The 278,631-nt window shown below is 35.0% G+C and overlaps 41 protein-coding genes, 2 long non-coding RNA genes and 1 pseudogene across 58 annotated transcripts in view; 19 read left to right on the forward strand and 25 right to left on the reverse strand.

Moving 5' to 3' along the window:
* Positions 14,063-22,933, forward strand: LOC18613547 (ABC transporter C family member 4). Of its 3 annotated transcripts, none has more exons than XM_007050835.2 (12): positions 14,063-14,163; positions 15,076-17,261; positions 17,637-17,957; positions 18,537-18,623; positions 18,730-19,359; positions 19,558-19,722; positions 20,185-20,479; positions 20,992-21,206; positions 21,371-21,676; positions 21,862-21,925; positions 22,010-22,249; positions 22,446-22,903. In XM_007050835.2, exons 2-12 carry the CDS (start codon positions 15,156-15,158, stop codon positions 22,544-22,546), a joined length of 4,530 nt encoding a protein of 1,509 aa, XP_007050897.2. In that variant the 5' UTR covers positions 14,063-14,163; positions 15,076-15,155; the 3' UTR covers positions 22,547-22,903. The 3 variants fall into 3 exon arrangements, with proteins under 3 accessions (XP_007050897.2, XP_007050899.2, XP_017981678.1); XM_007050837.2 differs by having other exon boundaries at positions 14,076-14,302; positions 22,446-22,933; XM_018126189.1 differs by lacking the exon at positions 14,063-14,163 and adding an exon at positions 14,668-14,818.
* On the forward strand, positions 23,558-24,812 carry LOC18613548. Its single transcript, XM_007050839.2, has 3 exons — positions 23,558-23,985; positions 24,260-24,381; positions 24,470-24,812. The coding sequence occupies exons 1-3, from the start codon at positions 23,643-23,645 to the stop codon at positions 24,584-24,586; spliced, it is 582 nt and encodes a 193-aa protein (XP_007050901.1). The 5' UTR covers positions 23,558-23,642; the 3' UTR covers positions 24,587-24,812.
* On the reverse strand, positions 25,047-28,455 carry LOC18613549 (probable E3 ubiquitin-protein ligase BAH1-like 1). 2 transcript variants are annotated; one of them, XM_018114019.1, is made up of 7 exons: positions 28,284-28,375; positions 27,956-28,069; positions 27,300-27,544; positions 26,936-27,190; positions 26,242-26,379; positions 25,531-25,589; positions 25,062-25,315 (listed from the first exon to the last, which is right to left on the reverse strand). In XM_018114019.1, the coding sequence occupies exons 2-7, from the start codon at positions 27,972-27,974 to the stop codon at positions 25,210-25,212; spliced, it is 822 nt and encodes a 273-aa protein (XP_017969508.1). In that variant the 5' UTR covers positions 27,975-28,069; positions 28,284-28,375; the 3' UTR covers positions 25,062-25,209. The 2 variants fall into 2 exon arrangements, with proteins under 2 accessions (XP_007050902.1, XP_017969508.1); XM_007050840.2 differs by lacking the exon at positions 27,956-28,069 and having other exon boundaries at positions 25,047-25,315; positions 28,284-28,455.
* LOC18613550 (universal stress protein PHOS34) lies at positions 37,146-39,214 on the forward strand. The gene is made up of 4 exons (XM_018114003.1): positions 37,146-37,468; positions 37,552-37,646; positions 38,093-38,214; positions 38,879-39,214. The coding sequence occupies exons 1-4, from the start codon at positions 37,288-37,290 to the stop codon at positions 38,964-38,966; spliced, it is 486 nt and encodes a 161-aa protein (XP_017969492.1). The 5' UTR covers positions 37,146-37,287; the 3' UTR covers positions 38,967-39,214.
* On the forward strand, positions 41,180-42,593 carry LOC108661818. Its single transcript, XR_001927720.1, has 2 exons — positions 41,180-41,972; positions 42,049-42,593. It is a non-coding gene; the product is annotated as an uncharacterized LOC108661818 (long non-coding RNA).
* LOC18613551 lies at positions 43,421-47,540 on the forward strand. Its single transcript, XM_018122797.1, has 6 exons — positions 43,421-43,795; positions 44,236-44,408; positions 45,087-45,145; positions 45,992-46,017; positions 46,122-46,503; positions 46,903-47,540. Exons 1-6 carry the CDS (start codon positions 43,591-43,593, stop codon positions 47,345-47,347), a joined length of 1,290 nt encoding a protein of 429 aa, XP_017978286.1. The 5' UTR covers positions 43,421-43,590; the 3' UTR covers positions 47,348-47,540.
* Positions 47,940-64,406, reverse strand: LOC18613553 (beta-glucosidase 11). 5 transcript variants are annotated; one of them, XM_018122786.1, is made up of 13 exons: positions 60,434-60,646; positions 60,227-60,290; positions 58,401-58,456; positions 58,084-58,159; positions 57,936-58,007; positions 57,717-57,804; positions 57,355-57,610; positions 56,927-57,042; positions 56,512-56,732; positions 56,337-56,365; positions 56,158-56,245; positions 48,541-48,631; positions 47,940-48,304 (listed from the first exon to the last, which is right to left on the reverse strand). In XM_018122786.1, the coding sequence occupies exons 1-13, from the start codon at positions 60,563-60,565 to the stop codon at positions 48,058-48,060; spliced, it is 1,536 nt and encodes a 511-aa protein (XP_017978275.1). In that variant the 5' UTR covers positions 60,566-60,646; the 3' UTR covers positions 47,940-48,057. The 5 variants fall into 5 exon arrangements, with proteins under 5 accessions (XP_017978275.1, XP_007050908.2, XP_017978277.1 ...); XM_007050846.2 differs by lacking the exons at positions 47,940-48,304; positions 48,541-48,631; positions 60,227-60,290; positions 60,434-60,646 and adding exons at positions 54,534-55,018; positions 55,155-55,245; positions 63,992-64,055; positions 64,199-64,406; XM_018122788.1 differs by lacking the exons at positions 47,940-48,304; positions 48,541-48,631; positions 60,227-60,290; positions 60,434-60,646 and adding exons at positions 54,534-55,018; positions 55,155-55,245; positions 63,992-64,068; positions 64,199-64,406.
* On the reverse strand, positions 48,740-52,299 carry LOC18613552 (beta-glucosidase 11). Of its 2 annotated transcripts, XM_018122803.1 has the most exons (11): positions 51,901-52,294; positions 51,348-51,411; positions 51,128-51,183; positions 50,660-50,735; positions 50,486-50,557; positions 50,263-50,350; positions 49,901-50,156; positions 49,491-49,606; positions 49,068-49,287; positions 48,894-48,922; positions 48,740-48,807 (listed from the first exon to the last, which is right to left on the reverse strand). In XM_018122803.1, the coding sequence occupies exons 1-9, from the start codon at positions 52,036-52,038 to the stop codon at positions 49,083-49,085; spliced, it is 1,071 nt and encodes a 356-aa protein (XP_017978292.1). In that variant the 5' UTR covers positions 52,039-52,294; the 3' UTR covers positions 48,740-48,807; positions 48,894-48,922; positions 49,068-49,082. The 2 variants fall into 2 exon arrangements, with proteins under 2 accessions (XP_017978292.1, XP_017978296.1); XM_018122807.1 differs by lacking the exons at positions 48,740-48,807; positions 48,894-48,922 and having other exon boundaries at positions 49,148-49,287; positions 49,495-49,606; positions 51,901-52,299.
* Positions 64,797-69,038, reverse strand: LOC18613554 (beta-glucosidase 11). Its single transcript, XM_018122794.1, has 13 exons — positions 68,694-69,038; positions 68,452-68,515; positions 68,312-68,367; positions 68,047-68,122; positions 67,875-67,946; positions 67,647-67,734; positions 67,290-67,545; positions 66,812-66,927; positions 66,409-66,629; positions 66,162-66,190; positions 65,995-66,082; positions 65,297-65,387; positions 64,797-65,134 (listed from the first exon to the last, which is right to left on the reverse strand). The coding sequence occupies exons 1-13, from the start codon at positions 68,823-68,825 to the stop codon at positions 64,888-64,890; spliced, it is 1,536 nt and encodes a 511-aa protein (XP_017978283.1). The 5' UTR covers positions 68,826-69,038; the 3' UTR covers positions 64,797-64,887.
* LOC18613556 (phytochrome A-associated F-box protein) lies at positions 74,116-75,739 on the reverse strand. Its single transcript, XM_007050851.2, has one exon. It carries the CDS (start codon positions 75,432-75,434, stop codon positions 74,451-74,453), a length of 984 nt encoding a protein of 327 aa, XP_007050913.2. The 5' UTR covers positions 75,435-75,739; the 3' UTR covers positions 74,116-74,450.
* LOC18613557 (serine/arginine-rich-splicing factor SR34) lies at positions 76,386-81,377 on the reverse strand. Of its 3 annotated transcripts, XR_001929025.1 has the most exons (15): positions 81,269-81,377; positions 81,057-81,152; positions 80,176-80,241; positions 79,989-80,063; positions 79,782-79,884; positions 79,644-79,690; positions 79,466-79,523; positions 79,211-79,260; positions 79,040-79,096; positions 78,741-78,892; positions 78,562-78,663; positions 77,652-77,739; positions 77,023-77,564; positions 76,747-76,841; positions 76,386-76,604 (listed from the first exon to the last, which is right to left on the reverse strand). XR_001929025.1 is itself a non-coding variant. In XM_007050853.2 (14 exons), the coding sequence occupies exons 2-14, from the start codon at positions 81,141-81,143 to the stop codon at positions 76,601-76,603; spliced, it is 930 nt and encodes a 309-aa protein (XP_007050915.2). In that variant the 5' UTR covers positions 81,144-81,152; positions 81,269-81,377; the 3' UTR covers positions 76,386-76,600. The 3 variants fall into 3 exon arrangements, 2 of the variants coding, with proteins under 2 accessions (XP_007050915.2, XP_017981159.1); XM_007050853.2 differs by lacking the exon at positions 77,652-77,739 and having other exon boundaries at positions 77,023-77,056; XM_018125670.1 differs by lacking the exons at positions 76,386-76,604; positions 77,652-77,739 and having other exon boundaries at positions 76,740-76,841; positions 77,023-77,056.
* LOC18613558 (NADH dehydrogenase [ubiquinone] iron-sulfur protein 5-B) lies at positions 85,620-88,099 on the reverse strand. The gene is made up of 2 exons (XM_007050855.2): positions 87,773-88,099; positions 85,620-85,996 (listed from the first exon to the last, which is right to left on the reverse strand). The coding sequence occupies exons 1-2, from the start codon at positions 87,920-87,922 to the stop codon at positions 85,895-85,897; spliced, it is 252 nt and encodes an 83-aa protein (XP_007050917.1). The 5' UTR covers positions 87,923-88,099; the 3' UTR covers positions 85,620-85,894.
* Positions 92,060-100,350, forward strand: LOC18613559 (DExH-box ATP-dependent RNA helicase DExH8). Its single transcript, XM_007050856.2, has 14 exons — positions 92,060-92,530; positions 93,459-93,636; positions 94,238-94,411; positions 94,563-94,710; positions 95,107-95,421; positions 95,749-95,895; positions 95,968-96,148; positions 96,465-96,745; positions 96,834-96,956; positions 97,037-97,181; positions 97,422-97,690; positions 97,765-97,959; positions 99,150-99,677; positions 99,897-100,350. The coding sequence occupies exons 1-14, from the start codon at positions 92,368-92,370 to the stop codon at positions 100,116-100,118; spliced, it is 3,069 nt and encodes a 1,022-aa protein (XP_007050918.2). The 5' UTR covers positions 92,060-92,367; the 3' UTR covers positions 100,119-100,350.
* Positions 102,749-105,032, forward strand: LOC18613560. Of its 2 annotated transcripts, none has more exons than XM_007050857.2 (2): positions 102,749-103,785; positions 104,616-105,032. In XM_007050857.2, the coding sequence occupies exons 1-2, from the start codon at positions 103,086-103,088 to the stop codon at positions 104,729-104,731; spliced, it is 816 nt and encodes a 271-aa protein (XP_007050919.1). In that variant the 5' UTR covers positions 102,749-103,085; the 3' UTR covers positions 104,732-105,032. The 2 variants fall into 2 exon arrangements, with proteins under 2 accessions (XP_007050919.1, XP_007050920.1); XM_007050858.2 differs by having other exon boundaries at positions 102,750-103,785; positions 104,619-105,032.
* LOC18613561 (mitochondrial zinc maintenance protein 1, mitochondrial) lies at positions 105,639-106,753 on the forward strand. The gene is made up of 2 exons (XM_007050859.2): positions 105,639-106,099; positions 106,352-106,753. The coding sequence occupies exons 1-2, from the start codon at positions 105,859-105,861 to the stop codon at positions 106,426-106,428; spliced, it is 318 nt and encodes a 105-aa protein (XP_007050921.2). The 5' UTR covers positions 105,639-105,858; the 3' UTR covers positions 106,429-106,753.
* On the reverse strand, positions 106,883-109,388 carry LOC18613562 (peter Pan-like protein). The gene is made up of 7 exons (XM_007050860.2): positions 109,258-109,388; positions 108,881-109,078; positions 108,542-108,772; positions 108,189-108,281; positions 107,910-108,097; positions 107,606-107,799; positions 106,883-107,383 (listed from the first exon to the last, which is right to left on the reverse strand). The coding sequence occupies exons 1-7, from the start codon at positions 109,273-109,275 to the stop codon at positions 107,241-107,243; spliced, it is 1,065 nt and encodes a 354-aa protein (XP_007050922.2). The 5' UTR covers positions 109,276-109,388; the 3' UTR covers positions 106,883-107,240.
* On the forward strand, positions 110,453-111,620 carry LOC18613563 (21 kDa protein). Its single transcript, XM_007050864.2, has one exon. The coding sequence runs from the start codon at positions 110,801-110,803 to the stop codon at positions 111,386-111,388; it is 588 nt and encodes a 195-aa protein (XP_007050926.2). The 5' UTR covers positions 110,453-110,800; the 3' UTR covers positions 111,389-111,620.
* On the forward strand, positions 119,455-123,611 carry LOC18613565 (UDP-glucuronic acid decarboxylase 2). The gene is made up of 7 exons (XM_007050866.2): positions 119,455-120,257; positions 120,378-120,525; positions 121,158-121,237; positions 121,399-121,482; positions 121,569-121,643; positions 122,576-122,668; positions 123,059-123,611. Exons 1-7 carry the CDS (start codon positions 119,643-119,645, stop codon positions 123,284-123,286), a joined length of 1,323 nt encoding a protein of 440 aa, XP_007050928.1. The 5' UTR covers positions 119,455-119,642; the 3' UTR covers positions 123,287-123,611.
* Positions 125,643-129,871, reverse strand: LOC18613566 (caffeoylshikimate esterase). The gene is made up of 8 exons (XM_018116883.1): positions 129,559-129,871; positions 129,340-129,430; positions 129,185-129,217; positions 127,282-127,428; positions 127,064-127,194; positions 126,845-126,982; positions 126,617-126,715; positions 125,643-126,212 (listed from the first exon to the last, which is right to left on the reverse strand). The coding sequence occupies exons 1-8, from the start codon at positions 129,577-129,579 to the stop codon at positions 125,841-125,843; spliced, it is 1,032 nt and encodes a 343-aa protein (XP_017972372.1). The 5' UTR covers positions 129,580-129,871; the 3' UTR covers positions 125,643-125,840.
* On the reverse strand, positions 133,041-135,177 carry LOC18613568 (outer envelope pore protein 16-4, chloroplastic). Its single transcript, XM_018113938.1, has 6 exons — positions 135,015-135,177; positions 134,872-134,923; positions 134,674-134,705; positions 134,515-134,548; positions 134,204-134,271; positions 133,041-133,591 (listed from the first exon to the last, which is right to left on the reverse strand). Exons 1-6 carry the CDS (start codon positions 135,084-135,086, stop codon positions 133,457-133,459), a joined length of 393 nt encoding a protein of 130 aa, XP_017969427.1. The 5' UTR covers positions 135,087-135,177; the 3' UTR covers positions 133,041-133,456.
* On the forward strand, positions 135,329-136,820 carry LOC18613569 (60S ribosomal protein L22-2). 2 transcript variants are annotated; one of them, XM_007050873.2, is made up of 3 exons: positions 135,351-135,714; positions 135,922-135,951; positions 136,431-136,820. In XM_007050873.2, the coding sequence occupies exons 1-3, from the start codon at positions 135,485-135,487 to the stop codon at positions 136,573-136,575; spliced, it is 405 nt and encodes a 134-aa protein (XP_007050935.2). In that variant the 5' UTR covers positions 135,351-135,484; the 3' UTR covers positions 136,576-136,820. The 2 variants fall into 2 exon arrangements, with proteins under 2 accessions (XP_007050938.2, XP_007050935.2); XM_007050876.2 differs by lacking the exon at positions 135,922-135,951 and having other exon boundaries at positions 135,329-135,714.
* On the forward strand, positions 137,517-147,585 carry LOC18613571. Its single transcript, XM_018118140.1, is given in 10 exon segments — positions 137,517-139,315; positions 143,378-143,454; positions 143,877-144,305; positions 144,462-144,637; positions 144,949-145,067; positions 145,149-145,309; positions 145,783-145,916; positions 146,201-146,417; positions 146,507-146,636; positions 147,084-147,585. Coding segments are annotated over 10 exon segments (3,525 nt in total). The 5' UTR covers positions 137,517-137,531; the 3' UTR covers positions 147,382-147,585.
* Positions 149,178-152,671, reverse strand: LOC18613573 (blue-light photoreceptor PHR2). Its single transcript, XM_018113968.1, has 4 exons — positions 151,533-152,671; positions 150,639-150,868; positions 149,586-149,687; positions 149,178-149,498 (listed from the first exon to the last, which is right to left on the reverse strand). Exons 1-4 carry the CDS (start codon positions 152,523-152,525, stop codon positions 149,423-149,425), a joined length of 1,401 nt encoding a protein of 466 aa, XP_017969457.1. The 5' UTR covers positions 152,526-152,671; the 3' UTR covers positions 149,178-149,422.
* LOC18613574 (putative S-adenosyl-L-methionine-dependent methyltransferase MAV_4873) lies at positions 153,522-156,021 on the forward strand. The gene is made up of 7 exons (XM_007050884.2): positions 153,522-153,880; positions 153,988-154,145; positions 154,230-154,350; positions 154,547-154,671; positions 154,771-154,899; positions 154,996-155,160; positions 155,811-156,021. The coding sequence occupies exons 1-7, from the start codon at positions 153,682-153,684 to the stop codon at positions 155,880-155,882; spliced, it is 969 nt and encodes a 322-aa protein (XP_007050946.2). The 5' UTR covers positions 153,522-153,681; the 3' UTR covers positions 155,883-156,021.
* Positions 156,388-163,718, reverse strand: LOC18613575 (gamma-tubulin complex component 4). 2 transcript variants are annotated; one of them, XM_018114272.1, is made up of 17 exons: positions 163,648-163,718; positions 163,331-163,561; positions 162,912-163,203; positions 162,693-162,829; positions 162,181-162,279; positions 161,865-161,985; positions 160,958-161,230; positions 160,787-160,867; positions 160,633-160,716; positions 160,253-160,339; positions 159,955-160,010; positions 159,687-159,884; positions 159,289-159,514; positions 158,372-158,460; positions 157,812-157,965; positions 157,249-157,371; positions 156,388-157,157 (listed from the first exon to the last, which is right to left on the reverse strand). In XM_018114272.1, the coding sequence occupies exons 2-17, from the start codon at positions 163,498-163,500 to the stop codon at positions 157,089-157,091; spliced, it is 2,259 nt and encodes a 752-aa protein (XP_017969761.1). In that variant the 5' UTR covers positions 163,501-163,561; positions 163,648-163,718; the 3' UTR covers positions 156,388-157,088. The 2 variants fall into 2 exon arrangements, with proteins under 2 accessions (XP_017969761.1, XP_017969760.1); XM_018114271.1 differs by lacking the exon at positions 163,648-163,718 and having other exon boundaries at positions 163,331-163,608.
* LOC18613576 (U3 small nucleolar RNA-associated protein 14) lies at positions 163,893-170,184 on the reverse strand. Its single transcript, XM_018114249.1, has 11 exons — positions 169,718-170,184; positions 169,031-169,211; positions 168,065-168,543; positions 167,021-167,242; positions 166,572-166,889; positions 166,107-166,466; positions 165,936-166,016; positions 165,766-165,849; positions 165,301-165,672; positions 164,766-164,897; positions 163,893-164,490 (listed from the first exon to the last, which is right to left on the reverse strand). The coding sequence occupies exons 1-11, from the start codon at positions 170,054-170,056 to the stop codon at positions 164,344-164,346; spliced, it is 2,715 nt and encodes a 904-aa protein (XP_017969738.1). The 5' UTR covers positions 170,057-170,184; the 3' UTR covers positions 163,893-164,343.
* Positions 173,497-179,607, reverse strand: LOC18613577 (poly [ADP-ribose] polymerase 2). Its single transcript, XM_018114179.1, has 18 exons — positions 179,457-179,607; positions 179,066-179,357; positions 178,842-178,981; positions 178,641-178,722; positions 178,125-178,360; positions 177,768-177,894; positions 177,540-177,595; positions 176,956-177,029; positions 176,755-176,801; positions 176,629-176,678; positions 176,316-176,378; positions 175,599-175,679; positions 175,269-175,379; positions 175,037-175,112; positions 174,665-174,807; positions 174,213-174,286; positions 173,889-173,991; positions 173,497-173,791 (listed from the first exon to the last, which is right to left on the reverse strand). Exons 1-18 carry the CDS (start codon positions 179,538-179,540, stop codon positions 173,699-173,701), a joined length of 1,932 nt encoding a protein of 643 aa, XP_017969668.1. The 5' UTR covers positions 179,541-179,607; the 3' UTR covers positions 173,497-173,698.
* On the forward strand, positions 179,822-181,265 carry LOC18613578 (mediator of RNA polymerase II transcription subunit 28). Its single transcript, XM_007050893.2, has 3 exons — positions 179,822-180,159; positions 180,676-180,788; positions 180,884-181,265. Exons 1-3 carry the CDS (start codon positions 179,991-179,993, stop codon positions 181,016-181,018), a joined length of 417 nt encoding a protein of 138 aa, XP_007050955.2. The 5' UTR covers positions 179,822-179,990; the 3' UTR covers positions 181,019-181,265.
* LOC18613579 (U1 small nuclear ribonucleoprotein A) lies at positions 182,288-185,163 on the reverse strand. The gene is made up of 5 exons (XM_018115706.1): positions 184,954-185,163; positions 184,688-184,860; positions 184,212-184,305; positions 183,482-183,573; positions 182,288-182,927 (listed from the first exon to the last, which is right to left on the reverse strand). Exons 1-5 carry the CDS (start codon positions 185,036-185,038, stop codon positions 182,640-182,642), a joined length of 732 nt encoding a protein of 243 aa, XP_017971195.1. The 5' UTR covers positions 185,039-185,163; the 3' UTR covers positions 182,288-182,639.
* Positions 190,772-191,662, forward strand: LOC18613581 (indole-3-acetic acid-induced protein ARG2). The gene is made up of 2 exons (XM_007050896.2): positions 190,772-191,039; positions 191,161-191,662. The coding sequence occupies exons 1-2, from the start codon at positions 190,966-190,968 to the stop codon at positions 191,369-191,371; spliced, it is 285 nt and encodes a 94-aa protein (XP_007050958.2). The 5' UTR covers positions 190,772-190,965; the 3' UTR covers positions 191,372-191,662.
* Positions 194,023-204,257, reverse strand: LOC18613582 (eukaryotic translation initiation factor 2A). The gene is made up of 14 exons (XM_007050898.2): positions 204,110-204,257; positions 203,585-203,648; positions 203,131-203,488; positions 202,686-202,872; positions 199,014-199,248; positions 198,830-198,898; positions 198,103-198,204; positions 197,946-197,986; positions 196,148-196,281; positions 195,304-195,367; positions 195,119-195,215; positions 194,919-195,025; positions 194,459-194,481; positions 194,023-194,361 (listed from the first exon to the last, which is right to left on the reverse strand). Exons 2-14 carry the CDS (start codon positions 203,625-203,627, stop codon positions 194,265-194,267), a joined length of 1,557 nt encoding a protein of 518 aa, XP_007050960.2. The 5' UTR covers positions 203,628-203,648; positions 204,110-204,257; the 3' UTR covers positions 194,023-194,264.
* On the forward strand, positions 199,929-202,412 carry LOC108662671. Its single transcript, XR_001928616.1, has 3 exons — positions 199,929-200,057; positions 200,365-200,467; positions 201,822-202,412. It is a non-coding gene; the product is annotated as an uncharacterized LOC108662671 (long non-coding RNA).
* LOC18613583 (40S ribosomal protein S4) lies at positions 204,959-207,282 on the reverse strand. Its single transcript, XM_007050900.2, has 5 exons — positions 207,211-207,282; positions 206,548-206,625; positions 206,283-206,463; positions 205,742-205,839; positions 204,959-205,622 (listed from the first exon to the last, which is right to left on the reverse strand). The coding sequence occupies exons 1-5, from the start codon at positions 207,211-207,213 to the stop codon at positions 205,194-205,196; spliced, it is 789 nt and encodes a 262-aa protein (XP_007050962.1). The 5' UTR covers positions 207,214-207,282; the 3' UTR covers positions 204,959-205,193.
* On the reverse strand, positions 210,328-211,356 carry LOC18613586. The gene has a single exon (XM_018114265.1). The coding sequence runs from the start codon at positions 211,028-211,030 to the stop codon at positions 210,518-210,520; it is 513 nt and encodes a 170-aa protein (XP_017969754.1). The 5' UTR covers positions 211,031-211,356; the 3' UTR covers positions 210,328-210,517.
* Positions 211,720-212,547, reverse strand: LOC18613587 (uncharacterized protein At5g01610). The gene has a single exon (XM_018115330.1). The coding sequence runs from the start codon at positions 212,468-212,470 to the stop codon at positions 211,949-211,951; it is 522 nt and encodes a 173-aa protein (XP_017970819.1). The 5' UTR covers positions 212,471-212,547; the 3' UTR covers positions 211,720-211,948.
* LOC18613588 (uncharacterized protein At5g01610) lies at positions 213,027-213,858 on the reverse strand. Its single transcript, XM_007050905.2, has one exon. The coding sequence runs from the start codon at positions 213,718-213,720 to the stop codon at positions 213,256-213,258; it is 465 nt and encodes a 154-aa protein (XP_007050967.2). The 5' UTR covers positions 213,721-213,858; the 3' UTR covers positions 213,027-213,255.
* On the reverse strand, positions 214,306-218,458 carry LOC18613589 (exocyst complex component SEC15B). 2 transcript variants are annotated; one of them, XM_007050906.2, is made up of 2 exons: positions 215,965-218,458; positions 214,306-214,951 (listed from the first exon to the last, which is right to left on the reverse strand). In XM_007050906.2, the coding sequence occupies exon 1, from the start codon at positions 218,422-218,424 to the stop codon at positions 215,983-215,985; it is 2,442 nt and encodes an 813-aa protein (XP_007050968.2). In that variant the 5' UTR covers positions 218,425-218,458; the 3' UTR covers positions 214,306-214,951; positions 215,965-215,982. The 2 variants fall into 2 exon arrangements, with proteins under 2 accessions (XP_007050968.2, XP_017985408.1); XM_018129919.1 differs by lacking the exon at positions 214,306-214,951 and adding an exon at positions 214,977-215,480.
* Positions 218,982-225,760, reverse strand: LOC18613590 (glyoxysomal fatty acid beta-oxidation multifunctional protein MFP-a). Of its 2 annotated transcripts, XM_018114192.1 has the most exons (18): positions 225,440-225,760; positions 225,174-225,245; positions 225,033-225,086; positions 224,844-224,900; positions 224,692-224,759; positions 224,529-224,610; positions 224,311-224,366; positions 223,830-224,132; positions 223,666-223,752; positions 222,978-223,152; positions 222,705-222,826; positions 221,975-222,138; positions 221,652-221,906; positions 221,324-221,445; positions 221,034-221,155; positions 220,605-220,753; positions 220,384-220,522; positions 218,982-219,797 (listed from the first exon to the last, which is right to left on the reverse strand). In XM_018114192.1, the coding sequence occupies exons 1-18, from the start codon at positions 225,594-225,596 to the stop codon at positions 219,765-219,767; spliced, it is 2,217 nt and encodes a 738-aa protein (XP_017969681.1). In that variant the 5' UTR covers positions 225,597-225,760; the 3' UTR covers positions 218,982-219,764. The 2 variants fall into 2 exon arrangements, with proteins under 2 accessions (XP_017969681.1, XP_017969680.1); XM_018114191.1 differs by having other exon boundaries at positions 224,844-225,086.
* On the forward strand, positions 228,108-230,705 carry LOC18613591 (60S ribosomal protein L18-2). Its single transcript, XM_007050912.2, has 5 exons — positions 228,108-228,168; positions 228,256-228,345; positions 228,455-228,583; positions 228,726-228,908; positions 230,224-230,705. Exons 1-5 carry the CDS (start codon positions 228,166-228,168, stop codon positions 230,380-230,382), a joined length of 564 nt encoding a protein of 187 aa, XP_007050974.1. The 5' UTR covers positions 228,108-228,165; the 3' UTR covers positions 230,383-230,705.
* LOC18613592 (bifunctional epoxide hydrolase 2) lies at positions 231,624-234,514 on the reverse strand. Its single transcript, XM_007050915.2, has 3 exons — positions 233,881-234,514; positions 232,616-232,854; positions 231,624-232,140 (listed from the first exon to the last, which is right to left on the reverse strand). The coding sequence occupies exons 1-3, from the start codon at positions 234,343-234,345 to the stop codon at positions 231,894-231,896; spliced, it is 951 nt and encodes a 316-aa protein (XP_007050977.1). The 5' UTR covers positions 234,346-234,514; the 3' UTR covers positions 231,624-231,893.
* LOC18613594 (RING-H2 finger protein ATL5) lies at positions 267,996-269,016 on the forward strand. Its single transcript, XM_007050917.2, has one exon. The coding sequence runs from the start codon at positions 268,155-268,157 to the stop codon at positions 268,908-268,910; it is 756 nt and encodes a 251-aa protein (XP_007050979.2). The 5' UTR covers positions 267,996-268,154; the 3' UTR covers positions 268,911-269,016.
* LOC18613595 lies at positions 272,433-273,419 on the reverse strand (annotated as a pseudogene).
* LOC18613596 lies at positions 274,056-275,037 on the forward strand. The gene has a single exon (XM_007050919.2). It carries the CDS (start codon positions 274,175-274,177, stop codon positions 274,718-274,720), a length of 546 nt encoding a protein of 181 aa, XP_007050981.2. The 5' UTR covers positions 274,056-274,174; the 3' UTR covers positions 274,721-275,037.
* Positions 276,725-278,631, reverse strand: part of LOC18613597 (probable pectinesterase/pectinesterase inhibitor 7) — a 2,017-nt gene continuing 110 nt past the window's right edge. Inside the window, exons 1-2 of the mRNA XM_007050920.2 lie at positions 277,722-278,631; positions 276,725-277,603 (exon numbers count right to left, since the gene is read on the reverse strand). The exon at positions 277,722-278,631 is cut by the window's right edge and continues 110 nt beyond it. Coding sequence (XP_007050982.2) covers positions 276,912-277,603; positions 277,722-278,631 — 1,602 coding nt within the window. The 3' untranslated portion in view covers positions 276,725-276,911. The remainder of the gene's footprint in view (positions 277,604-277,721) is intronic.

The following is a 278,631-nucleotide window of genomic DNA, read 5'->3' on the forward strand; positions in this document are numbered from 1 at the left end:
GTGAAAACTAAAATAATATTAAATAAAGTTGAAAATGCATTACACAGAGGGAAATCCGTTCACATGAAGTAAAGTATACAAAAGGAGTATGCCAAAAAGTAAGAAAAAAAATTGAAATGGAATGTTAGCTTAAGGGCAATTTGCCCATTTGCAACACCAAGAGGGCTATCATATTTTCTTCTAAACCCGAGCATTCCTAGTCTTTCATGAGCATTAGACTTTCAAATTTTCATAATTGAAGCTGGAGACTTGAAGGAAGAAGAAAAAGGAATCAGGTGAAGGAGTTGGAAGCTTAGCTCTTGGCTAAGAGAAGAAAAGCTTTGCATGGTTAATTTGTGCACCAACCTGAGCCTATAAACAGTTTTCTTTTGAGAATTTAAGGCTTTCCAAACCAAAACCTTAAGGCTGAAAATTTCGTGTTGGGTAAGGAATTCTTCATTTGAGCCTCAAAGAATTTAAGTTCAAGAGAATTAATAGTGCTTAAACTTATTGTGACAGATTTGATGCCTTGGGCTAATGAAGTGTTAGAACTATGCCTTGGATGAATTAAGCTGCCCACGAGGTAAGTTGAAGAGGATTTTTTGCTTGGCTATGTATCATCATTAGTTATGGGTTGAAAAGGACTGCTGAGCTTGTGTAATTAATTCAATGTGCTTTATTGCAAGGGGTTAAAGGAAAAGAGATTGCTGAAAATCTACCCAACCCGAGGCATAAAAAGAATTGAGTGTTGATTGAGCTGAATAACAAAAGATTAAAGAGCTAAGAATGTGGATGAAGTTGAGGTCTGTTTGATAGATTTCTGGTTGACCAAATGTACCTAGCTAGTGACTTTGAAATTGTGTTATATAATTGAGCTAGATGGACCTCTAGGAGGCTGCAACGGAGACTTGAGTCAAACAACAACTAAGTTGGCAAATGAGCCCTTATCAAAGTGAGAGAAATTAATTTAAATTGAGTATTGAATATAAATACTCTGCTGCTGTATATACTTGATACTTAGTTTTGAGTTTGTACTAAGTGAATGCATGATGGGAGTTGTTAGGGGTTATTGAAATGATAAATTGATTGCTAGGAAAGAATTGGTCCCAGCCCAGGCCTTGCTTAGCATTACTCAAGTTGGCAATTGATTTAACAAGGTGAGTACGGTCAGTTCTAAATGAATTTTTAAGTATTAATATTCTGTTAACCGAATGTACGTGAATTATGGTGGTGGAGATGTAATTAAGAAATGGTACAATGTGAATTGTTAGGAGTTGCCTAAATTAATGCATTCAAGGCTAGAACTGAGACACACACCAGCTCTTGAATGCTTGGGTGATGTTTATTGGGTTGTTGAAAATCATTTGGTGGAACTAAATAAAATTACAAAGGGATGACCAGTAATATTGGTGAGAAATTTTACTAATTGAGGTGAGTGAGCACTAAATTTTAAAACTATATTTCGAGGGATATATTATGCATATATGTTATATTCTATGGTTGAATGAAATTGTGGAAAGCATGAGTTGGTAGAAAGCCTAAAGTTGTGTATGATAGGGATAAGGATTTTAAATCTGTTTTCTCTATATTATATATATGTATATAATTACATGTTTTAAAGATAGGGAAACAAACCTTTGATAAGCTTTTTCACTTCAAAACTTGCCTTGCAAGCTTTGTGTGATGCTTTGGCCAATAGTCAATATTTGACTCATTGAAAGTGACGATTTTACTTGCTATTTTCATCAATGCATGTTGCTTGGTTAATATGCCATGTCTCAAAATAAATTTGTGCATAAACATTTGGTTTATGATTATACTACATACTGCTTTATCACATTTCGTGAATGTATTGAAATTATATTGATTTTTCTTTTAAAAAAATAGAGACATTCAGGGGTAAGACCTATTACCACACCAGATTAGTGTAGTTTTTATGCACAAAATAATGATTATTGATGATAAAGGGAGACTTGAAGCTCCAACTTATATTTGGTGGTGTGGAGAGTTTCCAGAAATAAGTAAAAGGGGATTTGAAGCTTTGACTTATATTTGGTTAGACTTGTCAAAATGGGTCTGGCCCATTGGGTCAGCCCATTTTTTATTAAATATGGGATGGGTTGGGTTGGTAAAATTTTGGCCTATATTAAACCCAAGCCTATATGGGCTAGCCCGGTTGCTTAGGGGCTGACCCGGGTTGGGGCGGGCCAACCAGCCGGGCTAAAAAAAAAACCTTTTTCCTAAGTGATCCACTGATCCTTCTAGGTTCTTCTTCTAAGTTTCTAACTGCCTCCGCCAGTCCGCCTACTTAAGCCCCTAACACCCGACTACCCGAATCTCGCCTCTCTGCATTCGGCTTCCGGCACCCAACCGACCATCCAGCATCTTGCAAGTTCTAAGTTTCTAATCGCCTGTCCGCCTTAGCCTGCGGCCTGCCTAAGCCTAAGCCTAACACCGAACCACCCGAGTCTCGACTCTCTGCATCTCTGCATCCGGCTTCTAGCACTCTACCGACCATCATCCCACTCCCATCCGACCATTCGGCATTTTTCTTCCCATCCAGCATCCGGCATCCGCGATCTGCCATCTCGCCTTCTTGCTTGTCGGCTTCATTTCTCCCATCCAGCATTTGACCTCCAACATCCGACGTCCAGCATCCGGCCATCAGAATCGACGGCATTTATTTTCCAAAAAAATTGAAAAATATGGGCAGGCACAACCCGGCCCATGGGCTAGCAAAGGCTGGGCTAGAGATTTAATAGCCCATATAAAATACGGGCTGGCCCGACCCAGCCCATATTTTTTCATCCCACAAGGATTGAGCCGACCCATATTGACAGGTCTATATTTGGTGGCATAAGGAGTTTCTATGAGTAGGTAAAGGGGAACCTAAAGCCTCGGTTTATATTTGGTGGCATGGGGAGTTTCCATGAGTCGGCAAAGAGATACTTAAAGCCTCAATTTATATTTGGTGGCATAGGGAGTTCCCACGAGTAGGTGATAATTTTATTGAATTAAGAGAGTAAGCTTAAAGGCAATACTAGACTTACTCAAGGTTTGTGCTTACTTCTTGACTTTTATTAAACATGACATGGCATTAATACTTGAAATCTGTTTTCACATGACAAGTGAGATTTACATATTCATTGGTGATTGATTATTCTGCATTTTTATGTTTGAGATTACTTATTTTACACTTGCGATTGGATTTACTGTTGAAAATATATTGAAGTTGAAAGACTTTCCAACACGCTATTATAACCATTACCATATGTGTTTACTTAGAATTATTATTTTCTAAGACTCACAACGCATAAAAATCTCTCAATTTAATTGATTATATTTTCATCGCTTATTCTTGGATTTATAAATATTCCATATTTATGCTTGTTTCCCTTCTTGCAAAGAAAGTCTGAGTAGGATTTCTTGACCTGAGCTTGCTTATTGAGTCGATGATCATTAAGTTTGTGAGACTCACCAACGTATATTATTGTGCAGACAAATAAACAGTTGGAGACATCATTGACGAGGATACTTTCTACAGTTGTGTAAGTAAATGGCATCTCTTATATTTCTTTTGTATCACTCCGTTGTTCAATCGTCGAGTCATTTTTACATTTATTTGAAGTGATGAATTTAAACTATTTTGGGCCGAGGTTATGATACTAACTTGGAGTTATATTATTTAAATAAGATGTATAAGCACTTAGTAAATTTTATTATGAAATTTTATGTGTGGTGAGAATTTAGCTATCATTATTTTGTTGTGTAATACTGATGACAAAAATATGTTGAAGTTTGATGAAATCAATTTGGATAGTAAGGAGGACATAACGAAAAGAATATATTGATAAAATGAAAATGCTTGGAAGGCTAACCGGGTTGTGTAGACATGCCTATATAACTTGTGTGCGTTGATAACGGTTGAAGGAGTAGGTTGTTACCCAATTGATATCACATTATCCCTCTTGTTTTAATGCTTTGGTGCATCATGTGCATCCTTAGCCACATAGATTAAGAGTATGATAATGACATGTGCACCATACACAAAAGAATGCGGTAGTTAGTATTGGACAAACTAGTTCTGTCAAGACTATCTAACTTCATCATTCAACATGTCACCACATGGATTCTTAGACTTGTGGAACAATAATTCTTGCTTGACAAACAACCAGTTAGTGTGATCTCGGGTTACTTAATGCGAGAGGTAGCTTTCTTCGTGTTTTGATACGTAAAATACACGAAAAGTTAAGCATTTAAAGATCACATTTGAAAGTATTTACTTCAATGATTAAGGCATGATCATGTATTTAAAAGATAATGTTTAAATCTGTCATTCTTTTTGTTTTAAAGTCACATTTAAATTAATGATGATATATAAAATTGTTATAAGACTTTGACTCTTTTATAACAAATTTTCTTTGTTATTGCCAAAGAATTAACTCTAAAAGAAATTGTCAAGAAATAATACTTCAATCCATTATTCAAATAAGCATTGCGTTTAGTGGTAAGGATTTAACGAAGATTGAAAAGGGTAAAGACAAACAATGTAACCATCTACGTCCATCTGTAGATTCCATCAATATCGGGTACGTGGTAAGAGTGGTATAGATTAATACGTACCGTTTGATGTTAGAAATGTTAACAAAGTCTCACTTTGGTCAGTAGTATTCTTCACAAGATGCATGTCGTATTTCACAGCAGGTCTGAAATATCCACTTCATCCAGTGTGACAAATTCTGATACCCATTCTCGAAGATGGTGACTATTTGTTTCTGCATGTAAATGCTTTTTCTTTTGTTTTTATTGTTTGGCTCATTGAGTAGAACCGTAGCAGCTGAATTCAAACGGTAGATTGTCACGTCACATGGTAAACCTACTTGACAAGTATAGTAGTTTGATTCTCTTTGTCTTTCTCATTTTCGAGGTAGTTGTTAAACGTTTGTGTTTTCCTGTGATTGAATAATAATTTATTATTAAATCAAATATTTAAATATAATAATACTTTGAACATCAACGTTCTTAATTTCATAAAATTTCATAATATACAAGGGGTGAGATGGCGTGGTCGCCCTCTCCCCCAATTTCTTAAAATTTTTTTGATACTTATATTGTGATTTAATTTTACCAATCAAAAAGTATAATCTTCCTCTCTAAGTTAAATATAATTTTTTATATTGATATTATATATATAATTAGCTTAAAAAAGTTAAAGTTGCATAATTCTCATTCATTCATTAATAGGTAAATGATCAATAAAATTTTTTAATTATATTAAATATTATTTTTTTAGTTTTGAATCAACTGCATGTATAATTAATTTGTCCTATTAAATAATTTAAGTTAACCCATTTTAATAATAATATTTTTTTAATCGAGAGAAGAGAAATTTGAATTTTATTATTGGGTAAGGGTTATGTAATAATGAATGAACCAAATACTTAGATACTCATTTTAATAATAATATGAAAAAGAATTACTTACTTTTTCAATTGTTGAGCTAAAATTTTTTTAAAAATATATTTAATTAAGTAATCTTTAATCTTATTTCAAAATTTCATTAGAGTTTATTTTAGTTTATTTTTTACAGGTAATTTTCTTATATTTAAATTATTTGAAATTTCATGATTTAGTGTATCAATTTTGTATATTTCTAATTTAAACTTGTGCAAAAAATGAACATATGTTACAACATCACAAATATGACATCTTTGTATTCAACTTAAACTTGTGTAAAAATTTTCATTATTCTATTAAATTATTTAATATTTTACTTATGGATTAAATATTTAACATAAGAAAAGTTAACCCTTAATATTATATAAGCCTTTTGTTAATTTTCGTCCTAAACTATAATAAAATAATTATAGAAAGGACGCGGAAGCTTTGAAATCTGATATCAATACAATCAATCATTCCACCATCTGCAAAGGATCCTTCATACTATTTACGGTGTCTGTCAAATCATTTCACTCGACAAATATCGAACTGGAACGCTACATTCACGTATGCAAGGATGGCTTTTATTTTTTCCAAATAAATAAAATCATATTTAAGGATCCAAAATTTATTAAAATAATATTTTTTTAAAGAAAAGCACATGCATGTATGTACATACAAGTCGACTTATTGTCCTCGTGATGAAAAACATGGGTGGGGGCTGATGGATGAGTATGTGACTCCCAGGAAATGGCCATTGGTGGGGACATCTTCTGGGAAGTTTGTTTTTCCAACTTGGCCTCCAAGTCTAGAATAGTAAAAGCCAAGATAATCTTCAAGGAGCTTTCTTTTGTCAAATTCCAATCCTTTGGTCTCAAACTGAGGTCATGTGTGACGTATTCTTTCATGTATTGTTGATTAGAATTGTCATCCTGAATTCTGGCATGCCGATTTCTCCTCAGATGGACTTGTTTTACATTTTCTTGGAACTTGTTAAAATTGGAGGCAACAATAAATGTCAATGATACATGACGTCTCAGAATGCTCGTAATCATGGGCCCGCTGGATCGATCCCTCACAACAAATTTGTTGGTTCTCTCATTACTTTGGTATACATTAGATAGCAGAATTTAGTCTCCATTTATCAGTTTGCAACGCCTATAAATATTAAGTATGATTAAAGGCGTTCGATACTGGGTTGCAGACAAGTATGTAGTAGTATTGCTTACATATACTATGGGCATAACTACATAATCCAAATAATATAATGGTACATTTCAAAAAGTAGAAAACACTTTTTTTTTTGGGTACATGTAGAAAACAATGTGAAAATTTAAGGTAAAAAAAGTTCTCGTTGGACTGAGACCCTTTATGTCATGAACCACGCTCCTTCACTTAAATATACGATAATTCAAGTGGCACTTGAGTGAACGTTTTCACGCAAGTTAGCTAATATTCGGTTATATCTTATTACATCAATAATAGCAATAAATCAAACTAAGGGAACCCGCATCAAAATCAGAGAGCATACCGAATGCAATATATACAATCACTGAGTCATAAAAGAGAAAAATATTTTATTAATATGAAATTAATTATAAATAGACCAAAACACGCCATCATCTGGCCATAGGAGCAGTCCTAGATGATTTGTTACGAACATAGCTTTACCAGTGAGGCAGCCCAACAATCCGCGACTGCTCATCCCTTATAAAGAGTTTACGAGATTTTATACGTATATACTAATAACCATTACAACGCTTGAAATGAAGACATTTATTTTCTAAAGGGTCTTTCCCTTTAAAGACTTAACAAGTATTTTTAGAGGTGTCACCACGAGTCATTACAATATTTGAAAGAGGGACATTTTTCTTACAAGTACAAAAGACTCAATCTTATAAACAACTCTACCCTATCATAGTCCGATACAAGGTTGGCTCATGACAACCTCCCCCACTCAATCTGTCGACGTCCTCATTGACTGGTTGGCTTTGAATTCTTCAATCTTCTGTTGGAAGGTACGAAAGTCGACTTCCTTTTCCCATGTGATCTCATATGGCCCTAAACCTTCCCATTTCACCAGGTACTCATGTGTTGGTTATCAGTTGATTGTTGTCATCCTCCTTACCAAAATCTTCTCCACTCGGCGCTATGATGGTGGCTTGGTGCTGATGGTAGCTCTTATGGCTCAACTCTTGCTTGCATCTGTTGGGTCTGCATGGAACGGTTTCAAATTGCTTACGTGAAACACAAGGCGTACTTTCATCCACTTTGGTGAATCAATCTTGTAGGAAGTCCTCCAGTCCTCCCCACATTAGCTACCATCGATACTGGATCTTTATACTTTTGTACTAGTCTTAAATCTCTCTTCTTTAGGAATCAAAGTTGTTCGAGTACCAACTTCACTAGCACTAGGTCTTTTGCCTTAAAATGTTGCTTCTTGCGATCCTCTATCTACCCACTCCTTCATCTGGTTGGAGGCTTTCTCTAAATAAGCTCTGGCAATTTCAGTGTTTTACTTCCACTCTTTAACAAAGTTGAATGCCCATGGACTCTTCTCGATATACGATTCTATTGAGGTATGAGGAAATCTAGGTTGTTGTTTAGTGATGACCTCGAAAAGGGTTTTATTGGTGGTTGAGCTCTTTTGTGAGTTGAAACATAGTTGAGCCACATTTAGTAGGCTGGGCCAATTCTTCTAGTTCACATGTACAAAGTGTCACAAGTATTCTTCCAAAAACCCATTAAAGCGTTCTATTTGACCATCTGTTTGTGGGTGATAATTGGAAGATATGTTGAGTTTTGACCCCAATAGTTTGAATAGCTCTTTCTAGAAAAAGCTGGTAAACCTTGGATCTCTGTCGTTGATAATGCTTTTCAAAACACCCTAATATTTCACCACATGTTTAAAAATTATGCAAGCCGATTATTCTACAGAGCCAAACTTCTGTACTGGAATGAACATCGCATATTTGGAAAATCGGTCCACCACTACCAAGATTGCTATCATATCCCCCAATTTAAGAAGTCTTACAATAAAGTCTAAAGAAATACTTTTCTAAGGTTTGGTAGGCACTAGTCTACTTCGTCTTCACGTCTTTGTGTAATTTATCACATATTGTCTCATATGACATCAATAATAACCTTGTCTCAATAATGCAACAATCTACTGCCAACCTGGATGTCCTGTCCAAGGAGTGTCGTGACATTCTCGCATTAATTTTTACCTAAGCCCTCCCACTCTAGGAACAAATATGCGTGGTCCCTTCATTAATAGGAGTCCATTTTTCACCTAACAGTATTTTGACTTTCTTTTCTCCATTAACTTCCTAATGGCCATTGCTTGGGGGTCTTGATGTAAATTTTTCTCAATCAGATTACATATATTTGTGGTTATTCTGCTGGCTATCATTAGCGTGATCACCTTTAAAGCTGCAAATTCAGCCTTTCTACTGAGGGGGTCTGCCACACGGTTCACTTTTCCAGCTTTATGCTTGAAGGAAAAATCAAACTCGGCTAGGAACTCTTGTTATCTTGCCTAATTAGCTATAAGTTTTGACTATGTGTAGAAGTGACTTACGACTGTATTATCGATCTTAACCACGAATTGTGATCCTAGCAAGTAATGTAGCCAGGCCTGTAAATAATGAATCACTACAAGTAGTTCTTTCTCTTATGTCGTGTATTTCCTCTCAGCTTCATTCGACTTTCGACTTTCAAATGAAACCAAGTGTCCTTCGTGTAGCAACACTCCTCCAAGAGTAAAGTTTGATGCATCCGTCTATACCTCGTAGGGCTTTGCAATATCAGGGAGTGATAACACAAGATCCGTTATCATTGTGTCCTTAAAACCTTCGAAAGCTTCTTGACATTGGGACATCCAGCTCCACTTCTGTTCTTTTTTCAGCAATTCTATCTATACTATTGTCCTTCTTGAATATTCTTTCACAAACCTCCGATAATAATTAGCCTATTCTTTGATAGCCTTTACCTTCTACATGTCCATTCGGATGTACTCTTATTCAATTATGTGGCCAAGAAACTAGACTTGGGTTTAAGTGAATGCACATTTATCCCTTTTTACATATAACTAGTTATCGCGTAACCTTTGGAAGACTTACCACAAGTGCCATTGATGCTCCTCTAAAGTTGAACTATACACGACAATATCGTCTAAATAAATCACCACGAACTTGTCCGGATAATCATGAAACACTTGGTTTATAAGTATGCAAAAGATAGCAAGAGCATTGGTTATTCCAAAAGGCATAACGAGAAATTCAAATGCCCCATACCGCTTTATACAGGTGGTTTTCAACTCATCTCTCTCAACTACTCTTACTTGATGGTAACCTGAACTCAAATATAGTTTGGAGAAGTACTTTGCACCACTTAGCTGGTCAAAAGAGATTTGCTATAAGAAAGATAGGATATTTATTTTTAACTGGACTTTATTCAAAACCTAGTAATCTATTCATAATCGTAAACTCCCATCTTGCTTTTTCAAAAAAAGTATTAGGGCTCCAAAATGTGCTTTTGATGGTTGGATGAATCCGACTTGAATCAACTAATCTAATTATTTTCTTAGTTTCGCTAACTCTAGGGGAGCCATATTGTATGGCCCTTTTATAGGCTGCTTAACTCTTGGAAGTAATTCTAGCTCGTGATCGACAACTCGTCGAGGTGATAGGACCCTTAGTAGTTATCCTAGCATCATATCGTAAAAATTCTTCATAAATCAGTTTCACTTCTTCGGGTATTAGATTTCTGTTATCTTCGCCTTTGTAAATGGGCATGGCCATTTAAGAGGGCTCACCTTTCTTGATCCCTTTCTTAAACTATATACCTGATATCATTTTTTTTTCACTCTTAGGTAGGATTGTAATTGGTACCACACATGGTCGTTCTTCAAAAAATATTAAACAACTTGCAGTAAGGAAAGGGATGGCTTGTGCTTTCATCATAAAATCCAAGCCTAAGACAAAATCAAAGTCATTTATAGTTGCTACAGTCAAGTTTACCTTCCCTTCCCAAGAGCCAATCTTAATCTTTACGTCTTTAACATTTCCCATAATAGCTGAAGCTAGCGAGTTAACTACTTTCATCTGTCCAAAGTTCTTTTTAACTTTAAGACCGCACCTCGTTACCTCTCTTGGAGTGATGAAAGTGTTTGAGGCCCTCGTGTCGAGCATTGTGAATGGTTTTGGTACTTTTCTCATTCAACAACACTTTTACATACATTAAACCTCGTTGGGGCTCCTTCTCCATCTTTTCTAGTTGTGCTTGTAAGGCGCTGAGGAAACAAATAAAACCCATTCATGTTGTCTCTTCCTCGACTTCTTCGACTGTGGTGTGGGGTGAAAGTGTCTCAACATGGGTAGTGCATATCGCATTGAGAGTTGCTTGGTAAAGACAGTCAACTACTCGATAAGGTTCCTTACGTAGAAAATAAGATATTGGTAGTCGTGGCTTGAAGTTTCATGGCTTATTTATTCTCGGTTGGGGTGAGTCTCTAGTAGGTGGTCTCTTATCGCTTCCCCCACTTGAGGGTCTATTTACTCTAAAAACTTTTACCTAATTGTTTGAGCTAGAGCTACCAGTCCTAGATTGAGGGTCTTTCCTTTTGTTGGAGTTATCACTATAATCAGTAAGGCGCTCAGCAGCCGCCATTGCCAAAATCACATCTTGTACCCTTTGTCGTTGTAACTCTATTCTCACCCATGGTTTCAGACCCTTGAGAAAATAGAACAGTCTATCTTTTTCAATCATATCCCTGATATCTAGCATTAAAGTAGATAAGTTTCTCACGAAACTCTTGCATTGATCCCCGTTTGTGACAACTTTGACAACTTCTGTCATGCCATATACTCAACATTCTTAAGGAAAAACTGGTTATTCAATTCTTGCTATAGGTTCACCCAAATGTTGATATGACACTCACCATCGATGAATTTGGAACGCCCCCACAACTTCGCATCCCTTGCAAGATACGTTGAAACCATCGCCACTTTGCCTTCCTCCGACTCCGTGTGCACAGTTCGAAAATATTGTGTCATATTAAAAAAAAAGTTCTCCAACTTCTTAACATCTCTAACCCTTTCGTATCGCTTGGGTTCTAGCACTTTGGCCCTTTTCCCTTGATCTCTTGAACTTCCATTGGCATTATTTGCAGCAATAACCAAAAGATTTACCTAAGCTTTCAATTCTCCAATCTCGTCGTCGAGAGTGCTCAATGTATCCATGGTCTCATCACTCAGGGTATTAATCATCTTGGATAGTTCCCGTTAGATTGTCTCAATTTCATCTATTTGTTTGCAAGGAACCATATGAGGTTTTACTGCAGCCACCGTGGCCTCTAGCTCATCAATTCTCTTATGGTCCTCTGGTGCACTCCGCGTGGTCACTATTTTTTTTTACACTTTAGATCAACACATGTCGTCGGTGCTCTGATACTAACTGTCAAAAACTACTCTCCTTCGCCTAAGTATGCGATAGTCCATATGACACTTGAATGGACGTTTCCACGTAAGTCAGCCAATACTCGGTTATATTTGATCAAACATTAATAATAGTAACAAAATTCAACTAAGAGAACCCGTATCAAAATCAAGAGACATACTAAATGCCATACATGCAACCATTGAGCCATAAAAGGAAAAAATATTTTATTAATATAAAATTATTTACAAATGGACCAAGACACGTCATCGTCAGGCCATGGAGGCAATCTTATATGATTTGCTATGAACATATCTTTACTAGTAAGATAGCTTAACAATCCGTTGACTACTCACTCTCTATAAAGAGTTTACGAGATTTTATACGTATTCTACTAATAGCCATTACAACGCTTGAAACATTTATATTCTTTTTCTAAAAGATCTTTCCTTTTAAATACTTAACAAGTATTTTTAAAAGTGTTACCATGAGTTATTATAATATTTAAAAGAAAAACATTTCTCTTATAAATATAAAAGATTCAATTTATCTTATTATAATTCGGTACAAGATTAGCTCATGGTACTTTACATAGAATGTAGAGCAAAAGACAAACGTTAGACTTGGTCAATAGACAATAATTGTTAATATAGTATAATGAAAGACATAAAGTTAAACAGTTAACAACTCCAAAAAAATCCACTCGTAAAATCTCTTTTCTTCACGTTTCTTCCTTCTATGATGTATTGTATTGGGAAGTGGTAAACAAGAGAAAGTAGTGCAGGGTGCTTTCTCAGTCTATTTTGGAAATCAGTGACCATTTGCTTGCCTTTTCAGTAGTTTCACATTCAGATGTCTTCACAAGTATAATTTACTAGTATGATTATTATTTTTGTTTGGTTTAATTTCTAATATTTCAAACCCACGTGCCAGAAATAAAGCATTTTAAATCAAATACTGTTGAGAGTCAATGGGTGGATTATTCATCCCTGATTGATGGGGAATGGGGTATTTGGTAAGTAAATAATAGGGATGGGTAGGCAACAAAATTTACGACCCAAAGATTTCAGGCTGAGCTGTGTCTCCATGAATTTCTCACCATATGAGGAAATTTCCTTTAATTGCTTCTTGACTTTGACGGCCCAAATAAAACATGTTTAACCTTTAAAATTACTAGTGATTTTTTATTTTAAGAGACGTTATGCTTTTGATTAGTTGTTTTGTTTGTCTTTAATGGATAGAATTAATGATTAGTAATTAATGGAAAGAATTAATGCAGTTGTTTTATTTACCTATTTAGCCGCATGCTCTCGGCCCGTTCGAAAGATGAAGGGGGATAATCATTTGCATTTTGTTTTTTAATTTTGTACATTCTTTACTACATGAGCTGATAGTTTAGCAATCCTACAGAAAAGTACTCTTGACAAAGATAGATGGCGGTGAGCAATAAATGAATTGGGGTCACTCTCCCCGGCTATCATTCAAAGACACCGTGGCAATTCAAATTGTTTTCTTCTACTTTTGTTTTTGAAATATTGTTTTCTTCTACTTCAATTGCGCAAAGTAAATCTTCTATCGATACGCGCTCAGACTTGACAATCCAAAAATCAAGTCAGTCAACTTAAGTTTCGGCTGTGCGCGGGAGCAGTGGACAGGGTGTGAACCGAATTTCTGATCATCTTGTGATTTGACAGGTGATTGATTAATGATGGACCAGTCCCGAACAAAACCCGCTCGATAGGGTGGGGGTGGGCAACGGTTCTGATCGCCGAACCGAATTTATGATCACCGAACCGAATTTATGATCACCGTGGGATTTAATGCTTAACATGGACCAATCCCCAATAAAACCCGCTCACTAAGACCATCGTCACTCCTCCCTGGCTACCTCCGTCCAACTCAGGCAAATTCCATCTGGGAAGTGACGCCACGCGCTTGGCGACGCACGTGGGGCTAGAAAACCGAAATACCAGTCTAATAAATAATATGCAGCCAAAAGGCTGAACACAGTAAAAATAAAAATAATTAAAAGTCAGGACCAAAGGTCAGCATCTGTCAGCACTGAATAGCGATTAGCCTATATGTCGACGACTTATATGGGAGGCCAACGTTGATTTTTGTCCAGTGAAATAAAAACTTTAATTCGGGTAGTAATGCCAAATTGTCAACAAAAGGCCAGCGAATAAAACAGCTAAATCTCTGCTCTTTTCTCGTTTTATAGACATTCGGTTTTCTTATGTGCAAACGTGCTTTGGTTTCTGTGAAAGAATCTTTGTGCGCCTTTGAAACCTGTGGAACGGATGTCAAGTAAGTACTTGGCCAGGTTGGATGTCTTTTTGTAGTTTCACGGTGCAAATTCTCCGAACTCTCTTCTGAAGCTCGCAGCAACGTTCAGTTTGGCTTTTCTTTTTTATTCTTTGTTTCTTTTGGTGAAACTGTGTTCCAGGTTTGGTTCTATGGTTCTTCTTTGTTTTGCATGCTACTGTTTTGTGATCATTTTGGTCCGATTTGGATTGGTTTCTTCCTTTTCCATAAAAGTTTTATCGCTTTTCATTGCTTTTAATGGGATTTATTACTTACTTTTATTTCACTGGTTTTCATTGATTTCTTTTTAAAGAAAACCCTTTTTTTTAACCTTTCTTCATTTTTTTTTATTGACATGACTCTTTATCAAATTACTCTCTTAGTTGTATTTTTCCTTTAATTCATCTCAACAGTGTGTTCCGTATTTATTATTATTTTTTTCAGAGCAAGGAATCTGTCTTCGTAGTCGATATATTTATTTTTCTGTTGACTATAGCCGCTTCAAAGTTTTTAGACTTCGTGGGCCTTAGAGCTCCGGTCACTCGTTCATCGTAGAGACCAGGCTACTGCTGTGTCCCTCTCGTTCCTACCTTTCCCTTCTGCCTTTTTCTTTCTAGCCTCACGTTAAAGTTCATTGTGAATGCTTAAAAGCTTGAAGGTACTTCTCCAGACTCTCGTTTTCCATCCAGTGAAGCAAAAAATTGGAGTTGATTTGATGTTTTGCTTCCATTTTCCCTGTCAAGCTCTTTTTGGCAAATATTGTAGGATTTAGCCTTTTTAGGACTTAACTTGATCACCATCACCTTTTCCTTCTTGAACCTTTTCACTGCCTTCTTCTTGTCTTATCTTTTTGGATCATATTCCTTTATTACGGTATTACATGTTACATAGTAATATGTTGGTGTATTTGTACAGGGAATGGAAGGAAATATATTGATTGGAATCGAGTTCTAGAAGGGTGATTTTTGTCGACTTTCACGTCAAATTGAGTGAGCATGTCTTCCGCTACTTGGATTACTTCGCTTTCCTGTTCAACCTCTGTGATTCAATCCTCCAGGGAGACATCCATTCCTGTTGTATTCCAATGGCTGAGATTCATCTTCCTCTCTCCATGTCCTCAGAGAGCTCTTTTCTCTGCTGTGGATCTCTTGTTCTTGCTCACTCTACTTTGCTTTGCGGTTCACAAGCTCTATTCTAGATTCGCAGGCAACAGCCATGGCAGCTCTGACATCGACAAGCCTCTGATAAGAACCAACAGGGCCCTTCCCAGAACTACCATGTGGTTCAAACTATCTTGGATTGTAACGGTTGTCCTGGCGCTTTGTTATACTATAATCTGCATCCTTACATTTCGTAGAAGTAGCCAGAACCCATTGAAACAATTTGATGGAATATTTTGGCTGGTTCAAGCCATAACTCATGCGGTTATTGCAATCTTAATCATTCATGAGAAGAGATTTGAGGCTGTTAACCACCCTCTCTCTCTCCGAATTTATTGGATTGCGAATTTTATCATCATTTCATTGTTTACAGCTTCTGGGATCATTCGTATGGTGTCTGTTGAAACAAATCAGGATCAGAATTTGAGGTTGGATGATATAGTTTCGCTGATTTCTTTTCCATTATCAGTTCTTCTTCTTGTTGTTGCTATTAGAGGGTCAACTGGTATAACAGTGACCAGGGAACCCGAAGCAGCAATGGATGAAGAAGAAACCAAGTCGTATGAACCGCTTTTGAGCAAATCCAAAGTGAGTGGCTTTGCTTCAGCTTCTGTAATATCAAAGGCCTTTTGGCTCTGGATGAATCCTTTGTTAAGAAAAGGGTATAAATCCCCTCTCAAGATAGATGAAGTTCCAAGTCTTTCACCAGAACATAGGGCCGAGAAGATGTCAAAGCTGTTTGAAGTGAATTGGCCTAAACCTCACGAAAAATCCGAGCACCCTGTTCGAACTACATTGCTACGGTGCTTTTGGAAGGAAATTGCCTTCACTGCATTCCTTGCAATCGTGCGGCTCTGCGTTATGTATGTTGGTCCTGTTCTAATCCAAAGTTTTGTCGATTACACTGCAGGGAAAAGAAGCTCTGCTTATGAAGGATATTACCTTATATTGATTCTCCTTGCTGCTAAGTTTGTCGAAGTGTTGAGCACTCACCAATTTAACTTCAACTCTCAAAAACTTGGAATGCTCATTCGCTGCACTCTTATTACTTCTTTATACAAGAAAGGATTGAAATTAACCTGCTCTGCTCGTCAGGCTCATGGGGTTGGACAGATTGTGAATTACATGGCTGTTGATGCTCAACAGCTCTCTGATATGATGTTACAGCTCCATTCTATTTGGTTGACTCCTTTGCAAGTTGCTGTTGCCTTGGTGCTTTTGTTCAGGTACCTTGGTGCTTCAGTGGTCACAGCTGTGCTTGGACTTCTAGGTGTTCTTGTCTTTGTAATAATGGGAACCAGAAGGAACAACCGTTTTCAATTCAACGTGATGAAGAATCGTGACTTGAGAATGAAGGCAACAAATGAAATGCTTAATTACATGCGGGTTATCAAGTTCCAGGCGTGGGAAGAACACTTTAATAAAAGAATCCAATCTTTCCGTGAAACAGAGTTTGGATGGCTAAGCAAATTCTTGTATTCAATCTCTGGGAATGTCATAGTAATGTGGTCAACACCATTACTGATATCAACCCTCACATTTGGGACCGCACTTTTATTAGGAGTGAGACTTGATGCAGGGGTAGTGTTCACAACAACAACTATCTTTAAGATCTTGCAGGAGCCCATAAGGGCCTTCCCACAGTCCATGATCTCACTTTCACAAGCAATGATATCATTGGGGAGATTAGATACTTTCATGATGAGCAAGGAATTGGTAGATTCATCAGTGGAGAGACAGGAGGGCTGTGATGATGGAATTGCTGTAGAAGTTAAGAATGGAGCATTTAGCTGGGATGATGAAAATGGAGAGGAGGTTCTGAAAAAGATTAATTTAGAGGTCAAGAAAGGGGAGCTTACCGCTATAGTTGGGACTGTGGGATCTGGAAAGTCTTCTCTTCTGGCTTCAATTCTTGGTGAGATGCACAAAATAACAGGAAAGGTATGAAGTCTGAGAAGGAATCTGTGTCTTTGCTTTCTTCATTTATCTATGCATTGTGCTTAGATTTTGTTGATCAAAATGTTTGCATTTCATGATAGTTGGTTGTACATGCATTTTTTTTTTCCTAATACCAAGGTTAGTTCTTAATGGGATTTGGTTAATTTATGTATTTTTGTCATTTTGCCCTAAAATAGCTTCTAGTATTCATATTGGAATATTAAGGGGACCAATTCATTTATTTTTGTGGTCTTCTGATAGTTAGACATCTTAAATTTCACTCAGTTCTTGATTGTTTAAGATGCAATAACACCGCAAAAACAATGCAATAGACTGATGAATGATTGTTAAATAAAATTCTTGCTGTTTCCACAACAGGTTAAGCTTTGTGGGACAACTGCATATGTAGCTCAAACATCTTGGATTCAGAATGGGACAATTCAAGAGAACATCCTATTTGGTTTGCCAATGAACAGGGAGAAATACAGGGAAGTTATAAGGGTTTGTTGTTTGGAGAAAGACTTGGAAATGATGGAGTTTGGTGATCAGACTGAAATTGGAGAACGTGGAATTAACCTCAGTGGTGGCCAGAAGCAAAGAGTACAACTTGCCAGAGCTGTTTACCAGGATTGTGACATCTACCTTCTTGATGATGTCTTTAGTGCTGTCGATGCTCATACAGGGACAGACATATTTAAGGTGACATTATTATCTGGTCCTTTACAAGCTTTGCAATTCTTGAAAAGAAATGATGCATCCTTTGATTATATAAGTTCTCAGAAATGTACTAGCTAGCTTGTTATATAAAAGCATAATCTGCATATTATTAACAGATAATGAGTGGAAATGATATATCAATATGCTAAATCTCAATTCTTAATATCTTGAGAACAATGGTAAATCATGTGAAATTCAATTAAAGGCAATATACCTATTCCAAATAGATGAGAAAGTCTTTTTTTTTTTGGAAAAAAAAGCAGTCTTTCTTGGTTCCAAGTGTTACTGCCAATAAACATTTCTTGTTCTTCTTTGAGTGATGTTTAGGAATGCTTAAATTTGTTGCCATATTACCCATATGCCTGAAGCTGCTAATATGATTTCCATAGATAAGTCCCATATCTGCTTCAGATTAGCTTATCAGAAAGTTATATTTGATAATAAAATAGGAAGTCAAGTTATTTAGTACTTCAATATAATGCATATATGAGAAAATTACAAGAATAGGAAGTAGTTGCTTATGAAATCTTGCTATATTTATTTTATCTGCTTTATCTGCAGGAATGTGTGAGAGGAGCTCTCAAAGATAAGACTATTTTGCTTGTAACCCATCAAGTAGACTTCTTGCATAATGTTGATCTGATCTTGGTAAGTGGACATGTATCAATCTGTTTTCTGGAAAAGTCACAAGCACGCATGTGTATTCATGTACAAGAATATCTATGTTTCTAAAAAATTCATGTGTAAATTCCAGGTGATGCGAGATGGGATGATAGTACAATCCGGAAAGTATAATAGTTTACTAGACTCTGGCATGGATTTTGGAGCTCTAGTAGCTGCACATGAAACAGCCATGGAACTTGTAGAACCAGGCAGCACCATGACTGGTGAAAATTCCCCCAAAACATCAAAATCTGCTCTGGGTGATTTCAACCTTGGGGGTGCAAATGGTCAAAATAGGTCTCAAGACCACCCAAAAACTGACAATGGGGATTCTAGGCTAATCAAAGATGAAGAGAGGGAAACTGGTAAAGTCAGCTTGCATGTGTATAAAATGTACTGCACTGAGGCTTTTGGCTGGTGGGGAGTAGCAGCAGCATTGTTATTTTCTCTGTCATGGCAAGGTTCTCTAATGGCTGGTGATTATTGGCTGTCATATGAAACATCAGCTGAACGTGCAATTTTGTTCAACCCTTCACGATTCATTTCTGTTTATGCCATCATAGCAGCTGTGTCAGTTGTGCTGATTGTGTTCAGAGCCTTTTTTGTTACACTTATGGGGCTCAAGACAGCCCAAATCTTTTTCAGGCATATTCTCCAAAGCATCTTGCACGCCCCTATGTCCTTTTTTGATACCACACCTTCAGGAAGAATTTTAAGTCGGGTAGGGTTTCAAAGGGTGAACTGTGGTACTTTCTCATCACAGCATACCTGTATATGCATATTCTTACTATCTTTTCTATTTTATTGCCCAAAAAATGAAAGTGAAAGGAAATGAGTGGAGTCATATTTCCAAGAAACAAGTGATTAGAATGGTATGGTATCTTAGGACTGACAGATTCCTTCTTTCTTTAATCCACAGGCATCAACTGATCAGACCAATGTTGATATCTTCATCCCATTCATTATGGGGATTACTATTGCTATGTACATTACGCTTCTCAGTATCTTCATTATCACATGTCAATATGCTTGGCCCACAATATTCTTGATAATTCCACTTGCTTGGCTGAATTACTGGTATCGGGTACGGCTCTTACATTTCACATACTTTTCAGCATTTGTCACTTTGTTTATTACAATCTAACATCTTATAGGACAAAGATCATGAAATAAGCAATTATGACTGCACCAATTGCAGATTTAAAGAATTCTTTGTCCTATCCTAAGTGGATGTGTCTAGCCAGGCATGTTATTAGTCGTTCTAAATGGTCTCTACTGCAAATGTCAACCATCTATTCTCTTCAAGTGTTGACCAAATGTTATCCGACCATGTTCTCATTCACCAAAATAGGTTAAATGTTCCATAAAAAAAAGGGTTAAATGTTGACCTCTTGCTTGCAGATTTTCGTGCTTTATATTTGGAACAGCAGTTAGTTTATCCACTTATGTCGTAGTTGACCTATTAATGGGTGTCAAAACCTGATTTCTGCATCACGAGAGATTATAGAAGGTCCATTTGATGATATTTATTTCTCTTGAATTGCAGGGATACTACCTTGCGTCATCTCGTGAATTAACTCGCCTTGACTCAATCACTAAAGCTCCTGTCATTCATCACTTCTCTGAAAGCATCTCTGGAGTTATGACAATTCGTGCATTTAGAAAGGAGGATGAGTTTTGTCAGGAAAATGTCAACAGAGTTAATTCCAATTTACGCCTGGATTTCCACAATAATGGATCCAATGAGTGGTTGGGCTTCCGTTTGGAACTTATTGGGAGTGTAGTCCTCTGCCTTTCTACCATGTTTATGATCTTGTTACCTAGCAGCATCGTAAAGCCAGGTAATTGTATGCTGCAATCATAGTTCCACAGAGCAGATCTCTTAATGATTTCCATGTGAAACCACAAAGCATTTGATCACTTGAATATATGTCATTTTTCCTGATACTAAGCTGTACAGTGAAGCAGCTGAATGCACACTACTTTGTAACATTTATGCAACAAAGCTTTTTGAATTTTACTATCTGAAGCACTTGGTTTGTGATCATTTGTTGATATTGTATGCCTTACTCAGTCAAAGGCCATCAAAAGATCATCAATTTGATACTCATTATTAGGGTATGGTTTAAATTCTTTATCGTATGATATTTTCTGGTTAAATTACGTTTCTACAATCAATATTGTCATGTCTAACAGATGGTCCATTAGCCTAGTGAAATCAAGAATAAAAGTTTCTAGTTAGGTCAGACCTCATCTTAAAAGGAGGCTTACATGTAAAATAATGTCAACTAGTGCCATCAAAGATCTTTTATAATATTTCTGGTAGAAACTTGACTTATTTTGCACATTGCAGAAAACGTTGGGTTATCTCTCTCATATGGGTTGTCTCTCAATAGTGTGTTGTTCTGGGCCATATATCTGAGCTGCTTTGTGGAAAATAGGATGGTTTCCGTTGAAAGAATAAAGCAGTTTTCAAATATTCAGCCAGAAGCAGCATGGCATATTGAAGACCGTCTTCCCCCTCCAAATTGGCCTGCCCATGGCAATGTTGAGCTCAAAGACGTGCAGGTAACTGGCTTTTAGACCATCCTGGCTATAACTTCTTACAGACTTTCTGCTAAAATGGAATAAAAGAATATACTACAATACCCTTAAGCATATTGCTGAAGACCTGCATATCCAGTGATTTTATAGGACTGAAGTAATGCTGATATTTTGATTTTGGCAAACAGGTTAGATACCGTCCAAGCACTCCTCTTGTGCTTAAGGGCATTACTCTGAGCATTAAAGGGGGTGAGAAGATTGGCATTGTTGGTCGGACAGGGAGTGGGAAGTCAACTTTAATCCAAGTTTTCTTTAGATTGGTTGAACCAACAGGAGGGAGAATAATAATTGATGGTATAGATATCTGCATGCTAGGACTGCATGATCTTAGGTCACGCTTTGGGATCATTCCTCAAGAACCTGTCCTTTTTGAAGGAACTGTGAGAAGCAACATTGATCCGGTAGGACAGTTTTCAGATGAAGAGATATGGAAGGTAAACTTTGTTATCTCAACAGCAACAATACCATTTGGGGTCAGATATATGGATGCCAAAAATCAAACATTCTTTCTATCTTTTTGATAGTTGTTGTTCCAATTTGTCTTTCCTGTTTCCCCTCACCCAGATGCATATTAGTAGAAGTTGTTTCCACTCAATGGAAGTTTTAATTATTTTTGCAGAGCCTTGAGCGCTGCCAACTTAAAGAAGTGGTGGCTTCAAAACCTGATAAACTCGATTCTTTAGGTAAGTTATTCTCAATTTTTGCCAAGTGCATTCAGTGGAATAGTGCCTGAGAATTACCAAAATCCTTTCCTTTTGATTTTTCAGTGGTTGATAATGGCGACAATTGGAGTGTGGGGCAGAGGCAGCTTCTGTGCTTGGGGAGGGTTATGCTAAAGCACAGCAGGCTTTTGTTCATGGACGAGGCAACCGCATCGGTTGATTCACAAACTGATGCCGTAATCCAAAGGATCATCAGAGAGGACTTTGCAGCCTGCACAATTATCAGTATTGCTCACAGAATACCCACAGTCATGGACTGTGATCGGGTTTTAGTTGTAGATGCAGGTTTGCGCTTCTTTCTGTTACTTTTTCACCCCGCGGGTCATTGGCATAAGCATGACAAGCTTCATTTGGCTCTAATTTGTTCTGAAAGGGAAATTCTCCTCGGAATGAATTAGACTTCAACCCAAGCATTTATTGGTACAACTTGTGTCACGAATTTTATAGCTAATGCTACTGTTTTTGTCCTTTAACAACACAGGAAGGGCAAAAGAATTTGACAAACCGTCACGCTTGCTGGAGAGGCCAACACTGTTTGCAGCACTGGTTCAGGAATATGCCAACCGCTCAGCTGGACTATAAGCCAAGAATCTGCTCTCTTGCATCTCTTGCTGCTAACGTCAATAAATCTTCTGGAGGACCTGTACTCAAAGATTTTGCTGCTGGCTGATTGGATTGGTGACAAATTAGTGTGATGTACCAAAAGTAAAAGAACCTAGCGTACCTTGATATAGTAGGATTATGTTTCTGAAACTCGAAGAATTTGCTATTTACAATCAAAATGTAACAAGATGTAACTTTATATCTTAGGCAATACGATCATGTAGTTCTTTAGTATGCTACTTTTTCTTACTCCTTTTTTATAGGTTTCTTCTCTATATTAGATTATTGATCTTTTGTCAGTGAATGAAACTATTGCTAAACAAAAACTTCTAGCGATTGCGTCTCAAGGGTTATGCTTTCCCTGTTTCATTTAGAAATGAACTTTATAGTTTTTTACAAATGAATAATAGTATATTTAGAGTTAGTGATTTATTAAATTCCGTACAGCTCATAATCATAAGATTTTAATTAATTCTGTAAATTTTTTATTTGATACATGGAATTCCCAAATGCTAGTGAGTAGTGGTATTATTTTCTTGATTCATGATGATGAAAAAAAAAGAAAAGCAGAATTTTATAATTGCGGATAACAACCGAAATTCAGGTAGAGTGTTTTAAATTTTTTTTTAATTATTTAAAAAATTAAAAATAAATTTTTATTTTTTTATTACTTATAATCAATTTTTTTTATTTTTATTTGAGTTAAATAAACTATTATTACTAACTGTCATTAGTCAAAATGAGTGATGTATTATTTGATTGAAAAAAAAATTTTGATTGAATTAAGTAAAAAACATTAAAATTTCTTTAATTTTTTTTAACAGTTGAAGAATTATTTTAAATATTAGACGTGAAATAAATATAAGATTATTTTACTAATTAGAGGCCTCTGTCTTTCTTCCATTCTTAAGAAGCCCAACTTCCTCTTTTAAGGTACGCGTGAGCCCAAACCAAGAACCCCACCATTTCCCTTCCCGCCATGAAACGACATCGTTAAGAGTGAAACACTGATGTCAAAACCCAAGCCAAAACCCTAGCCAACGATTCGCAGAGAGAGAGAAGCAAGGGCGATCCAATGGGGAGGTCGAGAAGGAAATACAAGCAATCTCGTGCGAAGGTGCAAGTGGGTCTCCCGAGAAAAAACCCTCACGTCTTCAAACCATCCTTCACTCTCCCTCCAAAGCTCCGCTCCCTCGTCGAGGTCGAGGATGCCCGCTCCAAGTGGGACGACAAAGCCAGCGTCATCCAGAACTACAAGTCCTTCGGCGTCGTTTCTAACCCCAATTTCCTCGGCGTCCGTTCTCGTACTTCTCATATCGTCGAGAGCGATTCCCTTCAAGTCCCTCATCCTCCGCCTTATGATAAATCCGCCGATGAGGTCGAACCAATTGACTCCGGCAGCGATCTCGAAGAAGATGGTCAGTTTTGCCCCCTCACTTGTCTACTGTTTTTGCCTTTCAATTTTGAGGCCTATTTAGGTTTGAGTATTTGGGTAAAAAAAAAAAAAACCCATGAATTCAGTACTATTATGAAACCATAAGTTTTTGGCAATTGCTTGTAGAAATTTCGCTTTATAAAACTTCATTGTCCTTTTAGGACAATAATGTAAAAAAACTAGAAGGTTGCATTACCTTTTTGCTTGTTTCTCTCTCGGACTGTTTTATTGACATGCTGTATCTTTTGCCTTCATAGACTTAAAAACAGCACTAGGGAAGAAGCGAAGAGATGGAAAAAGCACACATTTACAGCCCTTGACCACTATGCAACGTCTTCATATTGGCTTGCTGATTGAGAAATATGGCGATGACTACCAGGTTGGATGGTGTTTCTTTCCTATATTTGAAGTCGTAATAGTAATTTTTATGATGGTAGTCTTCCTAATCGACGCTTTTATTTTTACAGGCAATGTTCATGGATACAAAATTAAACAAGATGCAGCATTCGGTCGCGACTCTGGAGAAATTATGCAAGAGATATCATATGTTTGGACATAAAAATCCTTTGATATTACCTAACTGAGAATGTCTCGTTTTGCATCATGCCAATCTCTCAGGACACCGAGATTGCAAAAGTAAAAAAAAAAAAGAAAGAAAGAGAAGAGAGGATAGTTTTGCCCTTTTTTTCATTTCTAGTTCGAAGTTGTATGGATCGGCAGTGATCCTTGTAGCCTCCCTCAACTTTCAATTTGGATTATTGTATTCTCATCTTGGCAAGGAAGTAAAGTTACTGATTATTTATTTGAAGAGTTCGTTGGTAAGGTGCCCTGCTTTGACTTCTTAAGTGCATATCTATCGAGTTGTTAGTTGAGATGAAATTGGTGAACCGCCAAATTCAATTGGAAAGGAATGTGAAAACGATCCAAATGACATCCATTGAACTCCCTAGTTTTCACTTAATTCATTTCCACATTCCACTTGTGAGGTAATCCTCAGATTCATGCATATCATAGAGAATAGTCTCATGTCGACGAACATTCAGAGACTGCAAGCAGAAATACGTCATGTCAATAGCTTAGACACCTGGTATTAAATGTTCATTCGAAGAATATGTAGATTTACAATAGGAAATAGAACACTTGGAATACATACGAGTAAAAATAAAAACATATACAGATTTACACCCGGAAAGAAACAGCTGCCTAATCAGGCGCCAATGAATGCCCGACACTGGGATTCCCAGTGTTCCTTTGCCTGCCGAACTCTCTCCACTCTTTCTGTCTTAAGTCGCTGCTCCCAGTATTCATGACAGCTGCTCAAAAAATGCAAGATCCGAGTAAGAACCTGGAAATGGGTTCAAAAGCACTAGTAGAGGGGCAACACATAATGATACATATTCATTTGTCACTCTTCCCACACGCAACTTCCCCCTTCCACAGATAAATATTTTGTGAAAAAATGAAACAAGGAACCTAGTTAAGAAACCATTGTTCCGATTAAAGAAAGAAGGAAGCTAGAGGAACATACCTTCTCCTTAATAATATACTAAGCTCATCCAAATGCACAGCACCTTCATAAACTCCTGCCTGAAGTCAGAACAAAGATAAATTACAAAAATGAAGAATAATTACTTCTGATGGTAATAATGTTGAACATGCTTCTCAAGGTTCAGGGTGCTAATTGCTGCTCAGTGCGTTATCAATACAAAGAGATGATATACTCGTCAGTTGTCACTCAAGAAACTTGGGAATAGGGATGACAACAGAGAGGAGATTTTTGATCCTAGTCATTTCCTATACCTGTGAATGGCATATGAGTAAATAAGCAGAAGTATGACACGGCCTCGCACGCAAGTGCTTTCTAAACATACTCACAAGAATCTCTTTTCATCTCAAATGACAAGAAAGAGGTAGAGGGGCTATGGAAACCTCATTATTAGTTCATTTATTATAGATTGTACAATCACATACAGAAACTTTGGCTTGGTAGTGTTAAAATCAGCTTCAGAAACTGCAATAAATTCTTGATGGACAGTAGTTGTTCTAGCATCATATGTGATTACAGAATAAATATAGCTTTTAGTCTACACAAAAACGTTCACTTTATGAGATTGGAATGCATCCATGCATTAGACTACATGCTTCTCTGTTATGTAAAGAAAGGCCCTTTATCCAAAGAATGAACGAAGACAGAAAGGCAAGTTAGCGCAGAAACTAATTATGGAACGTAGACACTCACCTCTCGACATAGAGGACATTTTTCTTTTGGCTCCGCTGCTTTTAGTCCATCAACAATAGTCACGGAAGCAGCTGAACAAGCACACATGTAGCAGAATATATGCCCACAAGTGAGGGATACTGGATCAAATACTGTATCCTGTTACATTGACGAAGAAAAAGAAATGCCTTGAATCAGTGAAGAGAGCTATGAAGCATCCAAATAAGATAATTTCTTCTATTAAACTCTCCTTTAACTTTTATGGATGCTGTTGAAATGCCAAGAAAATGCTTTCCATATGTTCCTAGATAGCATTCCATTATGATTTAATGATTTTGATGTCGAAGGGTTTTTACTATTTCAAAGTCCAACTAAAATCCAGAATCCTATATCATGGAGTGAAAACATCAGATCTCTTTTCTAAAACCAAAGCTCTACCTCAGCCTGAATGTGTGTAAAAACTCCAATTAGCGACTACTAAGTTTAGCAAGTTTTATAATGTAAAATATTTCTATACCGTTTATTTTCTTCTAGTAATACATTTTTTGACAAATCTTTCAGTTAGAAAACTGTAAAATCATATTCTAAAACTCACTTTTGTAATTCCCGGTGATGTGCTTTTCTAAACTTTGTTTGGGAGCAAATTATTTTGGTGATTAATAGAGAGATGGTACACAAAGTGTCCCTCTATAAGAGCTGAAATCTTGCTACTTACCAAACATATAGAGCAAGTCAAGTCAATGTCAAGCTTGACAGAATCAAAAAGTTCACAAGACAGGGATGGTTTGCCATCATTAAATGTGAGGTAGCAGCCCTCAAACAATGCAGGGGTCTTCCTTGATTTGACCTTGGTTTCCCTCAAATTGATATGGAAAGCCATAAGCTCACATAGCCATGGTGATTGAAGGATTTCCATGTGCATACTTTGTGCTTGTGACCTGAAGGCTTGCCCTTGTTTGGAGTAATGAACCTGCATTCCATTTGAAAGCACATAAACTTAAGCAGAACTAGAATAGAATCTTTTCCACCACACCGGATTACCATAAAAGTGCACATTCTCCACAGTAAAATAAACATACCTTATCATATTTCTTCAGTATTTTTCGAATTGCAATAGCATTAATCAATGCATAGGTTACCAGGTCCTTCCCTTCTTCAATCAAGGCAACATGGCTTCCTTGCAGCTTGCCTTTGAACCAAATGAAGTACTTCCTGAAGCCAGAAGCCAGATGTAGCTCAAGCAATTTCTGTGCGCGCTCATTGAAGCAGCCTACTACATCAGACATTTCCTTGAGAAGGGAAGGGAAGAAGGTCCCGTCGCACACTGGCAAATTAATTTCCATTAGGAAGGGAGTAGGTCATAAGTGTATACAGATGAGAACAAAAGGTTTAAAGAACAGTACGAAACAGTCTCACAGACATACATGCGTAAGGTTCAAGTAACAACTTATTTTTTGTTCAATATCACTATATCAGATTATAGACAAAGCAGATAAATCAGAAATGAATAGCTTCCGCAGGCCTAAGAACCTTTCTTCTTTGCATTTTTCTTTACCCTAAGGACTCCACTTTCAAATCACCAAATTTAAAGCGCAAAGAAAGATCCAGATCAAAAAAAGAAGGAAAAATCTAGAAGGGAATAACAAAAGATAAAAAGTATCAAACTGTAAAAGATAAAGATGACAGTACTATCATGAACCTGTTTACTTCGTCTAATAAATCAATTACTACTTACCACCATTAACTCCAACCATGGTATAACTGCTAATAACATAGCGTTGCCAAGGACTCAAGGCTGCATCTTCTCCATAGAATCAATTTATATTGCTTAAATCATGGGTAGCTGTCACTATTACCCACAAGAAAACATGCAAATATATTAAAGATGCACATAAATATAACTAAGGCCGGCCAGCATTATCACCTTCTGGATTGAAGAACGGCAAAAGAAGACAAGAACGAAAAGAACCCAGAAAACAAAAAGGAATATTTAACCAGAAAAATCATCCAAAAAAGGAAAGGAAAAAAAAAAAGGTGTTCCATAAACACTTTTGTCTCAATACCTGGGCAATGCTGGGGACAAGTTTGGATGGCAAGAACCCCATTAACGTCATTCTTGGATTGAAAATCCCTCCTACACTTCTTCAAAATCTTCTTAAGCTTCTTGAAACCAACCCCAGGTAGTTTCTTCTCTTGTCCTTGCACGTACTCCTGATATTTCTTGCAGAACTTCATCGGTTAATTATAATTATCCTTAAAATACCAAACCAGTACAAATTTTTGCCGCTGGTTATTTCAATCGACTAACGTAGATAGAAAAGAAAAAGACTGCAACGCCAATCTAAGAAGACATGAAACTGATGATTGAGTAGTTCTAGTTTTTATCTCATCTTTTAGCAGCTTCTTCTGTCTCTGTTTTCTTTAAAATGCAAAGGCAAACGTATTTAATGGGCAGCAGGGGATGGTGACACAGTGTGAATATGACGGGGGAAACAGTCAACTTTCTCGGAAATCTCTCGATTACTTCATGCGAAAGTTTCGTTTCGTACCGCGTAGATAATCAAGTGCTATGCTACTTCGTTTTTACCAATTTCGCTAATACGATATAAATCCTTACGCCCTTTCTCCTGACAGAGCTGATAAAATTAACTCAAATTAAATAATTCTTTTTAAAACTTTGAGCTTGAACTCAATCATATTTAATTTAATTAAAAAAGTTAAAAATTTAAATCCATAAAGATCTTGATTCAAAACAATCTCAATTTAAAATTAATTAAAGGGCTCGTTTATCATTTCATTTAATTATACTTCCAATTAATTCATATATATTTTTGGAAACCTTTATTCCCCTTATCATAATCATTGTCCCTTATTCTAAAATCATCTTTCCTTTCAATCTGTCATGCTCTGCAAGTAGTCACATGGTTCATGCTTAAAAGTACTTTATCAATCATCAATGGTGTAATTTTGACATCGTATTTCTCAGCAAAAAAAATTAATTAAAATTATTATCTTCTTTAATTATTTCACCTCTACAATTGAATAATCAATTTTTTAACTTCGTTTAAGTACGCCCTCAAGCATGTTCCTCCCTTCATTTTCAACATATATAATTTTTTTTATCAAACATTATTTATTTGTGATGAATTTTAACATATAAATTTATTTTAATTTATCATAAACTCTTTGCCAAGATTTTTTATTCAATACATCATATTTAATATTAGGAGTAAGAGATAAAACAACTGGTACTTACCTCTTTTGTCTAGTACTTCAATGATAGTACTTTGTCACCTATTTGTTATGAAAAATTCCAATCAAGCAAATAGATGAAAATATCCAAATATTAAAAACACACAGATTTTCCTTATGAAAAGATTTCACAATTTCACTAGCCAACTTTCAATATTACAATTATCAATATTTCTCAACCTCGTACCCAAAATTCATTACCCGAGAGTTCTCTCTCACTCAAGATGTCTTTTAACTCTCAAACAATACACATAATCAAAACGTAAACATACATTTCTGAGTAATCAAAGCCCCCCCTAAATTAATTAATTTGCAAAAACAAATTTACTGAAGTAAATTAGAGTAAGAAAAGCCCAACATGACATAGCCAATAATTTTAAAGAAAGAAACCAACTATAAATAACTCGGTTAGTGTAATTAGTTAAAAATCTAAAATATTCTTTAAAAAAAAGAACTACATGAAAATTTGAAAACTTTAGGTACATATATTACTCAGTGGTTAGATCTTTTATTAATATACTTTTGAAGCAATTGCTCTCTTATTTCGAAATTAAATTGCTTTCATTTATGCTAACGATAAGGAAAACTAACTTATATATACAAATATATCAATAGCATTATTATTATTTTTGTATAATAAGAAGTTGTTAATTAATGAATGAGAATAGTAACAAGTAAAATGTACTACTAACAATTAGGTGGCGTTTGATACTTTACAATGCAATGTGATTACAGGTAATGTGATTGCAAGTAAAGTGATTGTAGAGAAAATAATATTATTGTATTTGATATATAAACAAAATAATGATTAAAATGCAGAGAATATAACATTGCAGCATTTGATTTACAAGTACTTTTATAAAAATGTAATGTTAATTTTTAAAATTACCCCTATTTATTAAAACACAAGTTTAATATACTTGTATTTTTTATTTTTTATTTTTATATATTATCATCTCTTAAATATATTTTTAATGTCATATATTTTATTTTTATTTTTATTATAATATTATATATTTTATTTTCATTTCTTTTACCTATATTATATAAATTTTAATTTCTTATATTTTATTTTATTTTAATTTCTAATTCTTATATTATATATTTTATTTTAATATTTTTATTTTAATTATAACATTACAAAATGTTTTAAATAAAGTAATAAAGTTGAAGGGTAAAAATATTTTTAATAACATTGCAAGGTGCAATGTAATGTGATTGCAATCATATTACATCCCTTGACTCTAATGTGATTGTATTCAAGGACGAAGCTAACCAAATTTTATTGGAGGGGCTCAACACGGTTGAATAAGAGTTAAAAATTTTAAAAAACTAATATGTTAAATTCAATCAACAATAAAAATATTGATAATAGAAATATGAAACTAAATATAAAATTATAATTTGTAAAATATAAATAGTTAAAAATGATATATAAGATTAATAGTTTCTTCCTATGTAATCAGAATTATTTAAATACTATAGATTCAAGATAATTTCATTTCAATTAAATATAAAACGTAAAGCATATAAAAAAATATATTCAAGTTAATTTTCTCTTATATAATCAAGATTAATAAAAAAATGATACATTGATGAAATTTTAAGTAACAATATAACACTATAACTTATATTTGAGAATTATATAATAATTTATTAAATTTTAAAAAATAAAATCATATAAAATAAAATTTACGTAACATAAAAAAAAAGAATATGACAAGTAGAAGGTAAGTACCACATATTATATAACAAAAAGAAAAAAAAATATGATTAATGGTTTGTAAAAATTTAAAAAAATTATAAAAACTTATAATATATGAACAAATAGAATAAAAATGTTTAAAAAATAAATAATAATATAAATTGAAAAAAAAATTAAAGTTGGGTGAGATATGTGAAATCATTTTATTATTTTTTATTTATATTAATTATTAAATAAAAAAATATTTTGAAAAGATCATTAATAGAATATATAAAAAAAATTTAAAATTTTTATATGTTATGAAAATATTTTTAAAAGTTTTTTGGGGGGGCATGGCCCCTATCACATAAGGAGGCTCCGTTCCTGATTGCATTGTAACCTTACATTACAATGATTTATTACAAAATAAATATTATAATATAATTTAATTAGGCACGTTACAGAGAATATGCTATAACTTTTTTCATAACAAATGCTACCTTAGAATTAGACAATCATGTTATCTATTTTAAGTCACGTGACTTGGCAACTGAGCGGGTGGTCATAAAGCTAACTTTACCTGATAAGAATTTGTTTGGTCTGGCTTTTTTTTAATTTAAAAGCTATTATGAAGTTCTTATGAAAAATAATAGCTTTTAAAATTAAGTTAAAATTATTTAGTAAAAAATTTTTTATAATTTTTTTTATAAGTTATAATTTTAGTTAAAATTATCATAAAGGGGTATTTTTTTAGAGGGTAATATTGTAATTATATTTAACAAATGAGGATATTTTTGAAACAAAAATAAAAATTCTCTTATATTTTTAAAAGAAGAGAAGAAAAAACTCCCCACAAGAGCTTTTTCAAAAGCTCGTTTTTTCAAAATTTTATTTTTTTAAAAAAAGTTACTTTTTTTAAGAGCTTTTTAAAATTTATGTTTGACCTAACTTTTACTTTTAAGAGGTAGATAAACTGAAAAAAAAAACTATGCCAAATAAGAGCTTATTTATATCTTAAAAGCAAAAGCTAGGCCAAATATGATTTTTTGAGAAACTTTTAAAAAAAAGTAATTTTTTTTAAAACAAAATTAAAAAAAAAACTTAAAAAAAAGTTTCAAGAAAGAGCTTTTTCTTTTATTCTTTTAAAAATATATAAGAGAATTTTTATTTTTATTCCAAAAATATATTCATTTATTAAAAATAATTATAATATTATCTTTTTTAAAAAATACTTTTTATAATAATTTTAATAAAAAATATAATTTATAAAAAAAACTTACAAAAAAAATTTATCAAACAATTTTAACTTAATTTTAAAAGTTATTATTTTTTATAATAATTTTTAAATTAAAAAAATCAAACTAAATAAGTTCTAAATCAATAAAGTGATTGAATTATTTACGGAAGCTTAGCTGTCTTTAACTTTGGGTTAGGAGTTGAGCAGAAACGTGCACAAGTTCGTTCCTTGGCATTGCTGGCAAACTTCGTTAATTAGTAATTACTGAGCGCTTTCATGCTTCAGTGAGTATTGGCCGGCTATGCTTGTACTGTTCGGGCAACCTTTTTCTTTTATTTAAAAAAAAAAGAAAAGGAAAAGAGGAAAAAAGCGAGTTTGTTGTCCAAATAACAACGAATTGTCAACTTGAAAATGCAATCACAATTGATTGTAAAAGTATTTTTTCATTTTTAAAATTATTATTTAAAATAAAAAAATTATGATATTTATATATATATATATATATGCGCGTTATTTACCTAATATTATATTGCTGAATTGATAATAGATTCACAGATAGAAGACATTGATTGGTATTGATAAGAAAGGCAGATTCTGAGTAAAGTTGATCTGGAAACAAAAATCATGTGAAATGCTGCGTCAGTTTTGATTAGCAATCCAATCAAGGCCACCGCCGAGATGTGGACTACTCAGCCACCTCAATTAATAATATTACTATCCCATTTTTCCTTTAGAGGGCGGGACCAAACCATAGACTCACAATCGTCTTAGGCCATTTCCTTTTTCCTCCATAAAATATGAAAATATCACATAACGAAAATTGGCAAGACTGAAATTAGAAAATGCTCCCCAAAAACTTGCAGCAGAGAGTCACCAAATCTTTCTTTTCCTCCGTGCATTTTGGTTGAGGAAATTGCGGGGTCCAGTCCAGCCCCTTTGAAATCTTGTCTTCGTGTAAAGTCCCCAAGCGCTAAGGGCAAGTGTCCAGTGCTTATCCACCTGGAAAGATTGGGAGAAAGTTTCTTTCTCGTGGGGCACACACCCCCAAAGCCACAGAAACAGAAGTAGCCGACAATACCCCTTGGTTATTCTCAAAATTGCTTAGGAGCCATCGGCCAAAACAAAAGCAACGCCGCAGACAGAAAGGGACGTGAAAATAATCTCAAGAAGGATGGCCTGTCGTTTACAAAAACAATGGTAACGCCCATGGAATTCTCGGCTGCCTTTCAGCCTTTGAGCGATTAAGATTTGCTTGAAAACTTGACGTATTGAAAATAGTCATGAACTCCTGATCCTAACTTTTCTTGTCATGTTTATCCTTAGTTACAGATAAGCAGCTCTTGGTAGTTCAATTTCCTTCACTTCTCTCACCTGAATAATTTGACTTTGTAATCTCTTTTCATATATTTTCGTTAAAAAAAATAATCAATCGTGTTAATTAACTGAATTTGAGTTTTCCAATAATGCTTAAAACTTTTGATTTCCCAAATTAGTTAGTACTAAGCTTTATCCAAAGAAACCACCCAAATTTCGTGCTATAATTATTCCAATAATCTTGAAAATTCACATCCTTAATTTTATCATTTTTTTTCTTAAAAAAAAAGGGAGAATTCACTTTATCTTTAACTCTTTCATATGCTCTTATTTAATTATTGGTGGTTCATTGTTGGGTGTATTGAGTTTCCCTCCGGATATGGCTCACGCAGTTGTAACAACCAACCATGAAGCATATGATTACTAACTCAAAGCCTTTTAAAAGACGGATGAATGCTTGAGCTTAACTTATTAAAGTGTAGATGACGGAATAGGCAATATTATAAATTGGTTGACTTAATACCCTTAATAATTAATTATTCACATTAATAAAAATTAATTAAAAATTATAATTCAACTTATTAATGTAATTTTTTTCTCTCAACGAAAAAAAAAAAAAAAGGCACAACTGTATAAGTATTACGTAACCAGATAAAAAAAAAATTCATGAAGAGACTGATATTCGTTGTCAACTCCAAATTCCAAAGTAAAGAAGTTAATAAAACCCCAATTTAATCGTGTTTTTATCCAATCATGTCTGAGGAGCATTGTGTGGACTTTTGGCTTTGTATTTTGCTTGACGTATCGGCTAATTAAGAGTTAAGTGGCTGGCCAATCAAGTGTACAGTTTTTGCCAAAACTTCAAATCAAACAGACTGGGTCTGACAGTGGTCATGATGAATCATGATGTTCCTACAATTCCATACGCTCTTTTTCCCCATTTGTTTACTGAGTATTCCTGTTTGGAGACTGATCTAGGTATGGAATCAAAATGTCCGAATTTTTAGCACAAACTGGTGCGGTGCATATACAAAGTTTGACTCTAGGATCTAGGTATATGGACGGTTGTGAATCCATTCCAAGTCTATTCTGAGCAATTTCTCATCATTATGACTTAAAAAATTTTCAGTGGTAGTAACAGCTTTTTTTATTTTATGAAGTGGTCCGAAAGGACGCATAATTTGAGTGGAAGAGCCACTAGGTGTTGTCGACTACTTAATTGCCTTGTTCAATTTTCAAAGTGGGAATAGCAACATATTTTATTTCAAGACTAATCTTGTAGTTGTAGCACCTAATACTACAAATGTTTCAGTCCCACAGTTACAGTGATAGTGTCAAGATTTCGTGTTTGAAAAATAATAAAAAATGAATTGGTCATGAAACAATGGGATTTAAGAAATAATTTTATGACAATAAATTTTATTTAATTTCTAACTTTATTAAAATTAATTATTAACTAATTGCTGTTAAACATCTCATCAAACCAAAAGATTATTATAAAATCAAACTTCTAAAATTCTAAAAAATATAAAACTATATTGTAAAATTTTAAAATTTTATTGAAACGGGGCACGGACCCCTGCTAGTCTCCCACTCTCTCTGTTAGTACAGGGCCAGATTCCTAATCTACCACACTTGATTTAAAAGTGTTATTTTAGATAGTAATGCAATTCTTCATTTGTTTGCTTGTAATCCTTTACAAATTATGTAGTGGTAATGAGAAACAATGATCTAAGTCAGTTCAATTCAACTCCAAATCTTCAAAAAGTCTTGATGTCCTTACCAACAAAATTTCCCTCCATGAATAAAAAGGATTTGATTTTTATATATTTTTTTATTTTTTAATAGATTATTTATTTTGTCATAGAGTGTAACATCATTTATTGGGTACCACTAACTCAAATGTGGAATTCATTACTAAGAAGTTCAAGTATATGTAATTCTTGTTGTCAAAGAAATTTAAAGTCTATTTCAATTTTTTTGTAGTGCATCTTATTGTTATACCTAAAAGAAAAAAATCTTTAAAATTGAATTACCACAAACGAGTATAAATATTAATTTTTTAATTTTTATCTAATTTATCTCAACAACCATGACATATCTGACTAATTATTTCAATCATAATTAACAAATATTATATACATAAAAAATAAGTTAAAAATAAATAAGAATCACATAATTATCATATCAAATAATAAATTGAGAAATATCAAATAATAAAGAGCGTTTTTAAAACAAAAAAATATAAAAAAAAAATACTTGAATACAGTTTTAAATTTTTTATTTTTTTTCCCTTTATTTTAGTTAGAACAAAAAAAACCCTACAAGGATGATTTCTAGAAAGAGGCAGAGAAGAGGGAGATGGAGAGAGGAAGGAGTTTTTTTTGAAAAAAAAATAGCTTTGTTTTTTTTTTTTAAAAAAAAGAAAAAGTTCCTGTTAGGAGTTTTTTTAAAAATTTTATTTTTTTAAGAGTTTCTCATAAAATACTGTTTGATCTAATTTTTGGCAAGTGTTAAGCCAAACAGATATTATACATATATAAATATATATATTATAGATATGGGGAGGTAGATTTGAGCTTAAAGGTTTCTTTCCACCAGTAGGATCAACCTTTATGCTGTTATCTGGTGATATCTTTGCTTGATTAAGGCTTTTCCCCAAGAAGGAATCCATCACCTCTTTTTGCTGGGAAGCCCATTAATTTCGGCTGGTTTTCCTATCGAATAGGCTAAAAGAGGGCCCATAATTTTGAGCTGGAAGAAGACCAAACATACGCCGTTCTCATACTCGCTCCAACGTAAGAACACGTGACGCATCCCAGGTGGCCAAATTGGTATTCCCAGACAAAACATCACATGAAACCCAAAATCTAAAATTATAAATTGAGTGGAAATTTGAACGCCAATTAATGGAATAAAAAAACATCACTTCTCTGATTTTTAATTTTTAAAATAAATAATTCATTTTAAAAGAATATTATACATAAGTCAAACTTTAGCTCATAACTAATATTTCAATTAGTTTGATGATTTGATAATATTAAAAAATAATTTTATTTTTTATTAATTTTAAAAATTATTATATTATATAAATTTTTATTTTTTATTTTTTATTAAAAAACCCAAATTTGGGGTTCCTTGAGAAATTCGATCAAATTTGAGCCAATTTTGGTCATGGGTAAAAAATAATATTTTAAACATTTTAATTTAAAATTAATATCGCTTGTTTAATTGTTTGAGGTTAAATATTTATTTTATAAATTAAGGAATTTATATGTAGTTATGATTAGGAGTAACGAGAATAGAGTATTTTAAAACAAATGCCCAATGATTTGTCATTCATTGCCTCTACACGTAGGGATAGGCACCAAATCCTACTCGGTGTATCGTGTCTTCTAGCTATATCTTCTACGCTATTTTAACACGCTTAAGCTTGACGCGACTGTTTTTCTTTCTTCTCCCCTATAAATACCGCTTCTCGTCCCTCTTCCTCGTTCATTCAAGACTAAGTCAAAACTCAAACCCAAAAGGGAACAGAAAGGAAAACCCTGTAATTTCGAGAAAGAACTAGAGAGCTGCAATGGCGACGTCGGAGAAGCAAGCCATGGTGGTTGGGATCGACGATAGCGAGCATAGCAAGTACGCGCTGGAATGGACGCTCGATCACTTCTTTGCTCCTTTCGCTTCCAATCCTCCTTTCAAGCTCTTCGTCGTTCACGCGAAGCCTACTGCTTCTTCTGCTGTTGGTCTAGCTGGACCTGGTATGTGAGCGTGCTCTGATTTTTTTGGAGTGTTTTCCTTAATGTGCAGTAGTTGTAATTTTGTTATCGACTTATTATTTAAGGAGCTGCTGACGTACTGCCGTATGTGGATGCGGATTTGAGGAAGATAGCTGCCAGGGTTGTAGAGAAAGCTAAGGAACTCTGCCTTGGTAAATCGGTATATAATCGATTATCATTTTTGCTAATTGTTAGTTTTCTGATATAGGAACTACGGAACAGAACAATAGCAGTTGGTAGATGATTGTAGATGTTTTGAGGTTAGACCTATAAATTGAAGGTCAACAAAGTTTATTTTGGACAATGATAGTATTTGATATTAACCTGAGTTGGTTGAAAATTTTATGATATTAGTCAATTCATTGATATAACTCTATGACTCCTATATCAAGTCAATGAGAAACTTTGCAATTTCTCTCAGTAATTTATTGGATGGTCAAGGTCCAGATTTCAAACCACCTTTTTAGCCTAATCGAAATGAAACCCCACCAAAAAAAAGTATCAGCTCTACTACACACTTCTTCACCACCTAGAATGTGAAGTATAGTCACTGTGGTAGATATGCCTCTCCTAGCAGCCTCTCTAATTGTATCAGGTTTTATGCAGGTGAATGATGCTGTAGTTGAAGTGGTAGAAGGTGATGCTAGGAATGTTCTTTGCGAGGCTGTAGAAAAACACCATGCCTCAATGCTTGTTGTTGGCAGCCATGGTTATGGAGCTATAAAGAGGTAAAAATGTAGTTTTGGAACTTCATGATGAGCCATTTAATCTTTGCTTTCTCTTTAAGAAAACATTATAGTCTATCAAGTTTCAAAATGACTAAATGAATCATTACTTCCAGAAAATTGATATTTAGCTTGGTTTGTTGGGAGAAACTTTCAAGTATGCTAATATTACTACATATGAGATTTTTTTTATTTTTGTTAATTTTTGGTTTAAAGGGTGGGCTAGGCGATAGGAGGTTGTCGTGTTACCCCTTTTCCCTCTTCCATTTACACGAGTTTGAAACTAAGACTTCTTCCACACTTTGCATCCTGCAAGGGGCATGTGCCCTTGCTCAACAAGCCCAGCGGCAAACTTGAGCATCTTGTTTAGTGTTAGCCCTAGCCCGTTGACCTTGTTTACAATCATGATATATCAGTGTTTGCAGAGAAGCCCTGCTATATGATCTTGCAGATTATAAATTGGCTTTATATTCTCGCTATTGCAGTTCCTCTCATTGAATCTTCTCATACACTATGAAGACTTCTTCCCAAAAATTTAATTTCGTTTTCTTGGCCACATGCATGAATAAACATTCTAAGACAAACAGACATCTCTAATTTTTCACCTTTGGCAATTTAAATTTATTTCACTACAGCTTTTAACAAAATACTACATATTCTCTTTCAGGGCTGTTCTTGGCAGTGTGAGTGATTATTGTGCTCATCATGCTCACTGCTCTGTGATGATTGTGAAGAGGCCTAAGATCAAACATTAATCCATGTATGAGCCTCTAAAGAAAGTATCGAACAGCAGTGGTTACAGCTTTTTATTAGTTACCTAATAAGTATGACGGTGCACACTGTACCGCCAATTATGCTAAACATCTTGTATTGGTATAAATAAGCACATTTTTTATATTGGTATGCATCTGATGTCTTCTTTTTACCATATTTTAATTGTGCCTGTGCAAGTGTAACTCTAAATATTTTCTGCGTAATCTGTCATGGTGATGCAAGTGCTCAAATAATTTTTTATCAGTGGTTTATCCTGCTCCATGATAAGCCAGCTTGAAGTAAAATAAAGGACTAAACTTGTGAAAGGTTCATTTTCGTTGTTCCTTTTTCTCTTCATAGTATTGCAGGTACTCTTATGCAGAGAACTCTGGACCGCTATTGCTGGATTTAAGCTTGGGTTTGTCATGGATATTTGAGTATTTTAAACTACCTTGTTTGAGTTCTATTGGTACCGTCATTTACAATTACTTTTGGTGGTATTTAGTTCTATAAAATTGGAAAGGGCTATTCATCATCTCCGGTTGGACATCATTGCAATAGTTATTTTGACTTTGAGGTTGTTTGGTACATGCATCCAATACAATAGATATGTGCAGGTATAAAAGACCAAGTCATTCAAATAGATTCAGTCAGGGACAGTGATTGTTAAGCAAACGTTATAACAAAGCCTAGGGGTCAAAGGATATGGAATAGACAAGTTGAGGGAGCCAAATGAGGAATTGATTGCATTCAAAACAGAATAGAGGTTGCAAGTTGTGATATATTGTTCCTCCAGTGCATCCGTAGCATGTTGGAGAGAGCCCCTAAGGAGTGGTGAGCCAATGGTTAATGATCTGGGGAAGTAGAATGGGGTGTTGCCTGTACTGGCGAGCATTTCCCTAGGCTCTGATAGGCATGTGAGAACTATATGAGTACAGAAGAAGTTCATTTATTACCTGGATCAGAACGGAACAGAAATCAGAGGGTTTAAAAGCATTTGGTCGATTTTACTGGTACGCTGAGTTTTATGAAGCGATATGTAGCAGATAAGGACTATGGATTTGGCAACCAATAGGAATTTGTCGTGATTAGTAGAAACTGACTTACAGCTATCCACAAATGACAGGTTACACAGCTCTTTTGAGTTGATAGCCTGGCATGGGACTAACTGTTACGAGGGCAGAGTTAGTCCATTTTTATTAGAGGATATGAGACAGATAAATAAAAAAAAATAAAGGTTAAAATTTTTAAAATTAATATATTGAATTTAATCAATAATTAAAAAATTATTAATAAGAAAAATTTATATAACGTATAAATCAAGAAAAAAAGATTTATAATAATTTTTTTAAAAAATTATGTTCGATTATATTTTTTGAATTTAAATTTATCAATTAAAAATTATATATTGAAAAAAATTTATTTCTTTAAGATTGAGTGTTAGACTTTTTAATTCATATTATTTTTATTCATGAGTTGAAGTATTGAGACTTAACGGCTCAAATGTAAGAGAATCATTTGGACAATTTGTATATATTTTTTAAAAAAATTTGTTAAATGTTTTCAACTTATTCATACCTTAATCAAACTTGAAAAAAAAATTAATACATTCAACATCTAATATTCTTATTTTATTTCTATCTAAACTTATAATACTAAATATAAAATTATAATACATAAAATATAAATAGTTAAATACGATATATAAGATTACTAATTTTTTCTTACATAATTAAGATTATTTAAAAACTATATATTCAAGATAATTTCCGTTCAATTAAACATAAAACGTAAAATATATAAAAAAGATATACTCAAAATAATTTTCTCTTACATAATCAAGATTAATTAAAAAATGATATATTGATAAAATTTTAAACAACAATACAACATTATAACTTATATTTAAAAATTATATAATAATTTATTAATTTTTAAAAATTAAAATTATGAAAAAAAAATTAAATAACAGAAAAATGACGAACATGAAAAGTAGAAGATGAAACTCACATATAATATAAAAAAAAAATATAGGTGATGGTTCGTAGAAATTTGAAAAAACAAATCTATAGAAACTTATAATATATGAGTAAATAGTATAAAAAAATATAAAAAAATAATAATATAAATTTTAAAAAATTAAAATTGAATGAAGCATGTGAGATTTTTTTTATTTTTTATTTTTATTAATTATCAAATAAAAAATTATCGAAGGGGCTATTAAGAGAATATTTTAAAAGTTTTATATACTATAAAAGAAATTTTAAAAATTTTAGAGGGTCAAAACTATATAAGGCTCCGCTCCTGTCTTCTATGTAGCGAAATTGGTGTTAAGTTGACGCTAAAAATAAAAAACAACCAAGTCTGTGGGAGCAGTTTGATCCTTTTTCATTGAGTTTAGTTTATCTTTATCTCTTAAGTTTTAATCGAAATTACACGAAAGTTTATTAATTATCTAAATGGACACTCCGCTTCAAAAACTTATTTTTCGTTATATGCATAAGTCTAGTCGATAATTAATCGTTAATATTTCTGTCAACTTACTGACATAATAAGAGTAAAAAGATAATTTTATTTTTATTAATTTTTAAAATTATAATTATATAATTTTTTATTTTTTTATTAATTAAAAAAAAAAAACTTCCCATTGGAGAGCACCAGGTGCTTTCCTGCTCCCTTAGAGAGAGAGAGCCCTGATCGGGCTCTCCAAACTCTTTTGGGGGAGCAACAATGGATGCTTCCTATTTTTTTTTAAATATAATAATAATTTTTAAATTAATAAAAAAAGAAAAGATATTTAATTTTTTCATTATTTTTGTTAACTATGTTTGTAGTTTTGGGATAAAGTATCTATTTTAAAAATTAATAAATTTTTATATAATTTTGATTAAAATTTAAAAAATAAAGATATTTTACTCTAATCTTTTCAATTTTTTTTTGGCTCAACAGTCTCAGGCTTTTAACATCTCAAACATATGAAGATAAAGCAGATAGTTTTTGCATTAAAGGTGTGTGAATCTCTTTAAGCATCCTGCTAATGTTCCAACAATACATAGACAAGCTTTTTCTTTCTTCCTTGTGGAGGAATACATGAATGAGACTCTTTTCGTGACATACGCAATCCACCAATACGACCACACGATCTAGCTAATTAAGGGTGATCACAAATCTCCATCAAGGTAAATTCTCAAGGATGATTCCCAGCAAGGACTGCTTTGGCCTTTGAGCATGACATCTTCTTTACTTTTTAGAAAACACGGAATGAGCTGTTATCTGTTCAAATGACTCGTAACTACGTTGTCGCAAAACAGCTTAATTCTTAAACAAATCGGCCGACAACAATACCAGGGAAGCAACTGGAATTGCCCCCAACTGAACTGTCAAGCTACTTGCCTTATGTTCTACATTGACTGAATTCCTATCCTCAAAAGTCAATTACTTTACTAATTCAATATACAATGTTTATAGCAGCAACATTGTCGTATTTTGTCCACCATTTTCTGAATGATGTTTGATGTTGTAAGCCAGCAGCCCTTAACTTTTTTTTTATTATTGTTTTCTTTAATAAACCCTATACTTAATTATTTCTTCTTCCATTATTAAAGACTAAGTGGTTGTATTTGGGTTAACATTCTTCTTCATCTAGATCTAGATAAAAATAATGCTAAATGATTTTCATATTTTTATTGGCAAGTGCAAGTCACTTGTCTGTTTGGTTCGGCTTTTTTTATTATTATGAAGTTTTTATGAAAAATAATAACTTTTAAAATTAAGTTAAAATTATTTGATAAATTTTTTTTTAAGTTTTTTTTTTTAAGTTATAATTTTTGTTAAAATTATCATAGAAGATATTTTTTTGAAAGATTAATATTGTAATTATTTTTAACAGATGAAGATATTTTTTAAATAAAAAAAAATTCTCTTGTATTTTTAAAAAAAGAAAAGAAAAAGCTCCTTATAAACGCTTTTTCAAAAAAAAAAATTAAAAACTTTTCAAAATTTATATTTGACTTAACTTTTACTTTTAAAAAATAAATAAATTGAAAAAAGATCAAGTCAAACAAGCACTGAAGAAATTATTATGCAAAAACAATTACGATCATATTAACCTAATTATTATATGAAAATGTGTTAATATTCTTCTTCATTTGTAACGCTACAAACTATATATACTATATATAACATACTTCACCCTTTTACTATTTTTTTTCAAAATCTTCATTAATTTTCATGGTATGTAGCTATTTTTCCTAAAAAATATAAATTATTTTATGAGAATAAATCAATAAATAATTAATGAGTCATTATTTAGCTGAAAAGTGGCCACATCAGAATAAAAAAATTTATATGAATAATAATAAAAGGACACTATTTGTTTTCGGTGAAGTAAAAAAATAGTGTTTTAATACACCTCAATTTTAAGACAAGATTCCGTATAAAATTGATAAGTTCCGACCACGTAATCTGACAGGTAGGACTCAGAAACATCAGATAGATTTCCCCACATCCAAACCAAACACTCACCAGATAGACAACCGAAAAAGAAAAAAAAAATTTCTTTGCTTTGGGAGTTCTTGCAATTTATGCCTTTTTTCCTTATGCGATTTTTATTGGTGGAAGAAGGATATGGTGGGTTCGAAAGCCTCTCAACTTGGTGGTGATCTTGATCATGATCACGATGATCATCATCATCAATTGATCGACGGTCATGCTGGGGATGCTGCAGTACCTCCATCTTCTGAGGTCTCGTGCTCGATTTGTCTTGATTTGGTTTCCGATTCTAGCGGCAGATCAAGGGCTAAGCTCCAATGTGGTCATGAATTCCATCTGGGTATTTTTCATCCTTCTTAATTATGCCGTTTTTAAATTTTTTTTTTCTGGTAAAAGATTAAATTTTAAGTTGGATTACTGGTTGGTAACATTTCATATGTTTTGATTTCGTTGTAAAGCAAAATAAAATAAACTACTGATGATTTTTGGGAGTTTTGGGTTATTATCGATGAGATTATGATGATAGAAGTATAGGGAGATAATCTTAGTCAATTTGATGTAGGAAATTAAGGATCAATTGGTTGCCATTCAATAGGAATAATAACTTTTAGGCAGGAGTAGGAAGGTTGTCAGATAAGCTAAGGATGAAGGCCAAAGAGATTTTTAGATGAAGCAAACTTCAGGCATTTACGGTTTCTCCTTGCTTCTTGTCGTCTTTTAGTTGGTTTATTCCGTCGTTATTGGTTTTGATATTTGCTGCCTATGACCCATACTCTTCAGATTGCATTGGTTCGGCATTTAACGTGAAAGGGGCTATGCAATGTCCAAATTGCCGGAAGGTTGAAAAAGGTCAATGGTTGTATGCAAGTGGCTCTAGCCGATCACTTCCTGAGCTAAGCACCGAGGACTGGAATCTTGATGATGATTATTATGATCCAGGTTATTCTGAAATGGTATAACAAAACTTACTATGCTTTCTGTTAGTCTCTATTGTTTTTTGTTATCTTAAAACACGCATCTTTCAACTTTTGCAATTACTATAGGTGCATTTTGAACTTGGAAGTGATATAATCTTTTCAAAATACTGTCCTGAGTCTAAGGGCATGCCTAAAACTATAATGTCTTCTAGGTTGATGCAGATTATGCTTGTAATATAATCTATGTTTTTTCCATCTTTATGCTGCTTTGATGTCCTAGTAAAATAATAATAATAATAATAATAAAAAGGCTTCAGTTTGCTGAAGGAAAAGTTAAAAAATAAATAAATATCTTGTTTATACCCTGTCCTTTTCATCATAGTAATTGTGAAACTTATCTCTTTTGAAAGAGATTTTTAAAGAGTCTTAATAAGAATCCTTTCTTTGTTAAAAAAGTAAATATAAAAAAATAAAATAAGAATAATAGTAAGACTATTAAGATCCTTCAACACTAAAATAGTATGACGAATGTGGACTCTCATTTCTTTTCCATTACAAAAGTTGTTATATACGTGCCACATATTTTTTTCATTTTTAAATCCACATTTTGTTTGCTACTACAAAATGTTGGTTAAAATCTTCCTAATAATGTTGTTCATGATGTGATGTTTGTGATCTCACTGCCCTAGCTCCTTTATTATTTTGTCTTTGCAGCCATTTAGAGTTCAATGGTGTCCATTTGGTGAATTTTCAAGAATTGGTTCATCATCTGAGTAAGCAAGATCTCTCTTTTTGTGGCGTTGATTTCATTTTGACCTATTTTGTACTATGTTTTCACAACTGTAAGGTTATATTCTCTTGAATTTATAGTTGTTAGTTCTGAAAGAAAATAACATTATTGCTTGCAAGAATTTGAGCTGTATATCTGGACTTGTTGGAATTTTTTTCTCTGATGTTCACATCTCTTCACCTGCTTACTCCTCTCCTTAGGCATTGATTTCTTTAGCATTTTAGCTTTTTTACCCAAAAGATAATTACGACCTCCTAAATCTGAGAGCTAGTTTCTTACTGAAGTTTTTGTTTCTAAGAAGTTTGAGGAACTAGACTAATGAGGTTGAAGTGGTCATCTTCCCTTGAACTGGTTAAATTGCAGACAATAGTTATTGCTTTATTGCCATCCATCTTTTGGAACTCATTACATTTTGCAAATTCTGGGCTCTTATAATCGAGGGATTTGCATCTACTTTTCTTTCTGAGTCCTATGTACAGACATTTTCCTTTGACAGACAAAGTCATTTAAAGTAATAGTAAGGTTAAAAGATTGTTGGATGCTGAGTACAAGGTTTTAAACTTATAATGGAAGGATTATAAGTAGTGATGAATGCTGTGCACATTCTATCTTGAGAGGAAATATTCCATTTTGGTTCAGCTACTGCAGTTGTTTTTTTATGGTGTCAGATCTCTCATTTCTCCTGTTCTAATTGTTGGAACTGTAAAAAAAGATGGAAAAGCACTTACATAAGAATCTTGTTGTCTGTTTACTAAAAATGTTTGGCAGTTCCTTTGACAAAAACATTGCTGCTGTCTCTGACATGTTGATGCTTTATTACATCTTTCAGGGAAGTGGAATCTCCATCAACTACATGTAAGATTTTTTATGATTAAAGTTACTTTCTTCATCCCATTTACCTGGTGACTCAATGAGGCAACAACTATGTGACACAAAAATGAAATTTCTTCTCCATGTAGATCATGAAATACATGGACACCATGCCATATTTGCTGAACACGCTGCTGCTTCATCTGTGGCTCATTCATATGTTGCATATGTTGGACCACTTCCACCCACAACTCTAAGATCTAGTGATAGTGTTGATGATCCCAACTTTAATCGCCATTGGAACAGCCTCTCTGGACACAATGAGATTTTTATCCCCCATGCTTTGCCTACCATTAGTATCCAATATCATAGTTGGGGCCAGCATCCTCCAAATTTCTCTGTATCTGATAGCCATATCAGCCATACTGATCCAGCTTCTGTTCCAGCTGCAGCTCTGAGATCTTCTAATGGTGAACTTGATGCTTTAAGTAGACCCAGATCTTTTCCACATCATTTTCCCTTTGAGCATGGGTAAGACGTCGGCTAAGATGGTTTGAATCTACCTGATGTTATGGGCAGTGACTATGTGAACGTGACAGTCATGTGGTCAATTAGTTCTGTTCCATGTTCAAATAGTCATAATAATTTTTTTTGTCGGGTGGGTGGGTGTGAGGTGAATGTCATGGTAATGCTCTCCAATTCTAGGTATGACAGCACATGGTCTGTGATGTAATCATGTTATATGTGTTCATAAAAGCCAAGTTGTTGTGTTAAAAATCAAAGGTGACTAATTTAGTCCTTTAATTTAAGAATGCAATACTCTTTTATTCAAAATACCTAACATGATTGGAAAAAGAGATGCTTGTCTTTTCTTTTTAACATGAATGCTGTTGACTGTTAGAAAACTAAATTGTTGTTTACTCTTCATAGGTCCAGTTCTAGAGCTGGGAGTTCATTTGTCTCTTCAGTTTTTCCTCGTCATCCTGGCAGCAGTGCTCATACCCATGATAGGATCCAGGCATCTCTCGCCTTTTATCGTCAGCAACATCGTTTCAATCATCCGCGTTTCAATCGACCTGGTGTGCCTACTCCTGTAGTACCTGGTATGACAAGAGGTTTAACCCCAGTAGCCCCAGCAGTCCCACAACCTGATCAAGGTGGTAGCTTCTATATCTATCCTCCATCAAGTTCATCAGGCCAAAACCTACATGAAGCAGAAAGTTTTTTTCCAAGTAATTATAATGCTCTGGAAAGAGAGCGATTATCTCATTTCCCAACTGTATCAAGAGACTCAGGTTGGGGGTCATATCATCCTACATCCAGCGCTGATTCTGGCAACAGGTCTAGGAGCTTCCTGCATGGGCATTTTGCTTAGATGATCCGGCCAAAGCTTGGTTGCAAATGCTTATCAATTGGTTTGTGCATGTTTGTTTCAAATGATTGTATCCGAATTTATGACTGGCATGAAAGCAAACTATAAGAATTGATAAACTTTGCCCATTTTTGTAAATTATGGCAAATTTGTCTGTCAGGCAGACCTTGAAATTGGTAAGTGCCCTTTCTCATCACGCTCTATGCTGTGATCTTTCTCTTATCTATGTCCTTTAAATTTCTCAAGTAGATAGAAGGAATTTATAGTGCACATAGGATTTTCAAAACAAAAGATAATGGTTGGGGTGCTTTTAAGGATTTCCTGCACGTAAGAAGGGTAAACTTGATGCAAGGGAGGGCGGTATCTTATGTTAGTCTGCTTTTCTGGTAGCTTGCTAAATTATGGTTCCAGTCTTTTACTGCTGTATAAATAAGAGAAATGAAGAACTGATCCTCGAAAACTAAGTGGTAAGCTTCGCCCGGTTTGAGGTTTGCAGATACAGTCATGGACCTGCAACTAGCATCTTAACTGATATGCAGGCATTTGTACATTGGTATTGAATTTTGGGGAAATCAGCAAGTAATAACCTCGTGGATTAAGGATAACTTGTTGAATGATATATCTATTTTCAGGAAGTCTGTCCCTTTGTTTGGCCAAAAGGGAAAAGTACATCTTAAAAACAAGGCCTTTATTTTTTTCCGTTTGAAATCAGCCTACTGGAAGAAATGGCCTTGGGAAAGAGCAGAGAAATTCTTCTGGAGCTCGATCACTCCATCTGGGCTGACACTTCCTCCCTTGAGAAAATGGGAATACCAATCCCTAGAAAGTTTGGGGTATCTCTTCAAATCAGGATCATCCAGGTCTATATAGTATAGCCCGTACCCTGATTCATAACCATCCAACAGCTCGAATACATCTAAAAAGGACCACACAAAGTACCCTCTTGTATCTGATCCATTCCTTCATAAATTTTAAGAATGAGAAGAAAAGAAAAGCATTAAACACATTTAGACCATTTACACAAAATGCTGAAATCTAATGCTTACTCAGGAAAAATAAAAAAAAGCTTAGACGATTTCCATGTTAAAGGCTTATGACCTATAACCAATAGAATCACAGTCCAAAAATCAAATTCAAACGATGATGAAAAGATCTCATTAGTCTTAGGGGTTGGTTTAAATTTCATATGTATATACCTTATAGCATCGAGTACACTTCCAATAGATGCCTGCAGATACTTCATTCTGGATGTGTCTTCCAAGGTTGAATTGCGTGGAGTTCTCTGACCTGCCCAGACACCATACCATCAAAAGCTACTTTTTTAAAGAAGGTTTTCACTTCAACAATTAGCAGTTGTGGAGAGAGAGAGAGAGACCGTTTTCAAGAATGTAAATAGGGGGATTGCCATAAGCTTGCTTAAGATACTCCAGCACTCCTTGCAGACCCCAAGGAAGAATAGGCCACTGAGTAACATAGCTGATTAGTAATCCAGTGAATTAAGACAAGGAAAAGCAAAACTACTTGTAACAATATCAATCTTTCAACTCACCTCTGAAGCCGTGAAAAAATCGTCATAATCTGCCACAAACAGAATCAATTAGCTTTTTGGGCTAGTGGATACATTAACATCGCCTTGATACATCAGCATGCTTGAATTATTTAAGTTCAATGAGTCAAGGCACCAAGTAAATTCAATTTAGGCAAGGATACGTGAAGAACATACTGCTTATGCTGGCAGCTATATAATGTCAAAGTCTCTTTGTTTCAAGTCCAAACTGCCAGGGCTGTCTTGGACATTAAATGTTGAGTAATGTATTACCCCTAGGAAGTCAAATGAACCCCTAACCAGTTCAGATTCATGATTGGTAAAGCTAGGCATTCGAGAGCCTACAAATTTCTTCATTGCGTCGGGATAATCTCCAAACACCAAGGGGTTTGCAATCCTGCAGAACATTGCAGACACTGGTAAGTGAAGGCTAGGATCAATTCTCAACCCTAATAGCAAACCTACAGGGTGAAAATAGTTTTGAAGGCCATCTCGATGAGAGAAACACCTATATCCACACAGAAATGACCATTATCAAAAATTTGTCTCCCTCAGACGCGCATGAATAATAGTACTTCACGTGTAGGATTCTTAGCTTACCAACCAATATAGAAGTCCACCATTCTTTGAGTTGCCATTACATCTTCCGTTGAGTTTGTAGAAGGAACAGCCCCAAAAGCAAAGATGCTAAGACCTATGAATCCCTGCTGCTTTCCCTGCATTAAGTATCATGTATTGCTCTTATAGTGGATACTTTCCTTAGCTATTTTTTGACACAACGTTCTTTAAATGCCCAAGCAAGACAGCTTAAAGACAAATTTTTGTGCAGGAAGCCAGGAACCAATTCCAAATTTCCAAGTTTATCAAAAGAAAATGCAGGAACCTGGAGCAGGTTTCTTGTTGCTAGAGTACTCCCAAAGAGAGCAAAATAAATGCATTTGGTTTTGACTGACGGATAAAATGGGGAAAATAGAAAAAAGAAGCTTGGTGTTAGAAGTTTCGGAAATTACTTGATACTTTATCCGGTACAATCTTGCGGCTGACGCGTGCGCCAACAAGATGTTATGGACGGCTATGTATGGCTCCGAGCAGGAGTTGCCTCTTGTACAGTTTGTTCCAAATGGAGGAGAACAATGCTTAGGAGGAGAAATTCCCTGATCAGAACCTCCAATGGCAAACACATTGGGCTCATTCACAGTAGTCCAATATGAAACTCTGTCCCCAAATTCTCGGAAGCATACATCTGCATAAGCTGTGAAGTCTTTCCTGCATTGAAATGCGACGACCGATCACATGCATTGACCTACTTTTATTCTTTTGTGCCCCAAGCACAAAAAGGAAAAACAATGATGAGTAGATTAAAGAACAGTACACAATCCTTCGGTCAATCCATCCTCCATGCTCATCTTCAAGTGCCTGTGGAAGATCATAATTGTTCAAAGTAACATGAGGTAGTGTTCCTGCAGGGTCAAGTAATAGAGATATCAGTAGACGAAAAGACGAATCTAATATATTAGTGTCTGGCTAGCATTTTTAAACGTTGGAAATGAAGTCATATTCTAACTGCTAAAGAAAATGTAAAGTTGGTTGCCGACCATGGCTGATTAGTTCATCGATGAGATTGTTGTAAAACTCTAAACCCTTTGGATTGACAGGTCCTCTTCCATCTGAAAGGAAACAAGAAGACAAAATGTAAGCAAAAGACATCAAGTCTTGCTCCATAATTCTTTGGCTGCAACTGCAAGTGAAGAAAAATTTCGAAATCGTACTTGGGATAAGTCTTGACCAGGAGATGGAAAACCTGTAGGCATCCAAGCCCATTTCTGCCATGAGTTTCACATCTTCCTGTAAAAAGCACGTTAGCCACAATGACATAGAGACTGTCCTAGAGTGGAATCTGATGTAGTGCTTTTAAAGTTAAGCTAGCCAATAAGTAGTGGCAAGGTAATACCTATATAATCGCTGTGATAAATTTCATTGGAGAAAACAGTATTGTCATACAGCCATTAGGAAAAATTAAATACCAGAAAACTTTGTATTTCATTATTTACGTTAACAAAAAAAGACATGTGAAATTGTCACTTGAATCTAACTCCAACGGTCTAAGCTAAGATAAAGTTTGGATAGAGAATAATTTAAATTTAAATTATTTATTTATTTATTTTTGTATGAAAGAAAAGAGGAAAATGGAAGGAAAGAGTCATAAATCACGCTAGAGGCAAGCTCATTTGATGCACCTTGTCTTTGTGGTAATGATCAGCAGCTATGTCTCCAGTGGCTCCATTTGCATACCCTGAAAATATTGTTTTTATTTATATATCGATGAATTTTATTTTTCTTGAAATAGTATCATAAGTTTTAACCAATATTTCCACACAATGAAAAGAAAAAACGACTAAAGGAAACGAGTATGGTTAATTAGTTGTAAAGATCGATTTGTAGGAGAAGAAAGCTGACCAGCATGCGTAAAGGTATCCCAAATGCTAGGAGTCCTCCCATCTTCACTTGCTGCTCCCTCCACCTAGTCCATATACTAATAATTAATCAGAAGCTCTTAGCTCTCGTCATTCTTTTTGTCTTAAAAATGAAAAAACAGTTAAAGTGACTTCAGTTATTGGACATGTATTCAGATTTTCCAGCATCTAATCCTCTAGATCTATATCAAGCATCAGTTATCAAGACAGAATCAAACCCACAGGCCCATATTTCTAGACATTTAAGTCAAGAAAGCACGTGGTTGTGGTTATTTGGTACTGTGGTTGGATTGTGATCGTGAAGGAGAGAACATTTGTTTTGAAGGTACTTTTCTCCCTTATTGTACTTCTATGTACCTCACTGTGAAGCAATACCTGTTGCTGCATGACTTATCACATGGTTAAGCAAATTTGTGACAGGATGTCATGTTTTATTCATGTAAAATCAATCTGCATTACTATTCTGAAATCACTTTGATTTTTTGCTGAGCAAAATTCAAAGTGATTAAAGTTGGAACAGCCAAAATTAAACTGACCTGATAAGCAGAGGTGGCAGAACCAAAGATAAAGCCAGGTGGGAAGTCATATCTGCTATACGTATCAGCGCTAAGCACTGCTACAGTCAAGTTTAGCAGAACTGGTATTAGCACCAACAAGGAGAGACTCCTCTTCATTTCTCTTTATCCCGAGAGTTCACCGCTTTACAACTGTACAGCACTCCTTTTTTCCTTTTGTTGTGGATAAAAATCGACAGAGAGGGTACTTTGTCGTCAGCTCTCAGTCTGGAAGAATCAAAGAGCAGAACGCAAGGAGATAAATAGGTGTGAATGTTGCTGTATATTGCTGTAACTTGGATACTGTAGTCATTTTATATAAGGAGATGTGCCACCAGAATCAAGCTAAGCTAATTGGTTGCTTATTACATAACACTTTTCTAAAGGCGACTTTTCAGAACTTAAAAAGAGTGTCTAGCGATCTCTCAAAATATTCTACTTTTCTAGATTTCAATGAGGTGACCTGTCCAAATGGTTCTGAAGAGTTCTACTCTGCACTTCCTTCCTTGAGAGTCACGTACTGTGTCAAAGGGTATCTCTGACAAACAGGAAAAATTTTTGTATTTTGTCTTAATAATGAGAAGAAGACATCTCTATCCCGATGTATCACATTCACACATTACGTACAAAGCCAAAACGTTGTGGCACTGAGGAAGCCAAAGCCCGAAGGACTAGAATTAATGCCTTGTTTGTCATGGATGATCCAAGTCAAAGTTTGGTTTGCAAAGGCGTATCAACCTGGTTTTCCTTGCCAAGATCTTTGTTACTGACATGAAGACGAAAGTATGACGAGAGCATTGATAAACTTTGTCCTTGAATCTTTTAAAAGTTGCCTATGTGTTAGATTTGGAGGGACACAATCATCCTGTCGGCATTTCCCTTCTGTTCCACTTTGCTAATCATGCGAGGCTCAATAATTTGTAGTAACAAACTCTCGAATAAAGCTTGTAGGATTATTAGTTTATTATTGAATGTCATGCATGCACTTTTCACTATTAAGAGAAGTTGCCTTTGGCCCGACTGTCATTTATTAATGTTAACTGTCCATTTTATGAAAAAATAAAAGGTAAATTTTAGATAGATTTGTTGTGGTATGATATAGCACCTTGAGGATTTTTTTATATAAAATTTTATTTTCAAAGGAGTAAAATTATTAAATTTTTATATAACTTTTTATAAAAGGATAATAAAAACTTTTTTATAATTTATTTATTTATTTATTTATTTTAAAAAATTGAACGTTTCTTTGAGTTTGTTTTATGAATTTTCTCTCACTTTCATTATTTTTTATTTAAATTGAAATGATTTTTTTGAGATAAAAAAATATTTTAATGTCCAAACACTTTAGACGACCATGATGGTTCTCTTAACATTTTTTTCTAATATTAAAATATTATATATATATATATATAAATAATATATACCTTTTTATATATTTATTTCTCATCATATTATTATATTGGTTAGTTTATTAAGTCAATAAATCATAAATAAGAAATTAAAAAAAATCACATGTGAAAAACTTTAGTCCTTAAGGAACAAGGGAGCGACTCAGACCAACCCAGTGACAGTGATGAAAATTGCAACCATTTGCGGAGCTTTCATGTGCTTATATATTTCATTGTGAATATTTCATATTTAGGGATGAAAAATCTTAATAGTTATAAAATGTTAAGACGACGTGTGCTTTTTCGTGAATAATTTATATCCATACCTGGTTGAAGCATTGAAATTTTGAAACCCTTACTGTAGAGTTTGTGCTAAATGAAAAACCATAGTTAGATCATTGTTGCAGATATATATATATATATATATATTTTTTTTCATTCTTGGCTAAAATTTTAGGTTTCAAGAAGAGCTTCATCAATGTGGAAATCTACCCACGGATTCAAAAAAAAAATTGTGAAAAACTTACTCTTTATTTTATATAATTTTTTTAGTTGACCTTAATTATTTTGTATTATTATATATTCAAGATTTTTATGAATAACAAATTATTTTTTATTTTCTATATTTTTAGTCGAGGATTTCTGGAGGTGAAAAACATCGAATAGAACCAAAGAATGGTAACTGATAAACAAGCGTGAGCAAGTGAGAGAGTGAAAGAAAAGTCATAAAGGAAACTCAAAAAACCGCTCAAATCTTTTTTTTTTTTTAATTAGACAAATAAAAAACAAAAGAATTGTAAAAGAAAGATTCTTATTATCTTTTTATAAAAAAACTAATTGAAAATTTAACGTTGTTACTCTCCTTGAGAAGAGAAGTAAAACATAAGATTTTACATGGAAAAAAAAAATAACTTCAAAGTTTTCTATGAGAAAATATCATGCCACAAAGAGTGTATTTAAAGGTTACCTAAAAAGTAATTATGTTTGGTAATTGAGACTAATATAATAGCAATACTCAATTTTCTTTAATATTTTTCTTATACCATTCAACCAGATGAATCATGAACCAAGCATAACCTAAAGAAGGCTTATATGAACATCTGATTCCTGAACAGAAGATAAAGGATATCACATGGTACTTAAGAATTTCCATGGGTTCAAATGTTCAGCCCAGTTGAGACCAGGAAAACTCGATACAGGGTAGTTCTCCTGTGTTAGTCTATAAGATTAGAGAAGTAGGAAATGTAAAATGGTAAGCAAAAATATCTGAGGACTGGTTTCTAGATACATATATAAACCTGTTTATGCATGTAGATTGGTACATTTGGTGTTCAGGAGCATTAAGAGATATAAATACTACTAATAAATATGGATATCGATTTTAACAAATTTCTACGGACTGCAGTAAGTTCTTGTTTTTTTGGCCAGAGGGCCAAAGGACAGCTAGGGAAATCGAGAGAGCAGCCTACTGGCGGAAATGGCCGGGGGAAAGAGCAGAGAAATTATTCTTGAGATCGATCACTTTGTCCGAACTGACGCTTCCTCCCTTGAGAAAATGGGAATACCAATATGCAGAAAGCTTAGGTTGTCTCTTTAAATCCGGATCATCCAAATCTACATAATAAAAGCCAAAACCTGATCGATAGCCATCCAGTATCTCCAGCACATCTAGGAAGGACCATGAGAAGTACCCTCTTGTATCCGATCCATTCCTTTGAAATTTTTTATAAGAAGAAGAAGGAAAGATACGTTAAAGCGTTGATCACATTCCAAAATCTGCAAAGAATGATTCAAACACATATCTCATTCAAATGGCTGTTGGCTAGAGGTTGGTCAAAACAAGTGTACCTTACTGCATCCAGCACACTCCCAATATATGCTTGCAGATATTCCACTCCCGATGTGTCTTCCAAGGTTGAATTGCGCTGGGTTCTCTGACCTGCCAAACACCATGCCATGTTCACCAATTAGACGAAAAGACAGGATCAATGAGATATATATCGTTTGAATATTGCCATCCCAACTCTTTGGATTCTAATACATATATAACCCTTGAGGCCTACTAGTTTTGGAGTTAAGTAGCATCTGCTTTGAATAGCTACTAAACAGTGGATATATACAACTGGATACAATCTGCATGCCTTAATTGCTTCAGCTATTGTCTGCTCAATGCCCATTTACCATCTTCTGGAGAATGTTTATTCAGTCATTTCAGAAGGTTAAGCAGTTAAATTTAGTTTCTTAATTTATTACTTTCCCTTAACAATGTCAAAGTACTTATTTCAACATACTGTAATTTTTGTAGTCTTTCAAATTGAGAGTTACTTACTATATAGGAGCCCTTTTGTTTCATTGAAAACTCAACAAGCATCTGCATTACAGCATTAGTACAACAATAAAGAACACCACTCCTTAGCTCAGATGTGACGGATGTAATTCCCAGGAAATGCAGCTTTTAATTGCTGCAAGCTGCAGCTTAATCTACTATATCTTCATTGTCCTTTTTTCACATGAAATGGCTAGATGATTTGCATGTTTTTCTTGCTTGCTTAATAGATATGTGGCAATTGCTTTGTTTCTAGTTTTTCCTGTTTTTCCGGAAATGATTTTATGACATCAAGTTTTCAATCAAGAAACCTTGGCCAGAAACACTATCATCATAAAACAAATAATTCATGAGTTTTTGAAGTTATGTTTCCTAAACATAATGCAGCAAACATGATGATCGTAATATGATTTTCACTTCAAGAAAGGGAAAGGATTAATATCCAATTCAACAAAGAGCAACTACGCAGAATGAATGCGTGTTTGTGTGTGTGTGTGTGTGTGTGTATGAGAGAGAGAGAAATACCATTTTCAAGAATGTAAAGAGGAGGATTGCCGTAAACTTGCTTAATATACTCCAGCACTACTTGCAGGCCCCAAGGTAATATGGGATACTGAGCAACAAATTAACTGATTATTAATTCAAAGCCCCAAGTGAAACCAAAAAAAAAAAAAAACAACTTGCAACAATATGTTGCAACTCACCTCAGAATCCAAGAAAATATCTTCCATGTCTGCCATAAAGAGAATAAATTAGCTTTTCTCTCATGAATATTCTCTTTACTCATTGAATCTCGGACTATATATTTAAGCAATTAATCTCAGATGAGTCAATGCACCAAGTGAATCCAATTTAGCAAGGAATATGTAGATAACATACTCTTTATCTTTGCAGCTACATCTATGTTAAAGTCTCTTTGTTTCAGTACCAGACTACCAGGGTCATCTTCGACATAGCATGTTGTGTAATGTATTACCCCCAAAAAGTCAAACGAACCCCTAACAAGTTCAGATTCATGATTGGTGAAGGTAGGAATTCTGGAGCCAACGATTTCTTTCATTGTGTCAGGATAATCTCCAAACACCAAGGGATTTGCAATCCTGAAGTACAACATAGGCACAAGTAACTAAAGCTGGAATAAATTTCTCAAACCCAATAAAAATCGAAATTAAGAGTATTGAAGGTCATTTAGATATGGTACAAAAACCAATATAACAAACAGAAATGACAATTTTCAAAATTTGTCCCTCAGACATGCCTGCTTTCATAATAACACTTTATATATAGGACTTACCAACCAATGTAGAAGTCATTTATTCTTTGAGCTGCCATTGCATCCTCTGTTGAGTTTGTATTAGGAATAGCACCAAGTGTGTAGATGCTAATACCTATGAATCCATTCTGCTTTTCCTGCATATCATATATTGCTCTTATAAGAGGCATTATCTCATCTATTTCTCCTTATAAGGTTCTTTACTTGTTCGAGCATTGAAACAGCATTGGATGAAATTTAAAATTTTTTGAGAATTTGTGCACAGCAAATCGGCATTCAGAGAGAATTAGTTTGCAGGAACAAATTCCAAGTTCCATATTGATGAAATAAAAATGTGATGCTAGAGCCTCAGGCAGAATTCTTGTTGCTAGAATCAATGTAAGTAGAGTAAATGCAAAAGATTGGAAAGTTAAAAGGATGATTGATATGAAACGTTTCGATATTAATACTTGATACTTTCTCTTGTACAATCTTGCAGCTGATGCATGTGCCAACAATATATTATGAACAACTGTGTATGGCTCAGTTGAGGAGTCGCCTCTAGTACAGTTTATTCCAAAAGGTGAAGAGCAATGCCTAGGAGGAATAACTCCCTGATCATAACCTCCAATGGCAAACACGTTGGGCTCATTCACAGTAGTCCAATATGAAACCCTGTCCCCAAATTCTCTAAAGCACACATTTGCATAAGCTGTGAAGTCTTTCCTGCATTGACATTCAGATGATTCAATCATATTCATTGACCTTATTAAGCCTTATATACAGCAAATGTAGAATGCAAATTAAAAAAGATAGGATTAAAGAACAATACACAATTTTTCGGTTAATCCATCCTCCATACTCATCTTCAAGTGCCTGTGGGAGATCAGCATTGTTTAAAGTAACATGAGGCTGTATTCCTGTATAGTCAGGTGATATGGGTTTGATTAGAGTAAAAGAATACTCCAATATTGTCTGGCAAGCATTGTTCAACGTCTAAAATGAAAAAATTTCCTAACTACTGAAGATATTTCGGAAATTTTGCGCCAACCATGGCTGATTAGTTCACTGATGAGGTTGTTATAATACTGTACACCCTTTGGATTGAGAGGTCCTCTTCCATCTGAAATGTGAAAAAGAACTAGGAATTGATATCCTTCTTTAATTAATATAAATAAACCAAAATTTGAAAACCGTACTTGGGATAAGCCTTGACCAGGAGATAGAAAACCTGTAGGCATCTAAGCCCATTTCTGCCATAAGTTTCACATCTTCCTGTAAAAAGGGAATATTAGCATTATTAGTTAATTACACTGAGACCATCCTAAAACAGAACCCAATTAGTGTAGTTGTTAGTTAGGCAACCAGCAATTGGTTTCATATAACAATTCTGACATAGCCATTACGGAAAAATGCAATATATATGAGAAGACAATTGATTTCTTCAGTCACAGGCATGTATGGAATCAAAGCTATGTAGGTAAGAGTCATGAATTAAAAAGCTTATTTTATGCACCTTGTATTTGTGGTATTGATCAACAGCTACATCTCCGGTGGCTCCATTAGCATACCCTGAAATGTTTTTAATGAGAGATGAAATTTACTAGTTAAATCATTCATTGGATCATTATATATACATTCCAGACAACTCTTTAGACTCAGATATAGAAACTATTGGACCTGGGCACCCTCCATGATACGAGGACAAGAGTTAAAGCAGAATCAAAGTTTTGTGATCGATTACAGATAATTTGTTTCGTCGACAACGATTCAAGGACTTGGAGGTGGGGGAAACGAGATTGAGCTTGTTCGGTTTCTTTCTCCATTTCATTTTGCGTACAGCACAAGGCCCAGTTTGTTATATATCTCTTTCACGATTTAGGCCCAATTGTGTTGCCATTAGTCTATTTTAAGTCTATAAAGAATCAACAAAAATTTCCAGTAAGACCCAAAGAAGAATGGAAACAACGAACAGGTTGAAGCTCAAATCAATGAGAAAACAAATGATACGAGGACAAGAGTTAAAGCAGAATCAAAGTTTTGTGATCGATTACAGATAATTTGTTTCGTCGACAAGGATTCAAGGACTTGGAGGTGGGGGAAACGAGATTGAGCCTGTTCGGTTTCTTTCTCCCTTTCATTTTGCGTACAGCACAAGGCCCAATTTGTTATATATCTCTTTCACGATTTAGACCCAATTGTGTAGCCATTAGTCTATTTTAAGTCTATAAAAAATCAACAAAAATTTCCAGTAAGACCCAAAGAAGAATGGAAACAACGAACAGGTTGAAGCTCAAATCAATGAGAAAACAAATGATACGAGGACAAGAGTTAAAGCAGAATCAAAGTTTTGTGATCGATTACAGATAATTTGTTTCGTCGACAAGGATTCAAGGACTTGGAAGTGGGGGAAACGAGATTGAGCCTGTTCGGTTTCTTTCTCCATTTCATTTTGCGTACAGCACAATGCCCAATTTGTTATATATCTCTTTCACGATTTAGGCCAAATTGTGTAGCCATTAGTCTATTTTAAGTCTATAAAGAATCAACAAAAATTTTCAGTAAGACCCAAAGAAGAATGGAAACAACGAACAGGTTGAAGCTCAAATCAATGAGAAAACAAATGATACGAGGACAAGAGTTAAAGCAGAATCAAAGTTTTGTGATCGATTACAGATAATTTGTTTCGTCGACAAGGATTCAAGGACTTGGAGGTGGGGGAAACGAGATTGAGCCTGTTCGGTTTCTTTCTCCATTTCATTTTGCGTACAGCACAAGGCCCAATTTGTTATATATCTCTTTCACGATTTAGGCCCAATTGTGTAGCCATTAGTCTATTTTAAGTCTATAAAGAATCAACAAAAATTTCCAGTAAGACCCAAAGAAGAATGGAAACAACGAACAGGTTGAAGCTCAAATCAATGAGAAAACAAATGATACGAGGACAAGAGTTAAAGCAGAATCAAAGTTTTGTGATCGATTACAGATAATTTGTTTCGTCGACAAGGATTCAAGGACTTGGAGGTGGGGGAAACGAGATTGAGCCTGTTCGATTTCTTTCTCCATTTCATTTTGCGTACAGCACAAGGCCCAATTTGTTATATATCTCTTTCACGATTTAGGCCCAATTGTGTAGCCATTAATCTATTTTAAGTTTATAAAGAATCAACAAAAATTTCCAGTAAGACCCAAAGAAGAATGGAAACAACGAACAAGTTGAAGCTCAAATAAATGAGAAAACAAAAGAGGTCCGAATTTTCCAAAACCCAACACCATTGACAGAAGTCAGGGTGCTCAATTAATCAACACAAGTACTGCTACTGACTAAGAGAAGCAGCTAACCAGCGTGGGCAAAAGTATCCCAAATGCTAGGAGTCCTCCCATCTTCGCTTGCTGCTCCCTCCACCTTCCATGTGTTACTAGAAGCTCGTCAGTCTTCATCAATTTGTCTTTTGTGTTCAAGTATAGTATTTGTTTTGGAAAATGGTTTTTGCTCAATGAGCGGCTAGCATGTGTAAAGCGTAAACATAGACCAACAACCAAACTGACCTGATAAGCGGCGGTGGCAGAACCAAAGACAAAGCCAGGTGGAAAGTCATATCTGCTATACTTATCAGCGCAGAGCACTGCTATTCGCATATGCAGCAGAATTCTAATTAGCAAGAAAATCAGACTCCTCATTTCTGTTTACCTGAGAGTTCACTGCGACGTCCCAGCTCTTCTTCCTTTCGAGTGAATCGATGTGTTGTCACAACCAGAAGAAATGAGGATAATAAATGATATGAAGACAAAATGCAATGGTCTGCCGATCTGCATGGGTGGCCATGAGTATTCCATTGAGTCTTGACGGTGACAGAACGCAAATTGACAAGAATTAACGGAACTTAGTGGAAGACAAGGACATGTTCGTGTTATAGGTAGTTTAGAAGCTTAATGAAGAGCCCTTTTTCTTAGATAATCGGAGTCAAAGATGCTTATCAACCGGTTTAATTTCCATGATTGTCTGCATTTATCACTAATATGAAAGCAAGATGTGACGATCAATTAACTTTATCCATTTAAATTAAATGTGATATATTTCTTATTTACTTTGTTTGACATTTTCAAGAGACTAAAGGAGGGTTATGTTGGACAGGATTCCAGAACAGAAGACAAAGGCTGGCGCAAATATAAGACTTAAGCGAGTCTCTCGTCTGCAAACAAATTTGCTAGATTACAACAATTATACAGAGATGAGCCTACTGGGAGAAATGGCCCTGCGAAAGAGCAAAGAAGTTTTGCTTGAGCTTGATTAGTACATCTGAACTGATGCTTCCTCCCTTGAGAAAATGGGAATACCAATGCGCAGAAAGCTTAGGGTATCTTTTCAAATCGGGGTCGTCCAAATCTACGTAGTAGAAGCCGTAGCCTGATTCATAGCCATCCAGCAACTCAAATACATCCAGGAAGGACCATGCAAAGTACCCTCTTGTATTTGATCCATTCCTTTGAAAATTTAAGAGCGAGAAGAAGGAAAGGAAAGCGTTAGACGGTATACATGATATGGATAAGCTGAAAGAAATCTATGCAAAAGGATCAATTGCAATCTACAAACACTCAAAAGGTCGATGGCTCTTAGGCCATTCCTTAAAGTTCGAATTGGCATACCTCACAGCATCAAGTACACTTCCAATGTAGGCATGCAAATAGTTTACCCTCGAGGTGTCTTCCATTGTTGAATTGCGCCTGTTTCTCTGACCTGCCAAAGACACCAGACCAACTTCACCAATGAGATGAAAAGCAAGACCACAAGCATAAACAAATATGAGATATTGCCAACCAAAATCTTTTTTAAATTTCCAAATTACATTCTTTGAGGCCTAACGGTGTTGGTATTGGAGTTAAGAAGCATATATTTTCATACAGTTTGCTATCAAATATGGTGGAATGAAAGAGGGATATAATCTGCATGACTAAATTGTATCAGCAATTGTCTGTTTTTCTTATAGGTGTTTAGCCGTTATGTTTTTTCAGCTTATTCCTTTTCGCCAGCAGACTTGGCAATTGTTCTACATAATATGTTTTATAATAGTCTATTGAATTGAGAGCCATGATATTTTATTCAAAAAAAGTATTCACAGCTCAGATATCACTGATGTAAATTTCTGGGAATGACTCTGTTTTAATTGCTGCACATCATTCTTCTCATGTCCTCATTTTACTTTTCCCACATGAAGCAGCTAAATTATTTCATTTCATAATTTCTTGGATTCTTGACTTGGAAAAAGGCATGAATCCATGTAGGTTGCCCTCTGTTCTATAATTATTTAATCTACTTGCTGTTGGAGAGAGGTAAAGAGAGATACCATTTTCAAGAATGTAAATAGGGGGATTTTCATAAACTTGCTTGAAATACTCCAGCACTGCTTGCAAGCCCCAAGGCAGTATGGGCAACTGAGTGGCAAAGCTGGTCAGTGAACCATTGAGCAAGCATGAAATAAACAAAGACTGGGGGGGGGGGGGGGGGGGGGGGGATAAAACAGTANACAAGGATTCAAGGACTTGGAGGTGGGGGAAACGAGATTGAGCCTGTTCGGTTTCTTTCTCCATTTCATTTTGCGTACAGCACAAGGCCCAGTTTGTTATATATCTCTTTCACGATTTAGGCCCAATTGTGTAGCCATTAATCTATTTTAAGTTTATAAAGAATCAACAAAAATTTCTAGTAAGACCCAAAGAAGAATGGAAACAACGAACAGGTTGAAGCTCAAATCAATGAGAAAACAAATTATACGAGGACAAGAGTTAAAGCAGAATCAAAGTTTTGTGATCGATTACAGATAATTTGTTTCGTCGACAAGGATTCAAGGGCTTGGAGGTGGGGGAAACGAGATTGAGCTTGTTCGGTTTCTTTCTCCATTTCATTTTGCGTACAGCACAAGGCCCAGTTTGTTATATATCTCTTTCACGATTTAGGCCCAATTGTGTAGCCATTAATCTATTTTAAGTTTATAAAGAATCAACAAAAATTTCTAGTAAGACCCAAAGAAGAATGGAAACAACGAACAGGTTGAAGCTCAAATCAATGAGAAAACAAATTATACGAGGACAAGAGTTAAAGCAGAATCAAAGTTTTGTGATCGATTACAGATAATTTGTTTCGTCGACAAGGATTCAAGGACTTGGAAGTGGGGGAAACGAGATTGAGCCTGTTCGATTTCTTTCTCCATTTCATTTTGCGTACAGCACAATGCCCAATTTGTTATATATCTCTTTCACGATTTAGACCCAATTGTGTAGCCATTAGTCTATTTTAAGTCTATAAAAAATCAACAAAAATTTCCAGTAAGACCCAAAGAAGAATGGAAACAACGAACAGGTTGAAGCTCAAATCAATGAGAAAACAAATGATACGAGGACAAGAGTTAAAGCAGAATCAAAGTTTTGTGATCGATTACAGATAATTTGTTTCGTCGACAAGGATTCAAGGGCTTGGAGGTGGGGGAAACGAGATTGAGCTTGTTCGGTTTCTTTCTCCATTTCATTTTGCGTACAGCACAATGCCCAATTTGTTATATATCTCTTTCACGATTTAGACCCAATTGTGTAGCCATTAGTCTATTTTAAGTCTATAAAGAATCAACAAAAATTTTCAGTAAGACCCAAAGAAGAATGGAAACAACGAACAGGTTGAAGCTCAAATCAATGAGAAAACAAATTATACGAGGACAAGAGTTAAAGCAGAATCAAAGTTTTGTGATCGATTACAGATAATTTGTTTCGTCGACAAGGATTCAAGGACTTGGAAGTGGGGGAAACGAGATTGAGCCTGTTCGATTTCTTTCTCCATTTCATTTTGCGTACAGCACAATGCCCAATTTGTTATATATCTCTTTCACGATTTAGACCCAATTGTGTAGCCATTAGAATCTATTTTAAGTCTATAAAGAATCAACAAAAATTTCCAGTAAGACCCAAAGAAGAATGGAAACAACGAACAGGTTGAAGCTCAAATCAATGAGAAAACAAAAGAGGTCCGAATTTTCCAAAACCCAACACCATTGACAGAAGTCAGGGTGCTCAATTAATCAACACAAGTACTGCTACTGACTAAGAGAAGCAGCTAACCAGCGTGGGCAAAAGTATCCCAAATGCTAGGAGTCCTCCCATCTTCGCTTGCTGCTCCCTCCACCTTCCATGTGTTACTAGAAGCTCGTCAGTCTTCATCAATTTGTCTTTTGTGTTCAAGTATAGTATTTGTTTTGGAAAATGGTTTTTGCTCAATGAGCGGCTAGCATGTGTAAAGCGTAAACATAGACCAACAACCAAACTGACCTGATAAGCGGCGGTGGCAGAACCAAAGACAAAGCCAGGTGGAAAGTCATATCTGCTATACTTATCAGCGCAGAGCACTGCTATTCGCATATGCAGCAGAATTCTAATTAGCAAGAAAATCAGACTCCTCATTTCTGTTTACCTGAGAGTTCACTGCGACGTCCCAGCTCTTCTTCCTTTCGAGTGAATCGATGTGTTGTCACAACCAGAAGAAATGAGGATAATAAATGATATGAAGACAAAATGCAATGGTCTGCCGATCTGCATGGGTGGCCATGAGTATTCCATTGAGTCTTGACGGTGACAGAACGCAAATTGACAAGAATTAACGGAACTTAGTGGAAGACAAGGACATGTTCGTGTTATAGGTAGTTTAGAAGCTTAATGAAGAGCCCTTTTTCTTAGATAATCGGAGTCAAAGATGCTTATCAACCGGTTTAATTTCCATGATTGTCTGCATTTATCACTAATATGAAAGCAAGATGTGACGATCAATTAACTTTATCCATTTAAATTAAATGTGATATATTTCTTATTTACTTTGTTTGACATTTTCAAGAGACTAAAGGAGGGTTATGTTGGACAGGATTCCAGAACAGAAGACAAAGGCTGGCGCAAATATAAGACTTAAGCGAGTCTCTCGTCTGCAAACAAATTTGCTAGATTACAACAATTATACAGAGATGAGCCTACTGGGAGAAATGGCCCTGCGAAAGAGCAAAGAAGTTTTGCTTGAGCTTGATTAGTACATCTGAACTGATGCTTCCTCCCTTGAGAAAATGGGAATACCAATGCGCAGAAAGCTTAGGGTATCTTTTCAAATCGGGGTCGTCCAAATCTACGTAGTAGAAGCCGTAGCCTGATTCATAGCCATCCAGCAACTCAAATACATCCAGGAAGGACCATGCAAAGTACCCTCTTGTATTTGATCCATTCCTTTGAAAATTTAAGAGCGAGAAGAAGGAAAGGAAAGCGTTAGACGGTATACATGATATGGATAAGCTGAAAGAAATCTATGCAAAAGGATCAATTGCAATCTACAAACACTCAAAAGGTCGATGGCTCTTAGGCCATTCCTTAAAGTTCGAATTGGCATACCTCACAGCATCAAGTACACTTCCAATGTAGGCATGCAAATAGTTTACCCTCGAGGTGTCTTCCATTGTTGAATTGCGCCTGTTTCTCTGACCTGCCAAAGACACCAGACCAACTTCACCAATGAGATGAAAAGCAAGACCACAAGCATAAACAAATATGAGATATTGCCAACCAAAATCTTTTTTAAATTTCCAAATTACATTCTTTGAGGCCTAACGGTGTTGGTATTGGAGTTAAGAAGCATATATTTTCATACAGTTTGCTATCAAATATGGTGGAATGAAAGAGGGATATAATCTGCATGACTAAATTGTATCAGCAATTGTCTGTTTTTCTTATAGGTGTTTAGCCGTTATGTTTTTTCAGCTTATTCCTTTTCGCCAGCAGACTTGGCAATTGTTCTACATAATATGTTTTATAATAGTCTATTGAATTGAGAGCCATGATATTTTATTCAAAAAAAGTATTCACAGCTCAGATATCACTGATGTAAATTTCTGGGAATGACTCTGTTTTAATTGCTGCACATCATTCTTCTCATGTCCTCATTTTACTTTTCCCACATGAAGCAGCTAAATTATTTCATTTCATAATTTCTTGGATTCTTGACTTGGAAAAAGGCATGAATCCATGTAGGTTGCCCTCTGTTCTATAATTATTTAATCTACTTGCTGTTGGAGAGAGGTAAAGAGAGATACCATTTTCAAGAATGTAAATAGGGGGATTTTCATAAACTTGCTTGAAATACTCCAGCACTGCTTGCAAGCCCCAAGGCAGTATGGGCAACTGAGTGGCAAAGCTGGTCAGTGAACCATTGAGCAAGCATGAAATAAACAAAGACTGGCGATAAAACCTCTCAACTCACCTCGTAAGTCAATGAAGCATTCCCTACATCTGCCACAAAGAGAATCCATTTAGTTGTTTTCCTCCAGCATTGCTAAATTATTTTGATAAAGGTCTAGAATGGCTGTTTTAGTTAAGTATGTTAGCATTGCCTTGAATCACTGAATTGAAAGGTACATCGTTTGACTAGATAACCTCAGTTAGTTCAGTCAAAGCAGCAATTGAATTTAACATTTATTAAGTTTGGCAAGAATATGTAAAGAACATACTGGATATCTTTACAGCTAAATCTGTGTTATAGTCTCTTTGCTTCAATTCCCAACTTCCAGGGTCATCTTCCACATAATATGAGCTGTAATGAATCACCCCTAAGAAATCAAAAGAACCCCTAACCAGTTCAGATTCATGATTGGTAAATGTAGGAATTCTGGAGCCTGCAATTTTCTTCATCGTGTGAGGATAATCTCCAAACACCAAGGGGTTTACAATCCTGAAGTACAATGCAGACAAAGATGTAACTGAACGGTGGAATAAAATTTCTGGTAAAGTCAGTAGTTCCAAAGGCATGTAGTTGACAAAACAATCAACAACAATGCAGAAATGACAGAATTTTCAAGAAGTCGAGCCATGCATTGATATATAATCACACTTGATGCCGGAGTCTGAACTTACCAACCAACAAAGAAGTCATTGGCTCTTTGAGTTGCAATGGCATCCTCTACTGAATTTGTTAGAGGAAAATTGCCAGTTGTATAGATGCTAATACCTATGAACCCATGCTGCTTTCCCTGCATCATCATGATTCATGTGTATTAATCTTAATGGACATCTCCTTTGCTATTTCTCAGTGATTAATAAGTTCTTTACATTCTTTGACATTGAAACAGCATGGAGAAAATTGGCAGTTAGAGAACTTAATTATGTGCAGTAAAATTAAGGGAACTTGTTCTAGGAACAAACTTTAAGTTTAATAACAAGGACGTTTATCGAAATGAAATGTTGGAGCAGAATTCAATGTGGCTAGTTTCCATGTAATTTAATCAAAATGAATTGCATAATTGGCAGATAAAAAAGAAAAAAAATAGAAAAGGAATTAGAAAAGAAATAGAGTTGAACTGCTCAACGACTTTGAAAGTTTGGATATTATTACTTGATACTTTTTCTTGTACAATCTTGCAGCTGATGCATGAGCCAACAAGATATTATGAACGGCTATGTAGGGCTCGGATGAGGAGTTTCCTCTTGTGCAGTTTACTCCAAATGGAGGAGAGCAGTGCCTAGGAGGAGTAATCCCTCCATCATAACCTCCAACTGCAAATACATCGGGCTCATTCACAGTAGTCCAATATGGAACCCTGTCTCCAAATTCTTGGAAGCATACTTCAGCATAAGTGGTGAAATCATTCCTGCATTCACATATTGATGATTCGTATTGACCTATTTGAAGCCTAATGTACCCCATGCATAGAAAGACAAATTAAGAATTGAAAAAACTAAAGAGCATTACACAATCCTTCGGTTAATCCATCCTCCATATTCATCTTCAAGTGCCTGTGGAAGATCAAAATTGTGTAAAGTAACATGAGGTTGTATTCCTGCATGGTCAAACCGGCAGATATATCAGTGAAGTAAAAGAAAAACCAATATAGTTTCTGGCTAGCATTTTTCTCTTCTACTTTCATAGTGAAACCATATTTAGGCACAGCTGAAGAAATGGTAGAAAGTTTGCCCCAACCATGGCTGATTAATTCGTTAATGAGATTGTTGTAATAGTTTAGGCCCTTTGGATTGACAGGCCCCCTTCCATCTGAAAGGGAACATGAAGATAGAAAAAAATGTGAGCACAAGACCAGGGAGCTGCTTAATTCTTCAGTCGATATGACTAAGCAAAAATCTAAAAATCATACTTGGGATTAGTCTTGACCATGAGATGGAAAATCTGTAGGCATCTAAGCCCATTGCTGCCATAAGGTGCACATCCTCCTGAAAAACCATATTGTCTTATTACATGGAGACCATCCTCCAATAAAATTTGATGGGGTGTCAAAACAAGGGCATATAATAACTATGAATACAACATTGACAAGTTTATGGTCATATATTCATTATGAATACGAGACAAAACACTTCTTTTCTTCATCCACGACTGGGATCAAAGCTTATTTTATGCACCTGGTATTTATGGTATTGATCAACCGTTATGTCTCCAGTGGCTCCATTTGCATACCCTGAAATGGTCAAACGTTTGGTGATTGGTGCAAATATTTGCTTAAACGTACTGTTAGTCAAGATATGTAGGGGAAGAATCAGACCAGCGTGAGCAAAAGTATCCCAAATGCTAGGAGCCCTCCCATCTTCACTTGCTGCTCCCTCCACCTATTTCATATATTTTAATGAGCTTGTTTTTCTTCGGATTCCCACATTTTGTCTCAAAACATTTATGTATAATTATAGTTTTCCTTTTACAATAACTTTCCCTCAGCCAGCTACCGTGTGCAAGCAACAAAAGGTCAAAAACTGAGAAGATAAAAAAATCTTGAAGAGCCGAACTGACCTGATAAGCAGAGGTAGCAGAACCAAAGACAAATCCAGGCGGAAAGTCGGATCTGCTATATTTATCAGCGCAAAGCACTGCCACTGCCAAATTTATCATAACTATCATTTGCAAGGAATACAGACTCCTCATTTCTTTTTACCCTACAGAGAGAGTTCAGTTCACTTCAGTATCGAACTTGTTTCTGCTCTCTCACTTGCTAATACTTGACTATTTGTTCTGACTTGCAATTAATAAATGCTAAGAAGATGCTTTTCAAAAAAATAAATAAATGCTAAGAAGACAACTCTAGTACATAACTAATGTTGACAAAATAGAAGCCCATGAGTATCGTTTTTTCCTTTTTTATTTTTTGGGGTGACGGAAATCCAATCGAAGTCAAGAAAAAGAAAAAGGCCAAATTTACAATTCGTAATATGAGGTTCCTTATTATCTCGAGCACTGAAAATGACAAAGCAGTGTATTCTAACTGAAGTCATTAATGACGCTGTAATTTAACTGTCCTTGTTGTCTGTTTGACTTGATTAGGTTTTGTAAAGAAATCCAAGATCATAACGCAAACGAAAAAAAAAAACAAGGGGAGGCAATGGGTCTTTGGATGAGTGAGGCGAGGGCCTAGAGCCACACATGTACTTGTCGTATCTAAAGCACGTTGGATTGGGATAAAACAAAGCTGAATAAACTAACAACTCTTTGTTTTCCATGGAAAACCAACAAAATTCAGTAACTGGGCACCTGCGTTCTCACCCAAATAAAATGCATTTATTTAAGAGAAAATATGAGGGGCGAGCATTATTTTGCAGTGACTCTTTTTTTAATAATCGTTATATATAATTGGAACTTGGAAGGCGCAGTTATAGTTAAATTACTTATATATAACTTGGGATATGAAATTGCCAATAGAAGAAACATAAGCAGAAAACAAATGGATAATAACAAGACAAGACAGAAGGAGAGAAGAAAAGTCATAGTTTCCGATTTACTACGATAAATAAAGGTTCAATGATATTTGCCCCACACAGTTTATCTTTGGCATGAGAAATAATTGGGAAAGGGGCAGAAGAGGATTAGTGAGGGAAGCCAAGGACGGACGATGGTGGGACAGAACAGATGAGAGTAATTAAGACCCAGTGCTGGCAGTTCCTGCTCAATGGAATAGCTAATGTGTTGCCCTAACTTGCAGCAGTTGTGATTTTGGAGAAAGTTGGTGTATGACTGCTATAATGCAGTATCTTTAAAACACATCATCAACAGATGTATCACTTGTTAATACATGAGAAATATGGGTAAAATATGATTATCATAGTAACATGTATAGCTCCACATAGTGGTCTTCAACATTGAGTAAAACACATACAAACATGCATGATATCTAGGTGAATTGTTTAACTTCAATGTTCTCCCTTAATGCTTGCATTGAGAACTTTCCGTTTATCTCTATGATAGTTAAATTTTAACTTGCTCAGTGATTTGGTTATTATGTCAATGAACTGTTCTTTAGAATTGATGCCTAAGAGGATTCGAATTTCAACCGTGCCTTTGCTTATTGCTTGTAAGAAGTCCCCATTGCTAGTCTCAACATTCGACCGATGTTGTGTATCAAGTTCAACAAACATCTCAACCTTTGGAGTCATATAGTTGGAGTAGTCATTATTTAATATCCACTGTCTAGCATCTGCTATCTTTGGTTTGGTATGTGTCATGAAGAAATGCTCATCTGCTACCTTAGCTTTCTCTACAGATTGAATGATCTTTTCGACATGACTAAATTCAATAGTCAACTTGATATAATTGTCTTTCACAATTTCTTTGGTAGAGTGTATCACCAAGAATTGCACTGGAAGTTTGGCTTGTTATGTGTGTCCACTAATGAAGCTGACTATTAACACAATTATATCAAGCTAACTATTAAATTTTTCTTTAGCAAATGAAACTTCGTTTTAAGTGCTTCTAATACTCTTGAATGCCTAAAATTATAGCAAAGGAAAGAATTAAGAAACTGAGTAATGTAGAACGCCTAGTAGATAATTTTTAGAATAAACCGAGCGTCAGAAGTCAAAAAAAAAACCCAAAAGTCATAAATGGGCATTTTCATAATTTTATAATTTTTCTTGTTTAGTTAGGAGTTTTACATAGGAATTTTAAGTATAATAGAATTTTTTTATTTAATTTACTTATATTAGGATTTTAGGATAGTCATATTCTAATTAGGAAGATAATATTTATTTTATTTAAATCTATTGTTAACTACTTTAATTGTACTAGACAACTACTTTAATTGTACTAGATAACCAGAAGTAGAATTTTATTAGGATCAGGGCCTATAACACCAGGACTCTTAAGCTTAGTTTTTTTTAATTATGAAATAATATTACAAATTTCTATTCTCAACTTGAGTTTTAAGTTTCAATATTTGAAACTTGGTTATTAACTTTAAAAGCTTAATCAAGTGCTAGTCTTTGTTTCCATGTTAACTCGCTATGTCAATTGGTATCAAAGCGGGAAAAACTTGTCCAATCTAATGGCAAGTGACCTAGTTATGGTAGGCAATAGTTCTCATGGTGAAGATAATGGAACTGAGACCTCACGATTTGCCTTGTTAGATCAAGGGAATATTGAAGATTTTTAGGATTGGATTGCAGAAATAGACAGATTTTTCGAATATATAGAGATTCCAAAAGGAAAAAGAGTAGGACTTGTTGCTTGCAAATTGAAAAGTGGAGCTTCTGCATGGTGGGAAAGGTTGCAGTACAAAAGGAATCGTGAGAGGAAAGCACCAATTAGAACTTAGTATAGGATGAAGCAGTTGTTACAGAAAGATTTTCTTTTCCTTAAATTTGAGCAGATTTTATTTCAATAGCACCAGAGGTGCCATCAAGGTCAAAAAACTATACATGAGTATGCTACAGAATTTATAAGACTAGTAAAGAGGAATGACCTAAAAGAAACCGAAGGGCAACAGGTTGCTAGTTATCAGAGACAAGATAGAGGTACAAGGGTTGCGAAATTTATCTGAAGCACGAAATATTGCTTTAAAGGCTGAATTGATGTTGCGAGAAAAGAACAGACTTGATTATTCTCGCAAGAGTTATAACGTAGATAATAATAGAGCATTCAACGATAAGAATAAATCAGTATAGAATAATTTTGCACGTAATGATCGATATAAGGAAGAGAAGGCAATTGGAAAGTAGAAAGTGACAAATGCAAAGGAAGGGCAGAAAACTGCAGATCCCTATGCTAAACCAATCCGGGGAAAATGTTTCAACTGCAATCAACCTGGTCACAAATCCATCAATTTTCTTCTAAAAAAATTAGTCCATGTGGTGGAGCGAAAAGAAGAGGATGATGAGATTTATTATGGTCCAAATGGAGATAATGACGAGTATGCGGATGCTAACGATGATGTATGTGATGAGAAAAATGATGTTGTCTCCAAAACAGGAGGATAATACTCAACAACATCAATTATTTCGAACCAAGTGCGCTATTACTAATCATTTATTTGATGTGATTATTGATAATGATAGTTGTGAGAATATTTGGTAAGGATGCTATGGAAAGTTTGGATTTTAAAGCTAAAAAACACCCCCAATCCATATACTATTGGCTAGATTAAGGCAGCAAAGAAGATTTATATAACAAAACGGTGTAAGGTACCTTTTTTTATTAGTAAATATAGAGATGAGATATATTTTGATATCGTGAATATGGATGCTTGTCATTTATTATTTGGTAGATCTTGACAATTTGATGTTGCAACGCAGCATGATAGAAGAAAAAAACACCTACATATTGGAGAAAGATGATATACAATTTACTTTTGTGCCAATGACGAGGAAATGCCAAAATCGAAACTTTTAAAGCGAAAGGGAGGACTTTCTTTATCCTTATTCATTCAGGAAATGAGATAAAAGTTGCTTTCAATGAGTCAAAGGAGGTGCATACTCTAATTGTAAAACAAGTGTTGTCAATTGAAAAGAGTCAGAAAATAATAAAGCATTCAAAAGCAATCAAACTGTTATTAGAATAATTCAATGAAGTGATGCCAAAAAATTTACTTAACGAATTACCACCCATGAGAGATAATCAACACCATATTGATCTGATTCCTAATGTTAGACACAATGGCAATGCATATGTTGTGGATTTGCCATATAAAATGAAAATTTTCAAAATATTTAATGTGGCGGATATTTACCTATATCATTCATGAGATTAACCCTTATATCCAGATATATAAGTTAACTAAAGGTCCAATTTTTCTCAAATGGAAGGGACTTACGTAAAACGTCTAACAGATAATTTCTTAAAGCAAGTTGAACGTCAAAAGCAAAAAAAAAACCCAAAAGTCATAAATGGATATATTCATAATTTTAATATTTTCTTTATTTAGTTATGAGTTCTATATAAAAATTATAGGAATAGAATATTTATTTTATTTAAATCTTTTGTTAACTACTCCAATTGTACTAGACAATCAAAAGCAAAGTTTTATTAAGACTTGGATGTATAACACTGACCTTAAGCTTAAGTTTTTTGAATCATGCAATAATATTACAGATTTCTTTTCTCAACTTAAGTTTAAGTTTCAATATTTGAAACTTGGTTCTTAATCTTAAAGGCTTAGTCAGACGCTAACCTTTATTTTTATGCTAACTCGCTGCATCACTGAGCCAATACCTCCGAAGAACAAAATCTTTCATGTTAAAACAGAAAGTCTACCACACCTCCATTAAGGCTCAGGAGAACTACTCTCTCCCCAAATCTAGTTCCAGTAATAAGATATTTTCAAAGAATCCTTCAGAGAAATTAATCATAATTGCAAAAGATTTTGTGCATGCACAAATGTGAAAACAAAATTTACGAGCCAAGGCCAAAGGCGGAGAGACACTCGGTTGAGGTGATATGAAAGTCTCCAAAAAATGCATCATAAACTGTTGGACAACTGATTGCACTAAACAGAGGTGTGCTCCAAATGAAAAGCTGTATTTTCAGGATTTTGTATTAGCAGTACAATGCCCAAGTAGATTTTCCCTTTAATTTCCTCAACTACTAGTTAGTAAGGGGTTAGATGTACAAAGGCCTAACATCAATTCCGGCACATGATATAAATCATTGCTTTGTATTGACCGAACAATCAATATCACAAAATTCACTACATAAAAAATCCTATCTTGAACAGAAACACAAGTTCAAATAATGGTTTTGAAGTTTATTTTAGAACCACCATTTGCACAGTGAAGGAAAGAATGTGATAACCTATAGTCGCATTTTACTTTACAAAGTGTATCTAATCATGAAATTAGTAGCAGAATAAATAATTATTAAAATCTAAACAATTAGTAGTTCTGAGAGTGCAATTCAACCTCCGATCGTTTGTATAAGCAGTCGTAAATGGAGACAAGAATAATTCCCCGTCTCATCATAAACTGTGAAAATTTATTTTCCAAAATTCCATCACAGAAAGTTGAGCTCATTGAACAATTGCTGCGCACACAATCTCACTTGATAATCTAATGATACAACGCCAATATAACAAAAACAAACTTATTCAAGAAATTAGACATAACCATATCTCAAACACCTCAGTCTCATCCTCTAAGAAAACCAAATTCAAAAGAACATCGTTCTTTAATGGAAAAGCTCAAACCCAAATAAAACAAACACACTAATACTACTAACAATTATCACATTGTAAATTTCTCTTATTTCAATAAGACTACTTACTAGTAATTTTGATGTGATACACTCCCTCTAAGTGTACAAAGGCAAATCAGTCCAAGCACCAGAAACATGTCCATTCTCACAGACAAAAGCTCGTACAACAGGCTCTCCATCGTCATGGTACCCGAACACACGCCTCAAACAGAAAGCAGAATGCAAATCCCAAGTCTCTTTGCAAGAGCAAAACGCGCAATTCAGATTGATCTTGCCCCTGTTCCCATCATTTATCGTCCTCCACACCCGAGATTTCTTAAAATTCTTGAAAATGCCTCTGAAAAGCATGTAATTTCGCTTCTCCTCAGCGTGAACGCATCCAGGCCAATCGCAAATGTATAAGCAATCGCCTCGAAAACGGCTCGCTAATAATTTGTTTCCTTGTTCTCGGCTTAAATTCCAAACACCGGATGCTAAATGCGACCTCAGCGATCTAGAAAATTTCCTTCTTTTACAAGAGGAAAATTCACGCCCAATTTTAATTGCTCCATTATCTATTGTTTCTTCAGGGTAACCGTCGGTCGAATCGGACGCGTTATAAACGGTGTCGTAATATAGATCATCAAAAAGTGACCAGGGACAATCGGACTCCGGAACGTCTACTTCCGGGTTTGGATTCGGATTCCCTTCCGTTCTGCTGGAACAGGGGTCGGTGGACGGCGTTAAGGCTTGGGAATTTGCTGGCTTGTCATAATTCTCATCCGGGCCAAGCTCGCGTTCGAGGCCGAAATCGGAGTTCTCTAGAAGGACGCCGGCGTGGGTGAGGCCTGGGCAGCAGACTGACAGCTTGTGGAGGGAGGCCCAGCCGCCGGCTGGAGCGGACGATGAGGCGAGGAGATCGGCGCAAACGGCGGGGATGGTCTTGGAGCATTTTTGTTTCCAGCAGGTGTTGCGAATTAGAGAGGAGAACTTGGCGCAGACCGAAGCAAGACAAGCCCAGCTTCTGGGGTCGTCTTCGAGCTTCGAGAAGATGTTTAGAACGACGTCGTCGGGGAGTTTCGAGAACGGCGTCTCTGTCATTTTTGTGTGGGGGAAATGAACAGGCGAAATTCGGTATCGCCGGTTTGCTCTTGTATATTTTCTTTCGAGTTATAAATGGCCCGAATGGGTAACCTTTCGTCTGGGAGGTTATCAGGTGGGTGGATTTCCTATTTTCTGTTTCTTTTTCTTCGATGAACTTTCCGTGACAGCTGAGGGAGGTCAGCAGAGTCCGTGTAAGCCAGAGAATCTGGTGGCGGTGAAAGACCGTGGGCCACTTTGTATGGACAGTTACGGCAACTAACAGTAGTATTAATCAATTTTTGGTACACTACTATTAGTGGTATTAATCAATAATTAGAGTCCTCATTTAGTGGTAACTGACTGTAGTGATGGCAGCTGCCAGGTCCAAGTGTCAGAGAACGCCGAGAACAAACTCAAAACAAAAACATCGTAAGAGCCAAATAACTTACGTAAAAGTATTATTAGGAATATGTTTTCGTTCATTACTAAAAGGATCGATTGCCAAACAAATTTATTGTTTATCTTTTCCTATTGTTCTACTATTCAGGATTTTCCCCCACACGTTAAAGCTTAAACGTTAAGAATCCCATTACCACAAAAAGAAAAAAGCATACAACTTCATTATCCTTATCGTTGAACCCTGACCACACAAATCATCATCACCCAGGGACGGAGAGATGGAGAATTTCGTTCCTCATCGAATCCCTCGACATATCACTGTTTGGTGTTGAAATTTCACGTGCCCACTTATCAACTTGCCCCAATGTCACTTACCAATTTGTCCACAGAATACGACATTATACCTGCATCTCCTTATTTATTCATTAGTTCCCCATCTCATCCTATCTCAAAAATGTTTTTGCACACAATTTTTAAACCGGCAGTGCCACCTTCCACTAATATGGTTCATACAGTGAGTTAAATGCTAAGGCAGTGCTCCATTACCTCTCTGCACCCCAACAAAATTCATTAAACCAACAATCAATCATAATATTAAATGCTAAAAACAGGTATATAAAATGTTTTCAATAACAGCACAAACATAAAATGTTTTAATGAAATCCAACATGATTGCTAAACTTTTTTGACAAGTTTTCCAGTGCTCAAGGTAATTTTTTAATAAAAAACTTAAATTAATAAGAGTCTTCAGCTTCTGGGTCGCAAATCAACTCAGCAATTGTGCCTTACCTGTCAAATGAAATTTGCTGTCAGGCTGCAGTGAAAATTTGTATACGAGAATTGGATATAAATGGAATGAAATCAACATCTTCTTAACTAAGAAAGTATATCGACAAAAGACACTTAAAAGAAAGGAGCTTGAGCTCAAGACCTGGATAAACTCTTGCTCCTACTCCTGCTTCTGCTCCCACTTGGACTCCTGCTAACAGTGCGTCTTTTTGGACTCTTACTCCTTCCTTTTTGACGCTGCGAACAATCCATTAAATGATATTAACAAATAATGATCACTAAAAGGAGGGAATGGTCAACCACAGAAGGCAAATTTCGCACGAAACTGCTCAAAGGTACAGAAACCAATTTCTCCACGAAAAAAAAAGCACCTTGACTTTTGAAAAGTTGACAACATATATACAAAAAAATTACTTACAGAAGGCAAAGGAGATCTGGATCTTGATCGAGATCTGCAAAAGTTCCAGAAAGAACCCAAGTTTAAAATCAACACCTTCCTTTTAACAACTTTCATCCAAGAGCCTTGATGCCCCTTCCACGTCAGAATCACCATATTCAAAAGGAATAAAGAAGAAAGCATAAATCTTTAGCAGTTAAATAAGGAAATAAAGAATAGGACCAGCTCACAAACCTGCCTACGTAAGGAAAAAAAAAAAAAACCTAATCTAACAAAATGAAATTCCTTAAAAGAATTATTTTTCATATTCCGACACCAGTGGATAGAGAATGAGCATGCTTCGCTATGTGCCACCAAAATCCACAGGTTAATCCACATAGCATGTCCTATTAGCTTGGCAATATCTGGAGCTGAAATTGACAGTGAAATGTTTCTACCGCTCAATGATGGTGACTTGCAAATCCCAATGCATTTACTTCACTGAAATCCAGCTCTACTATTGCAATTCCTTGTAAAGAAATCCAGCTCTATTATCGCAGTCCATTGTCTCCTTTGTTCCAAATCTAGCACCCATGGACATTTATGATGCTATGTACATTAGAGAAGGGACACTGAAGGTTTTAAAGTTGCCCATCTAAAAAACAGCATACCTCTGCAACCAAACGAGTTGCATGCAATTGAACCATATTCCCACAAGATCCTAATATCCAATTCCCAGTTTGCTGCATTTATCCATATCTAAAAAAACAAACAAGGCAATTTTCATATGACAAAAGAAAAAAGGTGGATGTAGTTCAAAAACTGGGTTTAGTCTGGACCCAGTTTCTCAGATAATCCATCTTCTGGATGAGGAAAGCATGCAAGTTAAAAGCAAAATTTCATGTTGACAACCACAAGAAAAACATTGAGTCCAAAAAAAGTATTTGCAAATATCTAATCATTTATACCCCAATTAGATCCCATGAATGAAGAAGCACACAAACATGTCTCCACCACATTCCTTTACCTTACACAATAAACTAAGTGTAAAAGAAATAAAAAAATAATTACTGTTATTGAAGGTGTAACATAAGGTCTGCCAATTTTCACTTTGTATTACACTACGATTAGATGCATATGTTTTTTTGTGTGTTAAAGGGGCAGGTGAATAATAACATTTTATCGCCAGTAAACAAATACAGAAGTAAGAAATGGGGACGATAGAATGTAATGAGTGGCCAAATCATTCCATCAAGTTAGCAAACTAAATATTCATTCTTCAAAATGAGTTAGTTCACTTTCTCAAAAAAGTGCACTTATTTCATTCCAATTCTTTTTCATTTTGAGAAACCAAAATGATTGTAACCTCTAAGTCACACACCCTACACTTATCTAATTTAGAGGATTCATTCTAAACAAGGAATCTTCAAATACAGCCAAAAATCAACTGCAAGGTCAACGAACCTGATGCATTTACATGTGACCACAAGCAGATAATAGTGGAAGGATTATCTGTAAAACCAACCACCAGTAACTAACAACACTGAATAGCATATTATGGTAAGGGGAAAGAAAGTGTACCTTGACAAAGAGCGAGTCCTTGATGCAGAGCGGGAACGAGAAGCAGACCTAGATCTTGACTTTGCTGGTGACTTTCGCGAAGGTTTTGCTCTTGGAGACTTGCTGCATCACAGTTGCAAGTTTAACATGCAACTTTAAGCCGTAAATAAAATTTCATATCCTAAAATAATAAGAAAAACCTGTGGCTCTTGCTCCGACTATAGCTCCGTCCACGACTGCGGCTGCGGCTACGGCTGCGACTACGGCTTCGGCTCCGGCTACGGCTTCTTGAGAGTGATCGACCACGACTAGGGCTTCTAGAGGAGTCCCGCTTAGAATCATATTCCCTAACCTATTGGCAAAAAGTATAGTAAGTATAATGGAATGTAATAATAGCAACTAAAGAGAAATAGCATTAAAAAAAGCAAGCAAGCTAAGCTTTAATCTTCACTGAATCATTTTCCTTCAGTTTCTAGAAGATTAGGTGGAGATCATATACCCGAACATAAGCCCGAGAAAATGCATTCCGAAACTCAGAGTCATCAAGTTTCTTAATCTGCAAAAAAGACCAGGAATTTTCGTACATAATCAAAATTACTCAATGGCATTAACTAAGTTAAGGCAGTCTTCCACGCTGTCAATAGTGTAAAAAGTAAGAAAGGCAACTTACAGCATATTTCATATCATCATAGTTGGTGTAGTCCACAATCCCTGTTGTTCCTGCAAAACCAAAACACAACTTATATCAGTAAAACCATAGTAATAAAGTGATTTAACTTTCATTCCCATACTCTAGACCAGATTGTTATGGTTTTGATCAATTCAAATATGGAAACAGAATGACTAATTTTTCAAACAAACTACAATTGTACATAAAAGCTAAAGGATCAGCCAACAATTGTGAGGATCCAACATAGTGTCTTACCACTACCATCACGGAAAACTTGAGAAAAACAAACATCCCCAGCTCGACGCATGTGATCCTGAGGAAAAATACATCATGCAACAAAGTTTAAACTTCCTTCACCTCTAACATTACAGGTTTCTTTATTTAATTTTTCAATTGGGGTTGGGGGCACAAAATTACTGAAATCAACTTTTACCTTAAGGTCCTGCCATGAAGCAGAAGATGGCAATCCAGTGACTAACACTGCACACGATAGAAATCCATTAAAGACAAATCATATGCAGCCAAATTTACCTAGCAAATGGATATGAAGGGAATCAGATAGATATGCAACCACGATATTCAGAACGTCTGGATGGCCCACGCCCACGCCCACCACTAAAACTGCTATGACGATCTACTGATGAACGCCCACGCCCACCATGTGCAAGTTCAACCTGTAATTAATTATAAGCATGAGAACATAGCCTAAAGAGCCCAATCCTTGACACAATGGATAGATACCAAATAAACCCTAAACATGCAAGAAAGAATAACTAACCCGCAAACGATGTCCTCCAAAATCATAGCCATCACGACCACGAATAGCATCTTCAGCATCTCGAGCCTCTTCAAACTAAGAAAAATATATAATCAACACAAGAAACAAAAGCCCAAAAACAATAGTATCCACCACCCCCAAAATAAAAAAAAATAAACAAAAAAAGAGTCAGCATCTTTAAACTCACCTCAACAAATGCATAACCTGGAGGCCTCGGTGGAATTTTCAGGTCAATATGGGCTATAGGACCATACTGAAACAAAACAAAAAAGAAGATATGTAAGCTTTAATAAAACCTATTGATCTAAGAAAAGCATATTAAGATTCATTCAAACCCATATCAAACAAGATAACTCACCAAAGTCAACAGTAAAAACTGTGGTTTCACTCCATATAAATCAAAGAGGCTAACTTTGTTTCATAGGAATAGTAGAAGAAGAATTGATGTGCACCAAACCATGTATAGAACAGAAGCACAGTACAACTACATATGTGTTTTCCTTTGATTTTGGTAACCAGGATTAAAGATGAAATTTGCAGATTAACTAGAATTTATGCATCCCAACTAGAACAGGCTTCGGTAGCAAATTCTCTGGTTTTAATTAGCTTCTAGCTGCTTTTTTTTTAATGGAGAACTAACTCTTATCCAATTTGAAGTCCTAGCCCTTAATTTCAATGTATAATAGAACAGAAAGTAGTAAGAATCTCTCAACATCTTTGCTAATGAATAAGGTGGGAAAACCATACAATTAATCATCTAGATTTCTCTCATCGACTTTCTTTATCTCTAGACCAGATTTGGCAATCTTTACACCATAATTTCATTTCCTAGCATCTAAAACGCCCTAAAGATCAAATCATAAGCACGGAAATCAAACCATAAATTTGAAATATATATTTTTAAGTTCAAAGTTCCACCTAAGCAGTGCAATCTACTCTTAATCCAGCATTTTACAAATAAACAGAAAAACGACTCGTTTACTCATAAACAACTTCCATTTAACCAAAGATAATGGAGAGTTAACGGTGACATTGAAAATAACCAAAGAGAAAGGAAAGGTTATTTACCTTGTAAAACAAATCTTCCACTTCCCTCTCGCGTACATCGCCAGGAAGATTCCCAACATACAGAGTTCGACTCGAACGGCTACTCATTTCTTTTTCCTGAGAAATACAAAACACAAACAAAAGCAAGTCTCAGGAGAGCTCCGTTAGGTTTTAAAGAAAAAAGGGGAAAATGAACCGATTTAGGGTTTGAATTCAGGAATTAGGGTTTTTACCTGCGAGAAGGGAGGTTGTTCTGAGACGACGAGACGGAGATCTTCGGAAAGAGATTTATTTAGGGTTTTGAAAATTGAGAGAGACAAAGGGGGACGGTAGGGTATGATTAGGCGAGAAAACAATGTTAGAAAAGCTTATGGTGTGGACGAGTGGATAGAAACCTACTTGCAACGCTTTCGATATTATTTCAATCAAGCGGCGTCAGATCTACGAGTATATCTTCTGGCTTGACCCGTCCAGCTACACACCTCGTTGCAACCGCTGAGCCCTCTTTATTTCGTGCTGGGAAATGCTGACGTACACTCAAACGTTTGCCGAATTGATTTTGTCCACTTAAATGTTGCCACGTAAGGGGAGCGTTAAATAAAGAATCATTTTCTTTGCTTTGTTTTGGTAACAATCTAGGATGTTTCGCTTCGTTTCATTATTTGAGTTTATAAGTACAATTTTTTTCTACCTCTTTTGCTTTTTCATTTTTCTCTTTAAACTCAAATAATGGTATAATAAGATATTCATTTTTAATAGGGTAAATTAAGAAAAACACTTTATAATTTGACATTTATCTATCTTGTGCTTTTGTTTGTTAGCATTAATTAACATGGTTAGTAAATTATTAATAATAAAATAATTGTATTTACATCACTAAATATTAATTAATAATAAATATAAATAAAAAAGGAAAACTAAATTTTTAGACCTATTTTTCCTTCAAGAAAAAACTGATAAATTGAAAATATTTAACACTAAAATTAAGTGCTAAATTTTTAGTTTTGAAAAATTAAGTATACTGTAAAATTTGTTTAGTATTCTATTGAAAATAAAATATTAAATAGATGTTTTGTTGATATTTATAAGTACTTGATATTAATAAAAGTTAAAATAGAAAAATAAATAATTAGAAAAGAAAAAACTATAAGATTAGTGTAATTAAATGAAAATTTGTTCCTTAAATAGAACCTATTGGGCATGGCTAGAGAATGTATAAGAAATGTTATTCAAGTAGAGTTGTTTTAAAAGTACTATCACGATAAACTAATGTAGTATTTGACAAACTTGGTACCAAAGTGCTGTAATATGTGAAAAAATACTTGACAATATTTTAATTCAAATTTAATAAATAAATAAATAAATAACTCAACTTAATTTAACAAAATCATAAATTTTAAATTAGAACAATTTTATATCATTGAAAATAAATTAAATTATTATATGAATGTGAACAAATATTTTTTCTATAATTTATGAATTATTAAAAGATAAAAGTGAGAATATAAAAAAATCTCATTAGGTATTTATTATTACACATTAACACTTTTTTAATAAGTTTTGATATGTAAATTTGTCTAAAAGTTTAAATGAGTTAAAATTTTTAAAATTTTGAGAGCCTAGCATAATGCTTATGCTTTTGTAATAAAAAGATTCTTCCATAAACTAGACCAAACACCTATTAAAAATGATTGAATACATTAAGTAGCTTTTTATCAGATTTCATTAAAATCTTTCTATTGAAGTGGTTTTTAAAATGAATTATCACATACATAAAAATTTTCATTTTCAATGGTTTATCAAACGTACTGTCACATTAAAATATCTTTTTCTTTCGAAAGACACGATGTGTTTAATAAATTATTAAAATTTTTCAATGATTTAATTTTTTCAATTTATTTAGTAATTCATTTTCTAAAACTACTTAAATTAGAAAAGTTTAATATGTTGATAATCTATTCAGTCAATCTTATTTAAAAAAAATATGTGGTATTTAATTATATATTTTTTTTAATTTTTACCAATACAAAAATACTTATAGAATCATATCTCTTTGTTTACAAAATATTCAATAAAAAATATATTCAATATTTAATTTTTAGTAGCATTTCAAATAATCTTTATATCATAAGTTCGGTGCTTAAAATTTTTAAAATAAAAAATTAGTACTTAAATTTTTAATATTGAATTTTTTCAATTTATGAAATAACACCATAAATTTTAAAAGTAAAAGTAATTGAAAATAGACAGACAAATCATCAAAGCAAGCCAACTCCTCAAAAGGGCCTTCCGCAACAACCATCAAAGCATACATTTTTTCTCTTTTAACTTAATCTCATTTTGAAAAAAACAAAATCACGCTCAAGTAAAATTAATAATTTTTTCCCTTTCAATGATCATTTAATAATAATAATAAAAAAACAGTTACATATTAAAATTTATAATAGTGTTAAATCGGGGAAATTGAAAAAAAAAAGAAGGAATTTTGACATTTTAAAATAATAAAAATGGGTCTGAAAAAGTGAGATAATATGAATAAGAAAAGAAAGTACGAAAAATATTCTAGAGATGAAATTATCACCATTGTCAGAACCGTGTTAGAACATGGCCAATAACTAAGCATTAGTACACGAAGAAGATGAGAGAAATATAAGCTAGCCAATAAAATTGCTCTGCTGAATTATAAACATGTATAGTTTGTTTATTTTTGATTGCTGTCCTGGCTTTTCTATTAGCCATTGGTATAAGTCAATCACTAGTTATCACGTAAAAATGAAATCTTAGATGCTACTGGAAAGGAAGACATCTAAGACTTAATTTGTACATACTAAATGGTGATTGCCCGATTGTTATGGCTGAAAGAAAAGCGAGGACGACAACAAAAAATAAGCAAACTATACATGTTTATAAATGAAGCAAAATTACATTCATTATAATTCTTTATGATGATTTTGTACATTGGAGGGATTTTATAGGCAAAATTTACCTATGCTAGCTCTTTCATTTAAACAAAATAAAAAACAAATTTTTAATAAACTAACATACACACAATATGTATGTCTGATAAGAACATGATATGAATGAATGCACTAAAACAAAAAATACAATATGAATGTCAAATATGAACATAATATAATGAATAAACTAAAACAAAAATGAAGAGAAATTTATTTTTTGAAATAGAAACACATATATAGGTTGTTTCATAAACTTGTTTCACGTAAAAGAATAAATATTTTTAAATATTTAATAATGTTGAAGATGTAATTAAGATCATAATTAAGTTGAGAGGAAACTCTTTAAAATTATTTATAGCCAATTTATGAGAATGGTATCGAAATTAAAGCTTACGAACTACTTGGTATAATTTCTATTAATGTGACTTGCAAAGTTAGTAGTATTTCCTTTGAATAAACATTTTCTTCATAATTCCTTTTCAATGTGACTTTTGTAGTTTTTTTTTTTTTTTCTTTTCAAGCATATGCTTATTCCTTGGTGAAGCTCCAATATTGCTCTCAAGAAAGTTGGAAGATTACACACATTTCGTAGTTTGAGATGCAAGAGAGTGGAAGAAAATTGTATCTGTTCTTTTATTGACACAAAACTCAAGAGCAGCTAACTTTGCGTATATCTACTAATAAAAAAGTCAGTAATACTAAATAACAAAAAGGATAAATTACCCATATTTTAAGATTTTACTATATGAATTAATTTATATAAAATCCGTTAGTATCCACAATAAACATTTCTAACCAAAATAATATATTTTGCATGATTATGACACATTTTGAGTTTTTGTAAGTTTAATGACATGACATGGTTTAATACCCATTTTACTTTTCCTACATTAGAGAAATAACAAAGTAAAACTTAACACTTCTTAGACAGAATCTAAATATGCTAAATAGAGATGGATTACTTGCTTTCTTGCTTGTTTCGAGTTTTTGCTCGTCACTCTAAGTTTTTGGGTATTGTCGAAAAGTATGTGATTTTGAAACTTGATTGTTTTTGGGTAAATTTTACTTATTCTTTATTTACATTTTAGATGTTATGTAACCAAGTATTTGATAAAATTCTCAGAGAAAACAGTCATATCTTCTTCAAACAATAATGCACCAAAATATGAATTTCAATTTTCAAAAGAAATATTGTTGAGCTGATCGAAGAGCTGCTTTTTGAATATCCAAATCTGAAAATAATTATGTAAAATTCTATTTTATTTATCAAGAAAAAAATGTAAAATTTTTCAGTTTTATTTCACCTCAAATCACATACAATTTTTGTTTTTATAATTTACCCCCTTTTAATGGCATGTCAAAATTAAAATTTACTCCACTAAATAACAATCAATATTATACTTAAGATGAAGTAACATGTTATATAATATAGTTTTAAAAGTAACTTAGTTTAGCAAAAGTGCCTATAATGCTCGTGGCGAACAAGATGTTAGATTTAAGGTTTTGTTGCCACTTACCTTCGTGCAAATTGTTTTGAATGTATGATATTCAAGTTCACTTGAATATTCACTTGATTATTATGATTAAAAAATTATTCAAAGATTCATAATCCAAGGAGACTATATGGTTCTCAGAATTTGAACTATAACTGCAATATTATGAGAGTTCAATGGACACATCAGATTCTCAAATAATGTTGCTCCACACCCAGGAATGTGACCAAAGACTAATCATTGCCTCTTTGCACAGGCTCAAAACAACAATACCCGTTCAACAATATCCATTCCAAAGAAAAGGAAACCAAGGTAATTTCAAAAAGAGTTAAAATACCAATCCGAACAAAAAATACAACAATCTCCATGCATTATTATTCTTGGAAATTCAAAGGATCATGAATTATTACTATGCATGATGGCCAACACCATCTTCGCCTTCCTTGCCTTTCCGTGTAGCAGCTCTTAATTTACGTTGCTCCTCCTTATAAATTCGATTTCTTCGTTGAAACTGCAATAGTTATCAAGATGGACCATAATGAATATCGGTATATGATAAGGATCCTAACACCATTTTATCAAATTGACATGCACATCATCACCAAAGATTATGGGATAAACCAAAAAGCTCTAAATTCAATCTACAATGCCATGTCCCAAAAAGTAATGTGTGATTATCTTTACCATTGACCTAGGCTCACATCTAGAAGTGAATGATAAAGCCACAATGAACAAAATATACACAAGCTCATTTATCCTTCATGATTATGCATTCAGACTAGCTGACTCTGCAAACCATTAAAACACAACATCACAGAGAATATATAGGGCTCTTCAACAATAAACCACTCCTGTCGTCACTTGACCATTTTCATCTCATCACACAGTTTCATAGGTTACAGAAAATTGATGTCCTTTAAGCAATATCACAGGGTAGATGCTACAGTTACAACATACTCATAAATCTGTATAAACAAAAATTTTAACAAATTCCCTAAAACTACTACAAAAAGTCGCAGCCATATTGATCCAGATATCAGGGGTTGAAGCTCTAATACCTTTTAAACTATCTTGTACATTTGATGTTTGCAGGAAACTAGTAGCAAATACGGGTGGAAAAGCATATAGTTATCAATTTGCAACATATATATAGTAGCCATTCAAGATACCTTCTTGAAGACCCCTTATGATATTGATGCCTACACATGCTTAATCTATTACTCTACCATGTGCCACATCTTTGAATTCATTATATACCTAAAGAAGTTGAATTTGAACTTTCTATGCTGCTGGACTTATATGAGTTAAATTACAAGTAAAGCATATCCCAGATACAACTCAAGATCAAACATATTACATCATATCTCCTTTTCTTTTCCCTGCTTTTAAGTTGCTATAACACTTCATCTTCTTGAAAACTAATGTGCACGGAAGCAAATTTGGAGATTGCCCTTCTTTAACAAATAAGGTAAAAAATGAAATAGAAGTGATAAAAACAGAATAGTATTGTGCAATTCTGGTTCCAGAAAGTAATTAATGAATATGAGGAATGCAATTAGAAATTAAAAAGAAATAATAATAGTCTTGTAGAGAAGCATTGGCACAGGCTCCATGTATCCACAGTCCACGGTGAGTGGAATCTCAGCCAGTATTAAGATTTAGATTACCCATTACCATGAAAAGTTCAAAATAACCTGAAGGTAAAGGAATTTTCAAACTAATGAAGCTATATCTCACTGGATTATAATTCACACCCAGATGCAGCACTGTGACGCAAATAAGGCACCTACTAACAATAAGTCATAAGCAGCGCTTGGCTCATCAAATCAGGGTAAGCTAGAACTACACATGCTACAGACACCAGTGACTTGGATTTAGAACTACAATTGAAACAAAACGATGCAAACACTACTTATTTACAAATGATCTTCAAAAGAACTAATTGAGCCGATTCCAGCCCAATTTGGGGTTATGCGAACACGCAAGGCGTGAAATTTAGCTAGCTCAATATCAATATCTAACAAGCATGAAATTCAATAAGCAATAAAGAATTAATTATCTAATTTAATATGCATATCTCCAGTGTAATTAATGGCTAAGATTATAATGTGATGAATCGAAAAAATTATCTAAGAGAACAAATTGGACACTCCATTGGCAAGAATAGAAAAGAGTTAGGGTTTTAGGAACATCTCAACAGCAAAAAAAAAAATGCAGAAATCCTGGAATCGAAGCGAGAATAAGTTAATTAAAAATTAAAAAGTGAACGAAGAGGGCGAGAGATTACCTCTTTGGAATGGTGGAGGCACTCGAGATAGTCTTCGCGGAGTAGAGCGCAGTCCTTGGGCTCTCTGCAACGGGACATACACTCGCTGAAATCGACCCAGAAATCGTAGCACCTACCTTTGTTCCCATTGATTCCCCAACCTGACGCCATGTCTGTCGTTCTCCGCCCGATCAGATGGATTGTAGTCGAGTAAAAATGTTCAATCTGATTGTGCGGAGAAGTGTGTATTTACGCACGGGTTTGCGGGCTACCCATGGACCACGGGTCGTCATCCGTTTTTCGGACTAATCAACCCATTGCAACATTGGAAAATAACAAAATGTATTAGTAAAACATTTGTTCTTTTGTTATATATACTCTACCACTCGAACTAGTAACAAATTAAATAGATGCTAAGTAGATATTAGGGTAATACAAAGCATTTTATTTCTCAGCATTCTATTTCCCAAAAGCTCTACCTTCTTCTTTTCTTTTATGTCTATTATTTTATGAGTTTTAAGGTTTACTTAAGCTCTATTTTTGTATAAGGTTAGGCTTAAGTTCCGACACGTGACAGTTGATGTTAGAATCAATGTTCAAGGAAGAGAGATGGCATTGACGGGGGATCAGTTTGCACCATCTTAAGAAGTTAGGGAGACTAGAGGTGCTGCCTAGCAAGATAAGTCAAGGGACATTATGTCGTTTTTCAAAAGTTGAGTAACCAAAATGGAGGTGGTCGTGGGAGAGACTAGGGACAAACTCAAGGAGTTTAAGGCCAACGTGGAGGAGTTGAGGTTTAAAGATGACAAGCTTTGCGGAGAGTTGCAATCAACCTTCAATGAATTAGTAGAGATTTTGAACCATCAAGATGCGGTTTTTAAGGAGTTAGTCGAGTTGTTACAGCAATAGGTGGGGTGCAAACTGCTTAATGTAGGACTCGTTTAAAGGTGCCAAAATCCAAGGAATTTCAAGGTAAGAGAGAAGCCAAAGAGGTGGAAAATTTCCTTTGAAGCTTGGAGCAACACTTCAAGGCCATGGGCATCACGAAAGATGCTTTACATATTAATTTCGTAGCAATGTATTTTGTAGACATTGGATTGTTATGGTGGAGATGTAGGTGCGATACGAAGCTTGGGAGAGTAACCATTAACAGTTGGACGAAGTTCCAAAGGGGAGTTCCAGAAGCAATTTTACCTTGAGTACGCAAATGATGAGGCACATGGCAAACTTAAAAGGTTTACCCAACCAGGTGAGGTAAGAGAATATGTTAAGCAATTTTCTGAATTATTATTACAAATTAACGATCTTGGTAAAAGGGAGGCATTCTTTTCTTTTATAGATGGTCTCAAACTGTGGGCCAAATTGAAACTCCAAAATAGAAGTGTGCAGAATGTCACCGAGGCTATGATCGTGGTGGAATCATTGGTGGATTTGTATAAGTTTGACAGTAAACCTTTCTTCTCTAAACCCAAAGGAAAAGGTAATAGTGGGGAAGAGAAAGATAGTGGGTCCAAAGAAGAGGCTGATAAAAAGTCTCCACGCCATTGGACCAAGGTAATCACCAAGTGGAAGGGTAAAAAAAGGAAACCCCTCAAATGTTTATTGTGCAAGGAACAACATTTGACGAGGGACTGCCCTATATGTAAAAAGCTTGTAACCATCATGACAAACAATGAAGATTTAAGTGGCAACCAACATGTAGAGAAACCCGATAAACAATCACATCTAAAGAGCCTAGTGTTGCACAAGGAAAAAGAGAAAAACTAGTGCAGTGGCAAAAAGTGCTATCATCCACGATCAAAAAAGCCTAGAAGCGCATTGAGATTGAGTAACGACGTGTTGTGCTTACGGAAGTAACAAATGACAGTGGCATGTTGTATGGTTCGAGACAGATCAAGATCAGCGATGACGGGATTGTCATAAATAAGGATAAAAAAGCCTAAGGCATGGGCACAGAATCATCGAGACCAACCAATTACTTGTGAAACTAAAGGATTGAGGAAAAAAGGGATTTGTCTACAACAAGTGCCTAAGGAAACAATACATTCCAAAGAAATGCGTAGGAGCCAAAAGTGCACAAAATGATGTCGTTTAAGGCGTGAGAGGACAATTGTAATGTAATAATGCCTCTCTTAGCAATGAGGGCATTGTTGGATTGAGTGAGAGAGGATGTCATGGTCTAAAAGTTCAGACTAATCCAAGTAAGCTACACAGCCAAGCAAACAACAGCACAAGCAGGCTAGGCAACCTAGACAAACAAAACAATAAGTATAACTTAAATAGTGTAATTTGATTTGAACTTTTGAATTTGATTATGTATGTCTAGATTTAGATTATATTAGATTAAGATTAAGATTTGGATTTAATTTGAATAATCTATTCAAATTAAATCTCTTATCATTATCCCTCATCTTATAACATAATCTTATATTGTAACAACCCTTTGAAGAAACACAAAGCATTCTATTTCTCAAAAGCTCTCTCTCTTATTCTTTTCTTTTGCTTCCGTTATTTTGTGGATTTTAAGATTTACTTAAGCTCTATTTTCATAGTTTAAGGTTGTATGAAATTATACTTGAGTTCCAGCACATGACAAATACACCATCCTAAGTCCCAAATCAAATCTAAAGGTGAGTATTGGTTGATTTCGATTATGGAGGAAGCCAAAACTAACCAAATCAAATGGGCTACATAATCAATTGAAATTGACTAGACCAATGAAAAAATTGAGCAAATTGAAGCCAACCATGATTTGGTCAAATTTCTTGATTGGTTAGAATTTTATTAAGCTTGGACTTAAATGGGCCAAGCCAAAAAATAATCCATTAATAATATATATAATAACTAGTTAGCAACCCATCAATGAAAGATAAAAAGAGCAAGTAGAAGGCATTTAATGTCCTTATTCATTCTCCTACATGAAGGATGAAAGCATTTAATACCCACATACCATGTATTAATGCAACAATAAGAGCTTATTCAAGACAACCATATGTCATCACTAATAAGTCTTCAGCTTAGCTTTGGGAGTTGGGATTGGCCACGATCGGTGAAAAAGGCTTAAGCAGTTGCTAACAAGGAGGTGAGGTCGAAGATGATGCTTTAATCTTTAGATACGGTATGATGACTTCATTAAGATTGAGGGAGGGCTTTTTTTAATTTTAAGATTTTTGGAATTGAGGGAATGTTGATCAAAGGATGGATGGTTAGATGGAAGAAAAATTAATGAGGATTACAAACGTAATTCCCTTTATATTAAAAATAAAAAAATATTTTCTTAATTTTTCTATCTATGTTGAGGGAGATCTTCCCTAACGACCGAATCAATCAATCATTAAAAACAATTAAAGTAACCAATAACTTAATCAAAACTAAATAACCAACTCGTTTGGGGTCAAAACTGACAAATACAGTCAATTGTGTAGTCACAATCAATCATTTACTTAATCTTAATCATATGGTTAAAGTCATCACGCTTAGGTAACATTTAATACTTTACAATGTAATGTGATTACATGTAATGTGATTGCAAGTAATATGAATACAAGTAATGTAATTGCAAGGAATATAATATTGCACTGTTTAGCATATAAGCAAAGTAATTATTAAAATGTAAAAAAGATAACATTACAACATTTGATTTATAAGTATTTTGTTAGAAATGTAATATCAATTCAGAATTATCTTTATTTATTCAAATGCAAGTTTAATATACTTGTATTTTTTAATTGTTAATTTTTATATAATATAATCTCTTAAATATATTTTTAATGTCATATATTTCATTTTCATTTTTTATTATAATCTTATATATTTTATTTTAATTTTTTTCTTTTAAAGATAATATAAATTTTATTAAAAATCACCATGGCTACTGAGAGTAATAAAGAGATATCTCTCGAAATCTATATAAAAAAAACAAATTATAACATTATAAAATATTTTTAATAAAGTAACAAAATTGAAGAGTAAAAATCTCTTTAATAACATTACAGAATATAATACAATTTGATTACATTAATTTTAAACTGCAATCACATTATATCCATTAACCATAATATAATTACATTACAATTTTACATTATAATAATTTATTATAAAATAAATATTATAATATAATTTAATTAAATATATTAAAAAAATGCTCCTCCTTTCCTTATACAACGTTACCTTAAATCATTGGACCCGCTTTGATTCCCAAAACGTAAAGACGCGGCCCACTTCGCTTCTAACGTGCGCACCAAGGAGTAGAGCTTTTTTCACGCGAGATTTCCCCATCATCTCCTATTTCTCAACGCCAGCGAGCCATTGGACGGATCAACAACCGTCAAACATCAAAGTGACCAAATTTTGACTTAGGGTCAATGTCCGTACTTCTGTTCACGATCTTACTACAAACGTCATTCCCTGATTACCGCTCTCCTTGAAAATGGACTAACAAGCTCGAGGGCGGGAGAGTCATACTTCAGCCAGAAGGCAACGGAAGGGTACACTTTTTCCACATTCCACCTCTATAACAAGGAAACAAAAAACAGAAGGCAAAAGCGAAAGCAGTAGTACAGGCAGAAGAAGAAAATACAAAGAAAAAAAGAAGGGCGATTCCGAAACGTCAAACAATGGCGTCACCATCGTCTCCAACGGCATCGTGTAGCTCTTCGTATTCGTCATCATTTCCGTCCTCCAAGTTCTCGTCTCTCCCCGTGATGGCGCTCAAGGAGAGAATCGTCGAGAAAATACTTGAGAATCGCGTCACTCTCATCGTCGGCGAAACCGGCTGCGGTACTACTTCTGTTCTTCACCGTTTTACGTTAAATTTGTTTCTCCCCTTTTCCCGACAGTTGAAGTTGCCGTTTGACTAACTTACTAAGGCCGTGTTTGGTTGCTGATCACGTTGATGGAAAGAATAAAGTTCTTTCTTGTTAATATGGTGATTGGAGAAATTGTTGATTGCCTTATCGAACTTGCTTTTCACTTCTTTCATATCGTTTTTATTCTTTGTGCTTTGATGGCTTTGAGTGTAGAAAAAGCGATTTATATGATTGCCTTTTCCTTCTTGGTTTAATTTTCTGTTTGGTTGGTGGTGAGCTTAAGAAAAGAATCCGTATTAAATCATTAATCCTCCTTGCAACCCTGTTTGGATGTCAATATTACTTCTGTTGCGCATGAGTAAAATGAAAAATTCAAGGGAGCAAGTTGCTTCACCTAAGTCAAAACCATCTGTTTGGTTCAGTCGAATGGAGTTTTCCGCAGTCCAGATATATTACAATGCTTACTCGTTTGTTTCTGCTCTTTTTCATTCGGTTTTAAGACAGATTGAAAGCTGGGATTCCTTTGAAATGGAGTTACATGCTCTTCGACTTCTTTCAAAAACAAAATCGCTTACTCGCTTGATTTGCAACCAACATTAAATTGAATAATAGCTGGTTGATTTGCAAAAACTTTGTTCTTTGGTCAAGTCATAGTGTATGAATTTAAAGATCTGTTGCAATAAAAGTTTGAGGTGTTGTTGCTTGTACCTCTTTAAATTATATAGTGATTAATCCATTTATCTACTTATACTGGAGAAGAATAGTTAGCTTTGTTTCTTTCCTCTATGATGTCAATTCTATCTCTACAGATGAGTATGCCATTTGTTCGATTCTGATCTAATTATATTCTTTTTAGTAGCTAATGTCTTTTTTCTTTTTTATTTTTCTTCTATAACAAGGGAAAAGCTCTCAGGTTCCACAATTCCTGTTGGAGAAAAACGTCACTCCTGTTTTATGCTCACAGCCAAGGAGATTTGCTGTTGTAGCAGTTGCCAAAATGGTTGCAAAAGCTCGAAATTCTGAACTGGGTGACGAGGTTGGATACCATATAGGTCATTCAAAGCTTCTATCATCTAGGTATTTTGTAGTCAATAAACTAATTATGCATGGTAGGCTGGTAGCTAAAATGTTACTACTAATTTTCACCATTTATTTAGCAAGAAGGGCTTTTCATTGTCTTCATTTAAAAAAAAAAAATTTATAAGCAAGAGAGGGCTTATCTTTGAACCTTAGTCAGCCAAGGGGTCATAAGAGATATTATAAACTAATTGCTAATCTTAAAAGATATTATCACCTTTAATGGTATTTTATTGATTCTTATTCTCATAAATTTGAAGTATAACAAATCTACTCTGCAATACATAAATTATTGTCAAAAGATGAGTCCACATTACCCTTTGGTGCTTCTGCAGAGTGATTTTAGTTGACTATGACTTGCAGTAGTTCACAGAGTTAGCATCAACTTTGCTTTATCCTTTTGATTGGTGTTGAGATACACCTCGTTGCTACTGTCCCTCCACCTCTGTCTCGTTCTTTTTTCCTCCCTCCATGACAGTGTAAAATATTTGCAGTACATACAACCTGCTTCAATTTCTGCAGCCACTTCTTGGCATTCTCGTTTACTTCTGTCAGAATCTATTTTATACTTTTGAGTTCATTTCCTTTTCATTTTTCACAGATCAAAGATTGTTTTCAAAACTGCTGGAGTTTTGTTGGATGAATTGCGAGATAAGGGGTTCCATGCGCTTAAGTACAAGGTTATTATTCTTGATGAAGTGCATGAAAGATCTATTGAGTCCGATCTTGTTCTTGTTTGCGTGAAGCAATTTCTGCTGAAGAACAAAAACCTGAGGTTAACATCTTCTTTCAGTTTCATGTTTTATTTTCCTGATATTTAAATATTCCATTAATCTGTTCTTTTCCAGCTAACATGGACTTGGGCAATGCTTTACTATCATTCAACAGTTTTCTCAATCTCAATGATAAATGTGTCAATTCCCCAGGGTGGTGTTGATGTCTGCAACTGCTGATATTGGAAGATACAGGGATTACTTCAAGGACCTTGGTAGAGGTGAAAGAGTTGAGGTGCTGGGAATTCCGAGCTCAAACAGGAAAGACATTTTCCAGCGACAAGTTTCATATCTTGAGCAGGTCAGCTGATTTTGAAAGTTTTTGAGGGATCTCAAACCTGTTCATTGAGAGATAGATGGCTTGATGATGCATCTTTGATAATGCTACAATGAAAATTTACTTTTCATGAAGTACTAGAGGTGGTGTTAAACAATAATCACAAGCTTAAGGAAAGCAGCTTTTACTGTGCAAAGCTTTTGAATATATCATGAAAAGATGAGGTGGCTGATATCTTGATTTGGTCTAAAATGATATTTGGCCTTGTTAAATGTGATAGTAACTGAGATTTGGATTTCTTGGATATGTCAGAGGCATTTCCAGAGGTTTCAAGAGTATATAAACTTATGAATCATGATGTTGAAGCCATTCCTTGCATAGATATCTTGATCCTTGATTGTGTTACCTCTTTTTTAACAGGTGACTGAGTTACTCGGAATCAGTTCAGAGTTAATAAGTTCAAGATATTGTTCTGGTCCTTGCCCTTCCATGGCAGATGCTGAAATTAAGCCTGAAGTGCATAAACTTATCCATCAATTAGTGTTGTACATCCATGAAAATGAGCCAGATATTGAAAAGAGCATTTTGGTTTTTCTTCCAACATACTATGCCCTTGAGCAGCAATGGTACCTTCTGCAGCCATTTAGTTCATCCTTTAAGGTTCACATTTTACATCGTAGTGTTGACACTGAACAAGCTCTTATGGCTATGAAAATCTGGAAATCGCATCGTAAGGTATACTTTTAACCAGTCTTCCCTCTTTTAACCTAATTATGACTGCCTATATATCATGGTTGAACTTGTAAAATATTGATTATGCCCATGCATCTTAAAGCATTATCCTTTAATTGCTTTCTCATTTCTGAGCAGGTTCTCTAAAAGATATGATTGTTTGCAGTTAAGCAGCGAATTTAGTTTGGTTCATAGGTTGTGTATGCAATTGACTTTTATTAATTTCTGCATCTATCAATAGCTGCCACCTCTTTCTTCTTCAAGGTTCATATCTTGTTTTGTTTTTGTGGATATTTGGCCAAAAAAAAACAAACAAACTATTTTACACAGGTAATACTGGCCACAAATATTGCAGAATCATCTGTGACAATACCCAAAGTGGCATTTGTTATTGATTCATGCCGGTCTTTAGAAGTCTTTTGGGACACTGCTCGAAGAAAGGATTCAACACAGCTTGTTTGGGTTTCTAACTCTCAGGTATTGAAAGAATTTTTGATGGTTGATGTTCTTTCTTATATTTTAGATCCTAATTTTCACATGATTTTATAGGCTGAGCAGCGGAGAGGTAGAACTGGTCGTACTTGTGATGGCCATGTATATCGGTTGGTTACACAATCATTTTTTAGCAAACTTGAGGATTATGAGCGTCCAGCTATATTGAAGTTGTCATTGAGGCAGCAAGTGCTTCAGATTTGCTGTGCTGAATCCAGAGTTATTAATGATCCCAAAGGTGTGGTTTTATGATTTTGATTGTAACATAAAAAGTTCTACCATTAATTATTATGTAGGTTTAGAATTCCTTTTATGATTTTGAATGTCAAGAGACAAATTGTGTATTTTTTAATTGAGAGAGAATGTTTTGAGCCTGCATTGTGAAAGTTTGTCCTATCCATATTTGACTTCAGTCTCCCTAGAAAGTTGGGATAGCATATGCAAAGTACTACTTGCTTGTTAATGACCTACACTTATGTATGCACTGATTTATATTGCTTATTTACATTGACGAAAGTTAAATGGGGCTCTAATTTCTGGTTTATTGGGGTTAGCTTTGTTGCAGAAGGCTCTGGACCCTCCAGATCCAGAAGTTGTGGAAGATGCATTGAATTTGCTAGCTCATGTGAAAGCAGTAGAAAAAAAATCACCAAGGGGCCGTTATGAGCCCACATTTTATGGACGGCTGCTTGCCAGTTTCTCATTGTCCTTTGATGCATCTGTGTTTGTTGTCAAGTTTGGGAAAGTCGGGATGTTGCGCGAAGGCATTCTTCTGGGTATATTGATGGATACTCAACCTCTACCTATTCTTCATCCATTTGGGGGGGAGCATTTGGTACTGCCTATTAAGAACAAAATTTTTGTGTTTTGGGTGCACTTATTTGAATTTTTCTCTTTTTCTGATAAATAGTTTTCTACTTCAGTTTACAGAGCACATAAACTGCTACTTTTGTGAAGATAGTGACAACATTGTCCTAACTGGTCGAAAGGAGGTTGTATTGTTGGGAAACTTATGTGCGTTTCAGTTTTGGCAACGTGTTTTTAAGGTATAGTATGTTCTAACTTGGTTGAGGATTCAACCTTTTTTTTTTGCATTTATGATGTAAAGTGTTGCCTTTCTCTGAAGGATAAACACCGTCTTGAACATTTGAAACAACTGGTGAAGTTTGATGAAATGAAAGCTGCAACATTATTGCTGCCCAAGCTTGAGGAAGAATGGTGCTCTTTCCATCATCTTGTGCAGTCATCACTGCACCATGTCTCTGAAATGTGTATGAATTTATAAAACTATTACATTTGTGCCTTTTTCTTTTGGTTTTTCACAATAATCTTGTGTGATTGCTTCTAGTTATGTCTATGAACATTAATGGTCCAAGTTACAATGCTAGCCTTGTTTTTCTCTCTCTCTCTCTCTCTCTCACACACACACACACAAAATATAGAATTTCAGTGGTTTCTTAACATTATCTTTTAGAAGTGTCTTCTCAAATTTGAACATCTTTCTTTTTCAGATGAAGACATACAAAACTCCGTGCACTGTTTCCGGCCTAACTTTCTGGCTGCATCCGATGGCATACCAACCTACTATTCTCCTTATGAATTTGGACACACTTGCCTTCTTCAATGTCAGCCACAGGGAGAAACCGATGCACTTTCTTCGAGTGATGAACAGCTTGAGCAATCTTTTGAAACAAGGAAATGTGTTGCTGTGCCATTTGTTGCTTCTGATCACTTCCATACCAATGATGTGGCTAAAAATTTGGCAAATGCTATCAAGGAGGTACTATTTTTGGTATGTCATGCATGCATCACCTTTGGGCGTATTAGTTGATCTTTTCTTGTTACGTTCAACAGATAAGAGTTCAATATGCGGGAGACATTTCTGGTAATCACCAGGCAATTATCGGTGACTATGATTCTCATGTCAATGGGGGGACTCCTCTGTGTGTTTATTTTGTCAATGGACATTGCAACAGGGGTAGTCTCTGCGGATTTTCTCATTCACTCCAAGCAAAAAAACCAGCTTGCAAATTCTTTTTCTCTCTGCAGGTAACTTCCTGTTGCTCTAGTTCTTGAAAATGTTATTTTTGGTCCTTGACACCACTATATATGTTGCTACTTTCCTCTGGGGCTAGTTGAAACCGACTGGATCCCCATCACCTTGAGGTGCCAACCCCAGCTTACTGGTGATTATGCACATCATATTGTGAGGTAATTGTGGAAAGGTAAATGTTAAAGATGGGAGGATACTTTCTTATATTTATGTAGCCGCAAACCTTGTTATCTTCATTGAAACAGTCTGGGGATGGAAGGGTGGAATATTTGGTTGATACTTATATAGCCTTCAACATTTTAGTTTTGACGGTGATCATGTGCATGATGATATACAATCTAGCCTGGTGCCTGCTTGCAGTTTTTATGGTAATATGTTAGCTGTATAGTTAGTATCTATTACTGTTTAAAGTTGCCTTTATGAATTAACTATTTGATGTTAAAAGAAATGGAAAAGAATAACTATAAGTTCTTTTATAGTTTTGAAGTTTAACCATTTGCAATAGCTGCTTATAACCCCAGTTCTACTTGGATGATTTTAGTCTGATGACATCGGATGCAGTCAGGAAGAATCATGTAGAAAATTTCCTGGCCCCATGTACTAACTAGTTTGGGTACCTTTTTAAGTTGATAGATGCAGATCATTCTTTCAGCACATAATGAATTCAGGGACACTGTTTGATGGAACTCAATTTTTGGGGTCCTGGGCTTTTTATTTAGTATTCTTCAATGATACTTTAAATGCATTGCCTTTGCCAGTGGGGGATGGTATATTGAAGTAATTGATGTTATAACTAAGAATCAGGGCATAATATTAGTTTTTTAAGCAATGCAATATAATTTCAATGATGGCAATAGCTAACTGCTTTTAGTGAAGTTGATAGTAGAAGTTAAATGCTGCTTTTGAGGTTGCAATTCATTTGCTTGGTGAGTTTTTGGACATTAATCAGCATGCCTCAATTTATGTTGTTGGCCCCGTGTGCATGACAACTCAATCAATAGCAGCAACTGGTAGAATTCATATGTGCCTTAGCAGGCAGCCATAGGGTTCCTATTGTGAATATTTACGTATCTGTAGGATAAGCTTTTACGTTTTACTGATATTTTTTCCTTCTGAATTGCTTCCAAAGCAAAAATTTATTTATCCAGAGTGTATGGTTTCTTAATACTGTGAAAGTGGGTTGCAGGGTTGTAGGAATGGACATTTGTGTTTCTTCTCTCATGATTCTTATCAGTCAGTCTCATCATATAGCTCAGACGTATGTCTGCCAGAAGATGAGCATGCTGATGCATCATCTCTTCTACGATTATTACCAACATCTTCCAATGGATGCATCCTTTTGTTGGATGACACTAATATGCATTTCACCTCAAATCTTGCTAACCACTGCGATCCATCAAGAATTATCTCCACTACATCTCTGACAGAAACATACATAACTGACCCATCACTGACTGGTGTTAGAATCCTATGGGGGCTGCACCATCCCTACCAGACCATCATTTCCTATACAGGGGAGAACCCAATTCCATGGAATGAAGTCAAGCTTGTGCTGTGGTTTCCTTATCTGGATGGGTATGCTGAAGATTTGGATACGCAGAAAATTCTTGTACAGAACTTTTTTGAGTATCTGGCTATCCGAGTATTGAGTGATGCCCTGTTTGAGGTTAAAGTAATCCTTGCCATGAACAACATCAAATTTTCACAGCTACAGGTAATGGCCATTTGCTATACTAATGTTATGCTCTTGCAATTTACCTGGAAAACAAAGTGATCATTGAGTTTGACATATCTCAGTTTTCATTTGCATGGTCACATGATCACACACACACATTATATATATATATATATATATATATATATATATATATATATTATATAATCAACAGAGGTTTTATTGTTGTACATGTTTTAAGGTATCCTATTGTTTCAGGTTGAAAAGTTGGCAAGAGAGAGCTTCTTCTTCCTTACTGAGTCATTTCCATTTGATCAAACGAGCTTTGGGGAGTTGTTGGATACAGTCACACTTAACAAGCCAATGTTGGCATCGAGGTCTATCTCATATGTGTTTGACCTGCACCCACCTAGTGATATCCAGTTTGGTGACTATGCTTCTGTGCTTCACAAACATCTGCATGACCGGAAAACATCTTGAAAATTCATGGTTTCTGTCTGCAATGAGTTCTAAGGATTTTGCTCGTAAATATCGCTAATTATATAGTCATTTACAATTGCCATTCATCCTAGTACTCAATATATATATATATATATATATGTTTTATTTATAGACTTTGCTTATTAAGCATTTGTTGAAGAAATACGAGTATTTGTAATTAATGTTTTAAAATTAATCATATTCACAATAAAAAAATTACATATAATGTGAATATTTCTTTGAAATAACCTATTAACAAGTGATGAGAAGGAGAGCAATGGTCTGTGTGTTTTAAAACTGATAGGAAATTTATGACAGTTCGCTCTCTACAAACTCGGCATAAGAAAAAACAAAGGAAAAGGAGGAATGTTTATGGAAGTTATATATCGTCTTTGGTCAACACAATGATGCCGTTTGTTCGCCTGTCTCCTTCTCAAGGCAAGTTCGTGTAGTTTCTCCAATCTCACGTTTATTTATAAATGGGAAATGATCAAAAGATTTATTTAGTCTTTATCTAATTTAATTTTTGTATTTAAAATTAAAGTTATTTTAATTTTTTTTTTTTAATTTTATCCGTTTCCTTAACAACATTTCATTTTATCGTTAAAAGAGATAACATCAATGATGACATTAACACTGTCATGGTACTTTTTGATGACATGGTGTTGTGACGATGACGTGACATATTACGTGACACCAACGTGATAACATAACAATGTCATGTGACACTAATGTGATGATGTGGCAATATTAATTTATGTTGACATGTTAATGTTACGTGACATATCAAAAAAAATTTAAAATAAAAAATTTGTCACATCATAATAACTAAATTAAACAAAATTAAAATATTGAGAAACTAAATTAAAAAATATTTAAAAAATATAAATTTTTAAATAAATTATTGATATAGTAATTAATAAACTAAATATTTAAGTATAAAAGATTTATGGTGTTAAAAAATATATATAAATATTTTCTTACTTGATTATTTAATTCTATAATATATATATTAATTTATCTTTTTATAAAAATTAAATTTGAATTTTTCTTTTATAAAAAAATTTTAAAAAAATTTCATACTTAAAGTCAAATTTAAATGAATAACTTGCATTACGTTATAATAAAATAATATAAAATGACTAAATAAATTCTTTTTTCTTTTATTTATAATAGTATAAAAATTTAAAATTTATTTAATTTATTTTTAATTTAAATTGAACTCAAATTAGCAAAATAGGTTAATTTAGTTTTTTTTAAATTAAAGAACAGAGATATGGAGTTTACGATAATTATAAAAATAATTCTTCATTCTAACTTGCTTAATTTGAATATGACAAATCTCTTATTACAATTATAGAATCTGAGTTTCACCTTTCAATTATTTATTTATTTTTTATGTTTTTATTTTATTTAATATTTCAAGTTATATTTTTAAAATTGAAATTTCCTAAATTAAAGACTACATTTATGGTTGATAAAGTTAAATATAACTATAAATATTTATACAATTTTATTTTATTAATAATTTTTTTTGTAAATCCAAATTAATAATATAAATTTAAATTTAGTAGAATTTCATTGTGGTATTTGAATTTAAATAAAATTGTTTTATAAGAAACTTAAAGTAAATTTAAATAAATGGTAAATTGGGTAAGAGTTGAATAATTTCAAAATAATGGGTATTTGTAAATTGTGAAAGTTGTAACCAAATTAAGTTATTTTATTAATTTGAGTTCAGCTCAAGTTAAAAATTAAGTTAAATAAATTTTAAATTTTTATACTATTATAAATAGAAGAAAAAAATTTATTTAGTTATTTTATATTATTTTATTATAATGTAATGTAAGTTATTCATCTAAATTTGACTTTAAGTATAAAATTTTTTTTATAGAAAGAGAATTTAAACTTAATTTTTGTAAAAAAAAAATTAATGTAAATATTCTATAATCAAATAATCAAGTAAGAAAATATTTATATATATTTTTTAATATCATAAATCTTTTACAATTACGTATCTAGTTTATTAATAAGTATATCAATAATCTCCTTAAAATTTTATATTTTTTAAGTATTTTTTTTTAATTTAGTCTCTCAATATTTCAATTTTGTACAATTTAATCTTTGTATAATATATATTTTTTTCAATTTAATCTGTATAACGTGTCATAATTTTTTATTTAAAAATTTGTTATTAATCTACCACGTAGTATTGATATGTCAGCATATCAGTATCAAGTCAGCATATCAATGCCACATGGCATGTCACGTCCTCGCGTGGATGTCACATGTCATGCCTACCACATCAACGTTGATGTAATCGCTAATATCATATTCTTTAACGATAAAATTAAATATCATTAGAATGAGTAATTAAATTAAAAAACTATATTACTTTAGTTTTTAATATAAAAATTAAATTAAATAAAATTAGAATATACAAGTACTGAATAATTCTTTTGATCAACGGGAAATATAAGAATTTGGGCCAATGCTCTTGCTGGAGCTGAGCTGGTGGGCCGTGGGGTCATCATATCAGCATATGGATTTACCAGTTTTCCTGAATGACACGTGCTCCCAAAGGAGGGCGAGAGCTCAAATTTACATACTCTCAAAGAGTGGGGTATTCTTAATTTTGTAACGAGTACTAATGAAATCTCTAGAATGTAGCACGCAGACGGCAGATCAGCTCCCAAATGAGGGCGAGAGCTCAAATATACGTACTCCCAAATACTTCTTTAAGTCCTAAACCACCACCGTCTCTAGTTATTATAGTCATCTAAGCTCAAAATCTTGGGCTTCAACTCCGTCTCTCTTCAACAGTTCAACCTTAGTAAGTATCTTTCAGAAGAAAACTAAATTTTGTTTTTCAAAAAAAAAAAGTAAATGTGAAAGTTGCTGCTTTTGCGATTGCAAAATCTGGATGTCCAATGTTTAATTTGGAATCCTTTCATTAAAGAATCTCCCATGTCGCACAAGGCTCTAGAACCACGCCACTCAATAGACTCGTGCACGTTCCAGCTCCATTCATGGAGACCTTTCCAGCTCCAACAAACCCTAGACTCCTCCGATCCCCAACAAACCCCGCCTAAACGCGCCTCCACCAATTGCTTCCATTCCAAACGCCCTTGCCTCTCTGATCGCACCACTTCTTTCTCCATCGACCTCTCCAAGCTAACCCTCCTCGACGACGACAACAACAGCAGTTACAACCCAATCGCCGCCAATCCCAAGAGGGGTAGCTTCAGGTTGTTCGCAAGAAAACGCCGCCGCCGCGGGTCGAGGTCGGTGTCGGGTCGGAGCTCCGACCGGAGCGGGACTCGAAGGTGCTGTTCTGTGGGGGCGTCCGCGGCGTATGGGACGTGCTCCGATTTTCCGGTGGCGGTAGGGACGGACTCGAGTGGGGAGCTGTTTGGAAATGGTGCTGATGCTTATTGGGCCTCGGATGTGAGCGAGGCCCGAAATTCGAGGAGGGAAAGAGGGGATGGTGGGAGTGGAGAGAAGGAGAGCTTAGGGGGGCAATTTGGGGGTTTTGATGCTCAAGGGAATGAATCTGGGTATGGGAGTGAGCCTGGGTATCGTGGGGATGGAGAGTTTGGGTACGGGGACGAGGTTGATGAGGAAGAAGAGGATGCTCGCTTGTTGTTTTGGGGGCATCACTTTGGAGGTATCGTTAATGTTGTTGTTGTTTTTTTTTTTTCGTATTATTTTGATAATTGATGCTCATTTTGTACTTCTTAATAAGTTTCTGGGGAAATCTGGGAATTTTCTGGAAAATGCAGTTAACTATTAGGCATTGATGATATTTGGATTGAGGTTTTTTGTTGGCATAATTGTAGCAATGCTAGTTTTTTATTGTTTCTTTTTCTTTTAGTTATGTTTTCTCATGGCAGTGTGGTCCAAGTGTAAGCGTTTTAGTCTTTTAGACAGTGCTATAAGTGGCAATAATAAGTATGAATATTTGAGAACGTACACGGATTTAACTTATCTAACTAACAAGAGTAAATTTACTGGAGTTAGTTCTGCTGGAGTTTTCTCCTCTTTATTAGTTGACATTATGGATTCATGGTTTCAATAAAATGAAGAGACATACTTCAAGTGAGCTTGAGTAGAAAATTGCTATGGATAAGCATCAAGCATTTGGATCAGCTAAGTATGCAACACAATAAATTTAGTTTGAAGAGGACAAATTTGCAGCTAGAAGGTTCATATACGTTTCTTTCTTCTCCATGTTATAGAAAATTGTCAATTATGTATATTGTTGGGAAGCATTGTGGCCTTTGTCTGCAAACAATTGGAAGGACCAGATGGCCAACCATTTCTTGTGGTGTTTGTCAATTTGAGTTGTGGTGGTCCTGTGATCTTGTTAGATGAAGATTGTGGTGTGGCTCAAGTGGCAATTAATTTTGAAGTTAAAATTTGCAGAAGCCATATCTCCCTTTGCCTTACTTTTGCGGTTGCTTGTTGATTCATGAACTGAATGTCTTTTCCTTGCAGCAGATACAGATTCTAAAATGGAGATGGTTGGGGAAAACACTTTTTCTGATCAGAAAGCCCATCATAGATGCCGCCGCAAAAAACATGATTATAGAATGGTTGATTCCGTGAGGTAAATGTCCAGTTATAAAATATTGGCATACTCCTTTATTCCAGCTTGTCACTGTTTATACAGTGGGCAAGGATTTGTTGGCTTCTAGATTGCCACTTGAGAGCTATTACAATATGTCAATTACTATGCAGCCTTGTGCAGTTGAAAATTTTTTGACATTCTTCAGGGTCTCTGCGCAGATGCTATTATGCAGTATTCTATAAATTAAGCATAAAAGATTTTGGATGTTGTGTATTAACATTGTAACATGTTATTGTAAGAAAGCAATGTAAAATGTGCTATTGAGATTCATGTTTTGTTCCTTACTTGGGTTGAAGTTCCGATCTGAAGGTTACTTATAACTCTTTTGCCTGATTAACAATTGAAGTGAAAATTTTTGTATTTGAAGCCCGGGTTTCAAGCAAAAGACAGAGGTGTGTAATGCCGTGACTTATGAGCTTGATAAATTTTGAATATTGAGTGGTTTTAGGGACGAAAAATAGAGGTTGGATTGGATGCGATGCCAAAGCCCACATCAAAGAGCAGGGTCCATTGCATTGCTACGCTACATAGAGATGGTCAGCACTGGGCAGTCGTAGCGTGATCCCAATGGTTTAAAGGAGCACTCAAGGTCATAACGTTCAGACGATCTTGGTATTAGCACGACTGTAACCAGTTAGAACTAGATAAGTATCACTAAAAATTCAGTGTAATAAACTAAATAATACTGCTAATAATTAGTATACTAGTATAGATTAGCAGAGAGCAAGCAACACCATGACATGTCTAAGTTTCACGCAAATATCGCTGTCCAATTGCAAAACTGCTTAGTAGTCTCTCCACAAATTCCGACCCTTTTAAGAGTTGAAAAATATTGGTTTTTAACTTGAATTTAAGAAGAAAAAGAAGTATGCGCCTTAAAGCTAATTGCTAATATTCTCATATATTCCCTTTCTCTGTTCCCTGTTCTGTCATACTTTACACCATGGACAGAATGATGTTAAGAAGAGGGGAGGGTGGGAAGGGAACAATGTGGTAATTATTTAATTAATTAATTATAACTAAGAAACGACAGCGTGTCAAGTTAGTTGCACATACTAGCAAGCAGTACGAGAAAAAGAAGACTCCCAGAGGGAAGAGAGAGAGAGAGAGATGGTAAGAGGAGAAGTACTAAGCGCGTACAGGGCTCTGTTAAGAGCGACCCGGAAATCATTCGCGGGCGACACCTTGATGCTGAACGCCTCCGCCGCCGAGGTCCGTAAGAAATTCAACGAGAATCGTCGCGTGACCTCCGAGCCAGAGATCCAGAGACTCCTGGATGAAGCACGTGAGGCCTCCCATTTCATTTCCACCATGATCGTTCAAGCCAAGCTCAACGACCGCGGCGGCTATGGTACTTATATCATCATTTCCATCATTGCATTGCTTTGCATCGCATCCTGAATGTTACATCCATCTCTTATTTGAGTATAGTTATACGAGTTTTCTTTCAATGATTACCACATGTTCGATGGATTGTCAGTTCGAGGTCCTCTTTCAATTCTTCATATATCTTTCTACATCGCGTTTTCTTAGCCTTAGCTTGTAAGATTCTTATGGGATTCTCTTTCTCTGTTGATTTACATTGCTGTTTCAATTGCTGCAGAGGTGAAGACGAGTAAGGAGCATGCAGGAGCTACACTGGAGATCCCATCCGAAGAGATCATCAGAAAATCTGCATGAAAGTGAAAGACTAACCTGTCTGGTAAAGGGTAGATTTCACCCCCTGGGCTTTTCTGTTTTGGTTACTTGGTGGAAGATTTTTCTGTTTGTTTAAGTCATCAATCATCCATCCGAGCAAACCATTTTGATTGGTTGCTCAAAATTTTAGTGAAAGTGAAACAATTGTGAGAATTCTTGCCTTGGTTTTTGAGGGTTTGTCTCATTAATAAGTTTCAGTCTTGTACCACGAGACTTACAAGTTACAAAGCATTGGCTGAACGACACAATTACATGAAATCGCCACAGGGAAACATGAATTTGTTCTCTACTTGTTTATTATTACTTATATTCAATCCCCACAAGCAAACAACCCTTCTAGTGTTGTGCATTCTACACTGTATCAAAGCCTGGACTGCAGGCAATAGAACAATCTTTCAACAAGCAAGTTTTCTTTTCATAAATTCCAATCAGGAAAGGGTGGAAAAGTTTTGAATTTCATCAGATATATTTCTTCCAATAACATAAGAACTCTTCTCACTTGTCAAAGGAAAAAAAAAAAATTGACACTGATTGTATTTTTCTTTCTCATATCAGAATATAAGGATCTTCTACAACAAGTGTAAGCAAAAATTTAAGAGGAAAAGACAAAACGGGAAAGTAAAAAAGAAAACAAAAAGCTAACTGGCATGAAAGCTGAAGAGATCCCCTAATGATGGAGGATCTCTCTGACTTTTAAAGCAGCATCTTTCCCATGTGACGAGCATGACGAATTATGTATATCATGTGATTTAATGAACCAATGGAAGTTGTAACCCTTCCATTTTGCTGAAGCACTAATCTTCTTCATCATCTTCCTCATTTTCTTCAATATCTTCATCACTATCCTCCTCTTCATTATCGTCATCACTACCTTCCATTTCGTTATCTTTCTCACTATCTTCCTGACCGTCTGGCTTTTTCTTATTGCCACCATTTCCTGATAAACAGAGAATAGTTATTAAAAAACATGTTAGTTGAATAAAGGTACTGTATAGGACAGATTGATTTATAATCTGAAATGTCTCAGCGAATAAACATGGCATGTAGAAGAAAAGGTTAAGAGAGTTTTGTTTTGTTTTTTTTTTTAATTCTTATTCTTTTCTTCTTTTCCCCATTTTTTGGTGAAGAATATAAAAATTGCACGGATAGATGAGCATACCATATTCACTGAACATAACTTCACCAGAACATAGTCCACCCTCAACTTTGATGAGTTGGAGAGTCATTCTAGGTCCAATTTCTTGAAGCTTGACAGCACTTTTTGTAGATGCGCGATTAACTCTACTAAGATCACTAGTCAGAGTAACTGTTGCAGCTTCCTCATCAGCTTCACTTTCTGATCCATAACCAGATCTTGATATAACAAACAAAAGGAGTGAGGAGAACTATATAATTCAAAATGAGTATTCCATCAACAAAAACAGTATTATAGTTATATATAGCTCATAAAGAAGAATACTCACTTAGTGACAAAGTCGCTCACATCTTGAAGATTCCTAAGATCAGGTACTTGATGGTTCTGCACAAATTTTCTGATTCTCCGGGAGACACCAACAGGCTGTAGTCTGATAGAATAATGTCGAAAATCAATAAGCTTTGTGTCTTTGTTGTAATTAAGTAACACAATTCTCTGGCAGGAAGAAAGTTTAACCTGAAACATTCATGTTAAGACAGTGTTAAGAAGGGTGAAAGAAAGAAGAAAAGTAGGTTTGGAACTGAAATGATACTGTCTAACCACTCACAGTGTTAATATCAATATCTGGAAAGATGTTCTTGAACAAGGTAGTCGTGAGCTTTAAATGTTCATCTCCTGTTGCAAAGCCAGACAGAACAATCTGCCCAAGATATATTCAAAGCTTAATACTAAGAAGATGTCATATAAGTAACAAGAATAACATATACCACTTCAACCACCCCAGCAACATGCTACTGTGCAAATAAAGGTTTCAATCTCTTCCTTGTTCTGTTTTTAATGCAAAAACTACAGCAGTATTTCGCTGCAAAAAAACTCATCTATTAACAATTGCAACAACCCAACAACAAGGAAAACATGCTTCCATTTCTAAAGGAGGGAGAGAGAAGAAGAAGAAATTACCAAAGGAGAATTTTTGAAAAGATCCTGAGGACATCTAGGGCGCAATTGAGATTGTGCAATATCAACCGCCAAGGAATACTCATGTATTTTAAATGTAAGAGTAGGGCCTTGAGGGGTCTTTGCCACCCTCAGGAAAGGTGAAGTTTCGGTTTTAGATAAAATGAGGAAATGGGTTACACCCATTGGCCCTGCAACATTCAAAAAGTCTTTCAGATTGTTCCGCTTCTTCTCCTGCAACCATAAAAACACCAACAAAACAAAAGTTAATTAAAAAGAAAAAATTACTGCTACAAGATCACAAATTACAGGAAAAAAAAATCAAAAAGGGGAGGGAATTACCTTAAGTTTGAGAGCAGTGTAAGGAAGCATCAGCTTTCTCAAGTCCATTTGAAGTTGCCTAAGCGGACCAGGCAGCTTCCCTCTCGAAAACACAAAACTCTTTGGGATTTTATTCCCTGTTATTGGGTCCACATTGGGTTGCTGCTGCTGCTCCTGCTTCTTCTTCACAATTGGCTTCAGGAAAACCTTCTTCTTTCTCTGTTTTTTGATTCAGATATCAGAAAAACGATTAAACCGATACAAACCCATAAACAAATAAAAAAAGAAAGAAAGAAATTTAAATATACAAAAATAAAAATTCATAGCTGAATAAAATATTTTTGGGCTTGAAAAGAGTTGAGTAAAGGTAAAGTAACAGAAGCAGTGCTATTACTTACGTTACGTAAACGAGCCATGGCGCAGGCACTATGGGAGGACGGAGATGCCGCAGACCGCTGGCTTAACGAGGGTCGTGGATTACAAAGAGGCGCAGGGTTTCGTCAGCTGGGTTTTGGAAGAGAAGAAGGGCACTTTTGGCAACGAAAAAACATTAAATTATACTTTATAGGGCAAATGACTTGGGCTGGCTTTTGGCCCATTTAATTCCGTTTGGTTTTTAATTGCCTTAGAGCCCAAATTTGAGTGTTAAGACCTTAATTTTAGTTATCCACATGACACAAGAATCTGTCAACATTGATTTTTTTTTTTTTGGTTGTATTAAGACCTTGAAATTCTATATTATTCATATTTCGATGAAAACCAATTAAATTACCCATGTATTTATATAATTCATTATAAATTATGATCAGTACAAATAATAATAATATATACAATTGGCCCTAAATATGGTCATATGATTGAATCGATCCCCTTCAAGCAATGGTTTTCAAATACATTTTCTAGCAGTTCATTTATCACACATTTGCAGTTCATTTACCACATTAGGGGATGTGATATGATGAAAGGCCTTGGCTTGAACAGGAGCTTCAAAATCTTAGGAAAGATTGCTAGCAAATGCTGCAGATTCAACTGCCAATTTGAATGACTAGAGGCCCGAGGGAGCAGTCCCGATCACTACATTCATGTGAATTGCATCATTGATTGGACTGGATCATGTGACTCGGTCTACATAGGCTATGATCGCCCTCTCCTTTTAGGTAAAACAGTCTCTTGTTGAACCCAAAATTATGGCTGCTAAAAGTATCTGCTTAACTGAGAACAGTCATTTATCAGCCCACCATGCACGTACCTTGACTAGGGCTGCCTAACGGATAACTTTCTTTCACACATTCTTCGCTGTCACCCATCTTCACCTCATTTGCTGTATTTTTGTCTTTGCCATTATGCGAACTCCAAGATAACTACTGTGTGAACCTATGACAATTATTTAACTTAGCTGATTTGGACTCTGAACCGTTCGATGTGAGGTCCTTTTTGCAACCACAGACAATTTTCTGAAATCTCTAAGGATTTTATTTGATGGAGGAGTGATGGTTCCAAAAGGTCATGGTCGTAGCTGTATGTACAGTGATCTGATCTTTTGAAGACATTAACATTTCTCCTATTAAAGAGAAGATACCTAACAGATCTAATCTCATCCAAATTCATGAGTAACTTACCTGTCCTATCACATGTTCTTCTCTATCTTTAACCTATTTCAATTTCGATACCCTTCTAAATTTATTGCATTCACCAGTCTCTCGCTTTTCCCACTTCAAAAGTAGTGCCCAAATCAGCCAAGGAAACCTCTTATAAAGCTATTCCGTGTAAATTCAGAGAAATCATAGTTCATGAACAGAAGGTTCTTCCAGCTTTTTCCTAAAATCTATTAGGTAGTTCAGGGAGGGAATACCTACAATTCTGCTCTATTGTTTCACCTTCTTTTCAACACATTCGTTTCTTTCTTTTCTTTTCCCTCAAGAACTTCATAGGTTCCTGGTAATGGCAAACGCCAATGTTTACCTGACATTCTTGCTTCTCCTATGCCAACTAAAATGGGGTCGATCAGCACGAAACGTAGCAAACAATTACGTGCAAGAAGCATGTAAGGTAACCAGATACCGTGCCCTCTGTATCAACTCACTAGCATCTTTTTCCAGCATTGCTAGGAGAAGTCCAAGCACGTGGGCGCGAGCCGGCGTTTCAGTGACTTTAGGAGAAACCAAGAATGTTGCTCAGTACTTAATGAAAGTGAAGAATTACAGGGAGATGACGGGGAGATACAAAATTCCCCTCTCAGATTGCATGGAGTGCTTTCAAAATGCTATCGACCAGCTACACAGGTCACTTGGTGTGCTTAGGAAGCTAAGTGCCAGAAGATTTTATTCACAGATGGGGGACGTAACTACGTGGTTGAGTGCAGCACTTACTGATCAAGACACTTGCATGGATGGTTTTGAGAATCCAAGGGGAAGGCAGGCCAAAATGCTTCGGAATCGGGTTATGAGAGCCACATATTTTACTAGTAATGCTTTGGCTTTGGTCAACAAACTTGCAACCTCCGGCTTGGAAAGCTTAAATGATCCATGACGATTCTTGATGTAAAAAGAAGAGATTTGGATTAAAGGTTAATGATTAACAAGACTATACGGTAACGAATTGCAGCTGAACAAAGGGTTCAGATGTTAATTCAGTGTGATAATAAAGTCAAGCCGCCAGGCATCAAAGAATATTTTGTTTCGATGCATCTATGTATGAATATTAATATGTAGTAGAGCCCCTGCTTTTAATTCTATCTACTCTTCTAAAAGCTTTCCTTTTACTTTTCTTGCTCGGTCTTGTACTTTCGCTTTTAATCGGATGGATGACATTCAATCTCCCATGGGTTCAGCCAAAACACAAAAACGGGGTTAAATCTACCATCTCGAACAAGCAATCGTCCTAGGATTTTGAGTGTTACTACCTTGCTATCATTTTCCCATGTATGCTTCATAATGGAATGTGGCCACACTTTTTTTTTCTTTTTATTTTAAGAGGCAGACCCCATCTTACAAATTTGAGGTGAATACAGATGCCGCCTTGTAGTCAATTTTAAGCTTTCCTTTTCTTCTGTAATAAAATTTGACCATGGTTTTTCTGCAAGTTTCTGCAGGGAAACTCGAATTCGGGCTTTCTGGAAAAATCAACCATGCTCAGACTCAAGCAGAATTTGGACTGGGCTGCAGCCTTCATGCCGTCTAATCGAGCCCATCCAAGCAGCTCCCAAGGGAAAATTGCATCAGCTCTTCCCTCGAAATATATCTTATGCTAGGATTCTACAATGCACTTTATTTATTCCTTTACCACATGATCCTCACATTGTTGATTATAGATTAAACTTCTTAATAACCTAATAAGATCAACCCCAACAGAGATTTGCTTTGAACTCTATCATTGTCGCATGTCATCTTCGAATTTAAGAACTTTTCCTATGCAGTTATTCTTTATAAGCCAAAAGAGAAGTTATTTATTTTCCATTGTTGCATTTGAACGATGACAAAGATAACAAAAACGTAGAATCTTAAATCATCTTGACCTAATCCTGCTTAAATGTTAGAGCAACTAAGGTAAATTAAAATTGAATAGTTTACATAGTTGATTTGTCACTTGACACTTCATTTCAATGTGGCCACTGACCTCAACTTGCTTTAATTCGCTCCTTAGCAAGAAAAAATGCACAAAGAAAAGTCTTCATTACCCAATAGAGGCATTTGCCTCGAGAAGGCCACGTGCTAAGAAAGGTAACTAAACATGTATTTAGGGAGAAAGAGGAAGGGATCAATTAGGCGAAGCGTTGTCCTATCCATGATTATTTGTTTTTTTTTTTTCCCAAGTTTTTAAAGGAGACAAATACAGTGGCCACTTTAGAAAAAAAATGAAAGCTAACCACACAATTTACCATAAAAGGGACAAAAAATAAGCAACGAATTCAATAACTATATAAACATGCAATCTACTATCAAATCAGAGTTGTTCAAAATCCCAATTTTATTACTTCACTATAACTACCCCACAGAGTCCGGACATAGTAACCCCCAAACTGCATCCATTCCCTGTGTAATATCCTTTACCATTAATAAATAAAAAAGCACTAATTTCTCAATCACATAATACCTGCAGGAGTTATTATATCGTTTAGCTGCTTGGACGTGTTACACGAAATCATAAAATATAAAGGAAACAAAAGTTTAGAAATCATAACTCGAAAGGACAGAGAAAATCTTGATTATATAGTACAAGAGCTGAGAGAGGGAACCTTCTATACCAATCACTTTGTCAATCATTTACAAATAAATAAATAAAATGAAAGATGTTATATTTAGAAGTGAAGGGGGAAATACAATAAGGTTTTATACAAGACCGTGTAGCTCAGTAGCTGTCATATGAACAATATAATTATATCAACAATGGAACCACTTGCTAAATAAAAATAAAAGTACATATAAATACAGTTAAAAAATTTTTATTCCCGAAGATAGAAGAATGAAATAATACCGAATCCCATATTATTTTTATGTATTCCAACCGCCACGTATAGCCAACAACTGTTACCTCCCCGTGCCTCGAACTCCTTTATTTAATTCCATAAAAGTGGGGCAATCTAATTGGAAAAGAAATTTTTTTTTTTTATGGTTTAGACTCATTCTTTTCTTGGCAGCACAAGGACGGTGCAAATTAATGCGTGATTTTTGGCGGTGAAGAATTACAGACAGAAAATGGTTGGATCAAATGTTAATTATGTGGATTGTTGGGGGCCCTTCTCTTCTCCCCAGTATAGACCGCAAACATAATTTTCCTTTGAAAAATAAAAAGGATTTCCTGGTCAATTTTCAAAGATGTCGAAATCAACGCAAGTTGACGAACAGTCAGAACAGGAATCAGGGTAAAACGCCGACGACAGATGTCACTGGATCAGGCCACCACGCGGGAGATGGAAAAACTATGCTAGGGGACCCTTTCCTCGACATCGTTAGTAAATGATTTTACGTGTAAAGTCATTTTCGGAAGGTTAGTTTCCTCATTGGACGGCGATGCCGCCATGGGAGGTTTTTAGGTACAAGGCCATGTTACCCTTTACTTCACAATACCACCTGAATCTATCACTGTTACTTTTTCCAACGCATGAATGAATCTGTGTTAATTAATTATTATTTTATTTCTTTTTTGTTTGTTTATTTATTTTATTTGACAAACAAAAGGTAAATAACGAAAATATTAAGTAAAATTAATAATTTTAACCTCAGACACTGATCGGTAACAATTTGATTGATAGATTGATAAACACCGTGAAAAATGGATTTTGAAAGCTTTAATTCAAAAGCTGATTTATAAGACAATTCGACATGTGATCCTCACCACACCCACCTCGTGCTTTTAGGAGGGAAGGGCCCAAGAGACTGCAAGGCAAATTTATTGTAAAGAAAAAAACAAACACACTGAAATGAAACATCAATCTCACGATTTGAACGACATGATACTTGTATTTGAACTGAAAAGATTCCCAACATTAGCTAAATCATTTCGAAAGTATCCACTAACCAACATTTGATGCCGACCGGAAAACCATCTAAAATCCATTTTTCTATAAGTTGTAACCTGCACCTGATAGCTAATAATGGCCGGTGATTTATTTTAAGAGGAAGTCGCCCCCAGCGACCGCTTTTGAACGCTCCACTCTCTAAAGACCCACATCATCCAATATTTTAAAGTGGATACCGGTAACTTCTTATACCAAGTTACCTTAGTTGAGTTATCTCTCTAGATTTTATACTATAGTACTTTTAATATCCCTTCCCCTTCTTCTTCTTGACTTCACTCTGCAAACTATAATAGATAGAATATAATACTACTAGAACATGGGATTTAGAGGTTAGAAGCCATGACCGGAACAATGGGTGAGAAGTTTCAAGCTTACACACTTGGATGGCATGGATCTATGACTACTCGAGTGTTGAAGAGCGTCGACAACAACGACTGTCTCTAGAATTTCTCTGTTTTTTAATCAGCCCCAATAATGAGGTTGCATTGATAGCAAGTTTTAATTTCACTTCAAATCTAAATTCACCCAAAGCTTTTCTTCTTTAATCCATCACATTATTCCTCTGTAACCAACATATATTCCCCCATTATATTTTTTTGTGCTTCGCTGCCCCACACCAACTCTTAATTGCGGTCATATCAACTACTAAATCAAATCTTGCACTAAAAAATTACCGATTCTAATCATAATTAGTCTTCAATCCAACCAAACAAAATTTCCAGTTTAGAATAGAGAAGTTGGAATTCCTACGGGCTTGAGTATGCTGATTGCTAATGCACTCCTCCTCCCCGGCTCTGACGATTACTGACGATGGCATCTGGTAAAATACGAGAGCGGGCAGAGAGGCAGAGGCAGAGAGTGGGCAAAGCCTGGGGAATCCTTCTGAGCCACGTGTAGGGAGGAGAGTCAACGTTGCTTAAGATGGAATGCTCCCAACAACGTGCAATCCAAGTCCTGTCTTTTAGGGCCCCGCGCATGCAGATGTTTGTCCACCCGCACCCAGACCCGGACCCAGGGTTCTACATTCCAAAAGTCTATGCGCCAACCCCAAAACCCTATCTTCAATCCTTCAGAATATTAGTATTCGGGTTTTGGCTTTACTTTAGGACCACCTTCGGGCTTCTGGCCGGGGGCGGGAGGACGGACACTTCAAACCAGCAACCTCTTTTAACGAGAGGAACTTTATTGAACAAATTTAAAACATAACTACTACTACAACAGCCATATTTTACTTCGATTACATGTACGACCTCATCATTATTATCCGAGTAAAATTAATTAACTGCAATAATTTTTGAAGGCATGGTTACAGTTAAAACTTTATTTACTGATGAAGTGGGTTTTTTTTTACTCTTGGTTATTATCAAGACTTTAATGTACTATAATAACCAATTTAAAATGATTATTAAATTGATTGTTTAGTTAGTTCACGTGTCAATTTTAGTTACAAATTAAGTACAGACTAGACTATAACTGAAAATGAAATCAATAATCATATTTTATGACAAATAAAAAGCAGATTAAAAAATACCAATGAAAAATTATTGTCAAAAGGATTGGATTTGGAGTATTATTGAGTAAGAGGAACGGAGCATTAATTAGCATTAAAAATAATTAAATTTATGAGAAGACCCTTTTTAGTTTTGGATGGAATGAATTAGTGTAAAGATGATAAAGACGGTAGCTATAAATAGATAAAAGCTAATTTCCATCTCAGACTTTGACTGAGGTGTACATGCAATAATGTTTAGGACTTTGGAAGGAGGCATACAAGTTGCAAAGAGGTTTACACCTTTGAACATTAAGATATATCATAGAATTGCTCCAACCTTTTTTAAGAGTATTTATTGAATCAAACCCCAGCTTCCCACTTGGCACATGCAGCTTATAAACAAATTTAGATTTGTTTTTGGGGACTAAATAGATGGGATTTAACAATACGTAATTAAGAGGTTGTTTGGATGCCTTAATTAATTATAGAGATTAGACTAACAAACAATTTGCAAATGACGAGTAAAAGCTAGCTGTCATTATTGCAATATAATCAATAGACACGACGAACTGATTCCAGCAATTAGGCTGAATATACTCCTAGAGTACATTAATCATACGTCTTTACCAAAGCAGGCAAAGTGCAAACCATTATCCAACTTGAAATTCTACGGATTTCCAAAATGGCATTGGCAACATTGTTGAGAAAATAGAGACTAGATATTGATCAACAGAAAAGAAAAAAAAAACCAAGAAATTAAGTTGTTAATTGATGGCGAAAGTGAGGTTATTGACTGATTCGGGTATCAAATACTTGAATAATTGGATGTTAATTAAGCTAGCTAGAAACTCTAAATGTACTACCCCGGCCCACTATGAACTGGCATGCCAAATAAATTGAATTTTTTTCCCTCAACGATTAACAGGTGCTCCCACCGTTCCCGTAATACGGTATGTTGTCTTAATCAGCTGATATCAGCGGATTAGTTAGTGATGAAGCAGTGATTAGAGATTACTGTTTACATTGACATTTGACTTATGCTTGTTTAGACTTTAGACTTTCCAAAACAAAATAAAACGCCACTGCGAGAATAAACATAAACAGTATCAATTTCCTTGATGCAGAGAACAATTAAAGCTTTGTTTGAAGTGACATTGCTTAAACTTTCACTACAACGAAATGGACGTAACCTTTTATCTCTTTCTTTTGTTTCCGATCTTAAAAAGGTGCAAATCCCTTGTCGTTTAAGGCATTTTGGAATCCTAGATTAGTTTTTCTATTATGAGCCTAGGATTAGATTTTAGAAGGAAGAAGGTGAAGATGTCCAAATTCATCAAAGTTGATTCACATTTGTGCATGGTTTACGTAAAGTGGGCTTAGCTTCAAAAACAATGATCAACTTAAAAAATCGAAAAAAGAAAAAGAAGAGGGCAAAATATAATAATTTGGCCCGTTGAGCTAAAATATGGAAAATAAAACCTCCATGGGCAAGTGTTAGGTTAGCTAGAAAAAATTGAGAGCGTCCAAATCACTCCAAGGTTGCTCCACCAACTTGGATTTGAGTACATTTAGGCGCTTTTATTGACCTCCTAATAAGCGTGGCGGATTTTTTTTTTTTGGCGAAGCACACTCTTTAATATATTTGGGTCGAATTATAAAGAGACATAAGATTCGACAAATTTACAAATATAGCCTTCTTGAGGCTTTAACTTTACTTTAAAGCCACAAAAGTACAGAATTAACGTTGACCTGAACATGGGTTGATCCCCGGACCGTGGACGGTAACTTTTTTACTTTCTCGCCGGGGAAGTGGGAGTGTCATTATACGGGGAAGGTTAAACCCAAAACATTATATGGGAAAGGTTACACTTTGAGAGGTTTGATTATTTGCTTATGGAAACAAATGAATCTGTTCAAAATCTTGTACTTCATTAATAAATTTCTAAAACAGTTAAGATATTAATTTAGATGTCGTCGTACTTTATAATTGGAGATGTGCAACGTGCATTATCCATTGAGTTCATGCCCTTTACTCTATAACCACTTTATCACTGATAACAAAAAAATTAAACTCTATTTCGTTAATGGTTTTATTATTTATTTTATTTGTAGAAAAATAAATAGAAATTCGATACTAAATAGGAAAATAAAAAAATAAATTAAATGGGGCCTCAATTAGATAGTGAGTAATTAGATTTTAAAACCTTTTATTGACTTATTATAAGCTTAGAGCCAAGTTGTGTGATTGAAATTCAAAGAAATATTCTCACCCTTAATATAAAAAAAGAATCAATCTGCAGGTTCAGGTCAACTCTGGTAACATGAAACTGTTGGCGTAGCTTTTTAATTCTAAATTCTAAACCCACATGATATGATAAAATTTTATATACTAACCCAGTAAATAAGAAAAAAAAAAAAAGCTTCCATCTTAAGGGGACCTTAAACAATATTTTTTAGGGATACACATGAGTAATTCTATTTATATATGACAGTTTAGAAACGTTCATTGATCAGATTAGACTCAACGATAATTTTAAAATTTTTTTATTCTTAAAATATTAATTTTTAAAATATTGTAATAATTTAAAAATAAAAATTATTTAATAATATAATAACATTATGGATATAAAAAATGGTTAGAGTCGAACTTGAGTAGGTCTTGAAAAATTGCACGAAAGTTAAAAGATTTATGACAGCTTACTGTATAGCTAATTCTTTTTTGAATTTACTTACACATTTGGATAGAGAATTTGTGGAAAGAAAATGAAAATAGATATTGATATTTTTGTGATTTAATTCAAAAAAGAAAATAGGATAAGAAAATGGACATGAATCTTTCTTTGCTCATAAAATTCAATCACTACATAAAAGAGATAAAATAAGATTAAATTAAAACACTTAGTGATCTACTATTAAAATAAATAAACAATATTCGGATTTTTGCATATGCACTCAAACCGAGTCAACATCGATCTTTCTATTGTTTTTTTATCTCTTAACAAGTGGGTTTTTACTCCCTCTTTTTTTTTTTCTCTTAACAAATGTGTGATTAAGGCACTAACCCTAAATTGTTTCTTTAAAACACTAAGAATGATATTTTACAGACACGTCTCATCCATTATGAAAGGATGGGTACAATGTAACAAAACTCATCTCAATTCATTTATAAATTGTTACTATTCTTGATAGGTGTCTATTGATGTCTAATTCAACCTTTAAAAGTAAAAATGTATATCACAATTCATCTACATTTTTTAAAGGTTAATTCTCAGTTTCAAACATAATACATATCCATATATATATATATATATATATATATATATTGTGTGACACCACCTCCACTGTGTCTCTATCACCCTTGTTAAAGCAACTTGATAAAGGACACACCCAAATTTAATTAAAATCCTTTCAAAATCACCATAACCTGAAAAAAGAGGAAAAAAAAAAGTTTTGGAAATTCTTCACCTAATGACAACCGTTTACTTTTCAAACTAAAAAACTTTATGAAAAAACCAAAAGCCACCATCCAGGGCATTTCCGTAATACCATCCCTTGTCCCAAGCCCTTATTTATATTTAATCTCGTCTTTCTTCTTACATACCAGAAGCCCCTTCACCCCATCCCCACGCGCACTCCGTCCCCAAAACCCCCCTTCCATCACCTTCCTCACTTCGCCGGCGAGTCAGCTCCCGGCGACTCACTTTTCCAAATTCTGTTTATTTTCCCCTCTTTTGATCTTATAAATTGAGTTTGATTTTTGAAGTTGTAGAGCAATGGGGTCGGAGCTGATATACAGAGGCCACGAGACCCATCCTGCTTCGGATTCATATTCGCCCAAACCCGTTAAACCATGGGCCTCCGTCATCCGCCCGATTCGTTACATGCTCAGAGAACAACGACTTCTCTTCGTGCTTGTCGGCATTGCGATAGCCACTCTGATTTTCACCATCTTCCCAACCTCACGTGCCCCGCACGTTCCCCACCACCACTTTACCACCTCGATCTCCGATTCCATCACCTACTTCCCCATCGAGCCCCAGAACAAGTTCTCCTACCCGCACCGGGTCGGGTTCGAGTCAGCCAACCCGACCGGTAAGATTCCGCTGGGGCTAAAACGGAAGGGTTTGAGAATCGTAGTAACGGGTGGAGCCGGGTTCGTCGGGTCCCACCTCGTGGACCGTCTGATAGCTAGAGGAGACAGCGTAATCGTCGTCGATAACTTCTTCACGGGAAGGAAAGAGAACGTCATGCACCACTTCGGAAACCCAAACTTCGAGCTTATCCGACACGACGTCGTGGAACCTTTGCTCTTGGAAGTTGACCAGATCTACCATCTCGCTTGCCCCGCTTCTCCAGTTCATTACAAATTCAACCCAGTCAAAACTATCATATCCTTTTTTTTATATTTAGTAATAAATACTTTTACATAACCCTGTTTTTGCTATATTTGTTGCTAGTTTTGATTTATAGGAGTATTTGTTTTTCCTTAATCGGGGGTGTTTCTTTACAAGACGAATGTGGTGGGGACATTGAACATGTTAGGCCTGGCTAAAAGAGTAGGTGCCAGGTTCTTATTGACCAGTACCAGCGAAGTGTACGGAGATCCTCTGCAACATCCTCAGAAGGAAACTTACTGGGGCAACGTTAATCCCATCGGTTCGTTTCTTTCTCTCTGTTTCTTTTTCTTTTTTTGTCCTTGGAGAAAATTTCAGTCACCGGAAAATCTCTTTCTGGCTTCCATTTACCAATTTCCCCTGTATTTGAGAGGCAGAGGGAAAGGAGTCTTGTCGTTTCAATTGCCTTCCAATCTGGGTATGGGAGTTGGGTTTCCTCCTGTACACGTTTGTTGTCCTTTTGGAAGTTGGAACTATTGCTGAAATGGCGCTGGTACTGGCGCTCTAGAACGTTCAGATCTGGTCGAATTTTTAACGTTTCACGATGAACCCGTGATTAGCGGTTCCTTATAATCGTGCGGCAGTAAATTTTACTTTCTATCCTACGACACACTGGCACGTAGCACAGACTGATCACCAGTTAAAAATCATTTTTTGCAAAAGAAGGAAACAGGGTTTTTATGTTTGGAGTGGTGAGAAACGGAATTGGCAGGGAGGTGGTGGGGACATTTCCGTAAAATTTGTCTTTTGAATGTGGAATTTAGTGTAAGTTTAGATCTGGCTGCTTGTTTGGGCGCGTGTCTCTGTTACATTCTGAAAAAGCATATGAATTTGCACTGTTCTTGGGGGTTTAAAGGAGGGGACCAACCGGTACTTTTGAGTGTGTGATGACAGGTGTCCGCAGTTGCTACGATGAGGGAAAGCGTACTGCTGAAACGTTGACCATGGACTATCACAGAGGCGCCGGCGTTGAGGTTAGCTAACCTACACTTTTTTAATTTCACTGAAATAATCTAATCTATTTAATTTGTTGTCACTGACGTTGCACCAAACTGTTAAATCACTGTTTTATATTTACGTATGAGTACTTTCTTATTATTATAGTTATTTATTTAATCCGCTGTTTCAATATCAGGTTAGGATTGCCAGAATTTTCAATACTTACGGACCTCGTATGTGCATCGATGATGGTCGTGTCGTTAGCAATTTCGTTGCTCAGGTTCTCTTTGTTTTAGTTGTAATTTTTATAATTTTATTTGATAGGGTCAGCGGGTTGTTAATGTGATAATTGAATAATGAATGCAGGCTTTAAGGAAGGAGCCTTTGACTGTATATGGCGATGGGAAACAGACTAGGAGTTTCCAATATGTTTCTGATCTGGTAAATGATGCTTTATTGTTATTATTATTTTATTCAGACTTCTTTATTATGCTTTCATTTTTTTATTTTTTTGGCCTGATCCAAACTTTTTTATGAATCTTTTCAGCTTTTACTTCTCTTTATTTTTTGTTGGAAATGTTGGTGCCATGATACTACATTGCCTTTTTCTATTATTATTTTTTTTTAACCTAGGATACTTAGCTGATATAAATCTGCAATTTGTAGTGAAAATTTGACATTTGGTGGGGAAGTTGCATGTGATGTTGAAACTGTGCAGTGCACATGATTTAAAAAGTACATCCTGACATAACATTGTATAAAGTGAAATCTAAACTCTATGATATTTCAGCATAGGAAATGTAAAGTCTTTTGGGATAAGAAATTTAACTGACAGGATCTTCTTGGTTCTGAATTTCCCTTTGGTGAGTGTAAAAATTAATTGAACAAACATACACCATGTGACTTGTACCAAATGAATGTCCCAAGTGGACCAGCTAATTTAAATGCCCATAGTTTGGTATGAGCATCATTGTGTTTTGTTCACTGTCAATGGAAATAATAGTTCTTCCAAACCAGTATTTAACAACTCGTGCTTGCATAAAAAGTTGGTACCCCCCTGCTTCCATTAATGATATTTTAAGTGACCTTTTGGGATTTTTTTATTTGTACTATTTGATATGATTGGCCAGCATTTTAGAGTAAATAGTTGGTATTTTCTATTGAGTGTACAACACTATCTGGGGCAGGTTTTTCCCGGGTAACATTTTATTGATGTATTATTATAATCTTGTGTAGTTAGATTTGTGGGGTATGCTGGTCAGTGTTTTGTCTAGTATCTTGTGATCAGAACTGTTCTCTCCTCTCCGCATTGATTGGTAGCTTGGCATAACTGTTCCTGCTCATTTTTTGTAAAATAATCTGGTTTGAAACAGGTGGAGGGTCTCATGCGCTTGATGGAAGGTGAACACGTTGGACCTTTTAATCTTGGAAATCCGGGTGAATTCACCATGCTTGAGCTTGCTGAGGTATGCCTACTACTCTTTAAATCTTGGTATTGTTTTCTATAGAAGCTGATAAAGCTACTAAGAAATGTTTGGGTGATAACAATGACAGTGGCTATTGTTAATTAAATGCATTGAGATCTTAGTTAAAATCATGGGTGTGCCATAAAATTAATACTGCCTTCACAGTGTATTTCATTTGATTCAGAGTCTTGTTATGCCTTTAAAGATAGAAATTCAAGATCCTTACCTTTAATTGGGGACATGAGACAAATTAACAACCTAAGCTAGTGTACGATATGCAGAAGTGTTTTATGACTTACTAGTTTTATGTTGCTTGTTTCCTGCATTCTTGCTATATTGGTTTTCTATTTTTCTTGGACAGTACTGAGATTTCTCCACGTGTATTTACAGGTCGTCCAGGAAACAATTGACCCGAATGCAAAGATAGAGTTTAGACCCAACACAGAAGATGACCCACACAAGAGGAAGCCTGATATCTCAAGAGCCAAGGAGCTACTTGGTTGGCAACCCAAGGTGTCCCTTCGAAAGGGTCTCCCTCTAATGGTTTCAGACTTCCGGCAACGTATTTTTGGTGACCACAAGGAGGGCAGCAACACCAACAATGCATCAACATCTTAAAGTGGCATATATACTCACAGAAAGACCAATCAAATATAATTGTTCAGTGGAAAAGAACTCCCCCCCTCTTTTCCCCATTGAAACAATATAGTTAGCGGCGGCGGCGGCAGCAGCAGCAAATGAAGTCTCTTTAGAATAGATTTGGAGATTTTCCTTTTTGACTTGTGTTTGCCATCTTTGTAATTTCCATGTCTCTATCCTCTTTTAAATCTTAATTGACAGTGAGCTTTGCGAATCTAAAATAACATTTTACCCTTTTTTTTATTTTATTTATGCAGCTGCTTATGTTCAGCAGCAATAGTAATTCAATTCTACATTTATCATTCTTTTCTTTGCTTATATTAGTTTCTCCATTTACTCATACGTAGTGCTCCAGCTCTTGGTCCTTGCCTCATTGGTTTCTTTCCCAGCAAGGGTCCGGATTCGGATTCCTTTTCAGTTCCAGGCGGTTTTAATTTTTTGTCCAATATTCTAAGGGGATTCATCCAGTGTTCATGTTAGTAAATTGTCGATGAAGCTTGACGTGACACAGAAAATGAAAAGAAAAGAAAAAAAAACCTGGACCGACGAATTTCCTAATCAGTTTCCATTAACAAAATAAAACTCTGAGGAAGGACATGAATATGCATCAAAAGATCATGCATGCCAAGAAGAAAGGTCCGATACAAGCTCAGTAAATCTCCGGCTTTGCCTTTCTGAAGGCTACCATCTTCCCCACGTTGAGTTCGTGACAATACGAATGGGGGCTTGCTAGACTTGGGCTAGAACTGGTATCACAAGAAAGATGATTTTGGGAGATACTATTTGTAATTATCCTATTACAATTGTCCAATCATAAATATGAAATATGTAAGCCACACTTGTGAGTAATGAAATTGCACATAACTTTTTATCGTATTTACATAATTTATAGTATTATATTATATATAAAAAAAGAATTGTAAGTGATATGCTTGTGATGATTCTAAATTCCGTCTACTATCCTCTTTTCACTCAAAAACTCATGGCCCAACCTCGTCGGCGCTTGGCCTCCTTTAGGACCTTCATGTAAGAGTAGTGTCAGTGCTTGAAAGATAGAAATATACATATAAATATATATCGCTCGTTGGGCTTCAGGATAACTTTTGCACAACACATTTGTAGTTACGTTGGAGTTCTGAGCCCAACGATAAGTTGCTGACCTGACTGAAGATTGGTATGGCCTAATACTTGCTCCATGTCTCTTGGACCCAATACAAGTTAAAGAATATGATTCGCAGTTGAGCGCATTAAAGAAACAAAACAAAATAGAATAAAAAAAGGGGTTCAATCAAACTGGGCGAGGTTTTATCTGCGTCGGGTACTAGAAGCAAGCCATATTGCCTGCCTCCCTACCATCTTTGGGCAACAAACAACATTTCTTTGGGCATACTGACACTAGAAAGACGAAGAAAACGTCAATCTTGGTTAAACCGTGAGACATGCAATTTACACAGCAATAGGCAGCATGGCGAATTTCAGACCATGGGTTGCCAACTTCTGATTACTTCCAAAACCCAAAGCCAAGAACCTTATAAGAATGACATTTCAGGCCATGGGAATCATAGCGTTTCCTTGACAATTTTATTGCTATTTAAAAAAAAAAAAAATAGAAAGCAATAAATAATAAATAATAAAAAACAGAATATAAATAATAAGAATATCAATTAAACAGAGTCTAAATAATTATAATAAATTAGAACATGTATAATATTTGACAGTTCAAGCTTTATTTCTTTGTGTACTTCAAAGAAATTACGAATAAATTGATGTTTTTGACTCATTTTCTTTTGAAATTGGAAGAAATTGAAGAATTGCTGTGGCATGTAAATGTTCTCAATTGACCAACTCGATAACTTTTTCTTTGAATATTAGGACAATTTGTGTCATGGAAGGGAAAATGCATGTATATCTCATTATACTTACTCATAGAATAACTACATAAATGGATTTAGCATTGCACCTTAAATATAGAACTGAGTAGGAATTAGGACATGAGAAACATAGGGCCTGAATGGATCAATGTTGGCGTACTTGTACTTCACGTTGGGAGGCAAGTGCAACATTGCATTTAAGTTATACGAATTACTGCAATTAATTCACCGGGGGAGCGGGGAGGAGAGAGCTACCGATGTAATTTATGATGATAAAGTTTGTTGTAACTATCAACTACATTGGCAGTAAACATAAAGCATTATAATTTCATGTGATCTCTATCTTCATTGCTTCCTCCGTATGCTTGCATACTGGCCCAAAGGAAGTTTGTTTTTTCTTTCAATCAGTCAACAATCTATTGTCAGATCTCAGGTATAATCAGGGACCACAATAAACAGTTCAATGAAACAAATGATCACCCACAAGCAAACCTCTTGTTGCAGAAGTAAATCATATCAAGCAACATAATGGGAGCAACTTTCTTTTAGTTTCCGTTCATTTCCCCTTCAAAAGATTTGCATTTCTACGTTTGTGAGAACATGAAATTTATATATGCTGCAGAGAAATTTACAGAGACAGCAGCTAATTTGATACTATTAGGCTACATTGCTGAGAGCTGTTGTGTACGAAGTCCCTTCAATCCGCACAAATAGCTCCCATTCGATTGTCTTCTGCCATTGGTTGCTGCCATTGATATTGTTGTGCTAGCGAATTTCTCGAAGCCATTGTTGAAAGGATGAAGAATTTGCTCAAAAGTTACAGCATTGCAGCGCTTGTCAAGCCATGCAGTGATATCAGCAAAAACGATTTCAATGTTTTCATCGGGCTCTCCTGATGTCAACCCATGCCACATCCCTGGATACAGTTTTATGGTTTTGTCCCTGCTGCTAGCTTTGTCATACAAGGCCTTGCTTACTTCAGGGTCTGTTACTATATCAGCCTCCCCGTGCAGTACAAAGAAGGGGAGTGTCACCTGCCCAAAACAATTCAACCAACCGGTGTAAATGTCAAATAAATGAGAAACCACTCTCTCGGTTGCCAACAATAGTTTTTCAACCTAAATTTATTCACTGCATTAACTCATTCAACGATCCTAGTGCCTCATTGTAACGGGGAATCCGATTACAAGGAACCTTCTGACAAGGTACAGTAGGACTTCATGGTACAGAACGAAATAGCACCCACTATAATTTATTTCTGCTATTTTTTCCCATATGGCGAATTAGTCCCTGAAATGTAACCCAAGACTCATTCCCCTCACCTTCCATGCAGATTATTACAATAGAGATTGTAGAATTTTTGTCTTACTTGAGATTTAAAAGCACAAAAATCAGATATTTTGGAATGGGGAAGGGCTCGAGAGGGAAAGTTGTTAACCTCATTTAAACCATCTTCAAGGCTCATGCTGGTTCTGAGCATTTCCAGCGCTGTTTTCAGTCTGGGCTTGTCTTGGTATATCAACTTATTATTCCTTATCTGCACCCATCATCAAGGAAAGAGAGACCATCCGTGAGCTTTAGTTACTGTATTAAATCCTTTAAATCAGCAAAACCAATTCAAGAGTCTCTAGACTTAACAAGAATAGAAGGAATTGAATATCCTCACCACTTCTCGCTTAACGGGGTCCTTGAATGCTGAGTCAATAACGTCTTTTGTGGGTACTATCTTCCATTTAGGTATGATTTCTTCCATTTTAGTCAATATATTCACGACCACCGGATGTGGCTTCACTTTCTCTGATATCTAGAAATTTTAAAGCTCAACTAGAGTAGCTGAATAATTGATTCTTACTAAGGTTAATAGTAGTAGTATTTACATCATTACCTTACACATGGGTGCAACAAGAACAGCACCATTCCAAAAGGAAGGGTCCTTCTTATGAAGCAGTAGGGCCACAGCACCTCCCATTGACTCTCCATATAAGAATCTGCTCTTCTCCCTGTATTCTTCCAGAGCTGGAAAACCATGGTGGCAGATTTAGGTGGTGAATTAAAACAAAGGAGCTGGCTAAATAATTGTGGTAATTCTGGTATGTCACATACCGCAGATAGATTTGAAAAATTCAGTGCAGTCATTAACGATGTTTTCGAACTTCTTAATATAACATCGAGCACCCTTGGACCTTCCATGCCCTTCATAATCAATCCCAAACACGGCATATCCTGCAGCTGCTAGCCTGGTTCCACATTCTATTGAAATCATGATATCAGCTTAAGACAGGCCTTGAACTCCATTAATCAATGCCCAACACTAAAATTAGCATTTATCAACAATGAAATGACTATCCATTTTGAATCTTCTCACCTAGCCAACCTAGGGAATTCATGCAATAAAGCAAACATCATTGACTTTTAATCTTCTAGTCACTAATAAAACTAGACAATAGGTCTTCTATGAGCAGAATACTAATTCAGATATCCCACAAGAAAAAGGAAATTTAAGTGGATCCTTTTGCTGAATTGACCCGTCATCAAGACTAGTTCACTGAAATGATTCTTTCCTTCTTTCTAATTAATCGGATTCATCAATTAGTTTATGGTTTCTAGAGTCTTTATGTGAGAATCTTGGTGGGCCTGATCAGGATGGTTGAGTATGAGCAATCGATTGTTTGCCAACCTAAACCAACCGAACTGACCCACATTTTAAATTTCAGATCAGAATACATGATATGACCCACAACAAGATCTACACAGCTTCAAATCTTCATCAATGTGATGGATGATCTTAGAACTATGAATACGTATCATTATTTAAACAAAAAAGTGACTATCAATATGTATAATAAATAACTAAATAATTAGTCAAACATAAATTTAGTTTATAACAATACTTCTTTCTTTTTAACAAAGTTACAAAGTAGCTTTTTGACCTGCTTGTTTGTTGTAATATAAACACAATAACAACTTCAAGCTGATCACCAGATAAAAACAAAAGGAAAAAGCTTAAAAGTCAAAAAAAAAATGCTGGCCTTATTTGGCTTTCTTGCGTACAGAAAAGAAAATCCTTCACAATGACATGCCAATGTTGATAAGATAAATTGATTATGTCACACTGCTCGAATGCAATATCTGTGGGGTTACACCTACGTATTAGAATGGTGACAAAATGTAACAGAAGATAATGGCAGACCATAGGGAATAGCCAACTTATCCTTTTGTTTGATTAGCGGCAGTAATTCCTCATACCCCACAAATATATATATATATATATATATAGCACTAACTATTTAAGAATTGAAACCCTCTTTTATTTTCCGGGTAAGGAATTCTTTCAAGATCTATCTTATACTTCCCTATATGATTAATCAATTAAAATCAGAAATTAAGTAGCCAAAACAGGGGTTGGGGCTACTAAATCTTAATTCCTGAAGGCTTCCAACCTATTTAATTTGATTTTAAATATATTCTCCCAAGTGGTCATGTTTGACTTAAGTTCCCATCGCTAAATTCTACTTGAATTGGGACAAAGGGGAAACTTATGAAACTTAAATTGAAGGGAAACTTCCAAACCCTGTTTGTGTCCGGCTTAACGTGATCATTAATTTCAATAACTCAAAAACATTTTGGTGGTTGACCACCACATGACCACGTAAAGAAAACCCAAAGTTATTAGGCGAGCAAACACGGCCATCATTATTGTTTACTACTGAAACTAGTCTTGAGAGAGAGAGAGAGAGAGAGAGGGGGAGAAAGTTTGGGCAATCAATTCCGTGTGGAAAGTTTGCTTATCTTTATAATGAAGTTTGTGATTCACAATAAAAGTCCGTGAACCTTCCAAGCTTGGAAAAAATTGTTTTGAATTTGATGGCATGGCCTATGGTGTAAAAGTTGGAATCTTGTGAGCAAAGTCATCTACGTGTTACATGATGCTATTTGAAAAAATTACAAAAAGAAGGTTAAAAACACGTATAAATGGGAAAATAGGTTATTTAATAGTATTTATTACCTCTCATGAATCCGCTGCACTCCACGCCATAGCCTGCAACGACATCAATGAATTACACCCAATGCCCCTTTTATTTTTTTTTCCTTTTTTAATTTTTTTTGGCTAAGTATAGTAAACGGTAATTAAATGATTCAAGAGAGAAAGAGATATGGTACCATGGCAAAGGAAAACAAGAGCCTTTGGAGAAGAGAAAGGCAACCATCTGCAAGTAAAAAGCAGAGCTCCTCTTGAATTCCTTATATGCTCCTACATCACACATTCAACCCACAACCATAAAGGTTAAACACGATCTAACAATATTCCAACCAAAAGAGAGAGAGAGAGAGAGCAAAAAGGAAAATAAACAGATGAAGCAGAACCCATGTAGGGCTAACCTCCAGATATTCAAATGCCATTTTCCTGAAATATAGAAGATAAAACAGATCACCAGTATACTCTCTTGTTCACAATGGCAATGAGAGCTTGTACATAGTAAGTTATTACAACTTTGAGAGAGTGAGCAGCACTTAAAAGGGCAAACAGAGCCGACGTTTGGAAGAGCTGAAAAAGTAAAACGAGAGAAAGGAAAGGAGAGCCAAGGAAACGAAAGCCTATATCGACAGAGAAGGAGAAGGAGACACGTTGAGGGTATATATATATATATATAATGTTGTTGGTTTCGAAAGTGTAATGGTCTGTTTTGTGGGAAACTCGATAAAAAAGTAACTATACGTAGAGGAAAGATATAAACTGATGAGGTGAAGCGTGTGCATTTTAAGCTGCCCATATCTTCGAAACAGTGGAGTCTGGAGAAAGTGGGTCCCGCCCACTTCCTCTCCTTTTGGATTCTCTCTCGCTTAATCCCAATCCCTTCACAACTCCCGATTTAACACACAGTCCGCCTTTTCTCCTTTCCACATTTTGGGTTTTGTGTTTTTCACCAATGCATGCATTTGGTTCCTCAGAGGTCTTGGCACTCCCGGGGTCATATACCAATAAGCATGATATTTTTACACATTGTCTTGTTAAAATAAAAATTCTACATTTAATTCAAAATTTTTAATTTTATAAAATTAAGTTATATTATCTCATCATTTCAAAAAAGTTACTACAGTGACAGTGACAGTGACAACAAGATGTTATCTCCTTCTTGTCTTATAATCATTCATTAATTTTATGAGTTAAGCTCTTTTTTATCTTTTTTTTTCTTTTTTGTGAAAGTAAAATGTAAAAGATGTGTTTAGATGCAACAATAATCAAAAAAGAAAATTCAACCTGTAACTTATATTAAATGTTAATGTGATATTAACGTATCATATTATTATTTATTTTTATATAATAATAATAATAATAAAATATTAAAAAAACTTTATTAACCATATAAAAAAATCAATCTAAATTTGTTTTTAATTCTAAAAAAACCCAAAAATCCACGTAATAAATTAATATTAATCTAGTACTATATATACCTTATTTTACACAAGGTTAAGAGTTAAGAGTTTAAAACTTTTAATGCTCACCTGAATTGCAAGTATTTTAAGGCATTTGGGAATTCATACATCCCTTCCCTTCTGGCAAGATATTCACAGCAACCATTATGTTTTAAATACCAAAATTTATTTTTGGTAGGTCAAAGTTTATTAAAAACAGTTTTAAATTGCTATCAAGAAACAAAGGTATTTGTTTCCGTTGAGTTATTAATTATGTTTAGTGTATAGTATTTAAACAACTAATGAAGACTAGTTTTATACCTATTAGGTGTATTCATTATATGAGTAATAAATAAATAAATAAGAAGATAAAACATAAAATTTCATTTTTCTTTCAATTCCATATTTATTTATTTATTTTGTATAATTTCATAATCTGAATCTGAGTTATTATACATTAATCGAAGTTAAACTCTTTATACATAAAAAAAGGAGTAAGTGAACTTTTGATAACGTAAAGTATTATACTAACATGAATATTAAAATGAAAAAAAAATGCGTTGCTGCCCAATTTAAAGCAACATGTAAAAGAGGAAAAAAACCAAAGTCCGAGAAATAATTACCAGAAACCTTACAAAAAGAGTTTCTAATTTTCCCGTCCCTTATTATTGAGTGAAAAGATTTGTGTTGTTGGAAACCATAACAGTTGAAGAGTTAAACAATATTTTGTGGGAGGGGAAGGTGTGCAAAGAAAATTCGAATGCAACGGATCTGGTTCTGGTCCCGATCGACAAAGATGATTCGAACGACAGCATTAAATTAATTTTATTATTATTAAACTACGGCCACCGCCCCTTCCCATTAGGCCAATTGCTCCCTTATTAGGCAAAGCCCACTAACCCCTCCTTTTTCATTCATTGCATTATTATTGCAAGCTTTGGATGACATTGGGATTTACAATTTTCCCCTCCAATCATCAAATAACACCTCCCACTCTCCCCAAATCTCTTTCTTTTTTTCCTTTGGAAGCTTTCTTTCTATTGACGGTTGAATACGTAGGCAAGGGAGGAGGCACATAATTTTCAAAATGTAATTAAACTACTCCTAAAACAAACACATACGGCAGTTTTTTCTTTTTCTTTTTTAAATCTTCGGTCAATCATAAATATAAGAAATTCAAACCAGAATCACAATACAACCAACCACAATCACTTTCTCCCTGTCTCTTTGTAGTTATATATTTTCAATCTGCTTTAAGATGGCTTGTTTTGACAAGGTTTTGGTGGATAGATAATTGACCAAAGTTGCCGATTCTCCCCCTCCTCCACATATAACAAACTTGTAGCTGCAGTATAGAATCAACTTAAGCATGGTAACTATCATAATCAACTCTGACTACAAAGGCATAAACCCTTCCAGTTTCAAAAAGTGGTCCCCTTGTGAAAGGAGACTCAGCCCAATAAGGCAAATTTGTAATTTAAGTTATAGTCATAAATAAATCCCACATTTATATATAATCACAGCAGATCAAACCACAGGTTACCTAACTACGCCATGGATCCTACCAAACAAAACTTTGTGTGGAAATGGCTTTTGGAACGTGAGGAAGTGGCTTTATCTCTCTTCTTTTTCACATGTACGAAGAAGAGGCTTAATGGATGGACAGATTTAAAACGATACGTGGTAATAAACACCGCTTGTTCACCAAACTATTCAACTAGATCATTTAATCAAACCGTCTAACTTTTCCCTTGGTTAGAATTTCGTAATAACTTTCTCTGATGGCAGTGTGGGGTCGTCCTTCACAATGAATGGCAATCAGGGAATGGGCCGGTGCTTCCATTCGACAACAGTCCATGGTCCATATCCATGGACGATTCGTCGACGCCTCTGGGTTACGTCTAAGTTTGGGGCAAATATAACCAGAGACAATTACTGGAATCAAGAGGTTTGGATAACCAAAAAACGAAGTATGTCCCATAACGATGCGCTCTTAGCACACAAATCAAACTGAGGCCAAGTACCAATCCAGTAGCTCAGCGAGAGCGAACAATGACTAATCTCGTGAAAGATTTTACCAGAAGTAAATGAAAGCCTTGTGCTAGAGCAGAGTTGTTCAGAAAAATATTAGTGGTCATCCAATTGCAATATTGTTTAGAAAATATATAAATAAATAAATAATCCACTCGCACCATTGCAGTCAAGCTGAGCTGAAAATTCCACATGTTTGAAACCCGCTGACTAATAGATGATAAGTGATTGCTGAACCAAAAGGCTGAATTCTATTTTCAGACGGCTGATTGATGTTGTCCAAAGAGGAACGAAATGCAGAAATGATGCTAGCAGAATGTTACGATATAGGAGATGGAAATTCAACTAGACTTAAGTTGAAGCTAGTAGTCAAGGAAACTGAAGGCAACTAAAAACAGTATTTCTGCTTTAGAAGGTTCAGTGGAATCCTTAGTTTATCATTTAAATTGAATAGAAACATGTAGCATTGACAATGATTCGTATCAGGGGCGAGATTTTGCACCCACTTACTTAAAGAAAAAAAATACAAGCATTTGACTCTGCCAATCAACTACTCACTATCAGGATATAACAAAATCCTACAAATGACTAAAAATAAGAAGCAATTCACTGTTACCGATTGCATGACTCAGCTAAGTGATCTACCAAAAACATAAAGTGTAAGTTTATTCTACAGTGAATATCAGAAATTTAGAGATTTTGGAAAACACATCTGTGGAATGTGCAGGGTCAAGGGGAAAAAAAAATCAGACAGGTGCCATAAAGATGATGGTTGGTGCAAGAAAGTCAGGATCACTTTGTTCCCCCAACTTGGAATTCCACTGCTAGATGTTCAATTTGTTCGGGAGAAATCAGCAGCAGCACTAAAGGCAGAAACAAGACAAGCCATCCCAATTACCTGTGTCCAGCTTCTTGTCCTGGCAGCAACAGCAGCCCCAGCGACAGCACCCGCAATTAAAGAGTTTGTCTGAAGTAAAAAAAAAAAAAAACGCTTGATGATCCTTGTAACCAAATCTTCAAGCTAGTTCATGCATCATAATTCCAGTATTAGGAAAATTAAGGAAACGTAGAGCTTGTTTTACTCTTTGTAGTAACTGATTGATAACTCCTCTTTATAACAGTAAACAACCAAATTTCACGTCTCTTATATATGCAACAATAAACATAGGAAAACACTATTAGGAATCTGAATCTTGTCTAGTCTCTGTTTGTCTATGCCACACGATGCATCTTTACCATAGGAAGACACTTTTAGAAAGCTCAAGTCTCAAGATATAAGCAATTAAAAGTTCAATGTACGACAAACCAAAGTGCAATATTCATATTTTCCTCACATCATGTGTAAGTAAGCTTTTCACAGGAAGCAAACCAAATACAAGATGTGCTCGGAAACTGCCTTCAACTAGCTACTATTATGGGTACTTATGTTCTCTCCCCTCTTCTCACATACATGGAAATGTTCTATGATTTCCTTCACCCATCCAGAGTTCCCTCTCCAAAATTGCCCTCCTTTCAAGGAAAAGAGATTTCCCAGATATGCACAAATAAAGGAAACTATTTCAGAAGTCCATAAACTAACCCAGTCATTCTGCCTTCGGTATCTCTGAAGCCCGCAACGAGTCATGGTAAATACACCAGCAACAAGTCCTGAATATAAATGTGAAATAGTTTAAAATCTAGCAGATGCTTCATGAAGCAGCAAAATAAGTTGGAAAGATACCCTAAAAGCGAAACCTATGTCCAATTCTTTTTATTGGCAACCAAAGTAGGATTCAGTTTGTTCTTGGAGTACCAAATTTTACTATCTAAAAACTCAGCCCAAAATCAAGTTATTCATTAATCAGTAATCAGGTCAGGTTGCCCATTAATCAGAGAGATAAGTGTAATTACCGCATTGGAAGCCGAATTTGCCAACAGACTTTGTCTGCAATTGAATTTGAGAGATTAAGCAATCGACATTGAGAAAAACACCTAGAACAGCTGATCAAATACTAAACAATGGCCAAATATGTATCATGTAATCAACCAAAGTTTGTAAATTTCCTTTACCACATATGAAGCTTGAGCGATGCCAGTTAGACCTGAACACCAAATAAACCGAAAAATTAAAATACGATTAACCTTATTAGGTGAGGCCTCAACCTTTAGGGCTTTAGCTAACCAGAATGGCGGGAACTGAATATTCCAACAACGAAAAAACAAGAATTGATAACGGCTCATTAATTTTCTTTTATTGAAAATTTTTACCTTTTTTACGACCGTCATATGGGGCTGAACAAAATCCCCAGAGTGCACCTGCCTGAAAGTAGATTTCAATTCTTCTTTGTTTGTTTGTTAGGTAATGAAAGAAAAGAAAAGAAAAAGTCGAGCCAAGCTTTAGATGTCTTTACCGTTCCGACGCGAATGACCGACTCAACGGCGAGGGAAGAGCACGGAACGACGCCGCTTAGCTCTTCCTCCATCTCTCATTTCCAAAATCAAGTTTTTCGGTTGCCAAGCACGGCACAAGCATTAGAAGTCAGGAGAAATCGCTTCCATTAAACGACGACGTTCATCAATTGTTTTTTTTCTAAGGGACTGCTCCCTCAGTTTTATTATCGCTCGGCCCACAAATTTTCATTTTATTTAAAGGAAAATAAGAAAAAAAAAAGCTATTTCCAAAACAACGTCGTTTGGAGGTCCCCAAAACCCTAGATCCACTTTAACCCTCACTCTGCTAAATGCATTTTTATATATTCAAAACGTAGAGGCAGCGAAGGTAGTCTCTGACTCTCTGCTCTTGCTTTCCTCTCTTTCTTCTCCCGATTCCTCTCCTTTGTGTTGATTTGTCTCGGTGGAAAAGCAGTTAGGTGGTGCGAAGATGAGTCGCGGAGTACCATCTGGACCCAAGGGGAAGAAGAAGGGAGCGTCGTTCACCATCGACTGCGCAAAGCCGGTGGAGGATAAGATCATGGACATCGCCTCACTGGAAAAGTTCCTCCAGGAAAGGATCAAGGTCGGTGGCAAAGCCGGTGCTCTCGGCGACTCCGTCACTCTCACCCGCGACAAAAGCAAAATCACCGTCGCCTCTGACGCCAACTTTTCTAAGCGGTACGTTTGATATTTTTCCTTATTTCGTTTTTGAATCTTTTAGTTGGAAGATGACCCATCCGCGGTTACACTTTCTGTTACGTATATCTGCATTTTTAGATCTGAAAAATAATTTTACTCTTAAGCGAAGATACTCGAACTCTTTTAATTTCATGGTTAAGGTCGATGATGACTAATTTTAAGGCTTGTTTCTCAAAACATTCGCAGTGGCCGCCTAAGAGCTTTCGCCTTCGCCAGGCTTGAGAGTTACTGCTGCTTTTATCCTTCCTTGGATGTCTGAGACCTTGATACTGTTGCCTTTTACATTTTTGTTATTGAAATTTTCCTCTTTTGAATGTGAAATGAGTTCAATTGAATCTTATTCGGAAATTGCGTTTTGTTTATTACTTGAGTAACTTTATTAGTTTTTATCTTTTGCCGCTTTTAGTGTTATGGATTGTAGGACTAGTGGAACTTTTTTAATTATAAGGTCAGTGGTGACAATTATTAAGGCTTGTTTCTCAAAACATTCGCAGTGGCCGCCTGAGAGCTTTCGCCTTCGCCAGGCTTGAGAGCTTCTGCTGCTTTTATCCTTCCTTGGATGTCTGAGACCTTCTGTCTACTTTCAGTTGCTTGTTGGAATTCCCTCTTATATAGGGGAAAGAATGATATTTTGATTGTAAAGGTTGTGTTGAGCATTAGTTTGAATTATTTTCTCTGCTGTGTTTGGTTTTTAGGTATCTTAAGTACTTGACTAAGAAGTACTTGAAGAAGCACAATGTCCGGGATTGGCTTCGGGTGATTGCTTCCAACAAGGATCGTACTGTTTATGAACTCCGCTACTTCAACATTGCTGAGAATGAGGGGGAGGAGGAAGAGTGAAGAATCAGTGCAGTATTTTCTCCGGTTACCAATTTGGTTTATTAGTTCTGAGGACCTTGTTTATCTATTTCAGGTGTCTAATCTTTGGACATGTTTGGGTTGATTTTTGACCCAAGTTTTTGTTGCCGATAGCTACATTTTTTGTTTGTGTCAGTCTATTAGATGCTATTAAAAGGATGCATATTTCTTGTTCGAGTTGATTATAAGAGCTCTTAAATGATTTTCCACCTTGGTGTTTCAAATTATCTGTGGCCTCATCGTCTCTTGTTAGCTAGCATTCACAATGCATTCTGATGGTATTGGCTGCAAATCTGTGTGTTGTATTATCTCTATGTTGACAAGCAGACATGCAATTATTTCTTTGATGATTTGGCTACGTTGAATGATGTGTTAAGTTAGGCATGGTAGAGATGTGGTAGCAAGAATGGAGCCGTGTAACCAAATTGGATAGTTATGTAGTGGGTTGTGCATATAGGTTGTGTGGTATGATGATAATTGCCAGCCAGAGACGATTTTAGTTTTTTTTGTTATGGTAAATAAGACGACTTGGCAGCCCCGCGACTATTGATTAATGACTGGTGGCGGCCCCTCGATTATTGGGAAACATCATTCCCTCTACGGGCGACAGAGGATAGAGGATATGATTAAGTAGCAAAAGGACTAGTTGAATCTTGATGCTATCCAGCACTAGCTGGGACCAATCCCTCACTGGCACAGACCTATCACATAAGCTAATTCAGTTCGCCATTCTGTCTAGGTTAATCATTGAATCAATATGAGGGAATGTGATTTTTGAAGGTGCTATGTGGTTAATTTTTCCAATTAGTCTTGTCTTATTGAAATTTGTTAGGGTTGTAGGTGTCTTGATGAATGAAATTGTAGTAAATCATGAGATAAGTCAGCTGTACCAGCACTAATATATTTTTTTAATACAAGCATAAACACATTTTAGGATAATGATTGAAATTAAATCAAAACTTACGGTTGCTTTTTTAAGAGGCTACTACATAAAGCTAGCAAAATCCTAGCAAGCAATGCGAGCTTCTGCAAGGCACATCTCCCCCACTCATCCAACTCTTCATTTTGCACACGCGACCCTTGAATCCTTCATCTGGAACACCCTCATACGAGGCAATGCTCAGGCTACAGCTAGACCCACGTTCCCCACAATCTCCATCTACATTCGTATGCGCTTCCATGGCGTTTCACCTGATTTCCATACTTTCCCATTCCTCCTGCAATCATTCAATTCCTCATTTCACCTTCTCTCAGGTAAACAAATCCATGCCCAAACTATCCTCTTCGGCCTCGTCCAAGACCCATTTGTCCAAACGTCACTCATCAACATGTACTCATCTTGTGGCGACTTAATTGTTTCCCGTCAAGCTTTCGACGAGATCACCCAACCTGACGTAGCGTCTTGGAATTCAATTATTCATGCCTATGTTAAAGTGGGGTTGATCGATTTAGCACGGGGTTTATTCGATAAAATGCCGGAGAGAAATGTGAGATCTTGGAGTAGCTTGATAAATGGGTTTGTGAGGTGTGGGAAATATAAGGAAGCGCTTGCTTTGTTCCGTGAAATGCAAATGTTGGCAGTTAACGATGTTAGGCCAAATGAATTTACAATGTCTGCTGTACTTTCTGCTTGTGGGCGTTTGGGTGCTCTGGAGCATGGGAAATGGGCTCATGCTTACATTGACAAATGTGGGATAAAAATTGATGTTGTCTTGGGAACTTCTTTGATAGACATGTACGGAAAATGTGGGAGTATTGAAAAGGCGAGGGATGTGTTTAGTAATTTAGGTCCTGATAAAGATGTGCTGGCTTGGAGTGCTATGATTTCTGGCCTGGCTATGCATGGCCATGGTGATGAATGCCTTAAATTGTTTTCGGAGATGATAAAACGACAGGTGAGGCCGAATGCTGTAACATTTTTGGGTGTACTTTGTGCTTGTGTACATGGAGGTTTGGTGAACGACGGAAAGGAGTATTTTCGGAGGATGAGCAAGGAGTTTGGTATCATTCCTTCGATACAGCACTTCGGTGCCATGGTTGACCTTTATGGAAGAGCTGGTCTCATTGATGAAGCATGGAATGTGGTTAAATCTATGCCTATGGAGCCTGATGTGCTCGTATGGGGGTCCCTGTTGAGTGGATCCAGGATGTGTGGGAACATTGAAACATGCGAGGTTGCACTCAGGAAGTTAATTGAGTTAGATCCCACAAATAGTGGTGCATATGTGCTCCTTTCAAATGTGTACGCAAAGACGGGCAGATGGACAGAAGTAAGGCGTGTGAGAGACGTCATGGAGGGTAGGGGGATTAAGAAGGTTCCTGGATGTAGTTTGGTTGAGATGGGAGGTGTCCTCCACGAGTTTTTTGTGGGAGATGATTCTCTTCCAGAGAGCAGAGAGATATACATGATGCTTGATGAGATTATGAAGAGATTGAAGTTGGAGGGTTATGTGGGAAACACCAAGGAGGTTTTGCTTGATTTGGATGAGGAAGGAAAGGAGTTGGCACTATCCCTTCATAGTGAAAAGATAGCTATTGCCTTTTGCTTCTTAAAGACAAGTCCAGGTATTCCTATTCGCATCATCAAGAACCTTAGGATATGTCTTGATTGTCATGTTGCAATAAAAATGATATCTAAGGTGTTTGCCCGAGAGATTGTTATTAGAGACTGCAATAGGTTTCACCATTTTAGAGAGGGAGCATGTTCTTGTGAAGATTACTGGTAAGCTGCCCACTGTTGTTGGCTAACCAAAATCTTTCTTAAGCCAATTGCTTCGTCTGGCACAAAAGTTAGCATGAGGAAACCTTGGAGGCTTGAGGACTGAAATTTTGCATTAGACTTCCTCATGGCGCACGATTGTTATGGATATGAAATCTACGGGCTTACGCAAGGAGGTAAGTCCGATCATATTTTCATCCTTGTATAATTTTTGTTCCGGCTTTAATATCTGAATTAAATATACAAAAATCATTGGCATCTTACATGATCAAGTTTTAAAGAAGATTTGCATGACAAAAGGCAATCAGATCTGCAGCGGCAGATGAACAAAATGGGTTCCATCTTTAAATTAAGTAACCACATCAATATCAAATATTGACTCCCCTAATTTTTAAGCATAATTTCACGTGGGTTTATTAGTATCCGAAATGGACAATCTGTCTCCAAAACATATCTTTCGTTAGACACAGAAGTTTTGTTATCAGTTTCCGTTTATTTGATGAATTTTAGGATAACTCTATCTTTCCTTCAGTGTTCTTGTTGAAATTAAGAAATCCCCCAAACCGGAAGGTAAAAATCCAAAATTTTTGTTGAAATGCTCTAAATTTCTTGCTGATTTTTGGCACCTCACAAAAGAAGAAATGATTAAACTAATTGAGGAAAAAGATTATTTCAAAAACCATAGACGATAAGCTAAAACTCTAGAGTTGTTGTTAAAATGCTGAAGATTTCTTCTTATTTTTGACACTCTACAAAAGAAGAAATGATGAAAGTAATGGAGGAGAAAAATCATTTCAAGAACCAGAGATGGCTTCTACCCTTCAAGGTTTTGTTGTTTGTAATCTTGCTAGACAACTTTTATTTCAAGAACCATAAATGGATGTCATGGAAGAGTTAGTGGGTGTGGTAACTCAAAAAAACAAAAACTGCAAAATAATCTCTAACTCTTTCATAACATCCATTTATGGTTCTTGAATTGATTCAAAGTAGGGGCGAAATGTGGGAGGAAAGGAAGAGAAAATGAAGGTTAAAGGGCTTTTCGAATGTTGTTTGATAAAATGCTCCAAAGAGATGGGATGGATTGAAAAAATAGGAAGAATCCGATGCTGTTAAATATCATTTTGTTTTATAAAAGTTGTTGGAAGTTATTGAAATATTGAATGCAAAAGTTATTGTAAATTGTTGAAATATTGAATGGATATAAAGATAGCAAAGCATTTCAATATCTTGAGTTTTTTGTCTTATGATGTTAATTGTCTTGAATTAATCAAAATAAACTTGAACATAACAAGTGATATAAGAGTTAACGCAAAGGCTTTTTTTACAAATAAGTTATATAATCTTTGCATTGATTTTCAATATATATCTTATACAATAATCGTATCAGGTCTCTTGTGCATATAAGGACAATTATTTTCTCTAAATCTTTGTGCACATAAAGACCACAAGCTTTACAAAATTAAGCTTACAAAAGAATTTGGACCACTACCAATGGGTCCAACATCAAAGTCAAGTATCTATTCTTAATTTTCAAATAATGGCTAACAAAAAAAGACAAAAAGTTACAAAGCATTCATTCTTAATTGACTTTCCCTCCATCCATCTAAATACCACAAAAAACTTCAGAACATTATATGAGATTAACATTTACATATCAACAACATGAAAGACACTTGTTTATGTCCCTTTAGCACCATCAGAATTCATTACCAAGGTAGGGATAGCAGAGGCAATAAGGGCAACAAAGCCAGCAAATGGAGGCCTTCTTGCATCACCATGGGTAGGGATAGATCTAGGACCATCATGAGCACCACGACCAAGTCTTTAAGCAACAATAGCAACAGGTCTTCTTTGCACATTAGTAAGTCGTTTTGAAGTTCTTGATGCAACAGCTTTTAATGAAGACCTAGTAGTAGCTCTTGATGAAAACCGAAGCAAGGTATTTTATTATAATTTAAAACGTAAAAAATGTATTAGATGTATTAAATTGCATATTTAATGTAATATATTAAATTCTACGATTAATGTATATTACCTTTCTATTTAGTTGCACGAGAATTTTAGGACAAGTCTTTCTATTATGACCAAGTGAGGAGTATAAGGTGCATCTAATAGTGCTATTCCTTCTAGCATTGCCATGTTCAATTGGCTTTTCTTGGAGTTCCTTTCTTTTGTCTTTCTTGGGCCTGCCAGGCATATGATGGAGTAGTGGAGGCTCCACTAGATCTATCTACCCTCTTAACTCAGCCATGGTGATGTCAAATATGGGGTGAATGTACTTATTGTTTACCAACATGAACTTCTCCTTAGAGTAGTAATTGTCACAATATTGCTGTAACGTACCTCCGATGTGACCTATGCAGGCTGTTGTATGCTTGCAAGGAATACCTAAAATGCAATCAAACTCAAGTTAATAAACCCTGGAATATGCAATCAATTAGTGTATACATGAAATATGTTGAGACATCCTTACTTGCAATATTTCAAACACCATATGGACAAATTACCCTACTCATCCCCAAGCTGACAACATGTGTCTTGCCACCTTGAAACATAATAAACTCAAAATCCAAGGTAGGCATAACCTTACAAAACTTGCCACTGTACTTGGCAAAAACCAACTTTTTCTTAATTTTGGGTGTAATTTGCCCTTCCCATGTGCAAGCCTTCTTATATTGATTATAAAACCCCTTCATTATCTTGACTTTGATTTCTTCAAACAAAACCAAAATGAGTTTACTCTTCACAAGCCTAATCTAGTGGTTGAAACTCTCGGCCATGTTGTTGGTCACATGGTCACTCTTCACATTTTGGTCAAAAGTGTGTCTTACCCACAATGTGAGTAGTTTTTCCATCAATCAATTGTATGCCTCTACATTTTCAACTTTAATCTTCATCACGACTTCATTCTAATCCCATTGATTGTATGCTTTTACAGCTTTTCAGAAGTTCACCGTCATATCCAATCCCAAAAACCTTTGTCTAAAATTGTTGTAAACGTGCCTAACACACTTTCTTTGAGTAGCATAGGACATTATCTCTGTGATTATATTATCTATGTCTTGCTGTATAAGAATAAGTAACAATTAATAAGTAATTAAAATTAACTAATTAAATGTAAAATAATAGTAAGCGTTTAGGGTTTACCTTTTGCTCATTATTCATCACTGTTAATGGTTTGTTAAAGTCTCCAATGGCAGTATTAATCAAGTTCAAAAACCAAGGTCATGAGTCACCATTCACCATTCCCATCAATGGCAATAGCAAACAATAAGGCCCCTCCATATGGCTCTTTGAGGTGGCAACCATTAACCGCAATAAAAAGTCTACACCCTTATTAAAGCTTTTCTTTAAAATATTAAAAGATTAAAAAAACTTTTTGAAAGTTGGGTATATGCTCAACCCAGACCTCCATAACTGCACGATGGCTATGCTCTCAAGATTTGTATCCTTCACCATCGAGGCTTACAGGTGCATGATAGAGATTTACCCCAAGTGGCCAAGTGCTTGATAGAGATTTACATTAATAAATCGTTTTATATAGGGAAATATCTTGCATCCGCAGTTAAGTACGCCAGATTACTTAATTATCACGTGACTCTTCCGACTTACCAATTGCTAAACCCTTAGTATATCATAATAATATACTCTAATAATACAATTTCGGTCCCCATCAATTTGAACATGAAAATATTGCGTCTATAATAAAAGAATTTTTAAGCACAAATAATGATGTTTTTTAATCCGCGAAAGCAAAAAACAGGACATCCCACCACGTGATTTGTCGTTTTTGATCTGAGTACAAAAATGGAACACCCTTCTTAATTGTTGACTACAAATCGTAAACGGAAACAAAAGGGCCACAGTTGTTTCTTTTCCCGTGAAAAATCATTAAAAGTCCAACCAAGGAAGTACCGATTTCAAACTGGAAAGCAAATACACAGAGGCCATGCACGTTTGCGGATGTCTTCAGTAAAAATTTCTCAACTCTCAACCACATTTTCTAAAACTCCCTACGCCCTCCGGTCTTTATTTCTAACTTTTTGTTTTATTCCTTCACTGAAGTTGGAAGCATCACCAGCCGTCGCCGGGGCTCCGCCTTTGTCGGTGGAGAGCTCGGGCGATCCTACGTGTCTTTACTGGTAAGCTCTAACTGCATCTATCTTACGAATTCTGATTCATCTTTTTCAAATCTTTGAGCTTTTTCTTTTGGACGGAACTCGTGGCCGTGATTGGTTCTTCTGACTTTCCAGATTTATACTAATATAAGTTTGGATTTTGATTTCTTTATGTCGGTTGCTTTTTTTTGGAATGTTCTTTCAGTTTTAATCTAGCTTTGATTCTCGTTTCTTTGATTTAGGAATTTGGGTTTGCTTTTTGTCAGAGTCATATTTGTATGGAAAGAAGTTTTAGTGAGCTTTCTGGTCTAAGTGGTTTGTGGAATTGGATTACATGTTTTCTTTCTGCTTTTCTGTTTAATGTTTTACATATGTTTAGTATTCAGTAGTTCAAATTTATGATTTAACTTTTTTAATCATCAGTCATGTTGTGGTGAGCAGATGCTGATGTTTGAACAGTGAAGGGAGGCTGATTAAAATGGTCTTAGTACGTAAGCAAGCTGCTGATGACAGCATGTTGGGGATTTCCAGTATTTTGGAAGATGAAAAATGTGAAAGTTTTTTGCTTTTTTATGGTGAAACTCTGCTTGGGAATGGGTTACGAGCCTTCCTGTATTTTCTTGGCCTTGCTTATTGCTTCATTGGGTTGTCAGCCATAACTGCTCGTTTCTTCCGATCAATGGAGAATGTTGTGAAACACACACGTACAGTTGTAGAGATAGATCCTGTCACTAATACTGAAATTTATAGACAAGAAAAGGTGTGGAATTATACTATTGCAGACATTACTTTGCTTGCCTTTGGGACTAGCTTCCCTCAAATATCTTTAGCTACTATTGATGCCATTCGAAACATTGGGGATCTGTATGCTGGAGGTTTGTTCTGTCAAATGCTCTTTTTTTCTTTTCAATAATTAGAAAATATTTCACAATTGGATATAGGCATTCTTGCTTATCTTACTGAACCACATGAATGGAGATTATTTCTCATTTACCTGTCATTGATATCAGTCAGCGTACTTTGATTTACAGGTTTAGGTCCAGGAACTCTTGTTGGTTCGGCTGCATTCGACCTTTTCCCCATCCATGCTGTCTGTGTTGTAGTTCCAAAAGCTGGAGAGTTGAAAAAAATATCTGATATAGGTGTTTGGCTAGTGGAGCTCTTTTGGTCCTTTTGGGCTTATGCTTGGCTGTACATAATTTTAGAGGTAACTTCAAGTAACTTCTCAGGTAAAGCTTCATGATTTGTATTTCATAGGGATATTTATGCTGTTAGCTGAACATCTTTACCCAAGTTATAGTGAGAAGACTTCTCATACAGCCTTTTTACTCTTGAGTTCTTTGATTTTAAATGAAGATGTTTAATAAATTTGCTTTCATTTCGCATAAATTGTGTTTACTTCACTATTGCATTGTATGGAATTAACATTTAAATGCATTATTGATGCATGACTTATTACGATTATGGCTCACATCTATGTAGAACTTGGTCATGGATAGGTTTTAATTCATGTTGTAGGTATGGACACCAAAAGTGGTTACGCTTTGGGAGGCCTTATTGACAGTACTGATGTACGGACTACTGCTGACTCATGCATATGCTCAAGACAAACGTTGGCCTTATATATCTCTGCCCATGTATGCTCTTCTTCTTCTCTTTGTCCCCTTATCAAGGTTTCTTACACTGTAATGCTTCTGATTTCTTCTGTACCTTTGAAGAGAGAGAACTGAGAGGCCTGAGGACTGGGTGCCAGCAGAGGTTGCCTCAGTTAAACATGAGGGTGATGCCTGTGATGGATACTCTGAGATACTTCCAGTTGAAGAAAATGAAGGGAAGGACACTGTTGATATCTTTTCCTTTCATTCAGAAATTGGGGCAGGTATCATTTTCGTCTACTCTTGTTGACATTTTAATTTTATTAAGGTCACTGGTAATTCATTGACTATGATCTCCCTAGCATTCTTTCAGTGAGAAACGTAATGTGAAGTGGAACCATATCTACAACATTAATATTACTTATCATGAAGGAGCTATGACTTGCTTAAGTGGATAGCTCATCAAAAGTATTATTCAGAATGACATGCATTCTTTTCAGTACTATAATTGATGACATATGGAATTATAGAATGATGAAGTCATAGGGGAGACATGGAAATAGAAGTTTCTGGTTGGACTTTAGTGTATACATGTTTTAGGCTACTTTATGTAATTCAAATTAATTAGTCTTTCCTTATCTAATGAGTACCAGGGTTAGGAGGTAAGCTATAAGTATTTGTGTTAATTTTGAGTTTCAGTAGGTTAAGTTGGTGGATGGATTAATCAGTACTAATACCAAAAAGGTCAATCATGCAGGCTCTTCTTATCAAAAGGTGTCCACAATCGAAGATTTAGTCGAAACCTCGACTAGACCCTTTCAGAAGGAGATCGATTTAGAAGATCCTCATGTGCTTGAACTTTGGAAAACACAATTCCTGGATGCACTCACAGTATGTATTTTATAAAGTAACATAGAATCCTTTTTAGTTCTTATGTGATAATTTAAGTTCTACCATTGTTTGAATTTGTACTTCAAAATTTCTTGCAGCTTATGCTAGGTATAGTTGTATGCTTTACTTTTTCTTTAATTCAACTGTTTTTCCATCATGTGGCCTTGTGGTTATAACTGAACCTCCACTGGGATATAATTTCATTAAACTTGTGCCTCTCCCCCTTATCTAAGCATAGCAATAAACCAATAAACGTGGTGAATAATATCTAGTTCCTTAAACAGTTGGAAAGCCCTGAATCAAGAAAACTGAACAACATCCATCTTCGGCTAGCAAGTATTGTTTGGCAGTCACTACTTGCACCCTGGAGAGTTCTGTTTGCCATTGTGCCTCCTTATCAAATTGCTCATGGATGGATTGCCTTCATTTGCTCTCTACTTTTCATCAGTGGGATAGCTTACATTGTAACAGAGCTGACGGATCTTATAAGCTGTGTCACAGGTTTTTCTTCCTTGCCAAAAAAGATTTGCACCGTTGTGCATGCCATATTTTGTGAATTTTTCATTTTCTTATTCCATATTTTGTTTCAGGGATAAATGCTTATGTCATAGCGTTTACAGCATTAGCTGCTGGCACTTCATGGCCAGATTTAGTAGCAAGTAAGATTGCTGCTGAACGTCAGATAACAGCTGACTCTGCTATAGCAAACATTACTTGCAGGTATATCTCATACAATCTTATCTTTTAACTCTAGGTCATGATCTAGAGGTCTAAATCTTTCTGCGAGTAGTTTCCTATAATAACATAATTGATTTAGTTTCCTAAGAAGCTGTTACCATGAGACTTTTTAATTTCACACTATGATTTAGTACATATCCTATAATGACATAACTTAGTTGATTTAGGTGTCAAACTATGATTCTTCCCTATGCCAAAATTAAGAGCAACAAACCTCCCTATGCCTGAATTAAGAGCAACGAAGTTGCCTTCATGTCTTACTCTAAGAATTAAGACTTAAGAGCAATTAGAATGGCTCCACCACTTTTGTGTAAAGGTAAACTATTGGGTTGCTTGATGTGGTGACTAGTTATTGGATAAATAATATGTCTCACATTCTAGGCTTGTGGAAAACTCTCCGCTTATATTTTGTTGTTTATCCTTTTGCAGCAATTCAGTGAATATTTATGTGGGCATTGGCATTCCGTGGCTGATTGATACTGCATACAATTTCATAGCATATAGAGAACCATTGCGGATACAAAATGCAGGGGGACTCAGCTTCTCTCTGCTTGTATTCTTCTCCACCTCTGTAGGCTGTATTTTGGTATTGGTGATTAGGCGCCTGACACTGGGGGCGGAGCTCGGAGGCCCTAGGATTTGGGCCTGGGTTACCAGTGTATTCTTCATGTTGCTTTGGATTATATTTGTGGTCCTCTCTTCCCTTCGAGTTTCTGGCATCATATGAGAATGAGTATATTCTTTTGCACCAAAAAGACGGTATTTTCTTTTCATTCTTTTGACCAACTTCTTAGAAGTTTGTTCCCCTCTCAGTGCCCATATATATCTATAACTATATTTAAAGGAAACCGTTTTTGGGCTTTTTTGCTTGACACTTGACAATGTAAAGTGCTCCACACTTTACAATTTAAAGGAAGTAGGTGTTGGGGAAGTGTGCATTGCTTTCAATTGGTCCCTGCCATGCATATAAAGTTTAAAAACCTCACTCCAAATGTCTGTCTTTGAAAAGTAATGTTTCTCATGAGAAAATTTATAACTATATCTAAAGGAAGCCTCAAAAATATTGCCTGAAAGAGGAAATCAATTATAAAGTCTAAATTCAAGAGTCAATTATTTTATGAGAGGTTTAACGGTTAATTACTCTGCTAATTTTATTTTATAAATTTATTAATAATACAAAAGAAAAATTCTTGATAACCAAATAAATAAAAATCAAGTAAATCCAAAATATGAGTTCACTTATCTGTCAATATTTTTTTTTATAATAGTCATATAAAGGTACACGAATCTCATAAAATTTTCAAAATTAGTGTTTATAAAGTTTTTTACTTCATTCAACAGTTAAAAAATATATTTCTTCCTAAACACACATAAAATTTGACATTATTGAAATATCCCATTTTAAGTCTATTTTATCATCGAAAGTTTATGGACATAAACTAGAGAAATCACTAAATCAACTTGATTATGAAAAAAATAAATAAAACACTTGCATGCATTTTAGATCACTAAATCAACTTGATTATGAAAAAAAAAAAGAAGCACTTACATGCATGTGAACGCCTTATTTAAGCTAATAAATAATCTCACGCAAGCTTTTTACATTGAAAATTACGAATAATAAAAAAGGTTTGTTACATTTAAAGGAAGTCTCAAAGAACTTTTGCTTTGACACTTACAAATTTTTAATTTGACATGTGGTTGTTGGGAGGTAGGCTTGAGGTTTAATGAGATTGGTTTGTAGTTGGGTTTTTGAGCATAAACATGAGGTCTAATTGGATTTTTTTTCTGCTTAAAATTGATATCTTAGATTTTTCTTTGACATATTTATAAAAATAATTTTTTTATTCTATTATTTATTACTCGCATATCATTTTTCAGTGTTAAATGTAACTAACGTAAAGAATTGCATATCAACTAACAAAGATAGAATTGGGTTTTCAGAGAGATTGAATTATTACCTATTCTCTTTTTCAATGTTAAATGTAAGTAATAAGAGTGGTACAGATCAACTAGCTAAAAATAAAATTTTAAAAGAGATTAAGTTACTACAGTAAGTTTGAAAAATTTTATTTAAAACTTTGTTTTATCATAATACTGTTTATAAGTGTGCTTTTGTATGAAAACAGCACCACAAATACTACAATAATGACTACAATAACAACAAATGATGACTAAAACAACAATAGTTATATGTTTTACAAAATATTATAATATTTTGTGCATGTTAACGCACATCAACAAGTAAATATAACAATATATTACCATTGCATATCTAAAAAAAAATTTATCATCTCCAATACATCACACGAGCAATAGATTAGTATTTATGTATATGACAGTAAGATTAGTGTTTTGTCGGGTCTCTTTTGTCTCGTTTCAAGGATTTTCAGTATTCTTCGTATTCGCAATTTTCTTATTAAATGATAAACTCCAAAACCACAGTTTCCATTACAGCTCTAACCTTTCAAAACTCGTAATATTTCAGTCTTTGTTTTCAGGGTCGAAAATCAAATCAAAAGGCATGGTCAAATGATTGTGAGACCTGTTATTCAAAAGATGATAAATCAAACAATGGACAAACGGCCCCAATGTTTCTAACGCTCCAAAAAACTGAGACAAAATTTACCATATTAAAGCATTTTATTAGGCGACAAGAGCAAGAGTGCAACAAGGAGAACTGCCTTTTGAGCAACCTATCCACCATCTAACAGCCAACCATCACCCCAGAACAATTATCCTCCTCAACACCAGTGCAAATTCTTTGCTTAAGCAAGGGCTCCCGTACAAGCTGTGGCAGGAGCAGTTCCAACCTTTGTAGAACTGTATTTCTTGGTGATGAATCTGCAAACAAATACGTGCAATGAAATATTATCTTTGATTGTCTCAGTGGAAAAGTAAACTCCTATGATGAATCAAGGCCATATTTACCTAAAGAAATCCCTCCACAACAACTCGAACATCAACCAGTTCATTCCAGTATCAGGTGAGCCACTACCTCCGTCTTTTTTATTTGAAGCAGCAGAAAAGGCCCTGTCAATCATAAAAATGCATTCAACATTAAGTAAATGGATAAAATACTCACACTCCTAACTTTTAACCATAATTACATGCAGATTCATTAGTTTTCAAAATGAACACTTAACCTCAAACGTTTAGATAATGTTCATGCTTAAACATGAAATGTTCAACATACCTTTTTTTTTTTTCATTCTTTTCTCTTTCAAGTCATCCAACGAACACCGACCGGCCATTCCATGGTCGGAGATTCAACCAAACTCCCAAAAAAACACCAAATTGGTGCTCCCTTGACCTGGGGAGCACCAGATCATGCTCACCAGGCTTGGGAGCACCAGATCCGGTACTCCTGGTGCTCCCATAGCCAGGGGAGCATTGGGCTCCCTTGGTCGGTGCTCCCATGGCGTGGGGAGCACTCAGCACCCATGGCCTACAGAGCACCGCTGAGTGCTCCCCATGCCAGAGGAGCCTGGCAAAAGATCTGGCCAGCCGGCGATGAGAGTGTCACCGGTTGGCCGTTTGAGAGAACAAAAATAAAGGGGAAAAGATTTTTGTAATAAGAATTTTTTTTTTTTAAATTATAATTTATATAGTGTAATTTTTGAAATTAATGAAGGGCAAAGTTGTCCAAAAAATATTATCACATCAGCAAATTAACAGAAATATTACTGGAACCCTAACGGTTGGACTTATGTGTCAAACGAAAAATAATTTTTGAAACGGACTATCTATTTTTCATACTAATGGACCCCTGTGAAATTTTAATTAAAACTTAGGAGGTGTACGTATTTTACCCTAAGTAAATATCTGATAACTTAAAAATTGTTTACACAGAAACCAAAGACCTTCTCCCACTATATGGGGTCATGGATCATATTGCTCCATTGTACTCTGTTTTGGACCATATCCATAATAACCTCAAAATTTAAAATTTGTAAAAGGAAAAACACATACTTGACAGCATACCTGTTTGCATTTTTCTTTAGCTCATCAAACATGAAACGAGGAGATAGGCATCCCATGGCTAGCCATGGAGAAATTTTGCAAGAAAAGTTTGCACCATATATGCTATCATGGCTGCCATCCTTGCTCCCCCTGTGTGGCTGTGCTTGACACTCACCTGCAAACTTTTTAAGCCTCTGCAATGCTTCAGTCTCCCCTCCAGCCATAGAACTATTAACATATGGCCTACCTTCCTACATGAAACGAACAATAAATTGTGAATATTTACATTATCATGAGTCCTAAATATGCTTTCCTATTAATCATCACTGAAACAACCATAAAACACAGCAAACATTGCTAATTCAATTCAGTCTAATTGATTTATATCTAGTAGCATTGATTAGTTGCAATGCCTAAATCAAAACTTCTTCAAAGTCTCAAAATTAAACATTAAGCACTAATTAATGAGCACCATAAATTGATAATTCTAATTACACAGCCCAATCAAATCAAATCATGCTTCAGATGTGAGTAGTCCCAATATTTCTGCTATTTATAAGCAGAATGCTAACATAAACATGAAGAAGCATTTGGCATAAAAGAAAAGATTAGCATTATGGTGCGTGCGATAGGATCAAACATATAGTTAGGAAAATCTTAGCCCGTGCAAATAAATGAAACACAAGCAAAACTAATTACTTTTGACATTTATCTTCTCTAGAACATCGAATACTAAGTCACTGCCTAAAATCCATCCACGGTTTATTATCCTCGTCAAGAACTTTATGCAACTGTAGTCATTTATCTTCCCTCAATTTGCGTAACAAACAGCACAAATCCAGCATATAGAAAGGCATAACAAAACAAACTGAACATCATATGGAAAAACACAGAAGTTAAATCTAAATCTCAAACCTGAACCGTTGTTGCACTGGGGTTAAGCCCGAGATCCGTCAATGAAGGAATATCTCCAGTCTCCACATCACCTCTCGAAGGCATCCCTTTCATTTGGTCCAAGGCTTCAATCGTCTTCCTTATCTCCAAAGCCTTAACTTTCTCCCTAAACCCACCATAATTCGAAGGCATATCTTCCAACTTAAACCGCAAATCATCAACATGGAACAAAGTACTTCCCCAAAAGTACTTAACTTCAACTCCCTCTTCTTTCATAGCGGCCTCAATCTTTTCCTCAGCCTTAACTTCATCATGAGAAACTTCTCTATGAGCATAAATAGCGTCAGCCCCAATGGCTTTAGCTAACTCAACTAAAACGCTCTCCGGCTTCCCAATTCGGACCACAAGATCCGACCCTCGCGCTTGTAGATTCTTCCGGAGATCCGAAACCGATTCAATCAAGAATGTGGCCCTGTAGGGACCCGTTTTATCGAACCCAGAAGAGGATTTACCGTAATCTCGAGGGTCAAAACAGTAAACTGGCAAGACCGACATGGACTCGTTGTTGGCCGTGTTGAGACACTCGTTGTCGTGGACTCGTAAGTCGTTGCGGAACCAAACGATGGAAGCTCGACGAATTGCGGCGCCATTGGAAGGATCGAGAGGGCGGCGTGGGCCTAAGGAGAGAGGGGATTGGAGAGGGTTGTTGGAAAGGGTGGATTTGAAGGAGATTTTGGAAGGTGAAGGGGAAGTTGAAGAAAGAGAGAGATGGGAAAGAGAGGAAGCTTGCGTTGGAACTTTAACTTTATCGGGTGATTGAGAAGAGAACAGAGATGAGATTTTAGGATGAGTGAAGAAATGGGTAGGCAGAGTTGTGGGCAAGGAAGAGAAAGATAGAGAAGCGGTAGCAAATGGGGATTGAGAAGGGAAAATCTCAAGTTGATTTTGGGTTTGGGTTTGTTCGTCAGTTGATTTGGTTTCAGGGTTTTCGGAAGAACGGAGACTGGAATCCATTATTTTGGTTAGGTTTTCTGGTGGAGATAAGAAGCTGGCCTTCGGGCGTTGAGATTGTGGGGTGGGTTGGTGCTGAGACCTGAGCGTCGCTTGTGTTCTATCTGAGAGCCTTTTGTTGTGAGTGTGACCCTTGCTCCCTAATCTTTTTTTTGGTTGCTATTTTCTAAAGCCATCAATCGTAACTATTTTTGGAGGAATGAAAGGATCCTTTTTGGTTGTAATTTTATACTTCTCCAACAACTACACCTACCATGTTGTCCACTACCTTTCAACGTTTCACAACTCTTCTCGTCAAGTCTTAATACACTTTTAAATTCAGCCCATCTTTCGGCAGGGTGCCTAATTTTGGAGATTTGCCTTGGGGGTTGGTAGAATGTAAACAAGTCTAACAATCTGCATTAAGCCAAACTCAACTGTGCTTCAAAGTTAACAAGGATTGTCCAATAAAAAAAAAATATAATACTGCAAAATAGCCAAATTATAATAGAAGTGATTCGATCATGGAATAAGTATTTTGCTTGGTCAGTTAGTTGTGGAGACAATTAAAATGAAATTTCAATTGCTTAATGATGGTATTTGAATGATAAAAGTTGAACTAGACCTCCTTTCAAAATAAAACCCAACCAACAAAATTAAGCACACGTATGGATTCTTAATTTCTAACAATGGAAGAGATTTGAAAAAATATTAATTCGTGAATTAAAAATAAGCTATTGAAAAAATGTTATTAGTGTATTTTTAAAATAAAAAATTATATCTTTTCGAGTGAATAATTGTAAATAAAAAATTATGTTTTTTTAAATAAAATGTTTCAATTATAAAAAAAATCACATCAATTGAAAAATTATATTATATAGTTTGATTATTTGATTGCAGGTACTTTTTTATGTGAAAAAGTTATATTTAAACAAATATGAAGTTTATATTTGATACATTGATAATATAAAATTTTATTTAAAAAAAAAAAAAAGAGGAAAAAGAAATAAAAAATGGTTACCATAGTACTAGGATAAACGAGGCATGTTCTACACGGACCGAGCCCTGCTTTGCGCTCCTTACGGTGACTGTTGAAGCCAGGGGATAATGAAACTCCTCCAAATCGCTATAGTTCAAATCGATAAACCCTGAAGTACATCCGAAAACGGCAAAAGCCTATATGGAATGTTTACTGAGATTTGCATGTTCGCCACCGCCACCTACTGCAATCGTGCCCCCATCTCTGCCGTTCCCTCTTAACACCAAGAAGAAGAGAAATGGTTGGTTATTTAGAGCTAAACTCAGCGATGATAACGACCCATTACTCCAATCAGCCATGGATTCAGCTTCTCTCCGTTTTCACGAGACACACCGACCAGGCAAGCAAAATCCCAATTCTCTAATTTTCTGTCTTTTCGATCGCCTTTCATTTTCTGAAAGTAGCTACTAAGTCTAATAATCATTTTTATTTTATATTTATATTCAGAGCCTCTTTTTGTGGATTTATATGCGGGGTGCTTTGCTCAAGTTCCATCTCACACTCGGATAGATTTGAAGAAGCGATTACAACATTATTGCATTGCAATCAAGTTCATAGATGATAAGTTGCTTCGTGCGGTTAACCACATGGACGGGCTTAAACAGGTGTTTTCACTAAGCTTAATTTTGAATTATATGGTATTACCCCAATTGCATAAGAATATTAACTTCCTTACTAATAAAATGCAGGTTGTTCTATTATCAGATGGAATGGACACTCGGCCATATAGGCTTAACTGGCCTAGCTCAACCATCATATTTGATATATCCCCTGAAAGGGTATTCCAAAAGGCGGCTGAAAAGCTTAAAGGTGCCTAACTGTTGGACTAATGTTGTCATAGTTCATTGTATATTTAAAAAAAAAAACAGAACAAACGATCCATTTTCCATTTATTTTGAAATTTATATGTCTTGGATTATGACAATCTAAATTTCTTGCATGTGGTTGGATTTGGTTTAGACAAGTAGTTCAACTTGTTCTGAGAGAATGTTCTTGAACAAATTAGGTGTTGGGGCTAAGATCCCAAGAAGTTGTTTGTATCTTCATGTTCCATTGGAATCCTCTAATATTCAAGAGACTTTGCGCATGAAAGGCTTCAATGGTCATCATCCAAGTATATGGGCTATCCAGGTGATAAAGGTTTTCTCCCGTTTGCGATGCTTGTCAGCTGAAACTCTCTAAGGCATAACTTTCTGATGGAATTTTTCTTTTCTTTCATGTTTTTGGTAGGGACTACCTGTGATGACTCTGGCAAGTTTTGAAGAGATCTTATTCCTCGTCAGTGGTATGGCTATGAATGGGTGTCTCTTCTTGGGAGAATTGCCTGCATGGTTGGCAGAAACTGAACTTGGTACCAGGGTAAGTTTGTTGTATATTCATATCTGTATTTATTCTTACTTAAATTGCTTTTCTTTAAGGAACACATGCGCTGTTGGCTGGTCTTCGTGTTTGCAGTCTAGTACAGAGAAATGGATGGGCAATCTTTTTATGAGCAACGGTTTCAATGTGGAGATAATTAGCTACAATGAAATCGCTAAAAGTTTGGGAAAGGAAGTAGTACCAAGAGATTACGGGAACGTACTATTTGTTGCAGAACAATTGCGGTTTTCTGATGATCAGGTGCAACCACTTGTTTCTGGTCCAACTTGTAAAGCATCATCACAGTGCATTAGTTTAACATGCTGAGGAAGGGGTCATTTCATTCCTCACAATCATTTTCTACGGAGTCCACATGTGCATTCACATTTTTAGTATTAATCATAAAATTCATTCCGTAGAACAGAAAGTATTCTATCTCTTAGGACCTTTCAAATTTGAAAATTTCATCTCTTTCGTAATCATCTAGCTCCCCTAACTGATTCCATGGATTTTGTTATTCTTAGCACTTTATTCATCATAGGATCGCAATTCTCGTTAAGTTTATAATTGTACGACACATGCATTTGGATTCAAACCAGGGATAAATGCCTTGACCTTTAGAGCAATCTGATTAGATGGCTAGATCTTTTAAGAAATCAAAGATTCCATTTGGGTAGCAGCAAGTAATGGATACTGCAAAAACACACAGAATGGGATATAATTGTTCAAAATATATATTACTATAATATTTTTGTCAGTGTATACATTTGCCTCTAACAAGTCATAAGAGGCCTTTCCTAGAATGGGGTTTCTGATTAATATGTTGAACATCTTCCAATGAGTTATTAATTACATTAATGGTTTGAGGTTAACTGATGTACTTACGAATGATGTATTTGCCTCTTGAAAAGATGGAAACTTGGAGGAGAGAGCTTCAGAGGGTCGAGGAAGATGGGGATGAGGAAGGGTTTGAGGAGCTCTAAATGTAAATAGAAGGTTTTTTTTTTCTGGTTCAAGGCTGTCATTATATTCTATTCTTTCTTCTCTATTCTTTCTTTCCAATTTTCCGAATTGTACATAAATGCAACTGAAATTTTTAACATGCATGCATGCTTATGTGACTGGGAGTCAGCCACCAATTTTTACTTTGAAAGTTAAACAGTATTATAAAAAATCTTTTTTAATTAATTTATTATAAAAATATTATTGTTGCATTAACGATAAAAGTTTTAAACTATGAAAATGGAATTAGAAAATTAACACATGCCCAATTAATAATTAATTATACAGAAAAGCAGCATCGTGAGAGTAGTGTTCCTCCACCGTTTTATTTTGTTGTTAAATTTAAATGCTTAAAAGGCTGATTAACATTAGTACTAGAAAAGAAGGCAATTATGTTGCTATAGGCCAAATCATGTTCTATCCAATTAATTTTGGCAGGCAAGAAATAAGAATTTAAACGGGTAGAAATTGGATGGAATCGGATAATGTAGACTGCCACCTTTATAACATTAAGGAATAAGGAGAATATCGACTCCAAATATTATACAAGTGAGCTAGGAGCGTGCAAGATCATGTACAGTATAACTCCTTCCACTTTTAGAAATGCAAAAACAAGCTTGATAGCCATTAATCTTAAGAAAATTTATGCACTTATATTATATTACATTACATAATATATAGTCTACAACCCATATACATTGCATTTACACAAAAATAAATAAATAAAACTAAAAATCTCACTCCCACAAAAAAAAAAGAAAAAGAATGAAACCAACCGTCAATGCACCACCTTATCACAAAAGGGTAGCCAGTCAAAGCCAAGCACAGGTCTCGTAAACTCCAGTTACCTAGCAAGCAGTGGCTTATCTGCCCAAGGGCTTGCTTACCGCTGAGAATAAACTGCACCCTCGAGCCCGCTTCCCACAATGACATCTAACTTCCCAGAGATGGTTACTCAAAGGTCAACAAGGAGCAAGCAGCAAACTCCAAGTCAGATAACTTATGCACTAGTAACTGATTTGAGATGGTTAATGGGCATTCATAAAGCTGAAAACAAGCATGCCCCTCAGTCTAGGTAGTAAAGCACCATCCTCCCACAAACAAACATGAAAGGAGACAGCAGCACCACAAGGAACACTCAAATAAGAATCAGACAAGCTACTTCAGAAATTTCATATAATCAAATGCTATCGCTGATTTAAAACAGGAAGCGATGGGCGTGGTCTGACAACATTCAGCACACCCCTTGCAGTTGCCTATTAGTACAAGGAAACAGCATGTAAGAAAATTATATGAGCTAAACTTTTGAGTATCTGGAAGACTGTAGCATAAGCATACGGAGATTACCTCAAAGAAGGAATTAAAATTCATTCGCAAAAGGAAACGTCTCAGAAATGGAGCTCGCTGACTCCCAGCAAGCCTGCTACTGCGCAATATGGTATATAACGAGTTTGATTTCTTGTTAAATTCCTGGAAAAGGTTAAGAACAGTGTCTTTAAAATACAGGGCTGTGCAACTTGTGACATGAATGAATAAGAGAATTGCTAAGCATAAGTTAATTAAAAAATATCTAGCTGAAATGAGGAGAATAACAGCTTCTGAAAGATGCAGAGATGGAGGTCTGGTCCCACTATTAATAGCAAGTGGCAAGCCAACCAACTTGTTTCTTTACACTTGACAAAGTCTCCAAAGAGAGAATTAACCTATCTATTTATTTTTCCCTTTTTTGGAGATTTGACCTGGTCCTAAATTGAAGTGTTAAAAATCCAAGGCAAATTGTCACAAACCAACTAAGCTTAAGTTGCAAGTTTGAACCAACATCTGAAAAATTAAAGGAACATATCCATCATATTCACTACTTCAAAATACTTCCGCTTGTGCTACCTACATGAACAAGTAAGAGATGCTACCTCGGTTATACGTTCTAGTTCAGATGTGTTTTGACTGCTTTCTTGGTTCTCAATATTCCAGCAGAACTGCAGGCAAACCGTCATGATGCTGTCCAATATCCTTGACACAGAGCCAATGTCCAAGAAGGACTGAGAAATTAAAGCCGATAAATACCTGTAACAATGTTAAGCACATGTACACCTTCAGCATATCATCGATGTTTGGCAAGATAAACCAAAAGAAATAATAGAAAAACACCAAATGTGCTATGCATAAACTCATTCTACGTCGACAAATTCTATGCAATAATATGGCATGATTTCTATGATATCTACATTAGTGAACCAAAACATACTTTGAGTTGATTTGTATGAAATTCACCTAAATCAAGTCCTTATAAATAGTAACAAGCAATAATGATTCAATATTTACAATGTTTGTGATTCTATGTATATTAGCAAGTAAAATCTTAAGAAATAATTCATAAAAAAAAAAAAAAAAACTTAACAGATAATTTACAGTCTAATATAGTATTTGAAAATTCAGAAGGATGCTAGTGCAATGAACTCATCCTACTTACTCTTGATGGAAACCCACAAGTTCAGTGAAATCATGAGAATCTTGAATGTGAGATTGCAAAACATTCCATTGAGATTCTATCACATCAACCTAAAACAGAAAAGATAAAATCTCAATTATGAAGGACTCATGAAATGCATAAAATATAAATACATAAAGAAAAGAACACATCTGCATTCAACGAGTGAGAATAAACAAGACTGATATCAAAATATTAGGTATCTAATTCTCAATGTCATTTAAGAACATTATTATAAAACTCGAAAGGAATCTATATCAGCATTTGTCTGGTCAAACTATGTAGAATCTTTCAGAACTGGCGATATCTGATTTCCGTTCCCAGTAACTTTTGTCTCAACTTGTTTTCACTAGAATCCATGAAATTGATGCTTAAAGTTATTCATTGGTGTAGAGGTTATTTTTCTGCCTATGATGCAACACTGAAGCTGTCATCAAAGACTTTGCATCTTATGATACTATTCCCTACTTTTCAATATGAATCTTGATCAGAAACTTGCACCAGAATATTGGCCAATACCTCAATGGACAAGTTACAAACTAACCATACAGGACGCTAATGGCGTTTTCATGATTATGCCAATATTGTGTCAAGATACATGCAGTAACTGCAACAGGTGTTGCTAACTTGAAAACTTAAAAGTGGCAAGCACCCTAATGAAGATCTAAAGCCCAATACCATTTCAGCTACCCATAAAACCATAGACTAGATCATAATCAAAGGTGTAAAGTTTAACTACAAATTTTAAATGAAGGATGTAGCACATATACAAGCCTTTAAATGGACAACTCTATCAAATTGCCTAGCATTCGTCATAAAAGCCCTTGCTTGCTTTGCTAGAAAAATCTCTGGAAAAATTTTGCAAAGACACATGATTTGAATTCTATAGAATCAAGGACCTGGATATAAAATTGAAGATTTCTGATTAAAAATGCCATATGCTCTCTAACATGCCACATTGGTCTACAACGCTGCCGCCGTGGCTGAGATATTGAGCAGTTCATCCGGTCATTGCGGTGTTTGGCAAAATCTGTGTGATCCTGATGCATGACAGACGCCCAGGATTTCTCCAATTCCATTTGTGTTCGTTTGAGCCTCAGCAGGTACTGGAAAATTCTACGGTACCTGGAACACAATTATGATTGACAAATGTAATATAAAGTCTTTTAACCATATAAGCTAACCCTATGACTTCCTTACGCAGTTATCATTTCTTATTTCAAAAGACTGCTTCTTGCCTAAAGAAAATTTGGTAATAAGAAAGATATAAGGTATCCATGAAGCAATAGAAACTTACTTGGAGAGCACTTCTTGGGTAAAGAACAGCTGTAAGGGCCAATCAACAGAATATTCAAGGGCAATACCATCCCAACCATCAAGTGATGTCTCTGAAGAAGTACTTGACAGTACAGCACCTGAACTTCCATCAGTATATGTTTTTGTATTTGGTAAATCTACTTGAGAGGATTTGACTGTGATCCCAAATGAAGGCATCCTGATTGATGGAAAGATAATTAAGAACATATCTTTTGGCATCACTGATGGCAAAATGACTAGAGTCTTACCGCAAAGATACTAGAGAAAAGTATTTGTCTTCCTCACTAATGGTCTTTATGGCTGCCTGCAATGCAAGTATAGCAAGGAATTCATACAAACAGCTATTCAATCTGAAACCTCAACAAGCTAAGACTCATGTTTAAAAAGTATGTTTACATTTATTATTATAATATATATATATATATATATATATATATATATATATGTNTTTATATTATTATTATATATATATATATATATATATATATATATATATATATGTGTGTATTGGTTTCAAACAAGAAGTTATTAGAAATAATCTCATACCAGCTGAAATGGAACCATAAGATCAGCTTCAGCAGTTGACTGGCGAGGTGGCAGGCGCATTAAGTGCCGGCTCTCCTCAAGAAAGCACTGGAATCATAATAAATATTTAATAAAACATGTTAAGTGTTTGCAAGAATAAAGTCAAAATTCTCAGCATGATGTTGAAATGCAATTAGTGTTTGCTGCACATCTACTGTAAGCTAAGCATTAGACTGTAATTGAACTATGAGCCAAGATTTGAGGAAATAAAATCATTTAATTTAGTTAAAAAGGAAAAAATAAAACTGTGAAGACTAGGACACAGAACCTAAAGGAAGCATTTCCCTTTTCTCTACCCCCTTTCTTTTTGGCAAAGGCCGTAGATCCTATACATTCTGTACCTGGAAAAAGTCTCCTTTCGCCAAAAGAAAATAGTCTTTTAGAGCCTTCAGGTGACCATTCAAGTCGGCACGTACAACCACAAGCTGCAGAAATAGAGCAAATTAAGTATATACAAGCTTCAAATATATCAGGTACCAAGTTTGACAACAGCACCTGCCAAAGATGACTAGCTGCAACAGCCCGGATAGAGTCAACTGAGCATTCAAATGACCTTTTGTGAAATTCTGATGATTCCTACATATAACAGATGCACGATGAATAAAGGCTTTCTATCATTTAAAGGCATATAAGTAGATAAACTACTACATAACTGTAGAAGAAAACCTTTAGATCTTGAAGCATAGTTTCAATCTTATCAGCCTCAGATTGTGGAAGCAATTCTTCTCCAATCATTTTTATATCCAGGAAAGGCTCCTTATGGAAGGGAACACGCCCAGAAGATCCTTGAACCTTTTGAGAGCCTTTTTTTATCTGCTGATTACGCAGAGCATCCTGAAATTGAAAGGCAGGGCTTGGGTTTCGGAGAACCCTGACGGCTTTACCAGCAAAAAGAATCGACTCTGCAACATGCATAGGGATGTACTCAGGGAGCATATCCTACAAAACAAGAGTAAAAGTATAAATAGCTTGCAACAGCAACAAAACTAAGAACATTTTGAAAGAAGTATCTATCAAATCCTTTTTATTTAGAGATTCATTTCCAGGTTTCCTTCCAGTTAACTTATAGTTCATAGTAACAGCTCCGTAAATAACAAAAGTATGTATAGATACTAGTAATAATTAAATATATAGTACATGTTCGTCGACATGCATATTTAACCTAACAAGGAAATCCACCAACAAATCCCTTAATTATTGCTTATTCGAAAAAACCAGTGGCAATGCTATTTATCTATGCAAACTAATGTCTTCAGCAAAAAATCCAAATAAAAGTGAGTGACATCTCCTACCTTAATAACAATTTGCTAAGCAAATGCTCATATGTGATTGCATCAGGCATGTCAGATCTCATTCTGCAACTGTTAATGTTGCTCTCATAAAGACAATGGTGTTGTCCAACTTTATGACTCCAGCAGAACAGTGATGCTTTAAAGTATGACAATTGACCACAAACCCATTGAATTATGTTTACCCATTCCAACTAGTTTATTATTCATTTAAGCTAAAACAATGAACAGAAGTTTGCTTATATGTGATAACAAAGAAAATGCAAGAGACAGCTCCAAAATACCAGGAAAATATGAAAGCCCAAGTGCCAATCCATTAAAGATGAATCATCAGTTGACAAGCGTGCCAACTTTTCGGACATATCCGAGATAGATGAGCCATAGTCGACATCTCTATCTTCCTGCCTGAAAAGTATTATGATTATCAAACCAGTTTCAAACGTGCAAAGTAACATAAACCAAAGAGAATATCTATGCAAGAATTATGAAATCAAAGAATTAAAAGATGTTTAAGTTCCAAAAAACAATCATAAGATTTAAAGATCTAAAAAGAAATACATATTTTGAATCAAAAGGGTACAAAACTCTTTTAGTCCCTACCTTCTAATGAAAAATTCTCCATGCTGGTCTTGAAGAATCCCATAAACCATCCATGATGCAAGTTGGTTATACAACACTTGATGACCATGCCAAAGAAGCCTATGGTTCAAGAATCAGCAAGCTGATTAGAAAGGTCCTGGCATCTTTAGACCAATCAACACACAAGTACAACCACATTTGAAGAGACCCTAAAAAACCAGGCATAAACATTGTCCCAGCCATTCACAAGCATTTACATGAACACTGAAAAATAAGCATAATAAAAAATTGGACCATATTCATTGCTTTAATCTCAATTAATTATGAGCATATTGAAGCATGTAATAAAACCTTTTCTTAATTACAGTAGGAATTTTCACTCAAGACGCATAAAGGTACATAAAGGATAGAGTATTATGGTTCAGAAAACAATTTGTCATATTTATACAGATGGAGACTAATTATATGCATTTTGTTTTTTCTTCAAAGAAGAAGAAGAAGAAAGAAAGAGTGTAAGAAACAAAAGTGAATACCTTTGAATGCAGGCCTGCAATTCAGGCACCCCACAGTGGCAGCGTTTGTGTAAAAGGTTAAGAAGCTGTCCTCCACGTATATCATCACGCTCGATCTCTAGAATAAGCTCGTACAAAGGTGGCAAAATAACAAAGAACTGCAACCCCAAAAAATTATAAACTAAAAATAAGGGCCCACGAGGAAATTAAATCTGTGATGCCATGTGCTTAAGAAGAAACCTTATTGAGGCCCTGAGTGACAGTTGCCAAAATGGGCATGGTTTCCGACAATAATTTCTGCTCGATTTGAAGAACAGCAGACCTATAGACAGAGAGTATTTCCACCAGCCCATTAGCAATGGCTCTGCGATAAACGCTTGGCTTCTCGGTCTTAGGTTTGGACAACCCAGCGGCTCTCTCCAAAGGAGAAACATCAGCGGACCTTATCCAGCTTAAATTCCGGGATTTTGTGGCGAAGCGATCGAGCTCTCGGTAATAAAACCCCAATGTAATTAGCCTCTCGATAAGATCCCTGAAACAGTAGCAATTGTAAAAAAAAAAAAACCCTAGAAATAGAATGGAAAAAGGGGGGGTGGTGGGGGGTGGAGTTTAGATATTTACGAAAATTGAAAATTGAAAATATTCTTTTTAAAAAAGACCTTTCGCTGGAGTCGATGAAGGAAATATCGGAAGCAAGCTTGAAGGAGCGCTGGTCGGAGATGGGGGCGTCGGGAGATAAGTGAAGGCCAAGAGATTTATGGTGTTCTCGCTCGTCGATTATGAGATCTCCGGTGTAACCAACAAGAGCTAGTAAGAGCTCGTGCAGCATTTTTCCTCTTCTTTATCGTTTTTGCAAAATGGAAGGCAATCAGAGAGAATTCATGGCTGTTCTGTTCACAAACAAGACCCACAGTATTCTTTATAAGTTATAAATTTGAATTATAAATTAGCGGGTGAAGTGCGGAGGCGGATTAACCTTGCCGGCGCTACACAACATTAGTACGCTTGGGCCTTTCGTAGTGGCACTAGTACAACTAAGTTCTATCTCACGGGTGGAGCTGAAAAAACATGTCATTTCAGTCATTCATACAAATTACTAATGTCAATTCATTTATGCTAATTATTAATATCAAAAGCTAAATTTAATAAGTCGAATAAAAAAATTAAAAAATAAAAGAACAATGACAACTGATTTTTAATTCACTCACTCCGGATCAGGTATTGAAGTAAACTCAATGACTGAATTTTAATTGACAAGATAATGGTCAAGAAACCTTAAATCATCCTTCGTTCATTTCGCTAGGTTCAACACACAGCTGATTTTTCAAGCTGCAAGGCGGAAATATAGATAATACAACTGCTTCTGATACACTTCATTAGTGGCTTAATTACCTCTGCCTTGGAAAAAAAATTTTGTTTTGTTTCCTTGCATCACTAAACATGGAGAACTTACACAAAACTTCTACCAAAAACCTCTCAAATTATCACTCTCCCGCCTATCTCAAATCACCTAATGCTCTAGCTCTACAAGCTTATGCCTAAACTCCGTCAATTACAAGTAACGTAACTCTTCATTCTTTATGCTTCAAACACCAATCCTTTAGAAGGAGATGAATTATAAGTGTACAAGAGAAAGCAATTTCGGGATAGATGAGATTTAGCCGCCGTGTCTCTATTGTTTCTTCATCTTGCCTACAGCACCTTTGCTTCTATTTGGCTTTCGTTTTTGCCCACTCCGTTTGTGATCCTCTGGTTTTTCATGCTGATGCACTTCCTCAAATTTGATTGGTTTTATAATTACACCAGGTTTCTTCACCACCTGCACAAACACAAGCAAGGTGAGTGGATAAAAAATTGGGAAACACGATCAAGCCATTATGCTGCAAGGAATACATAAGGGGAGCAGGGAGAATTAAATGGGAAAAAAGGAGAGAAGGGGAACAATGGAAATAGCTTCCCAAGTCAATGCCAAACCATATTTCACAAATCTCCTCTCTTTCATCACATGAAAAACTTACACACGCACCCCCACCCCCCCAAAGGAAAATATGAGGTTTTGAGGACTATTAATTTTGAAAAGATTGAATAACTTACATCTGGCCGATTAAGAGCTCTGATTGCTGTCTCTGGGTTAAATTCAGACCCAATGGGCATGCGCACACTCTGTTCAAAAAGTTCCTTGGATGTGAAAGGATATGGCAAAGTTTTTGTTTGCAATTTCTCAGCCTGTCAAATACAAATACAGAGAGATTAAGAAAGAGAACCACTTAACCACAAGAAAGAGTGCAATTAGACTATGTAGATAGGGAAACAGAGTGCAATTGGATGTCCCTATACCAGAATGAGAAACACTTTGTCATGCATGTTCCTTAATGAATGCACACTAACAAAGAATTGGCTCATTTGACAAAAAATCAAATATATTTACTAGTATGACATGTTGACAACACAGTTTATTTTTATCTTCAAGAATAATTGATGACAATAATAAATTTTTCTCAAAAAAAAAAAATCAATTTCACAAATATTGGAATTTTCTGGCACACAACTCTTAACCTTTAATGTCCCAGTTTAAATCACCTCAACATATGCTGAGATGGAAGTTGATTAACAAAACCAAACCACTTACCTTTTTATCCAACTTCTCAGAGATGATGACATGTTTGAGATGTGCATCCTTCCTTTTCTTAAGAGTTTCTTCCCTCTTCCGCTTTGCATCGTCATGTTCTTTAAGCATCCACGAAGGCAAACCTTTTTTATGCTGTATATGAGTCCACTGGCCCCAACCAGGGAGCAAAACAGGTTTATCAGGTTCAGGATTTTCATCATTCAAGATCTCCTGTTTATCCTTCTCAAATTCTTCTTCCACATCATCCCCAGCAAAAGCATGTCGAATGAGCTCCGATTGAGAAGGAAGTTCATATGAGTCTTTGGGGCCTGTGGACAAAATCCCATCCACCATTTGTTCTTCGCTATCTGAATCACTTTCCTCTTCTCCCTCCTTCAGAGTTTCCAAGAAAAGAAACAGGACAATAAGGAGCTGCCCAAACACACAAAAGGTAGAGCATAATTAACAGTAGCAAAGAGATCAAACCTTCAAGTCTTGATTCTGCACAATAGGTTCCTTGATTTCTTGTGACTTTTTGACATTTGCATCCACTCCATTCTCACTTTTCATCTGCCATTGCATACGCACCAGTTAGCACATAAGACCAGCTTCCTCTGCATTTAAGAACGTTACAAAAAATGATAGCAAAGTATAACCTTTCTCCACGAGTCTGAGGTAAAAATAGCAACTTCATATGTTGTTTTTGGGCCTGGGTCTCTAACAATGTCATCAAAATTCTGTGTACCGCAAAAAAAGTAATATCTATCACCCTCAAGAGTAAAAGATATGAAAATGGAAGGCCACAACAAAATCAGAAGCCACATTACCTTGAATACAGAATCCTGACGAACATCAGCAGCTTCTTTATGAACACAATTAGGGCCAGCATCCTTCTCAACATCATTTTTTCTGCCACCCGTAATGTTAAGATTCTCTTTGGCTTCCAAATCATCTTCACTATCACTATTACCATAATAATTATCCATTTTCATCTTCTTATTATCAGTTTTGATCTTATTGTTAGATTCTGAAGCTTCATTATTAGCCATGCCAAAGACCCTTCTACCACTTGCAGTGGCTGGTTTTAAATTTACAGCACCAACTGTCCCCTCTAATTGCTCGTACTCCTGAAGAGCAAGCTTAGCTTCTTCAATAGCTTCTTCCTTTCTTTTCTTCATTCCACGAACCTAATACATAACAAATGACGCACAATATATCAGAAGAAAATAAGCAAATACAACTTATGAGTAAGTCTTTCAACAGTCCAAAGGAAAAATTGAAGCAAAGCATACCATGAAAGGTAAAGAAAGCACTCCAGAGTTAGGCACTTCCTCATCGTCTTCTAATACTTTCAATGTCTTCTCTTTTGCTTTTTCTAGCAACTCTGATGCCCTATCCTGGTCTGAACCCTCATCATCCTCATCACTACTGCTATCACTGCTGCTACTACTACTGTCCTTCACAGTGTTTATTTTTCTTGTCAAAAGAGCATGATGGTGAAGCTGTTCAGCCATAGCTGCTCGAGTACCTTCATCCTGGGCATTCAAACCACGCTCTAAAATACGCCTTGCCCACTTCGACTTATTTTTGTGCTTCAAAGTCATTCGCTCCTGCATCGTCATGTAATAGAGAGAAAAATCAAGATTCCAAATTTTTTACTTTATTTTTAGGTAAACACAGATGAACTAATATCATTTGAAGAACAGAATATTAATGAAAATCAAGAAAGATGATGGATTACCTCAGCCCGTTTGAACTCTTGCTTCCTAGCCTGCTCTTTGGCTGCCTCAGGATCCATCAGCATTTCTGCAGAAGCTGCTTTAAGTTTGTCCTTATTTTTTAAACGATGATAGGTTTTGGACTTGATCTTTTTTACGCGTTTTCTCTTCATTTCATGATGGAAAAGAAGGCTGCGCATTTTAGCAATGTGATTTCGGTGCTTCATGTAATCTTCTGCAGATATCTGCCAAGCATCAATGAAGACCAGAGACACTCAAATAATCTTGAAGATCTTAACAACTGAATTTTAAGCAATGACAGACCAACAGTTGCACATAATATTATCTGCAATTGAACAGAGACCATTGCAGAAGCATAACATATTAAAAGATCCCGTTGATTTTATTTATATATCAATAGAAAAAGTTAGAGAATGACAAGCTATAAAATAAAAATATGCAAAATCAAAATGCAACCTATATTAATGTTTGCTCCTCATATGACAAATTCCTTTCATGCATATAGAAAATTATGATATCAGTTGATTTCAAGACTTCTTCAACATTATAGTCCAAACTTGTCAGAGCCAAAACCTATAAGCTCTCTGATAGAAAAACCCTGATGGCAACACATATTTCTGAAAATTCTATAAAGCATAAAAACATGCTAACATCTGAAAGGAAAAAAAGTTGAGTCCAAATTCCACCGAAAAATAAAACTTAATAACGGCAATCAAACATTAAATGGTCATATTAATTCAGTTGGATCAATGATGTGTAATTGCACTGGACTATATCTTAGAATCTTCAAAAATCTGACAATGGTTGTAAACTAATTTAACTATGTCTTGTCCAGAAATGCAGTAATTTAGTGTATTCAATATGTTTTAATCAAAAGATCAAACTGAAAATCATCACAAATATAAGGGAAAATTTACTTAGCAAGAAGAAATAGTTTGTTTGGCTATAGAAAGTTTATGACCAGAAGGAGAGGCAGGCATCTTGCAAACCTATAAAAATAACAAATGCCAGGTTTAGTCAACAAGGTCAGTCAAAAATGCCCATACCTTATTTAGTTCCAGAAGCTTGGAACCATCTGCTTTGTGAGCTTCAATAACTTTGTCATCATAAACCAAAGAAGCAATTTTCTTCTCAAACTCAGTTCTAGGCTCAAATTCAGAAGCTATTGCCCCTACAGTTGAAAACCCCAAGTCTACATCTTCACCAAAAAAAATAGTAGGAGCTTCTCTATTCCTTTTGACCAAGTGTTCCCACTTAGTAATATCTTTCTTTGAATGTTCATACACTGCCATCCTCTCCAACTTCTCTCTATCTGCCTTTGGAAGCGGAGCTTGAATAGATGTTGACTTTCTGTCCATGTATTGCACTCTTTTTCTAAGTTTGCTATATCCAGGTTTTCCTTGAATAGGCTCCAAAAGATCTTGAACTGTAATGTGGCCATCACCCTCCAGAACATCACGAGTAGGATTGTATTCTGACTCAGGATGTGCCTCAGATATAACCACATTATTTTTCTTTTTCTTGCCTACATTGTCAAAAATTTGAGACCAAACATATCAACTTAATAGTATAAGGTAACTTTCCAATGCCCACATGAATAGATCCAAAAAATTTTCTCATTTTTCAATTAAGGATGGCATGTTTACCCATTGCAATTCATGTGAAATATCACATGTATGTAAGAACTGTTATAAACAAATATAAGTTTCAGATTGATGACTATGTCGAGTAGACAAGAATTTTCACATAAAACACAGGTGCTAAGTCCTGTGTCAGACAGATATCAGCCATATTGTTGAGGACATTTAATTCAACTTCTCAAACAACAAAGTTGTTAGAAACTTATATAGAGATACCAAGAAAAGATAGGATAATTAATTAATAAGATGACCAAGATGCTTATTCTGTCTGTTAGAGCCCTACAACCATTAAAAAGCACACATAAGTCAATGAACTTGGTTTATCAGTGAACCTCATACTTATTCGACAATGTATATTCCACAAAGTCTTACCTTCAAAGGCATCATTTGACATTCCAGTGATTCCTTGCAACATCCTCAAGTGCCTTCCATCATCTTCCTCTTCAACCCCATCACTATCATCAAGATCTTCAATCAGATTCCCCTCATTTCCACCAACATCAAAGTCGTCGTCATTGTCATCATCATCATCATCCGATGACACATTTTCATCCTACATGAGAAAATTAAAGTATTAACAAACATAAGGAACTAGAATTTAGGATGCAAGATACGATGATATCCTAGAAATAATAAGAAGAAGACTGTGAGATGTGCGATAACCACTAAATTTATCGAAATACTTCCTAGAGACCACAGAATCATATATGCCATTGCTCATAATTTCATCAAATCGTGGAAATCATTGCAGAGTTATTGCCCCAAGCAACAATTAGCAGCTTGATATTCAAATTAAACTATAGCTCCTTAACATGATTCAAACTCAATTTCACTTCAAGCTTCAATCAATATAGCTTCATTTAGAAGATCTATATTTTAAAAAATAATAATAATAAAATTCGAAAATTGAGCAAATGATAGAATACAAAAACCCTAAAGTTCAGAATTACAAAGTGTTTTCAAATTAAGAACATATAATAAACTCTAGAACATTAGAAATTTATTATGAAAAAAAATGAAAGAAAATTCACTTAACGAGCTAAAAAGTGAGAAGCGAACCTCAAAATCCTCAGGAAGCTCGTATTCATAGTTCTCGACAGGGTCGAAGCGGCGGTTCTTCCGGGACTCTTCTTGGGGCACTTCTTCCTCGTACTCATAAACATCCTTTTCCACATCCGAATTGATCTCGTCATCGCTGTTGGCTGAAATTCTAGCGTTCAGGCGGTCGAGCTCCGTTCGCAGCGCAGAAGGCAAGCGAGGACCTGTTCTCTTCCTTCTCATATTGGATTTATCCTTGCTTTTCTTGGTTAGGCCTTTGGAGTTTGAATGCTTTTTGAACTTTTTGTTCGTTCTGGATTCGCCGCCTCCGGCCCTCTCTTTCCGCTTCTTTTCTGCCATCGCTAAGCAGAGCTTGTGGTAGTGGTGGTGGTGGCCGCAAATAAATTGGGGCTGCTCAGTGAGAGCGAAGGGGTTTACTAGGATTTAGGAATTTGGAGGCTAAACCCGACCCTTTCTCGAAACGGTGCGGGTGAACTGAGTCTCTGACCAGGGAAAAGCTTGGCCTTTAGTCAAGAAACGGGCTCAAAGCCCAACTAAGTCGGTTTAAACTTTAAACGAGGACGAGTTGGTGGATATAAAATTTGGGCTAAAAATCCAAAAGTGGGCCACCAAGCAAACATGGGATTTCTTATATCAGAATACAAAATTTTATTTTCATACAGAGCAAATTAATTATATTTAAATTGACAGTACATTTTAACTATTCAAGTCTCTAAATGGAATTGAATTTGGTTTTATATTTTAAATATGTAATGATCTATTTTATAAAACCATTTGAAAATTGTGAACAGTATATATAACTTTTACTTTAATGTGGAGAAATATTCCGTTTGATAACTCAAATTGAAATAATAATTGTACGTGACATCTAATAATGAAATTTCCAAATCTTAACATTGCTATATGCAATATTTTCCTTCCAAGGCACGCTCTTTAAAATTATTATTGCCACCTCATAAATCAAAGGCACCTTCCGTTTCGCCGTCATATAATTCGTGTTTCCTGGCTCTTGAACAAGTTTAGTACACACTAAGATTTTTTTTTTTACTTTAATTTTAAAAATTTAAGCTAACTTATAAATTTTTATCCTTTACTGCTACTACTACTTATTTTGGTTAAGCGACGGAGCATGATCAGCTTGTTTGTAAAAGCAAAGCATGAAAGTTTGGTTATTAAGATATCAATAATTGTAGTATGATTGACTGTAACAAAACCAGCAGGGCAGCATCAGCTGAAAAGTTACATGAACTTTTCTCAGGACATGAAAAAGTTACATGAAGTAGATTGTAATTATAAAGCTGATCATCGTGCATGGTAACTGGGCTGCCTGTTTAATTGCGTAGGTTAGGTTGGAATCGCCAGCCATAAAAGGTGTGGATGGAGTTTTCTGAACTTGGATATGAAAGCAGCAATCTAAAGGAGTGTACGTCATGCATCATGGGCAGAGCCCTCCCCTGAATTAAAACCCCAGAGCACCAATGTTGCCGATCTCTCTTCCTTTATCTATTAAGTGGGGAGGAGGAGGAGACTATATTCCTGCAATTGCGCCTTAATTACCTTTTTCCAATGGATTAATTAGCATAGTGAATAAGCTCGAATATGTACTGGAAAAATAAAGAGAAAGGGAAGAAAAAAGAAAGAAAGAGAGAGAGAGTAGAATATGATGAGAAAATGGGAAGAAATTAATGTATATTATCTGCAACTACATTACTTACAAATTATTCATGCATTAGAGAGCTTGCAAACGAGGTAGTAGAAAAGAGATAAAGAAGATAGGGCGAGGAACCCGTGTTGGAGAAGGGGAGCACGTGCAGAACGCGAGACATGGCATTTGAGAAGCCAAAATGGATTGGCAATTTTGCACGTGCCCTGCTTCTCCAACAAGGAGCTACTCACCCGGTAGCTGAAACCATGAACGAGTTCGAAAACGTGTTTGAGTAGAGATGTGTGAGTGTAAGAGATGAATGAAGAAGGTCAAGTATTTATAAGTGCAAGAGAGAGAAACGGAGAGGGACGGAGCAGGCTTCTTTTTTTATTTTATTTGTAATAATTCCAATAAGAAAGGGAGGGAGCAATGAGTGAAATTGATAGCGTTGAGGGATTGGGGCTGGAGGGGAGGGGAGTGGAGGAAAATCTCTGGCAAGGAGAAAGGCAAAAGCCATGCCATGCAATCATGGTGATACGCAAAGAAATTCAAAGTAGAGATAGCTAAGGAAGACCAAGCGGGCACTGTCTGCCTTAATTTCACAAAACCCATGCCACCACCAATGTGTTTGTTCCCTTGCAGGATCCGAGGCACAGACTGACAAGCAGAAAAGACTCTAAAAACCTATCCCACCAGCAATCAAAAAAGTTTACCTCCCTCCCTACCATTGCTAGCCTTTGGATCAAGAATCTCGTGCCATGACATCGGGTCCCACCACCATGTCTGGGATTATGGGGCCATTTGGTGGGTAGGCCACCTCCCTCCTTTTTTTAAATTGAGTTTCTCTTTGGGGAAGAACCTGTTGGCGCAAGAGGCAGAGGAGAATAATGTAAGAGTGCAGCTAGGCTTTGCGTGTTGCCGTGTTGGCTGCAAACGTGCAAGCTTTTGAGTGTGGGTATGTGAGAGAGAGAGAAAAGGGCGTTTCCTAACAGGGAAGGGGGCCTCCCTAGGTTGATATGATTCCCTATTAATAGAGTAGGCACCAGCTTTCACCCCCGCCAAGTTTATGGCCTTTTTTCCATAGCTTAAACGACTCGATAGAATTTCTAACACCCTGATGATAGGGATTTAATGCATGCAAGCAAAGCAATATGGTTGCAAAATGAACCATATTATCAAATCATGCAAACTTTAAGGATGGAGCAAACGTGTGCAAATATCAAACTCGGAATTGTAATAATGATCCCATACAATAATAATCGAACGAGTAAACACCAAGCTAATTTCACAATTTCTTTCTGAAAAATTTCCCTAAAAGCTGTTATCCATCCCATCCCATCCCATTCTTTTTCAACACTAATCCTGAATGAAGTTAAACTCAGCAGCTGTTAGTAGACAGACAGTGTTGTTAAGCTCAAGGGTCAAGTTCCTGTCTCAGAAGACAGGAAGCCGCAAAGGCTTACACGAGCTCAGAAGCTCTGTATTAAAAAAAAAATGGTAAGATCGAGAGCAGAGTTGAACGTGCCTTTTTTTAAATATATATATGTACCTGAACTGAAGTGGTGTCACCCTTAAATCACCGCTTCTGCCATGTGGAAGAAGAACATAGATTCTGCGATGAAGTCATCATCAAAATCTAGAGAAATAAATGCTAGCGTGTGCATCGTGCTCCTGCAATTTTTTTTTCGTGGTTTTGTAGTAAATGCCTTATTCGGTCATACACTCAAATTTCCTTCACACGTTTTCAAACGCTTACTCATGCTTCCGACTTCCAACAAGCCAACGTCCACCATGCTTTGATGCATATATTTGACTTTTCCTTCAAGAACACAGGAACAGCAAGAAAACAAATTGGCCGACGCGTGATATTATCATAGCCTATGATTGATTTTCAGTTGACTCTTGTTCATGCCATGATCCAAAGACAGATTTTTCTCCTCAGAACGTCACGTGTGTTTACATATTTACCCATACAAATGCATGGGCTTCATCGATTAAAGTCCGTCACCAAGAGGGTACTTAGTTGAATAGATAAAGCAGGCAAAAGCATTAGATCAAGCCAGCGATTAAATTTTGGGTTCAGGTTTTCTTTTCTATGAAGTAATGAACGTAAATTACATCTCCTATATTTAAATTTCTAAAAGAAAGAAGGGATTAGATTCATTAAGTTAAAAATGTATGAAATTAGAGCACTACAGCTGGACAAATCCCCTGCCTGGTATCCAAAAGGGGTTGACAGATAGGAGGAAATATAATTTCATGAAATTACAAGATAAGAGAAAGTTTAAGAACCGCAGCACAAAATGGTGATAGAACAAATATGAGCAAGTAAATAACTACTTGGTGTATTTGAAATTAACTTGAACCAAGTAACGCATCCTAATCTGATCCACATTGTAGACTATGTATTCATTGTACCATAAAGCACCCTGCAACAAGAATTCCAATGTATAAAGCAAACACAAGTTTTGAGTACAGTTTCAAATTAAATGGTTAATTTCCTGGAATAAAAATTCTTCATGATACCTCACGGTTTTGCTCCTTTGGCTTTCCAAGGGGAACTATGACACCATCATCAAGTGTCTGGGCTTCAGAGGGATCTGGTGCAGTTGCACCAACACCTTTTGTACTGCAATACAAAATTAACTTCACATCAATTAACATGCTGCTAAAGAGAGTAGAGTAGAACTAACATTTATATGTTGCCACCAAATGGTACTAGATAAACAGTAGATTCAAAACATATGTGGCAAGAAAACACTCCTCGCTGTATCTAGCTGTGGGTTTGGAAACAAATAGATTGCCAGGTTGCTTATAAGCTCTTAGTCGTTCACGTAGAATTTTACAAACCTCAACTTCCCATCTGGCAGCTTATCGGCATCACTTTTAGCTTGTAGAAGCTCAGCCATGTCACCCAGTGCAACCTAAGAGGTAAATCATTAATTACTTGTAAGAATACTAAACCACAAGAAAGACAAGAAAAAAATAATATATGGAAGCACCAAGACATGCACACATGACTAGCAAGCAGTCAATTTCAATAGTTCCAAGAAAATTCATATGCAAAACATCAAAGTAGTGAGATCAATGATTGGAACCTTTCAATTTCAGTCCATTGAGAATTAACCAGTTTGAACCACTGATACAAAGAATATTCAGTTTGCAATGTCTGATATAAAGAAATACTCAGATTGCAATGTCTGCTATAAATCCTTAAAGTTGACACAATATTAACACATTTGATGGTAGAACCATGTTCCACTGTATTACCAAATTATCATTTGAACCGAATTAAAAACAACCTCACATAGAAGCAGCACCCCAGTTGTAAAGGAAGAACTAGTGTAGCAATAATTTGCACTTTTGGAGAACATATCAGCAAAGTAAACCCCCTTTCCAAACATGTAACCTGTTACAGGTGCTTCAGGTGGAGCTATGCGCAAACCTGGCAGATGTTAAGAACAAGGTGCGGTCAGATAGTGGTTATTGACAAACAACCTCACATTCCCACTCATACATTCTTGACTACATGCATAAACAAGAGAGAAAAGGAAAGGCCCTGGGACAGAATGCCAATCCCAAGGTCCAGAAACAGCAGAGAAAAGGAAACACATCCTGCCAACAAATCTATACATACTTAACTACATTCAGAAACAAGAGAGAAAAGGACAGACCTTGGGACAGAATGCCAGTCCAGTTAGTAAGCCGGGAACCATGCCACAAAAGCATTCTATTTTTGGTTGCAGAGAACTGCTCAAAAAAGTAAGAAGCCATTAAGATAGACCAACATAAAGAGCTAGGTAAAAGGACATTCTACACTTAACAGGGAAATTTTTTTTTTTTTTTTAGAAAAGCAACAGGGAAATATTAAATTTTAAATACAAAACATATTCATGGGAGTGGCACCTTTTTAAAGCATTCAATTTCACCTTCTCTTGCCACCTTGAATATTTGAACAATATCAACAGTATACTGTGAATGTGTCTTTGCATGAGTGTTCCGAGAATACTTTGCAATCTGAGCAGGGGAATTAAAAATGAATAGAGAAAATGTAAGAAGGCTAGCTACCAAAATGCATGGCTAAAAATGTAAGGAAATTGCAAAACTAATCTGTAAATTACATGTTTTTGTCAAAATTCAAAGAAGGCCTCAAAAAAAGAAATAAAAAGTTTCAAGTTGCTTAAGTTTTTATGTTTAAAACTTCTAAATTCTAATGCTACATAGACTAACAAATACCATAGCAAATTCCTCAGAGTCATCGTCCAGTGGAATCAGTTCACAATGAAGCTGCTGGTAATGATAATGTAAAGGATCTTCCTGCAACAACGGCACAAACTTAAATTAGAACAGAAAAGCAGTGCATGCATAACCCATTGAGAAAGAACAGGAAAAAAGCATAAGCATCTCAAGATAGATAGATAGATATATATATATATATATATATATATATATATATATATATATATGGACACATTAATATAGCAAAAGAAGTAAGAAAGGAAGAAATTTGGGTACTAAAATTGACTTTTCCATAAATTAAGCTCACTATAGACCAAAACAATCAAAGATGCATAAATTTTTAGCAGTCAGCTTAAGAAGAAAGAATGAGAACAGTTGAAAAGTAGACTTTAAACAGATACAAAGAATATAGCAGAAGTCCAAATGCTTTACAGGTCATACAATTACAGCTCTAACGAATGCAAAATAAGCTCTACAGCAAACTCACCTTGCTCTTGAGGCACTCACATATGATGCACATAAAGACAAACATCTTATAAATTTACAAGCAAAATACAAGCATGGTCGCTATGCAGTCCTTGTTAGTCATGCAAGCACTTCTAGTTGTTTAAAAAACCAATTTACTGTTCAACTTATTTAATGGATGAAACCAGAAAGGAGATTAAAGGGAGGAGAAGGTTGTAGAAAAGGTACAGCACAGCTTATAAGGAATACCTCCATCATAGTGTCGTCCATTAATAATTTCGTTGCAACCTCTATTTCTCCCAGGGCTTCAACCTTCAATTACATAAAAGGAACTGAGAATGCTCCTTCTAAAAGAAAGCAACTATGAAAATTGGCACCAACATGTAAAAGGCTCACATAAACAAATAGTCAATGTTATTAAAAGCTGCAGGATGAATTCACTGAGGTTGTCAGGAGAGTAATTAAAAATATATATATATATAGGCTGGCTAGATACAAGAGAACCCTTCTACCAAGATAGCAGAAAGAAATCATATTTTAAAACTAAAATTTAATGAATCACCATTTCCAACTTCTTTTTCAACTTTTGAGGCGTGTCAATGACAAAATCACCTGCAACAGTTTATATTTCCATGTTAGTTGTAATATCATGTATGGCAAGAGACAGACAGAGAAAGAGAAGACTCACGCATTTTTTTAAATCCAAAATCATGTGGAATCACAGTGTAGAATTCCCTGTGATTAAAATGAAAAAGAAATTAACCAAGAATCAAGAATATAAATTCCACATTTCTTCAAAACGTTAGAAAGTTTTAATTGACATGACATGCCGTTTTGAATATAAAGCTACTGTTATATATCTGTAATAAAAGCTTAAAAAGGTTCTTACGAGCTTAATTGCTCAAGTTTGCTCCTGTTTGATTGGCCAATCACATCAGCAATTCTTTTCAAGACATCATAGCCCTGAACATATCCAATTATTAATTAATTTGTTATTTTAGGTAAACTCTACAATCAAACAAAGGCACTCGTGTATATCAGTACATGCTAATATTGATAGTTAATGCAAGCTTTAGAAAGACAAGCATGCAGAAGCAGTGTGGAACCAAGACATTCCCTATAATAAGATCAATGCTAAGAAACCATTCCAAGAACAATGCACAGCAGGAGGTAGGGGACCATAATGGATGGAAAATGGCCACTCAACTCGAAAAGTAGAATTAAGGGCAGAGGAAAAGAAGTCATTTCTAAATTCAAAGCACTGAGAGCTGTGGCACCAAAGCATATAACTTATACCTACAATGATTCAACGACCAAACTAGACCTTCAAGTATTTAAAATAGTTTAAAAAGTATGCCTTGCAAGCAAATAATCACCAAAGTGGAATACTTTTTTCCTTCCACAATCTTTTATACTTTCTAACTAAACAAAAAGGTTTCAAAGAGAATGGTCTGTACATGTCTCGAAAATTACCCTTAAAATTGTTGATTTGCTTAGCTTACCAAGTGGCAACTTGTCAGCATTGTATCCTGAAAGACAGCCAAAACATTTATATGAAATAATAGCAGCAGCACAAGGATTTAAATCAAGAGGAATTTATAAGGCATCGGAAAAGCAATGGAAACAAATGTGGCTTAAAAATCCAATGAAACATCCGTCATGCTTTTGGATACTTTAGATAACAATGATTAGCTAACTAACCTATTTCCATCATTTGTTGCTTCATCATGCTGATATTGCATATAAGAGAGATAAATTTAGCAATGCGTTGTTCAAGCTTTGTCTCTCGCAATTGAGCACCAACGGAAGAGCCTGTCTTTTCTTCGAGCTGAACATAATTAATGAGAATTCAGAAGTTTCCATTAGGCATCCAAGACTCCATATAAAAGGTAGGATATAGGATGCCCTCCTCTCCCATTCCCCTCATTTTCTAAAACACAATTTTAGGGCAAGCAAAAATCTGGCTTCTTAAGCATTCAGCTAAATTAGGAAGGGGGAGATAGAGGGAGGAGGTGCAGGAGCCAGCAAATCATCTATTTGTGGGTCAAAACAACTCACATCAGATTCTTTTTCTTTTTCATCATAGTCCATTTCCAGCCAGGCATAGCACCTTGGGTAACAGACAAAGTCTTTTCTGTTGGACCAATAGTTATTGGTCTTGTTAAAGAACTTTGATTCAAACTCAACAATTGCAGCTTGTTGTGATGTAAAGGGGCCGTGTAATTTAGTTTGACCCTTTACACCAACTCTACCCCATCTATTATATACCATGTATGTCTTCCAATCATCAGATTCTGCAAGAAAATACTTAATAAGGAAATCATGATCTTAGAAAAACTAGCACACACCACCACCACACAGACCCCAACACCCCCAACCAAAAACATGAAGATGTCGCTATAGATTTTAGATGAGCCTAAGCCCTCTTAGTATTCTCTTTCTTTCTGACTAATTATTAAATTATAATCTATAATGTCATCAAAAGATGCTTAAAGCAATAAATTTGAAAATTAGTACTGCAACAACATGTGTAACAGCATTATAATAACTGAGAAATGAGAATTGAGAAATAACCTAGAAGTTGGATCACATAGAACTTGTTATTGTTATGCCCAACATTCGTCTGATTTAACATGGCATCATAGATATTATCACCCTGCATCATAGAAATTAAAATAAATTCTTTTTTTCAAAAATAAAATAAAATAAAACCAGGCAGGCAAAATATTTCCAAACTGACAGGCTCGAAAACGGAATCTAAACTGCAAGACTAGCCTGTTGTAAAACATGATAATGAGCCTTTATATGATCTGGAATCCCTTGGTCAAGAACTGCCGCACCCTTCTTTGTCGCCGTAACAATTTTCTCCTCCTTGCCACTGTCTTTCTCTTTTTCTTCTTCTTCTTTAAATACCTCTGTCAACACAAAACAAAAAACAAACTTGCTTTATTCTTTTATTAATGGAACTAACGAACAAAATTAAAAATACTAATTGTTACCGTCAAGAGAATTTTTCTCTGCATCTTCGCAAAGCCTCTCAATAAGTTCTTTTCTGGTCCCAACAGTGGAGAGACCTCGAAGAGTAGCTTGCTCCCGTAATTGCTTAACATTCATTTCCCGAAACTCCTCAACGGCCTTGATTTTTTTTGAATCTTCATCATCATTATTATTATGATTAGACTCGCTCCCTCTTCTTTTCTTGTTATTTTCAATTGCATTATTAGCATCATTTTCTTTATTTTCCTCTTCTTTCTTCTTCTCTTTAAGCAAAGCTTCCTCCAGTCTCTGCACCTGTTAACAACTCAAAATTAAGGAAAAAGTAAGAAATGTGCTATTGAAGTGTTGTAAAGTAACGGGCAGACAAGTGAATAGAAAGAGAGATTGGGCGACCAGAAAGGGCTTGGTTCCGTTGGTGTCAAGCCCACGCTTGGCGAGCTCGATTCGGAGCTGGTCTACTTTGAGCTTACTTGCCATATTTTTGCTTCTTTATAAGCAGAGAGAGAGAGAGGGAGAACTCGGTTTTTCAGATTGTCGGAAGAAATGGAGGGTTACCATTTTATAGGATGGAAATTGTGGTTCAAAACTCTGTCGTTTTAGTAGCAGATTTCCGAGCACGATACTGGGGCGTCTCGTGGAAGTTTTTTGACTAACCCAAAATTTGAAAAAATCCATGCTCCCTACGTCGTCGCTTACGTTTAGAATAATAAATGAATAAACAGTGTCAAGCACCCTAAGTAGATATCGGGCCGAATCCCCTGGGTTCACAAGGGAAAGCCCGTTGAGAATTGCAGATCCAGGAAAATTGAAAAGGTTGAACCCTTTGTCTGTACACCCACAAGAACAAAAAGAGAAAGGAAGGAAGGAAAAAGTTAAAACCCTTGAATTGGTTGTTGCTGAGGGGAGAGTGAAATTTGTGAAGCAGGCATGAGTAGTGAAAGGCGAGAGCTTCAGTTGGATCCGCAGATTCAGTCGGCCCAGAGTTCGAGAGAAGACATGATTTCGTGGGTGGTGGCGCTGGAGACGGCTTTGTTGCCATGCTTGCCGGCCAGAGAGCTTCAGGCTATCGACCGTTCTCCCCACCCTTCTCATCAGAGTCAGTAACCATTTCCATTTTCTTTCCAAAGCGTTGCCTATAGTTAGATACTTAGTTCTGGAATCTAAGATAAACAATGGGGACGCTTGAACAGCGCCCTTGTGATCGATAAATCCTTAAACACAAATTAATTAATTAATGAAAAATGAAATACAGATGACCATAAGTCTCGAGTTGTAGTTTTCTTTTTATAGTGATAAAGAAGATAAAGGCAATTTGAAGGGAGTAGGGGCAATTGCAGTCGCGTGCACTTTTTCTTTTTCACTGTTGAATTCCTTTCTAGTTTACTCTTTTTTTGGTAGATGACTTAATGCATTCATTACTGCCTAAATTGAAGCTTCAAAGTTACTAAATTTCAGATGCTTGTTTCCACATTCCTCAAGTTACAAATTAATATGCGCTTGACATTCAAATTACTATCCCTAGCTTAAGTTAACCTCAAAATTAAGTAATTTTAACCTTTTTGGATCGAATTCGTATGTGCTGAATGGTGTTTATATTTGCAATATACTGTAGTTGATGTAGAGAGACATGCTAGAGACTTCATGGAGGCTGCCAAGAAGCTACAGTTATACTTCATTGGCCTGCAGCGTGAGGATCAGCCAACCAGGGCTGAAATGCTCAGAAAAGTAAATCCATCCAACTTTTACCATAGATGCTGTTTATATGCTTACCCAACTCCAATCCAAAGAACCCTTATTTGATGTGTTTCTTGTACTAATAGGAAATTGCGACAATGGAAGAAGAATTGAAGGTAAAGTCTGAGATCATCAACAATCAAGAGAGACTGATCCAGGGATGGCGTAAGGATTTGACAGACCAACTGGACAAACACAACACTGAACTAGAGAGAGTATAGTTGACTAGCAGTAAGGACGTAGTGACCTCTAAGGTTATTTTGCTTGAGATTAGTTTGAGTTAGGGTCTTGCTTTACTTCCAGTCATCTTGTTGCTCAGCAGTGGCGGTATTTTTACTCGCTGCTTGCTAAACTGCAGAAAGCACAATTAATTCAACCCATCAATGTACTAATTTAGTCTTTCTGCAAAGTTTGAAGTGAATGATGATGGGCAATAACAAGTGGTAATTGATGCTTATTTAATAACCATGAATTCAGGTCCCGTTGGGTATTGAGATTGGATTTTAATAGGTGGGCATCACATTTCACACCACCTTTTAACTAACTCCATATCTGACTTTCTAAAACATCCCACCGGTGAAATTAATCTGTAAACCTTATCACTTGTTTCAGGTTACTGTTGTTCACAGGTATAACTGTTTTATGCTTGTTTTCATTCTATAAGACAAGTTTTAAGGAAATAATAAGTTTGTCAAGATCAAGCATCTACACCATTGATATATATATACTTGTAGTAGCATGCTTGGTTAACTGGAAAGAATAGAATAGTCATTCAAAGGGAATAAAATAGAAAAAGAATAACTATTTACATACTAATAATATTACTAAAAGCATTTGTTATTTATTTCAAAAATAAAAAGTCATTAGCCAATGAAATTTGGTGACAAAGTCAAGATTAATGTTGTAAAAAATGAGCAAAAAAATCAGACAACTCTTTGGATAATGTTTTTAATAATTCTTTTGTGTTGAAATTTTTGCATTAATTCAACAAACTTACAAACAGGGAAGTTGCATTCAGGGGCAAATAAAATAAACCATAAAAAAGTAGGTAACATTATGGTTCCACGTAATTGACAGTAATTAATTCAAAATAATTAGTTTTAATAGTTTTAGACATTATTACAAAAAATTTTTTAATAATTTCACATAGTTCAAAATTTAAATGATTAATACTAAAGTACAATGTTATTATTTATTATTTTAAAAGTAAAGTTTGAAAACTTAAAATTTTACATTAGAAAGAATGTAAGTGTATTAAACTATAAATTTTCATACACAAATAATTCTATAAATTAATACCATATTCCTAATAAAATATTTCCGAACCCAAAGCTGCAAGGTAGACTTTTCAAAATTTTTATCAACACTTTTTTATTATATACCAAACGTTAAAATATTAACATCCCAACAATCACATTTCATTAGAATGTTGCAATAGTAAAATCCCAAATGCAGCTTCAGTTCTCTGATTGGGAACCATGACAAAAGTATACATGGGCTGCTGCAACTACAGCACTGAAGTTGACGCATCTGCTTTGGCATAAAATTTTAAAACCAAATAGCATCCTCAATGTTTCTACTCATATTAGCACAAAGCAATAAGCAGGTAAGCATAAATCAACTAATTTTTTCAAAAAAAGACAAAGTACAAAAGGAAAAATTGTAGCACAAGGTACAAATCTGGACTACAATCTACAATAACACTTCTGAAGCTCTAGTTCAAGAGAATATATCACAAAATAGCTATTAGATTTGAGGGCATCTAATTGACCATCCATAAACAAGGCCTTTTTCTCAAGTCGATAGCAACAAAAAGGACTTGGACATTTTCGGTCTTCCCATCTACTTCTTTGCATAAGTAATCAACATCTGGTTTTGCTGTATCTTGAAACCTTGTAGTGCCTGCATTGCCACTGTTGATTGCATCTCGTTTTCATACTCCACAAAGGCTATACCTGGTTTTGTTTCCACCATCCTAACGTCCTTTAAACCAGGGTATTGGTTGAACAGCATTTGCAGCATCATCGTGGTTGTATCATGAGGAAGATTCTGAACAAACAGAATGTTATTTGGTGGTGCTGGAGCTTCTGGAACAATTGGTCTAGCGCCCAGATAGGGTATTTGCGATAGCTGCAGCATTTGGAGGAAAGGAAGCAAATGATGAGGATCATCTACATTTTTAACCTTTTTTGTCTTCTTGACAAGAGGATGTAATTAAATATTAATTTCAACTAAATAAACAACAAGACCCTCAAACAAAGGACAATGTTTCTTCATTTACAATTCTAAAGTATCCAATCTTGACCATTGATAAATTTGGCCACCACAAGTCTCATAGAGGTAGCATGATAATGAATGGTCAAGTTCAATTAGCATCCAAATTTCCTGAGAGAAAATAAATATACAACTAGTTCTTCAACACCACAAAGCAGTACAAATTCAATATAGATTTAATAAAAAATGCTCTCTCCAACTCTTTTGACCAGCATGAGGTTTACACCAACTGGATTTCAGCAGTTCATAAGTTATATATGCGGCCAAAGCCTGAAAAATATAGCCTTCTGAGCAATCTGTACTGAGGATACAGTTGCAAGATTAAGCAGGGTTAACTTCAACCAGATTCCATAGAGAAAGCAAAGACGTGAACAATCACATACTAAGATACTATATTTTACATCACTTACAGGAGGTGTTGCACCATAAGCACCCGGATAAGCTGGATTCAAACCTGCTGCTGCTTGATTAGGATCAAGTTGCTCTTTTCGTTTTTTCCCTCCTACATTTAAACAAATATAAAATCCCTCAAGAGAAGAAAAAGAAAGAGAATTACAAAAGAGATAAAATTGTATGCCAGATAGGTCAGAAAAACCAACAAGTCAAAGAAAGAAGAAACAATACACATGCTTAGTGTTAAAGAACATTTACCACTAAAACATAACCATCCTGAGTTTTACTTCCCCACCACACCTATATGTACCCAAAGGTACTTTCTACTGAATAAATGAGTTTATGGTGACGATGAGGACCCAACTAATGACAGAGAACATCTAAACAGATCAATGGTGGGGCAAAAGGAAATAACAGTGAGAAGAGGAACAAAGCCGAAGGGATGAGATTTACCTCGAAATTAAGACAATTTATAAGGCATCTAAAGGTGCATCCCATGATTATAAATCAATGGTCAATACATTGATTTGTAATATCTCAATAGGCTGTGATGCAATGTTTGAAGAAGGGTCCAAAAAGACTCATAAATCCAATTAATAATAGAGGAAAAAACATGTTACTAACAACAATAGTAGAAATATTGATTGCATGTACAAATATAGAAAAATGGCATACAAGAACAACAATAATAATATTACTTGCTCAACTATTAGCTTCAACTAAGATGAGGGAGACAGAGGAATGTACCCTTGTCCTCATGCCTCTTTCGCTTCTCTCGGGGAACAAAAGTACCATCTGCTTTTGCTATTATATCTGATTTAGTCTTTGCGTATTGTATTCTCTGCAAATTATTAAACATTATTTTCATTATTTAATAGTAGCAACACTTATGATGCTTTGTGGCAGTATAGAACACTGTTTATAAAAATAATCCACCTCAATCTCCAGAATATCCTTACAATTCTTCTGAAAAAAAATGCAATTTTGACATATTAAAAGAAACTTTAGTCAATTGTTGCATTCTCCACTAATGACGGTACTCTATAAAATTTAGCCATTGTTCTCCAAAATAAAAGGCTAGTCAACAAATATTGGTTAAAAAATAAACAGAAAACAACCTAAACAAAGACACGAACATAAGCCCAAAAAACAAAAACACTCAAATTACTGAAATTTATCGAATCATAGGCAAAGAAATACAAAAGTTTTTAAAATACAAATACCATTTCCTTGTCGTAAAAGGGGAATCCCTGCATTCGCCTAAGAGCATTGGTAGCGGAGTTAACACCCTCGAAAATAACCCAAGCTTGACCTTTGTGTTTCAGCGTCTTGAATGCTAACACATCCAGTATCTTCCCAAATTGTGAAAACACAGCGTGCAATGATTTCTTCAACTCTGCACACATCATTCAAAAGAAAAAAAATCAATAAAAAAAAAACCAATGTAAGCCTTTTTCTTTTTTCTTGTTTGGAGAGTTTAAATAAGTACGGTCAATTTTGATCTTCTCGTTGAGATTGTTGATGTATAAAGTCATATTCGGAGGAACTTCTTCGCCCTGACTAATTTCCGCCATTTTTTCCCCTAGCTCTGGCTCTAATCAAAAGCAAAGAGCAGTGAGTGAGACGAGCAAAATATTTATATTTTTTTGGCCAAGAGCAAAACGGGGTTTAATTCGGGGCTTTTCCGGATAAATGCCCTAATCGCTTGCAGAACAGTCGATAGGGAAAGTTGGAAAGGTTGAACCCAATATTGGGCTGGGCTCGTTATTTGTTCTGGATGCAGGCTAAATTTATGGGCCAAAGTTTTGTAACTTGGGCCCAAAAAGTAAAAGGGTTGGCTAGGTCCAAGGCAAGTCCATAAGTTTCAAGCCGGTTTTTCGTATAGTATTTAGGACCCAAACTGAAATAAGGATATCGTCCACCGCTTAAGAAAAATGAACTGTTGTATTCGAATAATTAAAATGCGTTTGATTCATGAAATGGAATAAAAAAAATAAAATAATTATTTTATGAAAATAAAATAAAATAATAATTATTATATAATTTAATTTGTAAAATGAAATAAGATAAAAATGACTATTATGACTTATTTCAACATTTAGTTGGTGAAAATAACTTTTGAATAGTAAACGAATAGATGATAAAAAGATAAAAATGTCATTTGTTATAATATTTGATTTTTAATATAAAATATTTATTTTTAATCATTTATTAAAATTACTATTAAATTATTATTTAAAATTTTAATATAGTTATTTATTTTTATTTTATTTTATTTTTAGAATGTTAATAATTTATATTTCATTTAAAATATTAATAATTTATAATTAAATATGAATACCATTATTTTATATTATTCTTTATTTTTAAAATATTAAAAAATTAAAATTAAAATTTTAATTTAATTTGTAATTTTAAAATATTAATTTTCATAATTTATATTAAAATATTAGTTTAATTTAGAGAGAGGAGAGAGGGAGGTGTATAGAGAGAGAAAGAAAATGTGAAAATATACAAATTACATCTTATATAAGAAAATAATTTCCAAATTTGATAAAAAGTAATTTTGTATCATAAGATTTTTTATCTATTCCCTCAAATGTGGAATAGCTATTACCAATCAAAAAATGGTCATTTTTCATAATAATCATTCCCATTAATCAAATGCAGAAATAGTTAGGTAATAAGAACCAAAGATGTTGTTAGTTAACTATTGGCACATAAATTTTAAAATTTTTTCTTAAATAAAAAATAATAAAATGATGAGAGGTACGTCCATTTTATATTACTTAATTACAAAAGTTTGGTATAAGCTATTCCCTATCTATTCCCAAGGGAATAGCTTACCTCCGTTTGGTACAGCTTTGGTACAAAGAGTAACTATTATCTAATAATAGCTATTTTTTAAAATAGGGTAAAACTCAAGCATAACCATACTCGAGTTTTCTCATGGGTTTTGCTATTCCATGACTGAGAAAATAGTTTTAAAATATGATAAAACTAAAATACCTATTATAATTTAAAAATATTACAACCCTAGACCTATAAATATTTTTTTTATTGTCATTATTCCTTCTTATTTTTCTCTCTTCTCACGTTCTTTCTTCTCTCATTCTATCTCTAAGTGGCACTCAACACCGAAGATGACGTTGATGGCGGCGACAACGACTGCATCGACGGTGACAGCGATTTCACTGTCGAATATGGTCGGACAAGATTCAAACGGAGATCCAGCCAGATGTGGCACTCAACGGCCAGATCTGGTCGCGAGAAGCACCGGATCTGGTGCTTCCCGACCAGATCCCACGGTTGGATCTGGCACTCCATGACCAGATCCAGCTGCGGGGAAGTGCCGATATGGCACTATAGTGGTCAGATCCGGCCACATGGTGCACCAGATAGGCATTTTATTACACCGATCTCCTTTTCGGCTACCGGCCCATGAAGAAGAAAAAAGGAAAAAAGAAAAAATAGAATAAAAAAGAAAAAATTATTTGTAAAATTTAAAATATTAATATTTTATATATAATTTAAATATTATTAATATTAATATGATTAAAATATTAAAATATTAAAATATTAATATTTTAAATTATTAATGTTTTATTTATTCAATTATTATTATATTAAATTTTTAATGAGTATAAATAAAAAATAAAAAATATTAATATTTTAATCATAATAATATTAAATTATAAATAAAATATTTATTAATTAAAATATTAATAATTAAATTATATTAAAATATTGATATTTAAATTATTAATATTTTAATTGATTATAAATTATTAATATTTAAAAAATAAATAATTATATATATAATAAAAGATCTTTTTATCTTTTTATTTTCTATTCTTTTCTTATTCCAAAGTTATTATTACCAATCAAACACTGTAATAAATCACAACAATTATTCTTACTTTATTCCATTCATCATACCAAACTACGTAATACTTATTTTATTTTATTATCACTTCATTTTATTTCTACGTAATAATTATTTTATTCTATTTCTATCTATTTCGCAAACCAAACGTACTCTTCAGATATCCACTACTTTTGATTGAAGAGACAAACATAATCATGCCAGAGAATAGTGGAAATGCTATCCCACGTTAGGGTCACAGAATCTCGGTACACGATGTATCCAAAAAGAAAATCTGACTTCGACCCCGTCTCCTGTGAGCATCACAGTCGTATTGTTTATAAGGCCTTGCATTAAAATGGAAATGAGATCACGGTAATACGTTACCTTCCCCTTTTTTCAGGATAAGGATGAACAAGTGGATAACCGTGCCTTCCAATTTCATCAACTTGTCATAGAAAGTACTTGTATTTTTTTCTCGGCAAGGCAATTGCATCTGCAAAAGGACCCCCTTGGTTTGTATTTTCGGTGGGTGACCCTGCTATTGCTACCAACCTCAACTTGTCATGGGAAAAGTATTCTTCTTCCTTCGCGAGGTGAATTTTGCCATGTCTAACGGGGCCCCCTTGCTCTTCCGTTTTGTGTTGGTTGACTTTGTTCTTTGTTCATTTTAATATTTGGGTGCAAGGGGCCGTTGACGTTTTGAGATGAGGGAAAGTTATAGATAGCTTGACCAACCTTTTTTCAATGCTAATACCTCAATGACATTTAGGCACGCCTATCATGGCCAATGAGAGAAACGAAAGTTCATTAGACGATGATTTACTCCATAATTTGAAACCTTTTGATGCAACAAGGTGATATGTTGTTTGATATATCAATTTTATATGGAAAAATTGACCCATTCTTTTTCTTTTCTATATTGCAAATATTCCCTAATTTTAAGCAAATATTATTAAAAAAATCCAGAAATTGCCGGGTTGCCGCCGGCCAGGAGCCAGCCTTTCATTAATTATTGGCTGTAGATTGAATGGAAACAGCTGCAAGCCTGCAAACGCAAGAGAGGGAGGGATTAGGACCATGGACGGTCCTATCTTGAGAAGAGTCGTGTCACGTGACATTACTTGCTTAGTAAAAATTTTTATTTTTATATAATTTTTATAAAATTTTATTAAATTTATGTAATTAACAATATTAATGAATTTATTAATTTTTTATTACTTTTCAAGGAATGAAATTAAAGATTTCAAATTAAAGTAAATTTATTAAAAATAATTTATATATTAATATTTAAATATTATATGAAATTTTATTAAAAAAATCAAGATTTAAATTATTTTTAACTTGCAATGACGTTTTATCTTTTTAATTATTAGTTATGTTTTTCACTTTTTTTAAAAGTTCAAATTTTATATCGAAAGAGTGACGAATAAACGAATGATTACTTAATGATATAAATTAAAAAAATATATTTAAGAATGTTTTTATTGATATTATCATACATTATTTTAAAAATATATAAAAAAATTATCATGAATAATTATAATTATTTTAAATATTTTTAATTATATTAAATAAATATATTAAAATTATATTTTTCATTTAATATTAAAATTTATTGTATATAAATTTTAATATGTTTATATTTTTAATTATGATATCATTTTAAAAAAAATTTTAATATGTCCCGAGTAGGACGGACGACGGCTTGACCTAAACAAAAGGCAAAGAGCCAACGAGCCAAAGCGGAGCTCAACTTTTTGCGAATAAAACGATCAGGTTTGCGGTTAGCTGGACCATGCCAAATATCTATGTGCTGACTGCTGCTGATAACACTGTTTTAATTATACTTGACAAGTCGCCGCAGCTCCGAAACCAGTGCCATGGACGATATTTTCTTACTTTTGTTTCTTTTCAACAGCTTTCGTTATTTTCCTATATTATTTCTTCTGTGTAATGAGAACGGTTCCCCTTCCGAATGCAGCCATCGAAATCTTAAAAATTGCTTATCAACATTCATTAATTTTTAAAATTTTCACTTTTGTCATATTTATATATGAATTTTTTTTCTTTTTATTCGTTTATTAAAAAAAAATCAAAACCCTTCACTTAAAAAAAGGTGTAGTTTACCTTTAGCAGAAAGTAATAATAAAAAAAGTGTAGTTCACGGAGATCACGTCCTTTTTTTTTTCATTTAATAATGACAAATTTTATGGATGTGGACCATGTGGTTATAATGTTGAAGATGCCAAACTTACTAATTACCTTTGAAAGTAAGCTTAAGTATTTGTGAATATTTTTTTTCAAAGTACTAGTAATATCTTTTTTCAATTATATAAATTAAAATCAACTATTTCTTACATCACATATGCATAAATATATTTTAAAATGACATCTTAATAAAGATTTATAAGTTTATTAGTTAACATTTTAACGAAAATAATTTACTTACAAAATCATAATCGATCACTATATTTATAATAACTTAATGTTAAAAAAAACATAAATTAATTATTCAAAACCAAAAGAAATTAAAAAGAAAGGGGGAAAAGCTCAGTGAAATGATGGCCACTTAAAATGTTGAAACAACAAATTATTAAATCCTGAATAATAAATTTAGAGGCGGAGAGCAAAAGACGAAAGCCATCACGGGAAATTGAGCAGAAAGGGGCGAAAGGCTGAAGGGATTCCATGAACATCACCCGAAATCTGTATGCCGAAAGCGGGACACTCCAGCCTGTGACCATTATCTAAGGCGGTTCCCACGATAAAGGTATTTATACTTTAACGAGAAAAGAATGAGAACATAATTTATTTTCTGGTTTGGTTGATAATCAAAAATTAAAATGACAAAACAAAAACTCTAAAATTGGAAATTGGAGGGGGATTGACCCTTGACTTGGTAGGGACCCTTGGAGGACTCTTCGAAGGGCCATTTCCAGAACAAGAATCAAGGAAACTCCGCCGCCTATTACCAACTATGGATCTTCTACACGTGGACGATATGATGTCACACCCATCCCACATCAACGGCTACATTTTCGTCGACGTCCCGCACTCACGGCGACCCTTCCTCGTTGAACCCATGAAAGGCCGGCCTTTTCACGTGCTTTGATGTTGATTTGAAAGAAAAAGTCCGCACTCAAAATCATACACTGTCTCTCAACCGTCCGATATTTGATCGCCACGCCGTAAAATTTGACCCTTGGCAAACTAACGGTCAATATAGGGCTAATGTCGTATTTCTCGTTTATTAATTTGATTATCAACTTAACATTAACAAAAAAGTTAAAAAAGGTTCTAGATTAAAACTTCCAGGTGGCAGAAAAAGAGAGGTCCGTTACGCGTGTGTTGACGGGGTCTGTTTAAACTTTAGTGGACGCTATTGTTTTCTCTCGCCTCTCACGCGTTCCGCAACATTTTTTTCATTTCTATATAAACCCAACGAGAGTCCCACTTTGGAACCCATCTTCATAAAGGCTTTTCTAGAGAGGAAGAGAGAGAGAGGTTTCTTCTTCGCTGCTGCGGAAGGTTTCTTTTTCTTTCAAGAAGAGAGAAAAAAAACGAAAGGCTCTCTGCAGTAGCGTTCAAGTTTTTCTCAATCCAAAGTTTGAATTCAAAGAAGAAAAGAAAGAAATGGCTCGCTCTTTCTCAAACGCTAAGCTTATCTCTACTTTCGTTACCGATGGAATCTCTAACGCTATCTCTAGGTACCCAGAAGTTCTTTCATCGTCATGGCTCTATTTCTTTGTTTTTCTCTTTTTTCTTTTGTTTGCTGAGATAAAGAAAAGGAATAAAGATTTAATGTTGTTTTTGTTTTGTTTTGTGTAGACGAGGATATGCGGCGGCATCACAAGGAGTTGTGTCCGGTGGAGCAGCAAGGAACGCGGCGGTGGTGAAGAAAACAGGGGAAGAGATGGCAGGAGCTAAAGAGAAGGTTTCATGGGTTCCTGACCCAGTTACCGGATTCTATAGACCTGAGAACACCGCCAAGGAGATCGACGTGGCCGAGCTCAGAGCCATGCTCTTGAAGAAGAACTAAAATAGTAGTTTTACTAGAAGGCTAACCCGCTAAAAATTCAATGGATTGATGAAGAGGTTAGTTCGAAAATGTTATCTGCCGCTGGGGCTATCGGTGTGTCCTAAGGGGAAGTTTTTTTTTCTTGGATGGAAAGAAAAAATCTGTTGTTCCTCGCTCCTTCGCATACGAAATAGATTTGATGATGTAATATTGTTTCTTGATTGCTCTTGTAGGAATCAAGAATTTGCTAGTAATAAACAGTAGGAGTACCATTTTATAATAATCTGAGCCTTCTTTTCATTGTTCTGCTAATCCATGATTAATGAATCCTGAATTAATATAATATAATATGATAATTAATCATAACCAAAGCTTTCCAGGGAATATGAAGAAGAAGATATTTTGATACGATGCTTTGAATTATATCATTTCATTACCTAAAACCTGTCATAGTCTTAAACTAACCCTAAACGAGTGAGACAAGTTTGAACCTTCTCAGTGTTCCAATTTTCTTTAATTCTCTACCAAACAAAACAAGCTAGACAAGCCCGGCCTTGCCTATAAATCATAGTTGTCAGACCAAAAGTTTGAACCTTGGAACCCTGCTTCTTTGAAAACTCAAAAGTTTGAACCTTGGAATCCTGCTTCTTTGAAAACTTTCTTTGATGTTAATGTCGTTACTCTTCACCTGAGAGCTAGTTCAATGGATGTGTAACTGATACTAAATTTACTAAATATTCATTGCTAATTCCTGATTCAATGCATAGTAAGCTTTTAATTCAGCATTTAAACAAGTAAAAGAATATGTGAAATTATGGGTAATCAAAACCAGGTATTGGTTCTTACGTTGGAAGTTGTGAACGACTTGGACAAATAATCCTTTAGATTTCACTAAGTTAATGGAAAATTAGCAAGCTTTATTTTATACTTTTCTTCATAATATACTTTCCATAAACAAAATTATCATGTAATCAAAGACGTGAAGAAACGTTAGGTAATTACATTAAAGTCAATAAACCCAAAATTGGATTGCATATCGTTTATGTATGTGGTTCCTAAATAATAGTACTACATTTATATTTTATATATATTGGTTTTTATTAAATTATTAGAGGCAGACAACAGAGAATTATCACCTCTATTATTGGATCGGTTGGTCGAGAAGTTAGGGACACTAGAAAAATTAATAATTAAAATTTTGTGAGATCTCATAAATAATGCAGTGGATCGGATGCATCAATGATGTTGAGTTTGGCAACGAGAGGATAGTTGGGTACCCATCAAAAAAGCCAATTGGCAATTCTTCACTTTCTCAATATTTGTTGGTGGGGCCTCAAAGCCTCCTAAAGATCTGTGATGCAAGCACAGGTGCGGTGACTTATCTGACTCCTATGCCATGAGAAGATGTCATGTTTGAATGAAAACGACGCCAGTTATTTGTCGTGTTGGGAAAGAGCCAATAATTAAGTTGACACTGTGCACAAGAAAAGAATAATAATAATAATAATAGTAATTTACGAGGACACCTTGAAGGTGCCGATGAATCTTCTTATTGGTGGACTTAATAGAACTATTGGCATTTGCTGACGAAGAGGCGGTGAGGAACTCAATTTCGTTTCGAATTGACGAGGTGCTTTGTTGAGAAAGAAAAATCTGTAACATATTTAAAAAGAAGCCCCAATGGGGCTTCCAGAGTTAACCACGTGGAGGGGAGAGGGTGAAAGAAACAAGCTGTTGAAGCAAAGAGAAAGAAAGAGAGGGGTGCAAAGAGGTCCGAGTCAACCAAGCGGAGGGCAGATAGAGGAAAAGAGAAAAGATGTTGAAGCAAAGGGATGGGGTGCAAAGAGGTCCCGTGTGTTGCACACGGGTCATATTCTAGTTAACTTCAAAGGGTTGCTTGAATCCAACTAGCTGGTTAATTATGTGGCCAGCAGAAACTGAGAAGCCATGCAGCAGAGAAATTCCGAATGCAATTTTTGGTTTGCCTGTTTGTTTCTGTTTCATTGGATGAGGTGCTCCTAGTTAGGCAACCATGGCCACTCACTCGGAAAAATGTCAAAAACTGATTTGTGCGGAGAATCATCACAAACCAGAAAACTTTTGAGAGGGTTGAATTCTAAGAATCAGGAGGCCACAATTTGCAGCTCCGCAAAATTTTGACAACGATGGGTGAAATCTTCTCTTCAGGTAGTGGAGCTCGAAGGTTATGACTCTGACGGATGTGATATTTTGAGTTTCAGCTGCAGAAGTTGAACAGCCCTTTGCAACATGAGTTGTAAAAATCAATTTTCTTGGAGATATAAATTCCATCAGTCATCAGACAAGGGATAATCTTAGTTGACATGAATTGTACGGAAAATAGGGAAAAATAAGCGAAGAGAAAAGAAAAAGAAATATTTTTCTCTCAATATATAAAAATTAGATTTAGCAAAATAGGTATATAAATCTATTCATTTTATTTCCTTTCTTCTATTTTTCTCTTAACATGCGGAAAAAGAAAAAGAAAGAAGCAGACTGCTACTCTTTCCTCTTTTCCTGCTATCAAACATAGTGATCGTATTTCTTTGGTGTAGTCTTCCACCAGGATGAAGAGGTAAAAAAGGCAGTAGCACAAGAAACCTTTTTATTGGTATGGCTGTAACCAAGCTACTGCGATAGGTTAATACACAAAAGAAAAGATAGAACACATGCTTCTATGTGCATAAATATTCTGTTCGGCTCAAAATTTTTATTCAACCCACACCCCCCTTTCTCCAGTATCCTCTTGAGAAAAAAAAAAAAACAGAAGGAAATGAGAGGTAAGGCAAAGCCCAAAATCATACAGGACAAATGAATATTACAGCTCAAGACTGGTGACTGCAGGGTATCCAGGTTTAAACAGTTTTAAGTGCTATTAGGGTAAAACTGCACTTGATCATGTAGCATCTGCTGCAGCAGCTGCCTCAGTCGCTTTTTTCTCCTTTTGTTTCTCCCTCTTCTTCTTGTTTCTGAGCGCATTCTTGCTCATTTCTCTATATTCACATGACATACTCCAAAGCATTAGAAAATACAAAAAAAAAAAAAAAATCTGTATAGATATAGGAAAAAATTATGATAAAGGGCACTCACCCTGCACTACTCCCTCCAAACAACTGTCATTACAATATCATTAAGACAAGTCAGGACCACGTTAAGCAAATAAAATTAGAGGAATGTAACCCTAGTAATGCAATTATATTGAAGATCATTGAGAAGGTAAGCAAGCTACAGTGAGGTGAGGAGTCACAGGTGCAAATTGTTTAAAATCCAATTTTCTTCTGCGGTGTTATTCTGTGACTAATAGTCTACTTGGAGGGATGTTGTACTATCCCTTTTTTTTTGCAAAATTCATCCCCTTTTAGATTCCATAATTCAACTGGATCTTCAGTGACAGTCTAGTAAAGAGTGCTTCCAAAATTGATCTTTCGCAACTAATTGTCTTTTTTAGTAAGTAAAATCTTTATCTATTTCTTGTCCATTTGTTTCTTGTTTAAAAGTTGCATTTCATTCAAGCCATCATTGTGAGATACCCATAGTTGTCAGAGAATACCTCTGCCTGAACTGTAGCTGCATTCTTAGCATGTGGAGGGCGATATGCAGCAGGTTTCTGTGCAGGAGGATTGGCAGAGGCAGTTTTTTTGGAGGTTGACCCTTGTCCTGGATAATGATTGACAATGTTCGCTGAGTCACACATTTACCAAAAGAGAATTTCATAATAAAAGAATGTTAGAATTATTGAAGAAAGAGAACCTCGTGGTTTGGTTTCTTCAACCTTCATGGAATCAACGGACTTAATAAGTTCAGCAATTTCACCAAACTTATCTGGTGACTCTGGCTTCCAATCAGCCTGCGTGAATGATAAACATAGGGCCAAGTAAGGAAAAGTGCACATGAAACCACTTCAAACAAGAGCACTACCTTGTAATAATACTCACCTGGAACAACTTGTCAAACATCTTCTTAAAGAACAAGGATCCATTGTGGTGGAAAATTTTAATGCTTCAACAACAACAGAATTTGAGATTCATCAAATGGTTACCTTTAACTACAGTAAAAGGATAAGAATGTATACTGACACACTCTATATATGCATATTAACAGAGAGAGGAAAGAACGACAATTGTTTTCTTATCTGAAAGGAAGAGAGAATAAAATTGGAGGTTTGTACTTTGAATTTTTCCCTTTATATCTCCTTAGTCATTGGCATGCCAAGGTTAACTACTCTCTTTGTTGTTTAAAGTGACCAACTCAATATCTAAGTCTGAAATCAACTCAGCAACCAGCTCTAAATAGGGTCAGAGAACTTATGAACATTCCTACAAGGTTAAAATAGAACTCCATGAGTTCTATAACAGCATGCATTGGATAAATGTTCAATTGTTGATTTACACTTTTGATATGCTCATTTTAAAGAGAACTGCACAATGCAGAATTTACATTAGCCGCTGCTTAAAGTCTTTTTGCCACAAACTAAATCAACTTAGACAATTGCATTAACATGGTTTTGATTTATGACTCATCATCTCACACCACATGAAGAATCCAAATCTAAAATACACATTAATAATCTAAAATTCATACCCATAGAAAGAAGCGTCTATTTTTCAATGCTTTGTGGTAAGAACAAGAAATTAATAATTTAATGTAACAAAAAAATTAAATCAAGAACACCATGTGGTTAGAACAGGTTGGTTGGTATACAAGTAAATATCAAGGTGACATGTAAAGTGCAGCACTCCTCTGTAACCCCCATATATGAAAACATCAACGACAACATACCAATTGTCAACTTGGAGTCTTGGAGCTGTTGTTGCAGTCATGAAATAGCGTCCATCATAAGACCACTCACTTGTCACAGAGCATTCAGCCCTAGTTGTTCCAAGCTGCTTTTTATCTACGAGGTCCCAAAATGCCTGAAGTGTAAAACTAAAAATTAATTTGCTGCATTAAGAATGAGAAAGGCAAGCAATTCATTAAGGAGGGGCCTAATGAAAAAAATGGCACCAAACAGTTCTCCATATTTTAGGAGAAAAATGCCTAAATATCCAAATAAGCCCTCAAACTTCACCCAAAAGTAGAAATAAGCCCTCTACCCTTTATTTCATGAAATTAAGGCTATAAATTCTTATTTCATCCTAATTGTATCCATTAAATATGAAAATGGGTGAGAAGAAGTCGAATAGAGTTAAAAGGAACTAACCTTTGTTATCTGGCATTGCTAACAAACAGGTAGCATTATTTTAAAGGGAGAAAAATGTGACATGGAAATTAATAATTTTAGTTTTGTTTTGCTGGCAAAAGCAGGAATTACTGAATTATAAAAGGAAAAAGAAAAATATCTGAAGAAGGGAAAATGAAAACAAAAAAAAAGAATATGCAACAATACAAAATGCAAATGCAAAAAAAGGGATCTTCAAGTCATTGGTGCATGGGAATTAAAGTACAGTAAGACCAAAAAAAGCCTTAAAACCAGAAACAGGAACAAGAAGGTGCTTTGACTTTTAAACATGTAGCAGATAAGATAAAGGCAATAGATTAATTAATCGATTGATTAGAGTTTATATTAACTTGAAAAAGTAAAATATCCTTCTTGAAGTCAAAAATTTGAGTTTTACAAAAAGGTTGAAGTTCTGCCACATGATGTTTCTGGGGTAGTGATCAGTGAATGCTTTGTTCCCTTCAGCTATAGCTTGGAGCCTACTGATCTGGAATGATGATGAAGCTGGCAGTTTCTGCTGCAAATCTTAAATTTCTGACCAATTCAACTTTGCTTCTCTGTTTTCTTTCTTCTATCTTCAGTTATTTTGAAACTCCACCTAAACTTTCTTTCTTTCTTCTCTCCTTTTGCTTTTCAATTTCCCTCCTCCTTCAAATGAAAAACACTAGCCCCTTTTTCTTCCTCTGAAGTTAATCCATTTTTTATACGCTTTCTTTTATATATTTCAATGTTGCCAGAATAACTAAAGTACCATTCCCTTGAGTATTTATCATCCACCTCATCCTAATAACTCCACATCATCATTTTCTACTTCCAACATCAGCCAGCCAAGCAACTATTAACAGGATATCCCATTTTCCCTTATGTTTAAGTCCTCTGTACAATGAAATAGGAGTTTACAGCCTTTACTTCACGAAATAAAAGATAGAGGGCTTATTTCCAACTTTTGTTTAAGTTTGATGATTTATTTTAGGTATTATGGCCAAAAAAAGACAGAATCTAGCTCCAAGCCCCCAACAAGTGGAGAACAAAAATAAAATTTATTCCCAGAAGAACCCAGAATATCAAATTGACAAAAGAGATATAAGCTAGAGACATAAGATCACCCCCAAAAAACAAGGGTCAAATGACTCCTGAGAAACAAATCCATGAACCACCCAAAAAGCAACTTGACTCCCTACAGTTAAACATTCAGTAAAGTAACAACAGGGTTAAAAACAAACTGCTGTGAGAAACATCAGAATAAAAGTATAAAGACCAGATAATTCATAGGAAGCAGGAAGAAGATCACCAATCAAAAGAAGTACAAGTTGAAATGACATGACCAACAAGAATACGGCAAATAAAGTGCATACATACCATGTCACCAGGCAAGTTACCAAAACCAGCAACACACAGAACTGTATATCATAGACTTAAGGCTACAATATGTATAGTCAAAAGCACAGCAATCAGTTGGTTAAAGTTCATCTGACTAACTACAAGAAAAGTATGAAAATTATTTACGAAAGGATACATTTCCCCTTTGGGTTCCATCGGATGGTATTGTAAGGACCAGATCCCAGCTCAAGTAATGGTTTGCACTTTTTGTCAAATACTGTTGCACTTGCAGGCATAACTGAAATTATGTCAAGGTCAAGGACAATCATCATAGAAACAGTTGTAGAAAGGATCATGAACAAAAAGAAAGGCTAACCCTTCATCACCCAACTCTTTATATTGGGTACCATTGCTTACATGTCAGACACCTCATAATAAATATGCGTTTGAGGTTATATGACACTCTAAAATAAGGAAAAACTAACAAAAGATGAACATACCCATTTTGTGTGCATACAAATGTCCCACTAGTTCACAAGTCTGAGCAACATCAGCTAGATCAAACAGCATTCCCTGTAACAAATTTGCCCATAGAAATGACAAGAAATTCCACCATGTGAAAAATTTTGATCTAGACCTCAGAAGAGTTATAAAATAGCTTCTTGACCATTTGTATGTGAACTGCACTAGAGGATCTACTAGCGGACGAAACTCCATCAAGGGATCAAAAGTGCATGCAACTATCATCCCAGATCCCATTACTTGAGAGTTTCATAAATACACTTGCAAAATCGAATCCAGTTAAAATTAAAATCCAATCACCAAACAAGAGTTAAACACCCGGCCAAGTCCTCTAATTCAAACTTCTCAAACAAAGTTACTGCAATCAGCATTATTGTCTTTTATAATGCAGAAAAGGATACATCCATAAACAACAGCAAATTCTTTCCCAGAATATGACCACTGAACATCATGAATAGGCCCCTCCTTACCTGCCAATATGTGTAACAGTCAGTAGATTGTACACGGTGAAGAAGCAAAAAGATTATGTTCCTTTCTGACCAAAAAATAAAAGAAAAAGAAGGAAAAAAATAAGCAAGAACATACGAAGGGGTACAAGTCCTTCATGGGTCCCATCAGTTGTAAGGTAAGTCAGCTTTGATTCTCCATAATAACTCTGATTAGTCTTGTCAACATCAGATTGCACCACAACTAGAAGCCCTGTAGAGCCATGATTCCAATTTAGCTGCACTGTAGAACATCTGAAAAAGCTCCGCCGAGCAAGAGGTTGGCTTTGCAACTCTTTCCCACAAGCATATATCTGGACACTGGCTGGACTCCCCTACAAAATAGAATACCCGACCTAAATTTAACATGAGTGCCAAAGGCTAATCTCCCATGTGAAGTACATCTAAATGTTTCCAACAAGAGGTAATCAAATCATTTTCCAGTTTTGACATCCCAGCAGTTTATGACACAAAAATTATCAGACCAACCAACCTCGAGGCACCGTAAACATGTACACTTCTTACATATCAGCTTTGGAAGACATGCGTTCCACAAGCTGAATTGGCCTTCTCATCAGCTCTTGGTATCTTCTATGCTCTTTTCATTCCTTGATCTCCGATATGTCTTGATTGAAGGTTTCTTTTTTTGCTAATTTGCAATTAAATTCGACAGTTTCATTGAAGAGATTTTGTGAAATCCCAATTTTTCATTAGAGAATAGAATGGTAAATCCTTAAGTGAGCTTGTAAATTTCTTGTTTTGAACCAATATTTTGGACTTTAACTATTGAAAAATCTTTTCTTTTGAGCAACTAAGTTGTTTTGGAAAGTAGTAGAGAGAGGAGTCAAAATGGAGGTCTTTTCAAGTGAACTGTTACATTCTGGAGCAAAAGCACTCATGAATGAAGTATCAATACTTGCTGCCCAGAAAGCTTCTGAAAAAAAAAAATTTGAAGACGAAACACAAAAATAAAAAGGGCAAAATAGTATTTTCACCCCCAAAAGTAGGGCTTTCTAAAACCTCTCAGTTATTACTCTGCCTCCCTTTTCCATTTCCAGCAATTCTCAGCCTCTCTCCTCTTTTCTCTCTAGAAACCTTCATTCTTAAGATTCAAACCCGGCTTTTGACTTTGAAACTAGCAAGGGTAAGCTTTCCACTATTCAACTCTTCAAAACTCTAGTTTTCAAGCTTTCATTTTCACTCTTTCAACGGATTCAAGTTTCTCTCTCTAAGGGTTTGATGCCCAACTTGGTTTTCTCTCACTACAAGCTCACTAAGGTAAAAGAAAGGTAGACTTAAGTGTTTGAGTTATTAGTTAGTCACTGAACAGTAAATTAGCAAGCTAAAAACCTAGATTAGACAAAGATTAGTTAGGGTTTGAAATAGCTTAGCTTTAAATTTGCGGATTATTGATTTAAGATGTGTTTATGATTGAATGATTGCTATTATAGGGTCTGTTGAAGCTCCAAGAATTTATTTGGAGTGAAGAGTCAGTGATTCAATTGTGTGCTAGTCGATGAACCAATTGGGATGGGGTAGACACAGCATTTTAAGGTATTTTGATATGTATATAACTAAGCATGTTTAATGATTCCAATATCACTTTTTATAAATATGAATGATTTAGTACTGAATCAAATATTTTCAATGATGTTTCTAAATGTATCTATACTATCTAAATATGAATACCATGTTGTAGTTTTGAATAAGGGGGAACAAGCCTTTTCAAATGTTTTCCTTCAAAATGAATCTATGATGGTATGGTTGATATGAAATCAGTGCATGACTAGATGAATGGAAATGTGGAAGAACGATTGCCCACTAAAATGATAATTAATGGAACATGATTTATGTACACGACAGCAATGGTGACTATGAATTCCACTAAAATGATAATTAAATGAACATGATTTATGTACTTGACTATGGCAATGGTGACTATGAATTGATTAAGTACATAAGAGGATACGTAGATGATGATAAGAGAATGCTGAATAGATATGAGTTACAAAGTAAGCTTATGATGTTGCATGATATTGATGTGTTAAATTCTATATGAGTATGAAGGCCCTGATATGGGGTGTTGTACCACACAAACATGAGGGCCTTGATGTGGGGCATTGTACACATAGTTATGTAGCCTAGAGTTGGGGTGGAGGTACCACTCGTGCATGGCATTCATTTACATGGCTTTTATAATGAATACATAGTGATAATGATGTAATGAAATGCCTATGATGTGTATCTTATTGTAAGGAAGTTCAACTACAGTACGATTGTATGTTCGAATTATGTTTTTCATGTATTTTGAACGAACTACTAAGAGGTATAGCAAGTATAGAGGTTAGCATGACTATGGAGACTTGTAGGTGCAAGAAATTACCCAAATTCTAGATTTTTATAAATGAAGTATCCATAGTTGAAGAACAAATACCGATACCTAGCAAACAGAATGCCTCAAGAAGCATTTTGTGTGAAAAATATAGATACTTCCCCAAGAAGTATCGATACCTATTGCCTAAGCATCAATACTTCCCCTAGAAGTATCGATACCTATGACTTTGAAAGCATTCTGGATTAAAAGTACTAATAGCTCTTATGAAAGTATTGATAACTAAGGTACAGAACCTCTATTTTCGACTTTTAAATGACTTTTCACTTGTTTTTAAGCTCCTTTTTTAATCCAAACCCTTGAGTTACTTGGAATTCAATCAAAATCATGTGAATTGGTCTTATAACAACATTATTTCAAGTATTTGGAAGGAAATGTGATGGTTGTTTTTAAATTCATGTTTATTTCAAGATTATGAATTATTGCAAAAGCTCTTCCCCTTTGGCTTGTCCCCTTTCTTGCGTTTGCTCCCTGAGTTTTACAACTCAGGCCTGAAGATATATTGTTTTATTTTAGATCAGTAACTCGCTTGGCTTGCTGCCTCATGGAGTAGCAGCTAAACTCATACTTGGTAGATGTGATAATGCCTTCCTTCAAATCTTCCAGTGTCATTACACTCCACAGTGGTGTCGAGTTGAGTCGTACTTGTCATTTACTTTTTATGTGGATGTATGTGATGTAAATAAAAGCAAAGAATACTTAAAGTTATTTACTCTTGATATGAGATGTTTATATTGAGCACCAAAAAGGGGTGTATATGATTTGTGATACCTATGATAATGAGGCCATCGATGAATATGGGCATGAGGAGCGTGCTGAACTATGATAATATGAATTTATAAATATTGATGAATGAATTATATTTGTGTTTATGCATGACTTGTATTAACTGATGTGATTGAATGGTGTATACAGACACATATGTTGGTAATCATGAATGATACACATATATGTAAAAGATTGTTTAAGGCTTGCTTGGGTCTTGAGGGCCATATCCATGTAGGCCCTTGCGCTGGTGATGTCTCCGGAATTGGGATGTGACAAGAACCAAAGCATGTGCTAGCTTCCAATGCTAGAGATAACACTTTTTTTTTTTTTTGCCAATAAGATAAATGATCCCAAGACGTCATTAAAACACAAAAAGTCCAGGTATACCTAAGTTTCACAAAATGAAATTCCCTGATCCTATCCAATCAAATCATACAGTATTATGAACTTTTTAATTTACTTTGACCTGTTCCTCTGCTGCCACAATTGAAACAGATTGACGTTCAAGTTCAAGATGGCAGCATCTTAACAGAATATATAAGAAGAATAATCCGTAAAATTGATCTTTATTTTTCATAATAAGAAACCTGCCGAAGCCAAAGGAAGACCAACCTTAGATTCTGGCACAAATGCAGCCACATGGGACCCAGGTGCCTTGGAAAGCTCAACTGCAGCCACCCCAGGAATTCTTAGCCGATGCGAAATTCCTTTAGAGAAATCTACAGCATCAAAAAACTGTATTTCGTTTGTAGCAAGCCGGCATGCAACAGCTTCATAAGAACTGAACTGGATTGAAGGCCTGGATGCAGATGTAAAAGGTGGTTAAATATCAAATCAAAGATACACATGCCAGAAAAGAAGACATAGGGATATCGAAGATGCCAAAGTGAAGGATTTAATCGCCCCCAGCGGGCATCATTTGTGAACTGTTACACTAAAATCCAGACTGAACACTTAAAAATTTTTTTTTTTTTTTTTGGGTATGACTGTTATAAAACAACACATAATGCGTGCAACCATAAATAACCATGCTCAAATATATATATATATAATGTACCATGTGGCTTTTGTCATGTTTTTCTGAAATTGCTCGTAAACAGGATCACCCGTCTCTATGTTCCATAAGACCACATTCTTTTCCTGGGGTGTAGTAGATTTCTGAAAGGTTTGAAGGTAAGTACCACGTGGGGACAAGGCAGAAGCAGCAACATTGGGGATTTGGAAACATCTTATCTCTTTCAAGGTTCTGGAGTCGTAAACACTTGTAGAAGAATCAGATTTCGTCACCATAAGCCTAGAACCATCCTCACTAAACTTGGCACTAGTGCAAGGAGCTTTTTCAAGCATAATTCCAGGTTGATTATTATTGTTGAATGGAGGCCCATTCCAGATAGAATATCCCTCCGGTTCTCGAACTACACAAAAGGTCGGGGAGAAAACAAAAACAATGAGGATTAAGATAACAAATTAAATAGAGCTAAATTCTGAAGAGAAGCATGATTATTAACTACCTAAAATCTCCAAAGATGGTGAAGTTTCCACAGCTGCTGCCATTAGAGGCTTATCGAAGTATAACTGCAAAATCCAATGCCAGTAGCAATTCAAGAACAAACTTTTTCAAACAACTGAATTTCATTATTTATTGACAATAAGCAGAAAAAGGCATGCATTTTAACTCCATCATTGTTTCTTTGAAACAAAATCAAAATCAATCGTTCAATCACCACTTCGAAAACTAGATGAAAATGAGAAGAAAAAAAAACAACAGAAAAATTAACATCGAAAGCTAAGGCTCTATTCGGTCGTTGCTTTTTACTTCAAAAGTTACGATAAAACAAAAAAAAAGGGTAAAAAAAAAGTAAAAAATGCAAAAAGAAGGGAAATTTATGCCATAATTATGAAAATAAACTTTGGGGAAAATATTGCAAATAAAAGAACACCAAAAATGGCATTCAAGATTTCATTTTTTTTCTTTTTTTCTCGCTATTTATTGCAAACTAAAACACGAACTTTGAGAAGCGGAGAAAAATACAGACCAGAGGAACAACGTGACGTCGTGTTGGGGGATCTGTGCAGCAGCCGCTGAAACTTTTTACCTGCGATTGAACTTGGCTCACTGCGTACTCCTGCTCCACCTTTGGGCTTTGGGAGTCAGCCTACAATTACTAGAGGCAAATGCATTGAAGAAGCGACATCGTTTTTGGTTATTTCTCCTGGCATTACTTTTTTTTTTTTGTTTTCGTTTTCCCTAAATACACCAAAAAAAAGGCATTAGGACACTGGACAATAACATAAGAATTGATTCTAGGTACGTACGTTTGATAAATGATTACAACAGGGATAATTTCCAAATTTTTATTGCACTTGGATTAATATTATTTTCGTCACGTTATTCATTTTTTTTAAAAGAAAAAGAAATTGCAAGCCAACTACTAAACGTATGCGGTTCAATTCACTTAAATTACTTTTGTTTTTATGAGCCAGAAATACAGTAGAAAAAAAAAAGAGGAAACTATAAACTTTTTATCATGGCTCTCCCATTCCTATCCGTTACTTATTAAAAACATAATTTGGATTTTTATTCACAATTTAATATTGTTTTTTAAATAAATTTTGAGATAAATGGAATGATACATGTCCACTTCTTAATGAAGTATGGTTGCAAGACAGCATATGTAAAGATCGAGAGATGGTTATTTCAGCTTCCTTAATGGTCAACCATTAATTTTAAATTCATTTAATCAGTGTGTGAGTGATAGTGAATGCCTAAAGAATATTCTACAAAAACAAAAAAATAAAACAACCCGGGTTATTTTGGCTCATAAATCATCATTATATATAGAGGAATTAAAGGGGAAGCCATACCCAAGAAGCAGAAGAACAGATTTTAGCAAAAAAATGTGATAAATGATAGTTGAAATGTAACAACATAACCAACAGTAATAAAACTTAATTTCAAAAACAATATAACAAATGGTCCAAAACTGCGCTCATCAGTAAAAGCAAAGCATCCATTCTAAGCATAAACACTACAAGCTAATAAGACACAGGACCTGCCAGCATTCATCCAACTGATGTGCTTCTTTAGACAAAAACAACTCCAGATATCTATCATAAAATTTATGCAGCAGCTTGGGCTGCAAGCCTCTTTCTGGCTTCTTCAATGATGGACAACTTGATACCCTTGCCCTTAGGAAGTGACACCCATGGCTTTGTCCCTTTACCAATTGTGAAGACATTCCCTAGACGAGTTGCAAACTCATGCCCAGCAGCATCTTGAATGTGGATTGTCTCAAAGCTACCCTTATGCTTCTCCCTGTTCTTAATCACTCCAACACGTCCCCTGTTCCTTCCTCCAGTGACCATGACAACATTCCCAACATCAAACTTAATGAAATCAACAATTTTGTTGCTCTCCAGGTCAAGCTTGATGGTGTCATTAGCCTTGATCAGAGGATCAGGGTAGCGGATGGTGCGTCCGTCATAGGTATTGAGGTATGGAATACCCTTCTGGCCAAATTGGACAGATCTAACCTTGCAGAGCTTGAACTGCAGAGTGCAAAACCAATAGAACAAGGTCACTCCTGACAACAGGATGGAAAAAGTAGAGCAACACTATTGACAACAGTAACAGGAAATATAACAAACTCAAGTCCATTGATACAAACCTTGGTCTCATCACCTGTGATTGCATGAAGGCGAAAACGACCTTTTGTGTCATAAAGGAGACGGAAGTCCTCATTTGTCTTGGGAATTGACACAACATCTGTTGGCAGGAAACAAAGTATGGTAAGACAAGATTTAAAGAAAGAAGAATAGGAAAAGGTAGGTGGAGGAGTCAAATCCTGAAGGAAGAAGTCTCAACAATCTAGAAGACAATATCATCAACCAATGAATACAGCCTATAACCCCATGTATTTTATAAATTAAGAAATTGAAGTATAAGGGAAGGTAGAAAAATTAATCAAATCCAGAAAGAGCCAATCTAGAAAACAAAACCATCAGCCAATGTACACAGTAACAAATCCCATGTATTTCAAAAAATTAGAATGAAAATAATGATCCATGGGGCCTATTAGCACAAAAAGATTATAAACATAGGGTCTCAAAGACATACGGAAAATAGAGAAACTACACTTATATTTTCTAGAGTTCATAGATTGAGACAATAAATGCTCCAATTGATCCATAAAGACAAATTCTACATACCCATGAAACCAGCAGGATAGGTCTTATCTGTCCTAACCTTCCCATCTACCATAACATGCCTTTGCATAAGAATGGCAATCACTTCTCTATATGTCAGAGCATACTTTAATCTGTTTCGCAGAATGAGAATCAGTGGAAGGCATTCCCTGGACTTGTGGGGTCCAGATGATGGTTTGGGTGCCTGTATGAACAAGGTTATAAGAATACAAAATGAAAAGGCAGCAGCTGCATCAAACTAGAAAGGAGGTTCAAGATGATAACATACAAATGCACCGCCAAGCTTGTCAAGCATCCAATGCTTAGGGGCATTGAGCCTCTTCAAGTGTTTCTTCAACCCTCTAGCCTGTAACACTCAAGAATAAAAAGAAATGATGAAACTAAGCCCCATGGCTAGACTTTGAAGTACGCGAATTTTCACCAAAAAAACAACTTACACAAATCAAACACAACCAAGAGGCCACGCATTCAAATGCTAAATCATATATAAAGTTACAATAAAGAAGATATGAGAAAACCTCTCACAATTTCAAAACTACTACAAAACACATAGAATGCAAACATTTGACCTAACATTCCATTAAGAAACTACAATTTCTATTCTCCATCATATCTAAACAATATTCAAAGCATTAAACTGCTGTTGCCATCCAACAGCGTTATATTAGCAAGACACAAACAGTATCAATTTTATTAATAACCCAAAAATACGCACCAGCTAAAATCAACATTACAAATGAATATGAAGAGTGTTATTATTTTTACATAGAGAAGTGCTGTAAATTTTAAAGTGATTCAACATACTAATCTTACAAAAATCTAATGGAAAAAAACTGAAAGCAAACAACAACAAATCTGAGAATTGAAATGATAAGTAAAGAACTAGAAGAAAAATCAAAGTGAGTGAAGTGAAGTTAGAGGGAGAACTGACCATTTTGGGGGGATGCGGCTGTATCCGCTGAAAGCCTTTCTTGTATGAGGATGCGAGCAAGAGGGAGACAAAGCCCTAGCTTCGTTTTATGTATATATAGTGGCATTATAGGGGTTCAACCGACTTGGGTTGGACGGGCCGGATTGCCTTTACAACTTATTAAACTTGTTAGGCCCAACTCTTTTTCGTTTTTCCGTATTTAAATTAAAAACTTGTGTTTTTCAACACATTGTTTTCTTTTTCGATTTTGTATTTATATCTTGTAAATTGTAAATGATATAGTAGCACATTAACCACTAAAATCAAAATTACAAAGTTTGGTTAAATATTGTAAATTAGTTAAAAAATAATCAATAATTACAGTTGAATTAGAACCTGCTGATAATAGATAACAGCTTGGGATGCGAATGTTTAATTAGTTCATCCAACAGGCAAGAAGAAACGTTTCTCATCAGCAAGTGTTTTCCAATTCTCCTAAAAATGCGATTTTACCAATTCCTATCTCAAATTATTTGCTCTTGACGGGAAACAACCTCAAATCTTCCCACCATGAGTGGCAGTAGCCATGGTTTTGTGGTAGGTTCTACTTTCTCACTCTGAAAGAGTCTTTGGAGAAACGATGGAACGGGAACAAAACCGGATGGCAGCGAGGGTGATGAATCTGATAAGAAACCAACACCAGGAACAGAGACATTAACAAATCTCTGCGAAATCGCAAACTTGATCCTCGCATGTGCAAATTTTGGTATTTTGTTGATGTCACTTCACACGGAACTTGTAATAATTTTAGAGGGAATATCGCATCTGATCTGCACTGGGAAACAAATTTGCCTTCTCTTTTTGTTGATATCATCCAAGGAGAAAAAGCTAACGCTATTTTCCATGGGCACTGCTGAGTCCCTCTCTAGCATAAAAGCACTCTTTATATTTAGAAAAACCTGGTGGTGGATGTTCGGTAGATAGAAACACATATGAAGAAAGAAAACTGCACCTAGGCATATGCTCTGTTCCCTAAACTCATACCTACAGTTAACTGTTTAGTCTCAAAACTGATGCTGCTAGCATGGACTTCCACTAGTCGTCACAACCAAAAGGAGCAACAGCTACCAAAATTTTACTAGCTTTATTCATCCTCGTGAATGAATGCGACATACTATACTCACTAGAATTTGTACTGATTCCGCAATGCTAATCTACCTGTTATTTCAGTCATTTGGCAGCTCGAGGTCACCCAATGCTATGCCCTCTATTGCATATGTATAAAAAAGAGTTATAACTCCCCCGCCCCATCCATGAGTCCCTTTTTCCGGACGAGACAGGCAGATCCTTGTTAATTCCAAGACTATATTCTTAAAAAAGAAAGGTTGGTGTAATGGTTAAAGAATTGGACCTACAATGCAAGGCGTTATCACAATGACATGATATTTAATAAATACCATAAAAGAAGGCGTAATTGAATATGACAATCTCCAGTCTGCAAGCTCCCCTAGAAGTAAAGCTGACATATTTAACATAAGTACTCTCCTCTGTTTGAGCCTGACATCTAACTACATATTTGTAACATCTAGCAGGGAATTAGTCTAAAAGCTGTTCAAACATTTATCAAATTCTAGTCCTGATCAACTAAATCCAATTACAGGATTTTTCTTACATCTTGATTGAACAAAAGAAACATTATCATTTTGTCAAGATTGTTCAAAATTTCAGTAATGTGATGGCTTCAAACTACCTACTACTAAAGTATTACTACTACAAAACTGAACTAAGAACTTCAGCAACGCATCTCCATTTTATTGAATACATAAAAGTTATCCTCATTCAGTCATTCAGACCTAGAACATTCGCAAACATGGAAACTTAACCAAGCCTTATTACCATGCCAAGAGCCTTACTCCATGTTCAAATTGTCCTTATAATTCCAGATTAAACATGATACAAACAGAGTCTGTATGATCATCATACAAAACATCACTAAATCAAAGCAATTGAAAAATTACATTCAGAATGGCAATTTTAGTCACTTGTAATGGCCATAAATGGCATCTTGTCATATATTTTCACTTGAAAATGCAGCAAGAAACAACACTAGACCAATAGAACTTCTCCAGTTCCATATTTTGAATCTGGCATGCTTTAACAATTATGTGATCAGTGCCTTGATCATACACGAAAACCACTATAAGCCAATTATTACTCAAGATTAAGCAATTTTCTATATAAATTAATTTAAGCTAAAAGCATTTGTGGCAACTTATAACTCCACACCATGCAAGTAAAATGATAACTTTCTAATTCAAGTTCTCTGCTAAAGGGTGTTTGCGGAATGAGTAACAACAATCCTGCCTATAAACTTTTACTGTGGAGTTCACATACATAGTCTCAACCTAGCACTTGAGATGTTGTAAAGAGTTTGGCTAATGACTCAACTCCAGAATTAGTTAAGGATTTTTTCTTTAACCTTTCTATGACACCACCATGATCATCCTTAATACATGTATACATATGTATATGTATATATATGTATGTATGCATATGTGTATGTCTATGTATATACATACATATATATATATATATACAACTTCTGATTACATTTCTCACTTCTCAAACATAGTTTCCAACCACAACTTCCCATACCTTCCTACTTTTACCCCTCATATCCAACCGCAACTTCCAGTACCTTCCTACTTTTACCCGTTACATCCAATTACTACTTCCTACTTCCAGCACCTCCTACAACTGTCACTAATCCCATGTCTGCTCTAGTCCCCTTTCTGCCCTCTTTATCTCATTCCTACTAACTTAGTAGTTAGTTAATATAGTGATACAAATTCTCAGTTCCACCATCACAAACAGGTAATGATCTTGCAAAGCATAGCCTTGTATTAACACCCACACTAACATCTACAGTCCTACATAAAATACAACAAGACAAGAATATATATAACACGTCCCAATTCCAGTCTTAGCATGTAAAGAATCAACCTCCTAACATTAAAAAAAAGTCGTACATAGTACTAATATGTTAATATCCCTACTGCATTGGTTGATCAGTCCTTTCCTAACCAAGCAACGAAACCATCACCAACCATATAAACAGAAATAAACACACATGCCAGCTGAATATAAATATACATGTACATATTACGAACCAAACTGAAGGTCTAGAACCCATAAAAGTTAAAACTCCACCAATTTCAATAAATAACCAAAACCCAATTCAATTCAATTCATAGGAAAACAACCCATCATCCAAGTCTCATTACCAACATTCCATAGTCTGAGTTTTTTTTTTTTCCCACAAATTCTTTTAAATTGAAGAAAAAGAAGACTTAATTCTAAGCTTGCTTACTTTCCCATTAACGCAATCCAAACCACATCCACACTGCGGACACTCATAAAAATTATCGATTGGAAAGCTTGCAGAGGCAATCCCCACAGAAAACTCCAGCTCGTCTCCATCTCTAGTAACCTCCACAATATTCAACCACAAAAACAGGATCTTGACGCTTATTCCACTAAGGTCTCTGAGCCTGTTGTTGGAGATGTAGCCGCTGATTTTGGATTTGTATTTGAGTTGATAAGATCCTTCCAGTGAGAAGCTACACGAACCGTCTAAGTAGGCATGGAATTGGCCCGTGGATTCGTCTAAATCGTACTTTACAACCCCTTTGGGGAGAATGCCGACGGGGAAGTTGTAGCCTTGGAGGACTTCGTAGGCAGACGGTGTGTCGTCGGTGATGTTGAGGGGGAATAACGTGGCGAGTGATGATTGGATGAGGAGAAAGAGGGCTATGGAAATGGTGGTGAGATGGACAGCCATTTCTTTCTTTTTTTTGCTTTTCGTTTCTCGGGAAAATGGTTTGAAGTTGTTTTACCGGGAAGCGTTTGTTTCGTTTTGTTTTGTTTAGCCAGCGACAGGAAAGAGGACGAAGAGAGACAGGGAAATCGGGCACGAAATGTCCACCGGAAGGAGTAGTCGACGGCGTTTTAAGGAGAGAATGCGGGAGTCGCAGGGTTTCGCCGTTTTGGTAAGGCGGTAAGGGGCACGTGGCACTTGATTGGATAGAGCGCGCTGTGGCAAACTTGTCAACTCAAAAAGGGGACAAATAGGGACACGGATTTTAAAGGTTTCTTGAAATGTGGTAGATGCCGTGGGGATTACAATTTTGTTGTCTGTCAAACCTATCCCTTTGGATTTTCTGGCTTCTATTTAAAAAAATAGATAATAATCACGTTCCTTGGCCCTTATCTATTGGCAGTAGTCATTAGATTACTTTCTTAATTTCATCCATCTACCATTTTTCTTAAATACAAATAGGTATAGATTTTTTTTTTTTATAATTGAGAGAGAGGATTTTAGATAAGAAATTATATATTAATTAATGAAATAAATACTCGAATGTATACAAATAGGTATAGATTATAAAGGAGATGAGCAAATTTTCATTATTTTTCTCATTGGGTTAATTGTAAAGACCAAGAACGAGCTAAGAGATGAGAGGAAGAAGGAACCATAAAGGAAGGGAACCGGTCCAAGTTGATGTCGAACATCTAAACAAAATGCTTATAAAGTCGTTATCGCTCATCCATGCAACAACCTTTGATTCGGCTGGACTTTGATAACCATCAATTAATAATATGATAACTAGTTCTCGTTAAAGGAAACACATAATCGACAACTAACTCTTTTATTAATCCAAATGGGCAGAAACCTTAATCTCTTACTAAGCAAAGCTAATTAAGCAGAGGATACCGGATGATTGGAGTTAATCTTTCTGCCAACAGTATCACAATCGAAGCCACATCCACAAGTCGGGCACTCGCTGAAATTATCAACAGAGAAGTCAGCAGAAGCTATCCCAACTGACAATTCGAGCTCGTCGTCGTCGCGGATCACTGACCGGATGTTGAGCCACAGAAACAGGACCTTAACTTTGATTCCACTCAAGCTGGTGAGCTTGTCTTTGGAAATCACCCCGGTTATAGTGGATTTGTATTTGAGCTCATAGGAGTCAATGGAAAAGGTGCAACTACCATTCAAATAGACCGAGAACTCGCCTGTGGAATTGTCTAGCTCGTAGCTTAATACCCCATTGGGAAGGAGACCTATGGGGAAGTCATATTCTTCCAGAACTTCATAAGCGGTTAGTGTATTGTCGCCGGAGGCAGAGGAGGAGGAGGAGGAGGAGGAGGAGATCAGAAAGAGAAGAATATAAGGGAGAAATGCAATTGAAGAAAAGGGTTTTGGGTGGAGAGACATTTTCTGTTTGCTTTGGTGGTGCTTAGTCTTTGACTGTCTGGTTTAAGCTGAAGCTGGTTGTATGAAGTTGTTGGTATATATATATAAAGGGGATATGTGGGATTAAAAAAGGGAAGAAAGAATCGGATATTCCACTAGCTAAAACCTGCTATTGGACCCTTGAGTTAGTTGGCATTAACATGCCACTGGATGAAAAGCTTGCCCAAATCCCCAAATTTAGAGATCATCAATTTCCTACCCTTGAGAGCAATGTCATACAAGAAATGAGAGCATTTAGTAATTTTGCTTTTGTTCTCTCTTTATCCCAGAAGCACCTCTATTTACCATCTTTTTTATTTAGTAAATTTGCTTCTGTACTATACTGTTTTTTAACTCAAAAGGTCAGGCCCATATAAAAAGGGGTTTTTTCCCCTGTAATGAGGATTCATGTATGAAGATGTTCTATGGTTTTCATAGGTATTTTCTTAATCGCATATTAAAATGTGTTAACATATGTATCAGGCCAATCTGTTAGCATAGCATCATTCTAACAATTTTAGGGTTAAAGTTTAAAAGAAGAAAAAAGAAAGACAAGGAATTGATTCCAACAATAAAGGAGGTAGTTCATCACCCACCTTTTCATGAATATCCTTTATCCAAATCATGCATAGCATAGCCAACTGACCAAATTTATACTGGTCCTAAAAGTATTACTAGTAGCAGCGAAGATTTCCAAAGAGGCTGGAAACCAAAACATTAATCCCTAACAGGAACAGACAATTATTAATCATCTAGTCAGCACTGACCTAAATAGAAGACACGAAACCATTCAACTGATTACAGTAGAGTCCACACCCACACTGCGGAGACTCGAAAAAGTTGTCAATAGGGAAGCTGGCCGACGCAATCCCCACAGAGAATTCCAACTCGTCTCCATGACGGCTCAGTTCAACGATATTAAGCCAGAAGAAGAGAACCTTAACGCTGACACCATTCAATTTCGTGATCCTGCCTCTGGAGATCACTCCTTGTATGGTGGACTTGTAACTCAGATCGTACGACTCGATGGGGAAGCTGCAGGTTCCGTTCAAATAAGCTGAAAACTCACCCGTGTCTCTGTTCAATTCGTAACCAATTACGCCCTCGGGAAGGATGCCTATCGGGAAGTCGTACTGTTGAAGAACTTGATATGCGGATAGCTTCTCATCGGTTGAAGCAAATGAAGCGGGGAGCGAGATTAGAATGAGGAGGATTACGCTTCGCAACGCCATGGAGATCTTTCTTTCTTTGGGTTTGATTGAGGGGAGAATTTTGTTGTCAATGGAGATGAGGGAATTGGAAAATTAAAAGTAAAAAGGTCAAGATGAGGCTGCTCCCGAGCGCACGATCTATTAAACTGAGTAAGGGCGACCATTTCTTTTGTCAGGATGCTCATAAAAGATCTTAATTCAACGCAAATGAGTCCATCCTTCAAAAAAGAACAGAGCTGCCACGTGGCGATTGTTCTACCGTCTACCACCATCAAACGTTTTTAGTGTGCTCCTTTCCAGTACGGGTACGGGGTATACTTTTCTTAAGTTTAATCTTAATCTTAATAAACGAATCATGTTTCTCTTACCGAGCAGAAGTGGCCTATGTCTTCTCCCTGTTTGATCTGATTCTGAACTGACTCACTCTGCATACTTAAATTAGATGAACTATGGGCATAAACAGACTTGATTACGTCTGTGCAAATACATGTGCACTGGTCAGCAGATGATGACCTTTCAAAATTACTAGTTCATTGTACAATCGACTCGCGCACCGGAAATAGACAAAAAGACCGTAGAAATATAACCTGGTGTCGGTGTAACCGCTAGATGGAAATTAGGTGAAGTCCTATGAGCTTTATTAGGTGTTTGATTAACAGAAGAAGAGAAAAGAACTTCATTAGGTGCTGAAGATTCTTTTCATCCGAAACAGAAAACAGGAAGAGCGGCATAAAAATAAACTACTAGGCTGATTGAGAAATTTTATGCCCAAGTATCACAGCCGGAAATTATATTCTTTTACGAATTTCGAACCACCTATCCGTGCGGAAACCGGAAAGTGAGGCAGACGCAAACGCTTCCGCAGAGTAGGATACTGGCGTAGTACATTTCTGCGAGGTAAAAACTTTTTAAGGAAATGTTCAACATGATTCTATACAATGCATGTTTTGGGCTCCGATGATTGAGGGAATTTTCTGTAGCAAAATTTCCCGCTTCCCCTGGATAATAAAATTCACAATTACAAACCCCACCCCCCCTCCCCCAAAAAAAATGTTAAGAGAGGGAGCAACACGTGAAATACGAAATATCGGAGACAAATGGATACACCAGCTGAGATAAAAAGAAAATCCAGGTTTCCAGAGATTGTATTTGAGGAGTTCCGCTTGTTGACTAACAAAAAAGAACGCCACAGATGAATGCCAGATTGATTGGGATGCCATGTGTTAGCCATATTCCATAGGAATATCTCCCACTGCAGAAGACACACTGGCAAGTTACAGTTCTCAACGAATTACATCATCAGAATGTTCAATAATTGCAGTTCAAATAATGCCACCTTAACAACTGAACAAAATATTCTCCCGTTATTTCACTCCATGTCCCTCAAAACCTTCTTTCTTTTAGTAGTAGATTATAATGATGCCGATATAACTCTATAACTATCATATTTCATGTGGTGTTTTTATTTTCTTGCTGACCGGCCCTCTCTTCCTCTCCTGCAGCCATCTACAACCTATCTAACCTTTATATCCAATTGAGCTCAGCATAAAAGCATGTTTGTGGTTGCCAAACAATATGACTTGCAACAATACCACATTTAATTGCACACAAAACATTCAAATAAGATGAAATGATTATTCCATATAGTCTTCAAGACCAAGGATAGCGTCATTGTCTCAAATAAGAATAAAAGTGATACCATCGCTATTATCTTCCATTGCTCTCAAATATAATCAACACCACAGCCAACCATCTATAACGTTAAACAACGAACCTAACCCCTGAAATAAAAATTAAGTTTATCCCAATAAAAATGAATGTAGACACAAACATACATATAAATGCATATACATACGAGTATGTGTATGTACAACATATATACATCAGTAATCAGCCATTTCCTTTGGTGGTAGTAATAGATCAAGTATTGCCCCAATCTTATAGGAAGGCATCCCAACTGAACAAAAAAATTAAAGCAAGCAATGAAGATAGCTTTTTACCTATAGACATATACCAAAGGGTGTTAATGCAATTGGTAAGAAAAAATTCACTCATGGCCCAAAAAGAATTTAATACAACTAATGGTATGTATGCAAATGATACATACAAAACAAAATTTTCAATTCACATCTATTAATTTAATAAAACCAGAAGGAAAAAAAAACTGCTCTGCCTTCTCTGAAGCAAATAAATTAGAAACAAACAACTAAGAAATGATGGCAATTGCAATCAACAAAGGGAAAAGGCAAAAGAACATAGACATACATACAGCTCCTAGACAAATCAGCTCACATCCTTGAGTCTTTTTATCAATGCATCCAGAGATTTCTTCTTTGGATTCTGCCTGGCACCCCTGCTCCCAAAGGTCCCAAATAGCCGATCTGAAGGATCCCTTAACTTCTCTGAGATCGTCACAACTTTCCTGTAGTCTAAAGTATTGTAACTCCTCTCTCTAATTACTAGATTCAGGAAATTCTCTGGATGATTGCTCAAAAGCAAATTGATCAACTGCCGTGACTCTGCAAGTGCATTGTTCAACTGATTCGCATCCCCTTCGGAGAATAGAGGAGCTAGATTATCTGCAAAAGACTCTAACAAACGAATATCTACATCAATCCCAATAATAGCATTTACATTGAATCTTTTAACTGAATCCCCAAGTAAAGTCCCAACAATCTTCTCTGATATGTGAGAAAGAACATCTTGTAAAACTCTTTTAAGAACTTGAGGTGGCAATATCTGTTGTGCAGTAGAAACCAGAGTTTCCAAATATATTATGACCTCATTTACATATTCATTACCACCCTGTGAAGGCTCGTCGGTCATCCAGTTCACATTCTCAATTAATGTCATGAAACCATCAACCTTTGTCTTGAGCATCCCAGACAGCATCTCTTCCGCAGCATCACGGGCTTTGTTAAGGGGAAACTGCCTCCTACCCCTTTCTGCCATCCTCAAAGGAATGCCTGAAAGTTGTGCTGCATGACGAAAGAAGAAATCACAAGCGCGCTCCAAAACAGCCATATTTGCTGCAACCTGCATTGCCTGAGAAACCCCATGGACAGATGAACTGATAAGCTTCAAAAGAGCCCCATCCAAAACCTCACTCAAAAGCCGGTCTAAATACTTCTTAACAACATCATAGAAATCCAACTGCCCACCATAAGACATAAAACTAACAGAATCCTCAATAAAAGATCTCACAATCCGACAACAATCGGGCACAGTAGATGAAAATGGCGCAACATAAGGAAATGCTGGAATAATATCCGAAGTTTGTATTTGGAAAGACAGCACATTCATCGAGTACTCATACTCCTTCTTCATCAACATCTGCTCAAATTTATCAGCAGCAAGTGCTTCTGCAATCTGCTTCCGACAATCAGACAACAACAACTCGTGGTACTTATCCCTATGCTTACTCAAAACATCAAGCAATGCATCAACAGGGTACCCATACCTACGCAAAGTAACTCCTAACAAACTCACATAATCCTTAATCAATAACAAGTGATTAGCAGTCTGCATCCTAGAAAACTGATCCTCCAAAACCGAGCACATTTTACTAACAGCAGTCTCCCACAAATTCTCAACTTCCATTTTCGAAATCAAACCCCCTCCTGTCCTCAACACTCGATCTTCTACAATGAAAAACCCAGCGATTTGCGCGAAAAATGTTTGATGAGATTCAAGAAATGGAGTCATGGAAGATACTTGAAAATCTGACGTTAATTGAAGCTTCCTATTCTCAAAATAGTACTGCTTAAATCGATCTTCGAGCCCTAAAGTTTGATGTATATGATAAGCTCTATAAAGAGGAGTCAAATCAAACCCTAACAAACCGTTATTACCGTTACTATAACCGTCGCTCTCGTCTCCGCCGAGTCCACCTTCCTCATCTTCTTCTTCTAAAGCGTAAACACAATCTCTCAAGCTAAGTCGACTCTGTTCTTCGGCTTGCCTTTGCTTCATTCTCAGATCCTCTTCGCGTTGCCTAGCAGCCGAGGCTTGTCCGATGGCTAATTGCCCTAAATTGCGACTCACCACGCGAATCTCCACGAGCCAGTCGCCGAACTCTTTGCTGATTTTTCTCTCGATATGAGATCGAATCTCTGGAATCTTCCTCTCCAGCATCCTTTTTAAAGTAGACGATGGCGTTTTGACTTGGAACTCGTTTTCGATCGAGTCTAAGCATTTCAACGCCATGTAGAAACTGCCGTTTGAGAGATGATGATTTGCTCTTGAGCAAAGCTCCATTAGGTTAATACACGAAGTCACCGATGTCAAAGCGAAGTCCACGTTCTTGGAGACGTTTTGAGCGTCGACAAAGGAGTCAAGGGAAGAAAGGAGGGGACCGGCGACTGATTGGAGTCTTGAGTTGGAGTCGGAGAGAGAGGATTTAAGAGAATCAACGTCGGAGAGAAGGGATCGAAGATCATCGACGGCGAGGATGAAATCTTGGTAGTGAGCTTTACAAACTTCTTCGATTTCGGATTCTTTAGAACGAGCGAAGTGACGGAGGTGGTGGAGGAGGGTTTCAGGCCTACTAGAAGCAAACGCTTTGCGGACGAAAGGACCGAGGTCCTCGCCGTTACAGATAGCGGATGAAAGGAGGAGTTGTTCCAACTTGTCTCCGGAGTCGCCGCCATCGGCGGCGGCTGGCGCCACTTTGCGCCGTGACCTCGTTGACTGCATTTCTTTTAACGGTAACGGTGACGGCGCCATGATTTCAGAAAAAAAATAAAGAGAGAGAGAAAAAAGAGAGAGGGGGGGGGGGGGGGAAGGTGAATCGGAAGGTTTATGGACAGAGGCAAAAAAGGAAGATACGTGTTTTGGTTATATTTTGGTTGGACGAAAATGACACTACGGTGTGCGGGAAATAGTAAGGGCTTGTTAGTAATTTTCGGGAAAAAAAGGAGCTTGGAGACTCGTTTGACGTTGCCACGTTTGGTAAATTCGACGGCGTGGCGGCCGTAGAGATGTCTTCAAAGAAATGTAAAATAAAATGACGATAATTCTTCTATGTTAAGCAAGCCAGCGACTTACCTTCGTGGAAGTTTGTCCTAAATTTCATGACTTTTTTTTGATGAATAATATCTTTGTTTTATTCCTCCTAATTACAAAGGCAAGATTTTTGATAATATGATTAATTGTAATTCATTGATAAAACAAAAGAAAATGATAATAACTAAATATAAATTTCATTATCAAGAAATCTCCTATCAATTTCTTGATGGATACAGTTAACCGTAAAATTCAGACATCTGTACTCTTGGATCACGTCAGCTGGACTTCATGATTTCATACAACTAACAATCAATAAATGATTACCAACGAACGTAATCGCTTGAAATTTACATGGCAGAAGATGTATAATTTCGAGTTCTGTTCTTGTCTTCTTGTCACTACCGGGAAAGCTAGTAAAGGTTCACGAAAAGGCAAGAATACAAATGGGTTTTTTACCTCTCAATATCGCTTAAAGGAAACAGAAAACCAAATAAAAGAATCCCGAGATAGCCTGTAATGACTTAAGAATTGCAATTATGGCCGTGATTAGTTACTAGACATGTAGTTCTCCAGCTAGTTCTGCATTTATATATGCCAACCAAAAGGAGCAGAATCATGGCCCACAGAGGCGTTGATGGTTGATAAAACGAACCATTTCTTTCAAGCCGGTTTCACCTAAAGAAAAATCAACAGTTATCTTTAAGCTACATAACATAGAATATATGTATATTAATGGAAACATAAATAATTATCAAAGTTGACAAAGGATGGCCATCCATCAACTGTATAATAATAGCAGGCTCTTAAGCTCTGACTGTCTTGTGGCATGGCAGTCGAGTCACCGAGGTAGCAAGCTGTACAGATCAGGTTCAATCTGGTGCACGGTTTATGCTAGTTCGATGATAGTGACTCCATTTGCAAGATTAGTAAATCATAAGATCAACTTCTTCCCTTGAACTAGTGCTTTTCAGTATGTAACACAGATGAAAGGGGTGATTATTTGCATGCAACGAAAAGACTGATAATCAAGCTGCATGTTGTTGACGACCACATTGGTCTTATAGTTGAGACCTCGCTTGCCCCACGCCCCCCTGCAGTGAGCAACAGTTTATGCATTTGCACAATTATTTAAATAAGGTATTACTTAATGCTAAAGTTAGAATATATGCAATATTCAAAGGTTGTAAATTAATTAAAAGGTAGCATTTTGGTCTTAATAATTATTTTGAAAAATGGGGGAATTGATCAAGACAGTGATGAAAATTCGGGTATTGACTTGAGGGAACAAAGAAAAAGAATTAAATAGTGAAGTAAAAGGTGGTGAGTGACTCTGAAGAGGGACTACATTAATCAAAGAAGGATGCCCATGTAGATGCCCTGATCTCCAAACAATTAACTTAGCAAGATGAAATATACACCAAGTAAATAAGTGATGGTTCTTGAATTAAAAATGGTTATGTTTGTCTTAAAAAGAAAAGGTGAATCATGCCATAAGAGAATTAGTCCAATAAAAGGCGTGATCAAGATGCAGGCATGAATATTAATAAAAACTGTGCAACTTGCAGAGGGTTCTCCACTGAATCAACTAAAAGCTGGATCCTGTTTATGCAGATGCAGCAGGTTGTGCCTGTTGTTCAAATTACGAATCAAGGAACAGAAGGTATGTTAACAGCTTACCAGAGACATTCTCTTGGAAGCTCTTTCTACTAAGTAGCGACAGGGATTGAAGAATGCTCCATAAGTCTTTGACCATTTCTCCAATTTTGAACATATATACGTTGATCCAAGCGTATCGGCCCAAAAAATGATTCCTCCCCTAAGACATTCATCATTTGAATTAAAACTAGAAATTAAATATCCAACCATCTAAAAAAGAAAAAAGGAAGGGGAGCACAAACCTATATTCTGGGAACCCCATGCCCTTAACAGAAGCAATATCAAGATCCGATGCCTTGACAACAATTCTGTCCTCAAGAAGGCAGCATGCCTCATTGACAACAGGGAAAAGGATCATTTCAACTATCTCTTCATCAGACAACTTCATCAACTGAGTAAAAATTCAAAGCCACCAGATGTCAATGCCCACACAAAGAGAGGCAGAAAGAGTAGGGAGGGAATTTCAAGTTAGACATTCAGTAATCCACACAGAGACAGAAGCAATATAGAACTTGTCAATAATAAGTTCAGGGAAATTTTAAAAAGAAAAAGGTAGAGTCTTATAACAGTTACTTTATGCCCAACTTGTTATCAGCTCAATCATGGAACCTGACAAAAGAAATATAACTTAACAAATTCATGTAAATGAACAGAAAGGGGAGGTAAATAACCTCATAATCAACACTAATACCGGAGATGCTCCTGGCCTTGTTGACATACTTCTTAATATCAGGATTAGGGGTAACCTTGGACTCGCTGTCATACATGTAGAAACCTTTTTGTGTAGTTCCACCTGAAACAGGAAATAGAGATCAAACTATGATACTTGAGCAGTATAAGCCTCATAAATAGAAAGAGGAGGAGGATACTCAATAACCATTTCCATTGGTCAGTTTCTGGCCCAATAGAGGTGCCAAAAAATGATTGTCAGTTACTTTCAGGAAAGAGGCAGACAACATACCAGTTCGGTTGTCCTCTTGCATGACTGAAATCAGCTTTGATTCATAGTATGTTTCTCCTGAATTCTTGCTGAATTGGGCCTTCATTGCAGTTACAACCCCAAAACCAACAAAATCAATCATTCTGCATCAAGAACACAAATATTAGAGCCAAGATGATGGGTACTAAATCAAAATTTTGGCCAAGGTGCTAAAAGCATAAAGAGAATAATGATGCAGATTGTTGGAAAAACTTAAAACCAAACACTCTCCTTTCTTTTGGGAACAGAATTATTATTAGCAGCAATTAAACTAGAACCTAGATACTATTCTTTTCACTTTTAAAAGCACCTAAATGGCCCCATTGTCATTCCAAACCCAGTAACTGCCTGGTCAATCTGATAGAGATCAACACCATGTTCAACAAGCCTCATAGCTGCTTGTGAATAAGGAAAGAACATCCTGTTAATTGCAAATCCAGTGTAATTGCGGACGACTAATGGAATTTTCCTCATCTTCTTTCCAATAGCTAGTAAGTCAACAATGACCTGAGGAGATGTTTTTTCTGTTCGAACTATCTCCAGGAGTGGCATGAGATGAGCTTGACTGCATCAAAAGCAAACATCAATGCTAAGTTGGAAACTAAAACCAAAAGAAGCACAAAGCAAAGATACCTGAAAAAATGAGTCCCAACAATACGATTTTGCGATTTTGTCCGTTCACCGATTAAATTCAAGTTTATCATGGAAGAACTGCTAGCAAGTATGCAATGTGGTGGGCAATATCTTTCAAGCTCGGCAAAAATTTTCTGCTTTAAATAAGTATTTTCACTCACAGCCTGCTTAAAACACCAAAGGAAACCAAAAAATAAAACAACCATTAAAGAAAGTGAGTGTTCTTGACAACCTCAAATCTAAAAATAATTATTTTATTCTCGAATTCGCTTTCTCTTGCTGTTCTATATTTCAATGTTTTATTTGTTCCATGTTATCTTCCCTCCACCATCACTTTCCCCAACTTTTCTCTTAGGGGTTTCAACTTTTTGCATTTTTCCACATATTTTATACGTATATCTCTTCTATATCAGGAAATTGTCCCAAGCTTTAATGGTAGCTTTAGCGATAGATCCAGGGAAGGGTAGGAGTAGCCAGTAGAAGATAGCTGTTGCAGGTCAGCAAACAAGGTGGATATAAATGCTCATCTCTCAATTTTCTGGACCAACATTATCTCATCACTCCAGTTCTTTATGCTTAGTGTTTCACTTAAACAAGCTCTACTTCAGAGCTACTAGCAACAGCTAGAAGCCTAGAATGCAGTGGATTGGATGTATGTTTGGGGGAAAGGAGGGAGAGGGGAGACAGAGAGAGAGAGAGATTCAAACAACAATTGGTTCACAGTAAATACCTCGATAACCATATCCACTTCTCTAAAACCTTCATAGTGGAGAACACCTTTAAAGAGACAGAGGATTTTGTCAAGCTTCGCTTTTGCCAATTTTCCTTTATTGACATGGTCTTGCAAATTTACTGGAGGAAAAACAGAAAAAGAGAGACAAGTTATAACAGCAGAAAAAGTTCGAACAAAAAGCTCTTGGGTGACAGGCAGACGGGGAGTGGGGTTGGGAGGGGGGGAGAAGGGGGGAAGAGATCTTTCACCTAAATAAATGTTTGCTGTCACCTTTAACTCTTTCAATTCCAGCCAGCAGGGCCTTTTCATTCACTTCTTTCAAAATGACGGAGTAATTACTAAGAATGAATGCTGTTACTATTGAAGAACCCATTATTCCTCCACCAACAACAGCAACCGTCTTCACTTTCCTCGGGATTAAACCCAGATCAGTTATACCAGGAATCTGTTAACCAATTTAGACCAAGGATAAGAATTCGATGAGTACGAAGGATGCCTCAGCAAGATCAATGCTCAAAATATCAATAAAGTAGAAGTTTTGTTGCATGTAGACTAATAAGGATACAACCTTAGGCATTGAAATATAGCTACAATCATAGGGCTTAAATGATTTGGTTTGATTTTTCGGAGATAATTATGTTCATATCAATTAATTTTTTTAGTTTTGACTTGCAACCTAAGCATTACAAACTAATCAAGACATGATCTTAAGCATTGAAATTTAGCTACAACTGTAGCTTGATTGATTTTGTTTGACTTTGCAGAAATATGTGTTTATATCAACTACTTTTAAATTTGATTCACAACTAAGCCCTTATCAACAAAGTCAACCAAAGTTTTGATACCAACCATGCCAAAAGATCAGCATCAGAGTACAGATGTAAAAAGGTATAACTATGAGAAGCAACAACCCTTTCAGATTTGATCAAGAACAATTATAGCTATTATGACCGTATACCTTCGAGGTTCTATTCTGGGCAAAGAAGAAGTAGACTAAACTCCTGCAAGTGTCAGATTGCCGAAGTTCTGCTAATGCCTCTGACTCCTAAAAAATCAGTATGTCATCTTGTACACCAATAAGATTATCTGCAGTAGGAACCAAAAAGATGACCATAAATATACCTTCCAAAGTGCAGCACGAGGACCATGCACTAAACCTTCTTCAATTACATCAATGCAGACCAGTGGGTGTTTGAGATTTGGAGATTGTTTTTTGGCCTCCATTCTGGCATGCTTAAGGATCATCCTGGCCTCTGCCAAGGGCTCTAATCGGTCTGTTTTGTAAAGACTAGCAGCCCATGGTCTTCTATAATTCAAAATGTCTTTAGCCCAGTGACAAGCAGTGGTAATCAACTCATCTGCAGAAGAAATGGCATCCACAAGCCCTAAGCTCTTAGCAGTATCTCCGTTCACAAATTTTGACATCTAGAGAGAGACAAAGGAAGAATTACTTATGAAGTCTTTTGTTGCTCAATATGCAGCCAAAGAAGGGAAACTGTACGAGTGTAAGAAATCAATTAGAAAGGGAGGGAAAATGAAGCTTGCATGTTAAGAATATTAGCATGATTTCTTCCTATAGAGCATGCAAAAGGAGTGATCATACCAAGATCATTTCAAGAGCCTTATGAAGGCCTACAAGGCGTGGCAGGCGCTGTGTCCCTGAAATAAGACATCAATATAAGACTGAAAAGAAAAGAAGTCAGGGAAAAAGGCTTATTTTGCTTTTTCTTGAGGGGAAAATTAAACTGCCCAAAAATTCTTCCATAAAGGACCTAGGAAATTAAATGATAATCATCTACATCTACATAAGCGTGCCCTTACCACCAAATCCAGGAAGAATTCCATACCGAAGCTCAGGCAGGGCCAGTTGTGCAGAAGATGTTGATATGCGTGCATGACAGGCCTAAGAAGGTATTAGGTAAATCATCAGAACTTCTACTAATAGAAAGTGGTAAGGTCGCCACCTATTGCATTCAAAACATACCAGCGCAATCTCCAATCCCCCACCTAAAGCAAGGCCATCAATAGCAGCTACGAAGGGTTTTCTGGCAGCTAAGAAACCCCAAAAGAAATTTATAAGAGACCTGCAGAAAAACTTGATAGCAGATAAGAGAATTCAAGAGTGTATAACTGTACCTTCTAAAATGTCGGTGATAAATTCAATTGACCAAAAGCCAAGCTTTCCATGATTTCCTGTGATATGCAGAGGTAAATTGAGGATAATTAAATTAGTAGATAATATTAGGGTCCACGCAGAGCCCTGCTCTATCATACAAAGGCAGTGAGAAACAAAGAGAGAGGAAGAGTAAGAAATATCTGATGCACCCTTTTTCCCAAAAGCTGTGACATCAAAGCCTCCTGAAAACTTCCCTTTTGAACCTGTTTTAATAATTCAAGACGTTACATTCAAATGATAAATATCCTCTCCCCAGGAGATAATGCAGAGTAGTGCCAGTCAACGTTTACCGGTAATAACTATTGCTTTGACATCGTCCCTTAGCAGAGCCTGCTCAACATTCTCCTTAAAGCTAAGTAACACTGAAAATCAATTCGCACTACGGAAAATCAGAAAACTTAGAGAGACAAAGCCTGGTCCATTAAGAAAACAATAACAGCTTACAGAGGGTAAGCTTCAGAAATCAAAGTCTGGCACGGGTAACTTTCTTGAATTAATGATTGGATAGTAGAGAAGAAAAGTGTAGATGAAAAGGTAGGAGACAGATAATACCAACCATCAGCAGAGAGCAAATTAAGAGGTGGGTTGTTGATGGTGATGATTGCAACACCATCAGCTCCAACTTCCAGCAACGATTTTCCCTTCATTCTTCTACCCACCTTGCCTGCTATTCTATCAAATTCCGTTGCTGGCTTTCGCGTTTCCGGTTTCATGTACCATAATGGATTTAAGGCTTTTTTTTTTTTTTAAACTCTGCTATTGTCTTTTTCACTGTTCGGTGGCACACAGTCTGCAAAATGTTTTTACCAAATGAGCGAAATTTCAATTACAGGATATTCTTCTCCTTTAATTTCGGATTCCAGTTTACACAGTCCTAATTTTTATTTCTTAATTTGGGAAAGAGATTCCAGTCTTACTTTTTAAACAGAAATTATGAATAAATAATTACCGAATTAAATAATCAAAGCGATTACTTCCGTTTACCCCAAAATAATAAAAAGAAAATATGATTATCTGCATGAAATCAATACATTATTATAGGCCAAAGAGTGGAAAAAATGAGTCAGCAACGTTTTTTTTTTTTTTTAAATTAAAGATACGCATGCTTTCATTAAATTCCCACCAACACAACAAAAGTGGTACCTCTAGGCTATCGGTCGATGTACCACAATAGCCAGACAGCATATTAACCCTTATTATGTAAAAATTAAGGTTGATGCCTTATTGAAAAATTCGCAATGTCTTTCTTAGAGGGAAGAGTTACTTATTATCATATATTATTCCATGTAAAAAATAACAATTTTTAAAAAAAGTTTTTATTTGATGCAATATTAGTGTATAAATTTAATTCATTATCATTTAATCAAGTATTATCATTTTATTAATAGATAAATTTAAAAGTTAAAAATATTTAAAAATAAATACTCTTATTCTTAAAAATATTTATTTTAAAAAATTTTAAATTTTATTTTTATATAATTCTAAAGTGACACTTTAAGATTAAGGGATAGTATATAAACAAATATTATGCATTTACACTTTATCATGTATTAACCCTTATTATGGATGTGCAAATCGTTGGTCCAATCGATTTTGTACTAAAAATCTGAAAGTCAAACAAATCGAACTTGTTAATTCCAAGAACCAAATTGAATCAAATTTCTAAAGAAAATCAAATTATTCGAAAATTGAACTACTTTGATCGATTCAATTGATATTTGAAAATTGAACTCGAATTCATATTAATTAAAAAAATATATAATAACATATTAGGATAATATATAAATATAAATTTCAACATAACAAATCCAACATAACATCTCAACACAACATACAATACAAATTAACTTAAATAAAATAAATTAAAACAATGACTGAGAATTATTAAAAATAATGTGTGTATATATATATATATATATGTATTTATATATAATTTAAAAATATTTTATTTCATGTTCAGTCAATTTGATCATAAAGTTTACTCATCAAATCGAACCGAATAAATAAAAAAATTAAAATTTAAAAATCAAAATAATTGTTTTTTTTAAGTAGAAATCAAAATAATTGTTGATTGTTGTAAATGAATTGAATTAATCAAACTCAAATTAATTCAATCAGTTTTTTCTATTCGTAGTCTTTATCCTAGATATTTATCAAAATATAGTGGTCAAAACAAAAAACTTGTATCCAAATGTGAAATTAAACTATCTAACTTTTACTATGTATAATCAAATTTATTATTTTAAAAAAAACTATGTTAAATTCCTATTTATATACAATTGTAACCATGAATTATAATTACATGTACAGTGAAATAGCCCACAAAATGTAATGGAAATAAGAACTAATTCATTAAACTATAATCCAAAAAAGTTAGGGCAAGAATTAACTTAATTAAAAGGTAGAATTTGGTATGAGAGAAGTGAGAGTACATTCTCTGCAATGTGCCTAATTAAATTATATTACAGTGTTTGTTTTGCAACAGACTACTGTAATGTAAGATTGCAATGTAATCACATTATAATCAAAGGATGTAATGCGATTACAGTCCAAAACCAATGCAATCACATTACATTGCATACTGCAATGTTCTTAAAAACACTTTTACTTTTCAACTTTATTACCTTGTTAAAAACATTTTGTAACGTTATTGTTAAAATAAAATATATAATATAAAATAAAATAAAATATAAGAAATTAAAATTTATATAATATAGGTAAAAGAAATTAAAAAATATATATAATGTAAAAATTATATTAAAAAAATAAGATTATAATAAGAAATAAAAATAAATTATATGACATTAAAAATATATTTAAGAGATGATATTATATAAAAATTAATAATAAAAAATACAAGTATATTAAACTTACATTTTAATAAATAGGAGTAATTTTAAAAATCAACATTATATTCTCAACAAATTAATTGTAAACCAAATGTTGCAATATTATCTTTCTTACATTTTAATCATTATTTTACTTATATACTAAATACTGTAATATTATTTTCTATATAATCATATTACTTATAATCATATTACATTTTAAAATATCAAATACCACCAAGTGTAATACTTCTAATTAACTTAGCTAAATCATTAAACTCTAAGCAGTTTGATATGTTCTCGGACAAGGCCCATAGTGCGTGCAAAGTTTGCCCAAAAAGAGGGGAACTGCAGACTTTTAGAATGCGGGCCGNCCCCCTCCACCCCCCCCCCCCCCCCCCCCCCCCCCCCCCCCCCCCCTCCCCAAAACCACCCTGAAGCAGCAGCACCAGCAATGGTATCTCTTTTCTCTCCAAATTTCTAACACAAACCGGCGCCATTTCTGTTTTCTTTTTGACATTATTATTTTTTGTTGCAATTTCAGGGTATCGACTTGGTCGCCGGCGGCAAGAGCAAGAAGTCTAAGAGAACTGCTCCCAAGTCCGATGATATCTACCTCAAGCTCCTCGTCAAGGTTCTTGTTCTTCTATCAGTCTCATTTCGTTGTTGCTATTTTTGTTATTAAGTTCCTTTTAATAGAGGAAGTTTGAATTTTTTTTAAAGTGAGTTGGATCTATGAGCAGCTTTACCGGTTTCTGGTAAGAAGGACTGGGAGCAAATTCAATGCGGTGATTTTGAAGCGGCTTTTTATGAGCAAAGTCAACAAGCCACCTTTGTCTCTCTCCAGATTGATTGAATTCATGAAGTGCAAGGTGATTTTTAGTTATTTTCAATTTGTTTTATTAGATTTATTATTTATTATATTTCTATTGCTTCATTTTTTTTGTTGGAAATTGTTATTGAAAGTTTCATGTAATGAGTGATTGATTGTTGGTATCGGTTTGATCCGACCAGGAGGATAAGATTGCTGTGGTTGTTGGGACTGTCACCGATGATATTCGTGTGTATGAAGTTCCGGCACTGAAGGTTACTGCACTAAGGTTCACCGAGACAGCAAGGGCAAGGATCGAGAAGGCTGGTGGAGAATGCTTGACATTTGACCAGCTTGCTCTTCGAGCACCTCTTGGTCAGAACACGGTATGCTTTCTGATACAGATCACTGACTTCAGTTTTCTTCATTGTGTGATTGCTTGCTATTCAATCATAGGCTGAAAATATCAGGTTTTGGATTGGAATTGTTGGCTTGCTTTCGCTATCGGAATTGTTGGCTTTTTTTTCCTAGCTTTCGAATCTCTGTTTTTTTATTTTTGGTAGGAAAGGTAGATGATATCACCTGCTAGTTTAAACTGGTATGGAGTGGTAAAGTGCTAATGGCACAAATTGATAAATGTTTCAAGACTTGACATCTGAATTCGATGCAGCTGTGAATTGAGTAGTTAACTGTATGATTATCCATATGCATATTGCAGTTGAGGGGTTGCAGTAACTGTTTAAATTATATCATTAGCTGTTGGGATATTATGAATCTTTAAGGAATTGCTGTTTTCTTCTTACTCATGTAGAGTGGATCTGCTCCTCATATAATCTTTTTCTGTTTTTATACTTTAATCAAGGTACCACAAACTAAAATAGATGTGGGTTTAAGTGTTAGGGTAACAAGAAAGCGTATGCTACAGCAACTTTTATTTATTTTGTCTCATTCTTCATTTATTAAGATCTCCATAGTTTCAAACTCTTCTATGTTGTTTCAATATACTTAGTTAAACTGAAGTGTGTCGAACTCAACCTAAGACCTTTTCTTTTACTCGCCATTCTTAAGACTATGTTTGGTAGGAGGGAAAGAGTAAGGTAAGAAAGGGATTGGAAGAAACATAGTGTTTCTTTCTTTCATTTGGTAGGAGGGAAATAGGAGAGTGGAAGGAAAATGGATGGATTTGCATCTTTCCCTCTCCCCAAATCTAATCTTTCCAAAACTGGGAGGAAAACACTATTGTTTCTTAAGTTAATAATTTTTTCTTTTCTTTACAATTTTACTCCTACTCTCTCTTTTCCCTCTTATTTTCCATCCTTCATGCTAAACACATACACACACACACACACACAAAACTTTCCTTCCTTTCCTTAATTTTTTCTTCCTCTTCCTGTTCCCTTCCCTCTATTTCCTTCTTTGGTACCAAACATAGTGCAAGTGTTATGGACTTCCTAATTAGGTCATGATGATAGAAGGCTGAACCGTTTTGGGAGCTTCTTATCTATGCAATCCACCCCTGTATGAAATATTTTGATTTTTTAAGACTATACCCATTAAATTATTTCTTACACATCATTCCCCTGTTTCTCTTTATATTTTACATTTTAATTAGGGGTTTGACAAAAGGCATTGGTTTTGAAAACTGATCAACATTTTGGTATGGTGAAAAATTTACTCAAATTCCATGCTGAAAATCTGCAGGTTCTCCTCCGAGGGCCAAAGAATTCTCGTGAGGCTGTGAAGCACTTTGGACCAGCTCCTGGTGTGCCACACAGCCACACCAAGCCCTATGTGCGGTCAAAGGGAAGGAAATTTGAGAGGGCTAGAGGAAGAAGGAACAGCAAAGGCTTCAGGGTTTGAGTTCTCAACTGCCTTGGAAGAAAATTACTTATCAACCTATTATCATCAAAACGGGCATTTTGTTTTTTTTTTTGTTTTTTGATCTTTTTTCCACCTTTTCTGTTCTTTTTCTCTTTCATGGAACGTAATTGTAGTTTCGAATCTTTTGTAATTTTTCTTATGAAGGAAATTTTAGAATCATTGAACATGTTTTTTTGGATCTCTATGAAGGATTTATGGGTTGCCATTACAGAATGAAATATCTAAGAGATTGTGATGGTCCATATTGCTCTGAATCATGCAAGGATGAGCTAATCTATCTTATGAAGGAAATTTTAGGATGATTGAACATGTTTTTTGGATCTCTATGAAAGACTTATGGGTTGCCATTACAGAATGAAATATCTTAGAGATTATGGTGTTCGATACTGCTCTGAATCATGCAAGGACGCCACAAGATTTTTACTTGAACCTGGATGTTTTGCAAGTATTTTCTAGTTGTTATGGTCTGGGCGTTGTCGATGCTCAACTATTTGAACACTCAAATAATTTTGGCTTAGGCTTGGTGTCATAGTCTCAGCGGGAACCGTATGAAGTCACATGAAGGAAGCAAGCTCGGAGGATATCATGGTCTGACACGGGAGTTATGAATTTTATGTTGGTGATTAATGGTTTAAACGACCCTTATTATGTAGTTGATTGAGATGGGGCGTTTAATGGTTTAAATCACTTTTAATCTATGAAGTTTTTTTTGTGGGACAAAATCATATCACTTTAATCTATGAGTTTTTTTTTTTGTAAGATAAAACCGTGAAATTGGGTGTCAGTAAAGTTGGACAAAATCGTAAATTAATTGACAATAACTCATAGGTGTTAGTGTCAGTAAAGTTGGACCAAAGCAGACAATACTGATAGAGTTGGTGTGGATGATGACACTTGACATGTTATGTTCCTCTTGTAAATAATGGGTTTCTGTGAGTTTAGAGTTCCCCTTTCCCTGGAATTTAGATTGTTTAGATAAAATACATGGCTGGTTGGGTGTGACTCCTTGTGTAGTTGAGAAGGGAAGAGATAAGAGAATTTATGGTTAGGCTATACTGATTGCTGAACTTACCTAATCAGGTACACATAGTCAGGTACACAGGTGACAGGCCTTCTCAATGCCTAGGCCTAATCAGTGATTGCCGAATAAATGAGACAAGTTGCTCATTAATATTAGAGTACTGGCTCATTATGATAAACAAGATAGTTGAAGCTAGTAGTAAACTGTTAAGCTAAGTCACATTTTACTTTGTAATATTAAATGGAGTATCTCAATTGGAAATAAGTTGCTTTATGAAGTTCACTAAAGCTTGGGTTCGTTAGACAAATGAACTGAAACACTGAATGGACAGACTAGCTTCGACCCCTTAGTCTGACCCTTATCACAGACTCTGTATTCTCCATGGTTTCCCTAGATGCATTGCAACATCTTAAGACCTTATTTTAGAGCCAGAAATTCAAGGGAAGCCGCATACTAAAGAAGACAAGAATCAGAATTTCTTGATGAAGTCATAAATGTGCTTGCTAATCTCCTCAGATTTTTCTTGGTTGATAAAGTGGGCTACTCCTTCCATGACAACTACTTCCTGCAAGAAGGGCACATCTTTCTTGAAGCCGCCATTGTGTATATATTCCTTGGCACCAGGGATGTGGTAGGTAATGTCCAGGTCACCCACAATGAATTTAACTGGTACTTTGATTTGTAATCCAGTCCATGGTGCCATCAGTTCCCAGCTTCTGCAACAAGAAAAGTTGGATTAACTTGGTTACACAGACAGGCCCTTCCACCATTGATACAGTTTTTCAAGTCTTGAGGAATTGAGTCCTCAGGTTCTACTAATTCCTAATCAAAATGAAGAGCATGAGGAAATATGGGTGGAAAAGGTCAATTCTCTGCTCACAAAACCACTAGTGTTAGTCCATTATATGTGTGATGTCAAGAAAATGAAACTAGACATGTTGAATGACATGCATGAACATCATCTTCAAATAACTGCACCACCAAGTACTGTAGACATCTAGGCTCCAATTTCATGTTTATCTAATCCTCATCTAATGATATAGTAGAAAATTTCTGAAGTTTAACAGGGTTCCAAAATATAAGCGAAAGGCATGGAAGAAGGATCAAGAACCAAGAAAATATTAGCTAGTTAGCATATCGGTCAAGATTCATCAGAACAACAAAATAGAAATGAGAGCAGCATGCACATACAGATCCAAAGCTCGATAATAGTTCAGTCCTCCAGTGAATCCCTTCTCATTAAATTTGCTAGCAAAGTAATTTATGTCTTCTTCTGAAAGCCAAGAGGGTAAGGGTGGAGGATCGGGATACCCTCTGAACCCTATTTCTTTAGGTATACAAGGCGGACGTGGATTGCGAGATGTAAGGAATATCTTCATAATTTTTGCAGTATCCATCTGAGCAAAGTCTTCTTCAATCTCCCCAGGTTCCTACAGCATAATGAAGAATACATACAATGAAAATAAAAGTTGAAAATAAAAGTTGAACAGATATATAAATTTAGATAACTGACAAGAAGAAAAGAAAACCTCAGAGAGCATTCCCGGCATCTATGTTCTTAATTCACACAAACTACTAGAATACTAATTTTTGAAATATTTGTATATTGAATCTGTTACAAGAAGAAAACTGGTATATTAAATGTGGTCGCAATCATTTAAACAACAGTGGGGACATATATCCAGTTGAAGTGAACTGGACGGTAGTCTAAGCTTCATTGTAATGTTATTCTTTGATCCGACAGAGTTGACCATAGCCTCCTTCATTAATCACACCGCACAGCTACCATTTGTGCCAAATTATTATTCCTCCTAGAAACATATAGAATGAAGATAGAAGTCTGTAAATGTGCAGAAATCATCAAAAGTCAACCCATAACCTGTGATTGTCTTCTTATGCTAAGTTGTTGTGGGAGTGGGACACTGAATTTTGTTATCTTAAAAGTTAGCAATGGGGCCTGTAATCCAAGACACCATTAAATGAGCCCTAAAGGTCGGCACCTTAAATGCTAAAAATCTTTTACCCCACACCCCACCCCCCAAAGCAAAAGAAATGCTAAACATCCATTAACAAAACAGTTAGGCCAACCCAATAATTCCAAAATCACATGATTAATACTACTAAGCTACTTTAATTAGCAGAAAAGTGCATACTCCCATCCTTAATAATAACAGTAATTCAACTAATTCCCCCAAAACAAGCAATCGAAGAATATTATTATTGAAGAAGAGGGGAAATGGAGAATTGTGATAATGGCTTCAAAACTTACTTGCAAGAAGAAAGTTCGACAAGGTAAATAGAAAGTCAACCAACTGATTAATGATCATTAAAAGTGTAATTTTACTTAATCCAGTTTTAGTTTTACCCAATAAAATCATAAAAACGAAAGAGGGCAATTCTGAACAAAGGAGATAAAACAGGAAAGTAACTTAAAATCATGTGGCTGAATCAATGACCTGAAACCTGCAAATATAGTAATCGTCACCAAACAAAGCCCTGAATCCTTCCACGGGCTTCATGCTGCGGTGCCTAGGCCGATACGCCACGCTCATGTTGACCAAAGCCTTGACTCTGTCAGGCCTGAAGTGGCAAAAGTACCAAGCAATAACCGCACCCCAATCATGCCCCACCAAAAACACACTGTCGACACCCAGCGCGTCAAGGAGGCCCACGAGATCCCCCACGATGTGGAAAACAGTGTACGAAGCCGCCGAGGGAGGCGCGTCGGTGTCACCGAACCCACGAAGATCGGGAGCCACGCAACGGTACCCAAGGGAAGAGAGCGACAGAAGCTGGTGCCGCCAGGAGTACCAGAGCTCGGGGAAGCCGTGCAAGAAAAGGATTACCGGACCCGAACCGACCGATGCCACGTGCATATTTATGCCGTTGGTGGTCACCATGGTATGCTCTATCTTCTCCATGATCGTTTTCGGACAAATATTATTTTTCTTCGCTTTTTGTTGTTTAATGTTGTTGTAGTGAGAGTTCCCAGAGTTTGGCCGTCTCCCGTATGGGGTTTTTTCCCTATTATCTTTTCTTTAGACTCTGGACCCAAAATACACGTAGAAAGGCGAGGCAGAGACTACTTTGACAAACAAAAGAGATACAAAGAGAAAGAAAAAACCCAAATTTGGCACAGCCTTACTAGAAACAGTAAAAATGCATGTTAAGGGAAAGGCCTAGCAAAAATGTTGCTTTAAGTTAAACGAACAATGAGAAGAACATGATTAAAAACATGTGCATAAACTCATATTTCATTACTTAATCTTTTGTCAGTAACGTACTATGCATGTATTTCAAGGAAAGCCGATCAAAACATTTATCATAGAAAGTTGGAATTGCCTTCCAGAATATGAAACGGCCCCAATTACCCTCTTTTGAGTGATTCACTTCCCTCTTATTCATGCCTTCCGTTGATGCATTGGTTGAATTAGACATTTGAAATAAAAGTAACAAATTATGATACCAATAATTTGTTACAATATCAAAACATGGGTTTAACTTTGTCACAGCCCAATCCTGGGCTGTGACCGGTGCAAAGACCCAAAAGGCACAGTTCACTAAGCCCAAGTAAGCTTTCTTATATGAATCTTTATATTAGTTCATCTATCATTCATATTTCTTTAAGATTTATACTTAATAATGTTTGGATGCTAATTTCTTTAAAGACAATTTGTAGAACTCAAGTAAATACTCACACAGGCATCATAAATTAAAATATACATAGATAGTTTGCCAAATGTATCTTAACAATTCACATTAAACATATATGTGCATATACAAAGACCTTGACCGTCAGTGGAGTGACTCTGGACGACCTATCAAAAAATAGATAAGAGGAAGCACCTCGGCCTAGAAATCTAACTACTTTCGAACTTGAAAACTAAAACAAAAAGTTGAAAATAATGAGTATAAACTCAGTGAGTGAACTTAGAAAGGGAACAAGCAAATGATACGAAAAGATTTTGAAAACACAATGCACTTATTTTAAAAACAATGCAATTTAGTTTAATTTCTTGTAAAGCCTTTAATTCAACCCTTGATTATTTAATCCCTTAAGATGAATGATTTATAATCCACAATGGAGTTGAAAAGAGTGAAAACTACAACAAATATCCAATAAAGACAAGCAAAACAGAAGGTTTCTTGCTGTAGCAGAAAGGCATTCTATAGCATATAATACAATCATATTTTTTATTTTCATAACTTGTCTATAGCATATATATATATATATATATACACATGTACACCATCGTCGCCATACTCAGCTCATGTACACTCCCTACACGCACATTTCAATATCATCATGTGCTCTCCCTACACGCACATTTCAATATCATCACACGCACTCCTGCCCACATCATTACTAGCATATGCACTCCCACATCGCACACCACCGGCACCGTCACGTGCACTCTCACACTGCACGTGCACGGTTATAGCTATTATATAGTATTATCACTCAAAGCATAACACACATATCCACATAATATAAAAACACATGAGTTCATCACATTCATATTTCACAACATAAAAATGTTTCATCAAGGGTTTGTTCCCATGCAAATTTTAAAGAAAAACCAATAAAATATTCCAAATAGTTCAATCAAGAATATAATCATTTATTCCAAAACATTTTAATGCAAGTTCACTCATAATATCTTTGTTGATGCTTTGATCGACTCTAATTGTGTTTAATGCTCCGAATGGAGATGTGAAGTCGCGTTGAAACTTATCACACACAATAGCATCACACCAACTCAATTTACATAAATACCATTCCAAAAGTTGTTTCCTAAATTAAGTTTTACTAGTTATTCCTAACTAACTTCCAATTACCATTTAAGTAGTAATTGTTCACACTAGACATGATTAAATAACCTTTAACAATAAATCAGCCCACAAACCTAATTACTGGCCATCACCAACAACTCAAAAATCAAATCTAACTCATTACTCACCTTAGTGGCTTTATAGTGGAATTCTTTTCTAAGAGTTTTTCTAAGCTGTCAAAGAAAGTTTATCTCTCTCTCTCTCTCTCTCTCTCTCTCAAAATGTTCAGCTAGTGAGAGAAAGTGTAGAGGAAGAGCTTTTGAGGGTTCTTGAGGTGTAAAAGTGACAGAGTATGAAAACCTTATGAAAAAGTGTACAAAAGCATAAGAATCGGAGTTAATTCGAGAAAGTTATGGAGGCTTTAAGGTTTTTTTTCCATGGAAGGGGGAAAACGTTTAGTGAGGGAAAAAAATGGGAAGAAGAAGAAGCTGCTAGAAGTGAGGAGAAGGTGCTGAAAGAAATGAGATATTTATCCTAAAGTCAATCAAAGTTTCACAGAATTTACAAAAATGCCCTCTTTTTGTTCTTATGGTGCAGTGCCTTCACTTTGACAAAGGTTTTGACCACTTTCCAATAAGAACTAGGTAAAGTTGTAGCTCTACCTTTTAGCTTTCTAATGGTTTAAAAATCATGTCATTTGGACTTCTGTAGTGGGAGATATGCTTGAAAACCGAAACATATGCAAATAGAGCAACAGTTAATTATGCACATTTCTTCACTAATTGAAATTATTTTTTATTCTACTCCTATAAAAACATAAAATAATTATAAATAACGTAAAACTAGCATCATTAACTCAAAATAAACATTTAAACATAAATTAAACTAAACTAATAAAATAAATAAAAATACCTAAATTCAATCATAAATCTAGTCTAACTTAGACTAATTAGGTATTTAATCTTCCATTAAATATATGAATTTAATGCACTCAACAGTTTACCTCTAGTCACGCATCTATGAAGGTCGGGGTTTCACAATTAGCCACCATATTAAAGTATAGGGTATTATAAACTTATCTTATCTACCCCTATTATTGTATGAAAATCGTATTTTTTAAAATACTTTTAACAATATTTTAAATTGATTCTATTTTACCTAATCAAATCTATCCATTTATTGTAATCTTGTTTCTTCCATCTCAATTGAAAAAGAAAAGGAATTTATGTTCATCTCTCATTTTTGTCTCACTTGATATAATAATATGTTCTTTTAATTGATTTGTAAACTTCATAGAAGTTCCATGGGAGGGAATTAAGAAAAGCTCTCAATCAGATTTTTTATTAACTAAAAAATGAATACACAACAAAGCCTTTTATACTCACTTAAAACAGCTAACTAAACTAAAAAAGGAAAATTAGTTCAGCCTAACTAACTAACAACCTCAATACTAAAGTAAAAGTAAAAGTAAAAGTAAAAACAACTATTTTAAATAAACAACTGAGGACTACTTTATTTACAAGTTTGACACTGAACCAACTATGAGTAACTCTTTCTTCATGTCCCAACTCTATTCAAAGCTTTCCATATTCGAACTGAGCTCCACTTTAGATTAGGAACAGTTATCCTAGCTAATTCCCCTTCAAGATGCAAGTGTATATTATGAACATGCATCTTGCCAAGTAGTTTGTGATATTGCTTTGGTAAACAAGTCTGCAACCTGGTCTTCAATTGAAATGTGAATATGTTCAATTACATTATTGAGCACCATTTCTCATATAAAATGACAACCCATCTTTATATGCTTAGTACGCTCATGAAAAATTGAATTTTTACAAATATAGGTGGCTGATAAATTGTCATAATAAAGATTGATTGCTGAATATTGAATCACTCCAAAGTTTGTTAAAAGACTCTTCAACCATATTACTTCACAGCAAGTTGAGGCCATAGACCTATACTCAGCCTCAGTTGAACTACGAGTAACCATTGCTTGTTTCTTGGATTTTCAACTTACTAATGAATTTTTAAGAAAAAATCCATATCCAGTCATTGACTGTCTTATGTCTAGGCATCCATCTTAGTCATTATCATAATAAGTAGATATCTTTAGGTCTGAATATGATTTCATCAGGACTCCTTGCTATAGGGAAGCTTTCAAATACTTCAAAACTCTGTGTGCTGCAGATACATGCTTTTCATTAGGCTTGTCCCTGAACTGGGACAATACTTGAATGGTGTATGACATATCTGGCCTTGTAAAGGTCAAGTATAGCAGTTTCCCTATCAACTACCTATACCTTGTAGAATCCACTCCTTTATCTGTTTTTACCATTTTCTTGAGCTTATCATTATAATCCATTGTTGTTGTTATTGGTTTGCTACCAAGTAAACCATATTCTTCCAACAAACCCAGTGCATACTTACTCTAACATAGTGAAATTCCTTCATGAGACCTTGCAAATTCAACCCTTAAAAATACTTTATTGTTTCAAGATTTTTCAGTTTAAATTGTTCACTAAAGTATACCTTTACATCAATTGTTGCCTTGACAGAAGTACTACCTAATGGTATGTAATCTACATAAACCAACAAGGCAACAAAATCACTTTCATTTGTATGCAAAATAAACAGTGAATAATCTAATAATGACTGTTTATAACCATATTGTATTAATGAGGCAATAAACTTAGAATTACACTGCCTTGAAGCTTGCTTAAGACCATATAATGACTTATTTAGCTTGCATACTAATGAATACCAGGTGGATACTCCCCTTTGACAAAAAAACCTTAAACCTACTGCATATATACATTTCTTCCAAGTCACCATTAAGAAATTCATTACTGACATCTAATTAAGAAAAAAACCAATTATTTGCTACTACTAAAGCCATCAAAACTCTTATTGTGGTTTGTTTAACAACAGGATTAAATGTTTATTGATAATCAAAGCCTTCCTTTTGATTATAGCCCTTAGCAACCAAACATGCTTTGTACCTTTCCACACTGCCATCAGCATTCATTTTGACTTTGTGTACCTATTTGGAACCAATAGCATGAGAATTAGGTGGCAAAGGTACTATTTCTTGTGTACCATTATCTTTAAGAGCTTTCAACTCATCAATCATAGCATCTCTCTAATGAGAAATCTTAACAGCTTCATGGTAAGATGTGGGTTCAAAAAGTTTTAATAAGGATGTAGTAAAGACTTTGTGTGCAGGAGATGATTGATGATTTGACGAGTAATTTGTAATAAGATGAGCAGTAACTTGAGTTATATGATGAAACAAATCACTGTTATAAACCTCTAAGTACTTAGGAACCTGTTTGACTATAGTACTTCTTCTAAGATTAGTTGAATGATCATTAGTTATAGATGAATTGGAAAAAACAGGTTCTATGATATTGTCTTGAATAAGTGAATTAGGTAAAGAATCATCAGATGTGGGTGGTGAAACATCATGTATAAGTGAAATAGGTTGAGAAGAAGATGATTCATTAGTGAATGATGTTGATGGAATTGAAATATTGAAATTGAGGGTAAGAAGGCCAATAACAGAGTCATGCATACCAATTGTTTGAGAAAATGGAGTCTGGTCTGTGTCATGGTTCATATGCTGGAATGGAAAGATATGTACATGAAAACCACATTCTTGGAAATAAGAGCTTTATGTGCATCAATGTCATACATTTTCTAACCTTTGACACCATTAGGATAACTAAGAAAAACACATTTATGAGCTCTCTTATCAAACTTGGTTCTGTGTTGTGTTAAAATGGAAGCATAACACAAATTGCCAAATACTCTAAAATAGGTACAACAAGGTGGCTTATGGAAAAGACATTCGTATGGTGATTTTTCATGGAGAATCTTAGAAGGTGTTTTATTGATAATGTATGTTGTAGTAAGAGTTGCATTCCCCCTAAAATTTTATAAGTAAATTGGACTAAAAAGTAAGGTTTTGGCTATAACAAGAAGGTGTTGATGCTTACGTTCAACAACACCATTTTGCCTGTAGACACATTCCCAGGAGCCCCAAATATAATTAATAAAACATATAAATAAATAAATCAAATAAATCAAATAAATAAGTAAAAAAAAAAGAAGAAGAGAGAGCATGGTTGCCCATACCCCTCTCCCACTGTCAGTGCTTTTCAGAACTATGGCCATCACATCAGCTCCTCTAATCATCACCTGCCCTAGGCTTGCTTATGCCAGGGGACTTGTGAAATCATGCTCTGGATTGTCCAAAATTTTGGACAATTCGACTCTTAAAAAGGGAGGCAGATTCAATAACAAAGGGGGAGAGATTTTTGAAAGAGCAAAAACGATTCAAAAAACCTAATCTTTCATAAACAAAAAGCCAAATTCAAACAACAAAAACATAAATCTTCCAAACCAAAAAACAAAAACCAAAACAAAATTCCTAAACTACCAGCAGACTACCCTAGCCACAATCAAAGAAAAATCAAAATTCACAATTAAAAAATACAAAAAAATATACAATGGAAAAATAAAAAGGTTGAGTGGTTTTTTTTAGGATTTCTTGGTTTAGGTTTTTAGAGATAGATTTTTATTTTTAGAGAGGTGTTTCGGTCTTGGGTAATCGGTGACTCAAAGGAGGGAGAGATCTTATTTTTTGGGTGGTTGAGGGCACAAAAAGGGAGGTCCGATTTAGGCAAAAAAAAGGAGATTTTAAGGGCTAGATCTACCGATCTGCAGCGAAGAGAGAGAAGGGAACTTGGCCTGATCTTGTGATCACCGGTGGAAAACGAGTGAGAAAGAAAGAATGAAAAAAGAAAAGAAAAAAGAGGGGAAAGAGAGAGAAAGTGCCGGTGAGGAAGGAAAGAGAGAAAGAAGAGAGACATTGGCAGGAAAGGAACAACGCCGGGAAGAAAAAGAGAGAAAGGAGAGCTGAGGGCCAAGAAAGAAAGAAGAAAAAAAAACAAGGAGAAGAAAAAAAGAAGAGAGAAAAAATAGAGAGAAGGGAGAGTATCACGGTTAGAGAAAAAAAATGATAGGGAAAGAATAAAAAAAAAGGAAAAAAAGAGAAAGAGAAGAGAAAAACTTTTATAGCCAAGCACAGAGGAGTGCTAAATGCGCCATTTTGGGTATAGCTGGAAGTGGCCATTCTAGCACCAAAATGGTGCATTTGGAGAGCGGCATTGTGGACCTAAGGGAGTGGACCTGGTGCAGCAGATTTGGGCCTTCTGTGGGCCTTCGAGCTGGGCCAATCTTAGCCTAGAGAGGTATAACCTTTGCATCTTTGCTTATAGACCTATTTTAATTGATTTTGGGTCTAGCCCATTTTGCCTAATTAAAATGTAATTTTGGTTTAGTTTTACACCATTTTAGGAAAATGGGTTAGGTAAATTAGCAAAAATAAAAAATATATTTATGATCAATATTTATAATTAGGTTTGGTTTAAAAAGTCAATAAATAAATAAATAAAAATAAAATAAAATAAAAAGAATGAGATCTAGCATGAAATTATTAAGTATAAAAATATAATGTTTGATTTGGAATCAATACCGATGATGGGATGTCTATTCGGAACGTGAAAAGTCGCAATTTCGAGTGAATTTTTTTAGGTTAGAGATTTTGATTAAGACTTCATCAGTACGTTGGGAGGGTCTTAATTCGGGATTTTGATGTCCTTAATTTTAAATAAATAAAAAATCTATACATAATCACCAACTAATCAAAATATATAAATAAAAGAAATAGAAAATTAATGATAACAATAAATTCGGTAATCATAATAATAATATAAAAAGGAACGAATAAAATATATATAAATAAACAATAATTATGAAATAAAAAATAAAATTAGTTGGTCTAAAAATAGGATTTTGGAAAATTTCATATAGTAAAATAAATAAGTGCTTACATAGCAAAAATACATAACGAAATAAAAATAAAGCAATAAGTAAATATAAAATATTTAGTCATGGTATGAATGTTCACATGGAGAAGTAATAATATAAGGAATAAACACTAGAATTTACGAGTCCATCGTGTACCATTGTTGCATTGTTAAATGTCATGTCATATAAAAATATTTCATATACGAGTATGAACTCGATGATGGGACTTTCCGAGGAAGTTTGTGAAGGCGAGTTTCTTCGAAAAAAAAAATCTCTAGGTGAAAAAATATCTCTGAGTCCCACCAGTATTATGGGAGGGTTCAGAGAAATATCTTCGATAAAAATCTTTTGCCTGTATTAGGACTTGCATTCACGAAAATATTGTTTTTACTCGCAAATGACTATCCTGATGATGGGATTTACCTAGTAAACTTGTAAAACGAGTTTCTCAAGTATTTCCCTAGGTGAGAGAATACTCTCGGATCCCACCAGTATGACGGCTTGATTCGGAAAGTTCGCTCAATAAAAGGTTTTTGTTTGGCATTATCTTGATTTTATGCCATGCATTTCACAATTGCATTACATGTACATCAAACTTGTAAAATATTTTAACTTAATTAATAGAATAAAAGATAAATTAAATAAATAATAACTAAGAAAACATAAGAATAAAATTAATGGGTTAGGATAATATATTATTAAAATGTATTGTTCGTGTAACAGGCGTCACGGGGGTGCTAACCTTTCCTTGTGGGTAGTCGTACTCCCGAATCCAACTAAAAAAAATACGTAAACCAGTTTATCGTCCTTTCGACTGACCTAAAATTAATTTAGGATTTCATTAAATTGAATAAATTTATTAGGTGGCCAATCACACCTAGGTAGAAAAAAAAGATTAGTGGCAACTCCCAAATCACTCCACGTCTAACGGTTGGGTTCCTGGACTCAGCACATTACGACATCGTTGTGGTGTTTCATTGCAAGACAAATGATGCGTAAGGCCTGTTGAGTTAAAAAAATCAGTGAGCCTAAGCTCTTTACTATTATCTAACCTAATGCACTTGATAGTAGAAAAAAATTGGGTTTTAACAAAATTATAAAAGTATTGAATGATGATAGGAACTTTAGATTTATTTCTCATTAAAAACAATCAAGTAAAACGAGTAAAGTCATCAACTAAAGTAAGAAAATAATGATGATCATCCAAAGCTGGAATTCTGTATGGCCCCCAAACATCAGCACGTAAGATTTCAAAAGGACATGTTGTATTCTGTGTATGAATAGGAAAAGGCAATTTTATCTATTTTGCCATAGGACATACATCAAATATCAAATCTTTGAACAATGAATTTCAGGAAATTTTTCCTGTAGTACATTCATTATGTGAAATGGTATATGACTAAGCCTAAAGTGCCACACATCAAATTGTTTTTGAATTGTTTTACAACCATTAACCAAAACTGAAAAAGGAAATTTTACAATCTTGTAAATGCTATAATTGGACAAATATTGATCATCTTATTTGTCTTGAATGAAATATAGTCCAAAAAAGACCTTTGCAAACCCAATCACTTTCCAAGAGGTAAGGTCTTGAACAACAACATGAATCAGTGAAGAAAACACCATTCTTTTTTGAACTAGTTAACTTGCTAACTGACACAAGGTTAAAATGGAAGGAAGGTACACAAAGCACAATGTGCAAGACTAACAAAGAGGTTAATTTAATTGTCCCTATGTGTGTAGCAATAACTTGAACATTATTGGGCAACTAAACAACGTAACTATGCATAGGGTAAGGTGAACAAAAATTATCTAAATAACAAGAAATGTGGTCATTAGCACTAGTGTCCATTATCCAGGAATTAGGTTTTATCACAACATTAAAGGCATGACTATGATGATTGAAAGATTTTTGAATTATGCTGGAGTAAAAATGGTTAGAATCAAACCTGCACTATAGAATTTACTAGTGAAGGTTGAGTCTGTTGAGTGCTTGACAAAATGTCTTGACCATTGTTACTGTTAAAATTACCATCATTGATGAGTACCATTAACTTGTGAAGTTATTGCTTGATGAGAGACATCTGTGACATGGGATTAGTACCAATTAAATCTTCTTCTTGACTTGATTGAGTAACCTTCTCTCCAGATGAAGATGAACATGCAGCTGAAACACTATTGGAAGCACTATTGTTAACTACAGAGTTAGGTTTCTTAAGAGTCCCTTTACCTTAGTAAACTTAAAATCCTTTAAGAAACCAATGAGCCTGAAACACTTTTCTTTTAAATGGCCTTTTTTGCCACAATGTGAGCAAGTCAGATCTGATTTACCTTTCCTTTGGTTGTCTGCAAATAAAGCCATAGTAGAAGATTCAATCATCGAACTAGATTGAATTAACAAGCTCCTTTGATTATTTTCTCTTAGCACCAGATTGTAGACTTTATCCAGAGTAGGAAATGGATCCATCATGGTAATTTGAGACCTTAAAGCTGAAAAGGATTCATTCAATCCATTTATGAATCTAAACATTATATCTTTTTTGTACTAATCAGATTACTTTTTGAAGCATGCTAGATTACATTTGCCACATTCGCACTGTGGTAAGGGTCTAGAGTTCCTAAGTTCCTCCTAAATTTCCTTAAGCTTAATGAAATATAAATTCACTGACCTATTCCCTTGAGAAACATTACCAAGATTGTGTTGAAGATTGCACACCCTAATGTCATCTGGTTGTGCAATATTTTGCCTAAAAGTATTCCAAACATCAGCTGTTGAATCCATGTAAAATACAATAAAAGCTATAGGAGGTGAAATAGACTTTAGAAGCCAGGCCAAGATTAGGTTATTGCATCTAATCCACGCTTCAAACAAAGAATCCTTACTGTTTAGTTTAGGTATAGATCCATCTAAAAACTTACTTTATTTTTGATTGAAAGTGTTAACATAAAGGATTTGCTCCAAGCCATATAATTGCTTGAGGTAAGTTTAGGGTTTATCACAACTGATCCATGTTGATTAGTGTGATAAAGATAATAGGGTGATTGGGTGTCTTCAACAATTGATGTTGAAGATTTTTTATTTGATAAAGTTTCCATTACCGATTTCTAACCTCAAGATTCATAGATTCAAAAAATCAATAGAAACAAGATTCAATTCAGCAAGACCAAGATCCAATCGATCGAACAATTAGAGAAGCTAAAAAAAAGAAAAACTGATCTGAACAATCTTCAAAAAAAATTTTGAAGAAAAGGAAAAATCATATCAGAAATTGTTGTAACCCACTCTAATACCATGTAAGATTCAGAGAAGTTCCATGGGAGGGAATTGAGAAAAGCTCTCAATCAGATTTTTCATTAACTAAAAAATGACTATGCAATAGAGCCTTTTATACTCTGTTCAAACAACTAACTAAACTAAGGAGGGAAAATTAGTTAAGTCTAATTAACTAACAACCTCAATACTATAAATAAAAGTAAAAACAACTATACTGAATCAATACCCGAGAATTACTTTATTTACAAGTTTGACACTAAACCATCTATGAGTAACTCTTTTTTCATGTCCTAACTTTGTTCAAAGCTTTCCATATTCGTATGGAGCTTCCACTTTAGATTAGGAACAGTTATCCTGGCTGATGTGATATGATTTGATTATAATATTTCATATATGAATTAATTAAATTATATATAAATCAATGAATCTCATTTCTGAAATTATTTAATAATTACATGGTCTGTTTAGAGATACAAATATTAAGATAAAAGTGATGAGACAAGTAACATGACACTAAAAAAAATCTAAATAAAAAATTTTATCTTAATTCCAAATAATCACCTAACTGAAGCTAAAGAATAGAGTATGCTATGAAAAATTTTGGTATATTCCAAGACCTATAGCTTGGAGAGGGATCTAATAGTAGTAAATTTAATTTTGATATTAGAGTTTAAATTAGACTTGGGTTCTTGTAGCAGAGAAGGGAGTAATTGTGAATACGACATCAAATCTTAACCCTTATAAAGGCCAAGTCATTTTTAGAGATTGGTTGTTGGCATAGCTATCGATTGATACAACATAAGGATGGATTTAATTACAGTTAATATGGAGATTAAAGTTCATAATTAGACACGTTTTACTTTAATTTTCCCATTAAATAATTAGGTAAAAAAATGTCCGACGTATATAACTATTTCAACATTTTGGAATGTTATGTTTGTTAGTTGGGGGATTCCTTAGGTATTGTTTTTTTTTATGCTAGAAATTCACGTAGGGCCCAGCTACCTTGTTAGATTTTATTAATTACGAAATAAAAAGTACAAAAGAGGGGGACCTAAACTGTACCTCCAAGTTACATGATCATGAGAAAGTTTCGGATAAGCACCTAGAGTAAGGAAACTATTTTACGTGCATAACTTTTGATGTTACAGTAAAACAGATATTCCCTACTATTACATTGATTCACTAAACAAAAATAAAATTTAAAACAAAAAATGTAAATAAGAAAAGCACCTAGAATGGAGTGTTTCATTTTATGACCATAAGTTTTACGATCGTCATAAAATTGAAACATCCATATTACAAAATTCTATGTGAGAAGCAAAATAAGAAAAATAAACTAGGAGTACTACTCCTTTACATTCATTTAAAGTGAACATAAGGTAAACTAACTTTATCTAATCTAAGAATACCTCTAAGTTGACCTTTTGCTTGTGAAAATACCTGTAGGTTCTGGTGTATATGCTCCTGATTTGAGAGATGGTCTGCTGTTTGGTTCCCCTCTCGATGGATGTGCAAAATTCGAAAAGAAATACCACTCAATGATCTGCAAATGGAAGCAAGCAAATACCGAGTCCTAGAGGATTCTTAATGATCCTCATTTATCATGTGAACCACTACTTTTGCATCTATTTCTATCCAGAGTCTAGTAACATTGTACTCAATACACAAAAGTAAACCCCTGTATAGTGCCATTAACTCTGCTTGTAATGAATCACACGGTCTAAAATTTTCAAAAAATCCAAAAATCATGGTACCTATATGGTCTCGAAGGAGTCCTCCCCTAGCAGCATTTTGAAAATTATGCTTGGAACTGCCATCAACATTCAACTTAAATTCACCTGTTGATGGTTTATGCCAAGAGAATATTTTTAGAGGATGTGGGACTGCCTGCTGAAATGTTAGACCCCATGCCTGAGCAATCTGTAGGTATGGTTTATATGTAGATATCATTTTCATCGAACGTCTAAATCTCACTTGAAAGTATTCTTTCTTTCTTTCTCTGTGTTCCATTTCCTGTTTTTAATGATTTTATCAATAAAAGGGATTTGAATTAGGATAGCTTATGGACCATGTTGGGCCAACAGCATGAGATAGGCATCGTTTTCGACCTACCTTTTTAACCCGCCATTGCCAGAAACCAAACCAAGCTACTCCAGACATAGGATAGAGTTGGTGAGCAAGCTTGGCCTAAAAAGGCTGGTCCACAAAAGACCCCATTTTCTTCAAGAAATCAACTAGTTCGTGCTTGCTAGATATAGTTCCCTTTAGTAGCCCAATTGTTTTCAAGTAAATATCAAGTACTCCACCCTCAAACGGCCTCTTTGCGTGTTACTACAATAAATGAAACAGAGAAAAGTAACATGGGATGGATCCCTAGCGATTACTAAGTTGTCTTCGTTGTAGGTATTCAACGTTAAAGCAAGGGATGGAAAGAGTATAGTGATTTCAGTTGGAAGAATCCCCTAAATAAGATTAGACTAGTATATTTACTTTGTAGTAAATCATACAACAAAATCTTTTGTGTTTTTTTTTTCTAATGCAACTTTAGATTGAGAGAAAAGTTAAGACACGAGATAAAACCGACATTAATGGGGTATTTTAATTCTCTTTAATGTAATATGTTGCTGTACATGCTAGTAATTCTTAGAGATTGTTGTATCAACCTCAGTACATGGATAAATTTAAGGAGTGGGGAAGCATCTTTAGGGGGGGCATTATATATGGTATAGTTGCTCTTCCATTGATTATTAGGTACATAATTATTAGAGGTTATGGATGAGAGATAATATATAAGTGAGAGGAAAGTCAACTTAAAAGTGGTCCAGGACATTAGTTTAGCTTTTGTTTCGACCCTTTATGCTCAATGCAGCAATTCTCTTAACATGAGTTACATCCTTGAGGATTCCTATAGTGAATGGAAATCTTTTGCTACCAGTTCATGCCTCCCTGCCTCTCTCTTTGCCCAGCAAACTTGATCTTGTCACGATGTACGTGCTAAAAGAGTGAATAGTCCCTTCGATTTTTCTTTTAAATTATTTTGATTTAATTAGAGATAAAATATGATAGTTTATACAAATTTTTTATTGGTTAAACTTTGAATTTTTGAATTTTAATTGATTAAAATTGAGTTTTATTTTTAAATTATCTTAATTTATTTAAAAATAAATTGAACAATCAAATTTAGATTCTATTTTTAAATTATTTAATTTATTTGAGAGATAAATTAGATGATTAAAATGTGAATTTTAATTGACCAAATTTAAATATTATTTTTAAATTATCTCAATTTATTTAGAGATAGATAAATGACTTATAAGTAAATTTTAATTCATTCAACTATATGTTTTGAGATAATTAGTCAAGAATTAATTATATAAGTAATTTAAATAGTGTCATCAAGTTTATATTTATATGATGATACATGATTGTCTTTTGAAAAATTTTCAAATTTACTAAGTTCGGAAGATACGTGACATCTCGTCTTGAGATAAAAATAGTGTTCCCATTCCAAGTTTCTGCACATGAAAATAATCCATGTATTACAAACTTTCGATTAAGTACTTGCTTGACTCGATTATTTTTTTAACTTATTTACCTCTTAAAAGTAAAAGTTGGACCAAATAAAATTTTGAAAAGCACTTAAAGAATTAACGTTTTTTAAAAAACAAAATCTAAAAAGAAGAGCTTTAGGAAAAACTCCATAGAGGAGCTTTTTCTTCTTTTTTTTTAAAAATACATTAGTTTTCAAGAGAATTTTTTTTCTTTTAAAAATGTCCTCATCTATTTAAAATAATCCCAACATTTACTTTTATAAGTTAAAATAATCTCAACGGGAAAGTAACTAAAGTAAGCTTAAACCCTAATTACTTTATTATAACACATTACATTACTTAATTACCTAACTCATTAATTCACACCTTAATTAATTTAAATACTTTTTAAATTAAAAAATCACTAATTTAGTTAATTGCTTAATAACAAAAACATTTTTCTTTTGTTTAGTTAAATTCTTTTATTAATTTGCATTTAGGTATTACCATTTCCTTTGTATAAAAATTATCAACAACAGATTACTCAACACCCTAAACCCAAATCAACAGTTTATACCTTAAACAACAACACACAATCTTCACCAACAGATTAATTACTAAACTCAACTAAACTAAACCCAACAAAATAATTGCATTACTTAACTTAACTCAATAGCAACAACAGATTACTCAAGCAATCTTCACCAATAGTTTACTAAACAAATTAATTATATTAATTACTAAATTTTCAACAACCTACACAACACCCTAAACAACAAACACTAAATCCAAATTAATACCCTAAACAATCAACTGCTAAATGGCAGAAAGCTTCCCGTATGGTGTACAAAAGTAACCGGTTGGAGCTTCAATGGGCAAAGAAATCAAAGCGTCAAACTTCAAATCAAAAGGGTTGGTGATCTCAAATGGGCTTCTTTAGGGAGAAACCAATCGACGGATAGGCTAAACCCATCGCCGACATCAGTTCGATGAGGAGCTGGTGTTGGGGTGGGGTGGCAAGCCAGAGAGAGGCAAAGCATTAGAGAGTTAGAGAGTTGGAGGAAAAGAGGGAGAAGAGAGGAATGGGCTTATCCAAGGAGAAATCAACCAGCAGATGTGTTAACCCATTCGTCAATGTCGGTCCGATGAAGAGTTATCGGCTAAAGGTGGCATTTGGGTAAGGTGGCAAGCGAGAGAGAGGCAAAGCAATCAAAGAGTTGGGGGGAAAAAGTGAAACAAAAAACAGAAGGACAAGACCTGCTTGAGGATTTTAATTCAGTTTACCGATGAAAAATTTCGTCGATAAATCTTTTTTTAAATGTCGACAAAAATTTTGTTGGCAATTCTGCCTGTAAGTTATCAAACTTTAAACTAGTCTCACCTCCATAGTTATCGACGAAATTTCCATAGGCAATTCAGTCACCAAGGTTTAAAGGCATTATTGACGAAAATTTCATTGATAAATTCGTCGACAATTTAATACCTATGCCGACTGAATGGTTCGTCAGCAAATTCGATCGGTAAAGTTCGTTAGTAAAGAAATTACCATTGGAATATCTAGGTCAGCAATCTTGACGCGCCTTTCAGTCATTTTGCGCCTTTGTATTAACGACGGAATATCGACGAAAATTTTTTAGCAATAATTTTTGTCGATATTTCGTCAATAATATTATGAAGATAGCTACGTTAGTATTCTGTCGATAATTATCGACAAAATTTACCAACAGAAATCTTTGTTTTTTTGTAGTGCATTAAACACATAATATTTCTCATTCTTTTAAGAGAAAGAGAAAGGTCATTAACCCACAGAACAACATTAGAAGAATTAGACTCTATAATAAATTTATGAGTGTTGTCGTAACATGCGGGTCCGAGAACCAAACAGCTAGACGTGAAAAACTACAGAGTTGCCACCAATCTTTTTTTTACCTAGGTGTAATTGGCCACTTATTAAATTTATTTTATTGGACGGAGTTCTAAATCGATATTAAGTCTGTCTAAAGAATAATAACTTGTGTACGTATTTTTGTTTAGAGTTGGATTCGAGAGTACGGTTACGCACAAGGAAGGAATAGCACCCCTAAGACACCCGTTTCACAAACGGTACCATTTAATCATATGTTATCTTAACCCATTGATTTTATTCTTATGTTTCCTTAATTATTATTTTTTTATTTTATTTTATTAACAAATTAAAATATTTTATTTAGTGTTCCAGGTTTGATGTGCACGTGATGCAATTGTGAAATGCATGGCGTAAAATCGAGATAATGCCAAACGAAAACCTTTTATTGAGTATGTTTTCTAAATCTGCCCATCATACTGGTGGGATCCGGGAGTATTCTCTCACCAAGGAAAATACCCGAGAAACTCGCCTTCACAAATTTACTAGGTAAATCTCATTATCGTGATAGTCGTTTGCAAGTAAAAACAATATTTTCATGAATGCCAATCCTAATACGGGCAAAAACTTTTTATTAAAGATATTTCTTCGAACCCTCCCATCCTACTGGTGGGACTCAGAGGTATCTTTTCACCTAAATTTTTTTTTGAAGAAACTTGCATTCGCAAACTCACTCGGGAAGTCCCATCATTAGGGCTTATACTCGTGTATATAATATATCTACATGCCATGACATTTAACGATGCAATAGGGATGCGTGATGCACTCATAATTCTAATATTTGTTTCTTATCTTTAAAAATGTTACTATTTTTCTTTGTACACATATATAATATGAACAAATATTTTATATTTATTTATTATTTTTATATAACTATTTTTATTTTGTCATGCACTTTTGTTATGTAAGTACTTACTTATTTTACTATACGAACTTACCTAAAATCATTTTTTCGAATCAAGCATTTTTATTTCATAATTATTATTATTTATGTATATGTGTTTTATCCATTTCTTTTTGTATTATTATTATCATCATATTTATTATTATCATCACTTCCTCATTTCTTTTGCTTTTATATTTTGACTAATTGGTAATTAAGTATATGTATTTTTTATTTATTTAAAATTAAAAATAACGTAATTCAAAATTAAGACCCTCCCATCTTACTAGTGGGGTTTTAATCAAAACCCCTAACCTAAGAAAATTCATTCGAAATTGCGACTTCTCGTGTTCCGAATAGACATCCTATCATCGATATTGATTCCAAATCAAACATTATATTTTTATACTTAATAATTTAATACTAGGTATTATTTATTTATTTATTTATTTGTCGAATTTTTTAGACCAAACCTAGAAACTTTCCTAACTATAAATATTGATCCAAAATATATATTATAATTATTACTGTCATTTCTCTATCTTTTTGGAAATAAATTCTTTTTCTATTTTTGCTAATTTACCTAACCTATTTTTTTACCAAATATATATATTTTTTGTGCACTTGCTTGACTGAATATTCTTCATTTTTGGTTACTAACCTAATTTATTTTGACTAAGATACTTTTTATACACATATCTTGTCTAAATCTATTTCCTTGCGTTCAAATATACATTTTTTCACATATATTATTATTTAAAAAAAACTAAATCTTCCTTTATAAAAATATATTTTTCTTTTTTTTATTTATCCAAATTTATTTTCTTTATAACTATGCATCTTTATTATTTTTTGTTATTATTATTTTTTATTTTTTGTCTACTTTGATTTTCTAACACTAAAATAGATATTTATTTTATATATATATATATAGCCATTTCCTATAATGATTTGAAACTAAACCAAAAATACATTTTAATTAAGAAAAATGAGCTAGACCCAAAATCAACTAAAAGAAACCCAAACAAAAGAGAAAAGTTATATCTTACTGGATTAAGATTGGCCCAGCTCAAAGCTCCACGGAAGGCCCAAGCTCTCGCACCAAATATGCTTTCTAAGGCCCATAAGGTCCACGCTAGAAACGCACCATTTTGGGTAAGACTGTGCAAACGGGTAGTTCGGTTAATTCGGTTACTGAATATCCAGTAACCGAACTAACCAAACTCTTGTATAAAACTAACCGAAATCGAACTAAAGTAAATAATTAACCAAACTAACCGAAACCGAACTAACTCGGTTAGTTCAGTTCGATTACCGAAAACCGAACTGAATAAATTTTTGGGTGAGAATGTGCTACTGAGTTTGTGTTTATCTTGGATTCTATTTGCGGCCTTGTAAAATCACGAAGTCTTCTTGTGGGGTTTGGTTTCTGCTTGGAGTATTAAATTTATTGGACGCATTGCTGCTGTCTACAATTAATTGGAATGAGGATTTCATATGGCTTGAAATCAGGATAGGTACTGCCCTGAAATTTTAAAATGAATCCCAAAGTCCTCATATATAGGTGTTGTTGTTCTGTTTTAAGTGATTTTATTTATCCTCCACGCTAAAATTAAGCTACCAAAAGGGGGGTGTGAGTAGGGTGTCTTGTGTTGTTGGTAGATTTACACACGTTCAGGTGAATGGGTTGCGCAAAATGCTTGGGGCCACTTTGCATCTCTTAGTTCAGACAGCAGTTGTAATTTTATGTTTGCTATTCTCAGCTTATGGAATGTAATTAGGATGGGTCACGAATACGTTTGGCAACCAGTCAACCAGAAACCAGAAACCAACAAGGGCAGTCGACAGAAACCAGATCGGGCTAGAATGAAGACCGGACGTTGACGGACGACAGCCGGGGGATGGTAGAAAGGGTGAGAGACGAGAGTGGAGAATAGAGAGTGGAGAACTGGAGATAGGAGATTGGGAGTTACAAGAGATGGGAGACAGGAACAGTCGAACAGAACGACAAAAATTAGAAAGCGGAATTAGGGATTTAGGTTGAGGAATTTTTAGGTAAAATTACAAAAATACCTTTCGGTGAGTTCGGTTAATTCGGTTAGACATTTTTCTAATCGAAACTGAACTTAAATCATTACACTAACTGAAATTTTTTATCCGAATAACTGAATTAACCGAATCGAAAAAATTGAACTCATTTCGGTGCGATTCAATTATTCAGTTTCGAGTCTAATTTGCTCACCCCTAATTTTGGGTACTTGTTTGGCAACCTGAAATCCCCTAAAATGCACCGTTTGGTGTTTCAGAAAGCCCCCCAAATGATGTCTTTTAGGCCTAAATTTATTTCCCTTTTACCTCCCCAAATCGGTGCCCTTTTTTAAGTCTTAGCCCTAGGTATAAAAACCCTTTTTTTTTCTCTTATTCTCTCATTTTCACCCTTCCTTTCTCTCTCTAGCCAGCTGCCCTTTCTCCCTTCTCTTTAAAATTTTACAGTTTTCCCTCTCTCCCTCTCTCTCTCTCTTTCACCCGATGGTTTTCCTTTGCCTCTCTTTTTTTTTCGATTTTTCCCTTTGTCCCTCAAACTTCCAGCCACCAATCAATGACTTTCCTTCTCTTTCTCTTCCAGCCACCAGTTGGTGACTTTCCTTCTCTCTTTCTGCTAGCCACCGGTTAATAAAGAGCCAGTAGTCCTCTTAAAAACTCACCTCCCCTCTCCCTCTCAAATCCCAAAAGCTAACCCTTAAACTAGCCTCACCCTACCGCCGACCCATATGGCAACTTTCATATTTAGTTCTTTTTTTTTATTTCTTGATTTGGTTTTTTGATTGTGGATAGCTTATTCTGCTGGTAGTGAGTAGGGCTTTTGGTTACTGATTTTTGGTTTGAAAAATAGGATTTTTTTTTGTTATTGAATCCCCTCCTTTTTTTGGGTTTTTCAATCGACCTCCCCCTCCCTCATGAGTTTCAAAATTTTTATCGTGCTGGGTTATCCAAATTTTTGGACAATCTTAAGAGTGAAATCATGCTTTTCTAAGCATGATTTCACAAGACTCCTAGCAACATGAGGCTTGGGGATGGCAGCCGGAGGTGACCCCTTTTCCCTCAAATCCGGCTGCTTCCAGGGCATTAAATGCCTGTTACAGGTGGTGATAATTAGTATTCCAGGGTGGCCATAAGCCTAGAGAGGGAGGCTGAGCAAACGTTCAATCTTTTCCCTTATCTGTTTTTTTTTTTATTTTAATTTTTATTATATTATTTTATATTTTATTTATTTTTTGATTAATTTTTATTATATATATTATTTGGGGAATAGGTGTCTACAAGTGTTGGCCCAAGAGGAAGCAACAAATAAAAGGAAGGCTTCCTTAATAGCAAAAATCTCACCAAAATTAGAATCAACAACACCCACAGATCTGGAGAAAAGAATCTTGATGTTACCGTTTTTATCATGCAAAGCTCCACCAATCCTAGCATCCCCATACATCCTCTCGTAGCTCCATCCACATTAAATTTGATGCATCCACTAGGAGGCTTGATTTATTCATCATTGGTTTATTTTTCTTTAACACCATAGAAGCTTTAGCACAAGAGGGGTCTCTAGGAACAAACATAATAAAAGAATTCTCAAAAGGCCATTTGGCCTTAGCCCACCAACACACTCTGAGTTTAATAATATCAAAATTTTGGAAAATATCAAAGAGTTTCTTACTGAAAATAAGATCATTTCTGGAGAGCCAAATAGTCCATATTATAGCCTAAAAAGCCATGAGCCAAATAAGACAACACCCTTTCTTTAAAATAACGTCATTCTTGAGAAGAAAAAGATTTGTCATATTGCTACGAAGAACCAAATTTAAGTCCCAAGATTCAATCCAGAAGTTCTATTTTCTTTAAGAGTCATAATACCTCAAAAAGAAATGATCCACCGTCTCAATTTCCTTGTTGCAAATTGCGCACAATGCAATGTTTCTGCTAATGATAACTCTCCTTAAAAGCTCTCCTCTAACCGCCATTTGCCTTTAAAAACTTACTAGTAAAAACCTCCACTTTAAGAGGGGCAAGGTTAGCCCAAACCTTTTTTCACATATGCTGATTATCACCAACATTACCAACAACCAATCTACAAAAAGATTTGGCAGAGTAGAGACCATTGAGACTCTCTCTCCAAATGACCTTATTCTACATATCTTGGACAAGATAAACATTGCTTAAGATCTCCATTAATTGCTGCCACTGATCTCTCTCTTAATCAAAAAGGTTTTTTCTTAAAGGAATATCCTAATGTCAAACATCATCAATCCATGAACCAAAATCAAGTAAGGAACTAGCTTTGTTAGAAGCAAGAGTAAAAATTCACGGAAAAGCAACACAAAGAAAGAGATTATCAATCCAAATATCTTGCCAAAATTTAATACAATCACTTTTAACTAGAAGAAATCTAATACATGCTTTCATCAAACCTGAAAAGTGACCATTATTCAACAATGGGCTAACGACATTTCTCCATACAGATGACATTCTTCTATAATTATGACAAGAAGGCAACAAATAATTAGCATTCATACTATTTTTTTCAGCAATGATATGTTTCCAAAAAGATTCCCTCTCTCCACCAAAATGCCTAATCCATTTATTACAGAGAGAACAATTTTTGACATGAAGATTCACACGTCGCAAACCTCCATTCTCTTTAATAATATAGATTGAGTTTCAATCGACATAATAAATTTTACGGTTCAAACTATCACTACACTAGAGAAACCTTCTTTGAATTCTATCAAGTTCCTCTTTAATACCAACAGGCAGCAAGTAATCAAAACATAAACATATAAAGACTGAAAGACTAGAAAGAACTGATTTAATGAGAATCAATCTCCCACCAATAGAGAAAAGTTTACCTTTCCAACCAGCTCTTTTCAAATTTATCTACAATGAGTCTCCAGGTAGCTCTTGAGCCAAGATTAACACCAAGGGGTAGCCCTAAATAAGTGGTAGGGAAAGACCCCAAATTACGTGAAATTCTATGTGCCCAATCCTGAAGCACATGATCCAGGATGACGCGGATTCCATAAAAGGAGCTTTTATTAAAATTTGTTTTAAGACCAAATATGAACTAAAAGCCAAGTAAAATTCTCTCGAAATGAAGTAAGCTGTTAATGTCAAGTTCACAAAATAACATGGTGTCATCTTGCTTGATGTTCTTGATTAGCTTGTGAACTCAAAGACAATTAAATCACTCATAAACGTATCTACTGAAACCCTAATTAGTTACTTTATCAAGAAAAGCTTCTTCCAGATTGCTGCCTCAGGTTATTTCGAAAATCCTCTTACTCTTGGCGTTGTTTGATAACTTCCCTCCTTCCTTGCCAGTGTCAATTTCTTGCCTGTTGTTTACCTTCTTTCTATCTACAATTTTTTTTTGTTCTTAGTTATAATTTTATTGCTTTCTTATGCAATCTTTCTTGATTCTTTTCTTGCTACAGTTTTCTTGACTTACTGCAATCTTTCTTAGTTCTTTTCCATTACTGGAATTTTTCTGGATTTCTTTTCTTGTCACCGCAAGCAAATTGGTGGTTAGCAAATCGATTGCCCTACTACCGCCATCAGGTAAAGGTTCTTAACTCTGGCTACCAATTTTATTTTGTTTGCTTGTCAGTCGATGGATTCCAATCAGGGTCAAAGATGATCACCTTGTGTGCACCGGCTAAATCTATTTAAAAATTTGAGTCCAGGATATATTTATTCTGATAACAAAAGTTGGTGGTTTAGTAACAAATTTAGCCAGTGCACACACAGATTTAATTAGCTTGTGTGCACCAGCTAAAATTGGTTGATTTTTTTAAACATATATCATCTTTGTCTGGTTGTTCAATGCAAGAATATGAGGAAGTTTTGGGGCAGAAAATAAATCATCAAAAGAGTTGCTTCATCACTTACAAAAATGTGGCAAACTCAAGAAGACAAATTATCTTTCAGACTACTGGGTTCTTTCATAAATGCCTGCCGGTCACATACTTGGGGGCACCTCTCTACAAAGGACCGAAAAAGGTAATGTTGTTTGATGATCTTGTGGCCAAGATACATGATAGTATAGCAGGATGGGAAAATAAAATCCTCTCCCTAGGTGGCCGGATTACCTTATTACGAAGTGTATTATCTTCTCTGCCCATTTATTTGCTTTAGGTCCTAAAGCCTCCTATTTGTGTAATTGAGAAAATTGAAAGATTATTCAATAATTTTTTATGGGGAGGTTCGATAGGTGCTCAAAAAAATACACTAGGCAGCATGGCATAAAATAGCTCTTCCATCATCTGAAGGTGGATTAGATATCCGAGGCTTAGGTGATGTGTTTGAAGGCTTTAGCATGAAACTTTGGTGGAAATTTCAAACCTGCAATAGCATTTGGACAAAATTCATGAAAGCTAAATATTGTGCTGGTCATATTCCAAGGTATATTCAACCGAAACTCCATGATGCACAAACTTGGAAACGGATGCAAGCTTGCTGTCCGATTATGGAACAATACGTGCGGTGGAGGATTGAGAAAGGTGAGTTATTCTTTTGGCATGATTGTTTGATGGGTGACGAACCTTTGATAAATTGTTTCCCTTCCTTTGCTTCATCTATGACAAAAGTTTGTGAATTCTTTACTAATGATGAATGGGATGTGGATAAGTTACTCAATGTTCTGCCAAAGGAGATTGTTGATGATATCTTCAACTAGTGTGGATATGGCATATTGGGTTCCCACTTCGGATGGACAATTTTCTACTAAGTCTGCTTGGGATTTAATTCGACAACGACATTCAGTAAATTCTGTTTTTAGCTTTATCTAACACAAAAGTATTCTGTTTACTATCTCTTTTTTTCTGTGGAAACTTTTTCATGATTGGATTCCAGTGGATATGAGGTTGCAAGCCAAAGGGTTCCATCTAGCTTCTAAATGTCAATCTTGCCACTCAGAAGAATCACTTCTTCATGTTTTTTTGGAACTGCCTTATAGCTACACAGGTTTGGTCGTATTTTGCAAAATTCTTCCAAATCTACATTACTAACCCACAGAATGTTTTTCAGATTTTTTGGGCATAGGTATGCTCGGGTGATTAGACTAAACAAGGGCACATCTGCATGTTATTACCTCTCTTCATTTTTTGGTTCCTATGGGTTGAACGAAATGATGCGAAATATAGGAACCTTGGCATGTATTCAAATAGAGTAGTGTGGAGGATTTTGAAACTTATTCACCAGCTATTTCAAGGGAGGTAATTTCAGAGATGGCAGTGGAGGGGTGACTTACAGACTGCTCGAATATGGGGACTGGAATTTCAGAAGGCTTTTTCACCTCCTCTAAAGATATTCTCTTGGCAAAAACTATTAACAAGTGAGTTTAAGTTAAATGTTGATGGTAGCTCTGAACATAATTTTCAGAATGATGCAGGTGGAGGTCTTTTACAAGATCATACAAGGACATTGATGTTTGGGTTTTCTGAAAAATTTGGAGCAAAAAATTCCATTCTTGCTGAATTATTAGCCTTACATGGAGGACTTATTTTATGCCGGGATTATGGTATTTCGAGGGTTTGGATTGAGATGGATGCTATGGTAGTAATTCAAATGCTGAAAAAGGGTCATCATGGATCGCATGATAGTAAGTATGTATTGGCCTCTATTAACAAACTGCTTACACAATTCTCTTATCGGATATCCCATATCCCCCGGGAGGGTAATCAGGCGGCAGATCTTTTAGCCAACCTTGGGCATGATCGTCAGAATCTTCATGTTTTCGTTGAGGCTTTTGGGACCTTACGAGGTATCTTGAGATTAGATAAACTTGGTTCACCATATGTTAGAATTAAACAAATGTAACGAAATAGTACTCCTGTTTATTATTTTTGCTATTTATTGTAATTTTATTTTTTAAAAAATTACCATAGATCCTCGTACGCAAGTAAATTACTTATCATTTGCAACAGAAATCATAGTAAAGATGGTAATCCCTGTATTAGGTATTCTTTCTCTCTTGACTCATGTACTTCTTGAGGCAAGGTTTCGGTCTCCTTCCTTACTGTACTTTTTTTTATTAATTATTAATAAAACGATTACAGGGTAGCTGGGCCCTGTGGAAATTTTTAGCATTAAAAAAAAATCTTAAACAGTTAACACGATTGTTTAATGCAAATTGAGTTAGTAGAAAATGTACCATTTACTATTTTTCTTACATCTTAATAGAAATTGTTCTTTTCCCTCGCTAGGAAGGTGGAGCAATTGGGTTAATTTAAGTGTAAGAATGTCGTATATGTAATCTATTGCTTTATATATATGTTGCGCAACAAAATCAAAGATGGATAAAACAAAAAGATTAAAGAACCTTTATAGCATGTTTGGTTGGGCCATTTTCCCTTTATTCTTAAGGAACTTTTGTTCTTTTATTTGATTGTGAAATAGCTCAAGGGATAGCCATTGGAATGACTATTTTTTAAAATCTTTTAAAACTAAGGAATAGTTAATACCACCCTCCCCATAGTATTAGCTATTTCACGGTTGAGGAATAAATTTAAAAAATTATAAAGACTAAAATACTCTTTGCAAGTTTGACAAATTACAACCCTATTTGTATAAAATATTTTTTTTCTCTCTCTTTCTCTCCCTTGATTCCAACTTCAAATAAAATATTAAAAATTAAATTATAAATAAAATATTAATATTTAAATTATAAATTATTAATATTTAAAATAAATTATAAATTATTACTATTTAAAAATAAAATAAATTAGAAATAAATAAGCATAATAACATTTAAATTAGATATAAAATATTAATAATTAAATTATCAATTATTAATATTTTAAATAAATTATCAAATATTAATATTTAAAAATAAAATAAAATAAAAAATTAATAATAATATTTATATTAAATAAAATATTAATATTTTAATATATATTAATGATTAAATTATAAATAAAATATTAATATTTAAATTATCTATTATTAATATTTAAAAATAAAATAAAATAAAAAATTAATAATAATATTTATATTAAATAAAATATTAATATTTTAATATATATTAATGATTAAATTATAAATAAAATATTAATATTTAAATTATCTATTATTAATATTTAAAATAAATAATCAATTATTAATATTTAAAAATAAAATAAAATAATTGATCATAATAATATTTAAATTAAATAAAAAATTAATATTTTAACACATTAATGATTAAATTATAATTAAAATATTAATATTTAAATTATCAATTATTAATATTTTAAATAAATTATCAATTATTAATATTTAAATAATAAAATATAATATAATATAAATTAATCATAATAATATTTAAATTAAATAAAATATTAGTATTTTAAAATAGTAAATATTAAATTGTAAATAAAATATTAATATTTTAACTTATTAATTATTAATATTTTAATTAATCTATTAATATTTGAAAAATCGAAAAAAAAATAATTATATATATAATAAAGGGTATTTTTATCTTTTTATTTTTTATTCATTTCTTATTTTAAGGTTATTGTTACTAACCAAACACCGCAATAAATCATAATAATTAATCCAATTATATTTCATTCATTGTACCAAACTACGTAATAACTATTTTATTCTATTTTTACCTTATTCTATTCTTACGTAATAACTATTTTGTTTCATTTCTGTCTATTCCGCTGATCAAACGTAATCTTAATGTTTTATTTAAAATATATATACATCCGTATCTCAAATTAAAACATATATTAAAAAATCCTAATCAAAAAATGATTTTCTTTAACTAGATTTGGGACAATGTTAAAAGAGGAAGAATCAAAGTAAAACCTCAATCTTAAAACTAACAACTGTTTAATTAGCAAAATTGGAGTTTGCTGAAAGAAATACTTATTTGTGCAAATTACACATTTAATCACTCAACTTTTCAAGAATTTTTGTTTTGGGAACCCAACTTTAAAAAATTACAGCTCGGTAACTAATGTTTTGGTCACTTAATTGTTGGAAACTAAAGGTTGTTTGACATATATCAATTGACATTGAGTACATGACATGTTCATATCAACTGATTTTGATCACGTGTTACATCCATATCAAACATCTTGATCACATGGTAGTTGAGTTGATATGAACATGCCACATGACTAAAGTTAGTTGATGTGTCAGACTTGATTAATAAAAGCATTAAGTTTAGGTATAATATTTAAAAAAGCTCTTGAACTATTTTAAAATTTTTTAAATAAATATTTATTTATTTATTGTATTTAATTAAACATTTATACTTTTATTTTGAACCAAATAATTTTTTTTACTTTTATTTTTAGTCAAATAAGTTCTTATAATTAATAATTGACTTAGTCAAAATACAATTTATCATTTTATGTTACATGATGTTAATATGACATGCTAACATGTCGTAATTGATGATAATATAACATATTGACATATCATAATTAATAATAATATGACATGTTAATGTAGTATAATAAAATGGTTATATGGCATTTTTAATCTCTACATCAACGTCATGTCAATACCATGCAGATAAAAAATGACAAGTAATAATTTGACGAATGACAACTAATCAACCATTACTCATAAAAGCTTATTTGACTTAAAATAAAAATTCAGGGACTTGATTGAACATAATAAAAACATAAAAGCTTATTTGAATTTTCTTAAATAGTTTATAGACCTCTTTGAACAACAAGCTTTAACTTTAATAGACATTGGTGATCAAATGTATTTTCCAAAATTGATGATCAAAATACAAATTTTTGAGAAGTTAAGTAATCAAATTAGTAATTTATTTTGCATATTTTGACAAATAAAATTTTAAAAAATAATTAAAAAGGCTGAAGTAAGAGGAAAGTCTACCTCCATTTATATGGTTTAATAGTCCCATGAACATTGGTAAATGTGAGTTGGAAACATGGTATATTTAGATGAATAAAGCAAACCACAGCTTTCATTTGTGTCTCATTTCTTAGGTACTTTGGTAAATTTGAGATTTAAGGGATAGGAATGTATATAAGCTTAAATAAGAGAGCAATCCCAGGAAAAAAATTGGACGGGAACTTAACCCATTTCAATTGCGAAACTAGTGAAATTTTATCGACCGAGCTTGTTAAAGTCTTATCAAAGCCTGCAAGCCTTATAATTGAGAGCATCAAGGGCCAGAGCTCTTGGTTGAACCGATGAAGCACTGACCTTGTTCAGATGGCGGCTAGCAAGCAAGATAAATGGCATGAATTTTCATGTTAAGTACATTTTGAATGTCATAGATTCACGTTTTTAACTCAAAAGGTATATCTATTAAGTGAAGAAAGATCTTTATTTATAAATTTATATTCACCCTATTTTTTATTAATGTCTTATTTTTTATTGATGTGAGATTTGTAAAATTCTTTTATCCATAGAGGAGATTTATAAAATTTTCTCATGGGACCTGGTATCTCTCGTGGGGCCACAAATCAATGAAGATTTTAGTTTGCTAATATTATTTATCATAAGTTCACATTTTTTATCTAAAAAACATACTTGTTGGATGCAGGAAAGTCTTTACTTATAAATCCAAGACCTATCTCATTTCTTACTAATATGAAATCCTTGTCATTCTCTAACATTAAATCGTGCAATGCTCCATTGCATTGACTATTTTACCCATAGAGGAGAGAGATTGCACGTTGATCTTAATTTAACTTGATCTAAATATCTTTTATGAGAGTTTCATATTAATAAAAATTTGAGTTAATTTTGATATCACTTGTCACGAATTTATATTTTTAACTTAAAAAATATACCCATTAGATAAAAAAAGATCTTTATTTATAAAATCAAAACTCATCATGTCTCTTAATAATTACTAGATATTACAAAATTGTCTCCATGCATCACGAGTTGGAAGAATATGCCCCTAATCAATTACCTTTACGTTATTTCCTATTTTTAGACCACCTGGCCCTTGGCTCCTTGCCCACCGTTAATTTGTACTTTTGTTTGAATCTTTGGATAATTTCAAAACAATTAACGTGCCATCATGCATGTTGTACCTCTTCAAGCAAGTTGGTGTTCTTCTCCTGTCCTTTTCCCCACTTGAAAATTAACCCGTCGAAACCTTTAACGGTTGGCACAAGGTTTTGGACCATTGGTCCAAGCCTTCTAGGTAGTAGGGGGTCATTTTTAAGCTTTAATGCATTGATCAGCCATTACATTTTACGTGACGGAGTCAAGAAGTTACCAAGAATATATCTATGTATTTTTGCTATGTAGTAGTAATTACTTCATGGTTTTATAGCTGAACATTAGCTTATGAAGACTTTTTATTAACCTAATAGCTAGGAATAGGATTAAACAATTACATGTGAATAAAAAACTTTAATTACCAATTATTATCTTTAATTTGCTTTGTAAGTATCAAAAGGGAAAAACAGTTTTGCAATGTTACAAGGGAAGCAGAGAATTCAAGTCCAACTCATCTAGTTAAAACACTATTGCAATAAATTCGTACTTTAATTACATTTTTGTAGGTAACCTATCTTTTTATATAATGATATCTTAAAAAATTTAATTATTTAAATTTTTAGTTGTATTTTTTTCATATTTAATAGCAATATCAAGAATGCAGTGTCTGTTAGTGTATACAATATTTATAATTATATTTTATTTATAATGTTATTAAACATTTATAAAATATAGTCAAATTTATAAAAATATTATAAAAAGTATGAAAAAATATCATTATAAATATTTTTAATAACGTATTTTAGGAATATTCATCTTTAAATCAAATTTGTTGTAGTGTTCCCTATCTAGTCCAAACAAGGACGCCTTGACATGATTGAAAACAAGAAAGAAGGAATAAAAACAGTTAATCTTATGCAAAATAATTCAAAGCAAATGACGTAATGGATTAAAATTAAATAAGAATCTGACCCCAAAGAATTACAAATATGGAAACAAAATATTTGGATAAGGATTGATTCATCCAAAAACAAATCTTTTGTTTTCTAACGAGTGTTATTTGATTCAGTTATCCTATCCCTTTTCGTGTTTTTATTAGCCAACTTGGTAAGTTGGGTGTGCATATAGCATATTGCATGCACTTTATTGATATTTGTATACTACTATTTGGGTGATCGTTGACTCACTGGATTTATTTGGCTGGCTCTAATTGGTAAGCCGCCCTTAATGAAAACCAATACCACCGAAAGTTTGTGCCCATAGTTTGGCAGCTCAAATGATCTTAACTAAATTATGACCCGTGCGTTGCAAGTGAGTCTTTTTTATTTATTTTTATTTATTTTTTATTTTTTATTTTTTTTTATCTTTCACGAGAAAACTCTTTTGGATCTTTTTTTTATATATGTTATAAATTACCACTAGTAGATCTTGTGCCTTTAGCACTTAGGAGCGTCGTGAGCAGTGTTATTTTTCTCCTTTTTTTTTGGGTCATAAGTCTTAGAAAAGTTTTGTATTTTATTTTTTATTATATTTAAAAAAGTCTAGCTTAATAAATATATAACCATCATTAGATTTAATATCAATTATCATTTTTTATTTACGTGATATATGATTTGATTAGCCGATATAATCATATGAAAAAACTAAAATCCAAATTAACTAGTAGTCTATTGGTACCAAAATTATAAATAAATTTTTTTTTTATTTCTCTACCATTTTCCCATTTCTTTTAATTGTAGTTCTATGAAAACCCTATTTTTTTTCTAAATCCAAAACAATGAAGATCTAAAAATCCTGCACTTTTTAGAAAAATATTGTAACGTAATAAATATACGTACTTATCTTTGGATACAGCAACAAAGTAGTAATAGTAATTTTCCTGAGCTTACACAAGAGGTTCAAAATTTAACTTCGGGTAAAGCAAGAAAGAAGTAGTAATAGTAATTTTCTTGGGCTCACGCAAAAGGTTCAAAATTTAACGTTACCCTGCTATTTAAGTAGACAACTTTTTAGGGCCTAGGGTCTGCCTTCTCATCGTTACGTACAAATCTTCGAATAAAGCAAGAAAGAAGTAATAATAGTAATTTTCTTGAGCTCACACAAGTGGTTCAAAATTTAACATTGCCGTGTCATTTAAGTAATCAACTTTTTAGAACCTATGCTCTGCCTTATTATCCTTACGTACTTACCTTCGGTTAAAGTAAGAAGGAAGTAGTAATACTAATTCCTTGAGCTCACACAAGAGGTTTAAAATTTAATGTTACCCTTAAATTTAAGTAGACAACTATTGAGAGCTTACGCTCTCCTTCTCGCCGTTACATACTTATTTTCGGTGAAAGAGTAGCAATAGTGAGGGATAATTTTTTTTTAGTCTTTAAAGATAAAGTATTTTAAAAAATAAATTTTTTTAATTTTAATTATTTTTAATCAAAAGAAAAGATTTTTGAACAAAATTACTCTTAATGAATTTCTTTATATTCAAGTACTCCCAAATTTTTTCTTCCGCCATTCATCTACTTTGCTCTTCGTTCTGTTGTGCTTTCATTTTTCTCTCTCATCATCCTACTTACTCTAATTTGACTACCATTACTATCATTATGTTTATCTCTCATCATCTTGTCATATGATCAAAGAGCATGACATGAAAGATAAAAATATATTCTTATGTTTATTGATTTGCATCCACAAAACCCTTTCTCTATCTATCTCTCGTCATCTCATCATTGATCTACAAACTAAAAAGCATAATATAATGCGTAACAACGGATTCTTGAGTTTATGAATATTAAGTTTTTTCAATGATTCAAGTCTGATAGAACATGCCTTAGCGTGTAACAAAATGATTCATGCATTGGCATGTAACATCAGTAGAAAGAATGAAGTTTTAGTGTGTAATATATGTTGCTGAAGCTTTAACCTTGACATGTAACATTTAGTGTTGAATCTTTTTTATGATTATAGGAAATGTAACAAATAAAATAATGTAACAGCTAATTATCCAAATTTGAGGATTTTGAATAGTATCTTTTTGTCTAAATCCATTTCATCCTAGCCATTTCACCCCAGCAATAATGTTGACATTGAATAATTTTTCAATACATCTTCCTTTTCGTGTCAAAATTTTTTTTATTTTAAATTTTTATCTCTATCATGAAGGTGTTTAACTCCAAGAGTTTATATCATATTGAAATACAAAGATAGAGATCAAATTACATTTAAAAAGTGTTGCTATGACACGTCAGGTTCAAAAAATGTTGTTACAGTTGAAAAAAAATTGTTACATGCTTTAACTCCAAGAATTTATATTGTAGCGAAATACAAAAAAGTTACTTGTTTAAAAAATATTATTATTACACATCATATTCAAAAAAATTAAGTAACATTAAAACTTCAACACTAGATGTTACATATAAAGGCCAAAGCTTTAACACTAGATGTTAAATGCTAAGGTCAAAGCTTCACCACCAAATGTTACATGCCAAGGCCAAAACTAAGGTCAAAACTTCACCACGAGATGTTATATGTCAAGATTAAAGCTTTACCACTAGATGTTATATGCAAAGGTTAAAGCTTTATTAACATATATTACATGCTAAAGCTTCCTTCTTCCTACTAATGTTATATGTCAAGACATGAATAACTTTGTTACATGTTAAAGCATGTTCTACCAGACTTGAATCACTGAAAAAACTTAACACCCAAGAACCCATTGTTACTTAACATGCCATACTTTTTGGTATGTAGATTGATGATGAGATGACGATAGATAGATAAAGTGAGGGTTTTATGAATGTAAGCCAATAAACTAAAAATTATATTGTTACCTTTCATGTCATACTCTTATATGTGGATCGACGACGAGATGACGAGAGATAGACAGAAAGATAATGATCATGGTAAAATTAAAAAAAGTTGGATAACGAAGAGAGAAAAATAGATAGCACAACAGAATAAGGAGCAAAGCAAATGAATGGCAGGAGAGAAATTTGATAACATTAAATTTGTTTGAAATAGTTTAAGGGTATTTTTTCATATTATGACTAAAATTGGTTAAAAATAATTACTATTTCTAAAATAGACAGTAAAGTTGGTTTCTTACAATTTCCTCTAACAATAATTTTCTTAGTATTCTTGAAATAGATAATAAGGTTATTTTTTATAATTTTTTTAATAGTAATTTTTTTTAATATTCCTATTAATGTAAATAAAAAAGAGTTTACCTTTTTCCAAAAAAAGTGTACGGGCTGCAAGTAAATTCACCTGCCCGGGCTTAACAGGATATACATTCAGGATAACTGGCAGCTGATGGAATAATAAAAGCCCGCCAGGTTTACCATTTTTACTCGTCAAAGCCGAAAATCAAAGACAAAGAAATCCAAACCCATCAAACTCGTCAAATAGGAACCTTCCTCTTCCTTTCCCTTTCCTTCTTCTCTCGCTTCTCACCGATAAATCCCTTGCCAACCACTCTCTCTTTCTCATTTCTCCCATACCCTTAATTTCTTTCTCTATCTTTCATGGATGACTACACAGACTTACCCAGGAAACACATTAATTATGCTGTTAATGGCAAAGTAATGCTCTGCACAGGCATCGTTCTCTTTGTAGCATTACTTATCATACTCTGCTTCCACAACTACACTCGTATCTTGTTCCGCAACCGCCGTCTCCGTTACATCCGCCGTCGTGCTCAGCACTTGCTCTCCATTTCCACTGCTACTCCGACCACCGTTGCTCCCAAAGGTTTGGATCCTTCTGTCATTAAAACGATCCCTACTTTTATTTACTCCGCCAAAGCCAATCATTTCCCTCCACTTGAATGCGCCGTTTGCTTGGCCGAGTTCGAGAACGACGAGGAAGCCCGCGTTTTGCCTAAGTGTAATCACACCTTCCACGTTGATTGCATCGACATGTGGTTTTATAGTCACTCTAACTGTCCACTCTGCAGAGCTCCGGTCCAAGCTGATACTCTGGTCAATCCACCTAAAACATTAGACCAGACCGTTTTTCCGGTAGCTGAAGCAGCCAGTTCAGAGCCTCCAAGAGAAGATATTGAAATGAATAGCTCTTCAGCGGCTGCTTCGTCTTCTTCGTCTTCGCCGTCGTCATTGAAGCCGGAGAGTTGCCCCATGAAAACATCGGAGCTACTAGGGCTGGGAATTCTTGTAGAGGTCGCCACTGGAGAAGACAGATTAACGAGTGTTGCGGATGCGGGTTCGGGTTCGGGTGATCGGATTCTGAGTCTGAAGAGGATTTGGGTAGGACAGGAGTAGTAAAATCTAAAAAAAAAAATGTACACAAAAAATGCATATTCCGGTATCTCTGGTAAGAGAGGAAAGAAACAAGACTTGCCGTTAGAAAAGACGCAGTTCTTGAGGACATCTGGCGTTTTGATTTTGTAAACGTGGCAATCATTACACAGTTTGAGCAGCTCTAGCTGTGAACCTGTACACTTTTGCTCGATGTGCAACCGCAGTTCAATCTGGGCTGAAAATGAAGCGATTACTTTGGCTGAAAAGTAACAAATCTATAGGGTGATTTTTCAGATGTAACGGTAAATAGTACCAGTAATTTTGAAATATAATTAAAAAGTAAAACATAAAGTTTAAAGATTAAAGTTTTATTTAAAGATAATTATAACGAAATGTAAGATTTTGACTTATAGCAACATTTTTATTTGTTGTACGAAACTTTAGACGAATTAACACGCTAACTAATTCCAATTGTCAACCCAAGTTTCACTATGAGATGCGTAACGAAACACCTTTTAGCTGCAAAGTGACCGAATATTGATTAATCATAAAGGAATACTATACATGTTTACTTAATTTCTCTTCTTATAGGGTATATGAATTTTTTAAAAAAAATCAATTTTTTATTATTATTAATAGATTAGCATTTTTAAAAATGTCAACGCACAAAGAAATTCAGGCCCATCTTAAATCCTAGAGTAACCTTTTTATTTTTGTGGATGGATTTAGCCATTTAAATTCACTTTTCTAGATATTTTATACTCCCATATTATTACATGTGCAAACGAGTCTGAGGTGAGCTGATACAGAGTCAAGTTTGAGTTCGTCCCCATCAATAAATTCGAGATTGAATTTTTTTTTATTTTTATTGAGTTCAATTCGAAAAATAATCGAGTTATTCGAGTTTAACTTGATCTAGGTTAATTATTATTGATTTATATAGTAAATTTTGAAAATCAATTCAAACTCAAGTTTGAAATAAAAATTTAAAATAGATAAAATAAATATTATGTTTTACTTAAATATGTATATCTATGTTATTAAAATTTTAAAAAATTTATGAATCACTCGAAATTGAATATTACAAAAGTGAACTCGACTTAACTTTTATCGAACGAAAGGATTGACTTTGAGCATTCGTCAGAGAAGATTGAGTAACTCATGAACAATAAGTTTGAGCCGTGTTCACTCACAGATTAAAATATTTTTTATGTATTTATTATATAATAAAGAGAACTGAGAAATTATTAAAAAGGCTTTTCTATATCTAGCAAATGGGCATAGACACCCCTATTTTTTTAAAGTTTACTTTGCAGACACGCACATCGAAAATTGAAAGATAAAACATAAATATCTAAGAGAGAGAGAAAATGTAAAAGAGGCAAACTTTTGTGTTGAAGTCGTACTAGGATTTAGGTTGTTTTGACATTTAAATCATTTTAGACTAATATTATTACTGTGACTTGTATTGTTATGTCTTTTGCGTTAAGGCTAGAAAGGTAAGTTCAATATCTGAGATCAAGAAATAAGAAGACATTAATTATATTTGGTAGTGTATACAGGGATAGTCATTAAAATCCTTCGTTCATTAATTTTTTTTAATAATTTTTATTGGTTTCATTGGACTTATGACACTAAACTTGACATTTAATTTTTAAATATTAATATAAATATCAATTAATATGAAAACAACAAATCTAAAAGTGATCACAAGTCATTAAAAGAAATTATAATTTATATTTATAGAAAAAGAAATCAAGTTATACTAGCATAATTTACACATTTCGTATCTTTTTATCCTTTTTTACAATTTATACGTCTTGTTATGAGTTATGATCCTAAGTCACCCAGACTCCATTATCGAAAGAAATTCCTCTGCTTCATTAGTTAAGTTACATATTGATTTAATAATATTGTTTTTTTCTAAAAGAGATTAAAATTTTTTAAAAAGAAGAATTGAAGGGTAAAATCCAAATTTTCTCTTTAATCACTTTAAAAAGACATTTTAAAAGTTTATTTTAAAATAACATTTTTGATCCTTTAACTATTAACATTGTTAGTTAACACTTTAAAAAAAATTAAAACTCAATATCACATAAATATTTTAAGACACAAATAACTTTTTTATACTTTTTTTTCAATTTAAGCATATTATTTTTGAAAACAAAAATCTACTCATCTTCTTCCAAAAATCTTGAAAAGAAAAAAATAATTAATTATTAAAAATAGGATTTTGAACATAAAAAAAAAAACTAAAAAAAATAAGAGAAGAAAAGAAATGAAAGACCTTGATGTGGCTTCCATGGGATTGATGTTAATGAATCTTCTCCTTCTCAAATAGCAAAAAATATTTATTTTTTCCTTCCAAATCAAAATTCCTTTAGTTAAAAAAACTAAAGTTGTGATTTGTTAAATCCAAACACTAGTGGGTTTTGTCTCTTTCACTAGTATTTGGGTAGCGGGTTTGATTTGTCTATGGGTGGATGATAGATTTATATGATCTTATTGTAAGTTTTTTTTGTGCGTGAGATTCAATTTTTGTAATTTTTGAAATTTGATAGAATTTTTTATATTGATGGAAAGAGGCCTTGTTGATATTGCAGAAAATTTAAAAGTTTAGATAATAGGTGGTCTTATTGATGAGTGATATTATGTATATTGTTGTTAGATTTAAGTTTGACAATCATTTAATTGTGATGGTATTGGTTTTTTGTATTGACACAAATAGTAAGGTGGGTTGTAGGTTGTTGTGCAAAACTTGTAACAACACTATGTAACTTCGTCCTATAAGAATACAATGATTTAAAAAAAAAACTAAAGTTGTGAGAAAAAGAAAAAATTAACAAAATGCAAAATGAGAAGAGAAAATTCTTCAGTTACAAGAAGAAAAAAGGAATTCAAAAATAAGTGTTGATTGTTATAAAATTCTTCAGGTGGATCGAAATGAAAAAAATGAAAATTTGAAGGAAGCATATCAAAATTCCTTTATTTTTTTTATTAAGGTTTTTGAAAGAGGAAAGATATGACATATTTTTTTATAAAAAAAGGTATTTGTGTTTAAAATATCTATGCAATATTAGATTGAATTTTTAACAGTGATTAATACTATTAATAGTGGACAAAAAAATTATTTTAAAATAAAAAAAAATCAAAGTGTTCTTTTAAAATGATTGGAAGGTGGTTTTTGAATTTTACCTTATAATTGAAATCATAAAAGCTATTTGCCTCTTATTGATATTGACGGAGTTTTTTCTTTTCCGGATGGGGTGGGCCGGTATGGAGTTGAGTTGGTTTTAGGGCATTGAAATGCTAGCCTAGAGTTTAGCCTAACAACACGCGAGGAAAGCCCAATATGTATGCGCTACCGTAAGTGTTTCAACAAAGTTTTTTCCTTTTTTTAATATATAGTAGTATGCCATTTTTTGAGAGAGTAAGATCAGGCATGCATACACATACAAAGCATCAATTAGTAATGGGGATATACACAAAATTGTGGAGGTAAGGAAAAGATAATACTCCGTAAACTGACTACCTGCTTCACTATCATTTCTTACAAGGATATGCCTCAACAACAATATCAACGAGGTCAATCAGCATTTTGACAACAGCTCCAACTAGGACAGTATATAAATAAAAGGACCAATTCTTTGCTAACATGCCCTGGGCCGAAAACACATCCAAGTGGTTCAAACGACCATAGGATGAAGGCCCTTCTAGTTGAGAATTCTTTCTCACATTTCTGTGCCTGTTGATGTTATCTTTTTGTTTCTCCGGATGCTCTGTATAAACAATCTGATGCAGATGCAGCATTGCTATCATGTTAAACCGCGAATAAAGCTGTATTGCTTCGTATCCCACCAATATAATCAAATTTCAGGGATTGCTTTGCAAAGTTGAAACCAGAAACAACAACTTTGGTTAGCATATTAGAGCGCTTCCCTCCATGTGACATAAGATTCTCCCCCGGCCAGATGGACTAACTGCTGAACTGTAAAGGTTTTCAGGTGAAACAAAACGGCTAACATCATGTACATCTCACACAAAAGCTAGAGCTTCATCAATTACTTTGTACTCTTACGATGGTGCTCAGCCAATCTCAATGCAAGAATTATCCCGCTTTGTTCTAATCGTGCAATGGCAGCTTCTCTCTCAGCCCGCTGCTGTGTGTGTACCGTGTGGAAAATTTCGAGCTGGTCTTCGAGATTCTCGAGAGCGGTTCTGCTAGCATTCAGACTGTTGACCTTTTGAATGGCGGAGTCACCATCGTCGATTCGAAAGTCCTTCACGGACACGAAGTCGTTCCGGTCATCGTCGCCTACGACGTCGTTGTTGTGGGATTTTCCGAGGGCTTTCATGGAGTTAAGGAAGTGAGCTCGAGAAATCGAGTGAATGGCGTCGCTGAGCTTGTTGTGTAAGTCTCAGATTTTCTCCTGAACTGCCTCGATTTCCTCGATCTCCATATCCCATTTCATTTCTATAGTAGTATGCCATTTTAGCATCAGATTTAGACCAGATTTCGAGCTTTTCAAATATCACTGGGTCAATCCATCCAAAAAAGCGTAGCACTGCTGACTTTTTAAGGCAATGAGGCAATCCCCTAAGTTACTAGTCTATATTGATTTTTGGTTTTGTGTAGAAAATAGTGACTGGGTTGCAGTGCGATTAAGTCTAATTTGACTCCTTGTCCTTTTTGTTTTGAATGGGAGTCTTTGTATTGTTATAGGAAGCTGATCCCATTAGCAACCAGGGATAAATTGCTCGTGGTTCTTTTTTCTTTCACAGGTAACAGTTTTAATAGGGGTTACTTGTCCCCTGTTACGAGTTACTTGCTCACTACCCCAGGGCCGGTAGTTTTTGTAAAGGAATTTACAGTAATGAAATCTTATTCTTGCCTTTCCAAAAAAGGAAAAAATCGTGTCTAAAATAGGGCATATAAAACCAGTATTTTCAATTTGTTAATAGTCTCAAATTAAACCTTCATGGATGTGAAGCCATTGAATTTACCTTGTAGTACGCGTTTATTCAACCTCACAAACAACTTCATTTACGAGTGGCTAAGCGCATCTGTCTTGGGTTAGCGGTCGATGCTCTTTCCTGAATCTGTTTAATATCCCGCCATTTTTAGACACACTGTTGTACGAAGGTAGGTACTAAACGTTATTTTGAACAAGAAGTTACCATCCCACATTTTTTCTCTTCATCGTTTAAAACGCAATCTAAGATCACTATTCCTTCCAAAAATTCCAAATTCCGGGGCAGAAAGCCAGAAACTAGAGGAGAAAACTATGAAGCCTATCATCATTAGTGTTGCCTTGCTTTTTTCTTTCTCCCTTTGCCTCTCTTTATTGCCCTCACTAAATGCTGCTGGTAAAAACAACTTAATTGCTGAAGCCTGTCAAAGGGCGAGATACAAGGATCTCTGTATCTCAAGCCTTGAGGCTGAACATGCCAGCCAAGACGCTGACCTAGCTGCCCTTGCCTTGATAGCACTCAAGGTCGCTTCCAACAATGGCTCAGACACATCCGTCTACATCAAGAAGATACTCGATGGTTCAAATTTGGAACCTACCGTCGAGCAGAACTTCCAGGATTGCTCGGAAAATTACTTATCCGCGACACAGCAGCTTGATGACTCCCTGGCAGCCCTGGTATCAAAGGCTTACAAAGATGCGAAAGTCTGGTTGGAAGCTGCCGTTACCGATGCAATCACTTGTGAGTCTGGGCTCAAGCAAAGCCCCGGTAACGAATTGGAGCTGTTTAGCAGGAACAACATTTTTATCAAGCTTTGTAGCAATGCCTTGGACATCGTCAATCTTTTGGCTACAAAGTGATGTAACCCCAAGCTTCATTTGCTGCTATTAATTACTCTTAATTAGTTTGTACTACTTTTATTAGCTCATAATAATTTCTGCAATCAAATTAACCGTGCTAAAAATCTGGTGCATCGATTAAGATGCTGCCTTGCTCGCAAGTTTCATGTAATTGTGGAAATGAGACGTTAATGCTATTGCAAGGATATAATTAAGCAATGAAAATACCGGTTCTTGGGGCAGAAGACAATTGGACATCGTTGCTTGCTCTTGGACTCTGTACCAATATTATTGTAATTATTTAGGTGAAAACTACTAACGGTAAGTTTTGCTGTGTATTTAAACATTCTGTGGCATATATTGGCATCATCCAAGTACAGAACAAAATAGTTAATGTATAATTGCGTTAAGTTTTCTAATTAATTTGAGCTTAAATTTATATTTCTTCTTCAGAGGCATGGTAGAATGGATAAAAAATGAGGAAAAAAGCGAAAAGATAGAAAATATACAATTTTTTCTTATCATTGGAATGCTTGGTAGGAAAGATGGAAGATCATTGGACGAAAAAATAATTTTGTCCATTGCTTGGTCTAATTGAAAAAAGAAAGGAAAAAAAATGAAAATTATATTTTTTTTGTAAGTTAAGGTAAAAAGATACAATTTAAAAAATTATCGACAAGCTTGTTAATATGTTACACTTGATTCAGTACAGTTCTCTCTCAATTCTTTAATATTTTCAATTTGCAATAATTTGGTTTTATGAATAAGGATGAAAAATGATAAGCTCTCTTAACTTGTTTCCTCTTACTTTTCTCTCTAACCAAACACTGATAAAAATCATTTTCTTTCAAATTTTCCCCCATCCCCTTCCATCCTCCCACTTTTCAACCCTATCCAGCAAAGCCTAAGTTTGTTGCCTCAGAGGCAAATTAAGATGATAAGAATCTTTACTAAGAACGGAGAAACCACTGCATGCAGGAGGCTAGCTTGCTATTGGCCAAGACAGATCCAAAACAATTTTCTTGATAATAATAAATATTAGGTTACAGAGTACTTTTCTAACATTTGGTTAGCCATTTGGTGGCGAACCTATATATATCGAAGATGGAATAGTCCTATAAAGCTTATGGAGTACATCGACCAATATGGGGATCGAAAATTTATTTTTAATTCCTAAAGAGAGATGGGGAACAAACACGTTGTCGCGTCCATTTAAAATGAAATTTCTTCTTTTCGCAGTGACCTTAAAATGCATATTACGTTTTCTAATAAATCCTTGAACTTGTTCCTTCCAAAGTAAGTTGTAATACCAATTATTTGTTCAAAAACAAACAAAAGGAAAAAAAAAAAAAGCAATTATAGATGATTGGAATGGATAACTAACACAGGTCTGCAGGGGCAACTCTATCTAATGACCTGGACAATTTTAATGTTTGTTGGAGTTCCTCCAAGGAACTTCCTTTTTGGTGCCTGGTGGATTTATCAAGGAAACTTGTCATTTTCCAATATGAAGATATTTGGGTAATCGCTTAATTTATTTTTTTGAAAATTTTTGTTTTACTCATTCAATTTTAAAAAAATCACATTTTGATCACTAATACTTATAAAAATTAATATTTTAATCATTTAATTGTTAAAAATTATTGATTATCTAATTCGACTTTCCAAGTCAGTCAACCTTAATTATATAATAAGTCCATGCTCTCTCATTTGTTATGTTACAATACATCTTGCACGTGGCATGTTCACACCACGTGATCAAAGTTAATTGTTTAAAAAAATTCATGTCAAATTAAGTACAAAAATTGCCATCAATTGGCATATTCGATGAAATTATAAACATGTACGTGAGAAAAAAAAATACTTCTCATATGGAGGTTTTTGTCTTTTAAATATTAATAATTTCCCCCAGTCAGTTATAGGTAACTATCCAATTAGCTCGCAGTTTAGTGGCCAGCACAAAGACTCCAGCGTTTTTGTCCTGTTCAATCAACGTGGGAAGACGTTAGATATAGCATGAATGAGTAGGTGAATAGCCTTACGGCTTTTTTCAATTAACAATTGGAAGTATCAATATCAATTAACATTCAATATCGATAAATACCAAGCTGTAAACTTGGATAGGTCCGGTATTTACGCGCTTATTACATCAGAAAAACAATGACCAAACAAAAAAAATGAAAGAACGTAACTTCATCTGTTGATTAGTTGCTCATAATAAGCTTGCAGTGTAAGGCACTCCCGAATTTGGTAACCAGTCGTCTCCCAACAAAAAGCTAGACACAGTAAAATTAGCAGCATCGGTAGCATTAATCACATGGTAACCAGACCACGTGACCCTACTGGAAGTGTTGGATCCAGGTCCTCTGTTGTCATACTCGGCATAGAATAATGTACTCAGGGCAAAAGTTCTATCCCATTCCTTCCAACCAGCAGGATTTATCAAACTTCCCATGTAATTCTGCATGTATACAGTCCTCGAATACTCTTTCCAAGGTCTCCCTAGATACGTTTGAAAGGCGGTATTGCTCGAGGCCAGATCATCAGCAGCCACGATATTGCAGTCATGAATCGATGTGCCTGTGTTCTGGTTAGGATCGGTTCGGCCCTGTGCAGTGATGGCATTAAATTGTCCACTCATTGGGAGTCGAGGATATATGTTGCAGTTCTGGAAAACAACGGCTGCGTTTCCAAATATAAAATCAACAGTACCGTAGATGTCACATTCTCTATAAAACTGCCTTAGGGAATGAGTATACAAAGTATCTTGGAATCCTTCGAAACTGCAGCTATAGAATGCTGACAAATCACCCCCATTTCGAACTGCTACGGCCTGATGCTTGATTGCACCGGCTGTGTTCTGAAAAGTTATGTTTACCGCAACAAAATTTGGAGCCACCACAGCTGTAATATTAAACAAAATTTGTCAGATTAATTAGGCTCATATTTGTCAGACAGGAAGATGTGAAAATTTGTGCAGTTCACATGTAGTTACTTAAATGGTTCTTGAATTAAAACTCACCAAAAGTTGCGGAGTTAAATGTTGTCCACCCATCAACAACGCTACGGTTTCCGGTGATAATTGTCTGATTGATACCATCCCCGACCATCATCAAGTATTTTTTGTTCTTAGCGATGGAAATGTACTCTTGGTAAACACCGGCAGTGATGTAAATCAAGAAGTAACCATTTACACCTTTGGTGTTGTTGGGAGCTGCAGATATAGCATCGTTAATGGTAGTGAAATTTCCGCTTCCGTCCTGACTCACCGTCACAATGTTACTCACCAAGACCTCATCAGCATCAGTCGTCTGAAGAAGCTTTCTTCTGCTTACGGTCTCATAAATTGATCGTGTACGGCTCGACATTTTCAGAAGCAAACGCCCATGTTTGAATGCTAGCTGCTTGCTACTAGGCTGCCATGCGGCCTTTTTCTTCCTCTTAGGAACCCAGCCCTTTGTAAAAAGAGCCAGAGACACACTGTAGAGTTTTGTGTCATTTGTCATAGGAACCGCGAGGCCGTTCCTTATGCTCCAAGCTGAAGCAGTAGATTGTATACCGTCCAAACAGGTCTGCTGGTTAGTTAAAATAGCACTAAGCAAGGTTTGTATGTCCTCAGCTTCCACGGGGGACAGAATTTTACTAGTGGCATTGACAGTTTCGAAGGAGCTCAACAGAAAATCCATGTTCAGGCCAGCTAGAAAGTGGCAATCCTCTAAAGCACGAATTGCAGATGTTGATAACGAGGATCGGTATTCTGTTAGATACTTATCAACTAGTTTGAGGAATTTTCGAGACTGTGACAGAGATTTGCGAACAGAGAATCGACCATAGTTGTAGACATTGGTGGTTTGATTAGGGAGCACAGATCTGCAATAGGAAGGGTCTGGGGTGGACTTGCAAATGGTTCCTGGTGAGACAGGATCAGATGG

This window comes from Theobroma cacao, chromosome 1 (assembly GCF_000208745.1).
Source record: "Theobroma cacao cultivar B97-61/B2 chromosome 1, Criollo_cocoa_genome_V2, whole genome shotgun sequence".
In the NCBI taxonomy this organism is placed as follows: domain Eukaryota; kingdom Viridiplantae; phylum Streptophyta; class Magnoliopsida; order Malvales; family Malvaceae; genus Theobroma; species Theobroma cacao.

Bases quoted from the DNA above. Each gene is read 5' to 3' on its own strand.
- LOC18613588 (XM_007050905.2), bottom strand. From the start codon at position 213,720: ATGGCGTTGCGAAGCGTAATCCTCCTCATTCTAATCTCGCTCCCCGCT.
- LOC18613556 (XM_007050851.2), bottom strand. From the start codon at position 75,434: ATGACAGAGACGCCGTTCTCGAAACTCCCCGACGACGTCGTTCTAAAC.
- LOC18613592 (XM_007050915.2), bottom strand. From the start codon at position 234,345: ATGGAGAAGATAGAGCATACCATGGTGACCACCAACGGCATAAATATG. The intron at 232,855-233,880 runs GTCATTGATTCA...ATTATGCTGTAG, and splicing joins ACTATATTTGCAGGTTTCAG to GAACCTGGGGAGATTGAAGA. The intron at 232,141-232,615 runs GTATGTGCATGC...TTCTTGTTGCAG, and splicing joins TATTATCGAGCTTTGGATCT to AAGCTGGGAACTGATGGCAC.
- LOC18613574 (XM_007050884.2), top strand. From the start codon at position 153,682: ATGGAATGTTTACTGAGATTTGCATGTTCGCCACCGCCACCTACTGCA. The intron at 153,881-153,987 runs GCAAGCAAAATC...ATTTATATTCAG, and splicing joins TCACGAGACACACCGACCAG to AGCCTCTTTTTGTGGATTTA. The intron at 155,161-155,810 runs GTGCAACCACTT...CCTCTTGAAAAG, and splicing joins TGCGGTTTTCTGATGATCAG to ATGGAAACTTGGAGGAGAGA.
- LOC18613548 (XM_007050839.2), top strand. From the start codon at position 23,643: ATGGGGAGGTCGAGAAGGAAATACAAGCAATCTCGTGCGAAGGTGCAA. The intron at 23,986-24,259 runs GTCAGTTTTGCC...TTGCCTTCATAG, and splicing joins CAGCGATCTCGAAGAAGATG to ACTTAAAAACAGCACTAGGG. The intron at 24,382-24,469 runs GTTGGATGGTGT...TTATTTTTACAG, and splicing joins AATATGGCGATGACTACCAG to GCAATGTTCATGGATACAAA.
- LOC18613573 (XM_018113968.1), bottom strand. From the start codon at position 152,525: ATGGATTCCAGTCTCCGTTCTTCCGAAAACCCTGAAACCAAATCAACT. The intron at 150,869-151,532 runs GTTTGAGATTTA...CGTTTCATGTAG, and splicing joins CCAGTGCAACAACGGTTCAG to GAAGGTAGGCCATATGTTAA. The intron at 149,499-149,585 runs GTAAATATGGCC...ATTTGTTTGCAG, and splicing joins TTGTGGAGGGATTTCTTTAG to ATTCATCACCAAGAAATACA.
- LOC18613565 (XM_007050866.2), top strand. From the start codon at position 119,643: ATGGGGTCGGAGCTGATATACAGAGGCCACGAGACCCATCCTGCTTCG. The intron at 121,238-121,398 runs GTTAGCTAACCT...TTTCAATATCAG, and splicing joins ACAGAGGCGCCGGCGTTGAG to GTTAGGATTGCCAGAATTTT. The intron at 121,483-121,568 runs GTTCTCTTTGTT...TAATGAATGCAG, and splicing joins TTAGCAATTTCGTTGCTCAG to GCTTTAAGGAAGGAGCCTTT.
- LOC18613575 (XM_018114272.1), bottom strand. From the start codon at position 163,500: ATGCTGCACGAGCTCTTACTAGCTCTTGTTGGTTACACCGGAGATCTC. The intron at 161,231-161,864 runs GTATTTTGGAGC...CTTGTTTTGTAG, and splicing joins TGGGCTTTCATATTTTCCTG to GATATGCTCCCTGAGTACAT. The intron at 159,515-159,686 runs GTAAGTTTCTAT...ATTGTGTTCCAG, and splicing joins ACCCAAGAAGTGCTCTCCAA to GTACCGTAGAATTTTCCAGT.
- LOC18613591 (XM_007050912.2), top strand. The intron at 228,346-228,454 runs GTTCTTGTTCTT...ATCTATGAGCAG, and splicing joins ACCTCAAGCTCCTCGTCAAG to CTTTACCGGTTTCTGGTAAG. The intron at 228,909-230,223 runs GTATGCTTTCTG...GAAAATCTGCAG, and splicing joins CACCTCTTGGTCAGAACACG to GTTCTCCTCCGAGGGCCAAA.
- LOC18613583 (XM_007050900.2), bottom strand. The intron at 206,464-206,547 runs GTATGTTATCAT...TTGTTCATACAG, and splicing joins ACAAGCTTGGCGGTGCATTT to GCACCCAAACCATCATCTGG. The intron at 205,840-206,282 runs GTATGTAGAATT...TCCTGCCAACAG, and splicing joins CTATCCTGCTGGTTTCATGG to ATGTTGTGTCAATTCCCAAG.
- LOC18613559 (XM_007050856.2), top strand. From the start codon at position 92,368: ATGGCGTCACCATCGTCTCCAACGGCATCGTGTAGCTCTTCGTATTCG. The intron at 96,746-96,833 runs GTACTGCCTATT...TTTCTACTTCAG, and splicing joins CATTTGGGGGGGAGCATTTG to TTTACAGAGCACATAAACTG. The intron at 97,960-99,149 runs GTAACTTCCTGT...AGTGGGTTGCAG, and splicing joins AATTCTTTTTCTCTCTGCAG to GGTTGTAGGAATGGACATTT.
- LOC18613558 (XM_007050855.2), bottom strand. From the start codon at position 87,922: ATGGCGTCAGGTTGGGGAATCAATGGGAACAAAGGTAGGTGCTACGAT. The intron at 85,997-87,772 runs GTAATCTCTCGC...TAACTATTGCAG, and splicing joins GCCTCCACCATTCCAAAGAG to TTTCAACGAAGAAATCGAAT.
- LOC18613553 (XM_018122786.1), bottom strand. From the start codon at position 60,565: ATGAGGAGTCTGATTTTCTTGCTAATTAGAATTCTGCTGCATATGCGA. The intron at 57,043-57,354 runs GTATTAATATCG...TATGATATGCAG, and splicing joins TGTACAAGAGAAAGTATCAA to GAAAAGCAGAATGGATTCAT. The intron at 56,733-56,926 runs GTAAGTCCTATA...GTTGTACTTCAG, and splicing joins AATGACTTCTACATTGGTTG to GATTGCAAATCCCTTGGTGT.
- LOC18613552 (XM_018122803.1), bottom strand. From the start codon at position 52,038: ATGAAGAGGAGTCTCTCCTTGTTGGTGCTAATACCAGTTCTGCTAAAC. The intron at 51,184-51,347 runs GTCAGCTTTCTT...CAATATTTTCAG, and splicing joins GGATACCTTTACGCATGCTG to GGTATGCAAATGGAGCCACT. The intron at 50,736-51,127 runs GTGCATCAAATG...TGCTTTTTACAG, and splicing joins ATCATTACCACAAAGACAAG to GAAGATGTGAAACTCATGGC.
- LOC18613566 (XM_018116883.1), bottom strand. From the start codon at position 129,579: ATGGCATTTGAATATCTGGAG. The intron at 127,195-127,281 runs GTATGTGACATA...ATGGTTTTCCAG, and splicing joins ATTTTTCAAATCTATCTGCG to CTCTGGAAGAATACAGGGAG. The intron at 126,213-126,616 runs GTTAACAACTTT...TGTTTTGGGCAG, and splicing joins TTGAAGATGGTTTAAATGAG to GTGACACTCCCCTTCTTTGT.
- LOC18613549 (XM_007050840.2), bottom strand. From the start codon at position 28,455: ATGAAGTTCTGCAAGAAATATCAGGAGTACGTGCAAGGACAAGAGAAG. The intron at 27,545-28,283 runs GTATTGAGACAA...TTAATTTGCCAG, and splicing joins TTGTCCCCAGCATTGCCCAG to TGTGCGACGGGACCTTCTTC. The intron at 26,380-26,935 runs GTAAGTAGCAAG...TCAATGTAACAG, and splicing joins TGACTTGCTCTATATGTTTG to GATACAGTATTTGATCCAGT.
- LOC18613576 (XM_018114249.1), bottom strand. From the start codon at position 170,056: ATGGCAGAAAAGAAGCGGAAAGAGAGGGCCGGAGGCGGCGAATCCAGA. The intron at 168,544-169,030 runs GTAAGACTTTGT...TTGACAATGTAG, and splicing joins GTCAAATGATGCCTTTGAAG to GCAAGAAAAAGAAAAATAAT. The intron at 165,673-165,765 runs GTTTGATCTCTT...GAAACTCTGAAG, and splicing joins TGCAGAATCAAGACTTGAAG to GAGGGAGAAGAGGAAAGTGA.
- LOC18613568 (XM_018113938.1), bottom strand. From the start codon at position 135,086: ATGGAGGAAGAGCTAAGCGGCGTCGTTCCGTGCTCTTCCCTCGCCGTT. The intron at 134,706-134,871 runs GTAAAAATTTTC...TTTGGTGTTCAG, and splicing joins ATATGACGGTCGTAAAAAAG to GTCTAACTGGCATCGCTCAA. The intron at 134,549-134,673 runs GTAAAGGAAATT...ATTCAATTGCAG, and splicing joins TCGCTCAAGCTTCATATGTG to ACAAAGTCTGTTGGCAAATT.
- LOC18613563 (XM_007050864.2), top strand. From the start codon at position 110,801: ATGGCAAACGCCAATGTTTACCTGACATTCTTGCTTCTCCTATGCCAA.
- LOC18613581 (XM_007050896.2), top strand. From the start codon at position 190,966: ATGGCTCGCTCTTTCTCAAACGCTAAGCTTATCTCTACTTTCGTTACC. The intron at 191,040-191,160 runs GTACCCAGAAGT...TGTTTTGTGTAG, and splicing joins ATCTCTAACGCTATCTCTAG to ACGAGGATATGCGGCGGCAT.
- LOC18613557 (XM_018125670.1), bottom strand. From the start codon at position 81,143: ATGAGTAGCCGTTCGAGTCGAACTCTGTATGTTGGGAATCTTCCTGGC. The intron at 79,097-79,210 runs GTAAGTTGCCTT...TCTTTTTTGCAG, and splicing joins ATGATGATATGAAATATGCT to ATTAAGAAACTTGATGACTC. The intron at 78,893-79,039 runs GTATATGATCTC...TTTTGCCAATAG, and splicing joins TTTCTCGGGCTTATGTTCGG to GTTAGGGAATATGATTCTAA.
- LOC18613594 (XM_007050917.2), top strand. From the start codon at position 268,155: ATGGATGACTACACAGACTTACCCAGGAAACACATTAATTATGCTGTT.
- LOC18613550 (XM_018114003.1), top strand. From the start codon at position 37,288: ATGGCGACGTCGGAGAAGCAAGCCATGGTGGTTGGGATCGACGATAGC. The intron at 37,647-38,092 runs GTATATAATCGA...GGTTTTATGCAG, and splicing joins AACTCTGCCTTGGTAAATCG to GTGAATGATGCTGTAGTTGA. The intron at 38,215-38,878 runs GTAAAAATGTAG...ATTCTCTTTCAG, and splicing joins GGTTATGGAGCTATAAAGAG to GGCTGTTCTTGGCAGTGTGA.
- LOC18613547 (XM_007050835.2), top strand. From the start codon at position 15,156: ATGTCTTCCGCTACTTGGATTACTTCGCTTTCCTGTTCAACCTCTGTG. The intron at 19,723-20,184 runs GTACGGCTCTTA...CTTGAATTGCAG, and splicing joins GGCTGAATTACTGGTATCGG to GGATACTACCTTGCGTCATC. The intron at 20,480-20,991 runs GTAATTGTATGC...TGCACATTGCAG, and splicing joins TAGCAGCATCGTAAAGCCAG to AAAACGTTGGGTTATCTCTC.
- LOC18613586 (XM_018114265.1), bottom strand. From the start codon at position 211,030: ATGGCTGTCCATCTCACCACCATTTCCATAGCCCTCTTTCTCCTCATC.
- LOC18613554 (XM_018122794.1), bottom strand. From the start codon at position 68,825: ATGAGGAGTCTGTATTCCTTGCAAATGATAGTTATGATAAATTTGGCA. The intron at 66,928-67,289 runs GTAATAATATCC...ATGATGATGCAG, and splicing joins TGTACAAGAAAAAGTATCAA to GGAAAGCAGCATGGGTTCAT. The intron at 66,630-66,811 runs GTAAGTTCAGAC...ATTGTACTTCAG, and splicing joins AATGACTTCTTTGTTGGTTG to GATTGTAAACCCCTTGGTGT.
- LOC18613596 (XM_007050919.2), top strand. From the start codon at position 274,175: ATGAAGCCTATCATCATTAGTGTTGCCTTGCTTTTTTCTTTCTCCCTT.
- LOC18613582 (XM_007050898.2), bottom strand. From the start codon at position 203,627: ATGGCAGCAGCTGTGGAAACTTCACCATCTTTGGAGATTTTAG. The intron at 203,489-203,584 runs GTAGTTAATAAT...CCTTTTGTGTAG, and splicing joins ACCATCTTTGGAGATTTTAG to TTCGAGAACCGGAGGGATAT. The intron at 195,216-195,303 runs GTGAGTATTATT...TCATTCACGCAG, and splicing joins TGTTTGACAAGTTGTTCCAG to GCTGATTGGAAGCCAGAGTC.
- LOC18613577 (XM_018114179.1), bottom strand. From the start codon at position 179,540: ATGGCAAGTAAGCTCAAAGTAGACCAGCTCCGAATCGAGCTCGCCAAG. The intron at 174,287-174,664 runs GTTGTTTTTAAT...TTTACCTCTTAG, and splicing joins GGGTGCTGCTTCTATGTGAG to GTTGCACTGGGTGACATGGC. The intron at 173,992-174,212 runs GTTTGTAAAATT...TTTGTATTGCAG, and splicing joins CTGCCAGATGGGAAGTTGAG to TACAAAAGGTGTTGGTGCAA.
- LOC18613587 (XM_018115330.1), bottom strand. From the start codon at position 212,470: ATGTCTCTCCACCCAAAACCCTTTTCTTCAATTGCATTTCTCCCTTAT.
- LOC18613579 (XM_018115706.1), bottom strand. From the start codon at position 185,038: ATGGCGGAAATTAGTCAGGGCGAAGAAGTTCCTCCGAATATGACTTTA. The intron at 184,306-184,687 runs GTATTTGTATTT...AATAATTTGCAG, and splicing joins CCTTTTACGACAAGGAAATG to AGAATACAATACGCAAAGAC. The intron at 182,928-183,481 runs GTAAGTGATGTA...CAAATGCTGCAG, and splicing joins CTTATGGTGCAACACCTCCT to CTATCGCAAATACCCTATCT.
- LOC18613569 (XM_007050873.2), top strand. From the start codon at position 135,485: ATGAGTCGCGGAGTACCATCTGGACCCAAGGGGAAGAAGAAGGGAGCG. The intron at 135,715-135,921 runs GTACGTTTGATA...AAACATTCGCAG, and splicing joins GACGCCAACTTTTCTAAGCG to TGGCCGCCTAAGAGCTTTCG. The intron at 135,952-136,430 runs GCTTGAGAGTTA...TTTGGTTTTTAG, and splicing joins AGAGCTTTCGCCTTCGCCAG to GTATCTTAAGTACTTGACTA.
- LOC18613560 (XM_007050857.2), top strand. From the start codon at position 103,086: ATGTCGCACAAGGCTCTAGAACCACGCCACTCAATAGACTCGTGCACG. The intron at 103,786-104,615 runs GTATCGTTAATG...TTTTCCTTGCAG, and splicing joins TTGGGGGCATCACTTTGGAG to CAGATACAGATTCTAAAATG.
- LOC18613590 (XM_018114191.1), bottom strand. From the start codon at position 225,596: ATGAAACCGGAAACGCGAAAGCCAGCAACGGAATTTGATAGAATAGCA. The intron at 224,133-224,310 runs GTATGATCACTC...GTCTCTCTCTAG, and splicing joins AGGCTCTTGAAATGATCTTG to ATGTCAAAATTTGTGAACGG. The intron at 219,798-220,383 runs GTAAGCTGTTAA...TGCTCACTGCAG, and splicing joins CTTCCAAGAGAATGTCTCTG to GGGGGCGTGGGGCAAGCGAG.
- LOC18613589 (XM_007050906.2), bottom strand. From the start codon at position 218,424: ATGGCGCCGTCACCGTTACCGTTAAAAGAAATGCAGTCAACGAGGTCA.
- LOC18613561 (XM_007050859.2), top strand. From the start codon at position 105,859: ATGGTAAGAGGAGAAGTACTAAGCGCGTACAGGGCTCTGTTAAGAGCG. The intron at 106,100-106,351 runs GTACTTATATCA...CAATTGCTGCAG, and splicing joins CAACGACCGCGGCGGCTATG to AGGTGAAGACGAGTAAGGAG.
- LOC18613562 (XM_007050860.2), bottom strand. The intron at 108,773-108,880 runs GTAATTCCCTCC...TTATGGTTGCAG, and splicing joins ACACTGCTCTCAAACTTAAG to GAGAAGAAGCGGAACAATCT. The intron at 107,800-107,909 runs GTGAGTATTCTT...TGTTATATCAAG, and splicing joins GTGAGCGACTTTGTCACTAA to ATCTGGTTATGGATCAGAAA.
- LOC18613551 (XM_018122797.1), top strand. From the start codon at position 43,591: ATGGTGGGTTCGAAAGCCTCTCAACTTGGTGGTGATCTTGATCATGAT. The intron at 43,796-44,235 runs GTATTTTTCATC...CATACTCTTCAG, and splicing joins TGGTCATGAATTCCATCTGG to ATTGCATTGGTTCGGCATTT. The intron at 46,018-46,121 runs GTAAGATTTTTT...TTCTCCATGTAG, and splicing joins GGAATCTCCATCAACTACAT to ATCATGAAATACATGGACAC.
- LOC18613578 (XM_007050893.2), top strand. From the start codon at position 179,991: ATGAGTAGTGAAAGGCGAGAGCTTCAGTTGGATCCGCAGATTCAGTCG. The intron at 180,160-180,675 runs GTCAGTAACCAT...AATATACTGTAG, and splicing joins TCCCCACCCTTCTCATCAGA to TTGATGTAGAGAGACATGCT. The intron at 180,789-180,883 runs GTAAATCCATCC...TTGTACTAATAG, and splicing joins GGGCTGAAATGCTCAGAAAA to GAAATTGCGACAATGGAAGA.